This window comes from Panthera onca, chromosome C2, assembly GCF_046562875.1.
Source record: "Panthera onca isolate mPanOnc1 chromosome C2, mPanOnc1 haplotype 2, whole genome shotgun sequence".
NCBI lineage: Eukaryota > Metazoa > Chordata > Mammalia > Carnivora > Felidae > Panthera > Panthera onca.
The window spans coordinates 104394224-104623634 of NC_138347.1; the positions used below are offsets into that span (position 1 = coordinate 104394224).

At 38.3% G+C, this 229411-nt stretch overlaps 3 protein-coding genes, 1 long non-coding RNA gene and 1 other non-coding gene across 8 annotated transcripts; 3 read left to right on the forward strand and 2 right to left on the reverse strand.

Annotated features, from left to right (window-relative positions):
* The first annotated feature begins 7632 nt into the window (after positions 1-7632).
* On the forward strand, positions 7633-49533 carry LOC144612765 (uncharacterized). The gene is made up of 3 exons (XM_078432197.2): positions 7633-7852; positions 10415-10472; positions 48969-49533. Exons 1-3 carry the CDS (start codon positions 7766-7768, stop codon positions 49139-49141), a joined length of 318 nt encoding a protein of 105 aa, XP_078288323.2. The 5' UTR covers positions 7633-7765; the 3' UTR covers positions 49142-49533.
* ARL14 (ARF like GTPase 14) lies at positions 17363-18701 on the reverse strand. Its single transcript, XM_060639110.3, has one exon. The coding sequence runs from the start codon at positions 18598-18600 to the stop codon at positions 18022-18024; it is 579 nt and encodes a 192-aa protein (XP_060495093.1). The 5' UTR covers positions 18601-18701; the 3' UTR covers positions 17363-18021.
* Positions 49534-63343: 13810 nt separating the features above from the next.
* LOC132683326 (uncharacterized) lies at positions 63344-113442 on the reverse strand. 2 transcript variants are annotated; one of them, XR_013549772.1, is made up of 5 exons: positions 112953-113442; positions 68788-69180; positions 67965-68028; positions 66227-66356; positions 63344-63417 (listed from the first exon to the last, which is right to left on the reverse strand). It is a non-coding gene; the product is annotated as an uncharacterized LOC132683326 (long non-coding RNA). The 2 variants fall into 2 exon arrangements; XR_013549773.2 differs by lacking the exon at positions 63344-63417 and adding an exon at positions 64495-66071.
* Positions 113443-113640: 198 nt separating this feature from the next.
* On the forward strand, positions 113641-181586 carry KPNA4 (karyopherin subunit alpha 4). 3 transcript variants are annotated; one of them, XM_060639101.3, is made up of 18 exons: positions 113641-113998; positions 114559-114696; positions 139144-139188; positions 140103-140192; positions 140297-140326; positions 140410-140462; positions 143340-143435; positions 143960-144045; positions 153689-153775; positions 156431-156600; positions 156689-156733; positions 159692-159823; positions 165956-166084; positions 167483-167587; positions 172197-172268; positions 173488-173650; positions 176176-176270; positions 179602-181586. In XM_060639101.3, the coding sequence occupies exons 2-18, from the start codon at positions 114613-114615 to the stop codon at positions 179698-179700; spliced, it is 1581 nt and encodes a 526-aa protein (XP_060495084.1). In that variant the 5' UTR covers positions 113641-113998; positions 114559-114612; the 3' UTR covers positions 179701-181586. The 3 variants fall into 3 exon arrangements, with proteins under 3 accessions (XP_060495084.1, XP_060495085.1, XP_078288322.1); XM_060639102.3 differs by lacking the exon at positions 114559-114696 and having other exon boundaries at positions 113644-113998; XM_078432196.1 differs by lacking the exon at positions 113641-113998 and having other exon boundaries at positions 114570-114680.
* On the forward strand, positions 166298-166628 carry LOC132684500 (small Cajal body-specific RNA 7). The gene has a single exon (XR_009612709.2).
* Positions 181587-229411: the final 47825 nt, after the last annotated feature.

The following is a 229411-nucleotide window of genomic DNA, read 5'->3' on the forward strand; positions in this document are numbered from 1 at the left end:
AGTTTTGTTTTGTTCTGTTTTTTAAATTTACTACTTTCTTTTTTTTTAACGTTTATTTATTTATTTTACGAGAAAGTGCATGCATGCGTGAGCGAGTAGAGGAGGGGCAGAGAGAGTGGGAGAGAGAGAATCTCAAGTAGGCTCCACACTGTCAGCTCAGAGCCTGATGCGGAGCTTGATCCCACAAACCGTGAGATCATGGCTTGAGCCGAAATCAAGAGCTCACTGACTGAGCCACCCAGGTGCCCCCATGCCCCAGTTTTTAATAATAGCTGCCCTGCAGAGTATTTGGAAAATTGAAGATCATGGCTATAGATATATTGCAATATATAATAAAGAATTAAGAAGTAGGAGTTACTACAGTTATTTGTGTCTGGGATAGAAAAAGTAGTTATGACTGTTGGAAGCACAATGCTCTCCCCTAGAATTAACACAACAACAACAAAGGATCATTTAGGGCCAGAGGTGCTTCTGGTACCCACGCTTTCATTAGGGATTGAAGGGATAGCAGCTAGGGCCTTTCAGAGTTCTGGGAGCTATGAGGATGGCCCAGGTAATAGGGAATGCCACTGCCTTCACCAAATTCACGATGTCAGTGTGAGGAGCCTGCTGTTGTCAGATCATATACCTGTGCTCACGCACCTCCTCCCCCCCGCCCCTCAACACTCTGTCCAAACTGGGGCTCAGGCCATTTGTATACATTTGCCGTCCATCCCTGGGACTGCTGTGAGAAGTCTCCTGCTATGACAGCTACAGGGCGGGGAGAAAGTGTACAGCCGTAAAGGGCCCTCATTGGAGAGCTTGCTAAAGTTTTGCTCAGCACTCGCAGAGATTCACACACCTACCTTATCAGATGCCTCCATGGTTGTTTCTCTTCTTCCAGCTCTTCACTTCCTGTAGGATGCAGCCCAGAACTGCCCACCATCCAAATCACTACTCCCCATCTGTGCATTTCTTGAAATACTTCCTCGTATTACCTCTCTGCATAGTCCCCACACACAATTAAGGCATTGATGGGGTTCAAAACATACTACCCTCAAATATAGCACCTTGGTATGTTAAATACCTTCAAGTAAAAGAATTAAAAAACAGTAGATGCAGGAGGGTTACTCTGACCTCCCATCTCCCCTCTTCTTCCCTAAAACAGGTCATAAAATTCCCATGTGAGAGGTACCCTCCCTGTACCAGGAGAAGGAAAGACATTCTTATTACCAGAGTTGGGTATTTGGAGCCAAGAAATCTGTACAACAAACCTTGTTCAACTCTTCCTTATCTTCCTAGTTACTTGTACACTATTTATTACCCCTAGCCCAAACCTCTTTATCTTGGCAATTCTTCACAAGTTTATTGTTTCTGTGTCTGAAAGATATAAAAGCTTTCTGCTCTGGTCACTTATTCTGATCTTCATTCTCTTGTGAAGGGGCCCATGTACACGTACATATAAAAATTCAGTAAGTGTGTACGCTTTTCTCTGGTCAATCTGGCTTTGCCAGTTTAATTTTCAGACCCAGCCAGGGACCCCAAGAGGCCTGGAGAAAACTTCAACCCCCTTATAGCATCAGAGAGACAGGACTCATAGGAGGGAGATGTTTTAAAGAGGAAACATCTGGAAGGGGTAAAACAGAACAGAAATGGTATGCTGGCATCTAGGGGAAGGGTTGGAGGATTTTCTTCCCCATTTTTTTTCTTTCCTTCCTTCTTCCCCAAATATTGGTCCTCATCCTGGGTAGGAATTACCTAAGATTAAAACTGTGAATTGGATCAGGGTGCTAAATGTCTTGTCCATCTATCTCCAAGAATTTGAGGCGAAAGTTACATTTTATTCTACTGAAACAAGAATCCATCATCATTGTCTTTCTCTTGTTCTAACCCTCACCCTTTTTTTCTAATTATTTTGTTAAGTTTCCCTATGGCAAACAATGCCTCAAATTTTACCTTGTTAGTCATTATACTTATTTGCCTTTAGCAAGAAATAATACCAAAAGTATATGTAAAGAAATACTGCTAAAGGGGTGCCTGGGTGGCTCAGTCGGTTAAGCGTCTGACTTCAGCTCAGGTCACGATCTCGCGGTCCGTGAGTTCTAGCCCTGCGTCGGGCTCTGGGCTGATGGCTCAGAGCCTGGAGCCTGCTTCTGATTCTGTGTCTCCCTCTCTCTCTGCCCCTCCCCCATTCATGCTCTGTCTCTCTCTGTCTCAAAAATAAAAGAAAACTTAAAAAAAAAAAAAAAAGAAATACTGCTAAAGGATATATATATTTAAAGGTAAAAATCATAATTCTTACAGGAATGTAAAATGAATATGTGTCAAAAGTTTTATCTAATTATTTCATTAATGGATGGAGAAATTAGTAAGGTGTTATAGTTGGCTTAAAGGAGAATTCAAAGAGATAGCTAGATAGATGTGTATGGATTGCTGAAATGAATTGACGTGTAGATGCAAAACTGGCTTTTTACATCAGGGAGGGGAGAGAAATCAATTGCTCCCCCAGTGAACAGAATTAGTTTGCATATTTATGGCCAAAAGTCATTGCCCATTGCTCTCAATTATTTCCCATTTACAGAGTTATAAAGAGCTCAGGGAAAATCAAAGGAGGAGATAACTTGGAAGGTTGCACAAGATAGAAGACTCAGTAACCTTTTTTTTTTTCCTTTTCAAAGTCTTGCACAAAATATCCTGAATGTTAAGTCAGGATACTTAATTCTGTGTCAGTAGTGTATAGTTTATATTTGCTAAAAAATAATCTGATACTTCTGGTATGGCTTTTTATTACTTATTATTCAAAATAATGCAGAGAGGAGTTCTAGCTTAGTATTGGAGTATCTAGCTTAGTATTGGTAATTCATTACCTATAGAATTCATGTTTGTCAGAGAAAAAATGAGCACTGTAAAAAATTTTTTGCTAATCTAAATCTGTTTACATAATTGTATGCTACTGAAGAATATGACTGTTGGATATATTAATATTTGAGTGGCCAAATAAAAGCACAGGATTTCCATTTAAATTTGAGTTTCAGATAATGATTTTTTTTAGTATAAGTAAATGTCAAACACTCTAAGAAAAAGAGGAAAAATGGCTGTTGGGTAAGCAACTCTATTTCCACCTCACTAAACTAGGTTTTACTCTGATTTTTCTAACTCCAAGAGATGGTAGTTTCAGAATATGGAATATGTGGAAGTTTGGGGGGGGGGGGGTGCTTAAGCATTACTTTTATTACTCATTATAGGCAAAGAAAAAGTTTTCATTGACCCACTTAGGGTTCCTAGCTGGATCTGCAAATGAAAACTACAAAGACATATCAACAGGAAAAAAGCATTCCAATGTATTCAAGATAAATTTTACAGGACATGGGAGCCTTCATAAGGAAATGAAGATCCAAAGAAAGGGTTGATTCTGAGTATTTGAGTATTTTTATGCCAGGCTGATGAAGAGTGGGTAGTCGTGAAGGAATATGATAGGTCAGACTATGAGGTAAATACCTTGTAAACTATGGGAAGCTTAGCAAGGCCTGTTCCGTCAGATTCTTCTTTGTCCCTTTGTCTTCAGAGATAAAGATGCTCCTTTCTGGGTGTAAGGAGGGACATCTCTCATGAGGGTTTTATGACCTGTTTCAGGAAAGAAGAGGTGGGTGGGGTGTCAAAGTGACTTTCCTGCTTCTGCTTTCTCAAACTCCTTCAATTTAAAATATTCAATATGCTAGCAGCGCCTGGGGGCTCAGTCGGTTAAGCATCCAACTCTTGATTTTGGCTCAGGTCATGATCTCTCCATTCGTGACATCGAGCCCCGCATGGGGCTCTGTGCTGACAGCACAGAATCTCTGCCTGGGACTCTCTCCCTCTCTCTCTGCCCCTCCCCCACCTGAAAATAAAATAAATAAAATCTTCAGTATGCCAGTGTGCCATATTTTAGTGTAGTGTGTCCTGAACCCCCTCACTATCCAAGACAATGCTAAGCAATAGTTATTACTCGCATGTCTGTATGAACACCACCAGGCCCAACTGCCCAGGAGGGAAGTGATCTGACCACGTTATACTTTTTTTGAGGCAGGAATAGTGAAGCTGTGGTGACATCCCATCGCACTTGCTTATATCACTTCAGGCAGGTTCAATTATGATAACTAATTACAACTTACTTTCAGGACACTGAAAGCCACCTTCCTCTCTCTTTTCTCTAAAAAACTAAATAGCTGAACAAGTATAACTCTTGGATATAGAAGGACACCCTATAGGAATTGGACAAATATGACATGTTTTCTTCTGTATTGCAGTATCATAATTTATCTTTTTGGACAGGGTCACCTAGACCTTGGCTTGCTCAACAGTCCATTTACAGTTAATTCTACTTATTCTGAAAAACAAAGGAAAAAGCCATAATGTGGTAAAAGAGTGTGTTTCCTATAACACCAAGCAAGGCCATAATTGTGTGAATAAAGAAGAGGGTAAAATTCTGGAAGAGTTTCAGAGGTAGAGTCAACAGTTGATATGTGATTAAATAAGAGATATAAATTGAGGAAAGCATTGAGAATGATGCCAGGCTTCTGGGGGTTGTAGGCAAATGAATGGTAGGGCCATCACTGAGCCTGAAAACAGGCGAGGAGAAGCAGGTTTGGCTTCTATGTAAAAGAGACTGTGTAAAGGTGGCATCTGAATTTTGTTACTTTTCTCTGCTGCATATTCCCCTTCCCTTCATAGGGTTTTCCACATTCTAAGACTTTTATTGAACAAACTACTTTAAATTTTAGTTTATTTTGTCTTTTAAGAAAACAGATATCTATATTATCCCATCAGAGCTTTTGATCCACCTAAGATTATCAGTGTTCTCATAATGAATTCTTATAAATTCCAAACCAAAGCAAATAAACATGAAATTTTAATCACCCTGTTGAAAACTGACCTGTGTTTTGGAGCCAAAATATAACGAAAGCAAAGATGGAGTTTGGGATAAAGAGGATCAATAGCTTACTGCTTTGCAGGGTGAAGGAGGCTGCTGCAGGCTAAGGCCCTCTAAACTGCAAGCCCACCAGGAGAGGGGGTGGTGGGGTGGTGGTTATAGGGAACCCAAGGAGGGTTATACAGGAACTGTATGGTTTTGACAGGAATTGTGTACTGCTGCCGGCCTCATCTGTCATGTCTTCAGGGTGGTACTGGGTTCCTGAAACAAAAGGCTAAGAAGGGAGAAAGGGAGGTTTGCAGAAGAGAGGAAAAACATTACTTAGTTTAAAATAGAGCTTTGCTGAAGCAGGCATTTTGATTTTTTGTTCAACTTTATGCATTTAAGCAGTTTCAACCCTACTTAGCCTTGTTGGAGTGAATTGCACACTAACCTGTTAGGATCTCTGGACATACTGAAAATAGCTTGGACACCCCCATCCCCACCATGTGCCTGAGTCATGGTTAGTGTCCCATAAATGATTGCTGAGAAGTAAGTACATCTTTTAAAATATCTCATTTAGCTTTAATGTACAATTCTAAGATTTACTAGAAACTTGTTTTGTTCTTAATCACCTACTAGTACCAAAATTGATTTTGATTAATAACATAAGGTTTATTTTGGTTTTCTTACATAACTAATGTTGCCCAATTTGTCATAATGTTATCTATTATAACAACACTACCAACAGAGGACCATGTCACAGATGAGTTTAAAATCTGTTGGCTTCGGGCGCCTGGGTGGCTCAGTCGGTTAGGCGGCCGACTTCGGCTCAGGTCACGACCTCACGGTCCATGAGTTCAAGCCCCGCGTTGGGCTCTGTGCTGACAGCTCAGAGCCTGGAGCCTGTTTTGGATTTTGTGTCTCCCTCTCTCTGACCCTCCCCCGTTCATGCTCTGTCTCTCTCTGTCTCAAAAATAAATAAACGTTAAAAAAAAAAAAATTAAAAAAAAATCTGTTGGCTTGCTGAATGGAATAAGATTCAAACTGAACTTTACAACCCTTGATGGTTTGGCTCCTATCTACCCTTCCAGTTAATTTCATTTATATTCTGTTCTCCAAAACATGTCCTGAATATACACCTCTGCCTAAAATGCCAGTTTCTCTCCTTTTCATCTACTCATATTCTCACTTTACTCATATTGAAAGACCAAACTCAAATGTCACCTCCACTAGGTTTTATTTGGAATCATCTAGCATCCAACATAGAGTCTGCTCAAAAACAGAAGCAAATAACTAAAGAAGTGAGTTTTATGTTTCATTCCAAGAAATTTAGATTCTAATATCAACCCAGAATTCTTCTAGATTACAATTGACTTAGGCAATTAAAAAAAGAAGACTTCTAGAATTTGAAAAGAAAATCTTTGATAATATCCTTTGGAAATTAAGCTCAGACATATTCGTTTACTCTTTTTTCATGTACAATAACCAGGTATATTTTGTAAACAAATCTCCCCAAACACTTGTTTTAAATTATTATACCTTTTGTTATGACAATTAACCACTCAAGTTAAGTGATAAAGCTGCAACCAGGGAATGAATAATGTGCTGAACTCATTAAGTGTTCTACCAGCTGAGAATACAGTGGTAAACAGTGTAGATCAGGACTTTTCTTCTTGAATTTACATACTTTCATTTTAATTGGGGGTGGTGAAATGGTTGATAAACAAATGGGTAACTCATATATCAAAGTAATCATGTTCTACAGGGATTTAAAATTTCAAATAGGATGATGGAAAATGGAAGATCTGGGGAGCCTCTCCGAGTAGGCCATAAGTCAAGATGATATCTAAAGATGAAGACAATGCAAAATTCAGGGAAAAGAGCATTCCAAGCACAGGGCTCTGAGGCACAGCAATGAGACCGAAAATGGTAGCTGTGGTAGGTAGAGTCACACATAGATCAAGTAGTTCTTTGTAAGCAAGCATAAGGAGTGTGGACTTAAATCTGGTAGTCTTCAAGAAAGGGAGCAACATAATCTAGGTTATAATTTTTTGTCGTTTGTTTTATAAAATCACTTTGGAAGCTGTGTGGAGAATGGATTTTGGGGGGTGAGGTCAATTGAAAGGCAGCAGTAGTAGAATCCACAGATGACTTCCGCTCCGACTATGATTGAAAATGGGGAGATTTATCCAATTTTGCAAGTTGAGTCAATAGAATTTGATGACCCATTGTATAGAAGGGAAGTAAGAGAGATGTAAATTCATTTAAAAATATCTTTTATCCCATTTATATGGTTCTTGGGAGTCTCTGTAACATCACACAGGTTCCTCACTAATTAAGGAGTTAAACTCTTTGTGACACGTATCGATTTTATATTTGTATGTTTGCACACAAATATATTTATGTAATTTTACCTTTTAAAAACAAGCAATTTTTAACAGATAAAATGGGTTGAAGAGTGAATAGAAAAAGAGTACAGGCAACACGTGTGTACAACACGTTAAAGAAGTTTGGATTAGGGACCATGTTCTTTTATTACCCTTCCTACACTGCTCTGGGGAACTACTCAAACCCTACTGCATGCGGTCTCAGTGCAATAATTAACCAATGCATCCCCTCGGTCCAGATAAGCCCCTTTAAGGAGGCCAAAGCCGTTATCAGTCACTACAGGCTGACGGCACACCGACACCACGCAAGCCCAACCATTCTCAACATCCGCCTGCTGCTCCCGCCCATCAGCTTCCGACATCCTTGCGGAGAGAAGGCGCGAGTGCTGGTGTCAGCGCGCAGCGGAAGTTGGGAATGGAGTGACGTCCCGTGCGAGCCCTGAACCTCGACTAGTTTTCCCTCTTTGCTCCCGCCGCCGCACCAGGTGCATGGAGGGGCTATGCCGTGATGTCATCTCACCCTGGGGGCCTCACCCTTACTTGGGTTCATAGGCTTCCAGCAGGTGTGAGGGAAGGTCTGCGCCATGCATTCGTGGTACGTGCGCTGTCTTCGTTTGGTCTTCTCACAACTCTCGGGCTCTTCCACCACCCCTGAATCCTCGGAGTAGGTAGTATTCACCTTTCGAAGTGACTTTTCAAAGTCAAAGGACCAAAGGCTCAGAGAGGAACTTGCACAAGTTACACAGCAGAGCTGTATTCTAGATAGTCTAACTATTCTCTTCACTACAAAAGGAGCATAATCCTATTTTACTCATGAAATGTTTTGAGGCACTGCATGTAGAGTACCTGACAACTTCCTCACCTATGGTGAGTCTGTCCATCCATCCCAGAGCAGGAACCAATTCTGCTTTCCCAGCGCCTCCACCCAGAGGAGAAACAGTACTGAGCAAAAAGGCTGAAGCCAAGAACTGCAGATCTTACCCAGGTAAAGTTGAGGTCAAAATGTGAAAGTCTCAGCTGCAGTCTACCAGTCACACACGCAGGTCGTCATCTGGATGTGCACTTTCTCACCCAGTTTTTAACGTAGTCCACAGTTCCAATAGGTGTTGGCAAGGGCACTATTCCTTTATGGGGGCTACCGGGGAGAATCTGTTTCCTTACTTTTTCCAGCCACTGGAGGCTGCCCGTATTTTTGGCTTGTGGTTTCCTTATTCCATCTTCAAAGCCAGTAATGTTGCATCTCTTTGAGCATTCTTCCATAGTCACATCTTCCCCTAACTCTGAACTCAGCTGGGGACTCAACTGGGGAGCTTTCTCCGATTTTAAGGATCCATGCAATTAGATTGGGCTCATCTGGATAATCCAGAATATTCTTCCCATCTCAGCATACTTAATCACTTTCTCCTTGTAAACTAACATTCACAGTTCCAGGAACTAGATACGGACATCTTTGGAAGACCATTATACTGCTTACCACATTCTGGAGTTTTTTTCTTGCTCTTCCTTCTAGCTTGGCATTTACCCTTCAGCATCAGCCAAATGAAGTCTTTCCTCAGAAGCATCAGGGGTCTCCTAGAAGTAGGGCAACCATATATGGTCCAAACTCAGACACTTCCGAAAATGAAAGGGAGTGCTACTAACATTTACACCGTGCCAACAGGTGTACCCTGAACTGACAAGACATGGCAGGATGAAATGGGTGTGTGAGCTGTGGAGACCGTATCCTGAGTTGGGGCAGATTTATTTTGGACTCCTACCCTCTAGACTGGTCTCTTCGAGATCAAGGAGTGTTGGGAGGCTTTACTTTCCTCAGAAAATCTATCCTTTAGGCTGGAGTTGGGACACTTTCTCTGGCTCAACAGACTAAACAGATTTTTTTTTTCTCTGCTGCTTTAACAATATATAAATAATAATATACAAACAGTATAATGTTTATGTTAAGGACATTAGTCTTCTATCTATGATATATATTATAAATACTAACTCCCAGTTTGACATTTGTGTTTTGATTTTGTTTATGATGAAGCCTTCTTTAGTGGGTAATTCCAATATTCCGTGTAGCTACATGACAAAAGATAAAAATAATTCAGGGTAAGGAAACGGGGGATCTACTCCTATTGGACTAGTCAATGCTGATTTTCAGCTTTGCTGAGAAAGGAAAAAAAAAAAAAACATACTAAAATAAGGATCCTGTAGCTTTTCCTTTATCTGACTGAGGCTTTCCATTTCGAAGTCTGTTAATCCTAGATCAAAGATAGAGCCAGAAGATATTTCAGGAAATCACCTTGTGATCTTAATATACAAATAGGTTAAGTGTTATACCCAAGGTGAGTTCTTACTTTGCAGTTGTAAAATAGTGGCTTTCCAATTCTAACATGTCCTCTACATTTTTCTGTGTAAAAGAGCTTTCCTTTCCTCTACCCTACACTGTTTTCTTTTCATCTTGTATTTCCCATGAATATCATAATGAACTTACAGCTTTTGTTTTTATTTACTCAATGTGTTATAATTCATTACCATCTGTATTCTTTTTCTGATGCTCAAATTGTCTCAGATTTGGCCAGTGGGAGTCTCTGTAAGCCATTCCTGTAACCTTTGACTTATTTCCATCAGCCTTTGAGTTCTTTATTGTTCCCTTGCACAAGGTATTTCAGGCTTACCTTGTACTTTACCTGCCCTAGATCTGAACTGTCATTTCTCTAAGGAGCTCTGGTTCCTTTCAGTGAGGTATAATATTTAGAAACCAAGATCTGGGCTTTAGGTGTACACATTGCTGCTGGGTGTCATTGCCACTTGATCCTTAGAGTTTTCTGTTGATCTGTCCCTCTTTTCCATTCTTTAGTTTGGTTGAGTAGTATTTCACTAATATGTATATAGATAGATATATATATATATATGTATGTATATATCTATATACATATATAGTATATATATACATATATATACTATATATATATTAGTCTCCTATGGAGACTACATACATATATGTATGTACATATATACATATAGTATATACTATATACTATATACTATATATATACATATATATACTATATATATATATTAGTCTCCTATGGAAGAACATTTAGGTTATTTCCAATATTTTGCTATTACAAATAATGTCACAATGAATAACCTTGTACATCTGTTGTTTCAGATTTGTGGTTTTGTATCTTCAGGGAAAATTCCAACCAGTGAGATCCCTACATTAAAAGGTAAGTGTAAATGTAGCTTTGTTAGATATGGCCAAATTCTCTACAGAAGTTGTATCATTTTGCATTTCCACCAGCACTGGATGAGATTATCCTTTATTCCACAGTCTCACCAACAGAATTACAGAATATGTTATCAAACTTATATACATTTTTGCAAACAGAATAGGTGAGAAATGGTATCTAAATGTAGTATTAATTTTCATTTCTGTAGTAGTGAAGCTGATGATTTTTTCATTTGTTTAGGAATAATTTGAATATCATTTATTGTTAACCTTATGTCTTTTGTACATTTTTCTAGAGAGTTTTTGGGTTTTTAAAAACTTTTAAGTGTTATTTTACATTGGGAACATAAGACCCTTATCTATGATATACTTTGCAGATATAAACTCCCAGTTTGATATTGGTCTTTTGATTTTGTTTATGTTTAACAAAATTTCCATTTTATGTGGTTGAATATCAATATTTTCTTTTATTATGTCTGTATTTTGAGTCATAGGCAAAAACTACCGTAAGTTTTGGCATTAATTTTTTCCTGTCATTAATGATTTGAAATCTACAAACTTATTTATTTTGATGTCTTCAACACATAATACTGTAGTCATCAGTCATCTAGTGACTCAAAGTTTTGCACCTCTTTTTTCCTTCTTTTTAAAGAATTCATTTAGAATAACCTGATTCTGACATTAAAAAATTTTTTTAAATGTTTATTTAATTTGGGAGGAGAGAGAGACAGAGACAGAGCATGAGCAGAGGAGGGGCAGAGAGAGAGGGAGGCACAGAATCCGAAACAAGCTCCAGGCTCTGAGCTTTCAACACAGAGCCCAATGTGGGGCTCAAACTTGTGAACCACAAGATTAAAACCTGAGGTGAAGTTGGACACTTAACCAACTGAGCTACCCAGGCACCCCTGATTCTGACATTTTAGAAAGCCATTTGCCAGTATGTATTGAGGCATAAAACTATCCATCCTTGAAATACTGTTGTGGGGAAAAAAATCCTAAACCCAGCACCTAATCCAGTATCTGGTACTTATTAGGTATTCAGGCAATATTTGCTGAATGAAATAATAAATATAGGGAAGGGTATCAGTAGACACATGGAAGTGTTTGTTGCTGAATTAGTTACATGTGAAATTGGCTGCAACCTAAAAAAACAATAGTAGAGAAATGATTAAGCAATAGTATATCTACTTCACTGAAAATGATGTAACAGTGGGGCACCTGGGTGGCTCAGTCGGTTAAGCATCTGACTTTGGCTCAGGTCACAATCTCACAGTTCATGGGTTTGAGCCCTGCGTTGGGCTTTGTGGTGGCAGCTCAGAGCCTGGAGCCTGCTTCAGATTCTGTGTCTCCACCTCTCTCTGCCCCTCCCATACTCATGCTCTGTCTCTCTCTGTCTCTCAATAATAAATAAACATTAAAAAAATTTTTTTAAAAAGTGATGGTTCTGAAAAATATATAATACTATATAATAATAATAATATATAATAATATGATAAAGATATATATAACATGTTAATGTGATGAGGAATGAAAAAAGCAAATTACCAAATTATCAAAAAAGATATATTGAATATATGCACACACTGAAGAAAAAGAAAGACTGTAAGGAAATGCTAATAAGGAGTTTTATTTTCCTATTTTCTAAACTTTCTATTTCTGATGAAAAACTAAAATTTCTTAAATAACCATTCTCTGCTCTATAGCTGTTCTTAGACTCTGAGTAGAGTGATGGAAGACCATTTGAGAATGAGAAGTAGGCCATGGCTAAGAGAGAAACTTTTGCACAGAGGTACAGGGTGGAATTCTCACCAAACAACGGACAGTAGGAGCTTGATTGTATACAAAAGACCACTATAAATGCTTTCCATGATTTTAGGTGGCTGGATGACTTTGAGTCTCAGATCTCTTCTCTGTAAATGAGGATAATGATGGTACTACCCCATAAAGTTAATGTAAAGATTAAACGTGGAAATACACTTGATATGCTTAGAACAGAAGCTGGCCTACCGTGAGTGCTCAACACATGTTAGCTGTTTTGTTTTTTGGTTTCTGAGTTTTTTTCTTAAATGATGAAAACTTGGTTACAATACCCTCATGTGTTTGTACATTGCAATATTTCTGGTCTTTAAAAGGATTTCTTATTACTTTAGATCAGTGCATTTGAAATGACAGTTTTAGAGCCATGCATTATCCACTCATGTCATATATAGGCTATGATGATTATATAGCTCTTTTGAAAATAATGTTTTTTCCTTGAATATAAAAATGACACACACTCACTTGGCAAAATTTGGAAAATAATGAGAGTTATAAGAAATTCTAGCTATCTAGAATGCAACCACCTAAACATTTTGATGCCTATTATATTTTCTATCTAAGTTTATTTATGAGTATTGATATGTGGGTTTTATTTTTACAAATTAGGGTCAGTGTATTCTTACACAAGATTAAAATTTAAGATTAGTGTAAAATGTATCTTTTATTTTAAAAAGAGCAGAAAAGTCACTATAGATAATAAAGCTTATCCCATGGTAAATAATGGATGGTATTTTGTTACTACAATCTCTTATGATCCCCTTTAATAAGCAACTACAGTAGATACATTGAACTTAAGTGGAAAAATACTCTCAAAATGCTTTGAAGTGATAGAAAATCCAACCTGATTTAGAAATAGAGTAGCACCTTCATATAACTTGAGGGATGTATGAAAATCAGTTTATTGTACTAAGGCTTTCTTCTTTAACATAATAATGAGTATGGACTACCTTTTTATATAGCTTTTACTTTTGAGGTATGCAGATTTTCTGTTAATTAAAAAATTAAGTCAGAAAGGTAAAGAAGTCAAATCTTAAAATTGAACACAAGTAGCAAAAATCAGCTGACAGTTGGAACACATGCACCCCGATGTTTATAGCACCACTATCAACGATAGCCAAAGTATGGAAAGAGCCCACATGTCCATCGACAGATGAATGGATAAAGAAGATGTGGTGTATATACACAATGGAGTATTATTCAGCAATCAAAAAGAATAAAATCTTGCCATTTGCAACTATGTGGATGGAACTGGAGGGTATTATGCTAAGTAAAGTAAGTCAGTCAGAGAAAGACAAGTATCATATAACTTCACTCATATGAGGAATTTAAGATACAAAACAGATGAATATAAGGGAAGCAAAAAGAATATAAGAACAGGGAGGGGGGCAAAACATAAGAGACTCTTAAATACGGAAAACAAACAGAGTTGCTGGAGGGGCTGTGGTAGGGGGATGGACTAAATGGGTAAGGGGCATTAAAGAAGACACTTGTTGGGATGAGCATGGGGTGTTATACATAGGGGATGAATCACTGGAATCTACTCCTGAAAACGTTACTGCACTATATGCTAACTAACTTGGATATAAATTAAAAATAAGTTAATTAATTAATTAATTTTTAAAAATATTTTAAAACTCAGCCTAAAATCAACAAGATATTTACCATATGACTGCACAAATAATCAATTCAAATAACTTTTGAACATAACACTCTCAATTAGGACAGAAAGAAGTAAAAGGAAGTCTTGAACTTTCCTGAGTGGGTTTATTAGACACAGTGATCCTGAAAATATTTTGTGTTGTAGCATAGAACAAATGAGTAAATATATTGGTGCATTTTGAACCAGAATTTTTTTTGTAGGATAAGGGATACAAATAGGAATGAGGAAGCTAAGGAAAAATCTTATGGTATGCATTCAATTTGGAGGTATCAGTGTTCTTTTAAAATATATATATTTCCTTTTTCTACTGAATGGGCTTATAAACAGTGATACCCAATAACAATAAGCACAGCTAACTTCATTATTCAATTTCTAAATACCATTACCCAGTGAAAAGAACCAGGGCACCTGAGAAATGGTTAATTCCAGGTCTGAGGCAGCTAAGTAGGGGAAGTACAAGGTGACTCAGTGCTCTTCCAAACAAGGAAGTGCTCAAAGACTATAGGGACATATCAACAGAACAGAGTGGCTAGCTTGCTGGGGCTTCTTCTGGGCAAATTTGAGCATCAAAAAGAATAATAAACAGAAGTGATTTATAACTGTAAATAATAACACAAATTCCAGGAACTTCCTCCACCCTACCCCCTGCCCTGGATAGTCTGATTAATAGGTCTAGGTGGGGTTTGAGAGTTTACGTTTCTAGGCAACTTGCAGGTGCTGCTGAGGCTGCTGATCCAGGGACCTCAGTCTGAGTAGCACTGGATTATAAAACTTTGAATTTAAAAAGTATCTATGAAGAGAGAGAGCGAGAGTGAGTGTGATTGATTGGTTATGGAGGAGTATAAAAGAAAAAGGTTTTCTTTACAGAAGAATGCCAGCTAATAAATATACAAGGAAAGACAGATTTAGAAAATCACCATTTTGCACTTCCCAGTTTAATAACTGAGTCAGGAAGGGATCGTTGGTGGATGCTAAAAGCATTAAGAGAAAGGCTTTGGGGAATAGAATATTCACACAGTCTCAAAATAAACTTCTCATATCAAATTACTTATTAAGAACAGAGGGGAAAGTTATATTTTTACCACTCCCCTGAGATCTTCCTGAAATCAGAAGATCCTTTTGCCAGTCCTTCAGCATGCTTCTTATATCTCTGTTATCGCACTTAATTTATTCTGCCTGGCTTGTTTTTTAAAGAACCTTCTTAATATAAAAGTATTATATGTTGGCTTGAATTTATTTTTGCCCCAGCTTTATTGAAGTATAATTGATAAATAAAACAATTGATAAATACATTATGTTATATGTTATATATAATATATAATATGTTATCTATATAATAATATCTTAAAGTGCACAGTGATGATTTGATATATATGTGTGTGTGTGTATATATATATATATATATACACATTATAAAAGGATTCCCACAATTGAGTTAACACATCCACCATCACCTTACATAGTTACTTTTTTTAATAAAGTTTATTTATTTTGAGAGAGAGAGAGTGCATGCGCACACAGGTGCACAAGTGGGGGAGGGGCAGAGAGAGAATAAGAGAATCCCAAGAAGGCTCCGTGCTGTCAGCCCAGACCCTGACTTGGGACTCAGTCTCATGAACCGTGAGATCATGACCTGAGCTGACATCAGGAGTTGGACACTTAACCAGCTGAGCCACCCAGGTGCCCTATAGTTACTTTCTTTTTTTAAATGAGAATGCTTAAAATTTACTCTCTTAGCCAATTTCAAGTGTGCAATACGGTATTATTAACTATAGTCACCATGCTGTACATTAGATCCTCAGAACATATTTATCTTATAATTGAAAGTTTGTACCCCATTACCAACCTCCCCCCCATATCCCCTTTCCCCCACCCCCAATCTCTGGCAACCACCAATCTACTTCCTGTTTCTATGTTTGGCTTTTTTAGATTCCACATGTAAGTGAAATAATGTAGCATTTGTCTTTCTCTGTCTGAGTTATTTCACTTAACATGATGCCCTCCGGTTTCATCCATGTTGTCACAGATGTCAGGATTTCCTGTTTTTATGGTGTAAAAGATTTCATTGTGTATACATACCACATTTTCTTTATGCATTCATCCATTGATGGATGCTTAAGTTGTTTCCATGTTTTGACCATTGTGAACAATGTTGCAATTAAACATGGAAGTGCAGATATCTCTTCAAGGTAGTGATTTCATTTCCATTAGATATATACCCAGTAGTAGGATTGCTGGATCATATGGTAGTTTTAACCTAGCCTGGATTTATTTTTTTAAGATTTTATTTATTTATTTTTTTAAGTAGTCTCTGCACCCATCATAGGGTTCAAACTTACAACCCAGAGATCAAGAGTCACATGCTGCAGGGACTGAGCCAGCCAGGTGCTCTTAGCTTGGATCTGTTCTTAATTGTGCACTGTAAGTTCATTGAAGACAGACACCATATGTTATTTACAAAACAATATGACAAGTAACACTACTGGCATTGAAGCTAAACAGATGAATTTGAATCTTGGCTCTGCCACTCCTCAGTTAAAATACCGAGTAGTTTTTTTTTGTGGTTGTTACTGTTGTTACCTTGTTTAGTCTCAGTAATGTCACCTGTGAAATTGACATAATAATGCTGATTTCTCTCCAGGCAGTTGTGAACATTAAATGAGGAGATGTATGAAAGTAATTACACAATACCTGGCACAGACAAGTATTCAACCAACAGTAACTATTATCATGTGTATGTCTACTTTATTATTTGAGTCCCTACCTTGCAGCACTCCAGTCTTTGCTATAAAGATCATGGCTAAGGTGAAAAGGAAACCATGAGAGTAATTTAGGGTCTAGCACCCTTGGTTTACTGGACCTTTATATTTTCCTCTGTGACCTTAATATTTGAAACACCAGGGACTGGTGTTGGGGATTGAGGCTTTCTTCTAGACCAAATGAACTTTTTAGAGGTGGGGCAGGAAGAAAAGTGTCATCTCTTAGGACCAGGACTTCCCTGGATGTTCTGAACCTCTCAGGGGAATTCCAATTCAATCTCTAGTTCCTTCTCCCCTCCCCCACAGTGGCTCTGCAGGGTGTCCCAGTGATGGGAACTTCCAGTGAGTAACCTCCACCTTCATGGGTCCCCAGGAGTTGGGGACCTTCTTAAACACTGCCTCCTACATGAAGCACTTCCTGTTTTCCCAGGTCAGAAAGAGTCTCTCCTGTTATAGTACTTATTGACCTATTCTAGCTACTAGCTTTATGTTGTTTCCTCTTGTGTATTGCAAGGTCTCTGAGATTAAAGTCTGGCTCTGTTTCCTGTTTGATCAGTACAGTGAGCTGTACACATATTCCCAAGTAATAACTGTTACACTGAATTGTACCGAAGCCAGTCTTGGAGCTATAGGCTCGAGCTGAGCAATAAACCCAGGCCTTGTCCTAAACTCTAAGGTGCTAGCTTCCCTGATCCCCAGAGCCTTAAGATGTAAACTTCTCCCTGTGCTAGTGGGCAATTACCAGCCTGGAGTTCATTGTTTAACTCACTGTAGGAAGATCCTGGCAATAGATTTCAGGAGGTTGGTAGGAATTCAGGAAAACAAAACAAAACAAAACTTTATTTAGGGCATAGAGATTTACAAAATGTTAACATCAAACTTTTTCCTTTCCATAATTTAAAGTTCATTTTTTTACTCGCTATTCCATAGGAGCATGGTGGAGATTCAAGACTGTAACAACTGGAAACCATCTGAAAGAATTCTGAACCTATCAGCATTTTACTTAAACTTTGTTCTAGTAGTCATATAAAAATAATAAAACAATAATTTATTTGGTCCCAAACATGATTATTATGATTCATCCAACATGCACAAAATTATAAAATTTTCATTCTCAATTTATCATTAACCACAAAGTTTACTAACGTGCCTGGCCAAAAATAATATTTGCTAAATTGGTTAGCTGAATTTAGGTGAAATAACATATCTTAGGAAAAGTTTGCTAACTCAGCAACTTGCTTTTCTCACTTGGCATTGAAAAAGAAAATTACCCTTTCAACTTCACCACTAACTCTTTCGTTGTTTGGACCTCAGTTCTGCTTGAAGAATGCCAAGGTGTCTCCTCTTGATTTCATGTGGCTTTTCACAAATCCGGTTAGTTTCCTGAACCCCTCCATCAGCCCGTCCCCACTGATGGCACAGCAGGGCTGCACATACCAGTTCCTGTCACTGCACAGCTTCTTCACTCTGAATATTCTAGTGATGTCCTCAGCAGACAGAGCTCCAGGCACATCTTGTTTGTTGGCTAATAGGACAATAGGCACATTTTTAATGTGCTCATTCTTCAAAATGTGCTTCAGCTCTCTCCTGGAGTCTTCCAGCCGCTGTTTGTCTGTACTATCCACAACATACATCAGCCCATCGGTGTTCTCACAGTAGTGCTCCCACACGGTTCTCATTTTCTCCTGTCCTCCAATATCCCAGACCGTGAGCGAAAGACTCTTTTCCAACTCGATCATCTCCACGTTGAAACCTATTGTTGGGATGGTCGTGATATCCTTAGCAAGCTTCAATTTGTAAAGGAGGGTAGACTTCCCAGCTGAGTCAAGTCCCAGAAGAAGAATCCGGGCTTGCTTGGTTTGTGGGTTTTTAGAACTCAGTAGACCCATCTTAGAGTTTTTTTCTCTCTTCAAAGACCTTTTTCTTTTGGCCAAGGACAGTGTTTATTCTCCAGGTCTCGCATGAAAATAATAGGAGGAAAGAAGATAGCAAATGCTTCATGTTATATTTTAAGACTGGGAATTTGTGTGCATTTATGTTGCAGCTTATCAACTTGACTGTAGGCAAACAGAGTTTATTTGCAGTCCCAGCCAATCCTGAGGAATCTGGTGTGAGTAAGCAGCCAATGTTCTAGTCGCTTAAAGGAGAAATTCTTTGGGAGTGAGTAGGACATAGGAGGGGGTAGCATGGTGTGATGCCACAGCTTGTTCTCTTCCAGATGTGGGAAGTTTAGAGGTAACCGAATGTTTATGGGAACATGGTTCAGTAGTAGAATAAAAACTTCCCAAGTGGTTTACAAGTGGTTTATAGAACTTCTCTAGTTACTTGAACATTTATCTTATCCTGGTTGTAAATGAGTAACCAGACTTCTGAAGTCATGAAGAAAGAGTTTATCTCATACTGCCCTAAGAATCTTTAGTACTTTCCCCTTGTCCAGATTACTCAGTAGGATACTTTAACCCACCCAAGATTATCTGAACCTTACTCCCATAATATACAGAAACACTTCTTTAATCGTCTAAAAAATGTATACTATTCACAAGACCAGATTTAGAAGGATAGGAGGGGGAGTTTGTAACACAAACACTTTTGAAATTAAGCAGTCTGATTAAAGGTGGTAAATTGAATACATGTATTTATCTCCTTTCCTCAAGATTTCACCAAAATTATGGTGAAGGAATGAAAAGAACATATAAACCCATAACAAGGGCAGGAGAGTCCATCAGAGGGCAAGAGATTTCAACAAAATCCTGCAAGGTGGAATATAGATGGAAGATGAGTGAAGTTAACAAACAAAATTCAACTGAGTAAATTTAAGGATCTGATTGACTTTATGAAGTGATTCATGAATTGGGCAGCAGCTGCTCTACTAAGTAAAGGGGAGTTTCAAGGAGTTGTACGAAATGGAAGCTTTCTATGAAAAGGAGGATGGGGCAGAGGATGGGCAAAATGGGTTGAAGGGAGTAGGAGATACAGGCTTCCAGTTATAGAATGAAGACGTCACAGGAATGAAAGACACAGCATAAGGAATACAGTCAATGATGTTATAATAGCACTGTGTGGTGACAGATGGTAGCCACACTTGTGAGCAGAGCATAACATATAGAGAAGTTGAATCACTATGTTGTACACCTGAAACTAATGTAACGTTGTGTATTAAATATATTTCGATTTAAAAAAATAAATTAAAAAAAGAAAGGAAGACAGGGCGAGAAAGTTATTAGCAAAAGAAAAGAAAGGATTGTTTCAGGCAGTCATCTTCACTTAGGGAGAAGGGCAGGGGACCTTTTTATGTTTATTAAAAAAAAATTTTTTTTTTAGTTAACATATAGTGTCATAATGATTTCTGGAATAGTATTTAGTGATTTATCACTTAGATATGACATCCAGTGCTCATCCCAACAAGTGCCCTCCTTAATGTCCCTTGCCCATTTAGCCCATCCTCCCACCCAACACCCCATCAGCAACCCTGTATGTTCTCTGTATTTAAGGGTCTCTTATGGTTTGCCTCCCTCTCTGTTTTTATCTTTTTTTTTTTTTTTTGCTTCCTTGCCCCTATGTTCATCTGTTTTATTTCTTAATTCCACATATGAGTGAAATAATATGATATCTGTCTTTCTCTGACTGACTTATTTCGCTTAGCATAATACTAGTGCCATCCACATTGTTGCAGATGGCAAGATTACATTCTTTTTGATCACTGAGTAATATTCCATTGTATATATCTACCACATCTTCTTTATCCATTCATCAGTTAATGGACATTTGGGCCCTTTCCATACTTTGGCTATTGTTGATAGTGCTGTTATAAACACTGGGATGCACGTGGCCCTTTGAATCAGCATTTTTGTATCCTTTGGATAAATACATAGTAGTGCAATTGCTGGGTCATATATAGTTCTAGTTTTAATTTTTTGAGGAACCTCCGTACTGTTTTCCAGCGTGACTGCATCAGTTTGCATTCCCACCAACAGTGCAAAAGGGTGGCAAGGAATCTTTTTAGATGGATTACCTCATTTTCCTTTGGGGGATGGAGAGAGCCCATGTGACAGATTATCTCATTGGTGCTGTTCAGAAAATTTCTGATTGGCAGGTGAAGACCTATTTCTGGGGGGAGGTTGAAACTGCAGTCAGGTTAGGAATTAAGCCCCAGTTTGGTGACTTAGCCTGTCCCAAATGATTCCATTTTGAGCCTGTGGTTTTCTTTCTAACAGTGGTAATTGATACAGCAGGATAAAGGTGAAGCTCGGAGTGCTCATACACAAGATACAGAGGGAACAGACGAAATAAGGGACTAAAAACATAGGGGGTGGGTAAATAAAAATCTGAATAAAGACCAGGAAAAAAAACCACATGTACATGCACCTCTGCTGCTGACCATTCAGCAATAAGATGTCATTCTAAACCAAAAACAAAAAAATTTTTTAAAGAAATTGAATGGTGTTGGGGGGCCTGGGTGACTCCAGTTAAGCATCCAACTCTTGGTTTTGGCTCAGGTCATGATCTCATGTTTCAAGACTCCAAGCCCCGCATCAGGCTCCATGCTAACAGTGCAGAGCCTACTTGGGATTCTCTCCCTCTCTCTCTGCCCTCCCTTGTTCGTGATCTCTCTCTCCCTCTCAAAATAAATAACCTTTAAATTAAAAAAAATGTTTTAAAGAAATTGAATGGTGTCAGAAAAAAGACCTCCAAGTTTTCACAGTTGGGAGTTTCCACATCATAATGCCTAACTCAATATTTAATTAACCTATAGCCAACCTGACAGTTGGCAAACATTGTTCATGTACACAAAATCCCCAATCAGCTTTTCAGTGCACAGAGGTTCTCATACTTAATAAATGGCATGCCTGGTTTCATTGATCTGTTCTACTGGGGTTTTTTTTTTTTGGTTTTGATAGCATTAATTTCTGCTCTAATCTTTATTATTTCCTGTCTTCTGCTGGTTTGGGGTTTTATTTGCTGTTCATTTTCCAGCTCTTCAAGGTGTAAGGTTAGGTTGTGTATCTGAGACCTTTTTTCCTTCTTTAGAAAGGCCCGGATTGCTATATACATCCCTCTTATGACCACCTTTGCTGTGTCCCAGAGGTTTTGGCTGTGGTGTTATCATTTTCATTGGCTTCCATGTACTTTTTACTGTCCTCTTTGGCTTCTTGGTTAGCCCATTCATTCTTTAGTAGGATGGTCTTAGGTCTGCAAGTATTTGTTACCTTTCCAAATTTTTTCTTGTGGTTGATTTCTAGTTTCATAACGTTGTGGTCTGAAAATATGCATGGTATGATCTCGATCTTTTTGTACTTGTTGAGGGCTGATTTGTGCCCCAGTATGTGGTCTATTCTGGAGAATGTTCCATGTGCACTTGAGAAGAATATGTATGCTGCTGCTTTAGGATGAAATGTTCTGAATATATCTGTTAAGTCCATCTGGTCCAGTGTGTCATTTAAAGCCATTGTTTCTTTGTTGATTTTCTGTTTAGATGATCTGTCCATTGCTGTGAGTGGGGTGTTAAAGTCCCCCACCATTATGGCATTATTATCAAGGAGTTTCTTTATGTTTGCGATTAACTGATTTATATATTTGGGTGCTTTCACATTTGGAGCATGAATGTTTACAATTGTTAGGTCTTCTTGGTGGATAGACCCCTTGATTATGATATAATGCCCTTTTCATCTCTTGATACAGTCTTTATTTTAAAGTCTAGATTGTCTGATATAAGTATGGCTACTCTGGCTTTCTTTTGGTGACCATTAGCATGATAGATGGTTCTCCATCCCCTTCCTTTCAATCTGAAGGTGTCTTTAGGTCTAAAGTGGGTCTCTTGTAAACAGTATATAGATGGATCTTGTTTTCTTATCCATTCTGTTACCCTGTGTCTTTTGATTGGAGCATTTAGTTCATTGACATTTAGAGTGAGTACTGAAAGATATGAATTTATTGCCATTATGTTGCCTGTTGGAGTTTCTGGTGAAGTTCTCTGGTCCTTTCTGGTCTTTGTTGCTTTTGGTCTTTTTTTTTCCCCTCTTTTCTCCCCTCAGAGAGTCCCCCTTAAAATTTCTTGCAGGGCTGGTTTAGTGATCATGAACTCCTTTAATTTTTGTTTGTCTGGGAAACTTTTAATCTCTCCTATTTTGAATTACAGCCTTGCTGGATAAAGAATTCTTGGCTGTGGGGTGCCTGGGTGGCTCAGTCAGTTAAGCATCCGACTTTGGCTCAGGTCATGATCTTGTGTTTTGTGGGTTCGAGTCCCATGTCGGGCTCTGTGCTGACAGCTTGGAGACTGGAACCTGCTTTGGATTCTGTGTCTCCTTCTCTCTCTGCCCCTCCCCCACTTGTGTTCTGTCTCTCTTTGTCTATCAAAAATAAATAAATGTAAAAAAAATTTTTTTTAATTAAAAAAAAAAAGAATTCTTGGATGCATATTTTTCCGATTCAGCACATTGAATATATCCTGCCACTCCTTTCTGGACTGTAAAGTTTCTGTGGATAGGTCTGCTGCAAACCTGATCTGTCTTGCCTTGTAAGTTAAGGACTTTTTTCCCCTTGCTGCTTTCGTTTTTTTTTTTTTTTTTTTTAACGTTTATTTTATTTTTGAGACCGGGAGAGACAGAGCATGAACGGGGGAGGGTCAGAGAGAGAGGGAGACACAGAATCCGAAACAGGCTCCAGGCTCTGAGCTGTTAGCACAGAGCCCGATGTGGGGCTCAAACTCACGGACCGCGAGATCATAATCTGAGCCGAAGTCGGATGCTTAACTGACTGAGCCACCCAGGCACCCCTCCCCTTGCTGCTTTCATGATTCTTTCCTTGACTAAGTATTTTGCGAATTTGACTATGATGTGCCTTGTTGATGGTTGGTTTTTTTGAATCTAATGGGAGTTCTCTGTGCTTCCTGGATTTTGATGTCTGTGTATTTCCCCAGGTTAGGAAAGTTTTCCGCTATGATTTGCTCACGTAACCCTTCTACCCCTTTTTCTTTCTCTCTTCATCTTCTGGGACCCCTATGATTCTGATGTTGTTCCTTTTTAGTGAGTCACTGATTTCTCTAATTCTTAAATTGTGCTCTTTTGCCTTGTTTCCCTCTTTTTTTCTGCTTCATTATTCTCCATAAGTTTGTCCTCTATATCGCTGATTTGCTGTTCTGCTTCATACATGGAATCCATTCGAGATTGCTGTGGCATCCATTCGAGATTGCAGCTCAGTTTTAGCATTTTTTATTTCATCGTGATTAGATTTTACTACTTTTATCTCCACAGAAAGGGATTCTAATCCATTTTCAACCCCAGCTAGTATTCTTATTATCATGATTCTAAATTCTGGCTTAAACATCTTGCTTGTATCTGTGTTGATTAAGTCCCTGGTTGTCATTTCTTCCCATTCTTTTTTGGGGTGATTTATTTCATTTGGTCATTTTGAAGGAAGAAAAGGAATTAATAAAGTAAAAAAATTAAAATTAAAAAATTAAAAACAACACACACACACACACACACACACACACACACACAAATCAAGCAAATGATGCTAGATCCTAAGTGTGTTTTGGTCTGATTGTTGAAAGGAGCTTGACAGATTAGAGGAAAAAGGGAAAGATACTAAATGAAAGAAAAAAAGGAAAACATTTGAAAATTTGAAAAAACGAATACAGTGAAATAGAATAAAATGAAATGATGGAAGTAAAATAGAATTTGAAAAATTCACAAGAAAATAAAAAATATAGTAGAAAAAAATTAAAGAGAAACATTTTTAATAAAAATGGAAAATGAAAATAAATTTTTTCTCTTTCTGTATTCAAGGATAAGAAAAGAAAAAGAAAAAAATTTGAATAGATGGATCAGTGAACAGACTGAAATATGATTGAAGTTACATAGGTTTCCCCTAGGAGTCAAACTCTGAAGGACTTTATAGTGTGTAAACTAAGCAGGCGGAGAGACTTGTGTTTGTCAAGAGCACTGTTGGCCCACTTGGGCAGGGTTTAGTGTAGTAGCTCCGTTCTCCACTAGATGGTGCTGTTTAGCTTACTGGGGTGGATTGTTGTGGAGCATGCAGGTATGTATGCACATGCGTGGGAGGGGTGAAAATGGTGTCACCCAACTACCCAGCCTCTAGTATCGGAACTCTGTTCTCCCTGATCAGCAATGGCACACCCCTCCTTTGTCTCTGGCTTCCATCTACTTCTTGCTTTTACACTGTCTGTGACCAAGCTGACAGGTTGCCAGGCAGCACCTCCCTCCTGAGTTATATCTCAGACGCAGCTGTGTTTCCCAACCCCTCAGTTCTGAGGGACTGCTGCTTTGACCTGTTCTGACTCTCTGGGGGAGGGTTTCACTGAGCAATGGCCAGATGCCTGCCTGCCCCCAGGAATGTTCACAGGACTGCGCTGCTGCTGATGCCTGGAGACTGTGGCTGGGTGCCAGCCCGCCCCAGAAAAAGTTATGCAGTCGTGTAGCAGCAGCAGGTTTCAGGGATTATGGTAAATCACAACACACATCTGGCACCAGGCTTCTCCCTTAACAACCTTGTTCCACACCAGCAAATGTGGTTGTTCTCCAGGATCTGCTGGGACCTTTGCCTGTGGGGTGGCCACACAGTCTCTACCAAATGTCCTCCCGAAGAGGAACCTTCTCCCCACCGTGTGGCCCAAGGACCTTTTTTTCTGCTCCTGGGGATTCACCCTTCCCACCAGAGCGCTGCCACGTATCAAGCTGTGGAGTTTCAGACTCTGCTCTCCCCCTGTTTGTAGGGTCTTAATGGAATTTAAACCCTCTCCTTTCTCCCTTTTTTTGTTTAGTCTCTTGCGTACTCTTTCTTTTCTCTCCAGCTGCATTTGGGTGTGTATGGGGGGTGCTTTCCCTGAACCCCCCCCATCTCCATCCTCTCTCCACAAGCAAAAACAGCTCCCTGCCCTCTGTGGCTTCTCTCTTCCCCAGTTCACCTCTCTGCACTGCATACCTGCTGAGGTCTGTGGTTCAGGTTGTGCAAATTGTTGTGTTAATTCTGAAATCAGTTTTCTAGGTGTGCAGAATGGTTTAGCATTAATCTGTCTGTATTTCAGGGACAAGAGATGCAAAAAAACCTTTCATACTGTTCTGCCATCTTGGCCCCTCCTCCTTCAAGTTGATTTTTAAAAGAGCTTAAAAAGGCATGTGATATACAGGTTTTATTTTTATTAAAACTAATATTTTGTTTATTTTTTTAAATATATTTATTTTTGAGAGAGAGATTGCAAAAACAGGGGAAGGGCAGAGAGAGGGAGACACAGAATCTGAAGCAGGCTCCAGATTCTAAACTGTCAGCACAGAGCCCAATGCAGGGCTTGAACTCAAAAACTCACAAAGAGATCATGACCTGAGCTGAGGTTATACGCTTAACCAACTGAGCCACTGAGGCACCCCTAAAATTTTATTTTTTAGAAAAATTAAGTAGACTCTTCTGGATGTAGAAAGAACATTTGTGAAGAAATTATCTTTTTTCTTTTCAATTTTTTATTTAAATTCCAGTTAGCATACAGTGCAATATTGGTTTCAGAAGTAGAATTCAGTGATTTATCACTTACACACACCATCCAGTGCTCAAGTGGTCATCACAAGTGCCCTCCTTAATACCTATCATCCATATAGCTCATTCCCCTATTCATCTCCCTCTATCAGCCCTCAGTTTGTTCTCTATCTTTAGGAGTCTCTTATGGTTCGTTTCCCTGTCTCTTCACACACACCCCCCCCCCCATATGGTCTTCTGTTTTGTTTCTTAAATTCCACATATGAGTGAAATCTTATGGTATTTGTCTTTCTCTAACTTATTTCACATAGTATTATACACTCTAGGTCCATCCATGTCCTAGCAAATGGCAAGATTTCTTTCTTTTTGGTGGCCAAGTAGTATTCCATTGTATATATATATATATACTACATCTTCTTTATTCATCAGCCTATGGACACTTAGGCTCTTTTTACAGTTTGGCTATTGTTGACAATTCTGCAATAAACATTGGGGTGCATGTACCCCTTCTATCTGTATTTTTTATCCTTTGATAGTGCAATTGCTGGATTGTAGGTTAGTTCTATTTTTAGTTTCTTGAGGAACTTCCATACTGTTCTCTGGATTGGCTGCACCAATTTGCATTTGCACCAACAGTGTAAGAGTATTCCCCTTTCTCCATATCCTCACTAACAGCAGTTGTTTCTTGTGTTGTTAATTTTAGCCATTCTGACAGGTATGAGCTGGTATCTCATTGTAAATTTGATTTTTATTTCCCTGATGGTGAGTGATGTTGAACAACTTTGCATGTGCCTGTTTCCATGTGTATGTCTTCTTTGGAAAAATGTCTATTCATGTCTGTACCCATTTTTAAAAAATGTTTATTCTTTTTTTTTTTTTTTTTTTTTTTTTTTTTGAGAGAGAGAGAGATCCCAGGCTCTGAGCTGTCAGCACAGAGCCTGATGTGGGGCTTGAGCCCATGAACCATGAGATCATGACCTGAGCCAAAGTTGAAAACAACCAATGCTTAACCGACTGAGCCATCTAGGCATCCCTACCCATTTTTTAACTGGATTATTTGTTTTTGGGGTGTTCAGTTTTATAAGGTCTTTCTATATTTTGGATACTAACCCTTTATCAGCTATGTCATTTGCAAATATCTTCACCCATTCTGTAGGTTGCCTTTTAGTTTTGTTGACTGTTTCCTTCGCTGTGCAGAAGATTTTTATTTTGATGAGGTCCCACTAGTTTATTTTTGCTTTTATTTACCTTGCCTCAGGAGACATACGTAGTAAGAAGTTGCTACAGCCAAGGTCAAAGAGGTTACTGCTGGTGTTCTCCTCTAGGATTTTGATGTTTCCTGTCTCACATTAGGTCTTTCATTCATTTTGAATTTATTTTTGCGTATGGTGTAAGAAAGTGGTCCAGTTTCATTCTTCTGCCTGTTGCTGTCCAGTTTTCCCAGCACCATTTATTAAAGAGGCTTTTTTCCATTGGATATTCTTTTCTGCTTTGCCAAAGATTAGTTGACCATATATTTCTGGGTCTATTTATGGGTTTTCTATTCTGTTCCATTCATCTATGTGTCTGTTTTTGTACCGGTACCATACTCTCTTGGTGACTACAGCTTTGTAATATAGCTTGAAATCTGGAATCATGATGCCTCCAGCTTTGCTTTGCTTTGTCAAGACTGCTTTGGCCATTTGGGGTCTTTGGTTCCATACAAATTTTAGAATTGTTTGTTGTAGCTCTGTGAAAACTTCTGGTGTTATTTTGATAGGGATTGCATTAAATGTGTAGATTGCTTTGCATAGTATAGACATGTTAACAGCATTTCTTCTTCCAATCCATGAGCATGAAATGTTTTTCTATTTCTTTTTGTCCTCTTCAATTTCTTTCATTAGTGTTCTATAGTTTTCAGAGTACACATCTTTTACCTCTTTGATTAGGTTTGTTCCTAGGTATCTTAAGGTTTTTGTGCAGTTATAAATAGGATTGATGCCTTGATTTCTCTTTCTGCTGCTTCATTCTTTGTGTATAGAAATGCAACAGATTTTTGCATGTTGATTTCATATCCTGTGACTTTGCTGAATTCATGTATTAGTTATAGCAATTTTTGTTGGAGTCTTTTGGATTTTCTACATAGAGTATCATGTCACCTGTAAATAGTGAGAGTTTGACTTCTTCCTTGCCCATTTGGATGCCTTTGATATCTTTTTGTTGTCCGATTGCTAAAGCTAGAACTTCCAGTACTATATTAAATAACATTGATGAGAGCAGACATCCCTGTCATGTTCCTGACCATAGAGGAAAACCTCTGTTTTTTCCCATTGAGGACGATATTATCTGTGGGTCTTTGGTATATGGCCTTTATGATGTTGAGGTATGTTCCATCTATACTTAATCTGTTGAGAGTTTTTATCAAGTAACACACTGATTGATTCGTGAGTATTGAACCACCCCTGCAGCCCAGGAATAAATCCCACCTGATCGTGGTGAATGATTCTTTTAATGTACTGTTGGATTCGAGTTGATAGTATCTTGTTGAGAACTTTTGCATCCATCTTCGTGAGGGATGTTGGCCAGTAATTCTCCTTTTTAGTGGGGTCTGTCTGGTTTTGAAATCAAAGTAATGCTGGCCTCATAGAATTAATTTGGGAGTTTTCTTTCCATCTCTATTTTTTGGAACAATTTGAGAAGAATAGATATTAACTCTTCTTAAATGTCTGGTAGAATTCCCCTGAGAAGCCATCTGGCCCTGGACTTTTGTTTGTTGGGGGATTTTTTTTTTACATCTATTTATTTATTTGGGGGATGGGGAGAGAATGAACAGGTGAGGGGCAGAGAGAGAGGGAGAGAGAAAATCCCAAGCAAGCTCCACACTGTCAGCGCAGAGCCCAACATGGGGCTCAATCTCATGAACCATGATATTATGACCTGAGCCAAAATTGAGAGTCAGAGGCTTAACCAGCTGAGCCAGCAGGTGCCTCAACTTGGCAGATTCTTTTATTACTGATTCAGTTTCTTTGCTAGTTATGGGTATGTTCAAATTTTCTATTTCTTCCTGTTTCAGTTTTTGTAGTTTGTGTTTTTCTATAAATTTGTCCATTTAGTACAGATTGCCCAGTTTGTTGGCGTATAATTGTTCATAGAAATTTCTGTGGTGTTAGTTGTGATCTCTTCTCTTTCATTTGTGATTAGATTTATTTGGGTCCTTTCTCTTTTTGATAAGTCTGGCTAGGGCTTTATCAATTTTATTAATTCTTTCAAAGAACCAGCTCTTAATTTTGTTGTTCTGTTCTACTGGTTTTTTGTTGTTGTTGTTTCTATATCATTTATTTTTGCTTTAATCTTTATTATTTCCCTTCTGCTGACTTTAGCCTTTATTTGCTGATCCTCTTCTAGCTCCTTTAGACGAAAAGGTAGGTTGTGTATTTGAGACTTTTCTTGCTTTTTTTTTTTTAAATGTTTATTTATTTTTGAAGGAAAGAGAGACAGAGCATGAGCAGGGCTGGGGCGGGGGGGGGTGGGGGGTGGAGGGGGTGGGCGGCAGAGAGAGAGGGAGACACAGAATCCAAAGCAGACTCCAGGCTCTGAGCTGTCAGCGCAGAGCCTAATGTGGGGCTCGAACTCATAAACCGCAAGACCATGACCTGAGCCGAAGTTGGTTGCCTAACCAACTGAGCCACCCAGGCACCCCAGAGACTTTTCTTGCTTCTTGATGTAGACCTGTATAGCAATATACTTCCCTCTTAGGACTGCTTTTTGCTGCATTCCTAAGGTTTTGGACTGTCGTGTTTTCATTTTCATTTGCTTCCAAGTACATTTTTGTTTCTTCTTTTATTTCCTGGCTAACCAATTCATTCTTTAGTAGAATGTTCTGTAACCTCCATGGATTTGTGGTGTTTCCAAAATTTTTTCTTGTGCTTGACTTCAAGTTTCATAGTCCTGTGGTTAGAAAAGATGCATGGTATGATCTCAGTCTTTTTGTACTTGTTGAGGGCTGATTTGTGACCCAGTATGTGATCTATTCTGGAGAATGTTCCATGTGCACCCAAAAAGAACGTGTATTCTGCTGCTTTAGGATGAAATGTTCTGAATATATCTGTTAAGTACATTCAGTTCAGTGTGTCACTCAAAACCATTGTTTCCTTGTTGATTTTTCTGCTTAGATGCTCTGTACATTGCTGCAAGTGGTGTGTTACAGTTCCTACTATTATTACATTATTATCAATGAGTTTGCTTATGTTTGTTATTAATTGATTTATATATGTGGGTACCCCCAAGTTGGGGGAATAAATATTTACAATAGTTAGATCTTCTTCATGGATAGATCCCTTAATTATGATGTAATGCCCTTCTTCATCTTTTGCTATAGGCTTTGGTTTAAAATCTAGTTTGTCTGATGTAACTATGGTTACTCCAGCTTTCTTCTGATGTCCATCAGCATGATAGATGGTTGTCCATTCCTTCACTTTCAACCTGCAGGTGTCCATTTACAGTGCTCATTTACATTGAGAGTGATATTGATAGACATGAACCTAGTGCCTTTGCGTTACCTGTGAAGTTGGTATTTCTGGTGCTATTCTCTGTTCTTTTCTAGTCTTTCTTGCTTCTGGTATTTCTTTCCCACTCAAAGAGTCACCTTTAATATTTCTTGTGGGGCTGGTTTAGTGGTCCTTTAGGTTTTGTTTGTCTGGGAAACTGTTTATGTCTCCTATTCTGAGTGACAGCCTTGCTAGATAAAGTATTCTTGGCCGCAGATTTTCCCCATCCAACACGTTGAATATATCATGCCACTGTCTTCTGGCCTGCCAAGTTTCTGTGGACAGATCTGCTATGAACCTGCTCTGTCTTCCCTTGTAGGTGAAGGCCTTTTTTTTCCCCCTTGCTGCTTCAGGATTCTTTCCTTGTCTATGTATTTTGTAAATTTGACTATGATATGTCTTGGTGATGGCTGGCTTTTGTTGAATTCAATGGGAGTACTCTGTGCTTCTTGGATTTTGAGGTCTGTTTCCTTCCCCAGATTTGAGCAGTTTTAAGCTATAATTTGCTCAAATAAACCTTCTACCCTTTCACTCTGTCTTCATCTTTTGGGATGCCTGTGATATGAATGTTATTACACTTTAAGGAGTTGCTGAGTTCCCTAAGTCTACATTTGTGATTGAATACCTTTCCTTCCCTCTTCTTTTCAGCTTCATTATTTTCCATAATTTTATCTTATGTACCACTGATTCATTCCTCTGCTTTGTCCATCCTCGTTGTCATGACAACCATTTGGGTTTGCATCTTGGTTATAGTATTTTTAATTTCAGCATTAGATTTTAGTTCTTTATCTCTGCAGTAAATGATTCTCTAGTATCTTCTGTGCTTTTCTCAAGCCCAGTTAGTAAACTTATAATTGTTTTAAATTCTAGTTCAGCTACCTTACTTATATCTGTATTAATTAAATCTCTGGCCGTTATTTTTTCTTTCTGTTCTTTTTTTTGGGGTGAATTCCTCCTTGTCATTTTGTCCAAAAAAAAGTTAGATCCTAGGTGTGTCTTGGTCTGCCTGTTAAAAGAAGCCAGATCCAAAAAATAAAAATAAATATATATGAATAAAAATAAATCAAATTAAATTAAAACTTAAAAAATTAGAAATAAAAATAAAAAAGAAGCTAGATCCTGTTTCCCCTAGAGCTGAAGGTTTGTAGCACTCAATGATCAGTAGACTTGGTGTGTGCAAGGGGTTTGTACTAGTCTTCTGTGAGAGGGGCCTGTTGTGCTGACTCTTAGGTGGACTTTCCCTAGTAGAGATGCACCTGTAGGGTGCAGCAGGGTGGGATTTTGTGTAAGCACCTCCAGTTCCCACTTGTTGGTGCTGTTTAACTCACTGGAGTAGATCAGTGCTGATAGGTGCAGAGCAAAATGGTGTTGCCCTGGTCTCTCGTCCCCAGAGTGGAGAGCTCATGCCTGCCACTCTTCAGCAAGCCCTCATGGAAGAGCAAACAATTACCCCTCTTATGTTCCTGCCTTCACCCTCTCTGTGTCTAAGCAGTCACCCTGCCAGGCAGCACAGTACTCCTGTGTTTTTATCTCAGACACATGCCTGGGTTTCTAAACTGCAAATTTTAGGGACTCCTGCGGTGTGAATGCATACTAATTCTCTGGGGGAGGGTCTCACTGTGCTTTTGCCCTTTGCTGGCCCACCCCAGAAAAGCATTCACCGGACTGTGCAGCAGTTCAGAGTTTATGGCAAAACACAACAGATAGCTGGCACCAAGGCTTACTTTCCTCAGCCAGCATCTCCACTCCTACACCTGGGAACAGTGGAGTACGTTGGTGCCACCAGTTCTGTCCCTGGAGAGGTCTTGCCACCACTCCAAAATACATTCCAAGCAGCATAACCATTTCTCCTGGTGTGACTCAGGGGACCCTCAGACCATGCTGCCTACTCCCGGGTCTCCATCCTCCTTCTCTATAGGAGCACTGCTAAGCCGGCCAGGCACAACTCCAGTGATGGCCAACTCCTAAAACTTCAGATTTTGCACTCTGTTACTTATAATAAGTTGAGGTGTTATTATTAAGTTGAGGCCCTCTGTAAGCAGGGCTCCCTCCCCTCCACAGCAGTTCTTATCTACCCCAAATCAACTCTGTGCAGCTACTACCTTCCCTGAGGTGGTCGGATTTCTACTTGTAGACTTGCAGCTTTTTTCTCTCAGTCCTCAGATCAATTTCTTGGGTGTTCAGAATGATTGATTGATTGATGAAAATGATTGATATTTATGTACCTGTGTTCAAGGCACAAGGCAAGCTTAGGATCCCCCTGCTCCTCCACATCTTAACTCTCCCGTGAAGAAATTATTTAAACTTTTTTAAAGTTTTTATTTTAACTCCAGTTAGTTAACATACAGTGTTATATTAGTTTCAGGTGTATAATATAGTGATTCAGAAATCCCATACATCAGCTGGTGCTCATCAAAACAAATGCACTCCTTAATCCCCATCACCTATTTAACCCACACTCCCACCCCCACTCCCCTTACTCCAGTAACCATCAGTTCTCTATAATCAGAGTCTGTTTCTCAATTTGTCTCTCTTTTTTCCCCCTTGGCTCTTTTGTTGTGTTTCTTAAATCCCACATAGGAGTGAAATCACATGGTATTTGTCTTTCTCTGACTGACTTATTTCCCTTACCATTATACTCTCTAGCCTTTATCTATGTATAATAGTCCATTATATAATTGAATCTTCTTTATCCATTCATTAGTCAATAGACACTGGGGCTGCTTCCCTGTCTTGGCTATTATAAATAATGCTGCTATAAATATAGGAGTTAATGTATCCCTTTGAATTAGTGTTTTGTATTCTTTGGGTAAATACCCAGTAGTATGATTGCTGGATCACAGGATAGATCTATTTTTAACTTTTTGAGGAACCTCCATACTGCTTTCCAGAGTGGTTGCACCTTTTTGCATTCCCACCAATAGTGCACAAAGTGTTCCTTTTTCTCTGCATCCTCTCCAAACGTCTCGTTTCTTGTGTTGTGTTGTGTCTTGTGTTCTGACAGGTATGAGGTGCTTTCTCATTGTGATTTTAATTTGTATTTCCCTGATGATGAGTGATTTTGAGCATCTTTTCATGTGTCTGTTGGCCATCTGTAAGTTGTCTTTGGAGAAATGTCTGTTCATGTCTTCTGCCCATTTTTAACTGGATTTTTTGTTTTGGGGGTGTTTAGTTTTATAAGTTCTTTATATATTTTGGGATACTAACCCTTTATTGGGTATGTTTACCTTTTAGTTTTGTTGACTGTTTCCTTCACTGTGTAGAAGGGTTTTTTTTAATTTAATTTTTTTCATGTTTATTTATTTTTGAGAGAGAGACAGAGTGAGTGGGGGAGGGGCAGAGAGAGGGGGAGACACAGAATCTGAAGCAAGCTCCAGGCTCTCAGCTGTCAGCACAGAGGCTGACGTGGGGCTTGAACTCATGAGCCATGAGATCATAACCTGAGCCAAAGTTGGCCACTAAACCAACTGAGCCACCCAGGTGCTCTGTTTTGTTTCTGTTTTTGTTCTTGTTTTTAAAGAGAGAGCATGAGGAGGGGAGAGGGGCAGAGAGAGAGAGAGAGAGAGAGAGAGAGAGAGAGAGAGAATCTGAAGCAGGCTCCATGCTCAGCACAGAACCCAATGCAGGGTTTGATCCCATGACCCTGGGATCATGACCTGAGCTGAAATCAAGAGTCAGATGCTCAACCAACTGAGCCATCCAAGCACCCTTGCAGAAGGTTTTTATTTTGATATAGTCCCAAAAGTTTATTTTTGATTTTGTTTCTTTTGCCTCAGGAGACATACCTAGAAAAAAAGTTACTGTGGCTGATGTCAGAGAAATTACTCTGTTCTCTTACAATATTTTTATGGTTTCAGGTCTCACATTTATATCTTTCATCCATTTTGTATTTATTTTTGTGTATGGTGTAAGAAAGTGGTCCAATTTCATTCTGCATGTTACTGTCCAGTTTTCCCAACACTATGTGTTGAAGAGGCTGTCTTTTTCCCATTGTATATCCATTCCTCTTTTATCAAAGATTCATTGACCACATAATTGTGGGTTTATTTCTGGGTTTTCTATTCTGTTCTGTTGATCTATGTGTCCATTTTTGTGCCAGTACCATACTGTTCTGATTACCACACCTTTGTAATATAACTTGAAATCTGGAATTACGATGCCTCCGGTTTTGTTTTTCTTTTTCAAGATTGCTTTGGCCTTTCAGGGTCTTTTGTGGTTCCATACAAATTTTAGGATTTTTTGCTCTAGTTCTGTGAAAAAAATGCTGTTGGTATTGTGATAGGGATTGCACTAAATCTGTAGATTGCTTTGGGTCATATAGAAAGTTTAACAATATTTGTGCTTCCAATTCATAAGCATGGAATGTCTTTTCATTTCTTGTGTCATCTTGAATTTCTTTCAACAATGTTTTATAGTTTTCAGAGTACAGGTCTTTCACCTCTTTAGTTAAGTTTATTCCTAGGTATTTATTATTTTTGGTGAAATTATACATGGGATTGTTTTCTTTCTTTTAAAATTTTGTTAATGTTTATTTATTTTTGACAGAGAGAGAGACAGAGCATGAGTGGGGGAGGGTCAGAGAGAGAGGGAGACACAGAATCTGAAGCAGGCTCCAGGCTCAGAGCTGTCAGCACAGAGCCCGATGTGGGGCTCGAACTCATGAACCATGAGATCATGACCTAAGCCGAAGTTGGAGGCTTAACCAACTGAGCCACCCAGGCACCCCGGGATTGTTTTCTTAATTTCACTTTCTGCTGCTTCATTATTAGTGTATAGAAATGCAACAGATTTTTGTACATTGATTTTGTATCCTGAGACTTTACTGAATTCATTTATCACTTCTAGTAGTTTTTTCTTAGGGTCTAGATGACAGTTTTTGATAAAAAATTCCAAAGGGAATTTTTGAGTAAATAGGTGAAAGGAATGTTAGGATAAGAAAGGGAAATATTAACACATTTAAAGTGACAAGTGATATAAAAAGGCCACCAAGAGTTAGGGCAGCCCCTCAAGGTTCCCTAGGCCCAGTCCCATTGCTGCAGGTTTGGCTTTCCAGGAATGCCACCAAGGGTCAGATGAGAAGAAATTATTTTCATTAGACTTTGCTCTTGCCCTTCATTGATAGCCTTCTTTGCTCAAATAATGCAGCGTGAGGTGCACAACTGGTTTAAGGACACAGCTAAAATTAACTCCAGAATGAGAAACATCAGGGTATGGATTAAATACTCTAGAAGCAAATCAGAGTATTTGGTTGGGTACAGGCTCAAAGTATTAAACTGTGCAGATTTAATTAGCTTAGCACAGACTCTGAAATCAGACATACCTGACTTCCAGTCACAACTATACTGCTTTTATTTTATTTTATTTTTTTTCTGTATAAACCTGAGCAACTTACTTCTCACCTTAATTTCTTCATCTGTAAATTGGGAAATAATATTATCTACCTCTCAGGGTTATTGTAAGTAATAAATGATGTATAAGGCAGTCTTGTATGTGACACATGGTACACACTCAGTAAATGGTAGCTGTTATTATTTTATTATTGGTCATAGGATAGCAGATAGCTTTATATTTGTTGACCAAATGAGATTTATTGTTAGCAGCTTTTTGAAAGGGAGTATAAAATTTTATCTTGACTCTGTGGGAAAGAGTACTGTTCTCCATTACAAATGTCTGTGGGATGGTTAATCTTATGTGTCAACTTGACCAGGCTAATAGATGCCCAGAAAGCTAGCAAAACATTGGTGTGTTTGTGAAAGTATTTCTGGAAGAGATTGGCATTTGAATCTGTAAACTGAAAAGGAGGTCATCCTCAACAATGCATTTGGGCATCATCCAATCCTTTGAGTACCTGATAGAAGAAAAATGCAAGAGAAAAGTGAATTTACTCTCTCTTTGATCAGGGACATCCATCTTCTCCAGCCCTCAGACATCAATACTCCTGGTCCTCGGACCTTCCGACCTTCTGATTCAGAGTGAGACTTATACCATTGACTCCCATACTTCTCAGCCCTTTGGGTTTGCACTGGAATTATAACCCCTGCTTCTCTGGCCTCCAGCCTGCAGACCACAGATCATGGGACTTAGCCTCCATCACATGAACAATACCTCATAATAAATCTCTTTCTATATATCCATATCTGTATGTGTTCTTTTCTGTGGAGAACTCAAATACAGTCTATTATGAGTGTAGGAGTGGCATAGCGTCCTTTTTGCCATTCTTAGTTGCTGCTATCAGACACAATATGGTTCCCAAGCCTGCAATCCCTCATACCCATAGATGAGGCCACTTGATTCTCTTTTAGAATCTAATTGTAGCCTCAATCCTGATCTGAGACATCAAGTACTTAAGCAGCTCCAATCCTCCTTTCTAAGACCAGCATGGAGTTATCCTAACCACTAACCTAGTCATAACATGCTATCCTAATTTTAACAACTACACAATTGCCTTTTTAATTTAATTTTTTTTTTTTTTTTTTTTTTTTTTTTGCAGTGTCATATCTTGCTGGTAGATTGAGGTTTTTTTCTATAGCAATGACCCATTTGATCTCTGGTAGTATTTTTTTTTCTTGACCTTGAGTTTGCCTATTTCTAATATAGCCACCTCAATTTGGTTAGTGTTTGATTCTCTTACCTTTCAACCTTTCTATGCTCTTATGATGAAATGTATTTCTTGTTAATAATACAGAGATAAACCTTTTCAAATTCCATTTGACAAATCTTTGTCTACATCTGGAGAATATAGTTTCTTGACATTGACTGTGATTTATTTATCATTTTATTTTATATTTTCTTTACCCCACGTTTCAATGTTTTCGCCCTTATCTTTGTTTCAATTGACTATAATTTTTTCTTCCCTTATCCTTTTTTCACCTCTAGTGATTTGGAAATTATAGAATCTAATTCAGTTTTTTAATGGTTACTGAAGTAGGTCAAATTCAGATATCCTCCAAAATTCTCATCTTGTGGGTTGTAATTCCCTTTCTATGAGTGCAGATGTGACTGTGAATGTGATGGATGTTACTCTCCTCATTAAATTTTATGACAAAGGTAAAGAAACTTTTAAGATATTAAGATCCCATATTAGTTGACTTTGAGTTGATCAAAAGGGAGATTATCCTGGGTAGGCCTGGTCTAATCAGGAGAACCTTAAAAGGGATTGGACCCTTCTTGAAAAGGGAAATTTGAAGTATCAGATTTTGTCCTGCTGGCCTGAAAGGTAGCAGTCATGTTGTTAATTGCCCATCAAGGGGTAGCCCTAGTAGCTGAGCCTTCAGGCCTGCAACCACAAGAAACTGAATTCTGCTAATAACCTGAATGAGCTTGGAAGAAGACACTGAGCTCCAGATGAGAATCCAGGCCTGGTCAGCACTAGACAATAGCCTTGTGAGACCCTGAGCAGATTCAGCTATGCCCGGACTCCTGACCCGTAGAAACTGTGAAATAGAATTATATATTACTTTAAGCTGCTAAATTTGTGGGGATTTGCTGTGTAGCAATAGAAAATTAATACACTTACTTTAGAAATCTTAATATTCATATTTAACTTCATGTCTGAAGATAATAAATATCATTAGCCATGTTTAGGAAAATAAAAGGACCTCAGAATGTTTTAACTCCCTTTTACCACTCTTTTATTATACATACTAATGTTGTGTGAGAATGTCTAGCTTGACTTATTTAACCCTTAAAGTAAACCTTATTATCATTGGTTTATTCAGTAAATGCTTGCTTAGATTTATCCACATGTTTACCATGTTCTTTGCTCACCATTTCTTCTTATACTCAGACTTCCTCCTGTATTCATTTACCCTCATCCTGAAGTACACTCTCTTAGAAAATCTTTTAAAAAAAAGTTTGCTATAAAAGAAAAAAAGTGCTCATTTTTTTTAGTCAGAAAATAACTTTATTCTAACGTCACGTTTGAAAGATTATTTTGCTGGATATAATAGTACAGTTTGACATTTATCTTCTCTCAGCACATTAAATGTACCATTCCACTGTCTTCTGACTTCCTTTGTTGCTGTGGGAAAATAACCTGTCAGTTTAAATATAGTTCTTTAATAGATACACTGTCTCTTTCTCTAGGTGCTCCTAATATAGTCTCCTTACTTTGGGTATTCAGAAATTAAATTTGGGTATTCAAAAAAATCAGCTAGGCGATTTCTTTTTATTTATTCTTTTTGTAGTTCTGTTTTCTGAATCTGTGTTTCTCATCACTAGAGGCAAAGAAGAAATTCTGTCTAAAGATTTCAAGAAATTTTCAGCCATTATCTCTTTAAATAGTATTATTCCTCCCTTCATCTATGTTATCTCTTCCTGGAACTCCAGTTAAATATTTGTTGGAGTTTTACCTCAGTGTTCTCCATATCTCTTAATATTTCTTTTGTAGTTTCATTCTCTTTGTCTTCTTTTCTGAGTTTAATTCTTTATTATTCATCACGAATTGTCTCTTGAACTGTGCTTAATCTATACCTGCCATTGAATTTCTCTATAGTATATTAGTTCTACTATTTCTTCATATATCCGAAGTCATAATCCTTGAAAATGTATATGTGGAGTTGAATTTCTTTTATTATTTATTTATTTATTTATTTATTATTTAGTAATATAATTTATTGTCGAATTGGTTTCCATACAACACGCAGTGCTCATCCCAACAAGTGCCCTCCTCAATTCTAATGACTGTTCTTTTGAAGAGGATTTGGATTTGTTTCCTTTAGCTATTGAGGAATGCTACCAACTACATTTCTGACTTGAGGCTTTGAGGAATGTACAGTTAATATGAATTTGAGTTCTAAACATATCGTAAGGTAGCCTTATAATTAAGTCTTTTTCTTCTTTGTTCTGCTCTTCCCAGAGCCCAGATAAGATTGGCAAATATCACCATTAATGCTTTCTGCTGGGTGGGGTTTTTCTAGTTCAGCCATGGAGTCATCTTTGAAGCTCTAGCTCATTCTAATTCCCACCTTGGTTAGGACCCAGTCTTTATTCATCTGCCCTGGTACAATGAACTCATTAAAACCTAGGCTGGTGGCCACTAGGGATCACATAAATACTCAGGGCTTTAAAGCATAAGAGACTGTTAAAAACTGAGAACAAACTGAGGGTTGATGGGGGGTGGGAGGGAGGGCAGGGTGGGTGATGGGTATTGAGGAGGGCACCTTTTGGGATGAGCACTGGGTGTTGTATGGAAACCAATTTGACAGTAAATTTCATATATTAAAAAATAAAAAAAAAAAATAAATAAATAAATAAATAAATACATATTACTAAGTAAAAGAAGCCAATCTGACAAGGCTACCTACTATGTAATCCCAACTATATAACATTCTAAAAAAAAGTAAAACTATGGAGACAATAAAACGATCAGTGGTTGCCAGGGGTTGGAGGAAGAGATGAATAGGCAGAGCTTAAAATTGGGGGGGCAATAACAATGCTCTGTATAATACTATAATTATTGATAAATGATAAATACTATAATGATTGATAGTATTATAATACTATAAATGATTGATAAAATCATTATACATTTGCCCAAACCCATAGAATGTTGAACAAGAGTGATCCATAATGTAAATTCTGGTTTATATTATGATCGGTATGTTGGAATATGTCAGTGTAGGTTCCTCACTTGTAACAAATGTACCACTCTCATAGGAGATGTTGATAATGGGAGAGATTATGCATGTGTGGGAGCCAGGGCATATGGGAAATCTGTACCTTCCACTCAATTTTGTTGCAAACCTAATATTGCTCTAAAAATAAACTCTATTAATTAATTAAAAAAAAAAAATACTCAGGGCTTTGCCTAACTTTACAGATTGTTGCTTTCTTTTTTCCCTGGCCTCTGAAAAATTCTCTTAATTTCTCACCAGCTCAGGCTCAAACAAACATAAAAAATGTTTACTGGATTTTTGTTTGAGGCTTTAATATTTTATACTGTATTTTTACATGTGCTATTCTGAGAAAGGTTTTACTTAACATGTACTTTATTGTATTACCAGAAATTAAATTTTCAGTTAAATTTTATTTTAGAATTTTAATTAAAAATACATTTAAAATATAATAAAATGTTAGAAGAAAATATTGAGGAATGTGTTAATAACTTTGATTATAGTTGGCCTTCTTAAGCTAAAATTGCAAAATTGTAAAGTCTATAAAGAATTAATGTTGATTAATACATTTAATTATATAAGAATTTAAAATTCTTGTATGGGGGCACCTGGGTGGCTCAGCTGGTTAAGTGTCAGACTCTTGATTTTAGCTCAGGTTGTGAGATCAAGCCCCCTGTGTCAATCTCTTTGCTTTCTCTCTCTCCTCTCTCTACCCCTGCCTTGCTCTTTTTCTCTCTCTCAGGATAAATAAAACCTTTAAAAAATAAAAATAAATAAAAATAAAATAAAATAAAATACAAATTTTGTATGAAAACAATACCTTAAACAAAATCAAAAGACCAAAAGAAGCTAAAAGAAAATATTAACAATGTACGATGATAGATTTATATACATAATATATAATTGACTCATACACATCAATAAAGAAGACATACAGAATCAATTAGAAAATAAGCAATGGGGGCGCCTGGGTGGCTCGGTCAGTTAAGCATCCACTTCAGCTCAGATCACGATCTCGCCATTCGTGACTTCGAGCCCCGCGTTGAGCTCTATGCTGACAACTCAGAGCCTGGAGTCTGCTTCGGATTCTGTGTCTCCCTCTCTCTCTCCCCCTCCCCCACTCGCACTCTATCTCTCTCTCTCAAAAAAAATAAACATTAAAAAAATTTTAAAAAAAAGAAAAGAAACAGTGGATAGGAACAGATAATTCAGAGAAGAGGATACATGGATGGTCAAAAATTATGTAAAATTATGCTGAATGTCATTGGTCATCAGAGACATGCATATTACACTAGTAAGATACCATTTTTCACCCACCAGATGATAATTTAAAAGATTGATAGTATGTTAGACACATTCAATATTAGTGGGAGTACAAATTGATACAGGCTTGTTGGAGGGTAGTTTGGCAATATATCTATTAAAATTTAAAATACAATATTTCAGGGAATTTTGAATTAATATATTCATCCTCCTGCCAAAACCTCAGTAATTAATATTTTTTTAAATATAAGTCAGTGAGTAAAAAAGTTCTGAATTTCAGAAGACAGACACCAGAAAAGTTTTTTAGGAAAGTCACTTTATTTTTTTCTCAAAATAACATGACATGTTCAAATAGTACACACTCTGGTTTCTCACCACTCAGATGGTAAGGTTTTCCTCTTTGACCATGGAGCAGATAGATGCAAGTCTTGAGGTTTATCACCTTGGCTATGACTTGGTGACTCATTCTCTTGATCTGACTCACTCCCCTCCTTTTGAACAAGATGATAGACAGGAATGGAATCCAGTAACAGCATTTCTTTCCTCATTTGGAGTACTGAAGGCAGCTTCCTCTATTCATTAGCAGAGGTATTACAAAGTAGCAGGCATGCAAAGATCCTTAAGACAGGAAGTAAATGTATGGGAAAGGACTTAGAAGGACACTTCCCATACTGCTATGCGGTGGAGGAAGATTGCCATGGTATGTCAAAGGGATGTTAAAGGATATCCTACAATGTCTATGGTCACGTAATTTACATAAATTATCTCTTTGGACTGGAACAGACTAAGTCTTGCTGTGCCATCTGCCCTAGTACAGTTTAGTAAGTCCATTTGGTGTTTAAGTAAGGAAACACTGTGGTAAATGGCCAAGAAAGGCTCTTCCCCACGAATGTCCCTCGCACCTGCATGTATCTTTAACTCAGCAAGTCGTCCTCTAAGAATTTATCAGAAAAAACATTTGCACATGTGTCCAAAGAAGCAGCTATACAGGTCAATGTTCATTGCTTCATTGTTTCTGGCAGTGAAAAATAAAAAATAAAAATAAAAAAATAAATTTTAAATGCATTTTGGCTTGCACTATAGAATATTTTACAGCAACTAAAAAAAGAATGAGGAGGATGTATGTACACTCACATAAAAGGATATCAACTTATTAAGTGGGGATGAAAAAGTAAGTTGCAAAATAGTATACAATCATTTAGACTAAACATATATTAATATTTAATATACATTAGCATTCACATATTAATATACTCACACATATATATCTATTTTAGTAGATATACATTGCATATATAAAAATGCATGGGAAAAGTTTTAGAAGGCTGTTCCCACAGTACTAAACAATAGACGGTAGAATTGCTATGGAGTGGTAATGGGCATTTAAATTTTGTTTGTATTAAAAATAAATAAGGTGTACCTGGGTGGCTCAATCAGTTAAGCATCCAACTCTTTATTTTCGCTCAGGTCATGATCTCATGTTTCATGAAATTGAGCCCTGCATTGGGCTCTGTGCCAACAACATGGAGTCTGCTTGGGATTCTCTCTCTTCCTCTCTCTCTTCCCCTACCTGCTCGTGATCCGTGATCTCTCTCTCTCTCTCTCAAAATAAAAAAAAATAAACTTTAAAGTAAATAAATAATTTTATTTGTATCATTTTATTATTTTATACTGAGAATATCTTCATATAGTTCTTGGGTAATTAAACAAGTTTTTAAAAGAATTTACTTTTATAAAGAAGAGGAGAGGTTGGTTAAGATGAAAGGAGCTGGAGGAGAATGCCTGACCTGTGTCCAGGCCAGCAGAGAAAAGAGGTAGGAGATGGCCTGAAGTGAGGATCTGTGGGCAGAACTTGTAGGATTCATGCATTCATTTTGTTTCATTTCCAAAACTTTTATTATACACCTATCATATGGTAGGCATTGGGTACGGAATATTCAGAAACGAAACCTATGATTTCCTGCTTTCTGAAGGTTCACAGAGAAGCAAGCAGACATTTATAGTGCAGTGAGATGAGCAGTAAGGCCTACTTAAGCCTGGTGAATCAGAAAAGTACAAAGGATGGAAGAAGCCAGCCATGTCCATCCAAGCGCAAGACTTGGCTTTCTGCTTCCCCCAGGGACCACCACAACCCTGTGTGTGTTGTATGTGTTATGTCAGGAATCATTGGACTTCAGGCAAAGTAGGAGCTGTGCTGGGGATGAGTAACAAGGTCTCCTCCACAGCTAACAAAATGAGCTCTAATGAGATGGACAGCAGGATTTTAGTCCTTTAACCACCTCTCTCCACCACTACCATGCAGCTTCTATGATACTTTCAATTCCTTTAACAGAAAATATCTTTCATTATTGAAGATTTGAAATTTTTAATGCAAATGCTATCTGAAAGCTATTCATACTAAAAAATACATAATTAAACTGTAGGCAATAAGTACAGAGCAAATTAATGAGAGACCAAATAAATGAAATCAGATCCTCCCGAGTTGTGATTGAAAGGAAAAAAAAGTAACTGCTATAGCAGACTGATATTTCGATATTAACCAATGTATATTTCATTTTCTATATTTCCCTTTTGCTATGTGACCTTTTCCTCAACTTCAGGCAGCAGAGATTAGCTGTTTCTATGGCCTTGGGGAAGAAAGGTCACAAACAGACAACACAGAACTAAAGAGTCCATTTCTCTCAGCTTTTGAGTTTCAAACTAGATTTTAAAAATTCTTGGCATAACCAATTGGCTGTGAGAAAGGGTTTTGAGGATCTAAAGCTAAAATTAATGCTGTAACCATTTAATTTTGGAAGGATACGTGATATTGGAATGAGTTTTTCTCGCTGTATTAGTCTGCTGAGGCTGACTAATACAATACCATGGATTGGGTGGCTTAAACAACAGAAATCTATTTACCCATAGTTCTGGAAGCTGGACACTCGAAATCAAGGTGCCTGGCAGGGTTGGTTTCTGATGAGTTCTCTCTTCCTGGTTTACAGACTGATGCCTTCTCAGTGTGTCCTCACATGGTCTTTTTTCTGTTTGTGCTTTCCTGGTGCCTCTTCCTGTTCTAATATGGGCACCAATCTGGATTAGGGCCCCACCATCATGACCTCATTAAACATTAATTACCTCCCTTAAGGTTCTATCTCCAGATACAGTCACATCGGGGATTAGGACTTCAACAGATAAACTGGGGAGAGGGGAAAGGCAGCATACAATTTAGTCCATAACACTTCCTCAAACTTGTTACATGAGCTCTGTTCAAAACAAATATCATGTAATTAAAATTTTTCTAGTAGCCACATTTTTTCAAAAAGTAAACAGAAACAAGTAATATTAATTATAACACTGTCTCTTGTCTATTTCAGCATATCCAAAATATCATTTCAATGTATAAACTATAATGAGATATTTTATGATCTTTTCTTCATACTAAGTATTTGAAATTTGCTTCAGTACATCTCATTTTGGACTAGCCACATTTCAAGAGCTTAGCAACCACATGTGACTAGTGGCTATCATATTGGACAATGTAGTGTCAGATAATTCTCTAAGCTGAAGAGAGAACTCAAATAAGAGAGCAAGAGAGAGTGGTCCCAAGAGATGGCTGATGTCCCAAGAGAAGGGGTTGAGAAGGAGTCATGATGACTGATAAAATTCCCAGGCAAATGTTGGGAATCTGAGAGCAGAGGGACCTGTGCTCACTTCTCAGGTGTTGACATGGTAAACAGAAAAAGGTAGAAGTGGCATCCAGATGTGTCTAATACAGCCCCCCCTCCCCCCTGACAAGTCTTCCACGGTGCCCATAGTTTCCAGAATGGCACATCCAACAATTTTCCAATCCCTAAGAAGGATGAAGACATGGCTCTGGGAGAGCCATCACAGTCAGGGAGCTACAGGTTTCCAGGACCAAAGATGATAGTAATGTCATAGACATAGCCATGAATGGCAGCCTGGAGGGCCATTAGCGTCCAAGAACCCAACACTTCACCCTATGTCCCTAGAACTTAGATGCCACTCTGGGGAGAGAGAAGGGAAAGGACAAAATTCTAAATTCATGGAGTCTACCAGAAATGATGAAAGAAACCAGAAATACACTTATCTGCAGTCTACTGAACTATATTTCTGCTATCAAGCAGAATGGATTCTTGAAATAGAAATTTAAGTTGAGTTACAAGTTAAGTTCAGTTTTGTGAAATAAAAACATAGGTCTAGCTACCCTGGACTCTGTGCAAAAGAGAACAGTAACTACCAAGAGAGTGAAAGCATCCCTCAAAGCACAACCAGCAGCTTTAAAGCCACCTGGCAAGATGCCTCCATCAAAGACCCATGCCTAGCTCAGCAGAGAGATTGTTGGCCTAGGAGGAACACCATGACTAAGTCTTTGCATGCATAATTCATTTGACCTGGCCTTTTTTTCCCCCCTCCGTTTCACACCTATTTCTTTTCTGCAGTCTCCATTCTGACTCCTGGAATTGTCCCTTCCTCTTTGTGGGTGCTCCTGGGAGAACAAGGAATTAGCAGGGAGAGATTTTACAATTCCTGTGAAACTCCTGGATTTTGGTACTTGAGATTAGAGATAGGACACAATAGAACACAGAGAATTTCTCTGTCTAGCTCTCCTTTTGATTTGATTGGCTTCTCCAACTTACACTCCCGGCTTCAAGATTCCCAGGTTTGTGGCTGGTTTTCTGCTTGACACAGACCTCGTTAAGACCTTTTTCCAGGGCCAGATTCCTTGGGTACCAAATTCAAGGAGGCATTCACTCTCTGGCTGCCCCTGAGAGCAGGCACCTTCTTAAATTTTGCATCCCACGTACTCACTGCCTCACCCTCACCTAGGCCCTGTCACTTTCTATTACCTAGAAATAAAACAGCTTCTGGCACCTGGCCTCTCCTGTAGTCTGTCTTTGTGGACAGCCTTGTTCCCACCTCAGTGTCCCAGGTCTCTCCCAAGCAACCACATCCCCCTGGAACAATGAAGAAATTGCAACACAGTCGCGGGTCAACTCCGGGTAACATCCACTGGGTGGGATAAGTGGAAATTGCTGGGAGAGCTTTTTTCCCCCCTTTAAATTGTAGAATTTGGACAAGAAGAGGCTTTAATAATCATGTAATTTTATGTGTCTGCTAATATTCTGGATTTTGAGACTTTTTGTTTGTTTTTTTGTTTGGAGATTCTCGGAAGTACTTTTAATGAAGGTATTTCTGTAATGGGTGATTTAGAAAGGAAAAGTCATTCCCAGGACCGTTACCAGTTGGGAAGACCGTCAAATTCATACAACCAAGTCAGTCCCAAACTGGAGCCCCCAGTAGTCAGTGACACAATAATCAGAGCATTGGTAATAAAAGAGTCATAGTTAGACCAATATGTAGTGGACCCATTTATGTTTCTCTGATTGGATTCAAGCAAATATCTCCCTGACCATAAGGATTGGATGGGACCAAAAGAAATATGAAAATAAATAATTCAAAGTTAAAATTACGAAATCTCCAGGGGACCAGTTTGAAAGAACCAAAATAAGTCAAGTAGAGTATGTAATTCTATATCCATGTTACATTAGAGACTGACATATTATTGCTCAGGGAGTCTAGTATAGCAGTTTTCCTCCAAACACTAGCAACTGGGCTCTATATTTAGCTAAGTAAGTTTCTCAATCCTAGGAAATCCATTCAAACATGACAGTAATGAGTGAGCAGTTTTTTAACATCTATCTACTCTATATATTATGATCTAATAACGTTCAGGACTTGCAACCTTCAAAGTATTTTGTAGTTACTTGATAAAATATCCTTCACCAGCCACCTAAGTCTATAAATTACAACATTAGATTGGTGAGTATCTGATACACCTAGTAATTCTGGATCCCCAGTCCAATGACTACTGCATATGGACTGCCTCACTCCCTGTGCCAAGAAATGAGTCAATTAACTAATCTGGTGACAGAAACAACATTTTATTAATTCAATTTTTTCCTTGTTCTATAAAGACTAAAGTGCATCACACTAGAGCCATCAAACAGAAATGTTTGAATTTGTGTTTACACTTTAGATATACATGTTAAGTTTCTCAGCTGCATAAATTTATTTTCACTGATTCCAGATTTCCCAAAAAATCTGACCTTCCATAAATATTTTCAAAGACATAATTTAATTCAAAAGATTAAATAAAACTAGTTGTAAAATAGCATCATAATTAAGAAAACATTCTTAGCAGACAGTTCAGAGAAAAATCATCTGCAAGGAAGACTGCCAATATTTGTCAAGTAATGAAATTCTCTGTCTTCCAAATTATACCTCAGAGAAATTAGCAAATATCTCATCTGTAAAATTACCAATAAATCAACCTAAAGATTATTGCTCAGATTCTACCTAATAAAACAAACTAGTGCTTCTGTTCCTGGAGTTTTATTTTTCTGCTCCTAAATGAACAGGATGACACAGCTTCTTAAACTCTGTTGGTGCTCATTTCCTTTGTAGCTATCAAAATTATTGTCAAATTGTCACATGACCTAATATGAAATTTTAAATAAAGTTGGCATTTCATTTATAATATGCTGGAGAGTCTGCTTCTTAACTACAAATTCAAAGCCTCATGAAATCAAATATAAAATGCCATGGTCTTATTTATTAGCCATACAGCAAAGATTCACTACCTTCTCTTAACTGTATTATTTTTCATCCAAATCAAAGACATTTTCAGCTTAGTCATCAGAAAGGTTAAAAGATGGAAGCTCCTCTGGCCAAGAGTGAGCAATAAAGTGAATTTTAAAATATTGATTTAAAAACAGGGGCCATGTTCAGGTGGATCTGGCTAGAAGTCAAATACAGGAGGACTTCCGTTTCTGGGGACAGCAACAACTTTTCTCTCACATTTATTTACCATCAAGCCTTATGTTAACACAAGAATTTGAGGGAGCAAACCAAAATAGTAGCAAGGAAGTCTATTGTACATGAAATAGCATTGTGTCTCTTATTTTAAAATCAGTGCACAAATTAGGGGGCACCTGGGTGGCTCAGTCAGTTAAGTGTCCAACTTCGGCTCGGGTCTTGATCTCCCAGTCTGTGAGTTTGAGCCCCGTGTAAGGCTCTGTGCTGACAACTCACAGCCTGGAGTCTGCTTTGGATTCTGTGTCTCCCTTTCTCTCTGCTCCTCCCCCACTCACACTCTGTCTCTCTCTCACAAATAAATAAACATTAAAATTTTTTTTAAATCAGTGCACAAATTAAAGATAAGGATGGAGAGCTAAAGCAGCTTTTTATCAATTAACTCAAGGACAAATACTTGAAGAGTAACTGGAAAATAAGGTGAGTCAATTCTGGGTAATAAATTGGAACTCTAGGGTTTTTTTGTTTTTGTTTTTGTTTTTTTTTAAGGCACTTCTATCACTGATTTGTTTGTGAAGTGGGTTTTCTGCAATCATAGGATGAGTGCAACTGTTAAATGTTATCATCCAAGGAGCAGAGTTTCTGTCCTAAAATCGAAGACTGCTTCAGCTCTCCCTTGGCTGTGTCTGCAGAAAGTCACTGTGTCACTCTGGCCAAGGTAATTAATGTATCTACATCTTATTTTGCGTGTCTGTAAAATGTTGGTCTCCCAGACTAGAAAAATGTATTTGACAATAATTATAAAAGGCTTTGCAAGTCTGATGTGCTAGTTGCATGCTAATAATAATGATTACAAATGAGGATCCTTCAAAAGAAGCATAGAGAAAAAAGGAAACTACTTTGGGGTTCACTTGAGAATGATTGAGACCCAGAAAGAAAGTGATTCAAATGTTCATAAGCCGCTAGGGATTCAGGGGGAGCAAACTCTTCTTTACTTCATTTCAAAAAGCTACATGGGAAAAACAGAATATAAAGGGAATTATTTATGCCCTAAATAATGATGCCTTCCACTAATGCCAGTGTATATGCATGTGTGTGTGTGTGTATGTGTGTGTGTGTGTGTGTAAGTGTAAAATGACCACATTTTAGTTAATATTATATTTTAAACTTTATTTGGAAAATCACCTCTATTCTCTAAGTGACTTTGCTCCTTTTGACCACATCATTATTAGTTTTGATAATTTCACAAGAACTGTTATAACAGGAATATCAATATTAATTAATTCCAGTTAGAGAGCTATGCAAAAATAGGTTGGGATTGAAGGAGTGTGGACTTTGGAGTCAGACAGACCCAAGTTAGGAAACTGGCTCTGCTGCTTGCTTGCTGGCTTCATGGCTTTGGACAAAATACTTAACCTCCTGAGGCTCAATTTCCATGCCTGTAAAACAATCAACAATACCTCCGGCATTGGGCTGTTGTTGAGGATTACATAAGATTACGTTTGAAAAGTAACCTATTCAGAGCCTGGCTGTCCATTAGTCAGTTAAAAATAGTAACTGTTCTCTTTTAACTGCATGCTGTACCTACATGAGCCTAAATGATCCCATTTGAGACAATCTTGCCCAGCAGTTGATTGGCGTTTAGAAGCAGATCAAGACTTCTATCACTGCAAGTGCTATCAAGAACTCTTAGGCACAGTTGTTCTTCTCATGATAGATTCTAGATTAGTACTTCGTGAATTTTACATGGGATCCCCATTTTGTCAGTTTTCTCAACGCAGTATCATTTTTGTGTGTGTGTCTGTATGTGTGTGTATAAACATACACACATATAGTAAGTACATATATGTTTATTATTATTTTTTTGATAGAGAACCACTGACAGCCTGTGGAATATTTCATTATTTTCAGGATCTTACAGATAGGAAATCTGAGCTTAACAACTTTTCTTCACAGATGAGGAAACCAAGGCCCAGAGAGTTTGGGCATGTTCAAAGTCATACAGTGCTAGACTTGTGAAAACTCTACCAATCTAATGTTCTTTTAGTGCCTTTAAATAAAACTTAAAAAACATATTGCTGCTTAAAAAAAAAAGTTTTCTGATCAGAGATTTTACATGTCCCCTTGGTAGAAATCATATGTTATCGTTTTGTTCACACAGGAGTTAGCAGAATTCTTTGGAATAGTGAGTGCACAATACATATATTTCAAATGAATTAATGGATTTTTCTTATGGCTATAGTGTGTGTGTGACTTTTTCTTTTGGGAAGTATAGTTCAACAAAATTGGATTTTGTTGTATATAATGGTTACAAATTATACTAAGTTTATGATGACATAAGCAAATGAATAATGGAACAGTTATCTGGAATTTTAAAAAATTATCTGGCATTTTATAAAGGAAGACTGGCTGCCAGCATGGATGATACATACTAAAAGCACCTTATTCTAAAGAGTGAACGTTATGTTTCTGTACTTAAATGAAACAGTTGCCTGAAAAATTTTACATTTCTTTTCCTATCTACACTGAGTCTTAAACTATATCTCTGTGAGGTCACCCATCTTGATGAAAACAGGAAAATAAGAAACCATCAAGATGTTGATATAATCACAGCATAAATGAAAAACTAAGCATACAACTGCAATCAGAAAAGTTATACCTATTGACTTGTGTCACAATATTATATTTACATAGTAAATTCACACAGTGGAGCCATTCCAACTGTTGCAATACTGAGCAGCCTCTCACATTCATGATTTTGAAGATAATGTGGCAACATGAGGAAAAATGTTTGTGTTTTAATATATCACTAGGAAATCAGTATTCACTGTGACACAATTTTATAGAAGAGAATTCTGCAATGAAAAGGGACAAAAGGAGATATACCAAAATAACAACAGTAGCTGTGTTAGGGTGGTGGCAATATGAGTACTTCTTTCTTATTCCTAGTTATATTACCTCTATAACAAAAAAAGAAATTTACAAGTGCACAGAAAATGAGTTCTATAAAAGAAAGTATAGTAAACATCTGGTATTTGTAGCAGTCCTAAATTTTTTGAAACCACCCCACATTTTGATAGCTTCCCACATGTGACTTCTGTCTTCCCAAAGTAAATTCTAAAATTAAACATTTCCTGGGGCACCTGGGTGATTCAGTTGGTCAAGCTTCCGACTCTTGATCTCTGCTCACATCATGATCTCAGGTTCATGGGACTGAGCCCGCATAGGGCTCTGTGCTTGACAGCACGATCCTACTTGAGATTCTACTTTTCTCTCTCTGCTCCTTTCCCACTCGCATGTGCGTGTGCGTGCACGGTTCCTCTGTCTCCCTCTCCCCCCATTCTGTCTCTCTCAAAATAAATAAATAAACTTAAAAAAATTAAATTAAACACTTCCTAATCTCCCTTGCCTCTGAGTCTAGGGTGAATTTCTAGAACTTAGTTTTCTGGCTCTCCATTGCACATATCAGAAACTACCTGAAGAACAGGTAGTGTCCAGATAACCATTCTGCCAACACAGGTGACTTCAATGTCATTGTTGGGGGGGGGGGGCAACAGTGGGAGCAGTAGCTTCCCCATTGCAACAAAGACAGTTAGATTCTAGGTGGTAGCTTGGCCTGGCACCTGTTCCTCCAGTCTTTCCAATGATTACCTGGATTTTCGTATTTCCCTTAATAAGTCCCTTCTCATTTAAATGATCTAGAGTTGATTCTTTTGTCTATATCTAAGAATGCTAACAGATAGAAAAGTGGGACTGGAATCACCTGGGAAACTGGAATTCACCTGAGAAAAGGTGAATGAGGGGTAAAGCAATTAATGAGAAGATCATTCTGAACTTGAAAAGAACACTGTGATCAAATAAAAGATCTTTAACATTTAAAGACTGTGTAGAAGAGAGCTCCCCACTGATCCAAATAGGAGTTGGATGTAATGTGAGCAAGAAATAAACCTCTGTTACGTTAGGCCACTGAGATTTGTGAGTTAATTTGTTACCATGGCATAGCCATGATAAATACACAACGGAATCTAAAATGGGATGTGTTTAATGATCAAAATAAATAAGTATATAAATTCAAAAGTTTTGTATGGCTAGGAAACATTTTATCTAATAAAGCTACATCAAATAAAGAACGGATTCAGGATTTGTCATCGTTTTGCATCAAGTAAAGATATCTGGGCTTACCTGAAAGCAACAACAATGTAACACATTATAAAAAAAATGTAACACATTATAAGAAACTTCAAATATTAAATGATCTTAAAAACAACAGATAGGTTATGCTTTTGAATTCTTACACTACAAAAGGTAGAATTTGTGATGCATATTTCCTTAAAATAATCCTCCAAAAGCCATATACAATAGTAAAAAAGCAAACCATATTTACTTATTGTGAGATTCTTGATTGTCTGAAGAAAGAAGTGTGAGCAAATTGCTAACAGGATTTGTTGAAATTGCTTCCAGCAAAACTAAAGGAGACGTGAATGCTACTCTCACTTGAACACATTCATCAATGTCTACTTGCTTTTGCAGCCCTTTTCCTTTTCAAATGTCTATCTGGACTGTACCACAATACTTTTTCTACTCAGTAGTAAATGACCTTTATTTCATAAAATGTGTGGTGTTCTTTCACCTGAAATAGCCACTGACAAGGTTATTTTTTATTTGTCCATTATACCCTGCACCACCCTGACTGCACTAAGTGATCTGGGCCACTGAGCCAACACTGGCAGAAGGAATCATCATCACAGTTCTGTAGTTTGAATATTCTCAATGTTCAAATGCCCTAATAAATGATCCTTTACTATGTCTTAAAGAGTGTAAAGGGTTTTTGTTTTGTCTATGGCACAGAAGATCAAATAAGAGAAAATGGGATTAAAGTAGGAGAGATTTCTATTAGACATAAAGAAGAATTTCCAGACTGCCAGAGTGAAAAAAAGACTGGAATGGATTATTGAGGAGGAATGCCTGGTCTTTTGTCACATACCTCATTAAGAAAGACTAACTTTTCATAAAGGCAGAAGACTAGGTCAGATACTCTCCCACAGTCCTTTCTAGTTCTGTGGTTTTATGATCATAAAATCAGTATGATCATAATAGCACATCAGAATTATCTTGGTTTCTCTGGCTTTCATTTATATCATTCGTTGTCTCTCCTATTTGCCATTGACTGGTATTGCTGGGGGATGATCTATGCCCCTTCCCTGCCAAGTGAACACACACATGCACACCACAGAAGGAGGGTCAGATAATTCTGAACTCGAGTATTTCCATAGACAGATTCCAAACTGTATGACTGTGGTAGAGGAAAGAAGTACACCACTGCCCTCCTTATCAAACCGATTCATCCCTGAGCATGGTCCATGAGCATAGGCCTCACTGACCATCCTTTGAGGTTGTTCCCCCATGGATGTTCCCATGGGGATGGAAAACATCCCCATAGATGCCTTATCTGCCATCATACCACCCTCTTCTCCCCCACCCCTATGATGCTCTCACTTTGTTTCTCCCTCTGTGTGGTCCCCACCTTCCCTCTTCAGCAGTGGCCCTTCGCCAACACCATCAAGCTTTTGCCCTCTTCCTGTGACCTGGAAGTCCTTTTAGTCCCTGCCATAAGCAGGAGTCACCACCTTTCTTTGTTCTACATGTTCCTGCTGCTGGATGGGAAAAGAGGGAAGGTCTACGGCCTGAAGGTAGACATGTGGTCAGAAGGACATGGGCTGCCGAGATTTCTTTTCTATTTCTAACCCCCCACCCTCACCACTTCTCTGCTTTGGCCATTTCATTTAAAAATTCAAACATCTTGCATCAGATTATTAATCTTCTTCCAGTACTTCTCAACACATCCATATATGGGAGTCATATTCGCCTTGCTAATATAATGTATTATTATCAGTCAAAGAGAACCATTTTTCTCCCAACTTTGTATAACATTGCATGACCCTCTTTTATTAACTAGTCTTGGGACTAGCCATTGCCCTCTTCTAAGAGTCGAAGGCAAGGCAACCATGCCACATGTGTAAGGTATTATGTAAGCTGCAGAAGTCAGCAAACTGTGGCTTGTGGCCTGTGAGCCACATCCAGCCCACTGCCCATTTTATAAGTAAAGTTTTATTGGACACATCCATGCCCATTAATTTACCTATTGTCTATGATTGCTTTTGCTCTACAACAGCAAAGTTGAGTAGTTATAGCAGTGACCATATGGTCTGCAAAGACTAAAATATTTACTCTATGGCTCCTTATAGAAAATTTTGCCAGCCCCTGATAGAGTGTATCACATTTACAAGGAAGGTCACCTCAACCTAAAAGATTGCTCTGAGCTGCTGATTTAAGGGGTTTGGATTGTTTCTTCTTCTTTTTTCTTTGAATAGGAGATTTGTCCTTTTGAGAAGTGCATCTTTCATTTTTCTTTCCCTATATCCTGCTTGCCTTTATTGTAGCTAAAAGAGTTATTGTATTTAAAATGACAGACTCTATCAAATCAACATTTGTCATTACCAAATGTTTAACTTAGATGGGCAAGTTCACAAACTTAAAACCTTGGAGTGTCTCGGGACCCCCTTCCCTCATCTCTCTATCCATATCCAGCTAGTCACTAAGTTCTATTGAGTCTACTTTCTAAATGTCTCCAGCATTAATCCCGCTTTCTATACCCTACTTAAAGACCTTATCTCTTACAGAACTCTATCAGTGGCCTCCTCCTCACTCTCCCAGCCTCCAAGCCATCCAACCCCCACCAAGTCATTCTCATTTTATGCATAGTGCTCACTCACCCTCCCCAAACCCTCACCACAAGTACAGCTCTTTCCACCCACACTAGTCATTCTCACCACATGCCTACCACTATTCTCAGAATTAGGGCTTCTAGATTATTAAATGGCACCACTGTTTACCTAGTCATGCAAACCAGGAACCTAGGAACCATCTTTGATCTGTCATTTTCCTTCATATTCCACACCTAATTAGTCACCAAGGCCTGTCAGCTCTATCCCCTAAACTTTACAGTCATTCTAACAGAGATAAAGAGTTAAAATGACACATTCCCGGCCCAAGTTAAGTATCAACTGAAAAGTAAACACAGAAGTCACACAAACATCAATCAAAAGATGGCCTTTAAAAATTTTTTTTAATAAAAAAATTTAAAAAAATTTTTAATGTTTATTTTTGAGAGAGAACAAGAGACAAAGCACAAGCGAGGGAGGGGCAGAGAGAGAGGGAGACAAAATCCAAAGCAGGCTCCAGGCTCTAAGCTGTCAGCTCAGAGCCCGACACAAGGCTTGAACTCACAAACCGTGAGATCATGACCTGAGCCGAAGTCAGACGCTTAACTGACTGAGCCACCCAGGCACCCCAATATGACCTTTTTTAAAATATTTTTTTTACGTTTATTTTATTTTGAGAGACAGAGCACACACAAGCGGGGAGGGGCAGAGAGAGGGAGAGAGAGAATCCCAAGCAGGCTCGTTCTGTCAGTGCAGAATCCGACATGGCTCAATTCCATGACCTGTAAGATCATGACCTAAGTGGATATCAAGAGTTGCATCCTGAGCCACCCATGCACTCTAAAAAGATGACCTTTATCTTTATCAGTGAAAGAGCTGTTATTGATGACTCATGCTATCTGCAGGTTGAATGCATCCTAAAATTGTGAACCTGCAGCTAGACAGCCTTCCTACCCAGTCACAAGCTGTGTGGGCCACCTTAGACCCCCTGTGCAGGGCAGAGAGCTGCTCTTGGAATACTCACAGAATGCAAAAACAGGGTGGAACACATGTGTGCAGCAGGCAGGCAGATCTCCAGGAGCCAGGAGGAGGGAGACGGTGGAGGAGCCTGCTGGCTTGGCCAGCACTGATCATGCAGGCAGTGGCAGTAAGTCTGACAAGTTCTGGGAGGAGTGAGTGATGATGAGGAAAGACCAGAAAGTCATAGGAAAGAAGATTCCCCTCCTCCAACGTTCTCCACATTTTTCTTCTCTTACTCCATTTAGTTTAACCATTAACCAGTGGTGTGGCTGCCCTCTGGAGACAAAGTTAACAATCTACCTGGGCAGTCCTCATCCCCCACTTTCAAAAGACTATTCCCCCAACACCAGCTGCAACTCTTCCGGGATGCTGGTGGGCAGTGTTTTATTTTTAACTCCGGAAGGCTCTAAAATGGGTCAGAATAACACATTAATTAAATTAATTCTAAAACCTGCATCCAAGGCTTAAAATTCTTTCTATATTCTATTTCCCTTCCCAAATTATTCCAGCCACATTGTCCAATGTAGTTTATCAAAGGTTTGGCAAAGAAATAAAATAACAACATAAACACATTTCATAAAAATGTCATCAACATACAAAGTCCTAAATTTAATCTTAACTGCCTTTTTTAATGGATTTTCCTGGGAGGAAATTGAAGTTAAAAATTAAATTCCATGCAAATTAGTCCAAAGATTTCAGAGGTCAAAAGAATTAAAATGCAAAATCACATTCTCTTGCACTTGTAAGTTAAAGATCCAAAGAAATTGAAGTCCAGACTTCATCCTCTCTGATTTCTTATTTCTGTCTACTCTCAGCTAGAAGGGTCTTTGCTGCCAAGTAGAGCTGGGGTGTCTTTGGCAGCTACAAGCTGGGCTATGTTCTGTGGAATGGATATAGATCCTCTAGGGTGCATACTGACTGCGTCTCCAGGATGTCCTGTATTTAAAGGCTCCAAGACTTAACAACACAAAAGACTATCACAGCAACCCCCGAAACCACCAAATCTAGAAAAACAACTCAATTGCGTTATCACAAGTAGGATGATGTTTCCAGAGCCCTGAGTTAGTGTCACTAAAGACCCTAGCAGAGGGATGCCTGGATGGCTCATCAGTTAAGCGTGCAACTTCAGCTCAGGTCATGATCTCACAGTTCATGAGTTGGAGCCCGGTGTTGGGCTCTGTGCTGACAGCTCAGAGCCTGGAGCCTGCTTTGGATTCTGTGTGTGTATCTCTCTCTGCCCCTGCCCCTCTCGTGCTCTGTCTCTCTCCCTCTCTCTCTCTCACAAATAAATAAACATTAAAAAAAATTTTTTTTTAGATCCTGGCAGAGATTCAATAGTAGTGGACAAAAGGAAGTGACATCAAGAAAATATCTTAGTTTAACCTCTTCATGATGCCAGTGAGTCCAGGCTAGTTATCTGAAGTATCTGGTATCTGAATTTACACAGAATCAGGTTCAAACTCCCATCTGGGAGTTCATTTTGACGCTATGTAGTGTCATATAGGAGGGGTGCTGAGGCTCTGCTGATAGTCTTCTTTTTAAGATAGTAGCATTTGGGACGTTACAATCTTGCACAGTTAGAAATTTGCGTTGATGGCAGCCCGAATCACCAGACTTTGTTTGACATGCCCCTGCCTTTCTACATGTTCATAATCTCTGATTTCCTGTTTTCCCTTAGCTCATATTTCTGGCATCCCTATGCCGAACTAAGTGTAGGCCTCATCAACAACTCATGAGCAGGACTTTTTTGGTCCTACACCACAGGAAGTGCTTCTATAGCTTCTTGCTATTAAATTGCTTAGGATTATAAAATCTCTCTAGGAAGGAGATTTTTGCTTAGTTGTCATATTTGATTCAGCTGAAGAATTACTCTTAGATTCCTGAACCAGATTATTGTTGATGCTTCAGAGCTTATGTTTCTCATGGTCTGTAGGAATCAATTCTTCCCCCAATGGGTTCCTTGATTCGCTGTTTCCTCAACTTTGGTATATTCCAGGTCTCGAACAGCATTTGCATCTGGGACATCTTTAACTGATGCACTAGTATATGCCTATACTGCTTCATTCCCCTCTGCCATTACCCTGCTGCTGCCACAGAGGCTGTAGAATCTCTAAAAGTTTAACCTACTTCTTAAATTGAATCCTCTCCTTTATTAACACACACAGGGCTAAAATTGAGGGCCTTCCTTTCTTTATTTTCTCTTTGCCTTCTGGCCCAGAAAATAGTTTTTCTAGCATATTCCTCTGGCATTTGATGTATAGATGATCCCTTAGTGAGGGATATGAAATCCATAATTTCTAAGGCAACCAGAAGCTTCACCGTGTAAACAAATCTTGGCCACCTTCTCCTGCCCATGTTGAATAGTTGCACTTGGAAGATATTTTCCCATCAAATCAACATCTAATCTGGGCCTGGGGGCACCTGGGTGGCTCTATTGGTTGAGCACCCAACTCTTGATCTCAGCTCAGGTCTTGGTCCCAGGGTTGTGGGATCGAGCCCCACATCGGGCCCTGTGCTGACAGCATGGAGTCTGCTTGGAATTCTCTCTTTCCCTCTCTCTCTCTCTGCTCCTCCCCCCCCCCCCAATAAATAAATAAACTTAAAAAAATTTATAATCTGGGCCTGGACTCTATCGATTATTATTCTGTTTGACTTCCATTTTTATGTTTCATCTCTGACGAGACTTCCCTTAGAATGCCAATTCCATAAGTTTCTCTGACATGTGCCCTCAAGGTATAGGCAGGACCTACTTGCCACCTGTATTAACTGTCTGTCTCTGAATCAAACTCATGTAACAGTGACTTGAATATATTATGCTTATCTTCCTGGTCTTCCCCTCTCAAATCTGTCCCCATTCTTTGTGACTACTTGGTAGAACCACCCCAGTCTTCAAAAGGTTATTCTTCAATGCTTTTAGTGTTGATTCTTCATCTGTTCTTTTCAGAGGAGCCTCTCCGTTCATTCTTGAATTTGGTTTCTTAGGAGCAGGGACTCAGAGATTTTACCTCTTTTTTTTTTTTAATGGGCCTAATCATGACTCCTAAACTAATAATAATTAAAAACATCTTTACCTTTTCTAATACCCTTGTTATGAACAATCAGCCCCACCCCCCCACCCCTCCCCAGTATACCTCCTATTCCTTTGGCATATATCCTTTCTTGTTGCCAAGAGCTTATGTTGATCTTCCTATATGTCCAGTCTCTCCACTGAACTCTCATTCTGTTTCTACTGTGGATTGTTTGTGTCCTCCCCAAATTCATTTTAGATCCTAATGGCCAATAAGATGGTGTTTGGAAGTGGTCATCTTTGGGAGGTGACTAAGTCGTGAGGATGGAACTCTTCTAAGTGAGCTTAGTGCCCTGTCAAAAAAGGCCCCGGAGAGCTCCCTTCCACCATGTGAGGTCATAGTGAGAAGATGGCAGTCTATGGACCAAGAAGCGAGCTCTCACCAGACACCAAATTTGCCAGTGCCCTTATCTTGGACTTCCCAGCAATCAGAACTATAAATTTCTGTTTTTATAAGCCACCCAGTCTATGGCATTTTGTCATAGCAGTCTGAACAAAGAGAGTTTCCTTTAAAAGTTTTTGCTCTTATAGTCAGACTAAACCATAAGTTTCAAATTTCTCCTTTGTTGTCTGAAGAGACTTCATTACTGGGGATGGAGGGCCCAGGCACAGGCCTTTGAGTTGTTTTTGTACCTCAATTCCCAAAATAGCACATTCTCTTTACTTTAAGAGTTCCCATTCCTGTATATGAGCTTATTAATAAGATTTGGCATATTTTTATCGGTGAGATTCGCAGTTTGGATCTCCAAAATCTGTAGCCATGGTCAGGACTGGTGTAGTAAATCCAGAGCCACTTGAAGCTACATGATAAAGCTGATTTTTAAGTCTATGGATGAGCCACATGAATATTAGTTGTGCCACAATTTTCTCCCTTGGGCTCAAAACAGTATAAAGTATAATATTTCAGACAGTTGACCTAGCACTGCATACTTTGAGCTGCCAATGATGATGTAAAGCCAGAACCTTTTCTACCATCCAAGTTATTGTCATTTCTTGCCTGGAGACAAGAGATAGTCTTGTCTGCAATAGTTCCCAACTCATCTCCCTGCCACCATTTTTGCTCCCTAATAGTCTGTCTTCCACATAGCTGCCAGAATAGCCTTATATAAGGTCACTAAAAACTTATATGAGGTCAAAAAAAAAAAAAAATCAAGAAATGAAAAGATAACCCACAGAACGGGAGAAAGTTTTTGCAGATCATATGTCTGAGAAGGGCCAAGTATCTTGAATATAAAAAGAGCTCTTACAGCTCAACAATAAAAAGACAAATAACCCAAGATAAAAATAGACAAAGGGCTTAGGTAGACATTTCTCCAAAGAAATATACAAACAACTAAAAAGCACATGAAATGACTCTCAACATCATTAGTCATTAGAGAATTGACAAATCAAAAGCACAAAGAGATGTGACTTTATACCTACTAGGATGGCTCTAATCAGAAAAACATAAAATAACAAGTGTTGGCAAGGATGTGGAGAAATTAGAATCCTCATACATTGCTGTTTGGAATATAAAATGGCTCTTTCTCGGAGCAGCCACTTTGGAAAGGAATTTGGTAGTTCCTCAAGAAGTTACACACAGAATTACACACAAAATGATCTAGCAATTCTACTCGTAGGTATATACCCAAGACAAATGAAAGCACATATTCATAAAAAACTTGTACACAAATGTTCATAGCAGCATTATTCATAAAAGCGAAAAACTGAACCAGCCCAACTGTCCATTAACAGATGAATGGATAAAATGTGGTCTATACATAAAATGGAATATTATTGTCATAAAAAGGAATGAAATACTATTACATGCTACAACATGAATGACCTTGAAATATTATGCTAAGTGAAAGAAGGTTGGCACAATAGGCTCTATGATTCCATTTATGTAAAAATGTCCAGAATAGGCAAATCCATAGATTTGAAAAGCAAATTACTGTTTGCCCAGGGCTGGGGAAAGGGGACGAACTGCTAACAGGTACGATGTTTCTTTTTGGAGTGGCAGGAATGCTCTGGAATTAGTGATAATGGTTGCACTCATTATGACATGCTAAAACCAATGAATTGTACACTTTAAAATGATGAAGTTTGTGTTATATGAATTATATCCTTTTTAAATGTTTATTTATTTTGGGACAGAGAGAGAGAGAGAGAGAGAGAGAGCACGTGCAGGTGGGGGAGGGGCAGAGAGAGAGGGAGAGAGAGAATTCCAGGCAGACTCTGCACTATCAGCACAAAGCCCGACCTGGGGCTTGATCCCATGAACTGTGAGATCATGACCTGAGCCAAAATCAAGGTTGGACACTCAACTGACTAAGCCACCCTGTGAATTATATCTTAATTTAAAAAAATACTAGTTAGGAAAAAAACTTAGATCATGATTTTCTACTGGTTAAACTCTTCAATGACTTCCTATGGCACTTACGTAAAATTGAACCTCCTTACCTAGCCCTATAAGGCCCTATATGGTATGACCCCTGCCTGCCTTTCTTATCTCACCCCCCCATCACTTCCCTCACACCCATCCTCCATTTATATTACAGTGCAGGCTAACTGGCCTTCCACTTCTGGCTCAGGTCTTTACACTTAATCTTCCTCCTGTGTAGAATATTCTTTGCCCAGGGCTTCTCATGGCTGCCTCTCACCATAGAGGTCTCAGATTGTCACCTCTTCAGCAAGGCTTCCCTTACCATCCCCATCACTGCCTTATTTTCATCACAGCACTTAGCACGATCTGAAATTATTTGTTTACCATAAATTCTGAGAGCAGAGATTTTGCCTGCCTAGTTCACTGCTATCACCCAAGTTCTAAGAATGATGCTTGACATAGAGTAGATGTTTATAATATATTTTGAATGAATGAACAGGACCTAATTTGTGTACATCAGATATTTAGACATTTTGATGGTATTTGGGGGCTGTCAGAGCTGCACCTGATTTGAATGAGAACCTCAGGGGGCCCCATTGAGGCCAGGTGTACAGTATCTAGGGAGGGGAGAAAGAAACAGGAGGAGTGGAGAAATGTGCCTCATCATCACTTCCAAATACCCAAAGACAAAATTTTGTAGAAACCATGATAAAACTGCCCTAAGTTCAAGAAATGAGTTATAGAAATCTTGCAGTGTAATTCACGGTTCTGTTTATTCCCTGAGAGGAGATTTGGGGCATACATGCTTGATATGAATTCACTGGAGGACATCAAAGGGAGGATGACTTATGAGATAGCACCATGACTGTTCCTGTAATTGCAGCTCAGCCTAGCTTCTGGCTTGGGCTTTGATCCTGGAAGGAGCAGTAATAAAGACCACTGCTTCTGAGCACAAAGCACATCTGTTTTGGGGCCCTGGAAGAGGGTAGGCCAGGAAAGAAGGGTGGGATGACAGCCATTAAGAATGGAATTAAGGTGGGGTGCCTGGGTGGCTCAGTGGGTTAAGCATCCAACTTCGGCTCAGGTCATGGTCTCATGGTTCATGGGTTCGAGTCCTGAGTCAAGCTCTATGCTGACAGCTCAGAGCCTAGAACCTGCTTCGGATTCTGTATATCCCTCTCTCTCTGCCCCACCCCCCTCGTGCTCTGTCTCTCTCTCTCAAATACAAATAAACATTTAAAAAAAAAAAACAATGGAATTAAGGAGTAAGCATGAATACGCCTATGTTGAGGAGGTGTCAAGGTAGTGGGAACCACAGGGCTGACCTTAGGAGCACAAATGAGGATGACGAGAGCCAGGAAAACACCCTCTGAAGCAGACACCCTAAAGTTTCTATGAAGGATCTGAGGACTGGGATCTCTGCATTTTGCTAGTACAGACTGAGCCACACACTGCTATGTCATCAGTATGACCTAGGGAAATGTGGTTACACGTATAACATAGGGGAAAATACTCATATTCCCTCATTCAAATGAGGAACATATTCTGCTTTTATCCTGAGATCATCAATGAATCATATATGACATAAACTAAATGGAAGCAACATTGGGAGGAAAATCCATCTGTCACTGTATCTTTTTGTGAGTCTAATCATTAGGCAAAAGGAAATGCTTACCTCTAAACTAGGCCAGGTGGAAAAAGGATATACAGATAATTTAGACTTAGACGATGAAATGAGGAGAGAACTTACTGAGGCAGGAAAGAAAAGGCTTGGAGGGATGAGAAGGTGAGGTGATGCAAGGAAATAAAAGGCTAGTTCCAACCCTGTAAAATGGAAAGAATAGACGTGTAAGCTTGAAAAGACTTTATTTAAAATCACTTTGAACAATTACATATAAAGTATTGAAAATAAAAGTGATTTTTAGATGGCTTCAATATAAGAAAGTCAGAACATGATGTGGCCCAGCTTGCCCAGACTCATTGAGGTAATATCTAAGCATGTCTTAGATTATGAATTAAATGCATTTCAGGCTGTAAGAAGGAACCCAGTACTGGCTTGTGCAGATTTGAATTTCCAGAACAGCCTGCTGGGTGGCCTCCACTGTCAAGCCATCTCGCACACTCCATTGCCTAACTAATCTGCCTGAAACAAGCCTGTAATCACTATAAAACCTTCAGCACCTTCCCACGTCTTACTAAATCCACTCTGAGCTCTGCCTGGCCCTCTAGTCCGACCTTACCTGTTCCGTCTTCCTTCTTCCTTTCTCTCCAGCACACACCCCTCTCTCAGACCTGTCTCTCCACTTGTCCTGCTTCTGGACCTTTGCCCAAGAGGCTGCTTTGGTCAGAAACATATGCTATTATCTGCCTGGCCAGATGACATCCTTCTGTCCAGGTTGAGCTTCCTTTTCAATTCTTCCATGGATCTTTCTTGATTGTCCTTTTCTTTGAACTCCTCAAACACAACTGTTCAATTATATACTGCTATATATTAGTCATTATTCTTTCTTTTCTGAGAGACAGAGAGAGAGGGGGGGAGAGAGAGAGAGAGAGAGAGAGAGAGAGAGACAGAGAATGAGTGGGGGAGGGGCAGAGAGAGAGGGGGACAGAGGATCTGAAATGGGCCCTGCACTGACAGCAGAGAGCTGATGCAGAGCTCAGACTCATGAACTGAGAGATAGTGATCTGAGCCAAAGTCGGATGCTCACCCAAATGAGCCACCCAGGTGCCCCATATTAGTCATTATTCTTTTACATGTTAGCACCAGGAAATGGAGGAAAGAGAAGAGAGAAATTAATAACAGAGAAGTGTGAAATCCCCATTTTAGATTCCAATTTGGAGGTGGGACTTTGGCAGAGGATCGAGGAAGTACAGCAGAGTGGTCCCAGAAGCCTTTGGTGCAGGAAAGGAAGCAGAGACAGTTGTAATGAGCATCCTGCTTTCCATATCACTTGGCAGTAACATCTTAAGTTTTAAGTTCAGCATCACGAGGAATAAGAAATTTAACCTGTGAATGTTCTAGATAACGGAAGCTTATCATGCAAATTATTGGGCCCCATTCCAGACCTACTGAATCAGAATCTCTGAGGTTGGGGCCCAGAAATCTGGGTTTTAATAGCACTCTAGGCAATTGTGATGCACAATAATGTTTAGAGAACCAGTGCTTTAGAGCATAAAACCTTAAACATTACTCACTATATAAAACTATTTTTTTAATGTTTATTTATTTTTGAGAGAGAGAGAGTGAGACACAGTATGAGCAGGGGAGGGGCCGAGAGAAAGGAAGACACAGAATCTGAAGCAGGCTCGAGACTCCGAGCTGTCAGCACAGAGCCTGACACAGGGCTTGAACTCATGAACCATGAGATCATGACCTGAGCCGAAGTCGGACGCTTAATCAACTGAGCCACCCAGGTGCCCCGCATATAAAACTATTTCTATAATATATGGCAAACATTACTCACTATATAAAACAATTTCGTTAGCATATGACATACTTCCTTGCCTTCTGGAACAGAACAGGCTAAACACAAAGTGTTTGTTTCTTGTGGGGCCAGAGTCACTAGGACAAACATTACTTCTTGCCCAGTGTCATTGTAACAGGCAGCACACCAGACAGAAAACTCAGGCACCATGCTGTTAGGGCCCCAGCCAACCAGGTCACCTCATTGGAGCAACTCACAGCAACTGTCATCTGAGTCCACCATCTGGGCTATTATCTACAGCTTGGGGCTCTATGAAAATAATATAGACTAATAGAAACTGACTGAATCACAGTATAAAAGAAAATGCACGTGGTTCACTAATTATACCCACACCAAGTAGTACAATGAATACGGCGCAGAGGTGTTTTGTGTGCCATATTCCAGTGTCTCTACACCAAAGGAGTGGTGGAGTTCTTAGTCAACTCTTGGGAGATGTTTCTGTTCTCAACTGTATTTCACTTACTCACTTACGATCTAGGCTTTACTGATCTTCCTCCAAGGAACGCCATTCTTGCTACACACCAAGTTTGCCTAGGAAAACTCCTTCCTTACAAGTCATTAAAAGTTCTCAAAATCACGGGGCTCCTGGGTGGCTCAGCCCGTTGAGTGTCTGATTCTTGGTTTTGGCTCAGGTCATGATCTCACAGTTGGTGGGATCAAGCCCCAAGTCAGGCTCTGCCCTGACAGCACAGAGCCTGCTTGGGATTCTCTCCCTCCCTTCTTTCCGCCTCTCTCAAATAAATAAACTTAAAAGAATTCTCAAAATCTGCATCTGCACTTGCTCAAAGTTCAGATTTTACTAAGGTATCTCCCTGGATGATGGCTATGGGGGGTTAGCTTTCCTTGAACACATTGTGCTGACCTGCTACCAGCTTCTTACTTCCAGGGAGCGGCAGCTTTTCCACACTCACACCTTGGTGTGTACCTCCGACCAGCATCTTCGTGCTCTGCCCCTACTGAGGGCTTCAGCGAGATTTACATCCAGTTCAGTTCCTTTTGGGAAGAAATAACTTCCAGTTGAGTCCAAACTGAGCAAGATTTCCTTGGATTTGAAGGTAGATGCATATGGAAATTTGACAGATACTGCCAAAATGCCTCTCAGAGGAGTTCCCCAGAAATGTAGTTTGCCTGTTTGCCCACAGCCTTACCAGCAGAGACAGAAATTTCTTTTTCCTGTGGATGTCATGATGCCCTGTGACATCTTCACATAGTAATCGCCATTAGAAGAGCTTCAGTCATCTCTCTTCAGATGCTGACTCTTCCTCTCATTTTCTTTTTCTATTTAATTCAAAGAATTGAATTGAAAACTTACTTTGAAACTAGTTCTCACAAGTATAAAATCACAGAACTTGCAACTTGGCTATGATATTTCTCATGACCTCTGTTCTTTTTCTCCTTGAAGATGAGTCAAGAGTTTTAAAATCAGAAGGAAAAGAAATTTTTAAGTGATCTAGCACCAATTTGTATAATAGACTTTGGAGTTTTGTTGTTAATCTATCTCCATATTCCAAGACATCTCTTTATTTCCATTCATAGAAAAGCACTGTCATTTATTGGGAGTCAAAAGGCTCCCTTACCACCCAGTACTGTCCTATCATTCATTTCTAGGACAGCTGAAGTTCAAAAGTTAATCACTAATGCAGATGTTAATCATAGGGGACACTGGGTTGGGGGTCAGGAAGAGTATATAGGATCTTTCTGTACTTCCTGCTCACATTTTCTGTAAATCTAAAACTGCTCTAAAAAAAGAGTCTAAAATTTTTTAAAGTAAAAAACAGAATAGGTTATGTAACAAAATGCTGTTTTTGTAAATGAGAAATGCATGCATAGAAAACAACAAAACACATTTTCCAAAAGTAGATACAAAGTGAATACACTCATTCAATACATTAGAGTGGTGGTCTTTGTGGGCAGTGATAATGGAAGTGCAGTATGGTGAAAAAAATGAAATTAACAAACTCAGAGAGGGACATTGCATGGACCAATGATGATAGTATGCCATGAACTGAGTATGATAAATGTGTCCTATGAACTTGAAATCTAAGTTAAAAAAAAAAAAAAAAGGTAGTGTTTCTCAACTTGAGCAGGGAGGTAGAGTTTAGAGAGATTTTATTTTTTTATTTTGGGAGGGGGTGCGAGCAGGAAAGAGGAGGAGAGGGAGAGAGAGAGAGACAGCAGGCTCCACACTCAGCATGGAGCCCAATCTGGGGCTCCATCCCACGACCTGGGATCATGACCTGAGCCTAAATCAAGAGGTGGAGACTCAATCAACTGAGCCACCCAGGCGCCCCTAGAGAAATTTTAAAAGAACGCACATGCCTCAGTCCCATTTCAGACCCAACTACATCAGAGGCTCCAGACTTGGAGCCCAAATATGTGCATTTTGCAAAAGTTCCTATATTAGCCAGGACACTTTTAGTTACAAAACCCCAACTCAAATATGTATAATGAATATAGGGGCTGTATTGGCTCATGTGGCTTGGAAGTCTGGGGAGTAGTGTAGCTTCAGGCACAGATTAATCCAGGAGCTCAAGCTATCCAATCATGCTCTCTCCCACTGCTGTCTGTTTCCAGCTCGATCTCCCCTATTGTGACAGGTTCTCTTTCCCTGTGGTAGGGAAGGTTTTTACTGACATTTATAGTCATGTGGAGGGAGGAAGGGGACGGAGTAAAATGGAACACTGTAACTGACAACGCCTCAAGGGCCACAGGAAGTGAAGTAGGAGTTCCCCAATAGAAGGGATAGGTGATTATCATATCTCCCCAGGAATATAATTCAGAATAACTCAAACATTCCCTTGTAGGATGACATGGATCTTCATGACTAAAAAAAAAAAAAAAAAAAAGAAATATTTTCCAGGTTCCCCATCCTGGTCTCTTGCTCACTTGGGCTCGGCTGCCATGTTCAGTCTAGTCTTGAACATGCCATCATGTTCAGTCACACCTTCCCCTGTCCCAGAAATACAAAAGCATTTAGTCAAATTTGCTATGTGTCTGACTTACAGCTCTCCTGGATAAGCTTAGAATAAAAACATAAAGATATTTAGTGCAACTATGTGTTCAGCAATATAGATGATGAGTCTAAGAAGGAAAAAGACTGGATAAGTTATCATATCCAAGGTCACAGCAAGCAGAAGTGACAGTTTGAATTTGAGCTCAGATTTTATATCTCCAAACCTCATGCTCTGTCCAAAGTGCAACACTGAACAGGTAGTATTAATAATAAAAATGGGGAACATGGCTGGCTCAGTTGGAAGAGCATGTGACTCTTGATCTTGGTGTCATGAGTTCAAGCCCCACGTTGGGTGTAGATATTACTTAAATAAGTAAATAAATGTTAAATAATAATTATTCTTATTACAATAAAAATTGCTACTATTTATTGAGTTTTTACTAGGTTCCAGGCAGTGTTTTATAAACATTATCTCACTAACTCTCATAACAGGCTATGAAGAAGGTATCATCCCCATTTTATAGATGGAATTGTATAGCTCAGAGAAGAACTGAGCTCAGAGAAGTAATAATCCTGATTACAAAGCTATTAAGTGTAGAACCAGGACCTAAAACCAAATACATTCAAAAAAAGGTTTATTTCAGAAGAACAAAAACTTAATAAATTAGCCAATAAATAACATCAAGCCTACTTCCAGGGGAAAAATAAAGTATCTAATTTTTGAAGATCATAACTAATTAGTTAAAGTTGACTTACTTGTTGGAAAACATAGACCTTAAAATATAATCATTCAAACATAATAGAAGCTTTATTTCTCTCTAACGAAATGGTTCAGAGGGGTGTTCCAGCTTGGAAGGGTTCAGCTCCATGAACTCCAGGTCATTCAGGGACTTGGCAGAACAGAGTTTCTGTCATCCTAAACATGTGGCTTCTAAGGTCACTCTGCTTGTCACCATCCTGGCCCATAAGAAGGAGGAAAGGCGCACAATGTCTAGTCCCTTGAAAGCATAGTCCAGAAGGGCACAAATAGCTTCTGATGCATTCCAGTATCAAGAGCTCAGTCACATGAAACACTCCGCAGCAAAGGAGGCTGCACAATGTGGCTTGTGGTTGGACAGGCATGACCTACAGCCATGATAGTTAAGGCTGCTGTGGAAGAAAAAAGAACAAATTTTGGTGGTGGAGCTGTTGGTAGCTGTCTCTGCCACAACAATCTAGTAGACTTAGCCATTAACATAGACAGAGACCTATTTATCATAAAACTTATGAAACTTGGGGCACCGGGGTGGCCCAGTTGGTTGAGCGTCCAACTTCGGCACAGGTCATGACCTCACAGTTCGTGAGTTTCAGCCCCGTATTGGGCTCTGTGCTGACAACTCACAGCCTGGAGCCTGCTTCGGATTCGGTGTCTCCCTCTCTCTCTGCCACTCCCCCACTCACACTCGCTCGCTCGCTCTCTCAAAAATAAATAAACGTTAAAGTTAAAAAAAAAAAAAAAAAAAAACTATGAAACTCAAACTTCTAGGCCTCTCACTTGCATGGCCTCTTCCAAGGCCCTTTTAGGGGCCTGTATTACTTAGCAATTTTTGGATAACAAATTACTCCAAAACTTATCAGCTTAAAATAATAACCTTATTATCTCACACAATTCCTGAGAGTCTGAAATCTGGGAGCTGCTTCTCTGAGTGGCTCTGGCTCAGAATATTAAGCTGTCAGCCAAAAATGCAGTTATTTAAAGGCTTGACCAGGGCTGGAGGATCCACTTCTGAAATGGTAATCACATAGCTGTGGGCTGGAGGCTTCAGTTTGTCACTGCATGGTCTAATCCACAGGGTTGTCTGATGGTTCTCAAGACATGGAAGCTGAGTTCCCCCAGAGTGAATGATCTGGGAGAGAGGGGTAAAAGTCATAATGCCCTTTATAACCTAGCCTCCAAACTGACATCACTGCTACCTAATTCTGTTGGTCTCACAGACCAACCTGAATGCAATATGAGAGAGGAGGTACACCAGGGCATGAATACCAGAAGAAGGGGATAAGAAGGGGGAAATCTTCATATATGAGGCTGTGTATCAATAGGATCTAGCAATACATTCACATGTTTTTTGTAGTATTGGCAAAAGATTTTTTTTTATGCTCTTTTTTTTTTTAATGTTTATTTATTTTTGAGAGATAGGGAGAGAGAGAAAGAGAGCAAGCAGGGGAGGGGCAGAGAAGGAGGAGGACAGAGGATTCAGTGTGCCCCGCGCTGACAGGAGAGAACCCAATGTAGGGCTTGAACTCATGAACCATGAGATCATGACCTGAGCTGAAGTCGGATGCTTAACTGACTGAGCCACCCAGGCACCCCTGTTATTTTTCTTAATGAGTTCTCCCTAGTTGTATAAGCTTATGGCACCACAAAACATGAATCCTTTTTTTATACGACCTTGCTTGACAATTATTTAAAATTGTTAAAATTATTTTAGAACATGGTGAATTTATTCCACAAACCAAAACTGTAATAACTAAATTCTGAAGGAATGAAGTACTTTTTCAAGAGTGTTTGTTTTCATTGTTGTTAATATTATATAGTTTGTACACTGCTGATTTGTTATCAATGCCACACAAGAAGTTAGGATATCTGGATGTCAATCCAGATTCTACCTCTAACAAACTGAGTGATCTTCCTTCATATGATGCAGCCTGCTCTCTGAACTGGCTTTGTCTCTACAATAAGCAGTTGCATTAACTAGTCTGTACAGGTGCTTCTAGCCAGGTCTTTAAAAGTATGTCTCTCTATGCTACAAATTTCTCATCCATAAAATGGGAATAACAGTATCTACTTCACAGAGGTATAGTGATGATCAAATGAGGTAGCCTACATAAACTATCCCAAATATGCCTAGCAAGCAGTGTATATTCAGTATATATTAGCCATTCTTACTATTTTATGCCTGAAAACTAACCAACCTCAGGAAGCCTATTTTGAATAATTTTATAGTATTGCAGTAATTCATAATGTCAGTTTTCATCTCAGATGATTGTGTAAATTTTTATAAGTGAGTGAAAGTTAATAGGAAGTTAATATCAAGGTTGCAGAACAATGGGGAACTCTCATACATTTATTGATGAGAGTATAAGCTGGTATAATGACTTTGGTAAAACATTTAATAATATATCCACTTAAGCTAAACTTATACATATCTTATGGCCTAGCAAATCCTCTCCTGTCTAAACTCAACATATATTAGTGCCATGTCCACCAAAAGTTATACATGAGAATATGCATCATAGCTTTATTGATAATATTCAAACTTGAAACAACCCAAATGTCTTTCAGCAATAGAATGGAAAAGTAAAGCATATTCATACAATGGAATGGAAATAACAATGAAAAGAACAAATCTCACCAATATGATATTGAGTAAAAGAAACCAAATATGTAAAAATCCATCTTCATGATCCCATTATATGGAGTACAAAATCAGGCAAGCAAAACTGTGGTAATGGAGGTCAAAAGAATGATTATCTTTGAAAAAATATTGATTGGAAGAGAGGGTAAGGGAGCCTTCTGGGGTGCTGGAAATGTTCTACATATTGATCTGAGTAGTGGTTTCACAAGGTGTGTATGTGTGTAAAAAACCAGTCAAGTTTTAGATTTAAGATTTGTACATATCATTGTAAGTTGTACCTCAATGAAATATTTTTTAAGTTGGTAATGGTATAAAGAAATCCATTGCTGATATCATTGTAGGAGAAGATATAGGCTTATGCAATTTTGTTTCATTTTAGCTAAATTTTTGACAATTATGGTTCTAGGTAATAACTAATGAACAATTAATTATTACTCTCCTATCATATACTACCTTATTGTGTCCATTTTTCACTCATCTCACAAATATTTAAGTGCCAGATGCTCTGCTAGGTGATGGGATCATTAACAATGAACAAAATAGACACAGCTCTTGCCTCCACAGAACTGGTGTATCAGCAAGACAGAGAAATAAATCAGAAGTTACAACTGTGGAGTGAGAACAGAGTGCACAGGGATACAAACAAGGAGAACATTTCCCCAAAGCCATGCTGGGAAAATGAGAGGGGCTGATTTTCTTGAGTTTTGGAAATCAGCAGTGCTCAAAGACAGGAGTCTTAGAGGTCAGTGGCTGTACTGGGATAGAGACCTGAGGGTGCTGCCCTACTCCTAGAGAGAAGGCAGGCAAGCACCCCAGGGCGATCTAAGGATTGCCTAAGGTGCATGGAAAGAGACTGTTTGCTCTTCTTAAAGTATATCTGCGAGAAGTGGTGTTCATAGAGATGCCTCTCGGGGGAAAAAGAGCCAGTGGGTGCCATTTCCTTCCCCTGCCTTTCAGCATAGGTGCAAAGACACCTGCTGAAGGCAGCTAACCTGGATACTGGCTGTTTAGCCCACTTACTCCAAATGCCACACCCCTGCACTCTGGCTTGACTGCCATTCTCCATCAAACCTGCATCCATCCCAGTGTGTAAGACCACGCCCTAGAAGACCAGCACAGGCCCTGCCACAGCAGGTCCCTAAAGTTTGGAGTTTTAAAAGTCAGCAGGCCTGGCTGGGTTAGAGCCCAAAGTGCACTGTGCTGCTCCAGACAGGCAAGTAACCCAGAGACAGACAGTGTGAAATCAGCAATCTGAAAACTCCTGGAACACACGAGGAGAAATTATTTGCTCTTTTGGAAGGGATTCCCTGAAAGTAGCAAGCACAGAGACCCCTCTTCGGGGACAAAGAAATGCTGGTACCATTTCTCTCTCCCACCCCTCAGCATAAACTAGCTTCGGTAAACAGCACAGTGCCAACACTGGCTGTCTAACCTGCTTACACCAAGTCCTACCCCCCGCCCCCAAGCTCTGCTGGTACTGCTTTTCTCAGGCAAGTGTTCCTAAGACCCAGAACAGTGGGCCTCTCCCACAGAATACCAGCACAAACCCCTGCACACACCACATCTATCCACCAGAGATTTCTGCAAGACTTCAGTTCTAGTGGAAGTAGCATCAAGTCTTTCATTTAACTAGGTATGCACACCTCAGACAAAATGCCAGGATGGAGGAATTCAGCCCAAAAGAAAGAACAAGAAAAGCTCATGGCCAGAGATCTAATCAAAACAGATATAAGTAATATGCCTGGTGAAGAATTTATGGCAACAATCATAAGGATACTCGCTGGGATTGAGAAAAGCATGGAAAACATCAGAAAGACCCTTACCACAGAGATAAAAGTTAAAAAAAACAAGCCATCAGAAATGAAAAATACAATAACTGAGATTCAAAACTGACCAGATGTAATGACCACAAGGATGGAAGAAGCAGAGGAATGAATAAATTATATAGAAGAAAGAATAATGGAAAATGATGAAGCTGAACAAAAGAGAGAAAGAAGAATTATGGATCACGAGAATAAACTTAGGGAACTCAGTGACTTCATCAAACATAATAACATTCATATCATAGGAGTCTCAGAAGAAGAGAGAGGAAAGGGGGCAGGTTTATTTGAGGAAATAATAGGTGAAAACTTCTGGGGAAGGAAACAGACATCCAAATCTAGGAGGCACAGAGAACTCCCATCAAAATCAACAAAAGCAGGCCAACACCAAGTCATATTATAGTTAAATTTGCAAAACATAGTGATAAAGAAAAAAGTCCTAAAAGCAGCAAGACAAAAGAAGTCCCTAACTTACAAGGGAATACCCATAAAGCTAGCTGCAGATCTCTCCACAGAAACTTGGCAAGCCAGAAGGGAGTGGCATGATATATTCAATGTGCTGAATGGGAAAAATCTGCAGCCAAGAATACTCTATCCAGCAAAGCTATCTTTCTGAATAGACAGAGAGATAAAGAGTTTTCCAGACAAACAAAAGCTAAAGGAGTTCATGACCACTAAACCAGGCCTGCAAAAAACATTAAAGGGGACAGACTGAGTGGGAAAAAAGACCAAAAGTGACAAAGACTAGAAAAGAACAGAGAAAATCTCCAGAAAAAAACAACAAAACAAGTCATAAAATGGCACTAAAAACATACCTATCATTAGTTACTCTGAATGTGAGTAGACTAAATGCTCCAATCAAAAGACATAGGGTGTCAGAATGGATTAAAAAAAAAAAAAAAAAAAGACACATCTAATCTGTTGCCCACAAGAGACTGATTTTACACCTAAAGACACCTACAGATTGAAAGTGAGGGGATGGAGAAACATCTGTCATGCAAATGGATGTGAAAAGAAAGCCAGAGCAGCAATACTTGTACCAGACAAAATAGACTTTAAAACAAAGACCATAACGGGGCACCTGGGTAGTTCAGTCAGATGAGCATCCGACTTGATTTCAGCTCAGGTCATGATCCCAAGGTCATGGGATCAAGCTCTGGACTGAGCATGGAGACTGAGATTCTCGTTCTCTCTCTCTCACCTGTCTGCCCCTTTCCTCCACTTGCATTCTCTCTCTCTAGAATAAACAAATAACTAACTAAATAAATTAAATTAAATAAAGACTACAAATAAGAGACAAAGAAAGACACTATATAATAATAAAGGAGACAATCCAACAAGAAGATCTAACAGTTGTAAATATTTATGCACCCAACATAGAAGCATCAAAATACATCAAACATAAAGTTACTAAATGATAATATTACAATAATAGTAGGGGGTTTTAACACCCCACTTACAACAATAGATAACATCTGAGCAGAAAATCAACAAGGAAATGGCTTTGAGTGACACACTGGGCCAGATGGACTTAACAGATATATTCAGAACATTTCATCCTAAAGCAGCAGAATACACATTCTTTTCAAGTGCACATGGAACATTCTCCAGAATAGATCACATACTAGGTCACAAATCAGGCCTCAAGAAGTACAGAAAGATTGAGATCATACCATACATCTTTTCTAACCACAAGACTATGAAACATGAAGTCAACCACAAGAAAAAAATTGGAAACACCACAAATACATGGAGGTTAAACTGCTGCTAAAGAATGAATGGGGAAGGGCACCTGGGTGGCAGAGTTGGTTAAGTGTCTGACTCTTGATTTCAGGTCAGGTCATGATCTCATGGTTCGTGGGTTTGAGTGCCACATTGGCTTCCATGCCAATAATGTGGAGCCTCCCTCTCTTTCTCTGCCCTTTCCCTGCTCATGAGGGTGTGCTCTCTCTCTCTGTCTCTCTCTTTCAAAATATATAAACTTTAAAAAAAAAGAATGAATGCGTCAACCAAGAAATTAAAGAAGAAATTTAAAAAATATATGGAATCAAATGAAAATGAAAACAAAGGTCCAAAATCTTTGGGATGCAGCAAAAGCAATCATAAGAGGAAAGTCTATAGCAAGACAGGTCTACTTCAAGAAGCAAGAAAAATCTCGAATAAACAACCTAACCTGACACCTAAAAGAGTTCGAAAAATGACAATGAAGCCTAAAGTCAGCAGAAGGGAAATAATAAAAATTAGAGCAGAAATAAATGATATGGAAACTAAACTAAGCTAAACTAAACTAAATTTAGTTTAAAAAAAAAACCAGTAGAACAGATCAAAGAAACCAGGACCTGATTCTTCAAAAACAAAATTGATAAAACTTACAAACTCCTAGCCAGACTTATCAAAAAGAAAAAAGAAAAGACCCAAATAAAATCACAAATGGGAGAGGAGAAATAACAACCAACACCACAGAAATACAAACAATTACAAGAGGATATTATGAAAAATGATATGCCAACAAATTGGACAATCTGGAAGAAATAGATAAATTCCTAGAAACATATAAACTACCAAAACTGAAATAGGAAGAAATAGAAAATTTGAACTGACTGGTAACCAGCCAAAAAATTGAATCAGTAATCTCCCAACAAACAAGGCTAGGGCCATATGGCTTCAGAGGGAAATCCTACCAAACATTTAAAGAAGTTAATACCTATTCTTCTCAAACTGTTCCAAAAAATATAAATGGAAGGAAAACTTCCAGATTCATTCTATGAGACCAGCATTATCCTGATTTCAAAACAAGACAGAGACTCCACTAAAAAAGAGAACAGCAGGCCAATATCCCTGATGAACATGGATGCAAAAATTCTCAACAAAATACTAGCAAATCAAATCTAACAGTGCATTAAAAGAATCATTCACTATTGTCAAGTGAGATTTATTCCTGGGCTGCAAGGGTGGTTCAATATTTGCAAATCAATGTGATATAAATTAATAAAAGAAAGGATAAGAACCATACGATCCTCTCAATAGATGCAGAGAAAGCTTTTGACAAAATACAACATCCATTCATGATAAAAAAAAAAAACAAAAAACAAAGTAAGGAGAAAGGGAACATACCTCAACATCATAAAGGCCATATATGAAAAACCCACAGCTAATATCATCCTCAATGGGAAAAAAATGAGAGCTTTTCCTATGGTGAGGAACAAGACAGGGCTATCCATTCTTACCAGTTATTTAAAATAGCACTAGAAGTCCTAGCCTCAGCAATCAGACAACAAAAAGAAACAAAAGGCATCCAAATTGGCAAGAAAGAAGTCAAACCTTCACTATCTGCAAAAACATGACAATCTATATAGAAAACCCAAAGACTCCACCAAAAAATTGCTACAACTGATACACAAATTCGGGAAAGTCACAGCATACACAATCAACATATAGAAATCTGTTGCATTTCTATACATCAGTAATGAAGCAGCAGAAAGAGAAATCAAGAAATCAGTCCCATTTACAATTGTACCAAAAACCGTAAGATATCTAGGGATATAAACCTAACCAAAGAGATAAAATATCTGATTCTGAAAACTATAAAACACTGATGAGAGAAATTGAAGAGGCCACAAAGAAATGGAAAAATATTCCATACTCATGAATTAGAAGGACAAATATTGTTAAAATGTCTATACTAACCAAAGTAATCTACACATTTAATGCAATCCCTATCAAAATACCCCCAGTATTTTTAACAGAGCATAACAAACAATCTTAAAATTTGCATGGAACCACAAAAGATCCCTACTAGCCAAAGCAACCTTGAAAAAGAAAAGCAAAGTTGGAGGCGTCACAATCCTGGACTTCAAGTTATATTACAAAGTTGTAGTGGGGGTGCCTGGCTGGCATGCGACTCTTGATCTTGGGATTGTGAGTTCGAGTCCCATGTTGGGTAAACAGATTACTTAATAAAATCTTTAAAAAAGAAAAAAGCAAAGCTATAGTGATTAGGACAGTATGATACTTACGCAAAAACAGACACATAGATCAATGGAACAGAATAGAAAACCCAGAATGAACCCACAGCTGTATGGTCAACTAAATCTTCGACAAAGCAGGAAAGAATATCCAGTGGAAAAAAGACAGCCTCTTCAACAAATGGTGTTGGGAAAACTGGACAGCAACATGCAGAAGAATGAAACTGGACCACTTCCTTACACCACACACAAAAATAAATTACAAATGGATGAAAGACCTAAACATAAGACAGGAAACCATCAAAATCCTAAAGGAAAACACAGGCAGTAACCTCCTTGCCATCTGTTGTAGCAACTTCTTACTAGATATGTCTCCAGAGGCAAAGGAAACAAAAGCCGAAATAAACTATTGGGACTTCATCAAAATAAAAAGCTTCTGCACAGGGAAGGAAACAATCGACAAAACTAAAAGGCAACCTACAGAATGGGAGAAGATATTTGTAAATGATGTATCTGATAAAGGGTTAGTATCCAAAATATATAAAGATCTTATAAACCTGAACACCCCCCAAAAAACAAATAATCCAGTTAAAAAAAATAGGCAGAAGACATGAATAAACATTTTTTCAAAGAAGACATACACATGGCTAACAGACACATGAAAAGATGCTCAACATCAGGGAAATACAAATCAAAAGTACAATGAGATATCACCTCACACCGGTCAGAATGGCTAAAATTAACAACACAGGAAACAACAGGTGTTAGCAAGGATGCAGAGAAAGGGGAACCCTCTTACACTGTTGTTGGGAATGCAAACTGGTGTAGGCACTCTAGAAAACAGTATGGAGGGAACCAACATATGATCCAGTCATTGCACTACTGGGAATTTCCCCAAAGGACACATAAATATATATTCAAAGGGGTACATGCACTTCAATGTTTAAAGCAGTATTATCTGCAACAGCCAAATTATGGAAAGAGCCCAAATGTCCATCAATTAATGAATGGATAAACAAGATGTGATATTTACACACACACACTCACACACACACACACACACACACACATATAATATATGATGTATATATATGATATATGTATCATATGTATATATATAAATGGAATTTAAGAAACAAAACAGACGAACATAGGGAGAAAAAAAGAAAGGCAAACCAGGAAACAAACTCCTAACCATAGAGAACAAACTGAGGGTTTCTGGAGGGGAGGTGGGTGTGGATTAAATTGGTGATGCTTATTAAGGAGGGCACTTAATACCCTCCTTGTGTTGTAATGAGCACTGTGTGTTGTATGTAAGTGTTGAATCACTAAATTCCACATCTGAAACTAATATTTCACTGTATGTTAACTAACTAGAGTTTAAATAAAAACTTGGAAAAAAAATCCTAGGCATGTGCTAGGGTGTGAATACATGTCAGCCATCTACTGAACTGAGGCCAGGAGGGGATGTGGGGCTCTAAATACATTTAAATAGACATTCAGTTGTTTCTTCTGTTTTTATCTTTACCTTCACATCCATTTTCAGAAATACTAATTCTTTTTTTTAATGTTTATTTATTTTGAGAGAGAGCACACATGAGCAGGGGAGGGGCAGAGAGAGAGGGAGAGAGAATCCCAAGCAGGATCCATGGTGTCAGTGCAGAGTTGGACACAGGGCTTGAGCTCACAAACCATGAGACCATGACCCGAGTTGAAATCGAGTCTGATGCTCAAGCAATTAAGCCATCGAGGTGCTCCCAGAAATATTACAAATTCTTAAAGGTTTGGGATCTTCTCTAGAAAAAGTTAGCTGCTTCTCAGCTTTTCTTTTCATACATTCAGAAACCATTCATGGTTAGATGTAGGGTTGAGGGTTAGGGTGAGGGTGCCTGGTATCCTGCAGTTCAGAGACCTCTCCTGAGAAGTCTCCTTAGACTTCTGCTGGGTGAGAATAGACATGGCTATATACTTTTTTAAAAAGTTACAATTGCATGTCACAAATGTATTATGGGAAAGTAGAATGCACCACCCTGCTATTGGAGAACAAAGCAGAGGCAACAACAACCCAGAAGGGAAAGACTTGCTAAAGAAACTAGTATCTAAGCTGAAATTAGTTCCTTTAGAGCAGGGATAGCATGCTGTTCCACAGGCCAAAGAGGGCATGGAATATCTACCTGAGAGAAGTTGAATGTGTATGGACATAAAGTATGCTGGAGAGGGAGCAAGGAATGCAATAAATGATACTAAAAAAGCCAACCCATGGAGGACCCTGTGAACCCTGTGAAAGGGGGAAAGATTTTATTATGTGCATAAGAAAAAGACATAACTTGACATATATTCTAGATGCATTAGAATGAACATTGTGAAGAATGAACTAGAGGGAGGCAAGATTGGAGGAAGAGAGACAGGTTGGGAGGCCATTGCAGTAAATTAGCTGGAGATAATGGTATTTAAAACTAAGGCAGTAGAGATGAATTGAGAGATATTTGGGGAAGTAGAAATAGTGGGACTTGAAGATTGTTTGGCTAAGCAATGAAGAGTGAAAAATGAAGGTTGACACCCGGTTGCTGGCTTAAGTCACCCTGTTGACAATGATGCCATTCACCAGGATAGGGAATATAATAAGGAGTATTATTTTTCTAGTTTTCTAGTTGGAGAGATTTTGAGGAGGAAGCTAATGAGTTCTGTTTTGTCTATCCTGTGTTCAAAGTGCTTGAAGACAGTGAAGTAGAGACATTCAGAGTGCAGTTGGTGCTTAAGAGACATAACTGTCCTGAAGGCATAAATTTGGAAGTCAGCATTGTACGGATATTAACTAAAGCCATGAAGTAGAGAAAATCTAAAATCACCCCTAAATAATATGTAGAGTTAAAAGATTGACAGATTCAGTATACAACACAGGGGAATACTCACCTTTAAATGAAAAGCAGAAGAGAAAGAAGGTCCCTCAAAGAATGCTGAGGAGGAACAAAGAAAAAGGAAGAAAACCAGAAGATTGTGTGTACAGAAGCTAAAGGAAGGGAGATTTTTCCAAGAGTGTTAGGTGGGCAACAGGGTCAAATACTGCCAAGAGATTATATCAGGGAAGTCTTGGTGATCTTAACAAGATGAGTAGCAGAGGAGGTAGCTGCCAAATTGCAGTGGTTGAGGACTGAATGGGAGGTGAGGTGGTTACTGTGTCTGATTCTCAAACACCCACTCCCTCTCCAAAATTGGAGAATCCTAATCTCTGGCTACTGACTAGTGTAGACACATAATAATTACAGTACAGTTAAACCTTGAATTGAGAGTAACTTGTTCTGTGAGTGTTCTGCAAGATGAGCAAACGTTTCTAATAAATTTTAACTTGATAAACAAGCAATGTCTTGCAATATGAGTAGTGCGTGATGCAGGATGTCACATGATCACAATTGAGCCAATGATTCTTCTCTCTCTCTCTCTCTCTCTCTCTCTCTCACTGGAGATTGTGGGTAATTGTCGCCCATGCTCGGATGCTCGGTCTCAGGCTATGATGTTTAGCAGAAATCGGTGATTTTTCAGAACATTGGGAGGTGTCCACAACTGGCACTCATGTATTTTCTGTCACTTCAAAGCATCTGTGGACAGTCCTTCACTTTTCCATACAATAGTAAGCTTAGGGATGCTTTGCTTCATTCTAGGTCAGGCTGCCTGCTGATTTAGACCCTTTCCTCTGCTGCCTTATTGCCAATTACTTTAAATACAGTATATGAAAAGAGTTTATTAATACTATACTGTAGTCAATATCCGTGTAAGTGTATACAATGGCCCCCCCATGCAGGAAAAGATTCCATTGAGTCAACAGATAGCAGTGATTCCATTAGTGATAGTGAAAGTCATCCTACACAGTAACCATCCTCTCTCTTGTCTCCCTCACACCAGCCACAAAAGTTTTCAAAGGTAAGTGCAGGTTAATTTTTTTCTTTATATTTTGTATTTTATTATTTTGTATTATATTACAGTATTGTAATCATGTTTATATGAATATTTTGGGGTTGTGGAATCATCTGAGTTTCCATAATTTCTTATGGGGAAATTCACTTTGATATACAAGTGCTTTGGATTACAAGCATGTTTCAGAAATGAATTATACTCGCTAACCAAGGTTTTACTGTACTAGTTTTAGACAGCACAGTACACACTCACTAGTTTAAGTAGAAAGAGATTTATTCAAGGGTATTGGTTAATTTACAGTATATCTGGGAAGGCCAAGAAACCAAGCTCGGTTGTTGTATGCTCATTGATAACACAGCCATGAGAAAAGCCCAACCACACCATGAAAACTTTCCAACAGAAAAGTTCTTGCTGTCACCACCTGATGCTTGATACCCATGAATCAGGATCTGGTCACTAGAATCTCTACAACAGCTGCAGTAGAAAAAACAAAAGCCTCTACATCTGTGCTTGCCAGAACTACGTGGCCTCTGCCTCGTGATGCTCACTTCTGCCTGCCAAGTCTGGCAGGGGTGCATCTGCCTGGCAGAAAGCATGAGTAACCCTCGCTATACTTCATGGGAGCCCAAAAAGGCATGCTGCAATGGATAGAAAAGGTGTAGAATGAGACAGTTGGTAATGTTTGCCACTGTCCATCCCTTTGGTTATTCAGCATCTGTTCATCTTTCTCCCCTTAAAATTGCACACCACAAACATAGATCCCTGAGGTTTTTCCACTGGGCACAGTTGCCTTCCTTGTGTGGTAGAAGCCCCATCTCCCCTTTAAAATCTACATCAAGCACTCCAGCCAATACATGTAATCCACCTTGCCTTGTTCATGAAGCATGAGGAATCCAAAAAGATCAGGTGTCAGTCTCAACCTCCAGTTCACTGTAACCACTTTTGTGTTTTCCAATGAACTAATTCCTCCCTTGGGTAGTAAGACTATTAGACCAGCAAAGTTGAAAGTTGCAGGGATAGAGAGAAAAATTTTGAGAGTGGGTCATTAAGCTTATTAGTGGGAGGTGTCACTCTTACTTCACATCCATTGGTTTCTGACCCTATGTATTGTGGCCATGAAAGATATATATGGAGTGCATCCTGACTGACAGCATTACAGCCTCATGGCTGGTATCTTAATTGGGTCTCCCAAAGGACTGTCTACCTTTCTAAAAGCCCACCCACTTTTGGGTGATAGGATACATGGTAGGACCAGTGAATCTCAAAAGCATTAGCCCAGGGGCGCCTGGGTGGCGCAGTCGGTTAAGCGTCCGACTTCAGCCAGGTCACGATCTCGCGGTCCGTGAGTTCGAGCCCCGCGTCGGGCTCTGGGCTGATGGCTCGGAGCCTGGAGCCTGTTTCCGATTCTGTGTCTCCCTCTCTCTCTGCCCCTCCCCCGTTCATGCTCTGTCTCTCTCTGTCCCAAAAATAAATAAAAAACGTTGAAAAAAAAAATTTAAAAAAAAAAAAAAAAAAAAGCATTAGCCCAATGCTTTATTTCATTCACCAATAGATTCCCTGGTCAGAAACAATGGTTAATAAGATACCATGACAAAAAAAAAAAAAAAAAAAAAAAAAAAAGATACCATGACACTGAATTAGGTGCTTGATAGGACTATAGATAAGGATGCAGGTAAAATTTTGGCATGCAGGGAAAGTAAACCTGTATTTATAGTTAATATGTGTTTGCACTGAGAAAAAATGCTGCCCTATCCATGATGGAAAGAGGCCTATGTAGTCAAACTGGCAGTAGGTGGTTGTTTGATATTCCAGGACTGAGGGCTAGATCAGGACCCAGCTGTTGGTCACTGCAGCAGGTATGTTAGGCACTCAGGAATTGTAGTAGCCAAGTCAGCCCCGGGGCGGGGGGGGGGGGGTGTTAATATTGAACCTAGGAATAATCTCCTTCCTTGCCATTATCAAGACTTTAAAAGCCTATTGAACAAACACTTAGATGCCTGGGAAAAGGCCAGTTTGGGAACATTGAGAGTATCCTCTGTAGTAGTCCTTGACAAGCATCCATGGGACACAGTTATTCTCGTAGTCTGGACACAATCTAAAGATGTCCATCTATGCATTTCTTTCCCTATATCTCCTTGTTACAGCCTTTCAATCTGTTTTTTTTCTATGACCTGACTTAGTTTTTCCCATGAACCAGTATAGATCCACACCTCAGACAAAATAGACTGTGATACATTCCTTCCAAAACTTGCATGAGTGCATCTGAAAACCTTGATGATGATTTCTTTTCCCCCATGAAGAAGAGGCAAAGTCACCTGCTAAAAGTGAGGGAAGAGGGGCATCTGGGTGGCTCAGTCAGGTTAAGCATCCAACTTCAGCTCAGTTCATGATCTCACGGTTCGTGGGTTCAAGCCCTGAGTCAGGTTTCGTGCTGACAAGTCAGAGCCTGGAACCTGCTTAGGAGTCTGTGTGTGTGTCTCTCTTTGCCCCTACCCTGCTCACACTCTCTTTCTCTCAAAAATAAATAAACATTTAAAAAAAATTTTAAGAGTTTCAGTTTAAAAAAAAAAGTAAGGGAAGGATGTGACAGAGTCAAAGATGTGAGAAATTCAAAAGTTTTAAAATACCCACACATGAGAGAGAGATGATTTGGAAAAATGATTTGGGGACAGTTTTGAAGATGTCAAATTACATGGTTATGCGATTTTTCTCCAGGAGCAAAGTCACTGCAATGGATAAAATATAGCATGTTACTGCAGCCTCAAGACTATTCTTTCCCCTATGTTTAAAAAGAATTGCTAGTTCACAAAATTAATTTAATTGTAATTCTAGCTAAAGTGGGGTTATTATTTAGATATTTTATTTGTTAATAGCATCTTTTGTCCAAGATATAAGAGTAATATATAAAAAATAAGTATTATTTGGAATAATCATCTTTTAAAATCTGTAAAATCAACTGATAACAATCGTTGCCTTTGGAAAGAGGAATTAGGTGGCTGAAAGATAAGAGTAGAGGGAGATTTACTTTTCTTTCACTCTATATCCCTTGTAGCTTTTGAATTTTATATCTATTCATAAAAAATACCTATACAATCTCTTGATGTGTCCAGCCTCACTTGATAAAAGTATGTTTCTCTGAGAGTTCAGGTCTGTGCATCTGTGGCCTTCTGTCTGTTAGGTCTACTCTATACCAAAGGGCACGTGGAGATGATTTTCTAAGCTATTTCTCAACATCAGCTACACAGAAGGACATTTTCCAAAATCTGTGTGATGAGTATGTGAATTATTTATTTTTCCCTGTATTTTGTAAACTTTCTATAATGCACATAGTCAGGGAAAGAACTCATAAATATTTGTCATGTATCCACTCATTCACTTGTCCCTGTATTCAACCAATTCTTAGCAAGGTGTGTGTGTGTTTTCTTAAAACCCTTATGTGATGTGTTCTAGGAAATATAGAGCTACAAAGAGAAAGCCTCTAGTTAGTCACCTCAATCTTTTTTAATGGGGCATAGTATAAATAAGGAGTATAAATACCTTCCAGGTATTTACAGACAGATATGTAGGAAAGTCCTCAATAGAACAGGATGATCTAAAAGCTCTGTGTAACAAACATTGTATTATGGAAGTGTAGAAGAAACAATTCATCCTGGGCGTATCAGGAAAAGTTTCACAGGGAAAGAAAAAAACAAAACCCAACACATATTTGAGCTATGTTTTGAACAATGATTAGAATTTTGGAGAAGAAAAAGAGATGGAAAATGCATTTCAGGTTGAGGAAACAGCTTGAGCAAAGGCATAAAAACACGAATATGTGTGGCAAATTTGCAAAAATGGTCACCATCTAGTGAGATAAGAATGCAGTGTGCATGGAAATACTTATGGGAGCAGGATGTCAAAAGGAACAGACAAGTCATGCTGCCTGAGACATGTCATACAAGATGCTGAAAATTTGTGAAAGGAAGGAACAAGTCTCACTCATGTTTTAGGAGGAATTATATTTAGGCAGTGTGATAACATAAAAATCATAGGCTTTAAAAGTTAAGCAGACGTAAATTTGAATCTTATCTTGTACTCACTAGCAGTGTCATCTGGGACAAGTCACCTAACTTCTTTGTTCTCAATTTCATCCTGTCAGATGAAAGCTGACAAATGAAAAGCCCTCAACACTTGCATGGCACACAGGAGAGGTTAAATAAATTATAGGTATTTATTTTTATGGCAATGTGGATGGTCTATCAGCAAGGTAGGATATTGAATATATGGGCTAGTTTAGGGACTGAAATGGAATCTAGGGAAGGTGATGAGGGCCCTAAGTTAACAACGACTATAGGAACAGAAATGGCAGAACATAAAACATCAACATCTAGTGGACAGAGGCCAGTGATCCTACAATGTATAAGACAGCCATCAAAAATAATTATCTGGCCCAAAGATCAGTAGTGCCAATGATGAAGAAACCCTATATTAATGGAAAGAAATCTAAAAAGTTGAATGAACTTTTGTCAAAAAATGAAAAAAAAAATTTTTTATTACATTTATTTATTTTTGAGAGACAGAGCACAAGTTGGGGAGGGGCAGAGAGAGAAGGAGACACTGAATCTGAAGCAGTCTCCAGGCTCCAAGCCATCAGCCCAGAACCTGATGTGGGGCTCCAACCCACAAACTGTGAGATCATGACCTGAGCCGAAGTCAGATGCTCAACTGACTGAGCCACCCAGGCGCCCTTTTCATCAACATTTTTAAAAATTGGGGCACTTGGGGCTTAGTCGGTTAAGCATCTGACTCCAGCTCAGGTCATGATCTCATGGTTTGTGAGCTGGAGCCCCACATTGGGCTCACTGCTGTCAGTACAGAGCCCACTTTGGATCCTCTGTCCCCCTTGCTCTCTGCCCTTCCCCTGTACTCTCTCTCTCTCTCAAAAATAAATATTTAAAAAAATTTTTTTAGTTATACACTATTTAAACATATTTAAAATATAATAAATATCCACATACTTACTACTAAAATTTAAGACATATTCATAACATGGTTTATCCACATCAAGGAGAAAGAGACAAAGCCATGAGTCTAGATCATTCTTGAGAAACACTCTAGCCCTCTATAACTGAGAATGAGTTGTATCTGATGAAAGAGTACTTAATAATCTTCAGGTAAAGGTCCTTTGTTCCTCCTTCACAGAGCTTTAAAATGGAAAGTTTCTGAAAGGAATAATTTATTACGTTAAGAGTAACAGTTTTCTCTTTGGCTCATTAAGCAATTTAACGAATATCATTAAGATAGCATAATATCTAGAAAAGAAAGAAAAATTGGCAGTATGCTATGAAGAAAACTTTCAACAAATGAAGCATGACATTTCATGGGGACTTTGCTTAAGTGGGATCCGACAGAAGAACACAATCTAGTCTTACAAGACCCTCATAGCTCCATCAAAATGTGACACTGGGGAAGGATTCAGTCTTAGCACGAGCATGCCCCCAAGTCTGTATATTCACTACACATGTGATATCTTCCTTAAAGTGCCACAAACATAAATGATAAAAATTAAGTGACTCCTTCAGGCTTTTAGTGAACATTAACACTTGTGAGATAAGTACAGAAATACAGACAAGGGACGTCAGACAGGCTTAAATACCAGCAAAGGAACTGGTGCCATAGTCAGGCCAATTCAAATTCACACCACAGCAAATTTATAAGAACTACAGCAAATTCACAAGAGTCACTCTTGGGCAGGTAATACTACAAATATAAAATCTGCACATGCCAAGGACCCATTGCGCAACTATTAAATTAGAGTACTTACCCTTCTATAGGTAGGCTCCCTTCTTTGATCCATGCCTACCTACCCACTCAGATCTTATATTTACATGTGTATATAGGATATGCACTTTTAATCCAAAAGAATCCAGCTGCCTTAAGCAGAATTTGTGTGGATTATTGTATGTCTGTGGTTTAACATGCTCATGTAAAGCTCTAAAGCTATACTGTTCAATACATGCTGCATGTGTTTACGGAGCACATAAACCAAGATTAGTCTAAATTGAGATATGCTATGAATGTAAAAAACACATGGAACTTTGAAGACTCACTGAAAAAAAAGGAAAAGATCTCATAAATTTTATTACATTATTACACATTAAAATTACACTATTTTGGATATCTTGGGTTGAATAAATTATATTATTAAAATCAATCTTACCTTTTTCTTTTTACTTTTTAAATGTAGCTCCTAGAAAACTTAAAATTCATATGTGGCTTGCATTATATTTCCGTTAGACAATGCTAACCTACAACTTACACTATGCATCTAGCCATTTTTAGGATCAGATAGATTCTAACTCAGACACACTGCTAATATAATATACATGGCATGGAACCAAACATTCAGACATCAGTTTTGAAAGAAATATCTTTTTTTAAATGTTTATTTATTTCTGAGAGACAGAGAGAGACAGAGTGCAAGTAAGGGAGGGGCAGAGAGAGAGGGAGACACAGAATCCGAAGCAGTCTCCAGGCTCTGAACTGTCAGCACAGAGCCTGATGTGGGGCTCGAACTCACGGACTGCAAGATCATGACCTGAGCTGAAGTCGGACGCTTTAACTGACTGAGCCACCCAGGTGCCCCTCCAGAGAAATATCTTTAGACTGTACACTCAACAAGTGGCATTGTGTTAGATTACGCTGTGCTAGAATAGGAGTTGTCCTACTCATGATGGAGGTTTTATCCAGGAAGGAGTAGCTGTAGTCTTATTTTCTTGAAATGGAAACTGATGGAATCAATTATAAAAGGTATTATTTCTGGGGTGCCTGGGTGGCTCAGTTGGTTAGGCGTCCAACTCATAATTTCGGCTCAGGTCATGATCTCACAGTTGGTGGGATGGAGCACCCCCCCCCCCCCACTGGCACCCACCCCTCCCCCACTTGTGTTCTCTCTCTCCCTCTCTCTCTGTCTCTCAAAATCAACAAATAAACATTTAAAAATTAAATAAATAAAAGGCATTACTTCTGAATATGTACATATACGTGATCCCAGGGAACAGAAGGAATGATTCTAAGAATTCTTAAGGCAAAAGTCATACTTGATTAGACATTTTTTATAGGTAAATAATTAAGTGTAGAAAAAGGACTCTATAATATCTATTTTCTCAAAGTTCATTGTGACCAAATTCCATGTCGAGAGATATTAATAAATGGATGGGAAAATAGTATGTCAGAAAAGCATTTCAGTCAAGGATGGACATATTCATTAGTTATCACTACATAACAATATTATTGTAAGTTTAGTGGCTTAAAACAGCATACATTTATTATCTTTGTTTTGTGAGTTAAGTTTTGGAGTACCGCTGAACTGGATTCTCTGTAAGATGCAATTAAGGTGGTGACTAGGCCTGGATTTTCACCTGAGATTCAACTGGGAAGGGATCTGTTTCCATACCCATGGTTGTTGGCAGCATCTAATTTCTTCAGGATGCCAGGCAGAGATCCTCAATTTCTTGCTGGCTGTTGGTTGGAGGCTGCCATCAGTTCCTTGCTTTATGGTCCTCTCATTAGGGAAGCTCACAACATGGCAGCTTGCAAAAAAGCCTTCCAGCAAGACCGATGTTACAACCTCAGTAGGTGATCACATCCATGGGGCACCTGGATGTCTCAGTCAGTTAAGCGACCAACTCTTGATTTCAGCTCAGGTCACAATCTCATGGTTTGTGGGATGAAGCCCCATGTAGGCCTGTATGCTGACAGCAAGGAGCCTGCTTGGGATTCTCTCTCTCCTTCTCTCTCTGCCCCTCCCCTGGGCACGTGCCCCTCCCCTGCCCCTCATGTGAACACATGTGCATGCTCTCTTTCAAAAACAAATAAAATAAAAACTTAAAAACAAATGAAGTAATCACATCCATGTGACCAAGTACACCCCGTCACCTTTACTGTGTTCTACTCATTAGAAGCAAGTCATAGATCCACCCACACTCAAGGGAAGGGGATTTCACAGGACATGAATACCAGGAGGTAGAGATCATGGGGCCTCCTAAGAGTCTGCCCTATGTAATAGGGAACTGGCTTAGGGATAAAAACTAGGGAGAGGTACCACAGTGGTGCCCAAAGGAACTATAAGGACCATTTTAGTTATATGTTTCAAATGATCTGGAAGAGAAGAAAAATAAAAGAATTTCCTAGTCTTCCAAAGAAAATAATTTTCTAGAGATATCATGACATTGGGAACAAGTGAAGAAAGACTGGTAAATGGAAATCACAAGCAGCAACAGTAGCAACATCATTGGCAAGCTGTATGTGGACTTACATCTGAGAATGAAGACACAGAAGCAACAACTAAAACAGTCTTGGGGCGCCTGGGTGGCTCAGTCAGTTACGTGTCAGACTTCAGCTAAGGTCATAGTCTCAGAGCTCGTGGTTTTGAGCCCCACAATGGCTTTGGGCTGACAGCTCAGAGCCTGGAGCCTGCTTTGGATTCTGTGTCTCCCTCTCTCTCTGCTCCTCCCTTGCTTGTGCTCTATCTCTCTCTTTCAAAAATAAAAATATATTAAAAAAAAAAAAAAAAAAAAAAAAAACTAGAACAGTGTTGGTGGCATCTAAGAGTAAGACAAGGTACTTCCCTTCAGGAAGTTCTGGTAATGTTGCCCTGAGAGGTTAGCAACAGTGGAGGAAAACATTCTGGTCAGCACCACAGCAAGAGAGATGTGGGTGCGTGGTGAAGTTTCTCAGAGATTCAAAAAAACTTTCCAGTAAAAGTCCAGATAAGATAGACAGACTCTGTGACTGCTTTGAAAGAGACAGGGGCGTGCCTGGGTGGCTCAGTTGGTTAAACGTCTGATTTTGGCTCAGGTCATGATCTCATGCTTTGTGAGTTTAGGCCCTGCACCAGGCTCTGTGCTAATAGCTCAGAGCCTGGAGCCTGCTTCAGATTCTGTCTCCATGTATCTCTGCTCCTCCTTTGCTCGCTCTCTGTCTCTCTCTAAAAAAAAAAAAAAAAAAAAAAAAAAACACAAAAAAAAAACATTAAAAAAAATTCTTTTAAGAGACAGAAAGATAAAAAGACAATCTGTATTCAACTCAACAATACAGGGGTATTTGACTTGTACAAAACTGACTAGGCCGTAGTATATGGCTATCAAAGCTCAGAAAAGATAACTAATTGATTAATTTCTTTACTGATTCAGTTGCTTATAGATGCACTTTAAACAAAACTCTCATAAATTAAACTCTGTTGTGTTTTGATATCTACCCTCATTTGTTTCCAACAAATATTTATTGAGCAGTTATCATGCTAGGAAATGCTATAGGTACTTTGAATAAAATGTGACAAAAAAACAGGTGAGGTCTCTGCTCTCATGGAGTTTATAATAGTGGAAAAGATGGACATTGAATGAATAATTACACAAATAACCATATAGTTATTACTGGTGACTGTTATAAAGAACAGGAATAGAGTGCTTTGAGAAAAATACAACAGGGGAATCCAATCCAGCCTGCCAGATCAGGATTCAAGGAAAAGTGACATTCAAGCTGAGACCTGAAGGAGGGTTTCTCCACCATGAGGATAAGGCAACAGAGGAAACAACACATAAGAAGGCCCTGAGATGGGAAGGAGTTTGAGGGATATGGAAGGAGGAAGGAGGTCTATATGGCTGGGGCATAGTGAGTGAGCAAGAGCTCAGAATGACAGTAACAATTACGCAGGACCTGGGAGATCATGTTAAGGATTTTTAAATTTTATCTTAAGGGCAATGAGAAACCACTTAAAGACTTTAAGCAGAGAAATGACTGGTATGGTCACCCCTCCCCCCAATTCATGTATAGAATCCTAACTCCCAAAGATGATGGTATTAGGATGTAGGGACTTTGGGGGTGATTAGATCATGAACCCCCCTCCTGAATGGCATTAGTGCCTGTAGAAAAGAGACTCCAGAGAGATCTCTAGCCCTTCAAACATGTAAGGGCATTGTGAGAAGTTGCCAGCTATGAACTGGAAGAAGTCTTTCACCAGAAGCATCTTGATCTTGGACTTCCAGGCCTCCAGAGCTGTGAGCAATAAATTTCTGTTGTTTATAAGCTAACTGGTCTGTGGTATTTTGTTACAGTAGCCACAACAGACCAAGACAAATGGCATAACGTGATCTCTCTTTAAACTATCACTCTCATAGCTGTTGAGAATTGGATTGGAGAAGGGGCAAGTATGGACATGGAATGGCCAGTGAGAAGGTTTTCACCATCAGCCAGAGAGATACATTCGTGGCTTGGACTAGGGCAATGACAATGAGATGGAGAGAGGTGGACAAATTCAACAAGTATTTTGAAAGTAGAAAAGTCACTGATTGGATGTGAAGTACACTTCACAAAAAGATGTAATTTTCAAGCATGACAACCACATTTCTACCACAAGCAACTGGATGGACAGAGCTACCATTTACTGATAAAAGGAACAACTAACTGGGAATAGATTTGAGGACAAATTCTAGAGGCTTCAGTTGAAAGATGCAGGATGCTCCTTTCTATTGCCTGTGGTGGTGGTAATAATGATTTTAAAAGATTGTAGTGATTAGGTAACAATTGAACCACATGATTTTTGCTTTTCAATACAATATAGGACTTAAAAGTTAGGAGATAGAGTGTATCTGCTACAGAAGCAGACCATGATGTTACAGAGGAACCTTAGACTTTTTCTACAATTTATTTCTGAATGGAAGTGCGAATGACACTGTCTTAGTTTGGCAATGTTCTCCATAATCAACTCTAGCAAGTTAGTACTAAACAAACCAAGCACCCCCAGTTCCCCATACTGGGAGTAGCTACCAGAAAGTAAAACTTTTTGAACTAGGATGAAACAATTCTTTCAGAGTTTGTATGACACAAATTAAAATCGTGAATGACCAAACATTGCTATTCTGAATATAACAGAATAACATTTCTGAGCTCTTGTCCAATTATCTGAGGATACTAAGTGACTATTTCTCTAAGGGTAAAGTGTATTCTGCCAACATTATTATTATGTTTCACCATGGTGTCCTGATTGTAAGTGTATCTTCTGTATTAACATTTTATAAAATTGATTCGTTCAAGTGTGTTTTACTGTTCCATGTTGGTTGGCTTCTCAAGCCAAACATTGTGAGACAGTTAAAAATGGCACTATTCTTATCCAACTTTGAGCCAGAGTGCATATTCAATGAATGTTTACTGGATAAAGAAATGAATGTTTATTGTGTGGATTGTAAAATGTAGTGACGATCAATAATGGCTGTAAAAATGCAGAAATATGACAACTGAATTCAGTGTGGACAAGTGTTAAGAGAAATATATTGGAAGAAAATAACTCAGATCACACTAATGAAATATTGGGTTCTGGGCTATCAAAGTACAACCAAAGAAATAATCTAGAACATAAATAACTTTTTTATAGAAAATATCTATTCTATATTCTCTCTAGGATTGTAGCTTAATGCAGTGAACTGTAAAGGGAGACTATATTCACCATAATTTAGAAATGTAGTTTTCAGGTATCAAAGATAAGCAGGTATTGATCATGAAAAGACAAGGAATTTCTTATGTGAAAAAAATATATATCAAAGAGCAGTGAATGGGGTGCCTGGGTGGCTCAGTTGGTTAAGCATCCGACTTCAACTCAGGTCATGATCTCACGGTTTGTGAGTTTGAGCCCCATATGGGGCTCTCTGCTGCTAGCGCAGAACCCACTTCATATCCTCGGTCTCCCTCTCTTTCTTCCCTTCCCTCACTTGCTCTCTCTCAAAAATAAATAAACTTAAAAAAAAAAAGAAAAAGTGGTGAATGAAAAGATAAATATTTATAATTTGGCTTATAAAAATGGATTTATCTTTAACACATCTATCTCTTTGAAAACTATCAAGGTAACAATTACTTTAATGTTTATTTATTTTTGAGAGAGAGTGAGAAAGAGACAGAGTGCCAGCAGGGGAGGGGCAGAGAGAGAGAGAGAGAGATGGAGACACAGAACTTGAAACAGGCTCCAGGCTCTGAGCTGTCAGCACAGAGCCCAACACAGGGCTTGAACTCACAAACCATGAGATCAGGACCTGAGCCGAAGTCAGACACTCAACCAACTGAGCCACCCAGGTGCCCCTGGTAACAATGACCTTAAATAGTCATTCAGAGTCTGTAACACTGAGGGAGGGGGAATATTCCAAACCATAAATTAAAATGAAATTGTTTTGGGGCGCCTGGGTGGCGCAGTCGGTTAAGCGTCCGACTTCAGCCAGGTCACGATCTCGCGGTCCGTGAGTTCGAGCCCCGCGTCGGGCTCTGGGCTGATGGCCCAGAGCCTGGAGCCTGTTTCCGATTCTGTGTCTCCCTCTCTCTGCCCCTCCCCCGTTCATGCTCTGTCTGTCTCTCTCTGTCCCAAAAATAAATAAAAAACGTTGAAAAAAAAAATTAAAAAAAAAAAATAAAATGAAATTGTTTTAAATCTCTGATGCATGTTTCACTTATTACCATTTATTTCCATAGTTTGGTTTCTTTAGCATGGTTAAACTGTAACCTGAACAGTATCTATTCAATGATCCACAACAGGGCATTCTAATTTTTATTGTGCAATCATTTGTAAACCGTGGATCGTATCCACTTTACATGTAAGCAACACCAGTGATGACTCTCAGGAAACCAATGCTGTGTGGCTTTTTCCAACAGTGCAAAGTTTCATAGCCCAACCTGGTTTTTTAAGTCTTTAAAAGACTAAGATTGAGTTGCAAAGGGATTAATGCGCCACCTGCTCATCAATCTTAGCTTCAGAAACTGTTACTGTCTTTTTTAGAGGGAACCTTGAAGACTGGGGAGCAGATCTGGGAGGAAGATTTGTTTTTTTACTTGATAACTCCCTACTGTTTGATTTTCTTTAAGTATTTTTACCACATGCATTATTGATTACCTTACAATAACCACAAACCACAACTTAAAAAAAAAAAAGCTACATTTTTTTAAACTACAGAAGTAGTTTTTTTTATCTGCTTTGGAAATGGTGCTTTCCCCGAAGTTCCACAGAATTTACTAATATTGTTACTATAAAATTCTCTATTGTATTTTTTAATATTACCTATTTATTTTGAGAGAGGAAGTGGATGCACGCATGTGAATGGGGAAGGGGCAGAGAGAAGGGGAGACAAAGAATCCCAAGCAGGCTCCCCACTGTCAGCTCAGATCCTGATGCGGGACTTGATCCCACGAACTGTGAGATCATGACCTGAACTGAAATCAAGAGTCAGACACTCAACCAAATAAGCCACCCAGAAGTCCCAAAATTCTTTATTGTATTATGTAAAAACAAAGCTGAATGTCTATATAGCCAATAAGAACAAATTAATTATCGTATTCCCAGGGTCATGGTATCAACAATAAACTGGACTCTTCAAAATTCAAATCTCACTTCAATCAAATATTTTGATCATACTGCAACAAACTTTATGTTAAAAGCTGCTAACAAAAAATAAAATGGACTGAGTCAAACTGAGTTAAATATTCTCATCTCTTTACCTCCAAGCTCCAATGAATGTGCCATGAGCAGTGAAAATGCTTTTTTTTTTTTTTAATTTTTTTTTTTAGAAAAAGGGCAGAGAATTGGACAAGTCATGAAAGGATTCAGTCACTGGGCAAGAAAGAAAGAATTGGCTGTGTTAGGCTCTGAGGTTAAGGTGCTAGGAAACAACACAGGCACAAGTCACCTGGAGTCCAGGGTCCAAATTCACATTGGAAATGAGCCCCAGATAAAGTGGTTAATGTTACCTGTGCTCATCTGTGGCTCAGTTGTACTAGTAAATTAACTTATTATGAACACTGGGCAAAAAGGTCTAGTTTGCCTTCATTTCCCTTCTTGGTAAGGAAGGCCCACTTGGAGATCCAAAGACTGGATTTGAAATTGTCTTCGAGAAGTTCTAGGACCTCTATGTTCATCAAAATCCAGTTAAAACATTTTTTTTTCCTTCAGCTGTATGTTGGCTCAAAGAAATGAAACCAGTTATGAAGAACTTAAAAACAAGTTGCTGACAAAGCCATCCCTTTTCTTTAAGATTTTTCAACATGCATTTAACTTGATGTTTTATGTAACCAAATTTAGAGGTTGGAAAAATTTCCATGATTATCTATGCTAGAATACACAACCTCTGCACATAGTCCAAATATCTCTCCAATTCACCTTAGTATTTCATATTTGTGGTTTTCAGTTAGGGCAGGATGGGCTTTACCGGGGTACTCTTAGTTTGGAAAATCTACCACAGTGATTTGAATATATTCAGTCTGTATACACCTCCAGTGTACTCTTTACACACATGCACACACATCAGGGTCTATATCACTATCTGTCAGACTTATTCTATTCCATTATAGTGCCTTCTCATGGTTGAACAACTCATCCACCAGCAGAACAGATTTTATCAAGCTCAATTTTCTTGGGTTGTATTAGGAGAGCAATAGTCATATTTAATTCATTTCTTAAAATTGCACATGGTCTCCCACCCTGAGAATGATTGTTCTAAGTTTAGCATTCAGTTCTGCTAACAGCATCCTTTTCCTGAACATATTCCTCACACCTTTATGATGGTAAAATTCCAATTCATAACGCATTACAAAGGATTGCTCAAGTAAATTTTGAGTGAGTTTTTACATAAGTATAATGTCTCCATAATATATTGTGACATTTGCTGCCATTTATTAACTGACATTGCTGCCACTTTAATGGTTCTGGCTTCCAAAAAAAATGTATTCACTTTTCACAAAATTGCATTTAGTATAGTAAGGCACCACAATCTTTGGATTGAAACCACAGGGTCTAAGATTGAAATTCTCATTCTCTAGTGATGCACCCATGATACGATAAAACAAAAGGTTCATATTTTATTTAAAATAATAATTTTTACTAGAATTACTCAACATTTATTATTTAAAAATATTTTAAGGCTACTTTTGAAAGTAAAGAGATTTAGCAGCTTTATTAATAAACCCGGAGGCAGCTGCCCCAGGAGCCCTGTGCTGGGTCTAAAGTGCAGGAGCCCTGGAGCCAGACTCCAGAGTAGGAAGTTCAGCTCTGCTACTTTAATTTTGAATTCTTTCTTGAGGTTTTGTCACTTCCTTTTTGAATTCCCATTTATTTTGCTCTTTCATTTCTTATATAATTTTCTTCATGTGGTTTAACTTCATTTTGAACTAAAACAGTGCTTTGGACCTGCGTTTTGGGCCTGTCTTTCTGGTATGCTTTTATTGTCTATATGGCTGTTATTTAACTCCTTATTCTTTTTTCTTATAACTTCATCTGGCATCAGATCGTGATTTTTTTTTATTGCTCATTTTTATGTGAATTTCGTTCTCCTGAACCTTAAGAAGGAAGACAGGTTCAGATAGACATTTATAACTTTGATAAAAAATAGGGCAGTTTGCTTTCCGAGGCTTTCTGAGTGTTTCCCTTTCCCACATTAGTCTGGATCTTCTCTTTGCTTCTTCACTGTTCCATCCACCTGAATTTTGACTGTGCTCGCAGCCATTTATCCTCAGCATGAGACCCTAGCCTCCAGGTAAAACAAATGGGTCAGTCTTGAGAGTTCTTGGGTCTAAACCACCCTGGGTCCTATAGGTGTTCCCTTGAGATTCTCAGCTTCCCAGTCACCCGCTAGCTGCGTGACCTTAGACAAATTGCTCTTACCTCTCTGTGCCTCCTCTTCCCCATTGGTAAAATGGGAAAAATAATAGCCTAATGAGGTTTCATTCAAAGTAGTTAAAACACGATTTGACAGGCTGTGATGACTTTTTGAAAGTTGGTTTAATAAGTAAAACACCCATCTGCACCTTCTTTATGAACTTACTTTAAGTTGTAAAAGCTCTCAGGTCAATTGATGGCAACTATCAAAAATCCTGAGTGCCTCAGGGTATCGACTCATGTGATAACCATAGTTAAAGCTTTGGTCTACCTGGTTAACATACCTCACACTATTTTGGTTTTAATAAAAACTATCAAGAGAAAACAAAACTGCTTAGGGTTCTCCTACTAGGAATGCAATTGCCCCTGTCTCCAGAATTTACTCATTTCTCATTATATCTACTTCATTTTTTTCCCTCCTTTGACTCTCTAGGAACTAAGAGGTCACTTTATTTGTTTATAATCAAATAGGACTTCTTAATACCTGGTATCATTAGCAAATGTGGCAATCTTTTTAGAAAGGCCCTGAGAAGACTTTTGTTAAAAGTCCAGAGCATTATTAAAAGGGTTTTGACATTTTTATTTTTTACAGCTTATGATTTACTGCTTCAAATTTCTATTATTTATAGTCAGTGTGTCACTTCTTTAACCTGTTGGATCTTATTTTTTTCCTTTTTAAGCAACTTTGCTTTAAAAAAATACAAATACCAAAAAAAAGGTAACCAAGCAGGTTTTTGAAATTCAGGTTGCCAAAAGGTTTTTTTTTTTTTTTTTTTTTTTTTTATCAGCTTAGCATATATCTAGGAAAATATGACCAACAAAAAAGGTGTGTGTGGTTGGGGGGAACTTATGACAACTAAATATAATGTGTAACCCTAGTTTGAATCCTGAACTGGAAATTTTTTTCTTCATTTTCTATAAAGAAAATTATTGGGAAAATTAATGAAATTTTAAAAATGTGTAAAAATAATTTTATATCAATTTTCCTGACTTAGATAAATACACTGTGATTCCATAAGAGAATGAACCCAAAACATGTGGGGTAAAGAGGCATCATGCATATAACTTATTTTCAGAGTTCAGAGAAAGAGCAAGGATGTTAAAGCGAATGTGGTAAAATGCGAACATTTGGGGAATCTGGGGGAAGGTATATGAAAATTCTGTGTACTAGTCTCTTACAACTTTAGTGAAAGTTTGAAATTATTTTAAAATAAAAAAGGGGGGGTGCCTGGGTGGTTCAGTCGGTTAAGAGGCTAACTTCGGCTCAGGTCATGATCTCGTGGTCCATGAGTTCGAGCCCCATGTCAGGCTCTGTGCTGACAGCTCAGGGCCTGGAGCCTGTTTCAGATTCTGTGTCTCCCTCTCTCTGACCCTCCCCCGTTCATACTCTGTCTCTCTCTGTCTCAAAAATAAATAAACGTTATCAAAAATATATCAAAGTTATCAAATATCAAATATCAAAGTTATCAAAAATCTCCCAACAAATAAGAGTCCAGGACCAGATGGCTTCCCAGGGGAGTTCTACCAGACGTTTAAAGCAGAGATAATACCTATCCTTCTCAAGCTATTCCAAAAAAATAGAAAGGGAAGGAAAACTTCCAGACTCATTCTATGAAGCCAGTATTACTTTGATTCCTAAACCAGACAGAGACCCAGTAAAAAAAGAGAACTACAGGCCAATATCCCTGATGAATATGGATGTAAAAATTCTCAATAAGATACTAGCAAATCGAATTCAACAGCATATAAAAAGAATTATTCACCATGATCAAGTGGGATTCATTCCTGGGATGCAGGGCTGGTTCAACATTTGCAAATCAATCAACGTGATACGTCACATTAAGAAAAGAAAAGATAAGAACCATATGATCCTGTCAATCGATGCAGAAAAGGCCTTTGACAAAATCCAGCACCCTTTCTTAATAAAAACCCTTCAGAAAGTCGGGATAGAAGGAACATACTTAAACATCATAAAAGCCATTTATGAAAAGCCCGCAGCTAACATCATCCTCAATGGGGAAAAACTGAGAGCTTTTTCCCTGAGATCAGGAACACGACAGGATGTCCACTCTCACCGCTGTTGTTTAACATAGGGTTGGAAGTTCTAGCATCAGCAATCAGACAACAAAAGGAAATCAAAGGCATCAAAATTGGCAAAGATGAAGTCAAGCTTTCGCTTTTTGCAGATGACATGATATTATACATGGAAAATCCAACAGACTCCACCAAAAGTCTGCTAGAACTGACACATGAATTCAGCAAAGTTGCAGGATACAAAATCAATGTACAGAAATCAGTTGCATTCTTATACACTAATAATGAAGCAACAGAAAGACAAATAAAGAAACTGATCCCATTCACAATTGCACCAAGAAGCATAAAATACCTAGGGATAAATCTAACCAAAGATGTAAAAGATCTGTATGCTGAAAACTATAGAAAGCTAATGAAGGAAATTGAAGAAGATATAAAGAAATGGAAAGACATTCCATGCTCATGGATTGGAAGAATAAATGTTGTCAAAATGTCAATACTACCCAAAGCTATCTACACATTCAATGCAATCCCAATCAAAATTGCACCAGCATTCTTCTCAAAACTAGAACAAGCAATCCTAAAATTCATATGGAACCACAAAAGGCCCCGAATAGCCAAAGTAATTTTGAAGAAGAAGACCAAAGCAGGAGGCATCACAATCCCAGAGTTTAGCCTCTACTACAAAGCTGTAATCATCAAGACAGCATGATATTGGCACAAAAACAGACACATAGACCAATGGAATAGAATAGAAACCCCAGAACTAGACCCACAAACGTATGGCCAACTAATCTTTGACAAAGCAGGAAAGAACATCCAATGGAAAAAGGACAGTCTCTTTAACAAATGGTGCTGGGAGAACTGGACAGCAACATGCAGAAGATTGAAATTAGACCACTTTCTCACACCATTCACAAAAATAAACTCCAAATGGATAAAGGACCTGAATGTGAGACAGGAAACCATCAAAGCCCTAGAGGAGAAAGCAGGAAAAGACCTCTCTGACCTCAGTCGTAGCAATTTCTTACTTGACACATCCCCAAAGGCAAGGGAATTAAAAGCAAAAATGAACTACTGGGACCTCATGAAGATAAAAACTTCTGCACAGCAAAGGAAACAACCAACAAAACTAAAAGACAACCAACGGAATGGGAAAAGATATTTGCAAATGACATATCAGACAAAGGGCTAGTATCCAAAATCTATAAAGAGCTCACCAAACTCCACACCTGAAAAACAAATAATCCAGTGAAGAAATGGGCAGAAAACACGAATAGACACTTCTCTAAAGAAGACATCCGGATGGCCAACAGGCACATGAAAAGATGCTCAACGTCCCTCCTCATCAGGGAAATACAAATCAAAACCACACTCAGATATCACCTCACGCCGGTCAGAGTGGCCAAAATGAACAAGTCAGGAGACTACAGATGCTGGAGAGGATGTGGAGAAATGGGAACCCTCTTGCACTGTTGGTGGGAATGCAAATTGGTGCAGCCACTCTGGAAAACAGTGTGGAGGTTCCTCAAAAAATTAAAAATAGACCTACCCTATGACCCAGCAATAGCACTGCTAGGAATTTACCCAAGGGATACAGGAGTGCTGATGCATAGGGGCACTTGTACCCCAATGTTTATAGCAGCACTCTCAACAATAGCCAAATTATGGAAGGAGCCTAATTGTCCATCAACTGAGGAATGGATAAAGAAATTGTGGTTTATATACATAATGGAGTACTACGTGGCAATGAGAAAGAATGAAATATGGCCCTTTGTAGCAACGTGGATGGAATTGGAGAGTGTGATGCTAAGTGAAATAAGCCATACAGAGAAAGACAGATACCATATGTTTTCACTCTTAGGTTCTGAGAAACTTAACAGAAACCCATGGGGGAGGGGAAGGAAAAAAAAAAAAGAGGTTAGAGTGGGAGAGAGCCAAAGCATAAGAGACTCTTAAAAACTGAGAACAAACTGAGGGTTGATGGGGGGTGGGAGGGAGGGGAGGGTGGGTGATGGGTATTGAGGAGGGCACCTTTTGGGATGAGCACTGGGTGTTGTGTGGAAACCAATTTGACAATAAATTTCATATATTGAAAAAAAATTTTTAAAAATTTAAAAAAAGATGCTTAAAAAATAATAAAATAAAATAAAATAAAATAAAATAAAATAAAATAAAATAAAATAAAAAGGGTTTTAAAAGTTGGGGAGATTTAGAGCAGAAAGATAGCAAGGTCAACGTCCTAAGGGTTTATTTGAGCACTTACAACATCCTTGAACGTTACACTCAGAACACAAAATCCTTATTTTGAAAGAAAAGGTGGGAGCTTAGAGTGCCTCAAATATTTGGCTAGGAGACCTCTACAAAATCTCTCCCTACCTAAAGGTACTCACTTTGATAGGTAAACTTCCATTCCATATTAGCACAATCAATGAAATCCTAGTGAGCTAATCATTCAGGTTAATGCCATTAGAAATACCAGCACTATCAGATTGGCAGAAGTGAATCTAAATTATTATGCTAGCATGTGGGGCAATGATGAGCATCTGCTTGTAATCTGTGGGTGGGATTTAGATTGGTATAAACTAGTGCAATCTTTTGAGGAACAATCAGGTAGTATGTATCACATTTTAAATGTTCCTACCCCTTGGCAGTGGGGGTGGGGTGGGGCGCTACTCAGATGGTTAAGTGTTCAACTTGGGCTCAGGTCATGATCTCAGGTTTGTGAGTTCGAGCCCCACATCAGGCTCTGTGCTGACAGCTCAGAGCCTAGAGCTTGCTTGGTATTCTCTGTCTCCCTCTCTCTCTGCCCTTCTCCCACTCTCTCCTCAAATGTGGAGCCTCTTGTTAAAAAATAAAAAATTTCAAGATGGTGACAGCTGAGCATTCAACCAGGTATGGGGCCCTTCTAAGTGCAGGGCCCTGTGAGACTCTATAAGCGATGTGCCCTTGAAGCTGACCCTGGCTATATGCTATGCTTTCCACTTAGATATATGCTACACTGTTCTATCCATTACACTATATGATATACACTAAGACATACACTACAGTGTGGTAATATATGGATAGGTGGTTAGAGATATACACATTGTCTATCTCTGCCCCACCCCCCTCCTGTTGTTATTTTGGGTACTGTAATAAGAGCAGCACTTTGTGATAAGGGCAATCCAAGGTGTGTTTAAATTATTCCTAAAAAGAGCTAACACATTAAGGGTGCTGAGATTAACAATGTGCCGGTGTACCCCTTGGATCACTTCGCATGCCACAAGAGTGCCTTCCAGAGGACTAGCAGAAATTCAACAGAGATGTGCAGCCCTCCAAAGAGAATTCTGTGGCACATTTTAATTACTTTTAATGAAGTTCTATGATAATGACTATCAGGACAGATAAGTGATAGGTAATTTCTTTCCTTTTTTCATGTGTGAAGTAGAAGTATAAGAAAAAAATGGGAATAAAAATATAACAGAAATTTCTGATTTCTAGGAATTAAATAGCTCTACTGGGCCACCCATGTATGGATATTTTTCTACAGCTCTAAATGGTTCTGTGATCTCCTTGAATTAACCAAATAATATTACTAGTTATTAGTTGACTTCATATGTCCACAAGTTAAATGCTTCCTCTGATGCTTCTATTTATAAGTAGAACTAAAAACCAAGAGGTCTAATTTGGGATCAGCGTGGCAGCTTATGTTCTGCCATGTAGAATATCAAGGTTTGATTAGGCAGATCTTAGGGTTAAAGCCAAAATACAAGAGAACAAGACATTCTAATATCTAATGGGCTCTAAATAAGATGGTTTAATCTTACCAGACTCTGATTTTCATTAAAGACAAAAACTTTTAACAGGGCCTCTGATGATGCTGGGATAAGTACATATAGGTGAGAGGACAAAGGTTTCCAGGATTCAACCAAATAGGGAAAGGGTGAGAAAAACATTAAAAGATTTGTTGTTAAATATTTTTCTGCAGTCCATCATACGGTAATCAGAGGTCAAAGTCTAACACACCAGGAGCTACAGACCTTTGACTTCATAGGCATCTGGAGAATGTGTTGAAGCTATTTGAGTTCTCCAAGACCTCAGGGTGTTGTATAAGATAATGACAGAACTGTAAGTAGAAAGCTGATAAATCCTATGAGTTGTGAATTTCAAGACTAATTTCTGTACTTAAAAGTCTTCAATCTTATATTTTTTAATTCATCTTCCTGAATTATATGTGTATATATGGTACTATACGTCACATATAATCTATGCTCAGTAATGGATAAAAACCACTAATAAATACATGAGAGTCCTCCTTATGTGTAATTATCCAAGGTAGTCATCTGTTTTAGGGTATCAGTTCTGTCTTTATTGAAACTACTAAAAATCACTCATATTCTTGAGAATTTTCATCAGGTTGCCTAGCACTACTATTCTCAAAATTCAAAACAGGACCCATAATACAGGTATAAGCTATTACAGTTGATAGAAATCTATCATTTTCACAAATGCAAAAAATAGCTCTATTTAATGCACTTTTCCTTTGTTTTCTGTATACTTAACTGCTTCTACCTTAAATATTACAATGACTTTCTTTTAAGTGATATTATATACACATGTGTTTGACATAAAGAACTTTGTAATGATATCCTATGAAGACTGAATGGGCTATGATTCAAGAAATATTGAGTTCCCCATTGATGAATGTGTTGCATACGATGAAACTGTTGAAACGAGAATTCAAGCACAAAATAGGTGGTTGGACAAGATAATATTTGTGTTCTCTTCTAACTCTGAGACATCATGAACACAAAACAATTCTTACCAGTCTTGAACAAGACAGAGGATGAGCAAAGAATGGAAAGGAGGCAAATGAGAGAGACACCATAAAGATATTATATTTATTCAATACAAGTTGCCACTGTTTGAACATGGAACCCAGGAGAAAAGAATAAAATATCAAAAACACTTAATATTTTCAGGGGCGCCTGGTCACTCAGTTGGTTGAGTGTCCGACTCTTGATTTCGGCTCAGGTCATGATCCCAGGGTCATGGGATTGAGTCCCGCATTGGACTCTGTGCTGAACACAGAAACCGCTTGGGATTCTTTCTCTCTCCTTCTGCCCCTCTCCCCCATTCTCACATGCACATGCTCTCTCTCTTGCTAAAAAAATTTTTTTTAGTAATTTAAAAAAACACCAATATTTTCAGCTTCAGAAACTACTTGTACATTAGCACCATTAGGTTTTTCTTTTTTTGTTGTTTTGAAAGAATCCACTCTGAATAGGGTGCCTAAACATGGAGAACACTGAACTTCTTTGTTGGTACCAGAGATGGTTCCAGGAGATCAACCGGGATGTGGCAGGAGACCCCACTCCTGACTGTAACTGTGAGGGCATGGCCCTGAGGCAGAGGTTCGTAGACGTAAACCAGAATGTCTGGCAAATGGGCTGGAATTGAGCAGAGGAAGAACCGTTAGGAGACACATTCTGCCTCTTGGAATTCACTCAAGAACTGAGACAGGCCTGAGCCTTCAAGGAACTAGGGAAGGCACTGGCAGAGGATATAAGGTTTAAGCTAAAAACAAGGAACTCAGACTAGATGTCACAGGCTCAATGGAGTCAGTCTTTTTGAAGAATGCCATCAAGAAAATGGCATTTGAGAGGTGCCCAGGTGGCTCAGTTGGTTAAGTAGCTGACTCTTGATTTTTGGCTCAGGTCATGATCTCACCATTCATGGGACTGAACCCCACGTGTTTGGGATTCTCCCTTTCCTTCTCTCTGCCCTTACCACCCCCCTCTCATAAATAGGTATTTGTAAAAAAGAAAATGGCATTTGAGAAAACTCAAGAGAAAAACTAGAGGCACAAAGGGACCTGGGAAAATATTACATAAATCTATTTAAAAAGTGAAATGGAGGGGCTTCTGGGTGGCTCAGTCAGTTAAGTGTCTGTTCGGCTCTGATCATGGTCTCAAAGTTCATGAGTTCAAGCCCCACATTGGGCTCACTGCTGTCAGCGAGGAGACCACTTTAGATCCTCTGTCCCCCTCTCTCTGCCCCTCCCCTGCTCGCATTCTCTCTCTCCAACATTTTTTTTTTAATAATAAAAAAATAAAATAAGATAAAAAGTGAAATGGGGATACTGACTCTCAATCTTGGCTCAGGTCATGATCTCACAGTTTATGAGATTGAGCCCCATATCAGGCTCCTAGCTATCAGCACTAATCTCACTTGGGATTCTCTGTCTCCCTCTCTCTCTGCCCCTCCCCTGCTCTCTCTCTCTCTTTCAAAATAAACAAACATATATATTTTTCAAAGTGAAATGGGAGGCACCTGGGTGGCTCAGTCAGTTGAGCATCTGACTTTGGCTTGGGATATGATCTCAGTTTGTGGGTTGAAGCTCTGCATGGGGCTTCTTGCTATCAGCATGGACCCCACTTTAGATCTTCTGTTCCACCCTCTCTCTGTCCCTCCCCTGCTCATGCTCTGTCTCTCTCTCTCTCTAAAATAAAGAAAACATTTTTAAAAAGTAAAATGGAATTGGCTATTACTAGCCTGTAAATTTCTGTCCTTGAAACATTAATTATTTTGCACATTTTTTTAGTGAGAGCTATATAGCCATTATTTCACATGTGCAATAGTTTGAAATATTGTATAACACATCACATCTATTACTGTGAAGGCTGTTTATCCTTATTTTAATTCTGTCCTTACCTTAGACTGAAACCACTTCATACATGAGATATAAGCCTGGATCTAGTAGTTCTCAAATTATGTTCCAGGAAAGAGTGCCATCAGCATTGAGTGTGCACTTGTTAAAAATTCAAATCTTCACATGCTGTCCTAGACCTACTGAGTTAGAAACTGGGGATGGAATCCACCAATCTGGGTTTTCAGTCGTCTTGCTGGTTCTAAAGCACTCTATAGTTTGAGAACCATGGCCTCAAGCATTTCAGAACTAGATGTCTTTAGAGTCTGTTTAGGAAAAAAATCCTGTTCTGTTTTCTGTCTATTCACAGTCCTATTCTCATTTCTGATTACCAATGTGTGGTAGTTTTTTTCCTATACCAAACAATTGTGTGACACCAGCTGAGTGAGAACAATTTAACTCAGTTCTTATACTACCTGGAAATAGTTTAGATCCCACAGGTTAAGAGCTCAGCCCCACAAGACTAAGCACTGCAGACACTAAGCAACTTAAGACACCAATCACAAGTTCAAGTTGTCACCTGTACATTTGACCGACCAGCTATATGTCAGAGATTCATATAACCCCCTCCTGGGATTTGGGGAATTTGCTAGAGCAGCTCATAGACCTGAGGAAAACAGTTTACCTACTAGACTACCAGTTTATTATAAGAGGATATAACTTGGGAACAGCCAGATGGAAGAGATGCATACATAGGGCAAAGTATGGGGAAAGGGGCACAGAGCTTCCATGATCTCTCTGGCTTGACACCCACTCAGCACCTCCACATGTCTACCAACCTGGAAGCTCTCCAAATCCATCCTTTTTGGGTTTTTAAGCAGGCTTCATTAAGAATGCATGTTTGATTAAATCATTGGCCACTGAGTCAACCAGTAGTTCCTCTCCCCTCACCAGAGGTCAGAGTGGGGTGGGACTGAAAGTTCCAACCCGCTAATCACACAGTTGGTTCCCCTGGCAACCAGCCCCCAGTATCCTTAGGGACTTTCCAAAAGTCATTGTATTAATATAAATTCAGATGTGGTTGAAAGGGGCTTGTTATAAATAACAAAAGACATCCATTTCATTCTGGAGCTATTTCAGAAGCTGAGAAAGAGAGATGCCCCTATAACTCTTATCACTTAAGAAATTACAAAGGTTTTAGGAGTTATTTGCCAGGAACCAGGGAGGAGGACCAAATATATATTTCTTAATATAAACCACAATATCACAGAGCTCCAGGAGAGAGCTGTATTATAGGCCAGGGAGGCAGCATGGTGGTTTTGTCTGTTCAGGCTGCTATAACAAAATACCATAGAGCAGTGCTTCTAAAAAACGGAAATTTCTTCTTTCTTTTTTTCCTTCTTTCCTCCCTCCCTTCCTCCCTTCTTTCCTTCTTTCCTTCCTATTTAAGTAATCTCTACACCCAAAGCAGGGCTGGAACTCACAACCCTGAGGATCAAGAGTCACATATTCTTCCAACTGAGCCAGCCAGGTGCCCCCAGAAATTTATTTCTCACAGTTCTGCAGGCTGGAAAGTCCAAGATCAAGGCAGTGGCCAATCTGGTGTCTGGTGAGAACACATTTCTTCATAGACCCCACCTTCTCACTAATCTCACTTGGCAGAAGGGATGATGGATCTCTCAGGAGCCTCTTTTCTAAGAGTACTAATCCCATTGAGGGTTCCATTCTCATGACCTAATTACTTCCCAAAGGCCCCACCTCCAAACATCATCACACTGGGGATGAGGATTCAACACATAAATTTTAGGAGGACACAATCATGCAGTCCAGTAATGGTCAACCAGAAACAGTGGGGGTTTTACAGCTAGTCAGACCTGGAATGAAACTGCGGCTCCAGCACTCGTCAGCTGGGTAGGGTTTTGAGCGAATTGCTCAATCTCTCTGAACTTCAGGTTCCTTATTTTAAAAATGGAAAGAATAATGCCTACCTTGAAAGGTTACTATGAACACTATGAAGTTTATGTGCCTACATGGTAATCAGGAATGCTGGCTCTGGCATCAGGCCCAGTTTAAATGCCAGCTTTTCTCCTTACAGTGTGATCTTGGACAAATTACTAATCCTCTCTGTGCTTCAATTTTCTTATCTGTAAAGTGAGTTATGCTATACTTGCCTTACAGGGTTGTTGTGAGGGTTTAATGAGTTAATATGTATCAATTGCTTAGAAGACTACCTGCCACATAATTGCTCAATAATTACCTGCTTGTAAGACTAGAAATACAAATAAAAACAATGATAATAATAAAATATTACATGTACATAAAACACCTAGGCCTAGAGTTTGCTAAGTATTCAATATAATTATTACTGTCATTACAACATTCTTTCTTATAAAGCATAGTGTTATAAGAGGTTCCAGTACATGGGCAGCCCTTGACACTTTCATACATTCTTTATATTCTAATGTCTTCCCTCCTCTCTGAATAAGCTCTGTGTATTGTATTAATATCGATCTCCTAGTTTTGATAGTGTATAATAGTTATACAAGATGCTACCAATAGACGGGGGGCTGAGTGAAGGGCATATAGGACCTCCTTGTACATTTTTTTTAACTCCTGTGAATCTGTAATTATTTAGAAATAAAAAAGTGAAAAAAAAAAATAGGGGTAGGGAGTTTACCTGAAGTGAGAAGTGTTGGGGCAAGAGGTTGGGTACCTCATCCACCCCCAGTTCCTTATTTATCAGTCCCTAGAATCCTAACCTTCCTCTTTACCAATGTGGGCTACTGGAAGCCAGGGGAGTCTGGTGAGAGCTAGGCCAGGCTCCCATAATATCAGGTAAGGTATGAACTTGGAGAATGTCTGATGCATGGAATTCTAGTGTAAGGAACACTGTAATCCCTGTAACTTCATTACCTAACACAGTTCCTTGTGCACAAAGGCAAAGACAAAAAGATGTGCTCTTCTGGATCAAAATTGTAAATCCAAATATTTTCCTCATAGAAATATTGCCACATAATGTGATTAGGTTCTGTGATGTTCACATAAGTACTTTATAGATTAAGTAAATAGGCCTTTGTGGGGGCGCCTGGGTGGCCCAGTCGGTTGGGTGTCAGACTCTTGATTTCAGCTCAGGTCATGATCTCACAGTCATGAGATCGAGCCCCACACTGGGCACTGGGCTCTGCTGACAGTGCAGAGCCTGCTTGGGATTCTCTCCTCCTCCTCCTCCTCCTCCTCCTCCTCCTGCCCTTCCCTGCCTCTCTAGATAAATAAATAAACTTAAAAAAAAAAAAAAAAAAAAAAGCCTTTGTGGACTAACCTGGACACCTACCCACTAATTGTGACTATGTTCTATGGACATATTTCAAAGAACTAATCTTCAAGCAAACTTCTGAAACACTACCAATTTGTAAGTTATTATACTTAGTTGATGTTATTAACACAAAATTTTTAAATTGAGTGATAATGATCATTCTAGGCTCACTGATTTCAAGTTTCCAAATAGTGTTCTGCTTAACACTAATGTCTTAAAGTTCCCACTGCCACCCACTCTCTAAGTTCCTAAAATTGTTAGACCAAGAAACTTTTTTTAAACAAACATTTACTAAGTTTGGGGAGTTCCAAAAACTCTCTGTTTGAGAAACACTTCTATATCACATGATCAATCTTCCTGACTATTTGGCTTCTTAAATGGCTGTAGTAGTTATTTTTTAAAAATTAAAAACATATTTTAGGCCCAAATAAAAAAGCAAGTAAAAAAAAGCTTTAGGTAATCTAACCATGTTTGCTTAGTAGCAATACAAATAGATATCCACTAGTCATCAATGACTTATACACATATTAATTATGTTTCCTCCAATTAATTAGTAAAAAATAAACTTAAAAACTAAGTTAAAGAAAAACTATATGGTTCATTTCTCTCAATCAAATTAACACCAACAGCTAGCTTTTTAATTCATCATCTCTTACCATTCAGGAACTTCAGTCCAAGTAAAGAGGTAGTTTTTTGTTTATTTGCTTGTTTTTTCCTAAGCTCCTTAAGTTGGAAGTCAGAAAAGTCTTGGCAATAAAGAGGAATGAATGAAGTCTCCCAATTCTTGATGAACTACGTTTTCCTAAGAAAATTAAGGTATATTACCAAAGGTCCAGTGTTTGTCTTTCAAAAAAGGAACGAGTCCAACTATAAAAAACACAAATTACATTTTAGTTAAGATTTAGCAACAGGGGCATCTGGGTGGCTCAGTTAGTTGAGTGTGAGACTCTTGATTTTGGCTCAGATCATGATCCCAGGGTCGTGGGATGGAGCCCTGTGTTGCACTCTGTGCTGAGCGTGGAGCCTGCTTAAGATTCTTTCTCTCTCTCCCTCTCTCTTTCTCTCTCGCTCCCTCTCTCTCAAATCTAAAAAAAACCTGATTAAAAAAATTTAGCGATATATATAATTGCTTCCTGTTTCAGCAAATACTACCCAGCACATAATTGTATGTACCCAGTACATAATCCAGTATATAATCCCCCAAACAGAAACCATAAGATCCATATTATAAAGAAACACTCTGCTAACTTCAATTTAATGTATGTATCATGAGAATACTCCAAACTTCTTAAATGAAAGAATTATCAATTATAATTCTTTTTAAAATTACATTTGATCAACTAAAACTTATGTAAAGCTTCACAAATCCTTTCACAAATCTCTGCTGCAGAACAAAGAAAGTTTTTTTTTTGTTTTGTTTTTTTTTTTTTCAACGTTTTTTATTTATTTTTGGGACAGAGAGAGACAGAGCATGAACGGGGGAGGGGCAGAGAGAGAGGGAGACACAGAATCAGAAACAGGCTCCAGGCTCCGAGCCATCAGCCCAGAGCCTGACGCGGGGCTCGAACTCACGGACCGCGAGATCGTGACCTGGCTGAAGTCGGACGCTTAACCGACTGCGCCACCCAGGCGCCCCACAAAGAAAGTTTTTTTATTCTGAAAGTGACTAAGGAGAATTTCATGATACATTCATGCTCTATAATATTTTAGACTTTTTTACACTAAAGTAGTAACAAGTCAAGATATGAAGTTAGCAGACATTAAATATCCTATTTAAAAACAGGTGTTATATATTATATATAAGTTTTGTAGTTTGATTATGACTATATTTCATATACACAAAAACATTTGTGAAACAGTCTGTTGAAATTGTATTAATGGCTGCATATACTTCCTTAATTCAGCAAATTAAATTTCTGAAATCTCCTAACTACAGTTAGAGCTACCATATCTTGCCAATTAGGTTGCCAATCTGCATTTAAGAGCTATTACCAACTCTTGGAAGAACTTCTTTACCCGTCTGATAAATTGTGTATATTCTATTTAGGAAGGACTGGAAGTACAGAACAGGTAGTTATAATTTCAAATGAAAAATTTAGGCCATCAAACAGACTACCTAAGCATTATAATTAAGGATAATTGTTCCTCTTACCAAAGTGTGTCACAACTATTTTTAAACATGTTGGGGGGTCTGCTCTGAAACCTATGTCTGATCTACTCCCTAAGCTTTATCCCTGGAAGAAGCAGATACCAAATTAAGAATTCTTAGGAGGGACCCAGTATAAATTAGAAGCAATAACAAGTCAATCCACATTCTTTTTTTAAAAAATATTTCATTTATTTGAGAGAGAGAAAAAGAGAGAGAGGGCACGGGCCAGTGGGGAATGGAGAGAGAGAGAGAATCCCAAGCCAGCTAGGTGCTCTCAGCCTGACACAGGGCTCAATCTCACAAACTGTGAGATCATGACCTGAAGCAAAATCAAGAGTGGGATGCTTAACCAACTTAGCCACCCAGGCACCTCTCAATCCACATTCTTTTTTTTTTTTTTTTTAAGTTTCTTTATTTTGAAAGAGAGTGAGTGGGGGAGGGGCAGAGAGAGAGAGAGAGAGAGAGAGAGAGAGAGAGATACTGATAGTGCAGAGCCTGATGCAGGGCTCAAAGAACCAGGAGATCATGACCTGAGATCAAATTGAGCACTTAACCAACAGAGCCACCCAGACGACCCTCAATCCATTTCTTAATCAAGAAGTGTTAGCTTGTTTTTTAATTTATGGAATATACATTCAAAGAAACTTAGATTGAAGTCCTGTATTTGTCAAAGTCACTGAGGGCATACTATGTGCCAAGCACTACTAGTTTCTGAATACATGACAGAGAACAAAACACATTCGTTCCTTGACTTCGGAGACATGCCAGAGACCTTCGAAAGACATTAAATAATAATAAAAGAAACTAAATCACTTTGTGGTTATTTCCTATTTGTACTGCCTCTTTTACAGTGGGTAACTGTGGTCACACCCTTCTCTTAGGAGTATTCTGCAAAGAGTTTTGCGAAGTTGTTTAACTACGGGAGACAATCAGTTGTAGCTGCGAGAAATAAAGACAGAATGATAGATGATTTCATAAACTTTATCTTGAAAGCTATCATGGAATTTATTCCAAGAAGTACAAAATATTCATCTATACATGCATATTGACAAGATAACTTCTATTCATAGTGTGGGAATTCACCAGCAGTAGGTTTTCTAGAATCCTGCTCATGACAAAAATCCGTAATGGTGACACACACATATATTCCAGCTTTTCAACTAAACTTATTTTGAAAACACCAGTGCTCCAGTGTGCAATGTTACTTCAATTAAATTATTCTTTGGTGAATAAGGATCTATAATGAATTTCATTTATATTTTAAGATCGGCAATGAACTTACATTCAAGTTAACCTTCAGAGTGAATTATTTCCAGGTACAGCTTGTTTGCCTAGGCGGTTGAAAGTATACAAAGTACTGAGAACTTTGCAAGTATTATTCTCATTTTAAAGGTTTTATCTCTCAGTACGTTGTTCTACTCATATATATACATACATATATATACATATATATATATAACATACATATATATATATATAACATACATATATATATAACATACATATATATACAACATATATATATATATATATATATATATATATATATATATACACACACACACACACATTAGTAAAGAAGTAGGAGGGAAGGAGGCGGGCGAGGAGTAAGAGTTCTCGAAAGAAATCCCCATACCTTGCCAAATTTAAACGCGCCCAATACTCCTACACCGCCCCCTTTCCTTCCGACTTGAGTTGCTTGCTGCTGCCTACTTCGTTTCCCTGCACATTTGAGGCGCTATTCGTTGGTAAATGTATTTTTAAACCATTTCCTTCTCCCATTTTCTTAAGCATTTGAATACGTTCCTTTGTAGTTTGTGTTATTTCTGCCTATAGTAATAACATTTCTGATAGAAATGTATTTCTTTGGGAATTCATTTCATTTCTCAACAGTTACAACACTATATTATGTCAGGTGCCACAATCCCCGTCTTCCAGAAGTTAGTACTTTGTGGCCAAGTAGCTTCTTTAACTTTCTAAAACGAAATACCTAAGAGGCGGTACCATCACCGGATCATCTGCGCTTCCAAGTTCCTACCTGTTGCGGGGACTTGGTCTGAAGAGATGAATCAGATTTGTCAAATGCATCCTTTCCCTTTTCCACCCACTGCCTTTCTCGCTTTCCGCTGCGACTCCCGAACGCACGTCACCCCTGCCGGTCCAAACCCCGAGGCTCAGCCCTCACACAGCGGGAACCCCCCAACCTGGGAATGGAGTTTGGTTTGGGGCCGGCTGGGGGCTGGGAGGACGGGAAGGCGTGTCCCGGCGAACTGAGCCGAGGCGCAGCTCCCACTTCCTGTAAAGCCAATAGAGCGCGAAAGGAATGCCCTAGAAGAGAGGGCGCACCCGACAAAGAAGTATGTACTTAACTCTGCTGCAATCCTGGAACACAGAGGTCTGGGGCAGCCCCGACAAGAGCAAACCAACTCCTACCCCGGCCTCCCCTTCCCCGCTTCCCTTCAAGTCGTCCAATTCTCTTTCGCTTCCTCCGGGTTGCTCCGGAGGCACGTGGTCCCTCCCCGCCCTGCCCCCGCCGCGCCCCTCCCAGCCTTCCAGTCCTCCGGCCCTCCCTCCCGGCGCCGCTCTCTTCCCCTTTCCGTTTTCTCTTCCGCCCCCGCTCTCCATCGTCCTTTTTGATTGGTCGAGCGCACGGGAGCCTGGCTGACCAATCGGCGAGCTGGGCTGGCGGTGATGGGCGTGGCCGCGACTCCGGGGCCCTCAGATCGAGGCTGCCTCCCCCTCTCAGCCGGCAGCACATTCCGCCGCCGTTGCCGCCGCCCGGCCCCGCAGTTGTCTTCTCTGGAGCTGCCGTCGCGCTGGGGTTAGGGCGGGGGGGGGCGGGCGGGGAGAGGAGGAGAAGGCCGAGGCGGAGGCAGGTGAGAGGAGGAAGGAAGCGGCGGCCCGGCGAGCATTGCAGCTCAGGCGGCGGCCCGGTTCCTGGGAGTGTCGGTGCGGCGTGGTGGTTGGGGCGGATCCCGCGGGGCCCGGGCGGGGGAAGGAGTCACCGGCCCGGCCATGGCGGACAACGAGAAACTGGACAACCAACGGCTCAAGAATTTCAAGAACAAAGGCCGCGACTTGGAGGTAAACTCGGGGGCGCCGGAGGGGTGGGGGCTTTGGGCCTCGGGCCGATCTCCGCCGGGACTCCCAGTGTGGGGAGTAGGGGCGGGTGCCGCCGCCGGGCCGCGGGGGAATGGCGCTGGGGGCCGGCCCGTCCGTGACGCTTCTGTGAACGCGCCGGGAAGTTTGTGTCGGGCCTGGTCCACCTCCGCCGGGGAGCGAGGTGCTGGGGTACGGCCGGCGCGGCCTAGGCCTGCCGGGGGGAGCCGGCGCGGGTGCGAGGGGCTGGGCCGCGCGGCAGGGAGGCCGGGCGCGGCGAGTGCGGAGGAGGCGTGCGTGTGCCGCGCCGCTTCGGCCGGGCTGCGGCCCCAGCCCCGGCAGCGGCGGAGATTCCGGCTGTCCCCCGAGCCCCGACGTCTAGCGCCGCGAAAAGGAGGGCGGTGGGAGGTGGGGGGACAAGTGTGTGGCGACCGAGTGGGGCTCGGAACTTCCCCTGCGGGGTCCGCGTCTCCACTTAAAGGCATTTTTTCTGGTCTTCCCGACTCCCGCTTTACCCCTGCCTCCCCCCAATATCCAAACTACAGGAGTCAACTTCTCCGTTGAAAAAAACACCCCCGGCGTGAGAGGCCATCCTGGTGATGCTAACAGTGCCTTCCAGCGGCCTGTGTTTTACTCTGGATATAGCTGATTCAAGATGTGGCTCACGGTGTGCCCTCTTCCAGGCAAAGAATACCCCTTATTTCAGCTTGCTCACAAATCTCTTTATCCCCTCCTGAGAGACCACCAGCTGCATTCTTATATATAAAGTCCACAGGGTTATACAAAGCTGTCATCCTCTAGTCTACAGTATCCTTTCCCTCCACCTGCTGGTGGTGGTAGTGGGGGGATGGGGTGGGTTATGGAATGGCACCATAACGTTTTATTATTTTAAAAGGGCGGAAAAAAAAAAACCCACCCTTCATTATCTTCGATACAGCTGCTCCTGAGGTTGTTAGGCTACATGAAGTGTGAGGGTGAAATCATAGACACACAACACAGATTTTCGATAGAAGACTTCGCTTTTAGTTTTAAGAGTCTAGGTAAATCGAGGTGGGTTTTTTTTTTTTTTTTTTAATAGTTCAATCCTGCGTCTGAATCAGGAATTTAGCTTTGAAAAGAAAGTGAAGTATTTTTTATGTTGTTCCTCTGTACTTTTTTATACTGAGATCTTCAAATTCCCATCACCAGTTTCTGAACTGTGAGCATTTGCTTGACTGAGATAGTAACTATTTTCTGGGCTTTTCACAAAGCCATTCAGTCTCTAAAGTAGTTGGTGCTGTTTTTAGTGGTTTTCATAGTTTGAGGAGCTGTGACTGTGGCTCTTCGTTCTGTGACTGTTTTAAGGTTAACGTGAGACATTATCCTGTGATCCCTTTTTTAAATGAAAAATTTTAACATCTTTATTGAGGTAATTCATATGCTATAGTAATCACCATTTTAAGTGTCCAGTTTGTGATTTTCTTATTAAGTTTACCTCGTTGTGTAATGATGTGAAGGAAATTTTTTTACGAATATCAGTATTTAGAACGAAAAAAAATTACAGAATTTAAAAGTATAAATACCGCTAGTGACAGAATCCAAAAAAATAGCAATTAGATGCTTGACAGGTTCTAATCCTTTCCCCTCTACATTTCTGGCAATTTTTTTTTTTAAACAACTTCATTGAAATTAATTCATATACCACACCATTCACTTATTTAAAGTGTTTTTTGGTGTTTTCACATAATTGTGCAACCATTAGCACAATCAATCTTAGAACATTTTTATCACTACAAAAAAATTCTAACTCATGAGCAATCTCTATTTCCCAGTTACTCTCTGTGTCTCTAGATTTGTCTATTTTGGACATTTCCTGTAAATGGAGTTATACAGTATGTGATCTTTTGTGAGTGGCTGCTTTTAGGTAGCATAATGCTTTCAAAGTTCACACATGTAACGAAAATGTAACAGTGCTTCCTTCCTTTTAGTGGCTGAATAATTGCTAAATAATATTCCAAACTATGGATATATCACATTTTGTTTATCCATTCATCAGTGGATGGCCATTTGCATTGTTTCCACTTTGTAGCTATTATTCATAAGGCTGCTATGAACATTTACTTACACATTTTGTGTGGAACTGTGTTTTCATTTTTTTTGGTTATATACTGAGGAGTGGAATTAATTGGATCATAGGGTGACTTTATGTGTAACCTTTTCTGGGATTGCCAAACTGTTTAAAGTGACTTTTTTTTTTTTTTTTTTTTTTTTTTTTTGGTAAATTGATGTTTCCTCTTATCATGAATCTCTTATTTAGTCAGATTGTGCTGTCTCTATTCAAACAATATTATGAGTGATTTTTAAAAGTAACCATAAATAGGAGCACCTGGATGGCTCAGTTAGTTGAGCATCCAACTCTTGCTTTTGGCTCAAGTCACAGGCCCAGGCTCGTGGGATCAAACCCCACATTGGGCTCCTTGCTGAGTGTGGAGCCTCCTTGAGAATCCCTCTCTTCTCTCTCTCTCTCTCTCTCTCTCTCTCTCTCTCTCTCTCTCTTTCCCCCTTTCCCCTCTCCCTCCCTCCCTCCCATGCTCTTTCTGAAATAAAAAACATTTTTAAATAAATGCAAATTAACCAAATATTTTTGAGAAGTTTATAGTGCCTTAAATGCATCCTTTGGTAACTTTAGTAACCATGTGTGTACAAAAGGAATAGTGATATTTTCACTTTTCCACCTAAGGAAATGACATTAATGGAAAATCATACTTTCTCCTCACTTCTTTAGTCACATCACCTGTAGTGAGACAGAAACATCTTTTATTATCCTTGGAGAACACTCGAATGGCCTGTTTTGTGTATTTATTAATTACATATATGTCTGTGCCTCAGAACAATTACTATGCCCATAATCCTCCCCTACAAATTGGTTACTATGTTTTGCTACAACGGTTTCTAAGAAAATACTGCTTTTTGGTTTAGGTCTTAATGATGCCATCTGTTTCACTGGGAGGTTTTTAATGAAGAAGTATAGACCAGTGCTAGTCAATACATTTTGTTTAATCCAGTACATCCAGAATACCAATATAACATCAGCAATGTAAAAAAAATATTGAGATATTTTATATTCTCTTCATCCAGAGTCTTCAAAATCTGGTTTGTATTTTACATTTAAAGCATATCTCAGTTTGGACTAGTTACATTTCAGATGCTTAATAACCACATGAGGCTATTGGCTGTCTTATTGGACAGCACAGAAATAAAATAGCATATAGAATGAGATAATTGTACCACTTTTCAGTTTGATCTAACATTGTTTGATTTGAAATTAATAGGGTACAAAGTTTTAGAGTTTAGTGCAATCTCATATTCTCTAAATTTGTGTGTGACCTTGAGAGAGTCAGGTTTATGAGTCTCTCATCTGTAAAACTAGAGGTACTTAACATCTGCTTCATGAGTGTTGTGAAAATTAATGGGTTAATGTTAGGAAGATGCCTAGCAGTTCTCTGAGCATTTTATCTCTTTTAGCTGTTCTGCTAGGGGGTTAGGGTGACTTAATAGGATTCATTGTAATTGATTCTTTTATTCCCTAGTTTGCAGTTGGCTCTTTGTTTTTCCTCTGTGTCCATACAGAATTTAAGTTACATTGAACTTATAATTAACAGGGAAAGTTTTTAAGGTAGAGATCTGTAATTGCTCATTGAAGGGCAGTTTGGCCACAGGGAATTATTGACCCTTCTAAAGTCATAATTTCTAAGTTTTAGAAGTTGAAACTGATTTAGAGATTTAAATACGACACTGATTCTTACCTTTCATCCTACCATTCTGGGTGTTCCAAAATGTGGTCATGCTAACTTCTTGAAACACAAAAGCATTAAAGAAAGCATATGTCAGTATCCATGTAAAATAGTTTATAGGAATCTCAGGTAATATTCAAGACTCAGATGCTTTCTTGCAGTGTGGCAAAGGATCATCATTATTAGTTTAAGAAAAGTAACCATAGAAAGGGTACACCGAATGCAACACAGGAAATGTGTAGTGACCAAATTTCAAATAAAGTATATGTCAAAATATAGCAAATTAAGCTCATCTAGTTTAGGTTTTAGAAGTAGAGGGTCGACTCTTTTGTAGACTTTCAAATAAATCTGCATGATTTTTATACAAGTTCTGAGAGTATCCAGGGCCTAATAGAGCATAAATTCTGTTAGAAAATAATTAGATCTTATAAAAACACAATTAAAAAAAAACCCTAAATATTAAAGAATAATAAAATGTTATGTGATTGTAAACTTGTGATTGTCCACACAACATAAAGTATGAAGTCAGCTTGAACTTTAGAAATAAATAGTTGTTTGGTTGGCAAGAGTTTAATAAATTGATCAGCTATTTTGTTGTTGTTAAATGGCTTTGGTAGTTTGTAACTATACAGAGTGAAAAGCATTGTTAAGCTATTAAGTCTTGTTAACTTTTAGAGACTGACCTCTCTCATCACAAATCTTGGAACATATTTACTATACTTAAAATAACTACTGTCTAATTTTTCATATAATAGTCCAAGCATGTGACAATATGAAACATCTGATGGAAGTATAGTTAGGAATTAAATAATTGTTTTTGTGCTTCCTGCCAGCTTTCCTGGTTTATAAGACAGTCAATTTCAGAATTGCTTCATTGATAATCATCTTTGAGATATCAAAATGTCTTTGTTTTTCATAGTCAAATGAATATACAAGATTGGGAAGAATTTTAGGAGTGATTTAGCTGTAAAAGAATGAAATTACTTTAGAAGAAATGTGTAGGTAGTTTTTAGGCATTGATGTCTAATACCTGTTAGTGACTGTGGGTCCTCAGAATATTTTTAAGTGTTTTCTGGAGCAGCATTCATATACTTAATTAAGGCCTATAGTGATAAAATGACAACTTGTGGTCAAGTCTAACCTTGAATGATGATTTTGGTAGTTGCTGGTTTAGTTTTGGAACAGAGAAGTATGATTGAAGGGAACTGACTTTTGAGCACACACTGTATATGCTTTTAATTGTATTCTCATTTCTCTCAGTCTAATAAGTAGGAATTAATTATTCATTTTATAGAAGAAAAATCTCTACAGTAAAGTGACTTAATAGCATCACATTTAAGGAATGATTTTAATTCAGGTACATGTCATAGTAAAGTGTGTACTATTTATACTATACCATATTACTTGTCTTTAACTTCTCTCAGCCTTCATACAGGTCTGAAAGTTGATTAAAAGGCTATATGTAAAAGCATAGTCAAATGGGTATAGTAGATATTCAATAAGTATTTCCTTTTCTCCCAAAGAGAGTTTTGGAAATAGTACATCTAATGTGACCTTTAAACTCTAGAGAACACATTTATAGGCTATTTAGATTTAGTAAAAGGGCTAGGGGAGACTCCTGGTTTTTTTACAGTTAATGTGAGAACAACCTCTGTATTGGCACCTGTTAAATAAGGACAGATATATACTGTATGTGCTTCTAATGGCCTCAGTTCAAAAGCTTTGGGAGCATAAGATGTGTTTATGCTGTTAAAAATTAAGAACCTCAAAGAGCTTTGTTTGTGGGTTTCTATCAACATTTATCATTTCAGAAATTAAGAATTTTAAAAAATATTAACTCCTAAAAAATCATGAAACTATTTTATAGAAACATAAATTTCTAATGAAAAATAACTTATTTCCCAAAACCCCAAAAATTTGGTGAAAAGAATGCCCATGTTTAACTTTTTTTGAAGTGTATCTTATGTATGGGACAAGAAAAGATAGTTGGATTCTCATGTCTGTTTCTGAATTCAGTCTTTTGTGCTAATGTTGGTTGAAGTTTATGAAGAGTATCTAACCTCACACAGGCAGTTGGAAAGGGAGGATGTTTTAATAGGCTTTTCAGATAATTATGGAAATTTTTGTTTTTGATTCTATACAATAACTCTACAAAATAGTTTCTTAAGGGTTAGTTGCAATATGGAATCTGAAGCCACATCAGTGAACCTTTCATACTCTGTTATGTTAGAATTTATAGGTCTGTCTTGCACCTGGAATGTATCCTTTGCCCATGCCTGATTTTGTAACAGCATGTATTGGTCATTTGGAAAATACTAGTTCACAGAATTATATAGATCTTCTAAATACTGACACATTTTATTATATAATTAAAATTCACAATTATTGTCAGTTAGTGTCACCAAATAGGTTATCAGAAAAATCTTAAATATTGGGCATTTGTGAAGGTCACAGTGGTGGATACAGGTTTTCCAAAATTCTTATTTTCATTTGAAAGCTTAAATTTTATCATTAGCAAGAAACTCTGTAGTTGTTTCCCTTGAAGCCATATAAGCTCACTTTGCTCATTTTTGTGAAAACATCTGCCAGACTCTGTCTGAATAGCCATAATTTGTCTGTCAGTCGTTCTTTCAAGTAAAAATGGTGTTCCATGAAAAAATGACTAGTTCAGTTTGCAAATCAAGCTCACAAAAACTTTCTCCTTGAGACAGTCCTCGTATGGCAGAAGTGGGTATTTTGCAGAAGAGGTTTATGTGTAATCCCCATTTTATCACAAAATTTTAGAAAGTCTGGTTTTTAATAAAGGTAATTTTTTACTGTTTAATCAAGGACATTAAGTGAACTGGCTTTTTTTTTTTTTTTTTTTTTTTTTTTTTTTTTTTTTTTTTAACTGAAATACAGTGAGTACTTATACAGCTGGGTGACATTGCCTTTAATTCATGCTCAAGCACCAGCAGTTTTACCCGCTGCATTGCACTGCAGTGCAAATATTAGCACGATAATATTAGTAGTAATATGAACATAGTTTTGATCTGTGGACCCTCTGAAAAGGTTTCCAATGTCCCCACAGGGACCTATTGATAACACTTTTGAGTACTGTTGTCTTTGTTGATTAGCGTTACTTCTGTAAGAGGTGACTGTCACTTTTAATTAATAAAGCTCTTAAAAGACTTTGTAGTATCACAGTTAAAGAACATGGACTATAGAGTCACACCAGGATATGAACCCTGTTTCTTCCATTTAATAGTTATGGAAGTTAACTTAATCTCTCTAAACCATTTAAATGCTTAATAGTGCCTGGCATATAGTATATGCAGGGTGAATGGAGGCTTTTTTTAAATTTCTTCCAGCTTGCTTCATCGTTCATTTTATCCAGATAACCCCTTGTGTTCCCTGTCAGAATAATATTTTGTTTGCAGTTCCTTTTTTACCACTGTGTACCATAACTCAAATCATAATCACGTAAATTGGAGAAGGCTTCCTTTTCCCTTCATTAGCACTCAAGTGAAAGCCTTTCTCCTGTGTGCTTCAACCAAATTGTGGCAAAATTACTAGTTTCTGACTTCATTTCTTTAATTCTGTGTTGTAAGTAGGTTAGTAAATACTTTATGTAGTTTGTAACTGTTTTTCCACAAGATTGTAAATTTAATCAGAAAATAGTTCTAATTCACAGTGTTTAATACCTGTGATGAAAAATGACTTAAGGTGATAGACATGCTGGTGATATAAAAGTAGCTTGACTATTTAAAATCTAAGCTTTTTCTATTACTGTTTATTTACTATTAGAACAAAATTTTATTGGCTGTCACTTTTACCGTAAATTTACTGTACATGAAACCTAACATAAATTACAATTTCAATAATTTGTTTTGAGAAACCTGTATTTTATTAAACTTTTATTAACAAAAGTCAGAATCCTAAGATAATATGGTGTTTTATAATTTGGTGGTAGACATATTTTTAATATTGGAAAGCAAATCATATTCTCAGTTTCCTATTTTTTTTTAATCTTTATTTATTTTTGAGAGGGAGAGCTAGTGAGTAGGGGAGGAGCAGAGAGAGGGAGAGAGAATGCCAAGCAGGCTCCGTGTTGTCAGCATGGAGCCCATTGTGGGAGTCAATCTCACAAACTGTGACAACATGACCTGACCTGAAAGCAAGAGCCAGATGCTTAACCAGCTGCGCCACTCAGGCACCCCATCCTATTCTTTTATGAAAAGTTTAGTTCTGGGGCGCCTGGGTGGCTCAGTCGGTTGAGTGTCTGACTTTGGCCCAGGCCATGATCTCACGTTCCGTGGGTTCGAGCTCTGCATCGCGCTCTGTGCTGACAGCTCAGAGCCTGGAGCCTGCTTTGGATTCTGTGTCTCCCTCTCTCTGCCCCTCCCCCGCTGGTGCTCTGTCTCTGTCTGCCTCTCAAAAATAAAGAAATGCAATTGAAAAAAAAAGTTTAGTTGCTCAGTATTTATTCATAATACTTGTTTTAGTTTTTTTGTTTTGTTTTTGTTTTTTTTTTTTTAGTTTATTTATTTTGAGAGAGACAGAGCGAGCCTCCGGGGAGGGGCAGAGATAGGGAGGGAGAGAGAATCCCAAGCAGGCTCTGGGCTGTCAGCACAGGGCCCAGTGTGGGGCTCAAACTCACAAACCGTAAGATCATGACCTGAGCAGAAACCAAGAGTCTGATGCTTAACAGACTGAGCCACCCAGGCACCCCAAGTACTTCTTTTAGTTTTTATAGAATGTCTTTGTGATTCCTTAAAGTAGGTATTACATAAATTTATTTAGTTAATGGTAATTATATCCTGATAGCTTTACAAATAGTGTCTGCTTGGTTGTACTGAATGACCCTTATCCTCTTTGCCACCCATCCTGCCTTTTTACCTTGGTCCTTTGTACTCACTTTCAGCTGTTGCTGGTCCAGAAAAGCAAGCAAAATATAGTCTTAATATTTTCAAGTAATTGGTACATTATTCTTGGTTCTTTAGTAAATATGAAACCCAGTCTTTTTTTACTCTAAATAGTGGCTTTAAGGATACCCTGAACTCTTTCTTCATAATGTTGTTAGTATGAAAAGTTAAGTCTGATAGCTTTAGGTCGAGAGAGCTCATTTTTATACTATGTAGTTATGTTTTAAGGAAAAGAAACCCAGTTCACATTAGTTGAAACATAAGCTTTCATAACCCAATAAGTCCAGGGCCACAACTGGCATTAATTGTGGTAAGAGTTCTAGTGAAAGTCTAGGGAAGACTGATTGATCAAGATTTGATTGCATGCTTATGCCTCAATTACTTTGGGTAGAGAAATATGGTTCTGTGATTGGCCAGCAAAAAGTCACATGTCATGTGTCCAGGTGTGTGTGTGTGTGTGTGTGTGTGTGTGTGTGTGTGTGTGTGTGTGTGTGTGGTAGATGGGGAGGGATGTTGGTAATTTCACTTAACCCTCAGATTTGTCACAAGAATGAGGGGTCTGTTAAGAGTAAGTAAGAAAGGAAGAAAAAATTTACTGAAGACAAAATTATAAAGCAGCACCATTCAATACAGATGTAGAATGGTTCCTTATTTTGCCTTTGAATATTATGTGGGAATGTTTGTTGTATTACAGGCGTATCTATAAAATTGAACTCATTGTTGATCAACTGTTTTCTCCAAAATTTTGAGTGTTCACATTTTTTCTCTTGATGTCTTGAATAATTTTTCCCAGTTCCCTTTTGTTCTCCTGCTTTAAAATAGTAACAGTATTCTCCTCAAATGATGGAAAAGCTTAATTAGGACCAATGAACAAATACAAAAAGACCAACATCATTACTCATTAGGGAAATGGCAGATCAAAACCATAATGAGATACCATTTCAACCTGCTAGAAGGGGTTCTTTAGTAAGTATGAAAATTAAAGTAAGTAAACAAAAACAATAAAAAGTGTTGGTGAGGATATGGAGAAAGGGCACCCCTCATACATGGCTGATTGGAATGTAAAATGGTGCATTCCACCTTGGAATGTAGTTTGGCAGTTCCTCAAAAAGTTATACAGTTAACATGTGACCTAGCAATTCCACCTCTAGTTATAACACCCAAGAGATTTAAAAACAAGCGTCTGCACAAAAACTTGTACATGAATGTTCCTAGTAGCATTATCCATTGTAGCTGAAACGGAGACAACCCAAATGTCCATCAACTGATGAATGGCTAAACAAAATACGGTCTATACATACAATGGAATACTATTCTGCCATAAAAAGGAATGAAGTACCACTGCATGCTATACCATGATGAACCTTGAAAGTATTATGCTACCTGAAAGAAGCCAGTCATAAAGGATCCCATACTCTATAATTTCAATTATATGAAATGTCCAGGATAGGCAAACACATAGAGACAGAAAATACATTAATAGTTCCCAAGGCCTGGGACAAGGGGCATATGGAGAATGACTGCTAATGGGTATGGGGCTTTTTATGGTGAAGACAGTAATTAGATGTAATTAGATGGTGGTTTATGTGCAACTTTATGCTAAAACAGTGAATTGTACACCTTAGGTGAATTGTATGGTGTGTGAATTATATCTCAAGCTGTATGTCTTTTTAAAAAAGCTTACTAGAAGTAAATAGGGACTGTGACAACGTTCCACTAACGAAGGGTCACAGGTGAACTCCTGTTATCTCTTTTTACCGACTTCTCCATCTGCCCTTCTCTGTGTTGAATTTATTTGTTCAGCAAATATTTATTCAGTTCCTGTGTCTGAGGTTCTGTTGTAAGCAGTGAGGATAGAATAATGAATAACACTGGCTAAATTATCATGGAGTTTACATTCTAGCAAGTCAAGATTTCTCAGATTCCTGCTCTAAACTGACCCTGTGGGGATATTCAACCTAACATAAATTGAGCTAGTGTTGTGGTAGATCTCTTATCTTTCTTTCCTAAACTCAAATTCGCCCCAAACATGAACAGAAAAGACATCCTAAATGTTTACTGTCCAGTAACTCTTCCTTTGAGGTTTGTGGAAATGCTGGATTTTTAGAGTGGAAAGACCTAGGGTTACATTTTAATAACTGTACGCCATTAGGAAAGCTTAATAAATTTTTTTAACCTCAATTTCTGTAAAATTAAAATCCACCTAATAGGTACTTGCTTTGATTAAGCTTTTAAGAATGCAGAGAACACCTTTTATTCGGACCAGGTCAAATAAGGTGGGATGTTAGGAAAATTAAGGAGCCAATTCTCACATTATGCAGCATATCTCAGGTAAGAGTGTCTTGGTGGTAGGAATTCATGGATACTCTTTGTGCTGCTCTGCCAGCCACTAACCCAGTTGCTAAGTTTTATTTTTCCCAGATATCAATGGTCTTATTAGTCTTTATGTAGTTTTGTGTTCAATTACTGAGAGAATCTGAGCTAATACAGCTCTGCCCAAGGTGAAACAGATTGTTTTTACTGGCCTGCTTATGGATTGGCTTTTCCTGAGTCAAGTGCTTTCCCTTCACCCCACCCCAGTCAGCAGTGATGTGAAAGAGGGGATGTCACATGATAAAGAACAGCCTTTGCTTGCTTCTGCAGCAGCATCCCTGGAAAGAGAAATTTCTCTTAGGGTTGTAAGTATGACATTATTTAGCTAATGTCACTCCATTCTTACTTTTCTGTTAACTTTCTACTCACTGTTAAAAATCTGGGGCACATGATTTACCTCATTATTAATCTCATCTCCACAGTGATTGCCTTATTTCTGCTTTTGCTCTTGTCCAATTCATAAAACAATCAGCGTGGTTCTTTTAAAAAATGAAATGATGCCCTCCTCTGCTTCAGTAGCTTCCCACCACATTTAGCTTCCAAACCTTTACTGAGACTTTCAAGGCCTTGCCACATCCAGTCACTATCTATTTCTCCTACCTCTGTCACTTTATTTTCTCCCTTAGTTATTATACTCTCATCTTCTTTTAAGTTTTTGAACTCTAACACTTCAATAGCTCTCTCCTCTTTAGGCTCTTCACACATGCTGGTCTATCTGAATGCTTTCTTCACTCCCTCTACCTGCATCCCCTTTCCTTCACTGCTTGGTTATTTCTCATTCTTTGAGTCTTCAATGTAATTTACTTAGAAATGCCATCCTCCCAACTCCCCACCCCCCACTGAGCTAATTGAAATTTAACCCCCCTTGTTGTTTTTCTTGAGAACACTGATGATAATTTGTTAGTGGGTTCACTCACTATTAATTTCTCCCATCAGACTAGAAGCTCTGTGAGAGTACAATCTTTGTCTGTTTTGTACACCACTCTTTTCTTAATTCTCATTACAGGGCCTGGCATGTAAGTGGCACTTAAGTAAATACTTGAGGGAATTAAATGAAACTTAAAAAAAGACGTGTGTGTGCACTCTGATTAGAATTGATGGCTAAATCAAAAAATTTTTTAAGTCAAGGTAATTTTTGTCTCTTGAAATGGTAATGGCATGGTAATTATAGAAGTCTTTCAGAAAAATGGGAAAATAAAGTAATCTTCCATAATCTTACTGCTATTAATCTTTTAGAATGTTTCCTTTTCCTTGTGTACAGCTTTTCAAATATATTTGGACTTAATTTGGGTTCTTATGAGAATAACTCATAGTAGAATACAGCCAAGTTTCTCCACCTTGACACTAATGGTACTTTGGGCCAAATGATATTTTGTTGTGGGAGAACCATTCTGTGCATTGTAGGATGTTTTAGCAGCATCCCTTGCCCCTACTATTAGATGCCAGTAGCATGCTCCCTCCCAGTGTTAACAGCTAAAATTGTCTCCAGAAATTGCCAAGTGTTCCCTGACTGGGAAAATCTCCCTGGATGAGAACTGTTGGGATTCACTAAGTTCAGTAGATTTCCCAGAACACCATTACTTCACTGAATTAAGTCAGTCAAAATTTTTTAATAAGTCACGTATTTCAGGCTGTCAGTTCGGTTTAGCAGATATCTGAGTGTTTCCTACATAAATACTAGGGAAGGGGCAAACACTAAACAGCAAATTAATTCTTGGGGTGCCTGGGTGGCTCAGTCGGTTGAATGACCGACTTCAGCTCAGGTCATGATCTCACGGTTTTTGAGTTGGAGCCCCGCGTCGGGCTCTGTGCTGACAGCTCAGAGTCTGGAGCCTGCTTTGGATTCTCTGTCTCCCTCTCTGTCTGCCCCTCCCCCGCTCATGCTCTGTCTCTCTCTGTCTCAGAAATAAATAAACATTAAAAAAAAATTTTTTTTAATTCTTACCTTTTTAGTTTATAATTCCCCCATTTGTATAATAACTTCATCTTAGACTCTTCTGCCACTTGGGCAGGTAAATCCACCTTAACTTTAACACTCAGTTTTGCTTGTCTTATCTTTGCTTTTAGTGGATCCCTTGGAAACACCTTCTTGTTTTCCTTTTACTTTGCCATTTCTGATTTATATTTCTAGGTTGCACTGAAGCCTCAGTTGAATTGGAGGCGTCAGTTCAATATGGACTTTGTCTATTTTGTATACTACTCTAAATTCTCATCACAGAGTCTGGCATACAGATTTTCCTCATCAACAATTTGTATTGATCACTCATTGAACTCTTAGAGTAGTTATTTATGTACCCACATTTAGTATTTCCTCATGTAAGGTAATGTTTTCACTTGTTGTGTGTTTTGTAGAGAAAAGTATTGCAAAAGGGTATGTATGACTTATACACCAACAAATTGGATAACCTAGATGAAATGGATAGATTGCTAGAAACATACAACGTACCAAGACTGAATCTTGAAGAAACAGAAAATCTAAACAGACCTATAACTAGTAAAAAGATTGAATCACTAATCAGAAATCCCCCAACAAAGAAAAGCCCAGGTTCAGAGGACTTCATTGGTGAATTCTACCAAACATTTAAAGAATTAACACCGATCCTGTTTAAACTTTTTCAAAAAACTGAAGATAAGGGAATACTTTAACATTCATTCTATGAGGCCAGCATTACTCTAGTACCAAAGCCAAAGACACTACCAGAAAACTGCAGACCAATATCTTTGATGAATAGCGTTGGCAGAAATTTTCAAAAAAGTAGCAAACAATTCAACAGCATATTAAGAGGATTATATACTGTGCCCAAGTGGGATTTATTCCTGGAATGTAATGTAATGGTTCAGTATATGAAAATGAGTGTACTATATAACACATTAACAAGAATGAAGAACAAAACCACACATGATCTCCATTGATACAGAAAAAGCATTTGACAAAAATCTGTACTCCTTCATGATAAAAACCCTCAACTAGGAATGGAAGGAAACTACCTCAACATAATAAAGATCAAATATGAAAAACACCAGCAGACAACATATTCAATGATAAGTGAAAGCTTTTCCTGTGAGAATAAGAACAAGACAAGGATGCCCACTTCTACCAGTTCTGTTCGGCATAGTCTTGAAGTCCTAGCCGGAGCAATTAGGCAAGAACAAAGAAATAAAAAGCATCCAAAGTGGAAAGGAAGAAGTAAAACTATGTTTGTAGATGGCTTGATCTTTTTATGTAGAAAACTCTAAAGATCCTCCCAAAAAAATGTTAGCAGTAATTAATGATTCAGCAAAGTTACGGGATGTAAAATCAGCATACACTCCTGAGGAACAACCTGTAAAGGAAAGTGAGAAACATGTTTAGTTACAGTAACATCAAAGGGAGTAAAATACTTCGGAATAAACTTAACCAATGAGGTGAAAGACTTTTACATTGAAAATTACAAAACATTGCTGAAAGAAATTAAAGAGGACACAAATAAATGGAAAGGCATCGCATGTTCATAGGTTGGAGGACTTACTGTTAAGTGTCTACAAAGTGATCGACAGATTTAATGCAGTCTCTGTCAAAATCCCAGTGGTGTTATTTGTGGAAATAGAAGAGTCCATATGGAATTGTAAGGAACGCTGAATAGCCAAAACAATCCTGAAAAAGACAAAAGTTGGGGAGGTCTCACACTTCCTAATTTAAAACTTACTCCAAAGCTATAGTATTCAAGACAGTGTGGTATTGACATAAAGTCATACATAGACCAGTGGAATAGAATAGGGAGCCCAGAAATAAACTCTTGCATATAAGATTTTTTTTTTTTATGTCCGAGATTTTTGACAACAGTGCCAAGACCATTCAGTGGTAAGACTGTCTTTTCAACAAATGGGGCTGAGAAATTTTGATATCCACAAGCAGAACAATGAAGGTGGACCCTTACCTAACACCATATGCTAGAAACTAAAAATGGATCAAGGACCAAAACGTAAGACCTAAAACAAAACTTAGGAAAAAAACAGGACAACAACTTCATGACATTGGATTGGACAGAGATTTCTTGGGTATGACACCAAAGATGTGTGTGTGTGTGTCTTGTACAAAATAGGTGAATATAAGAAACTAGAAATGCAATTTTTTTCTGTTCTTTATTTTCTGACTTTTCCAAAGAGATATGTATAACTTCTGAATTTAATACATTTCCCTATTGTTCAAATGTTAGATAGTAAAACTACTGTAACCCCTTTCCTTGGAGTTAACAACTTAATAATTTCTTAACGTTTTTTGTGATTTTTAAATTATAATTATGCACTAATTATTTCAGTGCTTATAATTTAGATGTGGATCATTTAAAATTTTCTTTTTAATGTTTTTTATTTTTGAGAGAGAGAGAGAGAGAATGTGAGTGTGGGGGGTGGGCAGGGCAGAGAGAGCGGGAGACCCAGAATTCAAAGCGGGCTGTCAGCACAGAGCCTGATGCGGGCTGGAACTCATGAACTGTGAGATCATGACCTGAGCCGAAGTAAGACGCTTACCCGACTGAGCCATCCAGGCACCCCTAGATGTGGATCATTTTAAAGTATTATTATTTTTAGTAGAATTCTTTTTAAAAACTGTTACTGTAGCTTGCCACAGTTAAATCTGGCCTCCTGTTGAATTTACTTTCAGACTTACACTCAGTCTTGAGTTATCTTTTTATTTGTTGGAGGTAAGAATATGATTGAAGACTTGCCCATCGCTAGTGGTGCTAATTAGAATTTTACTACTATTAATAAATACTATCTCTGAGAAATCGCTGTTTTAGTAAGCATTTAACATTAAGCATTTAAAATGTCCCTTTTAGATCTCACGGCTCATGGGTTCGAGCCCTGCGTCAGGCTCTGTGCTAACAGCCTGAAGCCTACTTCGGATGCTGTCTCCCTCTCTTTCTGCCCCTTTGCCACTCACACTTTCTTTCAAAAATAAATATTGAAAAAAAATTTTTTAATGTCCCTTTTATTGTCATAAATGTAAAATTGGAATTTATTTGCCAGCATACATATTTAGCAAAGGCATGGATAAGTACCATGATGACTCCTCCTGGAGAGATCAGCAAGTGGAAATGAAAGGAGGTAGAAATAGGAAAGGAATGGGAAAACAGACTTTTGTAGTTACACATTTTAGCATTTGGTTTACCATATTTATTGGGTTGAACAACTGTTGTACCTACCAGGTATGTTTAAGATGTGATGATCATTTGGGTTGAAAACGCCAGTAAATTGCTTTTCTCTGAACTACTGTTGTGTAGGTTAGCTTTATATGATGTGATTGATTTGGTTCCTTGCCTACTTTTCCATTTCTGGCTTCTGACATTCTTCAACAGATCCTGCGTGCACCATCTTTTATAATCCTCTCTTTTTGTATAAGCTATATTTTCTACCTGGAATGCCTGTCTCTAGATCAGTTTTCATTTGTTCTTAAAGATTCAGCTTATATTTCATCTTCAGTCTTTCTTCGCTTACTTTAAACTTTTTACTGTCAAAAACAGTACATGCATAACACATTTATTAGATGAGTAAAGTCAAGTAATGTGTTTTAAATGGTGTTTGGCACCAAATGTTTGCAGAATGTTAGACTTTATTAAATTATATTTTTCTGTCATAAGAACTGCCACCTTAAAGCCATTGATAATGCTATCTCTGATCCGCCTTTGTATCTTCTAGTGCTTGACAAGTATGTGATTAATAAATATTTGAATGATTGAGTGAATGCTTCCCAGCAGGCTTTAAATAATAATACTGTAGAATCTCATGCTACAAGGGGAGGGGAAGGTTATGTATGTTTGTGTATGTATAACTTTTTAAAAATTGTTTTATTGAGATGTAATTTATTTTGCCTAAAACCCATTTTGAGTGTACAGTTCAATGATTTTTAGTAAATTTTCATAGTTTTGCAACCATTACTACAATCCAGGTTATAGAATATATCCCATCACCCCACAAAATATCTCATGCCTGATTAATCATTTAACTTTTTATTTTCTCTTGGTGTTTTGTTTTGTTTTGTTTTGTGCTATGTTAACATCCCTGGGGTATAAAGATAGGCTGGATAAAATAAAATCACAGCATTATATGCCATATCTTCTGTATGACCAACTTTAGAATTTTTCTTCAGTGAGGTGAGTTGAGTCCTTACTAATCTAAACCCTCATATTTTACTCAAAATTTAAGGTATTAAAATTTCATACAGTATAACATCGTCACATCTTAAATTACTAGTTTTTAGAGTTTTTTTTCCAAAAAACTATACATTGGTAAAAAGTGACTTAGAAATTAAGTAGGCACTAGTTAGAAATCAAATAGCTATAAATTGGAAAAGGAAGTACTGAACCCTGTTATCATAAGAGGAAGGTGTTTAATCCCTAGAATTATGATAGTGATGAACACTATCATAACTATTTTTAATTTGTTAAATTAAAAAATTATCTTGTGTTCTGTAAGATTCACTTGTTTGAACTTTTTTTGACAACTTCTTGTCCCCTTTTGCCTGAATATAGGATTTTGTAACTATATTTATTACAAACAAAGAAATATAAAAATTCTGGGTTATCTGCCTAAACTATACTCCTTACTCAGCCTTTCTCTGCTTCTCTCCCCATCCCCCCATTGACTGCCTTTGTCCTTTAGATAGCTCTTTGGCCTATAAATAAGTCTTTGGCCAGTTTGTCAGCCTTTTGGAATTCTAATTGACAGCTCACCACATCAGTGTAAGTCATGTGAATTCACAACTATTATATTTGCATGTAGTATATGAAAACTCTTTAAGATAAGAAAAGACTTAGAAAAATAAGCCTTCTATACCCCTTTCATGGGGCCCCAGAGAAATAAAAGTCCTTTATTTGAGATGGAGTTGTGACTTGTAATTGTCTAAATATCTAATTCCACTTTTAAGACATGGTTTTTTTACAATAAAAAACATGGGTAAATGCTGCCACACTGGTGCATAGGATGTCTTTCTACTAGTTCATTCGGTCTTCTCTTTACCTTGAAGGTAATAGCTTTTTCTCAAGAGAAGAAAATTCTTTTCTTGCTCTCTTGCTGTGTAATAGATTGTCAAATCTCCTATTTTGTAAATAAATTTCTGTCGGTAGTAGTAGCCTAAGGCTTGTGTCACTACTAAAATGTTAAATTGGTTTGATAAATCCTTTATTAATAGTTTCAAATTATCAGAAACTCCAAATTTAATAAGATGTAATGGGAAAAATTCTTTGAGTGTAAATATTTGTGTAATAGTGTATATTTAATATTTTATTTTTTGTGCAATATTTTGCTTTATTGAAAAGAAGTTAAAGCCCATTATAACTTAATTCTGCTTATTTATTAGATGGAATACTTACTAGTTTTTATTAAAACCTTTTTTGACCACAAATATCAGTCCCTCAGAAGTCTATTGTATAATCTGTTAAGTAGTACAGTTTACAGTTTTATTTTCTGTCTGTGAGACATTGGACCTACTTTTTTAGGACCAAATTTTTGTTGTTGTTGTTTACCAGAATTGTTTATTGATGTTGTATTGTGAGACAGTGCAAAGCCCACTGTCTTCATGATAGTGCTTTTTCTTTAGTATCAGCCATAGGCTCTAAAATTGGCTTGAACTGTATTTGATATTAAGACTTGAGGAAAACTGTATGGCTTAGTGGTTAATTGGCTTTGTATGAGACTGTCCGAATTCTGATCCTAGCTGTCCCACTATAGCTGTGTGGCCTTGGCCAATTAAGTAATTTAACTTCTCTAGGCCTCAGTTTCCTTATTTATAAAAAGAAAGAAATGTTTTGTGGTTGTGGTTGTTGTTTTTATCTCTTAAGGCTATAATAATTAAAAGATAGTGAATGTTGAAATTCTTATGATAGTACTTGGCCAAGTATTTTTATTCATTTTGCAGCCTTATTTGTATTTTTTTGATCTTTGTATTTTTTTAAGGGCAAAAGATTCACAAGGACTTTCTGAATGAAAATATAAGAAAAGAAACACATGAGAAGTTCAGTATCATTAATCATCTGGGGAAATGAAACATCTACATATGTATTAAAATGGCTACATGAAAAAGACTGACCATTTCAAATATTGATAAAAATGTGAAGGAAACTCTACTGTTACTGGGATGGACAGTTATACAACCAGTTTGGAAAACAGTTGGCAGGGATTTGGTTTTTATTTTTTATTCAAACATAATCAACATACAGTGTTATATTAGCTTCAGGTGTACAATATAATGATTCAACAATTCTATATACTTTTCAGTGCTCATCCTGATAAGTGTACATTAATCCCCTTAACATGTTTCACCTGTCAGCCACCTCCCTCTGGCAGCCAGCAGTTCTCTGTATTTTCTTTTTTTGTCTCTTTTTTTTCTTTGTTTCTTAAATTCTGCATATGAATGAAGTCATGGTGTTTGTCTTTCTCTGACTGACTGACTTCTCTAAGCATTGTACTCTAGCTCCATCCATGTCCTTGCAAATGGAAGATTTCATTCTTCTTTATGGCTGAAAAATATTCTGTTGTGTGTATATATATGTATATATATATATATGTGTGTATATATATGTACGTATATGTGTATATATACATATATATACACACCACATTTTCTTTATCCATTCATCTATTGATGGACACTTGGGCTCCTTCCATAATTTGGCTATTGTACGTAATGCTGCAGTAAACATAGGGGTGCTTGGATTCTTTTGAATTAGTGTTTTTGTATTTGGGGGGTAAATAGTAGTAGAATTACTGGGTTGTATGGTATTGATATTTTTAGGTTTTTGAGAAGACTCCATACTGTTTTCCACAGTGGTTGCACCGATTTACATTCTCATCAACAGTGCACACAGGTCCTCTTTTCTCCACATCTTTGTCAGCACTTATTATTTCTTGTGGTTTTGATTTTAGCCATTCTGACAGATGTGAAGTGATATCTTATTGTGGTTTTAATTTGCATTTCCCTGATGATTAGTGATGTTGAGCATCTTTTCATGTGTCTGTTGGACATCTGTATGTCTTTGGGAAAAGGTCCATTCAGATCCTTTGCTCATTTTTTAATTGGATTATTTATTCGTTTTTGGTGTTGAGTTGTAGACATTTTTTTATATATTTTGGATATTAACTCCTTATCGGATATGTCATTTGTCAATATCTTCTATTCAGTAGGTTGCCTTTTTGTTTTGTTGATTTCCTTTGCTGTGCAAAACCTTTGTATTTTGGTATAGTCCTAGTTTAATTTTGCTTTTGTTTCCTTTCCCTGAGGGGTCGTACCTAGTAAAATGTTTCTATGGTTGATGTCAAAGAAATTACTGCCTGTGTTTTCTTCTAGGGGTTTTATGGTTTTAGGTCTCACATTTAGGTCTTTAACCCATTTTGAGTTTATTTTTGTGGATGGTTTAAGAAAGTGGTGTTCATGCTCTGTCTCCCTCTGTCCCAAAAATAAATAAAAAACGTTGAAAAAAAAAATTTTTTTTAAAAAAAAGGGACGCCTGGGTGGCGCAGTCGGTTAAGCGTCCGACTTCAGCCAGGTCATGATCTCGCGGTCCGTGAGTTCGAGCCCCGCGTCAGGCTCTGGGCTGATGGCTCGGAGCCTGGAGCCTGTTTCCGATTCTGTGTCTCCCTCTCTCTCTGCCCCTCCCCCGTTCATGCTCTGTCTCTCTCTGTCCCAAAAATAAATAAAAAACGTTGAAAAAAAAAATTTTTAAAGAAAGTGGTCCAGTTTGATTCTTTTGTTATTTTTTAAATATGTATCTGTATCAGAGCTCAAATGATCATCAGAAACTCACTTAAACAGAGATGGAATAAATTGGTTTGGTCAAAAATTGAGGTAAAGATTTCTGTACATATAAGATTACATATATAAGATTACATATAAGTACATATAAGATTACCCAATACATTTTGAGAAGGAATATTTATTCCTTATGTTATTCCCTATATATGGAATTTATATTCTAGTAGGGAGAGGGTAAAAATTAGTAAAATTATATATAGCATATTAGAATGTGATAAATGATACGGAGAAAAATAAGGCATAGAAGAGGAATAGAGAGTACCCAGTTGGAGAGTTGCTGGATGGTTAGGAAGGGGAAGACCTTACCATGGAGGTGACTTCTGAGAGATTCAAATATGAATGTGGGCACTGCAGATAGTGAAGGAACAGCATTACAACCTGAGGAATTCACAGTAGCAGTAATAATAATAGCTAACACATACATTGCTATGTGACAGGAGCTGTTTAAGCCCATTACATATATTAACTTATTCAATCTTTATATAGTATCCTATGCAATAGGTATTTTTACTATCCTCATTTTATAGATGAGAAAACTGAGGCATTGAGAGCTAGTAAGTAGTGTGGCTGAAAATTAAACCCTAGCAGTTTGGCCATGGAGTCCATTCTTAGGAGTTGCTGTAGAGTCTATTAGTGAAGGCCTTGAAGAGAGAAAATTTCTAGTGTGTTAGGAGAATAGCTAAGTTAGTGCAGATACAGCAAAGTGAATCAAGAAAATGATAGAACCTGAGGTCTGAAAGGTGGTAATTGAAAAACAGTTAAGGTTAGAGATTTGAGAGGACTTAAGCCATTTTAATGACTGGGCTTTTACTCCAAACTGGGCAGCCTTTGATAGTTTTGAAAAGGGAAATCACATTATCTGGCTGACTTCTTGTTTATTTATTTTTTTGATTTTTAAAAATTTTATTTTTTAAATTTACATCCAAGTTAGTTACCATATAGTGTAACAGTGATTTCAGGAGTAAGTAGATTCCTTAGTGCCCCTTACCCATTTAACCCATCCCCCCCCCCCACAACCTCTCCAGTAACACTGTTCTCCATATTTAAGAGTCTCTTATGTTTTGTCCCCTTCCCTGTTTTTATATTATTTTTGCTTCCCTTCCCCTGTGTTCATCTGTTCTGTGTCTTGAAGTCCTCATATGAATGAAGTCATATGATATTTGTCTTTCTCTGACTAATTTTGCTTAGCATAATACCCTCTAGTTCCATCCATGTAGTTGCAAATGGTAAGATTTCATTCTTTTTGATTGCCAAGTAATACTCCATTGTATATGTATACCACATCTTTATCCATTCATCCATCAGTGGACATTTGGGCTCTTTCCATACTTTTGCTATTGTTGATAGTGCTGCTATAAACATTGGGGTGCATGTGCCCCTTCAAAACAGCGTACCTGTATCCCTTGGATAAATACCTAGTAATGCCATTGCTGGGTCGTAGGATAGTTGTATTTTTAATTTTTTTAAAATTGTTTTCCAGAGTGGCTGCACCAGTTTGCATTCCCACCAGCAGTGCAAAAGAAAGATCCTCTTTGTCCGCATCCTCACCAACATTTGTTGTTGCCTAAGTTGTTAATGTTAGCCATTCTGATTGGTGTGAGGTGGTATCTCATTGTGGTTTTGATTTGTATTTCCCTGATGATGAGATGTTGAGCATTTTTTTCATGTGTCAGTTGGCCATCTGGATATCTTTTTTGGAGAAGTGTCTATTCATGTCTTTTGCCCATTTCTTCACTGGATTATTTGTTTTTTTGGGTATTGAGTTTGAGAAGTTCTTTATAGATTTTGGATACTGACTATCTGATATGTCATTTGCAGATATCTTCTCCCATTCTTTTTGTTGCCTTTTAGTTTTGCTGATTGTTTCCTTCGCTGTGTAGAAGCTTTTTGTTTTGATGAGGTCTCAATAGTTGATTTTTGCTTTTGTTTCCCTTGCCTCTGGAGATGTGTTGAGTAAGAAGTTCCTATGGCCAAGGTCATAAAGGTTTTTGCCTGCTTTCTCCCCAAGGATTTTGATGGTTTCCTGTCTTACATTTAGGTCTTTCACCCATTTTGAGTTTATTTTTGCGTGTGGTGTAAGAAAGTAGTCCAGGTTCATTCTTCTGCATGTCGCTGTCCAGTTTTCCCAGCACCACTTGTGGAAGAGACTGTCTGTATTCCATTGGGTATTCTTTCCTGCTTTGTCAAAGATTAGTTGGCCATACACTTGTGAGTAAATTTCTGGGTTCTCTATGCTGTTGCATTGATCTGAGTGTCTGTTTTTGTGCCAGTACCATACTGTCTTGATGATTGCAGCTTTGTAATACAATTTGAAGTCCGTGATCTGGCTGACTTTTTAGAAAGGGGTTCTTTACTGGGTCCTTCCTCCCTTGGAGTCTATAAGTAGAATTCAGGAAGGCCTAGAAACTTAGAAAAAATTACATCTTTATTTTTCACTAACTTCTAACTTCTAACAGTGTTTCCTTCATTTAATAATGTAGCCAGTAAACTGCAGCAGTTATTAAAGTTACCTGTGACTTTTTGTCACCACCAGTAAAACATTTTTGCAGGATATCTTTATTATCATCACTTTGAAATTATAGTAGTTGTTGGACTCACTGCTAGAACCTGTTTAATGTGATAACGAAGTACATATATTACAGATTTTTCATGCTTAAATATTTTTGACAACTGTATGTCAATATACTTGCTTTTCTTTGTAACCTTATGTATTTCTTATCTGTATTTAAAAACACCGTGTGGAAGGTGTTCATTGATTTCACCAGCTGTCAAAGGAGACTGTGGCATTCAAGAATTAAGATTCCCTGTGAGGATTGCTTTGGTTGTTGTGATAAGAATGAACTGGGGAGAAGGCAGGCAAGAGCAGAAAGAGGGATACAAGTTAAGAGGCTTTTGCAATAATCTAGGTGAAGGATAATGGAAAGTTGGACCAGAGTAGTGGCAGAGAAGATAGTGATATGTAGTTGGGTTTTGGATAAGTTTTGAAGGTTGAACCAGAGGATTTGTTAGCAGATTGAATGTGTAACATGAGAGAAGAAGAAGAATCCAGGATTGCTCTAAAGTTTTTGTGCATCTGGAAGAATAGAGTTGACATTTACTGAAATCTCTTTGAAATTATCAGCAGATCTATAATACTGGGTATGTCATAAATTTTTTAAGCAGTAACATAAGGCTAATAAAAAGGTACAAAGAATAAAGGAACTCATGGTCTCACCCCCTATGTGAACCATGTGAGATCAGATAGAGTTATGTATGTTTGTTAAAAATCAAAAGTTTGGCTTTGGATATAAGTTTGAGATCTTTATTAAACATCTGAGTATTTGTGATTTTGCTATTTCTACTTGGTATGCCCTGACCTATGCAGTCACTAGAAAGAATGAGGGGAACTTATACAAAAAGAACAGAAACTTCTGTTGCTCATCTGAAGGTTTGAATGTTTTACAGTGAACATGTATCCATATGTTAGGTAAGTTTAAAATGAGAAAAATTCATATTAAAAGAATAAGAAAATAGTTACAGTATGTGATAAAAAATTATGTGGTCATTAGAAATAACGAAAAAGAGAGATGCCTGGGTGACTCAGTTGGGTAAGCTTCCTACTTTTGATTTGGACTCACTCAGGTCATGGTCTGAGTTGTGAGATCCAAAATCCAGCTCCACTTCAGGGTTGGTGCTGGGTGTGGAACCTGCTTAAGAGTCTCTGCTTGCCCCTCCCCTGTGCAAGTGAATGCATGTGTTTGTGCACTCACTCTCTCTCAAATAATAATAATAATAATAATAATAGATATTTGTATATACCACCATGGAAGGGCTCTAAACTCTATAAATTAAGTAAACAAAAATAAGGTGAAGACAAAATAAATCGATAAGTGTGTCACAGTAAATCACACAGTAAATCTAACACAGGTCACCTTTAGAGAAAGAGCTGGATTGACAGGTAGATGCCCCCACCCCTCCTTTTAAGCAGTTGAGTTTACTAACCTTGTACATGTATTACTTAAGTGTTGTGGTTCATATGGGAGGCGAGCTTATGGGTTCTATTATTCTTTGTATCTTTGTATTTTTATAAATGCTACAGTTTTAAAATTTTATATCTAATATAGAAAATCATATATATATATATATATATATATATATATACTATGATCTTTATTATGAGTAAAATGTGACTATGTACATACATGACTAGAAGAAAAGATTATGGGATGTACATTAAAATGTTACTAGTGGTTTTCTCTGGGTGATGGAAATTGGGGTGTTTTTAAAAACATATTTTTCTTTAATTTCTTGTAGACTATGAGAAGACAACGAAATGAAGTTGTAGTTGAATTAAGGAAGGTGAGTCTGATTAATATTGGGTACTTCCAAGCATAATTCTAACAACATTATAGCATATATGGAAGGTACTAAATGTATATTAATCTCAAGTGCCTAGCATTTCTTTTTCTTTTGAAAACTGAAGGATAAAAAAAGAAAAAAAAAAAAAAAAAAAAGAAAACTGAAGGATAGGCTATTGAAGTTGGCAAGGTACAACTTGTCCACTATCCAGAAATAGAGATAAATGAATTCTTATGTGGCGTTTTTTTCTTCTGTAATTTTTAATAATTTATATGAAGTGTAAGTCATAACTATACAGTTTTACTAAATAATTCTGCTATTTACAGGTGTAAATATGCCCTGAAAAGAACTTATTTTACTTATAATTTCATCACCTTTTCAAGTATTAAAATAAGTTATGTCTGTAAAAAAAGAAAAATAGGTTATAGTTGGAAATATATATCTTTAAATTTGTCCCACACATTTTAAGTGAAATTTAAGTGGCCCTAGATTTTTGTAAGGAATTGTTGATTTCTATCTGATTTTGAACTGCCCACCTTTTGCTTTGACTTTGTTTTTAGGTGATAAAGAGAAGCTCCCAGATGATGTATAAAATGGTTTAGTACTTTTAAATAAATATGTATGTTTGGTTCTGGCTTAAACTGTACACTATCTTTTTTAATCAGAATTTTTTGTTTTTCAGTTTGTTTTTACATAGTTCACGGTTCATTAAAAATGTAGTATTTGGGGTTTGGGTCTCAAATTAGTGTTGCTTAAGTGTTTGATTCACAATTTGGTTTAATTTTTCATTTGTGTTTTACTTTTAAAAGGCACTTCTTGTTTCATTTTGTAGGACAGGATTGCGTAACCTTTGTATGAAGCTATCCTTTTATTTAACTAAAGTTCTTTTTCTGATTTTTTTTTTTTTTTTTAAGAATAAAAGAGATGAACATCTCTTAAAGAGAAGGAATGTACCACATGAAGATATCTGTGAAGATTCTGATATAGATGGCGATTATAGAGTGGTAAGTTATCATTATTCTGGTAACATAAAACAACGAATGAAAGATTTTACATAAAGAATTTTAAGGTGACTTTTTAACTTTGTTTTCTCTGTAATTTTTTACAGCAAAATACCTCTCTAGAAGCTATTGTTCAAGTAAGTTGAGCGTTTTCCCATGTCTTCATTTGTATTTCTAATTACTGTGTATCTATATCAAAAATTGTTTTAATTTTTTATAGAATGCTTCAAGTGATAACCAAGGAATTCAGTTAAGTGCAGTTCAAGCTGCTAGGTAAGTTAAATTTTGAGGACATATTTAAATTTCATAACTTACACAGGAGTTCTGTTTGACTTTTCACTATGTAATACTACTGTGACTCAAATTTGATGACAAACAATAAAGAACAGTCCATAGACCAACTAAATTTACTTAAAAATTTTTTTTCTGGTTTAGTGTATTGATAGCAGTTTTTTCTAAACTCAGATAAAGTTTCAAGTTGCAGAATACATACAGATGCTAGGAAAGAGTTGATTTGACAGGTTATTGCTAGCAACGAATAGAAAAGCATTATTTATTTATTTTAATTCTTTTATATGTTTTTATTTGTTTTTGAGAGAGCACAAGTTGGGGAGGGGCAGAGAGAGAGGGAGACACAGAATATGAAACAGGCTTCAGGTTCTCAGCTGTCAGCATAGAGCCTGACATGGGGCTCGAACTCATGAACCCATGAGATCATGACCTGAGCCGAAGTTGAATGCTTAACCAACTAGCCACACAGGCACCCCAAAAAACGTTTTTTATAAAACTTCACTTTTTATTAATAGGTTTAATTTTATAAAAAGTCAGGTTTTTCATCTCCTGCCCAGGTAGCTAATTCTTTTCACAGTCCTTATTTTAATCAAACAATAAATTGAGTTATAAGCTTACTATAGCAGTGTAAAGGCAAGTAGACATTAAGATTGAGGGCTACAATTTGCAACTACGTGGATGGAACTAGAGGGTGTTATGCTAAGTGAAATTAGAGAAAGACAAATATCCTATGACTTCACTCATATGAGGACTTTAAGATACAAAACAGATGAACAAGGGAAGGGAAGCAAAAAATATAAAAACAGGGAGGGGGATAAAACATAAGAGACTCTTAAATATGGAGAATAAACAGAGGGTTACTGGAGAGGTTGTGGGGGGGGGGGATGGGCTAAATGGGCAAGGGGCATTAAGAAATCTGCTGAAATCATTGTTGCACTATATGCTAACTAACTTGGATGTAAAGGTTTTAAAAATAAAAGATAAAAGATTGAGGGCTACAGAGTTTCCCAGTGGATTTCCAGGTAGGAATATTATGTTATTTTGTATATTTCTGCTGTGAAATCTGTGGTCTAGAGGTGTATGCTCCTATATTTTAAGAGGGGAACCAGAAAAACTTGTTTCTGAGACCTCTATATTAATGAATAGGTTATTAGTTTTCCTACTTTTGTGTATTTTAAAAACCCTAGAACAGATAGGAAAATTATAGAATTAACACTATTGCCCACTACAGGTAAAAGAACTTCGTAGAGAGGACTTGGTTATGTAGGAAGAAAATCATAGGAGTATTCACATCTCAAAATGGCAAATTATGTTTATAGATAGAATGATTAAGAAATTTGAGGGGTACCTGGGTGGCTCATTCGGTTGAGTGTCTGACTCTTGATTTCGGTTCAGGTCATGATCTCATGATTCATGAGTTCAAGCCCCGTGTCGGGCTCCCGTGCAGAGGCTGCTTGGAATTCTCATTCTGTGTCACTGTCTTTCCTCCCTGCCCCCCCTCCCCAAAGTAAATAAATAAACTGGAAAAAATTGATACATTATGCTCACCATTTTTCATTGTTGATTATTTGATAGTTTTGGAGCAACTCTTCTCAATAGGAGTTCTACAAAATAATTAAAGCCCTAAGGCCCCTAGAGCAGATATTTTCAAATTAGGGTCTTTGTTTTTTTTGTGTTTTTTGTTTGTTTGTTTGTTTAATGTTTGTTTATTTTGAGAGTGAAAGGGTACACGTGTGTGTGTGTGTGCGTGCAAGCAGGAGAGAGGCAGAGAGAGAGGAAGAGAATCCCAAGCAGGTTCCACGTTGACAGCCCCAACAGGGGCTCGATCCCACAAACCATGAGATCATGATCTGATCTGAAATCAAGAGTTGAGCACTTAACCAACTGAGCCACCCAGGCATCCCTCAGATGATGGTCTTTGACTCTCTAGGAGATCCTGAGACAACTTCGGGGAGTATACAAAATCAAACTCATTTATCAATAATACTAAGACTTTACTTGCCTTTTTTAAATATGCTAACAATTTACAGTGATGTTGTAAAAGCACATGTGGTAAAACTTGATGGTACCTTAGCACAGATCAAGACAGTAGCATCAAACTGATCTCATATTTTGTAGATACTATATGCAACATTATGCACTCAGAAAAAAAGGACATTTCTGAATATTTAAGAATGTCCTCAGTGAAGTAAAATGAAGTAAAGTAAATGAAGTAAAATTCTTTTATTAAATCTAGAACCTCGATTAAGAAAGACTGGGTTATTTTCTACTTTGTGTTAAGAATTGTGCCATGTTGTGGAAAATACTGTGAAAAGCATTTAGTATAATTCTTGCTATGTAAAAAGTTTAGAACCTAATTGAGAAGGCAGCGAAGTGTATTAAAAATAGTGATACTTAATAGCAAATGTAAGCATATGCTGTGTAAATGTTCTTGGAATTCAGAGAGGGTACTGTGAAAACATACAACTTGAAATGGACTTTGAATAGATAAGAGTTTGAATAGACGGAAAAGAGGGCATTCCAAGTGTAGGGACTAGGATGTGAAGGGCCTGGAAATGAGATTGAAATGGTGGGACAGACAACTGATCTATTGTTGAATTACAGAGAATGAGATTAGTTAGGTAAAATGGAGCCAACTTGTGGAATGGTTTAGGCTAGGGCAAAGAGTTTTCATTTATTGGGTAGTAAATAAGTAGCCATCACTTGGTTTATATAGAGGAATCATCTGATTAAGCTTTTATAAAATTGCTGTGCAGGGTATTCAAGTGAGTGAGGATTTGTGTCATCCCTATGTCAAATACGAATTTGAATTTAATTATATGTCATTAAATTTCACAAGGGTATGTGTGTCTCTTATAGGAAGCTTTTGTCCAGTGATCGAAATCCACCAATCGATGACTTAATAAAATCTGGAATATTGCCTATTTTAGTCCATTGTCTTGAAAGAGATGACAAGTAAGTACATTATTTTAAGAACTAATTTAGAATCTATCTTTTGCAGAAAACAAGATTTTCTAGTAGTTAGTTTGATCTTTAAAGAAAAGGGCTATAAGATGGAACTGAAAAAGCCAAAGGGTAAAACAGTGCAAGGTGTGTTTACACCAAGAGGTGAACATAAAGGCTAAAGAGGAACTTGAGAATGATACATTTAACTTTTAAGCTTTGAGAATTGACAAGTAGTAGCTTGGCCGGTAAGTACTTAAGAAAACTGTTGGGTAGTAATATATAGGTATCTTAATAAAGAGTTTTTACTAAAAGTACGGACACCCAAGGAAATTGGATGCTTTTTATACTGAAGAGATATTGTAAATAATCATTGGAAGTTTAAACAAAAAAAAAAAGCTAGATGTATAGACACCTTTTGAAACAAAATATTTAATACTTTAAAAATGCTCCAGGAGAGGAATGGTTGGCAGATAGTGTATTTGGACCAATGTAAAAATCCCTACTGTTTAATTAAAATTATTTGTTTTTTGTAGTCCTTCTTTACAGTTTGAAGCTGCATGGGCTCTGACAAACATTGCATCTGGAACCTCTGAACAAACTCAAGCAGTAGTTCAGTCCAGTAAGTTGGTGATTGATGGATAAAATTATGGTTTCTAACAAAGAAGTTAGTAAAAAAAAAAAATAGTGATTCTGTTAAAAGAATATATTATAAAATAATATCTATCCAATAACGGGGTAGTTGAAATAGGCCAACTTAAGTATATTACTTTGATCATTGTTGTTCCAATGACTGACATTTTCTATTTCCAAAAATTCATTTGATGCTAAATCTGACAACATTTCCTAAGTATAGTAGCGATTATATTGTAGTTTCGCTTTATTTATAGGACCTCATACAAATACAAGTGTTTTTTCCCATTGCCATACTACCTCTTGGCCTCTCTTAATGAGATTTTCATCATGCGATTTAGAGAAATCTTTGATAAAGTAGTCCTGTTGAAAAATAGCTTGAAATTTGTTCATTGCTATTTTAATAGGATTGTTTTTCTTTTATGTTCCAAAAGTTGTAAGTGGAAGATTATTGGAAGTAATAACCTGAGTATTGTTTTCATTAATACTATTTAATTCTCTTATCAAACAAAGAAATTAATAATTTTAAAGAAGGTACTTCTAAAATGCTTCTCAGGTGTGTAAGCAGGATGCTTGTCTAACTAAGCCTGTTAAAATCTTAAGCTCTCATTTCTACATGATTTTAAAGGGGAACAGAGGTTTTACCCAAGTAAACATTTTATTTTGTAGACATTTCTGTTCTTATATTACATAGAATATTAATACTACCTTAAATCATGATAAAATTGGCTTAATTTGAGGTTTAAATGGGTTTCGGTTTTTATGTTTGGTTTTATTTTGTATAATTGACTAGTAAATTTTATTATCTCAAGATAATCTTTTAGTCGCTCATTTTGCTTCCTAAGTGCTTTTTCAAGATTAGAAGGAGGCTTAGAATTGGTTTTAACACTGTCAGTCTGTCTTATTTTACCAAATATAATAGATGAATGAATGATTTTTTATGAGTAAAGCATGATCTACATGTACTTAAAAAGCATTTTTCAAAGTAAAGTAATATCAGAAGAAAGAAAAAATGGAAGAATCATGTGTTCAATGCAGTATTACTCTGTTTAGATACAGAGTTTTCTCTGTTTCCCATCCTTGTTCTAAAGTAACAGAACCACTTTTTGATTCAGAAGGGCTATGTGGTACAGGACTCACTGGCCTGTCTGAAGACACATGTGAAGTTTGTTTTTAATTGAGGTGTAATTGACATAAATAACATTAAATTAGTTTCAGGTGTACAACATAATGACTCAAAATGTATGTATATACACCAAGGGGTGCCTGGGTGGCTCAGTGTTTCAGTGTCCGAACTTGGGCTCATGTCATGATCTTAAGGTTTATGAGTTCAAGCCCCACATTAGCCTCTGCACTTACAGTGCAGAACCTGCTTAAGGATTCTCTCTCTCCCTCTCTTTTTGCCCAATCCTGTCACACTTGCTGTCTTGTTCTCAAAAAAAAAAATGTATACATCAAGAAGTGATCACAGTAACTCTAGTTTCCCCATCTTCATATCAAATTACATAGTATGCATTACAGTATTATTGACTACAGTTACCATGTTGTACATTTCATTTCATTCCTGTGACTTGTTTTATGACCAGAAGTTTGTAACTGTTGGCCCCCTTCTCCTGTTTCACCGGCCCCCTTCTCCTGTTTCACCCACCCCCAAAAAACCCTCCCCTCTGTCAACCACCAATCTGTTCTCTGCATCTATGAGTTTTATTTTGTTCATTTGTTTTTTAGATTCCACATGTAAGTGAAATCATACATGGTCTTTCAGACCTGTTTCACTTAGTACCTCAAGATCCATTGACATCGTAATGGACAAGGATTTATTTATTTATTTTCTTTTTTTAATGGCTGAGTGGTATTCCATTGTGTGTGTGTCTGTGTCTGTGTGTACGCATGTGTGTGTATACATGTGTACATGTACACACATCTTGTAATCCATCCATCCATCATTTGACACTTTGTTTCCATATCTTGGCTACGGTGAATAATGCTGTAATGAACATAGGGGTGCATATATCTTCAAAGGTTCCCAGCGATTTCACCGTAAGTATCTTTGCTGAAAACACTTCCCCCACAAAACGCATTGGCTGTAAAGCAGTTTTGCCATAAAAGGTATCAGAAAAACTGGTTGACAGTTTGATTTGATAGTGTGTTTGTTTCATCAAATAATTGACAGTTTGCTTTCATTTCTCCATTGACACGGTACTCCCATTTTTATATTAATCTTAGCCCTCATAATAGTGTATACAGTGGCACAGAGTTTTGAACCCACATTTCTCCTAGAACTTTGAAACATCTATCAACAGACATGTGATAGCATGCTGAGAACAGAGAACAAGGTAGAAGACTTTCACAGTGCCATACAAAACTGTTACAAATATGCATGCATCCTTGTATTTAGAAACTTAATACCTCCCTTAAGGAAAAAATTTTAGCGAAAAAATGAGAAAAGGTGATGCCAAATAAAGAGATGAATCAATAAGGAAAAAAAATGTATATTATGAAAGAAAGACTTTGAGGACAAGTGCTTAGTCTGCAAAATAAAATCAGTTGTTTGCATAGAATTACATGAATCTACACACATTTTAAATGTATTCAAATGTTGTATTTTGCAATAAAGTCTTTTTAATTTTGTTAATGCATTTTTCATATTGCATTATGTCCTTTTATTTATTTATTTTTAATTTTCTTTTTTAATGTTTATTTATTTTTGAGACAGAGAGAGACAGAGCATGAACAGGGGAGGGTGAGAGAGAGAGAGAGAGAGAGAGAGAGAGAGAGACAGAATCCGAAACAGGCTCCAGGCTCTGAGCTGTCAGCACAGAGCCTGACACGGGGCTTGAACCCACGAACCGCGAGATCATGTCCTGAGCCGAAGTCGGACGGTTAACCGACTGAGCCACCCAGGCGCCCCTCATTATGTCCTTTTAAATAATGCCTCTCTTTTATGGCATAATTGCCTTATGGCCAATTAGTTATAGGGTGAAAGTGTTTGTGGCAAAGATACTTACAGTGAAAATACTGGGTACTCTTCTTAAATTTGTTTTCATTTTGCTCAGATAAATACCCAGAAGTGGAATTACTGGATCATGTGTTTTTAGTTTCTTCATTAGCCTCTACACTGTTTTCCATAGTGGCTGCACCAATTTACATGCCCACCAGCAGTGCACCAGGGCTCTCTTTTCTCAGCATCCTGCCCAACACTTGTTATTGCTTGTCTTTTTGATTAGCTGTTCTGACCAGTGTGAGGTGATAACCTCCTTATGGTTTTGATTTGCTTTTCCGTGATGGTTCGTGATGTTGAGCATCTTTTCCATCTATCTGTGGGCCATATGTATGCCTTCCTTAGCAAGATGTCTATTCAGGTTCTATTCCCATTTTGTAATCAAATTTTGGGGGAGGGGGTTGGTATTCTTTATATATTTTGGATGTTAACCACTTACCAGATACATGATTTGCAAATATACTCTCATTCAGTAGGTTGCCTTTTTATTTTGTTGATAGTCTCCTTGGCTGTACAGAAGCTTTTAGTTTGATGTAGTTGCATTTATTTTTGCTTTTGTTGCTAATTGCATGTGAAGTCAAGTTCAAAAAAATACTGTCAAGAATGATGTCAAGAAGCTTACCACCAGTGTTTTCTAGTAGAAATTTTTACAGTTTCTGGTCTTATATTCAAGTCTTTAATCCATTTGAGTTCATTTTTGTATATGGTATAACATTCTGGTTTAGTTTCATTCTTAATGCATTTGGCTATCCAGTTATCTCAACGCTGTTTATTGATGAAACTGTCCTTTCCCCAATGTCTTTTCTTGCCTCCTTTGCTGTAAATTAATTGATTATATGTGCATGGGTTTATTTCTTTTCTGTTGATCTACATCCCTGTTTTTATGCCAACATAGGTACCATACTGTTTTGATTAATGTAGCTTTGTAATATAGTTTGAAATCAAGGAGCGTGAGGCCTCCAGTTTGATTCTTCTTTCTCAAGATTGCTTTGGCCATTCAGAATCTTTTGTGATTCCATACGAATTTAGGATTGTTTGTTCTATTTTTTTGAAAACTGCCATTGGGATTTTGACAGGAGCATGGAATATTGTTCCATTTATTTGTTTTTATTTGTTTCATCTGATTCTTTCATCAGTGTCTTGTAGTTTTTTGCATAGGTCTTTCACCTCCTTGGTTAAATTTATTCCTAGGTATTTTCCTCTTTTTGATGAAATTGTAAATGGAGTTGTTTTCTTAATTTTTCTAATAGTTTGTAGCATATAAATATGCTACAGATTTTTCTATATTGACTCTGCATCCTGCAACTTTACCAAACTCATTTATTCTAGTAGTATTTTTTATGGAGTCTTTATGGTTTCCTATATGTAGCATTATGTCATCTGCAAATAATGGCAGTTTTCCTTCCTTCCAGTTTGGATGCATTTTCTTTCTTTTTCTATTTGCTCTGACTAGAACTTTGAATACTGTTTTGAATAAAATTGGTGAGAGTAGACATCCTTGTCTTAGTCCTGATCTTAGAGGAAAAGTTTTTAGCTTTTCACCTTTGAGTATGATACTAACTATGGGCTTATCATATGAGACCTTTATTATATTGGTCTCTGTACCCACTTTGTTGAGAATTTTTATCATAAATGGATGTTGAATTTTGTCAAATGCTTTTTCTACGTCTGTTGAAATGATCATATGATTTTTAACCTTCATTTTGTTAATGTGGTATATCATAATTGACTTGCAGATGTTAAACCATCCTTGCATCCCTGAAATAAATCTTACTCGATCATGACTTACGATTTTTTAAATGTATTGTTGAATTTGGTTTGCTAGTACTTCATTCAGGGTGTTTGCATCTGTATTCATCAAAAATTTTGGCCTATAATACTTTTTATTTGTGATGTCCTTGTCTGAATTTGGTATCAGAGTAATGCTGGCCTCAACTGATTGGAAGGGTTCCCTGCTCTTCACTTTCTAGAAAGAGTTTGAGAAGGATAGGTGTTAAATCTTTGAATGGTAGAATTCAACAGTGAAGCTGTCTGGTGCTGGACTTTTTATTGAGAGATTTTTGATTACTGGTTCAATTGCGCTTCTAGCAATTGGTCTATTTAGATTTTCCATTTCTGTCTTGGAAGATGGTAAATGTATAGGAATTTATTCATTTCTTTTAGGTTGTCCAGTTTATTGGCATGTAATTGTTTATCGAAGTCTCTTATGATCTTTTAATTTTCCTTGATAACAGTTGTAACTTCCCAACTTTAATTTATGATTTTATTTATATGGACCCTCTTTTTTCCTTAGTCTAGCTAAAGGTTCACCAGTTTTTGTTTATCTTTTCAGAAAATCAGCTCTTAGTTTCATTGATCTTTTCTATTATCTGTTTAGTCTGTATTTCATTTATTTCTGCTCTGATCTTTATTATTTACGTTTTTCTACTAACTTTGAGCCTTGTTCCTCTTTTCCTAGTTCTTTTAGTTAAGGTAGATTATTTGAGGTTTTTCTTGTTTCTTGAGGTAGTCCTTCTGTATCACTGTGAGCTTCAGGTTTAGAACTGCTGTTGTTGCATCCCATAAACTTTAGCATGTTGTACTTTCATTTTCGTTTGTCTCAAGATATTTTTAAATTTTTCCTTTGATTTCTTCCATGACCCATTGATTGTTCAGTAGCATGTTGTTTAATCACCACGTATTTATAATTTTTCCAGTTTTGTGATTTTTATTTTCATACCACTGTGTTCTAAAAAGATGTTTGATGTGTTTTTGGTCTTAAATTTCATGAGGTTTCTTTTGTGGCTTAACATGTGATCTGTCCTGGAGAATGTTCCATGTGCACTTGAAAAGAATGTGTGTTCTATAACTTTTGAATGGAATGTTTGTGTATATATATATGTGAAGTCATTCTGGTCTAATGTGTTGTTTAATGCTAATGTTTTCTTACTGATTTTCTATCTGAATGGTCTATCCAGTGATGTAAGTGGGGTATGAAAGCCTCCCCACTATTTATTGCTGTCAGTTCCTCCCTTTACATCTGTCAATATTTGCTTTATATATTTAGGTGCTCCTATATTGGATCCATAAAGACTTACAAACATTGTATTTTCTTGCTGGATTGACCCTGTTAGCATTATGTAATGCCCTTCTTTGTCTTTTATTGCAGTCTTTGTTTTGAAGCCTATTTTGTCTGATACCCATAGCTGATACACATGGGATAGCTACCCCATGTTTCTTTTGGTTTCCATTTGCATGAAACCCTTTTATTCTATCCCTTAACTTTTAGTCTGTGTGTATCCTTACATTTGAGGTGAGTCTCTAGTCGGCAACATATGGATGAGAGTTACTTCCTATCCATTCAGACATTCTGTGTCTTTTTATTTTTAATGTTTATTTCTTTTTTGAGAGGTGGGGAGAGAGAGCGCGCATGCATGTGAACAGGGGAGGGTCAGAGAGAGAGGGAACAGAGGATCCGAAGTGGGCTCTGCGCTGACAGCAGAGAGCCCAGTGTGGGGCTGGAACCCACAAACTCTGAGATCATGACTTGAGCTGAAAGCAGACACTTAACCAGCTGAACCACCCCAGACATTCTGTGTTTGTTGATTGGAGAATTTAATCCACTTACATTTAAAGTAATTATAGATAAGTATGTGTACTTACTGACATTTTGTTAATTGTTTTCTGGCTGTTTTGTTGTTCTCTGTTCCTTTCTTCTCTTGCTCTCGTCCCTTGTGGTTTGATGCCTTTTCTTGAATGTTATGTTTAAATTCCATTCTCATTATCTTTTGTGTATCTACTACCGGTTTCTGCTTTGCAGTTACCGTAGGGCTTACATATATAGCTTTTACATATACCAGAGTATTTTAAGTTGATAGCAGGTTAAGTTTGAACACATTCCAAAACTCCATTTTTACCCCCTGCCTCACATTTTATATCTTGTTATTTTGTATGTCCCTTTAATTGATGGGTGTAATTACAGTTATTTTTACTACTTTTATTTTTTAACCTTCATGCTAGCTTTGGAAGTAATTAGTCTACTACCTTTACCATATATTTCCTTTGTCTACTGATTATTTTTCCTCTCATATTTTTTCTTGTTACAAGTTAATGTCCTATCCTTTCAGCTTAAAGACGTCTCTTCAACATTTCTTGTAAGGCTGGTTTAGTAGTAGTGAATTCCTTAGTTTTTGCTTGTCTGGAAAACTGTCTGTCTCCTTCAATTAATAATAACTTTACTGGGTAGAGTATTCTTGGTTGGGAATTTTTTCCTTTCAGCACTTTGAATATATCATGCCTCTGTCCTGTAAACCATATCCTGAAAAATCTACTGATAACCTTATGGGGCTTATCATATACGCAATAAGTTTTTCTGTTGCTTCCTTAATTTACTCTTTTTATCTTTAACTCTTGACATTTTAATTATAATGTGTCTTGGTGTGGCTTTTTCTGGGTTCATTTTATTTGGAACTTTTTGGGCTTCCCTGATCTGGATACTGTTTGCTTCTCCAAGTTAGGAAAGTTTTTAGTCATTATTTCTTCAAATTAATTTTCTGTACCTTTCTTTCTCACTTCTCCTGAGAGCCCATTATGGGAATGTGTTCCACTTGATGTTATCCTGTAGGTCCCTTAGCTGTCTTCACTTTTTAAAATTTCTTTTTTCTCTTGCTGCTCTGTTGGGGTGCATTCCATTGCCCTGTCTTCCAGATCATTGATCCTTTCTTCTGCTTTATCTTAACTTGCTGTTGAATGCCTCTCCTGTATCTTTCACTTCAGTTATCGTGTTCAGCTCTGTGACTTTTGTTTGGTACTTCCTCGTATTTTCTGTTTTGTTGAAATTTATTCTGTATTCATCCATTCTTCTCTCAAGATTGGGGAGCATCTTTATGACCATGTTTTTGAACTCGTTATCAGGTAAATTATCTTCATTTCAGTAGAGCTTTTTTCTGGGGTTTTATTTGGCTCTGTTCTTCAGTTTACTTACTTAACTTGACTTTCTGTGTTTGTTTTTTATGTATTAGGTGAAATGGCTCTCTCTCCCAGTCTTGAAGGAATGGTCACAGGAAGACAATGTTTTAGGCAGCAATCTGTGCTATGCTGTGGAGGTGGAGCCTGTCAAAAGTAGTCTCAGATTGTCATTCCCACGGAACCCCCAAATTTAAGACACCCCCCACCCCACCCCAGTGACCAGTACTAGGCATTCAGGGAGTATCCCCTATGTGGACTTTGTGCTCCTGCCAGCTTTGGCAGGGCCACAGGGGAGTGCTAGGCCAGGATGAGCCATCTCACTGGGTTTGGTGGGGTGTGGCTACAGCAGTGCTCAGGGCTGGGGTGAAGGGCTGGTGCAAGTTTTGCTAGCAAGGTAGTATGTATAAAAAATGGCACCTGCCAGCACCTCCATCCTTGGAGAAAGTTCCATAAGACCCTCATCCCTTAGGCTTTAAGCTTAGCCAATGAACCTCCTTTACATATGCTCTAGGTACTTTTCTACCTACTGCTTTTGTGCTGGGTCCTGGGGCAAGTGAGTCTTTGAACAGATTCTTTTAAGAGTGTACCCTTGGTTTCCTACAGCCTTTGGGTCTCTTGGACATAAGCTCTGTTGGTTTTTAAAGCCAGATGATTTGGGGGTTTGTCTCTGGTGTAGGTCCCAAGGGTTTGGGTGCCTGATTTGGGGCTCTAACCCCTCCTCAGGGATATGTTCCATATTTATGAGATCCATCCCACTTGTGAATCCCTCCTATTGCGGTGGTGGGTAGGAGGGGGGGGGGGGGCATGGCTTTGTAAGGATGGCAGTCTCTGACTCTCTTATCTGTCTCAGTGTGATCTTTTTATCTTTTGATACAGAGGACCTGTTCAGCTAGTTCTGTAGAGAGCATTGTTGTATATGTAGCTGTAGGTTTGATGTGCCATGGTGGAAGGTGAGGTCAGGATCTTACTATGCCACTGTATTGAACTGCACCCTCCTGTTATTTCACATTTCCACATTCAAAAGTTATTTCAACAACTGGAGTCCTTTTTATTCCTCAAAATTTGAGAATAATGCTTAACCTGTAAGGAATTTATTTATCTGTTTGTTTATAAGGATTGATTTTTAATTTGGAATTTTATCCAGGTTTAATTATGAATGAAAATTTGCCAGCTTGTTACGATATTTGTATGTTGAAACTGCCATTTTGATGGTGAATTAAGTGGTCTGCTAGTTAAAATTTTTCCATTATTCTTACCCTAGTAAAAAAACATTTAATAAATATTTTTAATATATATATATATATATATATTAATTTTTTTAAGTGTGTTTATTTTGAGAGAGAAAGAAAGCTGAAATCAAGGAGGAGCAGAAAGAGAGAGGGAGAGACAGAATCCCAAGCAGGCTTTGCACTGTCAGACGGAGCCTAGTGTGGGCTTCAAACTCATGAACTGTGAGATCATGACCTGAGCTGAAGTCAGATACTTACCCAACTGAGCCACCCCAGGCACCCCAAATATATTTGTGATAGCTTTCTTTCTTCTTAGGTTTCAGCAAAAACAGATTGATTTTTGGTTTAGAGCATAGTATCTTTAGTCCCCTCCCCCCTTTTTTAATCAATATTATTGAAATTGAGCTCTAAAACTATTTTTAAACTTAAATGTAACTTACATTTTTTTCCTTTAGATGCTGTGCCACTTTTCCTGAGGCTTCTACATTCACCCCATCAAAATGTCTGTGAGCAGGCAGTGTGGGCACTGGGAAATATCATAGGTTTGTATAAAACTTGTAATGCTAGTCCAAAAATTATTGTCATATACTGTGTAATAAAAATGACTACAAATAGTGAAAAATGAGAAACAGTTTGTCATTTTCGTACTGATTTTTGTGAAATAATTTATAGAAATTAAGCTGTTTTAAGTGTAAACCTATGGTAAATAGAATGAATTTTTTGTTGCTTATGATACGGTAATATCTTTTTATATATAGACAGCTTTTTAAAAAAATATATAGTCAATCTTAGTTATTTGAGTAATTATGAAATATGTATCTCCTTCCTTTATTGTGTTGATGTGTCCATTTTATTCCCTAACTCTCCATTGTCATAGAAACTACTAAAAGAAAAAAAGGTGGTACAAAATAAACCAATAAGTTTTCTCCATAATGGCAGTTCTAAAAAGAGTATAAATGGAAATTTTTAGTATTTTTTATAGATTTTAGTATGGTAAAATACAATAATGTTATCCATTATTATTGTGAGGTCGTCATCCTACAGAAGGTGTTTGTAGCTTATAGACCGTGACATTAAATGTTGAACACCATGATTACCATACCTTTCAGTTTTTCTTTGACATAATTGTAGGAAGAATAAAGACGATTCTAATATTTCAAGATTAAAAAAAAATTTTTTTTTAATGTTTAATTATTTTTGAGAGAGAGAGAGAGAGAGACAGAGTGGGTGAGCAGGGGAGGGGCAGAGAGAAAGGGAGACACAGAATCTGAAGCAGGCTCCAGGCTCTGAGCTGTCAGCACAGGGCCCATCACGGGGTTTGAACCCACAAGGTACGAGATCAATACCTGAGTCCAACACTTAACCAACTAAGCCACCCAGGCGCCCCTCAAGATTTGTTTTTAAACTAGATCTGAACTTTCCTCAAACTCCAAAATTTAAAAAAACTGTCCTCCAGTGAGTGGAGAATGGAAAAAAACTGGAATCTGAACTGTATTATGTCCCTTAGTATTAAAGTTTATTTTTGGGGCGCCTGCGTGTCTCAGTCAGTTGAGCATCCGACTTCGGCTCAGGTCATGATCTCACAGTCTGTGAGTTCGAGCCCTGCGTCGGGCTCTGTGCTGACAGCTCAGAGCCCGGAGCCTGTTTCGGATTCTGTGTCTCCCTGTCTCTCTGACCCTCCCCCGTTCATGCTCTGTCTCTCTCTGTCTCAAAAAAATAAATAAAGGTTAAAAAAAATTTTTTTTTAAGTTTATTTTTGCCACAGACCATTGTTCTTGCATGGAAGTAGTCAGTATTACTTTAATGTACCTCTTCTATATTACCGTTTGGGGGGACCAAGGTAGAATGCAGAGGGATGGTTAGTGTCCCACAAGTAGGAGTTTTAAAATGGGAGAATTTCTCCGTAAAGTGTTATTCACATATGATCTGTTGCTGTTAAGAATGCTATCTTTTGTTGGGGCGCCTGGGTGGCTCAGTCGGTAAAGCGGCCGACTTCGGCTCAGGTCATGATCTCGCGGTCCGTGAGTTTGAGCCCCGCGTCGGGCTCTGTGCTGACAGCTCAGAGCCTGGAGCCTGTTTCAGATGCTGTGTCTCCCTCTCTCTGACCCTCCCCCGTTCATGCTCTGTCTCTCTCTGTCTCAAAAATAAATAAACGTTAAAAAAAAAAAAATTAAAAAAAAAAAAAAGAATGCTATCTTTTGTGTATTCAAATTCCTTCACCCCTTTGCTTTTATACTAAATTTTAGATTTAGAACTATTAATGCAGTATCTTGATCTTTGGTTTTCAATTCCTGTGACATCGTAGAATAATTAGACTACATGGATGCCAAAATAACAGGGATTTTATCTCCAAATATTGCAGTGCAAAGAAAAGGGTTTTCATTTGTGGAATGTAATACTTAACATGACTTTCATGATAGAAATTACGGCAATACTCTAGATACAGAAATTCCATTTGGCAGTTCTCTAAGGCAATGATTCTCAAACTTTTAACTGTTTTCAGTATCCTATGATAAGGGCTTGAATTCTTGACCCAGAATTCTGGATTCATAGAGTTTGTTTTAACAGATCTGGGATAGGGCCCAAAAATTACTTTGGGAACCACTCCTCTAGGGATATTGGTTCATTCCTCCACCCACTCCTTTTTTTTGACATAGTTTTTTATTTTTTAACTTTATTTTTGACATAGTTTTTTTTAAATATGTCAAATAATTTGTAGTTAATACTTTTGGTACTCTGATATTAGGTCACAAGTATAAATTCTACAGATTTTTTTTCTAATAGTATTTTGATGTGTGTACATATACATATGTTTTTATTACATGAAAGTTTGTTAAACTGAGTACCATTGCGAGAGAAGGTAAAAGCAGCAGTTCTCTGCTCACAAAGTATTCTAAAGAATCCTTAGGCTTCTATTTTTGGATGGCATAAAAACATAGGTGAACAATTTATAAACCTGAATATGTAAATCATGTACCAAAAAAATGTTATTACTTTATGTTGCTTCTCTTGGCTAAAAGACCTAAAATGAGAACTTGGTTGTTGTCCAGAACTTCTTTGTAAGACTGAATAGCTACACTTTTATATAAAACTAATAGTTAAAAATCTAGAAAGCAGCATATTGAACCCACTGCCGTATGTTTTCTGAATTGCTTATTGTCAGTGTATTTTATTGAATTAATCGCTCCTTCCTACAGGTGATGGGCCACAATGTAGAGATTATGTCATAAGTCTTGGAGTTGTGAAACCTTTACTTTCCTTCATAAGTCCATCTATTCCTATAACATTCTTAAGGAATGTTACTTGGGTTATGGTCAACTTATGTCGCCACAAAGACCCACCACCCCCAATGGAAACCATTCAGGAGGTAAACAGGTGTTGTGTGTTTTCTTTTTTGTTTTTTAACTAGATACCATTATGTATATATTTTTAAATCTGTATATTTCTCTCTTCAGATTCTTCCAGCTCTTTGTGTCTTAATTCATCACACAGACGTAAATGTGAGTATTTTTTATGTGTATATGTATGTATGTCTAGGGCTGCCTCTATGACATAGGGAAGAAAATCTTATGCTGAACATGATGTTAGTATACTCTATCAGATTTTTCCATTTCAAGAGCTGTAATAGCTTACTATTACTGTATTTACTTTGTGTTTTCCTGTATCATAAAATATAATTTACAGTGAAGAAATCAAGCCTAACTATATTTTGTTTTGGGCAATAACATGTTGGAGGGGGAGTTAAAAACTCATTTTGAAAATTCTTAAAGGTGTGTGTGTGTTGTTTGTGTGTTGCAAAAACTCATTTTCAAAGTTTTAAAGTTGCCAGTTAGTGATCTCTCCCATGAAGATTATATCTTTGATTGGTCAAGAGCTTTTTATGGAAGCTCATTTTAACAGCCTGGCCAGTGTTTGAGAGAATACATAGGCCTAATTGTACTTTCATTTTTTGAAAGATTAAAAAAGAGAAATATTTGTGCCTTTATGTATGGGTTTGTATTCATAAGAATACATACATCAATTTGAGAACATCAGTTGCTCTTTAATTTCATTTTCACTATATTTTTCCATCTATGGTGACTTTTTAGTGGCTTCACATGTTTTAGAGAAAACTCATAAATATCCAAACAAGAAAAAAAGTTCCTGCAGACTAGATTTTTAAAGTAATCAATATACCTTATTCATTCTCACCAATACAGATGGCAAAAGAAAAAGCACCTCAGGAAGTATGATGAGGTGGGAAACTGCCCTGACTGCTTACAAAACCAGCCTCACCTTCAGTGTATTAGAAAAGCTAGAAATATAATGGGTAAAAGAAAGCACAGGGATACAATGCACAGCAACATTCAGGAACTTACGTGGTTCCTTAGAAACAGCTTGGTGTGATGACCATTGTTTGATAAGCTGCTTCATTCCTTTGCAGTTTCCAGGGTAATACCATTTTTTCCAGGATCTGTCTAAAGCATATGGAACAAATCAAACTTAGAATTATATTACATCAAGGAGTGACATATGTACAAAATTCATTAAATTAACATGATCTTTGCTCTAAAGATACTTTGTTTTCAATCCTAATAGTCCAAGGTGTTTTGTTTTGTTTTGTTTTGTTTTGTTTTGTTTTGTTTTAAAGGAACATATAAGCCATTTTTGAGTTTGGCTCCTGTAATACCAAGTTTTTTTATTAAATTACAAATTTTCACACTTTTAAAAAATTTCCATGGAAAGTTAGTCTGAACATTTATACCTCTCCCAGAAAACCTGACAACTTGATTGACCTTATTTCAGAGATGTATTGTGTTCTTTCCATTTACCCCAACCCAGTTGAAATTGTAACTCCATCTTTCTTTTAATGTATCTTAAATTTCTCAAGCTAGTCTCATTATTCTTTAGTAGCATGTTTGCTAAGTAATATTGTTTACTATATAATAATATTTATTAAAAATATAATCTTTTTAGGTAAACTTAACTTAGCAAATTCTTAAATCAGACCATGAAAGAAAAAAATAAAAAACTGCTTCCACAAAGCATAAGTGAAACACTGAAATTATACTGTAGTTATAATTAGTAAATTTATTATAGAACACTAACTTTAATACAGAAATTATATAGGAGATCAAGTCTGTTTAAATTGTGATTTTGATGTGAGCATATTAATGACATTTAGTGTTGGGCCTTTTAAAAAAAAAATTGTACAGTCATGGACAAGTAACTTGAAATTCTTTGCCTTTATCAACCAATTTTGGCATATGTTGGAACTCTAGAAAAAAGATTTACATTTGTAAGTTGAAATTTAGTTCTTTCATGTATTTCAATACCACCTTATGTGTGTGAATTCTTTGATTTGGAGTCTTCTTTTTACATTAAAAATAACCAAAGAGCTCTCTTTAGTTTTTGAAAGAAACAATAGCAAAGTGTTGTTTTCTCCTACCAGGAGATTCTCAGATGTTTCAAACATAATGTTGGTTTAGAATTTAAAAGGTTTCAAATGTTCCTGGCTTGTGTTTTGACACAGAGTTCATATTCCAGAAAGGCTTTGGAAGTAAAGTTCCAGGCACAATTACTTTTCCTGTGTCTTTGTCAATAACTGTATTATTTATGCAACAGTTCAACAGTTGCCCTACTTCCTTTTGGACGTAACTACTAATTAGACTTAATACAAAAGAAAGATGAAACACAGTGGGCTTCTGAACTTCAGAATATAACATTAAAAATTATAGGTTAAATTATAGTATAATTTAGCTACAGAGGGTTTTTTTTTTTTTTAATAGGTAGTTTTGGCACATGCTATAAATTATGCATTTTCTTTTTTTACTAAAACGTTTTTGATTATAGATCACACAGATTGATCTATGGTTGTTTTTAATGTTTCGATGTGCAGCTGTGGGACACTTCATTATTAGAGAAGTTGCCTCCAATTTTATAAGGCAAAGCAAACTGGTTGGAAAAGATGAAATTGCTATTAACTCCTAATACTTAAATACTGGCTCGTGACATACCAACACGATGCCAGTGATACTAGAGATCACTTGAACAAATACATCTAGCCCAGATGTTTTGAATCGCTGTGTATGTTGGATACTTAATAGTCTTTCCAACTCTGTGTATTTACTATAATATCTTTGGACTTATTCTGCGTCAGTGTGAGTATTTGAGAAAGAGAATGTCTTTTTCTATTTCCTGTATGGTGTACTGTGTATCTTAGTGAATTAAGATTAGCTACCAACCTGTGGTCAGGATTATAATTAACTGAAGCATACTGAATATGGCTAAAGGATTCACATACTTGATAACAGACATTGATAGATGATGTTGTTTAGTATAATAGAGATTAAGATTTCAGTGAATTGAGAGAAGAAGAAAAAAGGCAGTGGAACAATCATAGATTAGTCTGTATGGTTAAGAATTATTAAAGTTAGAAAATATTCAAAGGCTATTTGAATTTTCATTTTATCCCTTAGATATTGGTAGATACAGTCTGGGCCCTCTCTTACCTTACTGATGCTGGCAATGAACAGATACAGATGGTAATAGACTCTGGAATAGTCCCTCACTTGGTTCCTCTACTCAGCCACCAGGAAGTCAAAGTTCAGGTGAGTTTGTTGTTAATAATACAATATTTTTGTTTTGTTTTGCTTTTTACCACTAGTTTGCTTTAAGCATGGCATGTAAAAATGGCCAGTTTCATTAGTTCAAAGTATATTTCTAGCCTGATAACACATCTTTATTTTAATCTATTTTTTTATTGAAGTATAGTTGACACAGGGTTACATTAGTTTCAGGTGTACAACATAGTGATTCAATTTCTCTATATGTTATGCTATGCTCACCACAAGTGTAGCTACCATCTGACACCATACAATGCTATTAAAATACCATTAACTGTATTCCCTATGCTGTGCTCTGTATTCCATGACTTACTCATCCAGTTACTGGAAGTCTGTTTCTCCCACTCCCCTTCACCCATTTTGCCCATCACCCCACCTCCCTTCCCTCTGGCAACCATCAGTTTGTTCTGTATTTATGGATCTTTTTTTGAGTTTTGTTTGTTTGTTCATTTTGTTTTTTAAATTACACATATAATTGAGATCGTAAGGTATTTTGTCTTTGACTTATTTCACTTAGCATGATCTCTGGGTCCATCGATGTGGTTGTAAATGGCAAGATCTCATCTTTTTATGACTAATATTCCATTTTATGTATATACCATGTCTTTATCCATTCATCTATCGATGGACTCTTGGGTTGCTTTCATATCTGGGTTATTATAAATAACACTGCAATAAATATAGGGGTGCAGATATCTTTTTGGAATAAAGTAAGAACATATCTTTGAAAGGAGTGAGGTATTAATTATATCCCCATATTTAAAAAATGTATATTATTTTTGAGAGAGAGAGAGAGAGAGAATGTGAGCAGGGGAGGGCCAGAGAGAGAGAGGGAGACAGAGGATCTGAAGCAGGCTCCACACTGACAGCAGAGACCCCGATGTGGGGCTTAAACTCACAGGCTATGAGAGCATGACCTGAGCCAAAGTCAGGTGCTTAACCAACTGAGCCACCCATGCACCCCAATTATATCCCCATTTTAAAGATGAAGAAAATGAGGGGTACCTAGGTACCTCAGTCAGTAGAGCATGGGACTCTTGATCTCAGGGTCATGAGTTCAAGTCCCATGTGGGGCATGGAGACTACTTAATAATTTTTAAAATTTTTAAAAAGAGAAAATGGGGTAAGATTACTACAAGTCAACAAGAATCTTTCCCTGTCCCCCTATTCCCACCCCACCAAAAACCCCATCCCAGGTCAACTCCTTTGTTAATTACTGATTTCTAAGAATTTCTTAGGAAATTTCATGTGATAACATGGTGGCATCTGAAATAAGTACTGATATTTTAATTTTTTCTTTTTGTCCTGTTTCTTTTTGCCTACCCTACTCCTTTTTTTCCCCTTTTTATTTAACAGCCATACTGCACCTGGCAAGTTTAGTTAATGCTTAACTTCATTGGCACTGTGATAAAGGCTTTGTACTGAAATACGCTGCTCAGGAGCTTCCTAAATTGTTTCCTTTTAATTATTTCAAATTTTTGTTTTCTTTGTAATGTTTTTATTTATTTCTGAGAGAGCGGGGGAGGGGCAAAGAGCGAGAGGGAGGCAGAGGATCCAAAGCTGGCTCTGAGCTGACAGCAGAGAGCCCAATGTGGGACTCAAATTCATGATTCACGAGATCATGACCTAAGCTGAAGCTGGATAGTTAAGCTTAACCAACTGAGCCACCTAGGCACCCCTAAAATCTTCTTAACTTTTTATCCTTTTATTATTTCTAAATCCTTCCATATAAATATTTATCCCAAGCCATCTAGAAAGAGCCAAAAAAGAGAGGGTGAGAAGTTCACACAAATATTATGAGCAGTAACTGTCAAACTGCAGTGGTAAAGGGATATACAGCAAGCTCTCTCCCTACCCTTCTGATGTAAATAGAATGCTTTCATCTTATGATGACTTACAGTCTGGTCAATAATAGCATAAGGAAAACCGTTAACCTAATGCACTATTTCTCAACCCTGGGTGGACATTAAGATCAACTGTGAAGCTTAAAGAAAAAAATTTTTTTTTTTATTTCCCTTGCTTGACCCCTGGTGATTCTGTTTTAGTAAATCTGGGATATTTCCTAGAAACCTGGGCTTTAAAAAGCTCTTCAGATGTTTCTCATGTACAGTTAGAATGGAGATACACTATCTTAAAATGTAAAACACTTTAAAGAAAAAGGGAACACTGAGCTGAATTCAGAAGGAATTAATAGAGTAGTTTGCCATTTAGGGTTATTTGTGGTTCACTAAAGTATTCTTACTAGGGCACCTAGCTGGCCCATTCAGAAAAGCATGTGACTCTTGATCTCAGAGTTGTGAGTTTGAGCCCTATGTCTGGTATAGAGATTACTAAAAAAAAATAAACTTTAAAAAATAAATATTCGTATACATATGTATTATTAAGCTTGCATTTCTTTTTTTTTTCTTGAACTTTTTTTTAATGTTTGTTTATTTTTGAGAGAGCACAAGTGAGGGAGGGACAGAGGGGGACAGAGGATCCGAAGCAGGCTCTACACTGACAGCAGCGAGCCTGATGTGGGGCTCAAACTCACGAACCACAAGATGATGACCTGAGCCAAAGGTAACGCTCAACTAACTGAGCCACCCAGGTACCCTTGAGTTTGCATTTCTTAAGTGCAATACTTATATCTTGGTATGGGTATTTGGTCTGTTTTTTGTTTTCTTTTTTTCAGAATGCATCTTTAGTTTTAATATTGGACTTCATTCAGAAATAGGGCTGGAATTTTTCTTTAGCCAGCTTTCAAAGTTAATGTTGTAATACTTGTAATGAACCTCCATGTAGGTTTCCTCTATATTCCTACTTCCCCCATCAAATTATTTCGACACGTCCCAGATAGTATATAATTTCATCAGCTTTTCTTAAAAAATAAGGCTGTATGTTTTTATATAATCACAGTACTGTTAGAGTATCTTTTAAATCTTAGTAAAATCAGGGGCACATGGGTAGCTCAGTAAGTTAAATGTCTGACTCTTGGTTTCAGCTCAGGTCATGTTGTTATAGCTTTGTGGGTTCGAGCCCCATATGGGGCTCTGCACTGGCAGTGTGGAACCTGCTTGGGATTCTCTCTCTCATCCTCTCTCTCTGCCCGCCCCCCCCCCCCCCACACTTGCACTGTTTCTGTCTCTTTCAAATAAATAAACTTAAAAAGAAAGTTAATATTAGAATCCAATCAGTATCCAAATTTTACTGATTGCTTCATTTTTTTTCCCACACTTTGATGAAATCTATATCAAAACAAGGTTGACATTGCATTTGGTAGCTTTGTTTTTATGTTCCTGTTACTCTACAGTTTTATTTTTCTTTCCCCTCTTAAATTTATTTGTTAAAGAAGCTGGGTCACTATGAAACTTTGTTTATTCATTTTGAGAGAGAGAGAGAATGTGAACATGAGCAGCTGAAGGGCAGAGAGAGAGGGAGAGAAAGAATCCCAAGGCGGCTCTGCGCGGTCTGCTCAAAGCCTGACACAGGGCTTGAACCCATGAACCGTGAGATCATGACCTGAGCTGAAACCAAGAGTCAGATGCTTAACCGACTGAACCACCCAGGCACCTGACTAGAAACATTTTTAAAACAAATTAAAGACTTACTAAATAAATGGAAAGACATCTACATTCGTGGAGTAGAAGACAGTATTGTTAGAATGATAGTGCTCCCCAAATTTACCTACAGATTAAATTCAATTTGTTAAAATCCCAGGTGCCTTTTTGTAGAAACTTACAAGCTAATATTAAAATCCATATGAAAATACAAAGGTCCCAGAAATAGCAGAAACAAACTTTAAAAAAGGACAGTTGGGGACTTCTCACTTTCAGAACTTACTGCATAGTTTCAGTGAAAAAGACTTTGTGATACCGGCATAAGGGTAGACATATAGAATCAAGAGTCCAGAAGAACCCATGCATTTATGATCGGTTGATTTTTAACAAAGGTGCCAAGAAAATTCACTTAGCAAAGAATAGTCTTTTCAGGAAGTAGTGATTCAACTATACTTGTACAATGTAGCTGAGACTTACTAAATATATACCTATAAACAAATGAAATTAGACTCCTGTATATAAAAATTAGCTCAGAATAAACACCTAAATGTAAGAGCTAAAAGTGTAAACCTCTTAGAAGAAAACATAAGAATAGATTTTCGTGATAATCGATTATGCAGCAATTTTTTACATATGATACCAGAAGCATAAGCAATCAAAGAGAAAAGTAGATAAATTGGACTTCACCAAAATTAAAAACTTAAAAAAAATTTTTTTTTTAATGTTTATTTATTTTTGAGAGTGTGAGTGGGGGAGGGGCAGAGAGAGAGAGAGAAACACAGAATCTGAAGCAGACTCCAGGCTCTGAGCTGTCAGCATGGAGCCGGATGCGGGGCTGGAACTCACGAACTGCGAGATCATGACCTGAGTTGAAGTTGGGGACTCAACTGACTGAGCTACCCAGGCGCCCCAAAATTAAAAACTTCTGCTTCTAAGGACACCATCAAGAAATGAAAAGACAACCCAAAGAATGGAAAGGAATATTCGCAAATCATATATCTGAAAAGTGACTTCTATCTAAAATACATAAAGAACTTCTACAACTCAACAATAAAAAGACAAATAACCCCATTAAACATTGAACATTTAAATAGTTATTCAGAAAGATCTACAAGTGATCAATAAGCACATGAGAAGATGTTCAACATTATTAGTTATGAAGGAAATGTAAATCAAAGCTGCAATGAAGGGGCACCTGGGTGGCTCAGTCAGTTGAGTTTCCGACTTCTGCTCAGGTCATGATCTCATGGTTCGTGAGTTGGAGCCCCACATCAGGCTCACTGCTGTTAGCACAGAGCCTGCTTTGGATCCTCTGTCGCCCCCACCACCCGCTTGCGCTCTCTTTATCTCAAAAATAAACCTTAAAAAAAAAAAACAACTGCAATGAAATACCACTTTGTATGCACCAGGGTGGTATAATCAAAAAGACAGTCACAAGTTTCATCAAGGATGTAGAGAAAGTGGAATCCATACACCCTGCTATAAAAACGTAAAATGGTACAGCCTCTTTGGAATACGGTTTGAATAGTACCTCAAAAAGTTAGATATAGAGTTACCATATGACCCAGCATTTTCCATTCACTGGTAGATGCCCAAGAGAACTGAAAACACCTGTTCACCCAAAAACTTGCACACAAATGCTTATGGCACTATTATTTGCCATAGCCAAACAGTGAAAACAATCCAAATGTTCGTCAACTAATGCATGGTTAAATAAAAGGTGGAAATGGTGGTATGACATATCCATACAGTGGAATATTATTTGGCCATGAAGAGGAATGAGGCATCGATACATGCTACAACATGAATGGACCTTGAAAGTATGATGTTAAGTGAAGGAAGTCAGACCAGAAAGGCCACCCACTGTCGATTCTAATTATATGAAATGTCTGAAATAGGCAAATCAACAGAGATGTCTCAGGCATACTATAGTGGCTGTCAGGAACCCTTGGGGGGTGAGGGAAATGGGAGTGACTACCAGTGGGTACAGATACTCCTTTTTGGTGTGATAAAAATGTTCTGGAATTCTATATTAGTTATGGTTGTACAACTCAATGTGTAAGAACCACTGAATTGTACATTGTGAAAGGGTAAATTTTATGTTAATATGAATTATATCTCAATTGAGGGTTGAAAACGGAATCATTTGTCTTGTAAATATTAAAATTAGCTCCCCCTGCCCCCCCCCCCGAGAAAACTGTAACTTGACAGAAAATGGTGTAATACAACAACAGAAAAATAATTGATAATTCAAATTCGTACAATACTGAAATCTCATAGTAAGCAGCTTTCCTTCAGAAGAGCACTGTGTTTTTGTTTTGTAATTTGTTGAAACACTGAATCAAAAATATAAAGTACTGTCTTCCTGTCTTTATGGCCCTAATTTACTATCCAAAATTATCCTTATTTGTTTGTTGACTGTCTTCTACAATAATGTAAACTCCCTAATCCTGTCTGTCCTAATCACTCCTCTGTTCCTAAATCTGTATCAGACACAACTTGCTCAAAAAGCATAGTTGGCGTGAATGAAAGAATGTATCTTTCATAATAGAACATCTCATTAAATCTTTTGTTGCAGACTGCAGCACTTCGAGCTGTGGGCAACATTGTTACTGGAACTGATGAGCAAACACAAGTAGTTTTGAACTGTGATGCTCTTTCACACTTCCCAGCACTTCTGACACATCCCAAAGAGAAAATTAATAAAGTAAGTATTTTTAAATACTACTTAATAATAATAATGTATAAAGTATCAGCAGTTTTCATAAAATTAGGGATTCAGAAGTATCTGTAATGATTACTAATATAAAACCATCAGCTAGATATCCAGAGAAGATAGAATATTTTTCTCTTTATATCATGGATCTTTATGATTTTCTGTATATAAAACCGGTAGTAAACAGTGCAGATTTGGCTCTCTTGGAAATGATGAAATAGAGATAATTGGGTGTTGAATGTTGTGTGATTGGAAACTTTTGATATGTAAGTTATTAAGCTTAATATTTTATAGACAATAGAGTGTGTGTGTGTGCCATTTGTGTGTGTGTGTGTGTGCGCTCATGGAGGCTATTGAAAGGGGGCACTGACTGGTGATGCTGATATCGGAGTGCATTTGAGGCTGTTGTAAAAATACATGGGTTGTTGATTACAACGTTGCCGATGATTATAACCCAAGAACAGCTCACCTAAGTAGCCTAGCACCCTAAAATCTCTAACAGGTTCATCAAACATGGCCCTGTGATCTGATCCAAAAGAGCCTACTTCACACTAGCTAATACTAATAGTTTGTGGAGTAAAACTTGTTTCCTAATTTTTAACAGAGAAAATGTTTCCCTTTACATTGATAAATATAATAAATTTATTAAGTTTGATAAATTACCATAATTTTTATAATATCCTATGTAGGATAGGTAGGTAGATATTTTGTGTCTTATTTCATGCTAACTGGTTTTAGTGTCTATTTATTATGTATTAACTTGTGAAACACCTGACTACCATCATCTTGGCAAAAGTAGCAGCACTGTAGTGTAAAGGGTGGCACACAAAGATCATTAAGGTGGGCCAATGAAGCAATCAAACATTTGGTGCCACGTTAGCTCTTGAGAGAAATAGCGCAGTGAATGACTTACAAATAAGTATACTAAAACAACCCACTCTTTCAGCTTTTGGGTCTCCATCATCATGGATAATTGAGAGACTTCCCAACTTTGGCGAGCACTCTCGATCACAATAGAATAGAGAATAAAGCACATTATGTGAGGGGGATGCTAAGTCTCATTTACAGTAGTTTCAGGATTTGTATCTGTATTATAGCTCATCAATTCCTTAGTATTTGTTCAGCCAAGCTTCTTTTGAGTCCTATGTTTGGGAACACTGCTTAAGAATTCTTCAGAAGGGTTAGTTCATTATGAGTTGGATCAGGGCCATAAACAATTTGTCCAAAGAAAATATAGGAGGGGATAGAGGAGTTGAGATTCCTAAAATTTTTATTATGGAACTCAGTCCATAATAAAATCATTTGGACATTGTAGCAAACATACTGAATTTAGGTCAGATGCAGATTTTAATTTTTAATGAGAAATATTGACAGAGTCTTGTTCTGCAGGAAGCAGTGTGGTTCCTCTCTAACATAACTGCAGGAAATCAGCAGCAGGTTCAAGCAGTAATTGATGCCAATCTTGTACCAATGATAATACATCTTTTGGATAAGGTAAGAAAATCCTCTTGCATGCATCTGGGTAAGAAGAAAAGGGTTTAAATTTAACAGATACACTCTTCTGTTTGTTTAATTAGAACCTATACAGTGGCATGAATAGTATAGTTAAGTAGTATTAACATGAAAACTTTGAACCCATTGATTTTTATATATAAAAGACATTTTTTAGGAACCCCTGACCCTTCTTCTGTATCATTCTTTTACCAAAATTACCATCCTGGGATTTATTAAAAATACATTATTATTACTACTGATGATAATGTTCATGGTCATAATTATTACTGATTATAAATGCTTACATAGTCTCATCACTCTACATATATTACTTCATTTAATACTGTAGCTCCAAACTATGGTATAGACCAATAAATTTGCCCAAAATCAAACAGCAAGTAAGTGTGCTATTTAATTGGATGCTATATCATCTCTCATACTTACTTTAATGTTTGGGAAAGAGACCACAGTCACAGCATGAGGGTTTTTTTCTGAACACTGATCTGTAATTAAAGAGAAGATCCCTCTGTCTTCTTTCCCTCCATATTTTCTACAAGCTGATAGTAAAGGCTTAGTTTCCTGTAGACTGGTAGATCAGGTTCAGTGTTTTAGGCAAGGCTTAATGCACTACTCTGTATTTCCTGATGATTCACATCAGAAGACACATACTGTTTGTCCTGTATCTCCAGATGTCCTAGATCTCCTGTTCCAGATTGATGAGTGAGCTCAGGTGTTCTCAGCCTACTGCAATTGATTGTTATAAACCTATCCACCAATCTTTTGCCTGGGGGTTTTTAGGTAATCAGTCATTGATGATCATTGCATGGATCCCTTATTTTACAAGGAACTGCAAAATGGTGACATTCTAATTCTATCATTCTTTATGTATTACCTGTGATTTTTCAATAAAAAACTATCAGCTATTGGTTTACTCTAAAATATGTTTCATATAAGAAAGACAAGGTAAATTCTCATTATCACTCAGTTTTTAGAATAACATGGTTCCCTAACAACTTCAAAAGTTGACTAAGGTGGAGTTTTTAGTGTCCTTAGGAAATTACGAATTTATATCTTGTAGTCATTTTTTTTAACAAATTGTCCCTGACCAATGGGAACCTCTTAAATTTAGTGCCTGTGTCTTTTTTACATCTCCTCAGTAGTTTATGAGAGCTTCCTACCTTTGAATATGACATGATTCTCAAGCTTATTTTGTGTATTTTCTGATGTAGACTCTCCAGGATGCCCTTTTAGGTAGCAGATAGTATTTAAGGACCATAGTTCAGGTCCTAAAGATGACCATTGTTATGAGGTTGTCATTGTTTTTAGGCCTGAGTGAACAAAATAGGGGATCAGGGGGTTCTGGGTTTGTTTCTTTGTTGTTGTTGTTGTTGTTTTTAAGTAGAAGATAGGGGTGCCTGAGTGGCTCAGTCAGTGGAGCATGCGATTCTTGATATGAGGGTTGTGAGTTTAAGCCCTACATTGGGCGTCGAGCCTACTTTAAAAAAAAGTAGAAAATATATAGTATTTTTGTGAACATAAGAATTCATAAGAAACGAATCATGAATGAAAGGAAACTATCAGCTGTTACTGGGTATTTAGGGTAAACTGTTTTTATTTTCTCTTCGATTTTATATTTTTATCTCTTTTATGCTGGAATCTTTATAAAAAGATTGCAATATATATTGAGATATATAAAATTTATCAAAATAACAAAATCACATTGCCACTAACAACATGACTACTCCACTTCTAAGATTTCCTTGACGGTTTTTTGTCTTTAGGATATTTTCCATCAGTGATGTACTTAAAAGTAATGTATCACTTGAAATGATTTTTTGCATGTGTGGCTAAGTCACCAACATGAAATACAATTAGATTATTTCTGTTTTCTTTTGTTTGCAGAGTGGGTCAAGACTCAGTTTATTTTATTTGTTTTAAATCCAAGTTAGTTAACATACAGTATAATAATGATTTCAGGAATAGAATTTAGTGATTATCACTTACATTTAACACCCAATGCTCATCCCATCAAGTGCCCTCCTGAATGTCCATCACCCATTTAACCCCACACACTCCCCCTTCAGCAACTGTCAGTTTGTTTTCTGTATTTTTTGTTCTTTTTTTATTTTGTTCTTTTTTGTTGTTCTCTGTATTGAAGAGTCTGTTATGGTTTGCCACCCTCTTTGTTTTTATCTTACTTTTTCTTCCCTTCCCCTGTGTTCATCTGTTTTATTTTTTAAATTCCACATATGAGTGGAATCATATATTTATCTTTCTCTGCCTGACTTATTTTGCTTAGCATAATAAACTCTAGTTCCATCTGTGTTGTTGCAAATGGCAAGATCTCATTCTTTTTGATAGCCAAGTAGTACTCCATTGTATATATATGCCACATCTTTATCCATTTGTCAAGCACCGGACATTTGTGCTCTTTCCATACTTTGGCTATTGTTGATAGTGCTGCTATAAACACTGGGGTGCATGTGCCCCTTCAAATCACTATTCTTGTATCCTTTGGATAAATACCTAGTAGTGCAATTGCTGGGTCGTAGGGTAGTTCTATTTTTAATTTTTTTGAGGAATCTCTGTACTGTTTTCCAGAGTGACTGCACCAGTTTGCATTCCCACCAGCAGTGCAAAAGTGTTCCTCTTTATCCACATCCTTGACAACATCTATTGTTTCCTGAGTTGTTAATTTTTTAGCCATTCTGACAGATGTGAGGCAGTATCTCATTGTGGTTCTAATTTGTATTTCCCTGATGATGAGTGATGATGAGCATCTTTTCATGTGTCTTGTTATCTATCTGTGTGTTTTTGGAAAATCATCTGTTCATGTTTTTTGCCCATTTCTTCACTGCATTGTTACTTTTCTTTGTTTAGGGTTTTTTTGGTTATATAAAGCAAATGGTTATATAGTTTCCAGGTAAAAAATGTATGCCTTGTTTTAAAAGTACATACACAAAGATCTAATTTCCATTTCTTTCACATACTCTTCCTTTCTTTACAGATAATCATCTTTATTAGCTTTGGGGTTATTCTATTGTTTCTTTTTAAATATCAGCAAATGCTTTTGTATTTGCTTATTCCCACCCTTTCTTACACAAATGGTATTGCTTTTTTTTATTAAAAAATGTGTATCCCAGAGATCATTCCCATAGCATTATATAGAGAGCTTCTTTAATCCTTTTTTATACCTACGTATGATACTCCATTATATGGATGTACTATAATGTATTCAATCACCTTACTATTTTATGATATTTGAGATGTTTCTAAGATTAAGGTTTTTTTTCTTTTTCAGTATTTTACGAGGGAATACTAGAATTACAGATAGACATATATGTAAATTTTGCTGTATAATATTCATCCCTGTCTGTAAAGATTGTACTGTTTTACACTCCTACCACTGACAGATATTTGGATTTTATCGGTCTGATGTATAAAAATAGATGCCCACTGCAACTTTAATTTTTATTCCTCATATTTACATAAGTTTTTTCTTAATTACAAGCATTTTTCCAGATTGCTAGTCTTTTTTTTTTTTTTTTTTTTTTTTTTAACGTTTATTTTTGAGAGTGAGAGAGAGAGACAGAGTTTAAGTGTCAGAGGGGCAGAGAAAGAGAGACACAGAATCTGAAGCAGACTCTAGGCTCTGAGCTGTCAGTGCAGAACCCAATATGGGGCTCAAACTCACAAGTGGCTGGAACTTAGGAACTGCAAGATCATGACCTGAGCCGAAGTCAGACGCATAACCAAATGAGCCACCCGGATGCCCCGCTAGTCTTCTTTATGTTTAATAACTGGTTATTATTCCATTTAGATTTATTGTAATTAGTTATTTCACTGTTGAGAATTTTAGTGGCTTTTACTTTTTGACTAGTATTGCTTCTAATACAATATATAGAAAGATACATAGTATTACTTGGTTTTAAATTATTTTCTTGGTAAATTCTCAAAGGTTCTCACCTATGAGAACTTCATATTATTAAGTATTACTAAGTATATTGCTAAATCATATGTATGACTTGTTAAATGATTTTTAAATATATTTTAATGGTGGACATTATCATTTTTAAAACTGTGTTTAAAAGGATAATTTAACTTGACATTTCTTTGATTAAAGTGAAATGCACATTCCCCTCCCTTTTATCATTGACTTCATTTAATCTAACTGAACAGTAAAATCAAGTCAGTTTGTTGCTAGGAGAGACTGCAAAAGGGAGTCTACATTTGTTTAGGGCAAATTGAGTTGAAAAGCTTTTCTTAAATGAAAATTATGGGGGCACCTGGGTGGCTCAGTCACTTAAGCACCCGCCTTTGGCTCAGTTCATGATCTCCTGGTTCATGAGTTCAAGCCCCTCATTGGCTCCTCTGCTGTCAGCATTGGAGCCTGCTTTGGATCCTCTGTACCCTTCTCTCTCTGCCCCTCCCCTGCTTGTGCATGTACTCTCTCTCTCTCAGAAATAGACATTAAAAAGTTCTTTTAAAAGTTATATATGCATATAGAAAGGCTAGAGGAAAACCTGGGGAAATAAACAGTTGAAAATAATTTCAGACAACATTTTTTCCCAATATCCTAAATTGAAGTTTGTATCCTTTGATTTTACAGGGGGATTTTGGCACTCAGAAAGAAGCTGCTTGGGCCATAAGTAACTTAACAATTAGTGGGAGGAAAGATCAAGTAAGTTCAGCTCTTATTTATTTCTCAAAACTGGTAAAAATAAAACAGTACAGATAATTCTAAGATTTAGATTTCAGTTAAATCCTAATTTAAAATAATAGCAAGGTAACAGGCATTCTGTAATTTTTTTCACCCCATATAAAAGTGTCACCTTGACTTCCTTTAGTTATATTTCATAGATGAGAAGTGTTCTCTTTATACCATCTTAGCCTCTAAGAATTTTCTAATCCATGGTAAGATCAAAGCACATGTAGTCAAGATTTTGGTTTTTTATTTTTAAACAGTATTAGGGAAAAATAGGACTTTTTAGGTTAATAGGGCAGACTGAAACAACTTCACAGATTCTCCTAACAAGTGAACATCAAAAATAAAAAGAAAGCAAACAACAAGAAAAATTTATCAGCAGCAGACAAAGCAAGGAAGGCAGGGAACTAACCAAAACCAAAAAGCTGAGACTAGAAATTAGGGAAAGGAATGTGAGGTGCCTAGGTTGTAAAATTTAAAGTGGCACTCATTCTAGAGTTGTGTGGGTGACAGAGGTTAACATTGTGCCAAACTAGAAGAATAAAATGAGTTTTAAAGGTTTCAGATAAATTTTACAGATAGGTAAAAAGGGTGAATTTAGAGCTGATACACAATAAGCTGGTAATTGTCACAAGTGAGCTGTAGACTGGTGGTGAGCAAGGAATCCAGAGCAGAATATAAGTAATAGTACATGGTAATAACAGCATAACAAAATATAAAATGATTGAAAAATATTGTGAAAATTGAATTGAACCAATTGAATAGTGAATTGAAGGTGGCTATGAGGGCACTAAATGTTGTAGCACTCTCACATTGAATACTCCAACAACAAACGATTGTAACTTTAAAAAAATCCAGCCTTTTAACAGATTTCATTATTTCTTAATCTTAAAGGAGAGGAAAGGATCTTTGAAGAAAATACTTTTTATGGCATATGTTTCATATGAAGCTGAGTGATTCCTTCATTTTCACTTTTTTTCTAAGTTCAAGAAAAGTGAACACTACATTTAAAAGAGAAGGAATCTAATAATAAAACTATCTAACAATAAAGTCATAAAATAGTCTAATGTAGTCTAACATAACCTGAAAGATGAGGTCATGTTTCCTACTCAAAATTTTAAAGTCAGAATTATTTCAGTGAGATCATTTGGTACACAAAGTTCACTTATTATGTCATGGTGTTTTTATTTTTCAGGTGGCCTATCTAATCCAACAAAATGTTATTCCACCTTTTTGCAACTTGCTGACTGTAAAAGATGCACAAGTTGTGCAAGTAGTACTTGATGGACTAAGTAATATATTAAAAATGGCTGAAGATGAGGCGGAAACCATAGCCAATCTTATAGAAGAATGTGGAGGTAAGTTATAGGCTATTATTTCACATTTTAATGTTCTTTTTGTAACTACTTTTATTTTCTGACTAATGTAGCACTTCTGTATTTTTCTCAGATAATCAAGTAACAGAATAAAGTAAATACTATATTCTATATGTACAGTCCTGCTCAGCTTCTTGCATATGCTTAGGTAATTGAATTGCTGCCATGCATTGAACAGGCACTGTGCTAAGGTACTGGGAAAACAGTGGTAAACAAGACACAGCCCTTGCCCTCAAGGCATGTAGTCTAGTCATGGAGATAAATATGAACTGATTTAATGTGCTAATTACCCTAATAGAAATGTACAACAAAATGAAATACCTTATCCATCCTGGAAGAAGCAGGAAGTGACACCTGAGCTGGATTTTGAGAGATGAATAAGGATTAATAAAGTAAAAAGGGATGAAAGGTGTTCCAGGCAGAGATAACACCATGAGCAAAGTCTGAGGTGAGACCTAGCATTCAGCAAATAATAAGTAGTTCAGTGTTGCTGAATCACAAAGTACGGGGTAGATGGCTGCCTAAAGATGAGGCTGTAGATACAGCCAATCACCAGGCGTCTGCAGTCTTACAGAAGCTCTGTAGCACAGCAGATTCTTTATTCTATAGGTCAGTGGTTCCCAAACGTGACTGTGTGCCAGAGCCACCCAGAATGTAAACAGCATGTCTTAGCTTTCAACTCTTAGAATTGCCATTTAGATAGAACATAGAAGTCTCAAGTGTAGCCATGGAACAAAATGTAAATGTTACCAACGTGGATGAGCATAAAAGGAAAGGGATTTCTGACAAGTGGAGAAGTAAATGAAAGGAGAAGTAACTATAAGAGTAGGAGAACCAAATCTTCAGTTTGCTTGGTGTGGAGTTCAGAGGCTTGAAAGTGAATTTAATAAGAAAAGCATGTTTAAAGTTACTAACGTGACAATTAGAGCAACAGAAAAATAATGCCTAACTATCAAGTTAGAAACAGAAGAGGGAGAATAGTGTTAGGGAACCTAATTAGGAAGTTGAGTACCAGAAAAATTAAACATAGTTAAAAAATTTTTTACTACTTTTTTTTTACCATGTAAACATTGTAATTATTAAAAATTTTATTTTTATATATTAAAATTAAAATGTAGATCAGAGCCTTGCCTCCATCACTAGACGTAAGGCCAGGAATCTGTATTTTTAGGCTTCTCCATTGGATTCTGCCCCAGGGTATTACAAGCCATTGAAAGATTTTACCTGGGGGATTGGTATATTTAAATAGAGCATGGATAGCAGGGAGATTGGGACCATTGGAGACAAGAGGCAGGAAGCCCGTTAGGAAAGTATACAGCGGTTGGGCCATAATAAATGATGACATCAAGAAATGGATAGACTTTGAGGTTTTGAGATTTGATGATAGAGTATGGAGGGAAAGGGGAACTTGGGCTTTCTCTCAGATTTCACGTTGTTTATTATCACCAAGTAAGAATACAGTAGATCGAACAATTCAGTTGAGGAGAGGCAAATAACAAATTGTGTTTTGGACATTTTAAGTTTCAAGTACCCATGAAACGTCTGGTGGAATTATCATACAGGTGTTTTAATTCTATGCATCTAAAGCTCAGAAAAGAAATGAAGTTGTAGATTTGCAGGTCCTCACCTATCTTAGTAGCTAAATTTCTTTTCAGATTTTATTTATTTTTTAAGCTTTTATACATAAGCAATCCCCATACTCAACATGAGGCTTGAACCCACAACCCTGGGGTCAAGAGTCACATGCTGTACTGACTGAGCTAGCCAGGCCTCCTAGCTAAATTTTTTTCACTTGGAAGTGCAGGCCCACAAAGTGTGTATAGAGTGAGAAATGAGCCCGTAACAGTTTCTCCCTTGTAAGCAATAAAGGAAGAACACTCATGAAAGGGCAATTTCACTTTATTTCAGAAGCCTTAAAATTATTACTCCTGTCAAACAAAACAAGATCCAATTTGCATATCACTTTTTATATATTCTTTTCTGCCTATGATTTAAAAAACTCATTAATGTTTATAGGGAAGCTTCTCCTTAAATACTATGGTTCATCTTGATCATTTTCTATAATGCTTAACAGATGTCTTAACATTCATATTTATTAATCACCATTATTTTCATTATTTTTATACATGGTCATTATAAAAACTTGACAGAGGCTAGAAAGTAGAGAGAATCTGCTTTTAACTTGTAACGAACAAAAGCAGTCCATGTTGTTATTCCTTATACACATTGGTTATGTAGTATTCTGAATAGAGGTGCCCCTTTGCTTGCTTAAACATTTACATGCGTTTAAACACTCAAGTTGTTAACTTTTTAAGATAAATATGCTGCATCTTTGTGCATAAAACCTTTTTATTTTTAAGATTCACCTTTAGAATAGATTCTTTAAAAATCAGATTTGCAATCCAAAAATTGAGATTATGTGGTCCCAAGAGTAATGTAATTTTTTGTTGTTGTTGTTACTGAATTTTAAATATTACTGTTGTTTCACTTCATAAAATTTCTTGCAGGACTGGAGAAAATTGAACAGCTTCAAAATCATGAAAATGAAGACATCTACAAGTTGGCCTATGAGATCATTGACCAGTTCTTCTCTTCAGATGATGTATTTAATAATTTTATAGTTTTCTTAGTTTTATGTATAAACATAAATCTAGAAATATAGTAAGCAGGTCATACATGTATATATTTTTTTGGAATGGAATTAAGTATGTAGTAGTAAGGTCACCTCCAGGAACATAAATATTTTAGTATTTTGAAGTCCCTCAGGGTCACCTGGGTGGCTCAGTTGGTTGAGCGTCCGACTTCGGCTCAGGTCATGAACTTGGGGTTCGTGGGTTTGAGCCCCGCATTGGGCTCTGTGCTGACAGCATAGAGTCTGGAGCCTGCTTCAAATTCTGTGTCTCCCTCTCTCTCTGCTCCTCCCCTACTCATGCTCTGTCTCTCTCTCCTTCAAGAAAAAAAATAAAAATAAAAATTTTTTAAGTCCCTCAGGGCATTAAAATGTAGTACTAGTTCTAAGGGCAAAAAAAGATAAGGATTTTTTTTTTTTTTTTTTTTTTTTTACAAATGTATTGACATTAATAGTTAAAAATAGAATGAAATGTTCTTATTTTGCAGTGATGCTGAAAGGTTTGCTTGTAAAGTATCTTTGTTTTTTTTTTTTTTAATCTAATAACTGGAAGTTTGTACCTTTTGACTACCTTCCTCCACTTTTCTCTTCCTCCACCCTCCACCTATGGTAACCACAAGTTTGATCTTTTCTATGAGCTTGTTTTTTGTTTTGTTAGATTCCACATATAAGTTAGAGCATATGGTATTTGTCTTTCACTGTCTGATTTATTTAACTTAGCATTAAATGCCCTCAGTGTTGATACATGTTGCTGCAAATAGCAGGGTTTCCTTTTAGTCTGAATAATACTCTGTTGTGTATATATACCACATTTTCTTTTTCCGTTCATCTGTTGATGGACATTTATATTATTTCCATGCCTTGGCTGTTGTAGATAATGTGCTATGAACATGGGGTGGAGATGTCTTTTTGAGTTAGTGTTTTTGTTTTCTTTGAATATATTCCTAGAAGTGCAATTGCCGAATCATATGGTAGTTTTATTTTTAATTTTGGGGGGAGGGAATCCTCCATACTGTTTTCCATAGTGGCTGTACCAGTTTACAGTCCCACCAACAATGCACAAGGTTTCCCTTTTTCCATATCCACACCAGCATTTGTTAACTCTTGTCTTTTTTGTGATGGCTGTTTTAATGTCTGTGAGGTAATATCTCATTGTGGTTTTAATTTGCATTACCCTAATTACGAGTGATATTGAGCATCTTTTCATGTATGTGTGTACCTTTTATATTTCTTTTGGAGAAATGTCTGCTCAGGTCTTTTGCCCATTTTTTAATTGGGTTGTCTTTTTGCTACTGAGTTATGATAAGGATTTTTTTTTTAACACTGGACAAGTCAGAATTTATTTTCACTTGATATCCTTATAGTTAATAGCATAACATGTTTGTAAACAAAGCAGTGACACTAGTATATTCTATAATGTTTATGACAAGAATTAGTTAACCCATACTTAAAGATGTTGTCACTATTATTTTTAGTAGGTGACCAAAAATAAATATGAGGATAGATAAAATGGAAACAATAAATCATTGAGAAAGTTAAGTTACTGTATAATGTAAAGTGTAGTATACAAAAGTATCTTCATTTTGTCAGTATGTGGTAGTTGAAATTAAAGTATTAACTCATTTTCAGTATTGCCTCTTTGGAAAAATAAACCTAAAAGCAGTTATTCCTTTAAAAATTTTAACTAGGGGCACCTGAGTGGCTTAGTCGGTTAGGCATCTGACTTCGGCCTAGATTATGATCCCGCACTTCATGGGTTCTAGCCCCATGTCGAGCTCTGTGCTGACAGCTTGGAGCCTGGAGCCTGCTTCAGATTCTGTCTCCCTCTCTCTGCCCCTCCCCTGCTTGCACTCTGTCTCTCTGTCTCCCAAAAATAAATAAATATTAAAAATAATAAATTAAAAAAATAAATAAAATTTTTAAGAAAAGAAAATTTTAATTAGATACAGCCACCAGTGGATTTTTTTTTTTTTGATGATTCTCAACTTTTCAAAGAATAAGTAAGTCATAATACCCCCAACCTTTCCACATTATCAAAAAAAAAAAAAAAAATTCAGTGTTAATGAAACATTTTGTTAAGTATATACGGTTTGAACATTAACCTGACAAAAACAATACTGGGAAAAAAATTTATAGACTATTTACCTACAGATGATCAAGCTAAGTTCTGTTTAGAATGTAATGCCATTTAAATAAATCAGAACTAAAATCCAGAAAAACATACTCTCTTAAGGGTATCTTGTATCACATGTCTTAGAATTGGATTTTTGGAAGTCCTAATTTGCAAATAGATACACACAAGACCTTATGATTTCTAATACCTCAACATGAAGTTATTTGTTACTCTCTTACATTGTGAAAAGAATAATTCAAATCAAATGCGTATTTATAGGAACTGTGCTGTAAATCAGTGATTTTGTGGTATTTCAAAAAGAACCTTTAGCTATAGAGCATATAGAATATTATTTATTCATTATAGCATAGCTATTATTTTACTGTTTTAAGCCCAAAGGTCATTTGTCTCCAATTGCTAGTAGAAAAGTATCTAAAGATTACATTTACTCTGCAAAAGTGACAGCATTAATTTCTCTTTTTTTAATTTTTTATTTAATGTTTGTTTATTTTTGAGAGAGAAGCAGAGAGACAGAGCGTGAGTAGGGGGAGGGCAGAGAGAGAGGGAGACACAGAATGCGAAGCAGGCTCCAGGCTCACAAACTGTGAGATCATGACCTGAGCCGAAGTTGGACACTTAACTGAACCATCCAGGTTCCCCTAATTTTTTTAATTAAGTCATCAACTTTTATCTATTTGCCCAGGTAAAAGAGAAATTATACATCTCAGTTTGAGATATAAAAGACCATCTCTAATTTCTTATATTTCACTCTTTTGGAAGATACCTATCTTGCATATTCTCTTAAGTTCCCTCTCATTTTGATGTCCCTTAAGAAAAAGCCTTTACAAAATATTCACACTTTCTTTTCCTTTTTTTTTTTCTTTTTTTAAGTTTATTTATCTTGAGAGAGAGTGTGTGCGCAGGGGAGGGGCAGAGAGAGAATTCCAAGCAGGTTTCGATCCCACGAACCGTGAGATCATGACCTGAGCCGAAATCAAGAGTTGGGCGCTCAACTGACTGAGCCACCCAGACACCCCAAAATGTTTCAGCTTTCTAAAGAGATGGTGGGACAGTGTTCACTCTCCTCATCTTTCTCATACTTTTTTTTAATGGGAAATGAGAATATTTCTATAATGCTATTTATATAGCCTTTAAAACTAATTATCACTTGCGTTTTCTCTTTTCCTTTAGATTGATGAAGATCCTAGCCTTGTTCCAGAGGCAATACAAGGTGGAACATTTGGTTTCAATTCATCTGCCAATGTACCAACAGAAGGGTTCCAGTTTTAGAAAGATGTTGTGGAAGTTAGGTACAATGCAGCACTGAGATATATATATATATATACATATATATAAAAAGGTTTGATCCATCAAGCTTGGCTCATGGGATCTGCTGCTGCATTAAATCGGGAAAGAAAATGTGAAGATTTCATTTGGAATCACAGAAAATGCCCAAATGAGGTCAAGATGGCGAGTGGGTGCGAGTGAGAATGAGTGGCAAAATGTAACGAAAACTTTACATGAATGCTTATTTAGGTTGTTCAAAGTAAAAAGGGCTACAGGTCACAGATCTTCCGTGCCTGAGAAGGAACATTGACTTACTCTGTATCCATTGAGGGGAAAGTGCAGTACTGTCATCTTCAAGCCTTGTAAGCATAAAAGAGGATATGATGCCCATATAAGTCAAAGGAAAACGAGCCCAGGCCTTGCTATGAAGCAATGTGTGAATGGACAATGTTGAATGAATGTCTGGCTCAGTGATAGGGAGTCAGGTTCATCTTTCAAATCTAGGGCTCTTCACTCATGAAGCAGACTCCTAGTCCTGGAGTGACTGTGTACGAGAGTATGGTTGTGGTGCTGTATGTGAACGCATGCAAGCTTGATTCGCCTTCAGGGGGCTGATAACAAACCTAGTAAATCATCAAAGTGAGATCATAAGTGTTAATGTACACTGGACATGAAAACAAAGACCGGTTTAGCAGCAGACATTGGTTTACTCTGCAGCCTGTGTTTTCTATTCCCCCTCTTCCCTTTTCCCACCCACCCTCCTTTTTTTTTCTTTTTAGTTTTTATTTACTTTACCTAGTATGGCTTTTTAGTTGCTTCTCAAGTCAGAAAACTTTTCAGGAAGGTTTCCCTGTGCATTTGCACCAGATGAATGTTTGATGCTATGAAAAGCTTTCCATATCATCAAAACTAATTTGTGTAGATTTTTGCATGAAAAAAATCATAAATTTCCCTCAAAATAGACTGTGTTGCAGTACACAAGTTACCATAATAGTATAAAACAGTAAAATGTGCTTTAAAAAGCCATCCTTTTCATTTTCAGAGATAACATAAAGATCTTTGCATGAGGTAAATCTACAGCATAGTTCATTTTTAGATTTTGTTGAGTCCTGTAAAGAAGAAGAAGAAAAAAGTTTCAGTTGTGGTAGAATACCGTGCTGTGTTTAAATGTTACTTGTTTTCAAACTTTGTTTTCTATGAAAATGATATGGAAACTTCTAAAATGGAATTTGGTGCATATGTACTGCTGAATAAAGACCGATGAAGAGGTTTGAGTAGATGTACAAATCAAGTAATGGTTTGAACACCTTTAATAATATGCCTAATCTGTTCAATTGTTTTAGAATCTTTTTATCTTAGATGTAGGCAGCCATGAACAATCTATTTTGAGCCACTTTAGGGAGAAAACTTTGTATTTTTAAAACTTGCATAAAAGTTATGCAAGTGGTTTTTATAAATTGGAATAATACCTCAGTTTTGAGGTTATGCACACTAAATTAAATGTGACATAAATTAATTTGTACAAAAAGAACTCTTTATAAGGTGGCTCATTGTAGGAAATCCTGTGCCTTCCCCTTTGAGCACAAGTGTTGCATGAACAACAGTTTGCTATAAGAAACATACCAGATTAGCCACCATTAGCATCTATATCTACTTTGTGTTTAAAAATCAACTGGTAATTCTGAAACACTGTAGAATGGATAAAAATTATTTTGTGATCATAACTCTTTGTTGAACTAGAGTATTTTTGCAGCATTCCTTGTCATCAGAAACATGGTTAAAGTTTAAAACTAGAAGCAGCAGAAAACTAGCTTGTAAAATTTATCCAAGTAGAATGCAGGCTAGGCTGTCTTGGGGAAATAAACATTAAAACTTAAAGCAATGTTTTACATGGGGTGTGTGTGTGTGCTGTTTGGATTTTTTATATTACATATATATTAATGTAAAGTTAAGAGTATAACTGATTGGCTTGTTTTAGATTGTCCTTAAGCTTTTGACCTAGAACCAGAATAACAGAAGAAATGTCTTTTAGTACAGACTTAGTAATATTCTAACCCGCTGGATTTGTTCAGGTGACACTATCTTTGCTTCTGCTGTCCAACCCAACATTTTGACCTTTCTTCATTCTTCCAGCAAAACGGACTGAGAAAAACAGCTTGAACTGTATTTTACATAATACTCTTAACTTCAACACGTGGCTCCAAATGGCAGATTACATACAAAGCTTGTTTTTTACAGAAGGCTTAAATTAACAAAAGGTGAACATAACGGTATTGTGTATCATCCATGTTTCTTAGTAAGCAAAAATCTGGCTCAGAGTAAGCCAGTAAAGTTATAAGAAGCCAAATGATTTTATAAAATAGTTATTTCTATAATACCTCCTAGTTGTGGATGATATCAACATCTGAATACAAGGGCTACCTGATGACCTAAATATTTCATTTCTACCTATGGTCTCATATAGGACATTGATTTTCTAATAGAATTCTTGGAAGGATTTTTCAGGGTCTGAAATTTGTTTCAGCACAGTTAACAGTTCACCACAGTTTATGAATTTAAACACAACTCTTTGGGGCGCCTGGGTGGCTCAGTTGGTTAAGCATCTGACTTTGGCTCAGGTCATCATCTCACGGTTCATGAGTTCAAGCCCCTCATCAGGCTCTCAGCTGTCATCACAGAGCCTGCTTTAGCTCCTCTGTCCCCCTTTCTCTCTGCCTCTCCCCTGCTTGCGCTCTCAAAAATAAATAAACATTAAAAAAACGTAAACACAACTCTTTGTTTTATTCTCTACTGATTCCTTTTTAACATAGAGCGTTATTTATGGTGAGGGGAAAAAATGGACTAATGGACTAAGCCCTAACGTTCTTGACTTTTCACATCTTAAACTGCCTTTTGGAGCATTGAGCCCATCTCATAAAATAAGAATATTCTATTACAGAAGTGTGAGTAGCCCTACTCTAAAATATATCTTTAAAGATATTTTTTCCTTTCTGTTTTGTGTTCTGATGGAATTAGTACTTTCCACATTACTCTGAACCAAAACCAGGCATTTTGTATAACTAAAATTATTGACTAATGATTAAAAATACCCTGGAAGACCGTTTAACTCTTAGTTTAGGCTTACCTGGTAACTGCATTTCATAGGTTTTTTGTTTCTTTAAAGGTATCCTTGCATTGTAAAATGATGGGGTTAATTGTAACATCAATGTAATTTGTGGAACACCCTATTTGCCTTCTCCATTGCCTCATTTCCCTCAAGAAAAAGGAGAAATTAAGCTTTGTATTTTAAGAGAAGTGATATATATTCTGTTGCTCTATAACAAATTATTACACATTTCTGGCTTCAACCAACATGTATTTATTATTTCACAGTTTCCACACGCTGGGAGCCCAGGTACAGCTTAGCTAGATCCTGTGCTCAAGGCTTTACGAGGCTGCAAAGTGTCAGCCAGAGCCACAGCCTCAAGGTTGGGGGTCCTGTTCCATGCTTATATGGCAGAATCCATTTCATTTCAGCTGTGGAACTCAGCAGCTTGCTACTTCAAGGTTTGCAGGAGAATCTGATTTCAGAGCAGGCCCTAACCCCCCTTTTAGAGGGTTCACCTGATTAAGTCAGGCTTATCCGGGGTAATCTCCCTTTTGATCTCAGAGCCAAACTGATTAATGCCTAAATTACACCTGCAAAATCCTTTCCCTTTTGCTCTATGCTGCAACCTATAACATCCATCATACTCACAGATTCTGCCCCACTTGAAGGAAGGGGGTTATAAAGTATGTGCACCAGGGAATCTTGGGAGCCGTCTTAGAGTTCTGCCTACCACAAAGGACTATCAGTCTTTAGACCCTGGAACAATTTGGAAGTGATCCCCCTAATATATTGCAAGTTTGGTTTGGGACCACCTATTGGAATTGAATGAAAACTCTGGACCAGCTTACTCCCAAATGCAGAAGCTAACAGCTTTTTAGGGAGTCTGTAGGAGTCCATGAATTTCAGAGTATAAATGAATGATCTTAGTGCGCACCCCCCCCCCCCCCCCATTTTAAATGATTGCCAAGAGTCCCACAGCTACTAAGGGCTAGATGAAAGCTTTATCTCAATTCCCTTGTCATTAGAAGCTGCACTTCAGCCATTGTTCTAAGTTCATTTAAATTTGTAAACCAATGCATAAAATGATGCAGCTTTTTCTAACTTTTGAGGAATGGCTAACACTTGTAAAAAAGCTTGAGTATGAATTTTGAAATTATTTTGAGTTTTCAAAACAACTTTCCATTGTAGATATTAAGGAGGTGAACTAGAAACAGGCCAACCTAGCTTGAATCAAAGGCAGTCACAAGTAACTTTTGAGGTTTGGTGAATTATTCACCTAAGTATAAAAGTTAACATCATAGGTATAAAGGTTGAATTGACTATTTTGAAGGTCAGGGAATCTGGTAAATTTTTGTACCTCTTCTTGATTATTTTACTAATTGGCAAAATCCATGAAATATCAGCCAGTAATCTAATACTGACTAGGAAAGAAAAATTTGCCCAGATGTTTCAGTATTCCCAAACTAGCAAATCCATACCTAGCCAACTTGACATTTTGAACATTTAAAGGAGAAAACTTCCTTTTAATAAACACATTGGACCACCTAACTGGCTCAGTTGGTGGAGTATACAGCTCTGGATCTTGAGGTCATGAGTTCAGGCCCCATATTGGGTGTAGAGATTACTTAGCAATAAAAGAGGAGTGCCTGGGTGGCTCAGTCGGTTGAGTGTCTGACTTCTGCTCAGGTCATGGGTTTGAACCCTGCATCTGGCTCTGTGCTGACAGCTCAGAACCTGGAGCCTCCTTCAGATTCTGTCTCCCTCTGTCTCTGCCCCTACCCCACTTGAGCTCTGTCTCTCAAGAATAAATAAACATTAGGAAAATTTTTTTACATAAAAGACCCATACTTTAAAAAATTTAAAAGTTTACCTACAAACCTTTTTTCAAACACATTAATAAAATGTTTTTTAATATAAGTACAGTAATAAAAGTTTAGATGCCTTTAAGCAAAATTAAGGTGCACGTTGACAGCCTTAAAATCCAAATTCCTAAATTGAAGGAAGATGAAAAACAGATTTGTCAAGTCTGTATTCCAGTGTGACAAGAAGCAACTGTGGGCTGACTATCGTGTCAAGTATCAACAATGACAGAGAAGATAGATTTAGTATTTTTTCCCTAAGACCTAACCTAGCATTTCCATTAATTTTTAATACTCCCTTTAAATTCAGGCCCCTTAGGTGACAAATTTGGTTCAGAATGTCCATGTTAAGTTGTACTGTTTATAAAACTGACAGCTGCTAACGTGAATAAGGGCAGCAGAATGTGAAAATTACTGCCCTACAAATTCTTTCTGATCTGCCTCTCACCAGAGGACTGCACTAGTCCCTTATCATTGCTTGTATTTTTACCCCAGTTTCTCCCTTCTCTCCATGAATTTTTTATCCTTCAGTTCTAAATATGGTCCTTATTCCAGGTTATTTAGCTTTTCCAGACTATCAATTCTTCCAGTTTTATTCTTTATGAAGACATTTTTTACAACATTTTCCACGTTAGTTTTTCTTTCTGTTATTCTTCAAAGCATGAATCTTACTTTCCCTGCCCATGTCTTAACTTCTGTTTTGTGTAGCTGATGGATTCTTTGTTACTCTCTAACTTTATCTGAGATTTCCCATCTATTTTTTCTCCAAACAACTGTTAAAAATGTCTAATAGTCTGCTTAAATCTGTATCCTTTTTGTGATGCTGTTAATCTCCAGTTACCTGCCCTGCCCTCCAGATAATTAATTCAACATCCTGTCTTCTCCATTCCATTCCTCTGTTTCTGAGCCTTGTGAGCCATCTTTCCCCCACCCTTTGTACATAGTTACCTTTTTGCTCTTTTGACGTACTATCAATGCTAAATATCCAACTCTTGGACTCAGGAGGATTTTTCTTTAAAAAACAAAAACAAAAACAAACCCTCCCCATCTTGGCTCATAATTGTGGGATTGGGAAGGAATCAATATAGGCTTATTTTGACTTGCTGTATTACCACACTTCTCTTGTTTTTTACAAGTCATCCCCCTGTTCAACTCATTAACACAAAACTTACCTATTGTAGGTATTTTCTACCTCCAGTTCCCTTTGTACTTGCCACTGTGCTCCTCCATAAACAGTTAACACTCTGCCTCAAATCAAGTAGCTCCCAGTGCAGTCACCCTTGTCACTATATAACTGGTGCAGAAAAACTGGTTTTTATTATTTTTTGAGAAAGAATGTGAAAAAGGGTCAGAGAGAAAGGGAGAGAATCCCAAGCAGGCTCCACACTGTCAGTGTGGAGCTCATCGTGGGGCTCAAACCCATGAACGGCGAGATCATGACCTGAACCAAAACCAAGAGTCAGAGACGCTCAACAATCTGAGCCACCCAGGCGCACTGGAACTGGTTTTTACGTCCTTTCCCCCCACTTGGAACCTATTTAAAATGGTTAGGACAGCTGTTAAGGTACTTAGATTTAGTAACTTCATTCCAGTCTGAGTCAACTAGTGCTCAGAAGTGCTAAGAGAACTGAAAAGTCTGTTTTCCTGTTCTCTCTATCCCCATATCCCTCATTTTGCAATTCTGCCCAGCTGCAGAGAGGCAGCAGGTAGGAAGTGTCTTGTTTGCATCCTGGTTTTTCTCAACTCCACTCTTTGTATCTTGAATTTTCCAGATCTCTGTCTTCTTCAGGAAGCCAAGTATGTCCAGTACCATCTACTACCCTTGCCATCTCCATCAACTTATTTTGCAGTTATGTGCCTTACATTTATGGTGATTTTTCAGTCTGTAGAGACTATCAGTCATTGCTCTTATCACATCTGCATTTCTCCATCTTTCTTTCCACTAGATTGTACGTTTCTTAAGGGGGAGGTCTGCATATAAACAAAGCTCTGTAAACCCCATGAAAGTGTCATGAGTTCTATGGGGACTCAATAAAGGTTTGCAGTAATAATGATGCATCCTCTCTGATAAACTGATTGTAGGGACTACTTCTAAAAATCAGTCTTTGATTGGAATTTAAAAATTTGCCTCATTGCACCAGAGGTTTAGAATGCTTCCTATCAGAAGGAAAGATATTTCATCCCTTGCCAGATGAATGGTCATTTTAAAATTTCCTTTTCTTCATTTTTGATGTTATACCCAATATCAGATCTGGATATCTGACACTCATAAGATAGTGAAATGGATCTTCATGGGGTTTTCAAATAACAGTTTTACATACTATGAACCAGAGGCAACCTACTATCTAATACTATTGATGCAATTAATGTTTTTAAACATGTATTTTGTTGAAATAACTTTGCATCATATCAGTAGGTGTTTTACAAAGAAACTATCCAAATCATAAAGGTAAGTGATTGCTATCTTAGTCGATCTGTAGTACAAAATTATTAAAATGCTTTTTTGGTTGTTGCGCTGCTCATTGATTAAAATAATTACATAGGCTTTCTTCTGCCTGAATAGCAATTACACAAATTTTGGTTGCTAGAAATAATTAGGAGCAAGCACAAGGAACTCCCTCAATTTTGTCTAATCCCAATCTTAATCTAAACAAGTCTGATAATCCCTGGTTTTTACTCGGTTTTTTACTGCTATTGTAGAGGCCTTTGGTACAAATTCAGACCTTGGCACATTTGATAATCTGGCTTCAAATCCCAGCTCTGCCTCTGAATTTTTGTGGGACCTTGCAAACTTATCTCTATGTTCCTAGTCATCTGAAAAATGGAAAGTAATCCTAATGCCTACCTCAGTGGGTTATTTTATAGCCTGAAGGAGTTAATGTATGTAAAGCACTTAGAATATTCTAGGTAAATAAATAATAGGTACTCATAGCAGCTAGGGAAAATTTCCTTCAAGTTTTACTTCAAATAAAGGCAGAAGCTTTATTCATTTTTATATTTGACAAATATCTGGGAGCCCACATTGGATTAGGCCTTAAATCAGGAGCTAGAGATACAAAGCCAATTAAAATGTAGCACTTGTTCAGGGTTTATGGGGAGAGAGACAGTCATAACCAGATAAAAAGTAAGTACAATGATAGATGTACATGATACTTTTGTTAGACCCCACTGTTTTGGGACTGTATCAGAGTGTTGGATGGAGCACACAAAAAATTAGGCTTAGTATCTCTAGATTCAGTATCTCCAACTTCAGACTTTCTTTACCTATTTAGACGTAATTTTTTTGCAAACCCTCAACCCCCACTTCCTCATTCTTAGTAGATGTCTTTTCCTATTTCGGTGGGGAGAGATTGCAAAGAGAACTATATGGGAGGAGGAACTGCTCAGCTCACTTCCAGCTTAGAAATCCACATATATAACTCATCCACTCCTTTGTGCTCCATTTAAGAAGATATCTTTCCTCATAACCATGGCAGTCCTATTGTCTTAAATTCTATTTCTTACTACTTCTCAGGAATCCCACACTATGCATTAAGGCTTTTCTCTTTTTTCTATTCAACCATTCCCCTTCAGTGTGATTCTATTAACATTTGAACATGCTCAATTACTTCCTATCTTAAAATGCAAGTGAAGCACTCCCCTTCCAGCTCCCACCCCATCCTCTCCTTAACATCAGAACCAAAGTTCTGTCTTGAGGAGTTTGCTTGCTCCCTCCAATTGCTCAAGTCTCATTCACTTCTCAACCCATTATAATCTTGTTTGCCCCATCACTCTATAAAGCCCTTGAAAAATCGCCAGTGCCAACATTTCACTAAATTAAATGAACATTTTTTTCTCTTTATCTTGGCTCAGAAACATTAGACACTTGACCACTAAATCTCACAATATCTCATTGTTTTTCTTCTTTGGTCATTGCCACCTCCTTTTCTCATGTCACCCCAGATGCCTACCCAGCATTTTGTCTCCTTTCTAGCACATTCTTCCTGGTAATTAAATGTTTAAAGGGTTCATTCTTGACCCAAATTCTTTTCTCACATTAAACTCCCCTTAATCAATCAAAATGGTCACACTTAAACCATCATCTGTGAGTGACATGCCACTAATCCTCAAGTTAGCATCCACTTTCTCTGAAATCTCCATACTGCCTCCTTGTTCCCATTGTATAGTCTTTTCTCCTTTGTCGAAGGTTAATTGACCATATAATTGTGGTTCATTTCTGGGTTTTCTATTCTATTCCATTGATGTATGTGTATATTTTCATGCCAGCCAATACCATACTGTTTTGATTACTACAGCTTTGTAATATAAGTTGAAGTCTGGAGTAGTGATACCTCCAGTTTTGTTTTTCTTTTTCAAGATTGCTTTAGCCTTTTGGGTTCTTCTTTGGTTCCATACAAATTTTAGGATTGTTTGTTCTAGTTCTGTGAAAAATGCTGTTGGTATTTTGATAGGGATTGCACTAAATCTGTAGATTGCTTTGGGTAGTATAGATATTTTAACAATATTTATTCTTCCAATCCATAAGCATGGAATGTCTTTTCATTTCTTTGTGTCATCTTGAATTTCTTTCATCATTGTTTTATAGTTTTCAGAGTACAGGTTTTTCACTTTGGTTAAGTTTATTCTTAGATTATTTTATTATTTTGGGTGCAATTCTAAATGGAATTGTTTTCTCAATTTCATTTTCTGCTGCTTCATTATTAGTGTATAGGAATGCAACAAATTTTTTCACATTGATTTTGTATCCTGCAACTTTACTGAATTCATTTATCAGTTCTAATAGTTTTGGGGTGGAGGTTTTCTATATATAATATGTCATCTGCAAATAGTGAAAGTTTTCCTTCTTCCATACCAATTTGAATGTCTTTTACTTCTTCTTCTTGTCTAATTGCTGTGGCTAGGATTCCAGTACTATGTTGAATAAAAGTTGTGAGAGTGTACATCCTTGTCTTGTTCCTGAACTTAGGGGGAAAACCTCTCAGTTTTTCCCCATTGAGTGTGATGTTTGCTATGGATTTTTCATATATGGACTTTATTATGTTGAGTTATGTTCCCTCTGGATCTAACTTTGTTGTGGGTTTTTATCATGAATGGATGTTGTACTTTGTCAAATGCTTATTCCACATTTATTGAAATAATCACATGGTTTTATCCTTTCTCTTATTGATGTGATGCATCGTACTCATTGATTTGTTTGTTTTAGTTTATATATTTATTTGAGAGAGACAGAGACCATGCAAGTGGAGGAGGGGCAGAGAGGAAGGGAGAGCGAGACTCCCAAGCAGGCTCTGCACTGTCAGCACGGAGCCCAAGTGGGGCTCGAACCCACAAAGCCCTGAAATCATGACCTTAGCTAGAACTAAGAGCTGGGCATTTTACCAACTGAGCTACCCAGGTGCCCCCATACTCATTGATTTGTGAATATTAAACCACCCTTGTAAAACAAAGCAAAACAAAAAATGCCCTTGCATCCCAAGGATAACTCCCACTTGATTGTGGTGAATGATTTTTTAATGTATTGTTGGATTCGCTTTCTTGGTATTTTGTTGAGGATTTTTGCATCTATGTTCATCAGAGATATTGTCTGTAATTCTCTCTCTCTGTCTCTCTCTCTCTCTCTCTTTTTATGGTGTCTTTGTCTGGTTTTGGTATCAGTATGATACCAGCCTTATGGAGTAAATTCGGAAGTTTTCCTTCTGTTTTTTGGAATAGTTTGAGAATAGGCATTAACTCTTTAAATGTTTGGTAGAATTTACCTGTGAAGCTGTCTGCTTCTGGACTTTTTGTTTGTTGGGGGTTTTTTGATTATTGATTCAATTTCATTGCTGATAATCAGTGTGTTCAAATTTTCTATTTCTTCTTGCTTAATTTTTGGTAGGATATATGTTTCTAGGAATTTATCCATTTCTTCTGGGTTGTCCAGTTCGTTGGCATGTAATTTTTCCTAATATTCTCGTTCAAGGTCCTTGCATCAAACAGTTAGTCAAGGTGTGAATGCAAAGGAAAAGTTCTTGAAGGAAATTGAAAGTGCTACTCTAGTGAATGCACAAATGATAAGAAAGCAAAACAGCCTTATTTTGAGATGGAGAAAGTTTTAGTCATCTGGGTATGAGATCAAACCAGCCACAACATTCTCTTAAGTCAAAACCTATCCAGAGCAAGACCCTAACTCCCTTTAGTGCCCTGAAGGCTGAGAGAAATGAGGAAGCTACAGAAGAAAAGCTTATGCTAACAAAGGCTGGCTCATGAGTGTTAAGGAAAGAAGCATCTCCACTACATAAAAGTGCAAGATGAAGCAGCAAGTGCTGATGTAGAAGCTGCAGCCTATTATCCAGAAGATCTAGCTAAGGTCAGTAGTAAAAGTGGCGACAGTGAAGAACAGATTTTCAATACAGATGGGAATTCTATGGGAAGAAGAATTCTATGGAAAGAAGATGCGATCTAGGACTTTCATTGCTAGAAAGAAGTCCATGCCTGGCTTCAAAACTTCAATGGACAGGTTGACTCTCTTGTTAGGGGCTAATGCAGCTGGTGACTTTAAGTTTAAGCTAGTGCTCATTGGCAATTCCGAAAATCCTGGGGCCCTTAAGGATCCTGTTAAATCTACTCTGCTTGTGCTCTATAAATGGAAAAACAAAGCCTAGATGACCAAACATCTGGTTACATTGTGGTTTACTGAATATTTTAAGCCCACAATATTTGTTCTTCCAATCCATAAGCATGGAATGTCTCTTCATTTCTTTGTATCATCTTGAATTTCTTTCATCAGTATTTTTCAAAGTACAGGTCTTTCACTTCTTTGGTTAAGTTTATTCCTAGATATTTTATTATTTTGGATGCAGTTCTAAATGGGATTGTTTTCTTAATTTCACTTTCTGCTGCTTCATTATTGAGATACACTGCTCAGTAAAAAAAGTTCTTTTCAAAATATGTCTGCCCATTGACAGAGCACCCAAGAGTTGATGGAGATGTAAAATGAGATTAATGTTGTTTTCATGCCTGTAAACACAACATCAGTCCTTCAGCTCATGGATCAGGAGTAATTTCAACTTTTAAGTCTTATAATTTAAGAAATACATTTTGTAAGGCTGTAGCTGCTATAGATGGTGATTCCTCTGATGGATCTGGGCAAAGTAAACTGAAAACTTTCTGGAAAGGATTCACCATTCTAGATACCATTAAGACCATTCGTGATTTATGGGAAAAGGTCAAAATATCAACATGAACAGGAGTTTGGAAGAAGCTGACTCTAACCCTCATGGATGATTTTTAGGGGTTCAAGACCAGTGGAGGAAGTAACTGCAGATGTGGTGGAAACAGCAAGAGAACTAGAAGGGGAGCCCAAAGGTGTGACTGAATTGCTGCAATCTCTTGAGAAAACTTTAAGGGATGAGGAGTTGCTTCTTTTTTTGTTTTATTTATTATTTATTTTTATTTATTTTTGAGACAGAGACAGAGCATGAGCAGGGGAGGGGCAGAGAGAGAGGGAGACAGAATCTGAAGTAGGCTCCAGGCTCTGAGCTGTCAGCACAGAGCCTGACGTGGGGCTCGAACTCACAGACTGTGAGATAATGACCTGAGCTGATGTTGGACACTTAACCAACTGAGCCACCCAGGCGCCCAAAGAGTTGCTTCTTATGGATGAGTAAAGAAAGTGGTTTCTTGGGCTGGAATCTCCTCCTGGTGAAGATACTGTAAAGGTTGTTGAAATGGCAACAAAGGATTTATTAGAATATTACATAAACTAAGTTGATAAAGCAGTGACAGGGTTTGAGAGGATTGACTCCAATTATGAAAGTTCTATTGTGGGTAAATTGATGTCAAACAGCATCACATGCCACAGAAAAGTCATTCGTGAAAGGAACAGTCAGTCAATGCATCAAACTTTAGTGTTGTCTTATTTTAAGAAATTGCCACAGCCACCCCAGCCTTCAGCAACCACCACCCTGAGCAGTCAGCAGCCATCAACATTGAGGCCAGACCCTCCACCAGCAAAAGGATTAGGACTAGCCGAAGCTCAGATAATGGTTAGCATTTTTTTAGTAATATTTTTTAATTAAAGTATCTACATTTTAGACATAATGCTATTGCACCCTTAACAGACTTCAGTATAGTGTAAACATAACTTTGATGTGCTTTGGGAAACCATAAAATTTATGCAACTCACTTTATTGTGATACTCACTTTATTGAGGTGGTTGGAATGAAACCTGCAGTATCTTCAAGGTATACCTGTAATCATTTTTACTCTAAAAGTTCACATCAGGGAGTGGTGGGAAGGGATGAGAACAAGCAACATATAATATGTTTTATTTAGGGAGAGAGACTTAGGGTTTTTAAGAGGGAGAGGGTCCTTTTCAGATTTTTAAATAAATCACTGTCAACTTTGCTGAATGTGGATTTTAGGAAGATAAGAATAGAGCCAGGAAGACCAATTAGAAAAGTTTTAGAGCAATTGAGCATGAGATAAGGAGGTCTTGAACAGGGCAGTGCATAGTAGAAATAGAAAAGAAGGAATGGCCTAAAAAATACTTAGAAGCCTATCCGTTATTACTTGTCTCTCAGCTCCAAATCCACCCGTCTTTGCACTACTTTGTGACACTGGAGCTGGACCATAAATATTTTTCCATTACCAGCTGGCACAATGTTAGGCTTTGTCAATAGAGAGCACTGGAGTGACACCATAGAACAATTGTGGGAAGAAGACACTTCTGGATGCCAGTTGTCCGTGTTTATGATTTACCCCTGGAGCCCAGTGACCAGGGGCCAGCTCCTGCTGTGCCTTCAGGCCATGCTCTCTCAACATGGCAGCTGCTTTTAGAGCAGCTCCAACAGGCCTCTTCCATGGCATTGTGTGTGTGTATATAGAGTATATAATAAAACTAGATTCACAGTAACTATTTTATCCAAGGAATAAATTTTATAATAAATGTACCAGATTAAGGTGAAGAGAACTTAAAATATTAATGCAGGAAATCAGTGTAATTTCAAAATACATAAGCTCTCAAAACAATAAGAAAATAACCCAGTTTAAAATGAGCACAAATTTGTAGACACTTCATGAAAGATGATACATGCATGGCAAATAAACACATGAAAAGATGCTCAACGTCATTAATCATGGGGGAAATGGAAGTAAAAACTATGAAGTACTAGTACACACCTATATTAGAGTGGCAAAAGTTAAAACAAAAGCAAAAACAAACAAAAAACAGACTGCCAAGGACTGATAAGGATGCCGAGCAACTGGCTGTCTTATATTCCCGGTGGGAATGCGATGTAGGCCGGTCACTGTGGAAAACAGTTTGCAGTGTCTTTTAAAGCCAAACATAGACTTTACCCTACAACTAGCACCCCTGCTCTTAGGTATTTATTTATTCAAGTGAAATGAAAACTTCATTCACTCAAAAACCTGCACATGAATGTGTATAGCTGCATTATTTGTAATCACCCAAAACTATAAACAACCCTAAAGTTCCTTCACCTGACAAATGGATAAACTGGCTCATCCATCTAATAGATTATTATCCATCGATAAAAATAAATAAATGGATACACACAACATGAATGAATTTTCAGATGCGTTCTGCTACACTTAAGGAAGCCAAATTCAAACACTGTTTGATTCCAATCATATGATAATCTGGAATAGGCAAAACTATAAGGATAAAACATTGATTAGTGGGTTGCCCAGGTCTAGGGAGGAGAAAATATGACTATAAAAGGGCACAAGAGACATTTTTGAGAGTGATCGGAGAAGTGCTATATCCTTAGTGTAGTGGTGATTACACAACTATATTCATTTGTCAAAATTCATAGAACTGCCCACTAAGTAGGATGAAATTTTCTGTAGGTAAATTATATCTCACTTTTTAAAAAATGCTATGGTTGGGAGTGCCTGGCTGGCTTAGTCAAAGGGGTGTGTGACTCTTAATCTTGGGGTTATGGGTTCGAGCCCCACATTGGATGTAGAGATTACTTAAATTAATAAATAAAAACTTTTAAAAAATGCTGTAGTTGAACACAAACATTTAATTAAAAGATAATTTTTTTAAACTTTTTTTAAATGTTTATTTTTGAGAGAGAGAGAGTATGAGTGGGGTAGGGGCACAGAGAGAGAGGAAGACACAGAATCCAAAGCAGGCTCCAGGCTCTGAGTTGTCAGCACAGAGCCTGATGTGGGGCTGGAACTCACGAACCACGAGATCATGACCTGGGCCAAAATTGGATGCTCAACCCCCTGAGCCCCCCTGGAGCCCCCCAAAGTTGACCTTTTAAAAGAAAAAAAATTAACTGTAAAGAGAGGAAGATTTTTCTGGATATAATACAAACTTTCAGAAGCACCATAAACAAGAAACTGATAAATTTACTTACATAAAAGATCATTATCTGTGCAGGAAAATCTTCATAAGAAAACTTCAAAAGAAAAACAACTAAAAAGATAATTCTAATCATTCTAGACAAAGAGCCAATTATTCTAACATATGAAACGTCCTACAAATCAACTTTTAAAGACTCCATGGAAAAATGGATAAAGCATATGAACAGACAGTTTAAGAAAATATAAATAACTTTGTTTTGAGTTGAACTGTGTTCCTCTAAAATTTCTATGTTGAAGCCCTCACCTTTAGTACCTCAGAACATGACCTCATTTGGAGAAAGCATTTTTAAAAAGATAATCAAATTAGCTCTAATCCAATGTAACCAGTGTCCACATAAAAAGAGAAAATATGGGGGCGCCTGGGTGGCTCAGTAGGTTAAGCATCCGACTTTGGCTCAAGTCATGATCTCACTGAGTTCGAGCCCCACGTGGGCCTCTGTGCTGACAGCTCAGAGCCTGGATCCTGCTTTGGATTCTGTGTCTCCCTCTCTCTCTCTGCCCCTTCCCCATTTCACACTCTGTCTCTCTCAAAAATAAACATTAAAAAAAAAAAAAAAAAAAAAAACTTTTTCAAAGAGGAAACATGGACACAGACCTGCACAAAGAAAGAACACCATGTGAAAATGAAGGCAACAATCAGAAAGATGCTTTTCCAAGCCAAAGAACACCAAGGATTGCCCACAACTCACCAGCAGCTAAGGAAGAGGCATAGATCCTTCCTCACGGCCCTTAGAAGGAACCAACCTTGCCAACACCTTGATCTCAGACTTCTGGCCTCCGGAGCTGTGAGACAATCAATCTCTGTTGTTTAAGGCACCCACTTGGCAATACTGGGCTACAGCAGCACTTGCAAACTAACACAGGCTCTTAAACATATGAAAATATACTCAGCATCCCCACCCTCACCATAAGTGAAATTAAAACTGCAAGAAGCCATTTGCAGTCTACCTGATTGTTAAAGACCAAGAATCCGGATGACAAAATGTGTTGTCATTAGTTTGCCTTGCTGTTTGGAGTACAAACTAATACAAACTCTGTAGAGGGGACTTTGACCAATTCTCTCAAAATTATAAATACACATAGCCTTCCCAAAATGTGAGAAATGGCATACCTACAAATGTATTCATTTCAACGTCATTTGAAAAATCGAGAGACTGGAATTAACCATCAAGAGGGTGCTGGTTTAAATCAATCAATCAACATACATATAAAGGGAACATCATACACCTACTAAAAAATTAAGGAAGTCTCTTTGTGTATTGATATAGAAAAATCCCCCAAATATTAAAAGACTGAAAATGCAAAATGTATATAGTATTCTATTATTTGTGTTAAAAATATAACTACAGATACACATTTGCTTGAATATGCTTAAAATCTCTGTGGAAAAATATTCATAAGAAACTGTTAACATTGGATCCTCTGTGGAGAAAAACCCAGTTTCTGAAGGACAGTGTTGGAGAGACACTTTTCATTTCATGATGTTTTAAAATATATTTTTTGAATTTTCAACCACATGGATAATATAAACAAAAATAATTTTTACGTAAAGTTTCACGTTTCCTGCCACAAGGTGGCAGTGTTAATGGCTTTATGGAAGAACGCAGTATTTTTAAATTAGTCTCAGGACAGAAATGTTTTCATTTGGCCTGTAATTTTCAAGGATCCAATTGAGGATTGAAAATATCTAAAATTTATTTTTCATACAAAATAGCATATTTGGGGAGCTATGGTGAATACTGTCCCTTCATTTCCCTAATTTTATAACTATAGTCTATAGTATTATTTCAATAATACCCATCTCTCTAGTTTTATCAACTTTAAATAGTACATGCTCCTTGTAATATGAAAGACAAAGACGTAGCTCACTAACACCTTACACTTTTATTCTCTCTCTCCTCCCAATTTTGATACATTATTTTTGAATTCTTCTAATGGTTATCTTTATGCTTCAAGTTGTTCATTAAATCTCCATTTCTAGTTCTATCCATTTTCTTTTTTTTTTAATTTTTTTAAATTTCATTTTAGAGAGATTGGGGGAGAGGCACAGAGAAAGAGAATCCCAAGCATTTCAATCTGAAATGTTGAGGATGTCAGACTGAGGATCAGCGTCCTGTCCACATACCCTAAGGCAAAGTCTGCAGTCGACAAGAACTAGCCAAAGCATGCAGAATTCTGCATCTTGTCAGCTTAAGGAAAGCCTATTGAGGAGGGCACCTTTTGGGATGAGCACTGGATGTTGTATGGAAACCAATTTGACAATAAATTTCATATATTAAAAAAAAAAGAAGAAGAACCACATTCCACTGATCAAGTAAAACCACATTGTTTTCCAAAAAAAAAAAAAAAAAAAAAAAGGAAAGCCTCTTGGGGAAAAGGACCTACAATGCAACAGCAGAGAAAACTCACACTAGCTACCTGGCACAACCAGTCTGACCCTCCATTCTTAAAGATGAAGAGACAATGAAAGACCACTACCCACATGAAAACCAGTGGCAAGAAAGATAAGGGTCAATATAAGCAAGACACCTGATCACAGAAAAAAACAAAACAATATGATTCAGGAAAAGAGGAGGAAATAATCTTCAAATTAATATTTAGAGAGGTGTAAGAAGCCAGTAACCCATAAAACAAGAATAGAATGTAAGGAAGAAGAAACATTCAGAAACACAAATTAAGCTACCGAAAATGAAATATACATGTGATTGCCAAAGTAAAAAAAGAAATTAATAAAAGGACCTGTGGATAAAGTAAAAAAAAAAAAAAAAAAAACAAAAAAAACCAACTTCCTAGAATGTTAAGCAAAAAAAAAAAAAAAAAAAAAAGGGGGGGGGGGGGATGATAAGTAGCATCCAAGGTTTAACATGTATGTTCCAAAAAAAGAGACCAGAGTAAATGGAGAAGAAATTATCGAGAAAATAACAAACATTTCTAATATCTAAAGAAAAACATGACTCTGCCAAATATGATAAAAGAAGCAAGATCCACGCTAGATATATCATCATAAAGTTTCAGAATGCCAAATATAAAGAGATCATTAAAAGTCTCAAAGAGGAAAGGATAAATAGACTATCAATAAAGGAATGAGAATCAATTGTCATAAAAATTATCATCAGTAATATTAGGTGCCAGAAGACAGTGAAGTAACTTCTTCAAGGCTTTGGGAATTCTAGATTTGAATGCAGAATTCTATATTTGGTCAAATTAATGTGAAGGTAAAATAAAGATATTTTCAGGCACACAAAGACTTCAAAAATTTATGAGCCATTTCTGAGGAAGTTACTTGTAAAGGAATAAACAAGAAAGAGAAAGACGGGATCCATGAAGGAATTGATCAATTCCTGGATTACCACTTGCAATGAGTCTACATTATAGCAGATGGTGGAAGGCTCTGGAAGGGATGCCTCAGGGGAAAAAAGGTGATTATGAGGTTAGTTTTATAGAGAAGTAAATAAAATCTTAGCAAACTATTTTGCTCTGTAGTAAGCAACATGTCCACAATAATGTAACCTTATTTGTTATTTTTCAACTTTTAGAATCAATCCATAATCAAGGCAGATAAAGCAATTATGGCTACAGAATAAAATGAAAAATAAATCTAAGTTTATGGCAACATTATTCATAAGAGCAAAAAAAATGTGGGTACAACGAAAATGTCTATCAACTGAGACAGACCAACAAAATGTGGTATATCCTTACAACAGTTTACTATTCAGCAATAAAAAGGAATGAAATACTGATACATGCTAAAACATGGATGGCCCTCAGAAACATTATGCTAAGTTTAAAAAGTTGGTCACAGAAGACCATATATTGTATGATTCCATTTATATGAAGTGCCTAGAGTAAGTAAATCTATAAAGGCAGAAAGCAGATCAGTGGTTGTGTAAGTCTGGAGTGGTTAACAAATGCGTATGGGAGTAATGAAAATGTTCTAAAATTACACTATGGTGATACTTGCACAACTGTTTACGACTTTGGCTCAGGTCGTGATCTTGCAGTTTGCGAGTTCGAGCCGCACACTGAGCTCAATGCTATCAGCCTGAGACTGTCAGCACAGAGCCTGATTCCTCCTCAGTCCTCCTCTATCTGCCTCTCCCCTACTTGTGCGCGTGTATGCTCGCTCGCGCGCTCTCTCTCTCTCAAAAAATAAATAAAACTTAACAAGAAAACATTGAATTGTACATTTTAAATGTGTAGAGTTTATGGCATGCAAATTATATATCAATCAAGATTTTTTTTAAGTAAAGCTAACAAAAGTTGTGAGGTGGAAGAAGGGCACAGGGGTGAAGAGTGGAAGTGATAATACTCTTCTTACATATCAGGGGTTAAGAAATATTGTAGAAAAGGGATAGAATAAGGGACGCCTGGGTGGCTCAGTAGGTTGAGCATTCCACTCTTGATTTCAGCTCAGGTCACGATCCCAGGGTCGTGGGATCAGGGCCCAGGTTGGAAGGGGAGGAAAACAGAGGAAGCCAAAGTTCCTCCTAAGCAGATCGTTTTCTTTGGCTAAGAGCCCACTTGTTTTGCTTTCCCTTTTTTTTTTTTTTTTTTTTTTTTTTTTTGCCCTCAAGATAAATGTCAATTCTTTTACTTGCACATAAGGGTAGGGAAGGGAGTTTAAGGGGCCAAAGGTCAACCTTCAGTTTATCCTTGTTTTCAGACCCCTTCTTCATCTCTCTATCTACCAGCCCACTCTTGGCCTGGAGCCTCTTCCTTCAGCTTTCCAGGTCAATCCCCATCTGCACTCCAGTCTCCAGACTTATGAGCAACTTCCATTCTGACCAACCTGCTCCTATCTACTTTTTTTTCCCCTGAGATCACTTGATACCTCTCATCTAGTGATTTACTCCTTCACCTAATCTCCTTACTGCTAAGGGTTTATTCCTTTACGTGCTCCTACATTTTCATTTCAACAGTTTCCCAAATGGAAATACAGAAAATACACATTTCATCACCATATTGAAATGGAATTTTCTGGTGATAACTCGTAGTGTTGCCTTTTGTTTCCTTTCCCCAGATCTCATATGTACGTGCGTGTGTGTATATGTATTTATAACAGTTTATAACTATAATACATACTCAACTTCTAAAATTTGGAAATATGGGAAAATAAATTTCTATTATCCACCAAACAAATAATTACTGTTACCATTATGATGTATTTATTTTTAGTCTCTTCAGTATGCATATGGTGTATTTTTTAAAAGTATACTTGATAATATACCATGTCATTTTATATCCTGCTCTTTTCACTTACATCATGACCAGTTTCTCAAGTCACAAAATTTTCTACTCCATGATTTTTAATGGCTACATAGTATTGCAGTGTATGGATAGACCATAATTTACTTATAAATTCTGTTTTGGGGCATTTTGCTTGGCCCCAGATTTGTTTGTTTTTTAATTTGTTATTATAGACCATATCATCCCTAGCCTTTGTCATTCATTGCAGTTCAGAAATGTACTCTGTTTGATTTAAGCAACAAGGAAATTATTGAAAGGAAAGCAAACAGCCCACGGAATCACCATAAACCATATGAATTTATGATTTATCAACTTCTGTGTATACAAGTTCAGGTAAGGGCTTCTCTTATTCGTTGAAAAGAAGCACCCATCTACCATCTGTTTTCTGGAGCGCTATGAGAGATACACTTGGGCCACTCACAGTAGAGCTCGCTGCTAGCCTTTCTCCTTGATGTGCTGATCTCATTCCCCACCAGTTCCTCTGCCCCTTCCCTTTCTTTCTGGTCAGGCCTGGAAGAAAAGTACAAACTTGAATCAATGTTACTTATGTCTAATTATTTAAATGTTACAAATTAAGTTTTAAAAAAAGAAGATGTGTTCTGTCTTCCTCTCCTGACCTTATAATGAGGGGGGTGGTGCCAGGGTCGGGGCGGGGGGAGTGGCCAAGGGTGGGTGCGATGGGGAGCTGCATCTCGCGGCACCTTCCTCGGAGCAGAGCCGGAGGTGGTGGAAGAGGCTGGGCTCAGGGCCCAAGGTGCCCAGCCAGCCAGCATGTGCACCCTTTGGTGAGGCCTGCGAGCCGGCAGGTGCAGCCTGGGAGCAAAGCCGGATAACCTCTATATCAGATATATTAACTATTAGGCATTGCAGTTGCAACTCTAAATCCAAGCCAAAGAGTGTGAAGGGTCTGAGGAAGAGGTTAACAGGGTCAGCATAGGGCCATTGTTTACACTGGCAGCTATGGGCCTCCCGCCGTTCTAAACTTGCCATAAACATCAAGGGGATAACATGAAGAATAGCACCGCATCAGGTCCACCTGCTCACCTCTCCTACTGTTACATCTTCTTCCTGCAGGCCTTTCCTTAGAGCTGCACTTCCTTTTTCTCTCTCTCTCTCTAAGTTTATTTATATTGAGAGAGAGACAGAGCGTGTGTGTGAGTTGGGAAGGAGCAGAGGGAGAGAGAATCCCAAGCAGGCTCTGCACTGTCAGTGCAGGGCCCAATGCGGGTGGGGGTGGGGCTGGATCCTACATGCCCTGAGATCACGACCTGAGCGGAAATCAAGAGTCAGATGCCCAACTGCGATTTTTCCAATGACTATTTTGATTACTCAGTCAAATCCTGTGGTGTCTTGAGTTTGATTTTGAAAACCTAATGAAGGCTCCTTAACATGGTCCCTAGCAGTTTTCCTAAAAGTTGTTTAGCAACTACTGAGAACACGGACAGAGTCTCCTGGGTACACTGGATGGTCTTTATTACTTCTGCTTTCCCTCAAATCCTTCAAGTGGAAACAAAAAGGAAATAGGGAGGGAGGAAGATGGACACACAACTTAGTTCAGACTCGTGGAAGGTACCCCCACCTCAGGCTGCCTATACCCACAAGGGAACTTCCATGTCAGTGCAGTGACCAGCACAGCTGGGCGGAAACAGGTTAGCTGCCACTCTCTGCTCCCACGCAGGACAGACAAGGAAGCAGGAACTGCAGGTCTACACTGAGTCCCAGCGAGGCAGAGCAAGGTGACTCACCCTCATCCAGAGCCTGGGGTGGAGAACAAGGCTAAAAGACTGGAGAGTGAATATGGCAGACTCTGGGGTCTGCAGGCCAGGGAAAGTTCTGGGAAAGCCAGGCAGCTAGGGGAGCCGGGGGAGCACTGCCTACACTGAGAGAGCCCAGTCCCCACTCACACCAGCCTCAGACTTCAGCCACGAAGTCCAGCTGCACAGAGAGGGACTGAGTAGATGATGGATTTTGCAGAGCCTCCAGGTACAAAAGCAAAACCTGAACACGTTTCTAAGGACCTTGCCTCTTCCCCCAACCGACTGCACAAAGTTACAGAGGAACACCTCTCGCCTTATCATCCAGACCCACCTTAGAGAGAGAAGGAGCCTCAGCAATTGTTTCTCCAAGACCAAACACTACCTAAAGAGACTTTTTAAATGACAAGATTGAACTAAACTTCAAATTGGAATTTTATTTAAAAATATTGTTCTTGTGGGGCACCTGGGTGGCTCAGTCAGTTGAGCATCCAACTTTGGCTCAGGTCATAATCTTGTGGATCGTGGGTTAGGGCCCTGCGTAGGGCTCTGTGCTGACAGCTCAGAGCCTGGAGCCTGCTTTGATTTTTGTGTCTCCCTCTCTCTCTGCCCTTCCCTGCTCATTCTCTGTTTCTCTCTCTCTCTTTCAAAAATGAATAAATATTAAAAAAAAATTTAATAAAAATATTACGTTTGTAACAGGTGGGTGGAAGCTCATTGGGAAGATCACCAGATCTGCTAGATCAGCTAGAGATTAAAATAAAGAAGGTACATTTTCTCTGCATATCCAAATTATAGGATATTATATTAGGGTTCTCCAAAAAAACAACGAATAGAGAGAGAGAAAGAGAGAGAATGTGTGTGTGTGTCTGTTTGTGTATACACATAAATACATATATATGTACAGACACACACACATACATATATGTAGAGAGCAAGATTTATTATGAGGAATTGGCTCAGTAGATTATGGAGGCTGATAAGTCCCATGATCTACTGTTTGCAAGCTGGAGGTCCTGGAAAACCCATGGTTTAGCTCTAGTCCAAGCCTGAAGCCTGAGACCAGGAGCCAATTGTATAAATCCCTGTCTGAGCACAGAAGACTGATGTTCCAACTCAAGCAATTAGACAGGGTAAATTCTTCCTTCCTCCCCCCTTTTGTTCTTTCTATTCAGGCCCCAGTGGATTGGATGAGGCCCACCGACATTAGAGAGGGCAATCTGCTTCACTCTGTCTACTGATTCAGATGCTAATCTCTCCTGGAAACATCCTCACAGACACACTCAGAAATAATGTTTAACTAGATATCTGGATATCTCATGGCCCGCAAGATGCTACACAAATTAATGCATCACAGATACATTTTCTTTTAACACTGAAATGGGAAAGGGTCTACTTTGTGGTCCTTCCTCTTCCTCTCTGGACATCCCACTCATAAAGCTGGCCAAGTCTGATCCTTGATATGGTAATGGGGGAGATAAAAGATTTGTAGATGCTTTGTTTCTCTCAAGACTATAGTGTAGCAAGTCTTACAAGGCTATTCTCTTGTTTCAGAATTTTATTTTTGAATGTCAGAAGCTAATATTACCAATAATATTCCTAATTTCTCTTCCAGGCAAATGGATGTCCAGGGCTAACTCTAATGGTCATATATTCACAAAGCAAGGTATAATGCATATTAGTCATTTTGAAAATATTGTTTTAAGTATAAATATGTATTCTTACTTACATAAACTCCTTTTGAAGCAACTTTTGCATTCAACAGTCCTTATTCCAACACACTCTTGGTCTGAAGGCAGAATCATTACAAAGTGCTATAGGTAGAAAAAGAAAGAAAGAAAGAAAGAAAGAAAGAAAGAAAGAAAGAAAGAAAGAAAAAGAAAGAAGGAAGGAAAGAAAGAGAAAGGAAGGAAGGAAGGGAGGAAGAAAAAAAGAAAAAGGTAGCTTCTATGGAAGTAGAGACGGTCTACCAAACCCTGTGTATTTTCAGACACTAAGACTTTCTGATTCCTTGCTTAGACCTTAGTGCAGTGGAAAGAACATGGGCATCTGTGTTCAGCAGGCCTGGGTTTGAATCCTACCTCTGCTTTACGTACTAGACAAGAAAAACTACTTAATCTATCCAAGCCTCAATTTGTTAATCTGAGAAAAATACATGTGTTCTATCTCATGGTAGGATTCAATGAGGTAATATATGAAAGTGCCAAGCATCCTTTCTGGAACATAGGAGGAGGAAGAGAAAAAGGAAAAAGAAAAAAACAGTGAAAAGTGGCTACCAAGAATGACCATGGTTAGTCATCTCACAGAATCCCTCTTAGTTCTGTCTCCTTAATGTCTTAAATATTACTGCTAAGCTTACCTTCTATATTTGCCATTTTGATTTCCCTTCTTTCTTCTTTTTCTCTTAGCATAGGCCTGAAGGTTTTTAGGAAATTGGACAGGATAGAATTATGGAACTTAAAAATCCTTCTGCATATAGAGTTGCTGAAAAAGAAAATATTCCTATTTAGTTTCACTTTTTTTTTTTTTCCAGTTTAAAACAACATACACAGTTTCTGTAGGTCAAGAGTCCCAAGTGTGGTTTAACTGGGTTCTCTGCTTTGGGGTCTCACCGGACTTCAACTAATGTGTTGGCTGGGCTATAATCTCATCTTGAAGTTTGACTGGGAAAGGGTCCACCTCGAGGATCACTCAGTTCCTTGAAGCTGTCAGGCCTCCTACAAGCTACCTGCAGATCCTTGCCATGTGGGCCCCTTCACGGACAGTTCATAACGTGGCTTCTTCAAAGCCAGCAGGAGATGGAGAACAAGCCTGCCAGCAAGTTGGAATCTTAGAAACGTAATCACAGGAGTGCCATCCCATCCCCTTTGCCATAGTCTTGATTAGAAGCAATCACATCAGGGCACCTGGGTGGCTCAGTCAATTGAGTGTCCAACTTTGGCTCAAGTCGTGATCTCACAGTTCATGAGTTTGGGCCCTGCGTCGGGCTCTGTGCTGACAGCTCAGAGTTTGGAGCCTGCTTCACATTCTGTGTTTCCTTTTCTTTCTGCCCCTCCCCTGCTCATGTTCTGTCTCTCAAAAAAATGAATGTGTTAAAAAAAAAAAAAAAGCAAATCGCAGGTCCCACCCATACTCAGGGGAGGGAAGCAATCATACACAAGGGTGAACCCCAGACAGTTGAATACTAGACACTTCAACTTTTAAAATTGTTTTCATATTTCCCTCATGTCTAATGACTTCCTCAAGTATCAGTTTTAAACTGTGGATTAAGAATGGTGGTTTGCCTTAAACCCTTTGGGAAATGAGATGGGATGTCCATATAAATGCAAAAATTAAAATGACATGTTCTTCATATATGGAGGCACCAAAGACTATTCATTCAAGATGGATACTTGGAGTTATTTCTCAGTCACCTTCATGCTTTTCACTGCTAGCTTCCCTTGACCACAGGCACATACTTCTGAGGGAATAATTCAGAGGGACAATGGCTATTAAAAAAAAATCTCTGAGTAATGAGCATCAACTAGATGTCAACCCGCTGGCCTTGGTCCTTTAGCACCAACTAAGATTTGGTTTATCCAAAATTAAGTCAGCAGCTATTTATTACTAAAACTAACATCCATTTTAAAATATTTATGTAATTTTCACCTTCTTCAATAATCCCAAACAGGAGTGATGGGGTTACTAATTTGATTTTTTCCTACAAATAAAATTACATATAGTGATTCCCTAATGACTCCTTGGATTCAATTTAATGAGGAGTCCACTCACTACATATACTTACATGCTTTTGTACTTTTGTGTGATGGAATATGAAGAAACCATTAGGCGTTAAATAAGCCAATGTGTTGCCATTAAATAACTAGTGTGATGACTAGCATGATTGTTTTTTCTAAATGCTGTTCCTATAATTTGTAATAATTGTTATCTATTCATAGTAGCCTTAGAAGGATCTATCTACCCCTTCCACTGTGTACTTGGCCTAAAAGATTAGTTTTTAATCATAAATAAATAATTAATGATAGTTTATAAGACGCTTAACAACTTTTAATACTTGCCTTTGAAATAAAGTTCATTTTAGAAAAAAAATTAATATAGAAATTGTTCTATTAAAAAAATCCTCTATTCTTTGAAAGCTCACCTAACTTAAGTGGCTCTAGGATGCAAAAAAGCTTTCCAAGAGTACTGTGAAGCCATACAGATTAGAGGAAGCACAAGGTGGAGTGCCTGATTGGCTCAGTCAGTTGAGCCTCCAATTCTTGATTTTGGCCCAGGTCACAATCCCAGGGTCGGGGGATTGAGCCCTGCACGAGGCACCACGTGGAGCATGGAGCCTGCTTAAGACTTTTTTTCTCTCTCTCTCTCTCCCTCCTCTACTCACACACTCTCTCTAAAATAAAAAATAAAAGTAAAAGAAGAAGAAGCATAAGTACCTAAGCAATATGTACAAAAATAGAGATTACCTCTCTCTAGGTAGAGTCAAAATATGGTGGTAGAGATGTTCCTGTAGCCTGAGTCAGAAAGGTTCTTTCTATAAAAGTGAGATTTCTGTTGTACCCTAAAGGAGAAGGGTGATTGTGCCAAAGATAAATGAGGGGTTTGTTCATAGATGAAGATTCTGGGCAATGTATGAGACTAAAGAAGAGATTCTGTATCAAGTTTAACCACACTGGGGATTAGAATGGGGATTTTGGACGGCCCATGCAGTGATGGCCAAAGGACAGTAATGTGACTTATAAAAGACCTTTGTATGACAACAGATGAAGAAAGTGGCTACCTGTGTAAACCATTATTCTGGAGAGCAATCAAGCGGTTCTGTGCTTCGTGACCTGCTCTGAGAATTGCCCCCACCCTTCCACTCTTTCCTTTCTTTCCCTCAAATTCCATAGCAGAAGTTGTTAATCCCAACTAGTTCTGTTCTAATACGTAGAGACCCACTTTTTTTTTTTTAAATGATGTTTCTTCCTTCATTTGTCTACTTCCTGCCACACCCATAGGAAAACACATTTTGACTTCCAAACATTTAAAAACACCTGAAATATGCCAATCTGGAAGTCAAGAATTTTCTCCCTACATTCAAAGAACTCATATTCTTATTTACCTTTAGTCATCAGAGCTCAGAGCTATAGTACCAAGTACCCCGTTATGACTTTTTGGGATACTTTTTTTCGTTGTGACTTTTAAAACTTTTTGTTTAAAATTTTTATTACAATTCCTTACCTTCAAAGTAAATTATAATAATTGATCCATCACCCCCTCCAAAAGAAAGTTGAGGAAGAGAGAACAAGCAGAAATTCAGGGCAATGTTTTTTGTTTACAATGTTTCTGTCTTTGTTGGAGTGAGTGGTTTCGTTGAGATTTAATCACTGGATGCATGGAGAAGAGCTCACCAGAGGATGAAAAGGTGAAGGCCTCTAAGTGACCCCAACTAGTGTTCAGGTGGCCACAGTGTTCTCTCCAGAGTTCTTGTCCTTTACCCTCTTTTAAACATAGAGATGGGGGGGGGGGGGGTTTGAGAGAAAGAGAGAATGGTATTTACCTGTGATAAAATGCGGTATCTGGTAAATTCCAGACTGCTTCCACTCCAATGTCACCTTTACTTCCTCCCTTACTGTAAGAATTGTCACAGTTTTTCTGTTCAAATAGGTTGTTTATAGTGTAACAAGCAAGAGTAACTGAGACCTTAAAAGAACTCTCTCAATACTTGAAGATGGGCTTTCACACAGACTGAAAGAATTGTAAAGCATACAATTTGCTAAAAACCTCAGGGCTTGCCCTGTTTAAAGGGGTGTCAGCCCCCTCAACCTGGGAAAGCACTCATGTCCCCTCAATCCAGACAGCCATTGCTGCTATAGTGTCTCACTGGTATTTAGTGTCATTTTTTGAGGCTGGTCCTGCATTAGCATAGACTATTACTGTTGGCCTCTGAGTGATTGTGCCCCATGAACCCAGGTGGGCCACAAGGCTAAGTGACCCTTTGAAGCAGGACGCTCCTTCCCTCGGCACTAGGCTTAGCCAAGGAAGGGCCTCACTTGGGGATAGCTCCCAGGTGCCAGTCCCGAGCTCTCATGTCTGTAGGACCCATGGGGGGCATTCCCTGCATTGGAAGCTGTGTTCTGGCACTCACCCCGGGGGACCCAGACTGCTGTTCCCATTCCCTCTAGGGCGGTCAGTTCTAACCCTTGAAGCCCAGGGGACGGATGCCCCTACCTCCTAGAAAACAGAGCTCTGGGCCCATCCTCCTGCAAGCAGCCACCCTCGCGAGGCGGGCTTATCGAAACAACCCTGGCACCCCTCACTCTAAAGCCAGAAGAAAAAACATCTTATCTGCAGGGGCACATACTGTGAAATGATAAACTGGCTGAAGCAGGAACACATTTTAACTTGCACTTCCTTCCCTCCTGTACTGTTCTGCCTGATCTCATTCTCAGGTCCCACCCCCAAATCTCAAGTCCTGTCTACTACTCTATTCGACGTATTAGGAAAATGTTCAAGAAGCGAATGTGAGTGAAGGTGAAATACCACTGTAAAAGCAAAAGAACTATAGAAATGAAAATAATCATTAGGAGGAAAATTTAGATTATATTCCGGAGGACTAGTTATGTACATGCATGTATGTGTGTGTAGGTGTGTGCCTAAGTTATTAGTATAGCACTAGTTTCTCTCAAACAAAACAAAATATATAGGAAACAAATATATAGAGGAAAAGAATGCACCCTAGCACAGACTTCAGCCTGCCCACAATAGATACAATAACTCAATGCTTTAGTATTTGATGGTCAATATTATTTTGATTAGCGGTTATTAGCAAGGTCTTTCAATTATAAAATTTCTACCTGGCAGAAACCCTAATGGGAGCAATCACTTTAAGACTTAATTTTCGTCTTAAACACACTAAGAGAATTTCTGGATGAAAGGTCCTTAAAAGTGGCCAAGTTTCTGGGGTGCCTGGATGGCTCAGTGGTTAAGCATCTGACTCTTTTTTTCTTAATGTTTATTTATTTATTTTGAGAGAGAAAGAGAGAGAGAGGGAGGGGCAGTCAGAGGGAGAGAGAGAGAATCCCAAGCAGACTCTGCACTGTCAGCACAGAGCCCAGTGTGGGGCTCAGATTCATAAACCATGGGATCATGACTTGAGCCTAAATCAAGAGTCGGACACTTAAACGACTGAGCCACCCAGACGCCCCAAACATCTGACTCTTCATTTCAGCTCCAGTCATGATCTTGCAGTTCGTGACTTCAAGCCTTGCATCGGGCTCTGTGCTGACAGTGTAGAGCCTGCTTAGGATTCTCTCTCTTCCTCTCTCTGTTTCTCCCCTACTTGTGCTCTTTCTCTTTCTCTCTCACAATAAATAAGTAAACTTAAAAAAAAATGTTTTTTAAATGGCCGAGTTTCTCTTCCCTTGCAAGACTGACCTTTCTTTTCTTTCTTCTTGAGTTGGGTCATTTATTAGCTTCATTTTCAATTTAGAGTCACTGCCCAATACAAAGTGTAGCATGAACGTGACCCATTTTCCTCCTGATGACTAAAGCTTTTTGTTTGGTGACTATGGTCTGAGAAGATCGGTATAATCTTGAAAGGACTTACAGAAGAGCCTGCCCCTGACCTTGTGTTACTTACCTTTTCACCTCCTTCACTTGGATCTTACTTCACAGTCAGCCTTGAGACCGATAGTGTATCTATTCTTTCCTCCAACCAAATGAACTGGGCAGAGGAGTGAGGGGAAGCGAATGAAAGCAGGAAGAGAGGAGGCACAGAGACTCTGACACCCTCTCTCCTCCACAGTCACAACCTTATGTCCTCAAGCTGAACCCCAAACACTAGGAGTTTGGCGGGGTGGGGGTGGGGGTGGGAGGCAGGTGGGGAAGCCAGGTATTGCTGACTTCCCCCAAATGTGGAATTTTTAAAAAGTATTATAAAAATATACTGTTTACATCTAGTTACTTTCCAGTTTCTGCTGGTGAGGAAATTTGTAGCAATTGTTACAAATTTAAACCTCCATTATTTGCAAGGGTCAAGAGTTAGGCAGTTTTGCAGAACAGCTGGGATCGGAGAGCCCTTGGGGAGCACAGGCCTTTGAAGCTGGGAAGGAATTCAGAGACCAGTCCTCTCGCTTGATGGATGAGAAGACTGTGGCCTAGACGGAGGTATCTAGAGTGGTGTAGTGGGTCAGAGGCACAGCAGGGACCCAAGTTTCTCCTCTCTGGTTTGGTGCTTTATCACAAAAGCGGACTCATGCATTCACTCACACGCTTCAGGAAGTGTTTGGGTTCTCACTGGGTGTCAGGCACAGTTGTGGGCATAGTTCCTGCCCTCCATGAATTTCCTTGCTGGACGGCAGCGAGTGCCAGCCTTAGGGGAGTATGGGGTGTTACGGGAGAGGCCAGGAGCTGCCAGTAATTTTGGTGTGATTGTGATGAGGGAAACAGAGGCAAGAGAAATGTAGCTTAAATTAAATTACCTAACAGCTTGCAGCCCACAGATACACGCCTGAGACAGGCGGAGCGTGACCTTCCTCAGGGACATGGCTGCCTTAGTGCTTTAATGTTTATGTGTTATTAACGACTAAAAGTAAACTTGTCTTCACAGCAGTTAGCTCCTCGAGGTCCTGCAAGCCTTGCTTCCAAATTCCTTAGGCACTTATGCTATCCCTAACCCCCACTAATTAAAAAGTATATAATCAGTCACTCCTTACAACCCCAGCGCAGCTCTTTCTGCCCAGGGGTCCTGTCCCTGTGCTATAATAAAAAAATCACCTTTTTGCACTCAAAACATCTGAAGAATTCTTTCTTAGCTGTTCACTCTGAACCCCAAATTTCTTAATGTCATCAACTGGAACACAAGGAAGGGGATGAGGAGAAAACAAGGGAGGAGGCTAGAGAAGGAGGCAGAGACAGATCGTGAAGAGCTATGTGAGCTGATGGAATCACAGAAGGATTCTGAGCAGGACAGTGACCTGGTAAAGTCTGTGCATTAGAAGGCCCACTCTGCAGAAGGGTTTGCCCTGTTTAAAGGGGTGTCAGCCCCCTCAAGCGGGGAAAGCACTCATGTCCCTCAATCCCGACAGCCATTGCTGCTATAGTGTCTCACTGGTATTTAGTGTCATTTTTTGAAGCTGGTCCTGCATTAGCATAGACTATTACTGTTGGCCTCTGAGTGATTGTGCCCCATGAACCCAGGTGGGCCACAAGGCTAAGTGACCCTTTGAAGCAGGACGCTCCTTCCCTCGGCACTAGGCTTAGCCAAGGAAGGGCCTCACTTGGGGATAGCTCCCAGGTGCCAGTCCCGAGCTCTCATGTCTGTAGGACCCATGGGGGGCATTCCCTGCATTGGAAGCTGTGTTCTGGCACTCACCCCGGGGGACCCAGACCGCTGTTCCCATTCCCTCTAGGGCGGTCAGTTCTAACCCTTGAAGCCCAGGGGACGGATGCCCCTACCTCCTAGAAAACAGAGCTCTGGGCCCATCCTCCCGCAAGCAGCCACCCTCGCGAGGCGGGCTTATCGAAACAACCCTGGCACCCCTCACTCTAAAGCCAGAAGAAAAAACATCTTATCTGCGGGGCACATACTGTGAAATGATAACTGGCTGAAGCAGGAACACATTTTAACTTGCACTTCCTTCCCTCCTGTACTGTTCTGTCTGATCTCATTCTCAGGTCCCACCCCCAAATCTCAAGTCCTGTCTACTGCTCTATTCGATGTATTAGGAAAATGTTCAAGAAGCTAATGTGAGTGAAGGTGAAATACTACTGTAAAAGCAAAAGAACCATAGAAATGAAAATAATCATTAGGAGGAAATTTTAGATTAGCCCAGAGCTTCCCAGTGTGGCAGGAATCACATTAAAGAGAGCCCAGATTATGAACCTTTTAGCTTTGGGGGCAATAGGCAAAACCTGGTGGTTTCTTCAAGAAGCCTCAAATAGTTATCCCAGTATGCTATACAGAAGTTGTCATTTTCCATGAGTCCTTCATGAGAAATGGATTGGAAAGCATGGCCTTGGAGGAGAGCAAAACTCTAGGTGGGGAGCCCCATTACATAGGAAATCCAAGAGGGAATCATATTGACCTGAACCATGAGGTCAGGATTTGAGTCCTGACTCTGTAATTCATGGTCGTAAAGCAGAAAGTAGGAATCAGGGCAACCAAATGGGGCCATGTGCAGGGATGGGGAACAAAGGCAAAACGCTACTGCGTGGGGAAGGGCTGTGAGTTAGGACATGTTAATGATAAGGTATCTGGAAGGCATCCAAGAAGAGATAGATGTCCAATGAGCAGGAAAATATGCAGCTGTGTGGTGGAGAAAGGAGTCCATGCTAGAGCTGTAGGACAGAATCCTCAGCCTACCTGTGGTAATGGAAGCTGGGACAATAAGTGTGACTGGCAGAGAGAAATGCGTGGAGCGCAAGGAAAGGGGGGCCCAAGAAGGGAACATGGACCTGTAGACACGGGCACAGAAAAGGACTCCTAAAAGAGAAGACACGGCCAGAGAGGAGGAGTTAAATCAAAGCACGTGGTATCCTGAAAGCTGAAACTGAGTTACTTTCTAGAAGATAGAGATGCTTAAGGGTGTAAAACTTGCCATTTGGGGCTGTAAATAACCCCCACCCCCTGGAATCCATTTGTATCTCAATATGCATGGATGGTTTTAACTTTTTTTTTTTTGTCTAAAAGAGGAAAAAGAAAAAAATGTATTATGTAAGGTGATGTATGTCGTTAACTAGCCTTCTTGTGGTCATCATGCAATATATACATATATCAAATCATCACTTCATACACCTTACATTTACACAATGCTATTTGTCAATTATATCTCAATAAAGCTGGAGAAAAAAACAGAACAATAAAATGTAGGAAAAAGATACTGTTGTCTTGGTGTGTGGGAGATGGAGAAAGATGAAGAAAATGGAGACCCTTAGAGGTTTAGGTAGAAGCTGTAGGACAGATGATGAGGGGCCTGTGAGACTTTGGGGTTTGCAGATGGGGCCTCACTTCTATGCAGCACAGAAGACCGCCATCTGGGCCCAGAGACCAGCAGGCAGTGTGTGTGGGGGTGGGTAAGGGGCAGCATAAGGACCAGCCTCTAATGGCCTGAAAAGCAGTGAACTCTACGTAAGAGCTCGGATGGAACAGCAAGAGTACATGTGAATGACCCCTCTGAGGCCACAGCACATCACTGGGGAAACTTTGGAAGCTGAGGGTTTGCTGTTGTTGGGGAACGAAAGAGCAAGCACAAAAAGTGTTCTCATCTGTGTCCACGGCTGGTGAGAGGGGGCCCAGGTACCTGGGCGTGGGAGAGAGCAGAGTTCTCGGAGGGAGCTGCAGGAGACATGGCTCCTCTGGGAATAGCCAGTTTCAGAAATGGAAAGAACTTTTAGTGGAAAAGAGGAGTTTATAGGAGAGTTTGTTTTCCTGGAAACAGAAGTTCCAGAAGTCACAGGGGAAAGGAAAGTTCTGGAGGGAGTGGAATGGTAGAAAATTAGGTCAGGAAAGAAAGACCAGAAGAATAAGGTAGTGAATATGCATAAGAGGAGGTCTGATGAGAGATGGAAGCAACCAAAGATAATCAGGACTTGAGGGGTGAAGAGGCAGACTGGGAGGTGGGAATGAGAAAGCAAATTCGGATCTCATAAAGAACAGCTGGGTTTCTTAGGAGGTGATGGCCCAGAGAAGTTCAGGCCTCTTTCCATTCTCTGGAAAGACCATCAGTCTGTGCAGAATAGGGTGTCCCCCACCTCTTGGGGGAATTTATTTATGACCTGGTCTGTAAGCTTCTGGGCAGGATGGGGTGGGGGAGGGGCTGCTCTTCCCTTCCCGTTTCTCCTCTGCTCCTCCAAAATAACTCAAAGCCTTTAAGTTAATTACCTGTTAGCTAGGGGGAGTGCTCCTAATTTATATTAGCCTTTCAACCTCGCATCTTAAAGTTTGGTGTTTGCTGGTTAATTCTATGCACACCTTGCCCTCACCTAAGTGTCCTATTGTGAATCCCCTGCCCGTCAGACACCCACGGGCTGGATCCACCCAGGTTACTCTGGAGTGGCTTGGCCACTCGGTGAATCAGGCTGTGCTCAAAGGTCAAAGGGATGGCTGGTCTCAGGTTCCGCCTCCCTCCAGAAAGCAGAGAAGGTATCTGATCAGAGGGGAAGATTGAGACAAGCAAGAAGCAAATGTATTATGATGGATGTGGAATATAGTGAGACGGGGACATTCTTATTCTCTCAGTAGCTGGTGTGAAAATTCCTCTTTTGGTGGGGAGTGGGTGTTCCTTTATTCACAAAATAATTTTACAGGCATATATGGGGTAGCTTTAAAACCCTAGATGTGAATGCAGACATGCTTAAAACTTTAGCATGCATCGACCCCCCTGGAGGGCTTGTTAAAACAGAATGTCAGTTCCTGCTCCCAGAGTTTCTGATGTGGTAGATCAGGGATAGGGCCTGAGAGTTTGCATTTCTAACACATTCTTGGGTGGTACTGATGCTGCTGACCCTGAGAGATTCAGATAGAAGCTGCAGGACTGGATGATAAGGGACCTTGTGAGACGTTGGGATCTAAGGGGCACAGGGCTGGAGATGGGGCCTCATTTCTATGCAGCACTGAGGACCACTGTCTAGCTGGGCCCACAGAGCAGTGGGTAGTGGGGAGCAGGGGGTGGTGCAGCACCAGGACCAACCTCTAATGGCTTGCAAAGCAGTGAACTCTATTTAAGAGCTTGGAGGGAACAGTTTGGCCTCCCCAAATTTTGGGAACCATTGGCTTACAAGAAACAGGAGATTGCCTGAATAACTGAGGGGGAAGAATTTGGGGAAGGGAGGTTCAGGAGGAAAGGAGAGCAGAGGGAGGCAAAGGAAGTGGCAGAATGCTGGGTACTGTACGATGCCGTCCTCCAAACTCTGGTAAGGACTTTCAAACATAACATTCGTTGGGTGAAGAGATTTCTTGTGCAAACCAGAAGTGGGGTTGAGCTCTGCCTTCTAGGATGACATGGGAGGTGAATTAGAGACATCACCCATGGGGACAAGGGGACTTAAAGCTAAATGCATGGCAGTTTTCAGAAATCTTGAGGAAACTTGAGAATTTTCCCAGGTGTTGGAAATTGAGGGTGGGAGGCAGTTTAAAGGAATTGCACTTTAAAAAAAAAAAAAGTTTATTTATTTATTTTTGAGGGGGGTGGGTATTGAGGGACTGAGAGGGGGAAAGGCAGAGAGAGAGGAGAAGAGAATCCCAAGCAGGCTCCGTGCTGTCAGCACAGAGCCTGATGTAGGTCTCAAACTCATGAATTGTGAGATCATATCCTGAGTTGAAATCAAGAGTTGGATGATTAACCGACTAAGCTACTCAGGCGCCCCAGGAATTGCACTTTAAAACTCAACGGACAGTGGCCGGGGAGAGGGGGAATGGGTGATGGGCACTGAGGAGGGCACTTATTGGGATGAACACTGGGTGTTGTAGGTAAGCCATGAATCATGGGAATCTACCCCCAAAACCAAGAGCACACTGTATACACTGTATGTTAGCCAACTTGACTTTATATATATATATATATATATATATATATATATATATGACCTGTTCACGAAGTCCTTAAGTATGTTAAGTGCACTCTGCAAGTCTCCACTCACTGCATCTTTTGGTGCCTGGGAGAGACAGTGAGGCTTCTACTCTGAGTCCATTTCCCCCCTTATTTGTGAATGTTGCCATGTAAGGAGATTTCTATACCTCTCATACTATAACCAGTGGTCACTCTAAAGGGTAGGATTATTCCGTTTTCTACTTTCTTCATTTCTGTACCAATGATTTTTTTTTAAATGGGGAGTTTCATTACTTTTGCAATCAGAAAATATTTTTAAAAAGCCGATTTTATTTCATACTTGAGTCTTTGACCGTCTCCTGATCCTGGAGATTATTTTCTCACTTGAAACAGGAAAAAGGGTAAAACAGCTTTATCACATAAAGATGAAATGGAAATAAAGTTTAAGTTTGCTGTGTTGATACTCAGCGGGTGCAGAGGAGTACCTTGCACGTGTGTGTTTGACATGGAACTGAACTAACCTGTTTTGTAACAAGTTTATTTTAACAAGCTTCTGATTGAAACTTGTGATGGCTGCTGCCGTGTGGGCACACAGACCGCCCTTCCTGATGGCTGTGTCACCTTGTGGCACCACATGGCCCTCGGCTCACTGGCTCACAGTTCGGGGCTGGTTGCTAACAAAGATGAGAACATCTCAGTAACATTCAAAATGGTTCTCACACGGGACAGTTAGCACGTATAAATCCAGTTCAAGGGCGCCTGGGTGGCTCAGTCGGTTGAGCGTCCGACTTTGGCTCAGGTCATGATCTCGCGGTCCGTGAGTTTGAGCCCTGCGTGGGGCTCTGTGCCGACAGCTCAGAGCCTGGAGCCTGCTTCGGATTCTGTGTCTCCCTCTCTCTCTGACCCTCCCTCGTTCATGCTCTGTCTCTCTCTTTCTCAAAAATAAATAAAACATTAAAAAAAAAAATTTAAATCCAGTTCAAGCAGGGACCGATGCTGACTTTGCTTTGTATTTCCAACTCCTTCAAATTTAAATGTTCAGAGTTTTCTTGTAAGAAACAAAATTGGTTTCATTATTTAGTTTTTTTCATCAGAAGTCCAGAAAATGTCTCGTTCATAAATAGCCTTCTTTCAAATCACTGTATGTACATGTATTTTTAAATAATAATTTATATTGGAAAGGCTATTAGGGTCCATCCCGGCCCCCTTGGCTAAGAAGACAGCATATAAGAATGTTGAGGAGTTTCTGGAAAAACTTTTCTTTCCTGGTAAAAGAGACAGCCATGACTGGCACTGCCCCTTCCTCCCTTTTTTTCTTTTCTTTTTTTTAAGTTTATTTATTTATTTTGAGAGGGAGAGAGAGAGAGCGTGAGCAGGGCAGAGGCAGAGAGAGAGGGAGACACAGGCTCTGAGCTGTCAGCACAGAGCCCAACGCGGGCTTGAACGCACAAACCGAACCTCAAGATCACTGAGCCGAAGTTGGATTCTTAACCTAATGAGCCACCCAGGCACCCCAAGAGAGAGAGAATCTTAAGTAAGCTCCACAGCCCAACAAGGGGCTCCATCCCACAACCCTGGGATCACGACCTGAGCCAAAATCAAGAGTGGGACACTCAACTGACTGAGCCACGTGTCTGAAGCTGGACCACCTTCCTGCCCCCTGAGGGAGAGGCTAAGAGAACTGCAGAGCGCTGGTCCCCATGTCGCAGAGCTGAGCCGCTGAATGAACACAGGCCACCACTTACCTCCAGGTTTCTTGTTATGCGAGTAGATGAAAACCTTACTTGTCTAACACTTGTTAATCCTTACTTGGGAGCTGCTTTTCTGTTACTTGCAACCAAAATAATTCCTAATTTATTTAGAGTCACATATGGGTGTTGTGGCAGACGGGAAAGCAAAGTGAGATGAGAAATGAGTAATACCCTTGGGTCCGGCAGGCCAGGAGTTGTTGCAGAAGGCTTACCAGCAGGGGTGTCAGCGGCAGGATGAAAACTCCAGGGGAGTCAGCAGGGTGGGAGGCAACTGCTTCTCCAGACAAAATTACACACAAAGGCATACTCAGAGAAATGACGCTTTACCTGCATTTTCCATCCCTCACTCTTTTCCCTCCTTTCCTGCCTATGCCCTGTACATCACCAGTCAATGACTAGTTTCTGGATTACATTTCCTGTGTTTCTTTTTGCACAAATGCGACGATACATGAATATTCTTAGATCCTCTTCTTTTTTTACATGAAAAGTAGTGTACTGTAGATATTCTTCTGAACTTTGCTTTTTTCATTTGATGTTATATCCTGGAAATCACCATATATCAGTTCATAAAGATCTTCCTCATTCTTTTTTTTACAGCCGGTTACTACTCCACTAGATGGACGTTTTGTAATTTATTCAACCACTCTTTGTGAATAGGCATTTAGGTTGTTTCTAGTATTTTGCAAATACAAACAACTGCTAATGTACCACAACATATACCCTTGTGCATATGTATTTTTATATTGTTGGAGGTGTCTCCTGAAGTAAATTCCTAGGATTGTTGGATCAAAAGGTAAGTGCATATCTAGTTTTGTTAGATATTGCCATAATATGCTCCAAAAGAATCTGCATTCTCATCAGCAGTGTATGAGACTCACTAGAGCCTTATCACAGAATGTGCTGTCATAATTTTTAATTTCCCATGATATTTTACAGATATATACATGAGAAGTGTTATACAGAATTTGCATTTTTCTAAGTATGATTGACTTTGAATATCTTTTTTATGTGTAAGTGCCACTTTTATATCTTTTATGTGAATTGTCTGTTTGCATCTTTTCCCCAATTTTCTATCAGATATATGGTCATTTGTCCCTCAAATTTTAGTTCTTTATCTATGAGGTTATTGGCCCTTTGTCTATGAAATATGTTGCAAATATTTCTCCCAGTTTTGCAGTTGTCTTTTGTCTTTGTTTATGGTGGGTTTGCCACGCCAAGTTTTTCATTTTTATGTAGTGAAATTTATCAATATTTTCTTTAATTGCCTCTAGATTTTGAATCATTAGAAAGCCCTTCCCTGGGGTGCCTGGGTGGCTTAGTCGGTTGAGTGTCCAAATCTTGATTTCAGCTCAGGTCATGAAGATCTCACTGTTCATGAGATAGAGCCCCACTTTGGGCTCTGTGCTAACAGTGCAGAGCCTGCTTGGGACCCTCTCTCTCCCTCCCTTGCTTGCTCTCTCTCAAAATAAATAAATAAACTTAAAAAAAAAAAAAAAGAAATATTCTTTTAAAAAAAGGAAAGCTTTTCCCTGCTTGGAGTATGAAGAGATATTCACCCACATTTTTGTGTAATACATGCATAGTTTAATTTTTATTTTATTTAGACTCAATCCATTTGGAATTTATTCCTATGTATGTTGAGAGGTATGGATATAATTTTATCTCTTTCCAATTGGCTAATTAATTGTCACAGCAGCATTTATTTAAAAATCCATCTTTGCCTCAGTAATTTAAGATGCCAACTTTATTATATACTAAATTTCATATGCATCTGAAATTATTTCAGGACCTTCTAGTCTAGGTGTCATCAAACTTTTTCTTCAAGTGCTACATAGTAGGTATTTAGGCTTGTAGGCCCTTAAGTCTCTGCTGTTTTAGGGCAAAACCAGCCATAGACAATGCCATAACATTGTCTATGAGAAAACAGCCATAGTTTTCTGACCCCTGTTGTAGATTATCCCACTGGTCTATTTGTCTATTTTTGCATCATAATTCATTCTTTTAATATAAAGGCTTTTTAGTATGCTGTAATGTCTGGTAGGGCTAGTTTTCCCCTGCTGAATTCTTTTTAAAAACAAATATAAGGGATGCCTGGGTGGATCAGTTAAGTTGGTTAAGCATCAGACTCTTGGTTTCAGCTCAGGTCATGAAGATCTCACCGTTTGTGAGACTGAGCCCCACATTGGGCTCTGTGCTGACAGCACAGAGCCTGCTTGGGGTTCTCTCTCCCTCTCTCTCTGCCCTTCCCCTGCTCATGCTCTCTCTCTCTCAAAATAAATAAACTTAATAAAATAAAATAATATAAAATCAAATAAAATAACAAATATAAAATAGACCAGTGGAAAGATGCACCTATTTAATGTTTTTGTTTTTTGTTTGTTTGTTTGTTTGTTTTTTGGTCTAGTTCATAGACTTTTTTTTTGTCCTTTGTGTCTACTTTTTAGATTTATTATGGCTTGTTTTTTCTAACTTCTTTTTTTTTAATATGAAATTTATTGTCAAATTGGTTTCCATACAACACCCAGTGCTCAGAGGTGCCCTCCTCAATGCCCATCACCCATCCTCCCCTCCCTCCCACCCCCCCATCAACCCTCAGTTTATTCTCAGTTTTTAAGAGTCATAGACTAACTTTAAAAACAGTTTCCAGAGGTGTCTCAGTGTCTCAGTCGGTTGAGCGTCCAACTTTGGCTCAGGTCTTGATCTCACAGTTCGTGAGTGTGAGCTCCGCATCAGGCTCTGTGCTGACAGCTCAGATTCTGTGTCTCCCTCTCTCTCTGCCCCTTCCCTGCTCACACTCTTTCTCTCTCAAAGATAAATAAACACTAAAAAAAAAAATTATATGTAAAAAAAAAGTTTCCAAAGAAGAGTTCCATAGATGCTTTGAGCAATGTTAGTGTAATCACTCGAGTCTCCCGGGGTAACTTAGAGGCCTGGCACTGATCTGAATGCATCTGGTATGGATTGTTAAAAAGTTAATTCATACAACCTACTTTATGGTTACAAATGTTCCATGCATATTTAAAAAATGGAAGTAAAAAAGATCTGCTGAGAAAATATTTTGCAATGTTACAGTAATCATCGAGGAAATCTGAAATATTCTGGGATGTTACAACCAGAGCTAGAAGGAGCTTCGGCAAGAATTTCTCCCCCTGTGGTAACTACCTTGCCAGCTGCAAATGATATGTCATTCTTCATAATCTAAGATCATTTGAGTTATAAAAATAATCCTGTCCATCATCTCTGACTTACTAATGGATCATTCTTCAGGTGAATAGTTTTAAATAATAGAAAGCTCCCAGTTTTAAAAGATCCAGATCCTTGTTCTGTGGGAAATGTTAGCTACTCGTTTTTGGTAACCTGGTCATTAATATGGCAGTACTTACTTTAGTCAATCCTGCAGCTGGATTGAATAGGTTTTAAGAACAGGGATTCAGAAGTTGTGAGTGAATAGGAAGTTTATATAACACACTAAAAACTGCTAGGAACCAAAAGCACTGAACTGTAGTCAAGCATGGTCTCCCCATATATGTGAGTTTCATAGTTTTGACAGCTATGTAATTTTTACTGAAAAGGAAAAATTATCTTCATAAAGGCACAAAGTGGGTTATTTTTTATAAATGCATGACTCACTTTTGGTTGCCATCAAGTGGGTACAGGATGAAAACCACAGTGTCCCTTCAGTTGATGCCAGAATTACTTTTAGAGAAGGAACGTTTTATCACTCATTGTAGGAAAAGTGACTTATTCTGTGAGTATGGAAGTCAGAAGCTTATAAAATAAGAAATGGCTGGAGTGCCTGGGTGGCTAAGTTGGTTAAGCGTCCTACTCTTGGTTTCAGCTCAGGTCACGATCTCACGATTTTGTGAGATCGAGCCCCATGTTGGGTTCTGAGCTGGCAGCATGGAGCCTGCTTGGGATCCTCTCTCTGCCTCTCTCCTGCTCACGCTGTCTCTGTCTCTCTCAAAAATAAATAAACTTAAAAAAAAAAAAAACGTTTAAGCTGTTCTCTATGCAGAAAGTGAATAGATGGTGACTGGAAGTGAGGTCCAGTGAAACCAGGGAAGCAAGGCCATGTGTGGTGAACAGGGCAGTCTGCTGAAGCCATCACGAGCTGGCAGACATCACTGCCAACATTGTGCCCCTGGAACAAACATCTTTTTGTTTAAGAGTAATAGATCTCCAATTGTTCATGGAAGGTGGTGGAGATTGTGACTTTTGTTTTCAACGCAACGTGACTGATAATTTGAACAGGAACGTATCAACTACATAGCAAACTTTAAAAATTTTGTTCTTTGGGGAAGGTTCCTTTAAAATGTACTCAGTGGGGAAAGTTCTTCCCATGATCCTGGAGGAAAATGCCAATAGGCCTGAATGTTCTGGTTGGCTACACACACACGATTTGGTACCAAAAGTCCCGGGGTTCCTTTAAATTACAAAACACAGTCTCATTTCAGCAATTAGTCCCATTTGTCCAAGTTTCTAACTTCCGTTGAAACTGCAAGCTACTCCCTCCTCCTCCGATCCTGCTCCAGGAGGCCTGGTGACTCCTGGGAAGGTACAGGGCTGGCTTCTTTATAAATTACCTCCTCTCACCCACCTCCACCCCCAGCTATGTACTATCTCGTACTATCTCTAATCTTTCCTGTGTCGGGGCTAGGGTGGAAGGGAGGGAAAGTTCTCACCTGACTGATGCTATGGGAAACCTGTGAATTCTCTGGGCCTGGGAGATGTTTGAAGCGGACTCTTTTCTCATGGATACTCTTTTGCAGCTCTTTGGAGATTTTGAAGCTCTTTCATCAGCTCTTTGGAGTCTATCCGTGGGGGCTTCTCACAGGGACTTTGCTGGGCTGGTGGATGTATTCCCCTCTAGCTCCTCGTTTACTCTTTCTGCAGCCTCTAGGAGTGCCAGGACACTTCCAGCCTTTCCCTGCTGAGATTCCTCTGCCCGTCCAGTTGGCACAGTGGGCAGGACCTTAGGCAACCCCGTACCGGCTCCTCTGACCCTCGGGGACACTTGTGCTCCATATAGCCCACCACCTCTGAGACTGCAGCCCAGTTCTTCTCATGCTGGCGGTCACTGCTCAGATTTCTGTGGGACTTAGTAAATGCCAGTCCACTCCCTCCCTGCAGGGCAGGGTATAGTTGAGCCCTTCTCACCAGCTTGGTGCTGAGGGGCAGACACTAGGTGAGAGAGGCATGTATCAAAGTAGCCCCACAGACCTTTATAAAGGGAATCCTCACATATCATCTCCCAGCCCTGCACACCTTCTCTGGGGGTGAGAGGTTAATACTCCTCACCAGTTCTCAAAACCCCTGTATTCCCTAAGTTCTCCAGGGTGGTCTGCCTCATGGTTCAGTTTGGTATTTAATATCTTGTATCTTGAAGCTATAACTGAAATTTCTTTTTTATGTTTACTTATTTATTTTGAGAGTGAGAGCGAGAGCGAGAGAGAGAGAGAGAGAGAGAGAGCGCACACAGGTAGGGGAGGAGCAGAGAAAGGGAGAGAGAGAGTCCCAAGTGGGTTCTGTGCTGTCAGCACAGAGCAGGACGGGACTTGGTCCCACAAACTGTGAGATCATGACCTGAACCAAAACTGAGAGTTGGACACTTAATGGGTCCACCCAGGCACCCCTGAAGCTGTAACTGAAATTTCTAATACAAAAGCCATTTCAGGAAAAGTAATTTTTTGGCTGGGGAAGAGGAAATTGGTCAGATTCGGACCTAATACCTTAGCAGCCAGCCACAAATAGATATAATTATTTAACTTTCATAGCTATGTGAACCATAGTCTAGCTGTGGGAAAAAAACTTTTTCCCGGGCCTGAGATCTGAGAGAAATTTGCCACAGAGACGTACTGATCATTGTTTTTAACAATTTTTCCAGGTTTATTTTTATTTATTTTGAGAGAGAGATAGAGAGCATGTGGGGGAGGTGCAGAGACAGAGGGAGACAGAATCCCAAGCAGGCTCAGTGCTGTCAGCACAGAGCCCGACATGGGGCTCAAACTTATAAACTGAGATTCTGACCTGAGCCAAAATCAAGAGTCAGTTGCTTAACTGACAAAGCCACCCAGGCACCCCCTGATCATTGTTCTTTTTCGCTTGTTTTTATTTTTATTTTTAAAGTTTAGTTTTTTTTTTTTTTAATTTTTTTTTCAACGTTTATTTATTTATTTTTGGGACAGAGAGAGACAGAGCATGAACGGGGGAGGGGCAGAGAGAGAGGGAGACACAGAATCGGAAACAGGCTCCAGGCTCTGAGCCATCAGCCCAGAGCCTGACGCGGGGCTCGAACTCACGGACCGCGAGATCGTGACCTGGCTGAAGTCGGACGCCCAACCGACTGCGCCACCCAGGCGCCCCTAAAGTTTAGTTATTTTTGAGAGAGAGAGAGAGAGAGAGAGAGCGCGCGCACAAATGGGGGAGGGCTAGAGAGAGAGAACGAGAGAGGGAGATACAGAATCCAAAGCAAGCTCCAGGCTCTGAGCTGTCAGCACAGAGCCTGACACGGGGCTCAAACCCACCAAATGTGAGATCATGACCTGAGCCGAAGTCGATGCTTAACTGACTGAGCCACCCAGGTGCCCCCTGATCATTATTTTTAATCATGATTCTTTGACAGATGAAAACATTTTTAATTACACAATGATGTATATTAATCATCCTCTGATGATGTGAAATGGCCTTTGGATGGGGCTTCAGAAAGTTTACTGTGGCCTTGAATCTGCTGTGAACTTGCTGTGTCACCTTGAACAAGGCACCTCTCTTTTGAGCCTCACTTTATTCTGCTGAAAATAAGAGATGATCCCTGGGATTCATTACCTAGTTTTCTGTGAGTCTGTGAAGCCCTCAACACTGTATATGTGACAAGTACAATGTTCAGGGATCTTAGTAGGAAGGTATGGTGGGTTAACATGTGTCCACATCTTAGCACCCAGAACCTGAGAAATGTGACCTAATTCGGAAAAAAGGTCTTTGCAGATATAATTAAGAATCTTGAGGGGCGCCTGGGTGGCTCAGTCAGTTAGGTGTCCGACTTCGGCTCAGGTCATGATCCTGTGGTTCACGAGTTCGAGCCCCAAGTCGGGCTCTGTGCTGACCGCTTGGAGCCTGGAGCCTGCTTCTGATTCTGTGTCTCCCTCTCTCTCTGCCCCTCCCCCCATTCATGCTCTGTCTCTGTCTCAAAAAATAAACGTTAAAGAAAAAAATTTAAAAAAAAAAGAATCTTGAGATGAGGGTGCGTCTGGGTGACTCAGTCAGTTGAGCACCTGACTTTGGCTCAGGTCATTATCTCACGGTTCGTGAGTTCCAGCCCCATGTCGGGCTCTGTGCTGGCAGCTCAGAACCTGGTGCCTGCTTTGGATTCTGTGTCTTCCTCTCTCTGTGTCCCTCCCCTGCTTGTGCTCTGTCTCTCTTTCAAAAAAATAAGCAACTATTTTATAGGGTGGAAGAAAAGAAGAAAAAGAAGAAAAGAAGAAGAAGAAAAAAGAAGTAAAGAAGAAAAAAATAGTAACTATTTTGTAGGGTGGTTGTGAAGATGAAGTGAGATACTAAATGACTTCGTCCAGTGCCTGGTTCAGAGTCCGAGTCCTTCTCCTTTAAAAGAAAACAGGGCAGTGTCTCAGCGGAGGATTTAAACAACAGGGGTGTGTTATTCCCTGCCTCTAAAACTTAAAAGATGAACGTTTCTTGATTTTTCAGCTGTGCTGCCAGCTGCGGTGGGAAGGCGTCAGCCAATCCCAGACTTATCTTGCCATTCTGAGTACCGGTAACAGAGACCATAACCTGGAAAGGTTGTGTAGTACAGCCATGATTCAAGGAGATCTAACTATCTCCTTGAATAGTCGCGGCCAGCCACTCTGATTTGTGTCTACTGTAGAAACCTCTCTCTGGATCACATACGTGCAGCTCCAACTACCTGGTCACCAGTCACCAACAATCTGGGGCGTTCTGCAGCGTCAGGTCTGGGCCCCTTGGATGATCGCTGTACATTACAGTTTATCTGATACTACATTTAACTCTACTATATCTGTGGATTAGCTTGTTCAGGCAAATAGGACCTGTGTTCTTAGCATCTTGCATGCTGTACATTTATTAGGCAAATAATAAAAATTAGTTTGATGAAATTAGAGAGTGATACAAGACTGAAGCAAAATCAAAATTAAAATTCTATGAATGAGTTACAGGAAAACATTCTTAAAATTAAAGAAGTTTGGATAATGAAAATAAATGTGATGATGGCATAACAATTACAAACATAATGTCCTAGAAAGGTGCCTAAATTAAGAGATTCCCAAATTTATGTAAGGTTACAGACACCCTTTAAGGTTAAAACTGAGCATTTAAGAAAAGTTAGTGGCATATGGTCCACTTCTGGGTATCTATGTGAAGAAAACAAACACCAATTCAAAAAGGTATCTGTACCTCATGTTCATTGCAGCATTTTTTACAATAGCCAAGGTATGGTTGCAAACGAAGTATCCGTTGGTGGATAATGGCTAAAGATGTTATGAGATATATAAATATATAATGGAGTATTATTCAGCTATAAAAAAGAAGGAAATCTTGCCATTTGAGACGAAATACATGGATCTTGAGGGCATCATGCTAAGTGAAATAAGTCAGTGGAGAAAGACAAATACTGAAAGATCTCACTTACATGTGGAATCTAACTCCCCTCCCTCCCTAAAACACAAACAATCCCCTTGAAAATTCCAAACTCATAGATACAGAGAATAGGTGGGTTGTTGCCAGAAGTAGAAGGTTGGCGGGGGGATGGGGGGAGTGGTGCAAAATGGGTGAAGAGAGTCAAAAGGTACAAACTTCCAGTTTATAAAACAAATAAGTCCTGGGGAGGTAACATACAGCATGGTGACTATAGTTAATACTCTATTGTGTATTTAAAAGTTGCTAAGAGAGTAGATCTTAAAAATTCACATCGTGGGGCACCTGGGTGGTTCAGTCGGTTAAGTATCCGACTTCAGCTCAGGTCATGATCTCGCGGTCCGTGAGTTCGAGCCCCGCGTCGGGCTCTGTGCTGACAGCTCAGAGCCTGGAGCCTGTTTCAGATTCTGTGTCTCCCTCTCTCTCTGACCCTCCTCTGTTCATGCTGTGTCTCTCTCTGTCTCAAAAATAAATAAACATTAAAAAAAATTTTTTTTAAATAAAATAAAAAAATAAAAAAAATTCACATCGTAAGAAAAAAATCGTAACTGCGTGGTGATGGATGTTAACTTATTGCAGTGATCATTTTGCAATATGTGCAAATATTAAATCATTATATTGTACACCTGAAACTAATATAATGTTCTATATCAATTATATCTCAATTTTTTGAAAGCTGATGGCCCCCAAAAGGTGGAATTTGAAATAAAATTCTTCTTTTATTTTTTAAGTTTATTTATTTTGAGAGAGAAAAAACATGAGAGGGGAAGGGTCAAAGAGAGAGGGAGAGAGAGAATCCCAAGCAGGCTCTTGATCTCACGAACCTTGAGATCATGACCTGAGCAGAAAACAGGAGTCAGACACTTAACTGATTGGGCCACCTGGGCACCGCTGAAATAAAATGATTCTTAATGATAAAAAGTAAATGAAAGGGAGACTAATTAGGATTAATTAGAGATACAGCTGGAAAGGGCTGTGTGAAAATAAGTTCTATGTCTGTCTGAGTGTTTAAAATTGCATAGTTAATATCTTTTTAGGTAGTAGTATCAACTTTGGGCTCAAACTCAGCATTAAGGCAATCATGCAAACGATGCCCACATGGTTGGTAGATTTTTTTTCCTCTGAAAATGAGGTTTTGCCGCTAACGTGAACTTCTCTGGACTGTTAGGAAACCCTCCTCACTCTTGTCCTCAATGCGCTGCTGCTGTAATCACAGTACCAGCTGCTGCTGTGCTTTCCTTGAAGGCCTAGTGATGAACCACAGGTGCCTCCCGATGTTGGGAAATCACAGGTTGTCTTTATTATAACACTGATGAGGGCAATGCAATGGGAGACAACAGGGGGCTGTTTAAATTCTGTAGCTATTAAGATCCCAAATCAGAAAGCGTTTGAGCTCGCCTGTAGGGCACTGCTCTGTGACTGCGGCCTTCTCTTTTGGTGCTTGAGACCGGGAATATCTGAGCGGGGAACCTTAACTTGAGCACCAAAGATTGACATAAAGTTCATGTTTCGTTGCTTCCTCTTCAGATAACCTGTTAATAATGGCACAAATTTACCATCTTTGATCCTCTTCCTGTATTCTGTCAAAAGGAGATTGATGTAAGTATATAGGTAGAGACCCAAAGAAGCTCAACTTTCTCCCTCCCTCCCGTTTTTTTTTTTTTTTTTTTGGTAGGTGAGCACTTTACCACCTCAGATTTTTCAGCTTATGGATTTTAAGTATGTACTTCTGCATCTGAATATTTCCTTCTATCCAACCTTTCCAGGCCAACATAGTGTAGAGTGCACGGGGCACAGCTCACAAGCCCAGGTATGGCAAGTTGACTGTCACTGCTGAGGCTGCCATTGTTTGGCTCCTAAAGCTCTCTGCCACTTCCCGGCCGTGCTGAGTTACAGAAATCTTTGGCAGAGTTGGGAACCCATGGGCCTCTAAGCCAGTCTCCCTGCAGAAATGGATGTAGCCCTTTTAGTTAGGTGCAATAGCTTCTTTATTAGGACCTGAGTAATCTGTAGTTTAAAGTGGCTGTCAGACTTCTTTCTGCTTCTCCCAAACATTCAGCCTCTTCCCTTATACGTTATTTTCCTCAATGGGCTGAGACTCTTTGGAAAACAGAAGCCAGTTAGGTCTAATAAGAGCTCCTTCTGCTCTCTTGCTATAGAATTCTTTTCAGGTAAGGAGGTAGAGGGAAAGACACAGGTGGAAAATTTAGTAGCTCAAAGCATTATTTAGTCACAGTAACTAATTCTAGATATAATGACACTAAAAATTAAAAAAAAATTTTTTGATCAAGACTGTTATCCCTAGAGTTTAGGTTCACAGCAGAATTGAGGGGAAGGTACAGAGATTTCTTACATATTTCCTGCACCACACCTGCCATACATAGCCTCCACCATTACCAACATCCTCCACCACAGTGTTACTGATGAGAGATAGAAGCAGAAAAACGCTCACCTTTAGCCCAGTTGGCTGACCTGTGGCCACAGGTCCTGTCCCTGTGCTACGTCAATAAACTTACTAAGTTGCACCATACAATGTCTTAAGAATTCTTTCTTGGCAGTTGTGCTCCACAATCCCACAGTATTTTTGGTGGCCCGTATGGGGACAACGGGGTGACTCCAAGAGCATCAGTGCAACTTGGTAAGTCTTCTTTACCCCCAGGCTTTGTTTCCTTCCTGTTTTTTATTTTTCTTTATCAGAGATGTCCTGAATAGTTTGACCCTTTGGAACATGTCTTGTTTGAGTGCTCAAGAGAGAACCTCTTGCCTGTGGCCACACTGTGGGGAGGAATGGACTCTTGCTTTCTGACTATTACCTCAGCCCTAACAGCACTAAGCTCAGCAATCAGATTCTCCTTGTTTTTTCTGTTCTTTTAATGCATGTATTCTTGTCAGGCACAGGACAGCCACATGTGTCATTAGGATGTCCACCTATCTCAAGACTTCTGTGTAAGGTTTCCTCCTAAATAACTCGATGAGCATAAAATCCAAGATAGGTCTGACTGCATGCTTCCCGAAAAGGATTGGCCAGAACTATTACCCAGTTGGGACACTCACCCAATAGGGGACTGCTCCCTTGGGACTGGATCATGGATAAAGCTCATGGATCATGGATAAAGCTTGGATTAGATAGAAGTTCCATACTTTTGTTTTTTTCCATGTCTCTCATTTGTCCTTACCCATGGGTTGTTTGGCGTTCTTGATCCTGCTCTCTAGATTGAAAGCACTTCTAGCTTAGATACAGGATAACTTAATATGATGTAAAATAGCTGCCCCTTCTTGGCAAAGTCCAGGACCTTTACCCCATCCATTAGTACTAGATCTAGAGGCTTACAAAGGGTATTATTATTGGTCATCAAATATATCAACTCCCCCAAAATGGAAAGAGGCAGCCCCAGTCTCTACATAGTTTCAGTCCATTCACTGGCACCCATGGTAGTCTAGA

Coding starts and splice junctions, on each gene's coding strand:
- KPNA4 (XM_060639101.3), top strand. CDS start 114,613: ATGCTAACAGTGCCTTCCAGCGGCCTGTGTTTTACTCTGGATATAGCT. Junction 143,436..143,959: donor TGTCTTGAAAGAGATGACAA/GTAAGTACATTA, acceptor TGTTTTTTGTAG/TCCTTCTTTACAGTTTGAAG. Junction 156,734..159,691: donor TTCATCACACAGACGTAAAT/GTGAGTATTTTT, acceptor TTTATCCCTTAG/ATATTGGTAGATACAGTCTG.
- LOC144612765 (XM_078432197.2), top strand. CDS start 7,766: ATGTCATCTCACCCTGGGGGCCTCACCCTTACTTGGGTTCATAGGCTT. Junction 7,853..10,414: donor GTCTGCGCCATGCATTCGTG/GTACGTGCGCTG, acceptor CTGTTGTTTCAG/ATTTGTGGTTTTGTATCTTC. Junction 10,473..48,968: donor TGAGATCCCTACATTAAAAG/GTAAGTGTAAAT, acceptor TTTTTTTTTAAG/GCACTTCTATCACTGATTTG.
- ARL14 (XM_060639110.3), bottom strand. CDS start 18,600: ATGGGTCTACTGAGTTCTAAAAACCCACAAACCAAGCAAGCCCGGATT.